Raw genomic sequence first — 257,204 nt, 5'->3', positions numbered from 1 at the left:
AGATCTGAGTGAGTCCATTTGGCTGCAGCACTGGTGGGTGAGGTGCCCACGAGCCAGTGTGGATGCAAATGTACCTGTACTGGTGTGAGCAGCTCTCCAGCCAGCCACAGTGTAACTTGCCCTTCTGCAGGGCTTTTTCTGGGAAAAGTTTTGCACTCTGCTTCCCTGGGGCATGGGGACTGGCAGCCACCTGCCATTACAAATGTGAAGAGACTGAAAGATCAAACCCTCCACGTCCTGTGATTCCTTGCCTGTCAGCCCCCATGCTGGTGAGCGTCTCCGACCAGCCTTTGCCAAGATAAACACAGAGCGGCGCGTACTATAAAAACCCTACCAAAACCAACGCTCCACTGCCCACACAGCTCTCTCTTGGGGGCGAGGCTGAGCAAACCCATTGGGATGGATGCTGGTCATGTCACTTATTGCACCATTAGTAGGCGCTCCAGTTCTCCGGAAGGCTGGCCTAAGACCCAGTGAAGACAAGACCAGAGAAGAGAATACAGCCTATTACTGGGGGATGGAAGGGTGGGATGACGTCTAGGGTCTATGGGAGTTAGGCACCTCGATGGCTTTGTGGCTCTGGGTCTAGGTGTCTTCTGCTTAATTCCTACATAGAGATTGAAGCCTGAAATCCCCACGAAAAGTAAAGTCATTGTTATTAATGAGGGTATTGCAGTAGGCCCTACGAGCAGCAGTCATGAACCCCATTCTGCTAGGTGCTGTACAAACACAGACCAGCCAGGCAGTCCCTGCCCCCAGAGCACCACCAGCCTACTACAAGGGACAACAGGTGGAGCTGGCCAGACAGGGGAGCACAAGGAACCAAACACCTCTGGTCAGCAGGAGAGGCCGTGAGCTCTGTGCACCAGCAGCCTGAGCAGTGTCAAGTTTTCTGCAGACAAAGGAGAGTTTTGCGACAGGATTGGCAGGAGATCCAGGAGGTGATGTTGTGGATGTTTATGAGGAGCTCCCCCCAAGTGGGTGGGGCAGTGCAGGAAAAAGCACCAAGGGGCTTGATTGGAAATGTAACAAGTGGGCAATGGAGGCCGGTGTTACGGGCTGATGGCAGGTGACTGTTGCCTTCTCGATAGCGGATGGGAGGTGATAGATTGGTTGGGGCTAGGCTGTGAAGGGCTTTATGTGAGGGTAAAATGTCACTTGTGTGCCATATCTGGTGGTGGTTAAACGGCTGGTGTGTGGGTGTGTGTGTGGGGGGTGTCTATCCAAAAAGGAACCCATCCCTGCAGCAGGGCTGGGATAGAACCCAGGAGTCCTAGCTCATAAGGTGTGTGTGTGGAATCTAGTGGATTACAGTGTTGAGGAGTTAAGAGGCCTGAATTCTATTCCCAGCTCTGTGTGGCCTTGGGTGAGTCACTCCCTGCAGGGCTTGGTGCTTCTGTTGCTCCCAGCTCCCTGCCTGGAGCCTAATGCCATGAATTGATGGCTCCTGGCACAACCCATTTCTTCAGAGGGTGCTGAGGATGGAGGGGGAGGAATTTCTGTGTGCTCTGTCACCACAGACAAACACATGCTGTAACTCTAGGTGAAGGAAAGCCTGGTACAGTGGGAAAAATAAACGCTGCAGTGATTGGCTGGTTCTCAGCCCTTCAGGGGCAAGTGGGATGGGCTTACCTCTGCTGCTGAGCATGATGGGAATGGAGCCTTGTATAAAAGCCCCTGTGCATGCAGTAGTAAGCCATTTGCCAGTGTAGTTCTTTGAGGTGTATGTAGCAGAGAGAGGCAGGTGGGGTCCTAAGAATTCTTTTTCCTGTTAATTAAGGTTGTGGTGACTTGAGTGTTTTTTATTGTGGCTGCCTTGGGGTGGGGGAAGGGGGCTTTTTAAATAGTTTCTTTACTGTGGTATGACTGGCAGTTAGGATTCCTGGCTTCTAGCCCCAGCTCTGGAAGGGGAGGTTTGTCTAGTGCTTAGAAAAGGGCAGACAGGACTCCTGGGCTCTATTCCTCATCCCTGTGTGATCCTGGGGAAGCCACCCACCATCTATGCTACAACCGGGATCGATCCATCGGCGGTCGATTTAGCAGGTTTAGTGAAGACCCGCCAAATCAACAGCAGATTGCTTTCCAGTCACTCCTGTACTCTACCCCCAATGAGGGTATGTCTACACTACCCACTGAGTTGGGGGCAGCGATCAATCCAGCAGGGATTGATTTATCATGTCTAGTCTAGACACGATAAATCGATCCCCGAGCACTCTCCAGTCGACTCCTGTACTCCAGCGCCGCGAGAGGCGCAGGCAGTCGACAGGGGAGCGGCAGCAGTCGACTCACCGCAATGAAGACACCACGGTAAGTCGATCTAAGTATGTCGACTTCAGCTACGTTATTCATGTAGCTGGAGTGGCATAGCATAGGTCAACTTACCGCAGTAGTGTAGACACTGTTATCTCTGTTGGTAAAATTAAGCCAATACCTCCCCTGGGATAGGTGCTGACTCTGTGGGTGCTCTGGGGCTGGAGCACCAATGGGGAAAAATTGGTGGGTGCTTTGCACCCACCAGCAGTTCCCCGCCCCAGTTCACCTTCACTCCGCCTCCTCCCCTGAGCATGCCACGTCCCCGCTTCTCCTCCCAGAGTTGTTTGGCGGTGGCAAGTGCTGGGAGGGAGGGAGGGGGGAGGAGGGGGAACGCGGTGCTCCAGGAAGCGGCGGGGCCAGCGTGGGGATTTGGTGAAGGGGTCCAATAGGGGCAGGGAGGGGCTGGAGTTGGGGTGGGGACTTTGGGGAAGGGGTTGGAATGGGGGCGAGGCAGGAGTGGAGTCAGGGTGGTGCTGGAGGCGAGCACCCACCAGCGCTGGGAAAAGTTGGCGCCTGTGCCTGACACGTGTTATGTTTGATTCATTACCACACTGGATTGGGAGTGGCCCTAGTGCTACAAGACTGCTGCTAGATAAACGAGTGTCAAAGCAGTGAAAAGTAAGGAGATGCAATTAGTGAAACCAGAAGATCCTTGTACGTTTCTGAGCTCCCACACAGTGGGGCTGTTTGTTGCTAGTGTGGGGAAGGATTCCAAGGCCAGAGGGACTTGTTCTGAGTCCCCAGCCGGACTCCCTGCAGGGCATTAAGCCAGAGGATTCCCACAGCTACTCCTGCCTCCAGCTCAGCTCTGTGGTGGCTTTTAGGGCCATCTGGCCTGCATGTAAAGCCCCCAAGGAATGAAGCATATCCCGCCACCCTAACTTGGCCCCAGGGGGAGCTGCCCCACTGAGGACTCACCCTTCCTGCTAAACATCTGCCTCTTGTTCCCTGTGTGGATTTGCCCAACATCTGCTCCTAGCTGCTGGCCCTGCTTGGCCTTTGCAGGAGACTCAAGCCCCTTCGGGTCAGAAATCTTTGCCCTGCTGATTCCAACCCAGGATCCAGCTCCCCGGCATTAGGACATGAGAACAGCTATACTGGCTCAGACCAATGGTCCATCTAGCCCATTATTCCGGTTTGCAGCAGTGGCTGGTGCCAGATGTTTTAGAGCCAATAAACATAACAGGACAATTTATCAAATGAGTCATCCCCTGTAGTCCCAGCTTTTGGCAGTTAGAGGTTTAAGGACAATCAGAGCATGGGGTTGCATCCCTAACCATCTCGGCTACTAGCCATTGAGGAACATATCCTCCACGAACAAGGCCGGCTCCAGCCTACCAAGCATGTGCTTGGGGCGGCACCTGGAGGGGAGCGGCGCTCACCCGGGGAGAGCGGAGCCGCAGTGGGCTCACCGCCCTCCCCCGGCGCTCCGGCCGGTCGGGGAGAGTGGGGCCGCGGCCGGGCTCGCTGCCCTCCTCCCGGCGCTCCGGCTGGTCGGGGAAAGTGGGGCCCCGGCCGGGCTCTCCGCCCTCCCCCCGGCGCTCCGGCCAGTCGGGGAGAGCGGGGCCCCGGCCGGGCTCTCCACCCTCCCCCCGGCGCTCCGGCCGGTCGGGGAGAGCGGGGCCCCGGCCGGGCTCTCCGCCCTCCCCCTGGCGCTCGGGCCGGTTGGGGAGAGCAGGGCCCTGGCCGGGCTCGGCGCCCTCCCCTGCTGTGTTCCCTGCCGGGGGGTGGGGGGTGGCGGGAGGCTTTTTTGCCTGGGGCGGCAAAAAAGCCAGAGCCGGCCCTGTCCACGAAGTGAGCTAATTCTTTTTTGAAGCTGGGTACTTATACTTTTGGCCTGACAACAATCCTGGCAATGAGTTCCACATGCTGACTGTGCCTTGTGTGAAGTGTTTCCTTATGTTTGTTTTAAGCCTGATGCCTACTCATTGGGTGACCCCTGGTCTGTGTGTTGGGTGAAGGGGTAAATAACACTTCATTTGCTTTCTCCACACCAACCATGATTCTTGGTGGAGGGGAGTTTGCAGGGCAGAGCACAGCCTGTTGGTGATGCTGCCAGTGAGAGTGGAAACGGTCTTTCATGGTGGTGAAACAAAGCTGGGATGTTCTAAGGTGCAGGAGAGAGACTGCTACCGAGCCCCCGCCCCCCATAGCCAGGCATCACCTCCCCTATCCAATGTGCAGGCCCCTACAGAGGGACTGCCCCCCACCCGGTGTAAGCTTTTACTTAGCATCGCCTCTAACAGCAGCAGCTACTAGGCGGTATAGGGTAGTGCCCCCTCCTACAATAGCATCACTTGCTCCTAGGCAGAGCTCCCTGCTACAGAGGGCGGGAGGATCCCTGATCTTCCCCTACACAGAAATCTGCCTCTCCCCCATATACCTCCCCTCCGCAGGGCCCGAGATATAGTAACCACTTGGCTGGGGACGGGCATACGCAGGAGGACCAAACACCCCTCTCCCGAGAAACTGCGCATGCGTCATGGTGCACGCGCTCTCTCCGCCCCCTTGGAGACGGGGGGAAGGGGGCTCCGCTCGTATTGGTTGGGGCGGCGGCATAAGCCCGGAAGCGGCCTGCGCGCGAGCGAGTAGAGGCAGCAGCTGCAACGCAGAGAGCGCCCGCCCGCCCCGCGCGGGGACCCTTCCCCGGGGCCCGATCCCGGCCCTCAGTTACAGGCGGCGCGTGGCAGCCGAGGCCCAGCTTCGTTACAAAGAGACGCTGTTTGGTCCGGCTGGGCCCTGCCCAGGCAGCAGCTCGAGCCGGCTGGGGCGAGGGGCGCTGCCTGGCAGTGGGAAGGGCAGAGCCGCGAGGCTCAGACCCAGCGGGGCAGGCGCAAGTGGCTGCCTGTTTGGTTTGCTAGAAGGGGCAATGAGACAGCAGAGTCCAAGCTACGACCTTTCCGTCTGCACGCTAGTTCCGGAGCTGTGTTAACAATGGGCAGGTGTAGACTTTTGAAAGCCCCCCCTAAGGTGGTGGGCAGTTATGAAAACCTGCGTGCTGAGGTTGCTCCTAAGTGAGGGTTTACTGGAAAACTCGTAAGAATGGCCCTACGGGGTCAGAGCAATGGTTGCTCTAGTCCAGACTTCCCTTTAAACCTGCTGCCTATTAATGTTATTTGCACCCCCTCCCCCCCAGGTCCTATATGCATAGTTGAGATATGTTGAGAGATCCTGTTGTAGCTCATGAAAAGGACTAGTCCCAGTCCAGACCCACCCCTGGGGGCACCACTATTTACCTCTCTCCATTCCCCAAACTGACCATATATGCCTATCTTTTAAACCAGTTACTGATCCATGACAGGACCTTCCCCCCCTCATTCCATGACACTTTACCTCGCTTAAAAAGGCTTTCCGAACATTTAAGTGCTCTGGATCCTTTTTGTTCACCTGCTTGTTGATTGGCTCTTCCCCCAGAGATTCTGTTCACCTGTGTCTGACGATTGTGTTCTTAACTAGAAGTCGGGCTTACCAAGCTCTACTTGCCAGGATCGCCTCTGGAGCCCTTTTTAAAAATTGGTGTCACATTAGCTATCCTCCAGTCATTCGGTACAGAAACTGATTTAAATGATGTTACCCATTGGGAGGGGGGGGAAGGGCCTGCTGTAGCAGCCCTCAAAATCAGTAATAGAAAGACAAGTTAGCACGTCTTCCAAAGTACTTTAATAATAAAAAAATATATCTCTTGCTCTTGGGGGAGGGGTGTCGGGTCTGAAACCCGTGCCCCAGGTGTCAGGAGCACACAGAGAAGCCAGAGCTGGTTGCAGACAGAGAGCAAATAGGGACGTCTCCAAAGAAAGCTGGGTCAGTCATGGGGTGCAGGAGCAGGAGGAAGAGCACCATGCCCAGCACATAGAAGATGACAACAGTGAGGCGCTGGGGATGCTCCAGGGCAGCACAGATGGCAGGGAAGCCAATGTAGTTGCAGAAGGAGTGGCACAACACAGGGCCAATCAGGTGTCCTGGATGGGAGAAGAGAACCTTTTTTTTTTTTAAACCCACAATGTGCCACAACCATGCATTCATAAGCCTAGAGATGAGCTGAAGCAGCCCTGTGACTCCGCTTTGGGGGGACTGGAGCCAGTGTTCTAATTTTTTACATTCATGTGTGGAATGAATTTTGTTATATGGAGGTGATGTGTGACACAAGGGGGGTGGGAGTCTGGGTGCAGGCTGCCCTGTGGGAGAGGCAAACCCCTGGAGCCCAACTGGTTATAAGGGAGGAACATGGCATAAACAGGGGAAGGGACTCTTTCCAAGACAGGCATCTGGTCTTATCTCACTAGAGCCCCTGTGGTAGAGGGTAGAGAAATGGCTGGTGGTTCCATGCTAGGCTGGGGAGGGAACTCTGCCTGCACAGGAAGGCAACCTGCAGCACTGACCTGTCCTAATGAAGATGAACGCTGTGTAGGCCCCGAAGACAGCTGTATATGAGAACTGGAAAGCTGCAGGAGAGAGCAGAATCTTTGAGAGAGCCACTGAAACTCCCTTATACAGCATCACCACTGATCACTTCTGGCAAAAAAATGTGTGCGCTTAAAACAGGGTTGCCACATCTTCCCTCACCACCAGGGATCCAGAGAGAGGCCAAACTAACTAAAGTTATGTTAATTAAACTCACTTTATAGATTACAATTTACATTTAGTGAACAAAAGAATTTTGATTTAGAAAATACAATGGACTAGAACATAAACTCCACCCTTCATACTGTTTTGAGTTCCAGCTTCAATAAAGATACGTATTCCTTGATGTGTTGGCTTCCTGATTGATTGAACAATTAACCCTCCTCTGCCAAAGTCTCTGTTCCTGTCACTTCACCTTGTCTAAAGGATGTTTAGTAGCTCTATTTCCTTCATTGGTCTTCCCTGAACTTTTCCTCTTTTTTAGGTATTATCCCTTTAGTGGCTATTTCAGCTCTGTTACTAGCTCCCCTTTGACAATGGAACTCAATCACCGGGGTTGTATCCACTGGCTCCCCACTTACTGCATCCCTTCTTTTCTGGTGCTTGTTGCTGCCTTGCTCACCACTGGCAGCTTCCCTCCAGACTTCACCAGCTGTTCTGGAGGGAAGCTGCTGTTCACCCCCCACAACTCGCTCCAAACTCTTCCCAGCCAACTTGCGCTGCTCTCATTGTGCTTTTGACCCAACAGCCTCCAATACAGTGGGACAATACATATTCCTCTCCCCAGAGATGGCTGCATCTCCACACCTGTGGTACAGGCACACATCATTGGTGGCAGACGGGGACTCTCCTCAGTTAAGAGCCAGAGTCCGGCGAAGGGGAGCTCCAGGGCTGGCTAGATGCGTGTGATTGCTCTAGGTAGGGGTCTGACCATAATTACCTCTGCCCCGGTAATGAGGAGGAAATGCTAGCAGGTTCACACGCAACCAGCTGCACCCAGAGCAGGCTAAGGTAGTGCTGGTCTAGGGGTCCTTAGTTCAGGACCATCATCCTGGCAACCATTTCCTACCTGCCGACAGGAAGATGCTGGCCACGCTGCCCTGGCGGAACCGTAGCTGCTCAATAACGTGGTGGAAGTGAGCTGAAAGAGGGAAATGTCCATCAATGCCTGTGGCCAGCCCGGCACCCCCTCCCTAGCCTCCACTGGCAGGAGCTGATCTGAGGAGAACCCTGCTTGGACCAGGCTGCACCAACCCCACCTGCACCTGCTCCCCGTCTCTGTGAGCATGCTGGCCCCTAATGGGCACCAGGCAGGGGGTTGTGCATAGGGCTGAGAGTTCTAATCCATGCTCCTGTGCCCAAGATAGACACCCCTAGCTCAGAAGGGCTTGCTTTGTGCTCAGTGAGACTGGGGAGAGGAGCGGAGAAGCTGAATTCGGCCTTCCCCCCACTGTATGGGAGGAGGTAGGTACTGGTTCCTTTGCCAAGCTGCTCTGGGGGGGTGGGGGTGGGATCAGTGCAAACCCCTCAGCCCCACTGGGTACAGGAAGAGGAAGGGAGACAGACAGAGAGGAGGGGTGGGGAAAAGTGACGTGGGAAGGAGCAATGCTGGGCCTAGGTCCCATGCCCCCTGACTTTGCCCCCACCACTCCCAGCAACCTGGGGGCGGGGGATGGAAGCTGTGCTCAGAGCCATACTATTGACCCTGCCTGGATGCTTTGCAGTGGCTGGGTAGGGAGCTCTGTCAGACACCATGGGACAGCTCGGTCAGGGGGCCTGAGCAGTGCTGGGTACTCACCAACCCCGAAGAAGAGCGGGCAGGTGAAGATGGCTGGCCCCAAGCCGGTACAAGGGATGAGCATAAGGCAGCATACAGGCCCGGAATACCAGCTCCTCCGTCAGGGGTGCGATCACCTGGTTGCGGAGCCAGCGCATGTCACTCAGGCACAGCGCCCAGAAGCGGGGGTCTGCAGGGAGAAGGAAGGTAGCATTATGTGTCTGGCGCTGCTGGAGGTCTCTGGGATGTCCTGTGGAGGCCTGACAGAGAGCTCGCCTCCCCAGTGCTGCTTGGGTATCTCATCTCAATAGATCTGAGCAAAAAGCACAGACCAGGCCGAGGATGCCCCCTCCCATGACTCTGGGACCTCCTCCTTTGTCCCTGTGCACTCCCACTAGCTCTGAGCAGCTCCCAGGAGACAGAGCTCTGCCGACCTATGCCCCCTAGTGCCCTTAGCTCACCACCAATACTCCCTGCAGCTTGCTGTTACAGGCAGCGTGGTCTAGAGACACGGAGCTGAGCCAGGACTCCTGGGGTCTAATCCTGGCTCTGCCAATGGCCTCAGGTGAGTCCCTTCCCCTCTCCATGTCCCAGTTTCCCCTCCCACCATTTGTCTAGCTAGACTGTGAGCTCCTCAGGGCAGGGACTGTCTCTCACTGTGTCTGCGCAGCACCTGGCACACAGCATGAGAGGAGACGATTTTGGTCTGTGTTCCTACATGCTACCATCATCTAAATAGCAAGGCCTTACCAAACATGACCTTCAGTCCATCAACCCAGTCCCAGGGACAGTCCATCGAGAGCTGAATGAGGGGACCAAGAAACAGGACCTGGCACAGAAAAGGAGATGCTGAGTGAGCGTCCCCTTTGGCATTCAGGTTTACCCCAGCTGTCAGTCCTGTCCCCCTACAGAGACAGCAGCCATTGTTCAAACGTCACATAAAGGATCTGGGTGCCTGGTTCCCTGGCATTTTAATGGGTATCTAAAGCCCCTGGGCAGTTTGGAAATCTCTGCTCAGCACCTCTAGAGATGGCATCTGGCCATTAAGCCCTGTCTGCTCAGTGAGTCACAGTCCTTCCAACTGATCTCAGAGGGGCAGCTCTGCTATGCCCAGTTTGCTAGCAAGGTCAGGACAAAGCAGCCTGCACCACATCCCCACCATGGAGGAGTCCATGCCCTGCAGCGAGGGCAGCAGCACAGGGCAGACCACTGAGCCTGGCATCTCTGTGTTTGCTGGTATGCTACAGCAAGCAGGGCTGGGGAGAAGGCGGTTTGACAGACAAACCAATGGCCCCCAAGAGAAAGCAGGCACCTGCTCCCAGCAAAGCCTCTATCAGGGGCCTGGCAGGTTGGTGCAGGGCAGCCCTAGGGCATTAGCCCTACACATACCATGGTGAGCAACAAGGGCAGTAGAGTCGCTGGCACGATTCCCTCCAGTCGGAAGCCCAGCAGAACTAGCAGGGATATACCTGGCTGAGCAAAACACAAGACACATGTGGATCAGGACCATGCAGGCCATCACCCCCTGGCCCAGCCTTGCAGCCAGCTCCCACACCCCATTGACTAGTGCACAGAGCTCAGAGACCTTGGGCTAGTCCCCTTCTCCTCTCAGTGCCTTAGTTTCCCCTCCAACCCTGTGTCTGTTTAGCCTGTGAGTTCTTCGGGCATGGCCTGTCTCTCATTGTGTGCCTGTGCAGCACCTATCACCATGGGGCCCTGATTTCGGCTGGGGGGGTCTGTGCAGTCCCCAGCATGACAGGGGCTCCTGATATTGATCAGGGTGTGCAAGCACCCATGTAATACAATACTCAGAGCCAGAGGGTGAGGCAGTGGCTGGCACAGCACTAACTAAAAGGATTTTCCCTGATGGGATTAGCCAGGAAGGAGGGGTGATGTGAAGGACCAGGCTAGCTGCAAGGAAGTCCCAGCTTGCTACATGAGTCACATGACTACTCTCCAGGTAGGCAGCCCAACTTGCAGAGAGTGAGGGAGGGGAGGAGTCGATAGAGACCAGGTGACAATCTTACCTTAATGCCTGTCAGTTCCTTCCAGAGCCAGACGAAGAGTGGTGAGAGGCCAGAGACGATCAGAACGCTGGTGAATCGCCGCTTGATCACAGCCGGGTGGTCTCTGCAAATGGAGACAAACCTTCAGAACGCAGAGGAATGGAGGCTGCTCTGTCGTATGGCCTAGGGGGCTAGGTCCTCAGGACTCCTGGGTTCTATTCCTGGCTCTGCCACGAACCCACCGTGTGACCTTGGGCTATGTTTTTCTCTCTGTGTGTCTTGATGTAAGCCAGGGGTGTTGAGCTCATTTGGGGGAGAGAGCCGAGTCCCACTGTTAATGACAATTTCATGTTGGGGGCAGAATTCCCCCACCCCATCCCCCTCTGGCCTTTATTTCTCTTCCTTCCCCACCCGCCTTTCCTGATTTCCCTCCTCCTTCCCCATCTTTGTGGCTCTTCACATCTAATGATTTTCCTGCCAATTTCCACAACCTCTCCTATTGCATCTGCTTATTGGCCATGCAACAGTTAACACTAAAAGAACAGGAGTACTTGTGGCACCTTAGAGACTAACAAATTTATATGCATCCGAAGAAGTGGGCTGTAGCCCACGAAAGCTTATGCTCTAATAAATTTGTTAGTCTCTAAGATGCCACAAGTACTACTGTTCTTTTTGCGGATACAGACTAACACGGCTGCTACTCTGAAACAGTTAACACTGGCATTTGTCTCCCATAGAGGACTGAGGCCTTCATACCTCCTCCAGCCATCATTTCAGCCTTTCTGCAGACTCAGGAAGGCAACACTACGTCAGTTCCCATTATTATTATTATATGAATTGTGTAGCCATGGACCAGAACTCCATTGCACCCAGCGCTGCACAAACTTGGAGAAAAGAGACAGCCCCTCTGCCCCAAAGCGTTTCCATTCTAAGGCACTGGACAGTTTCTCCTAGCCAGAAGCAATGGCCTAGCTACTGTAGAGGCTCAGTGTGGGCCATCACTATTGTCCTTTCTGGCTTCAGAATCAATGAATCTATGAAGCACAAGGCTAGAATGGTTCTTTAAAAAAAAAAAAAAAAAAAAAAGTAATATCCAAGATTCTGCACAATCTGCACATGTCCTATGGGCAACGCAGATACTACAGGGGGCTAGATCTGGGTAGGGGGCTGTCTCTGTCACTCACCTGAGAGGTACCGAGGGGGGTGTCACTCACCGGAGTAGGGGGCTCGGGAGGCTGGTACTGGGAGAGGGAAGTCACTCACCAGGGGGGTTGGCAGGTGGCTCGGGGGCAGGGCGGTACTGGGGGCGGGGGTGTCACTCACTGGGGCAGGTGGCTGGAGGGGTGGTGGGTCAGTATCAGGAGAGGGGGTCGGGGCAGGTGGCTCGAGGGGGGGGGAGGGTCGGTACCGGGAGAGGGGGTCACTCACTGGGGCAGTACTGGGGGTTGGGTCACTCACCGTGGCAGATGGCTCGGGGGTGCCAGGGCGGTACGGGGGGAGGGGTGTGTGTCACTCACTGGGGAAGGTGACTCGGGGGGGGGGGGGGCAGCACCAGTGGGGTTGTCACTCACTGAGGCAGGTGGCTCAAGAGGTTCGGGGCAGTACTAGGAGGAGGAGTCACTCACCGGGTCAGGTAGGTTGGAATGGGGGGGGGGGGTGTCACTCACCGGGACAGGTGGGTCAGTCCTGGGGGGGGGGTGTCACTCACCGGGGCAGGTGGGTCGGTCCCGGGCGGGGTCACTCACCGGGGCAGGTAGGTCGGTCTCGGGGGGGGGGGTCACTCACCGGGGCAGGTAGGTCGGAACGGGGGGGGGTGTCACTCACGGGGACAGGTGGGTCAGTCCCGGGGGGCTGGGTCGGTCCCGGGCGGGGTCACTCACCGGCACTCACCGGGGCAGGTAGGTTGGTCCCGGGGGGGGTCACTCTCCGGGGCAGGTAGGTCGGTCCCGGGGGGGGGGTCACTCTCCGGGGCAGGTGGGTCGGTCCCGGGGGGGGGGTCACTCTCCGGGGCAGGTGGGTCGGTCCCGGGGGGGGGGGGGGTCACTCACCGGGGCAGGTGGGTCGGTCCCGGGGGGGGGGTCACTCACCGGGGCAGGTGGGTCGGTCCCGGGGGGGGGTCACTCACCGGGGCAGGTGGGTCGGTCCCGGGGGGGGTCACTCACCGGGGCAGGTGGGTCGGTCCCGGGGGGGGGGGGTCACTCACCGGGGCAGGTAGGTCGGAACGGGGGGGGGTGTCACTCACGGGGACAGGTGGGTCAGTCCCGGGGGGCTGGGTCGGTCCCGGGCGGGGTCACTCACCGGCACTCACCGGGGCAGGTAGGTTGGTCCCGGGGGGGGTCACTCTCCGGGGCAGGTGGGTCGGTCCCGGGGGGGGGGGGTCACTCACCGGGGCAGGTGGGTCGGTCCCGGGGGGGGGGGGGTCACTCACCGGGGCAGGTGGCTGTTCCACACGTAGAGGCTGCCCACGTAGGCGCAGGCCAGGCTGAGGCAGGCGAGCAGCGCGGCCCAGCAGAGCGCGGGGGAGCCGGGGCCCAGCGCCAGCCCGGCAGCGGGGACCCAGGGGGAGTTGATTGAGCCCGGCGCCTCCGGCCCGCCCGGGGCCGCATCCGCTGCAGCCGACATCGCCCGGCCGGCCCGGCCCGCCCCCCGTGACGGGGAGAGGCGGGAGCGAGGGAGGGACCGGGACGGGCCGAGACACCCCCCATAGCGCCCGCGGCCTGGGCACCGCGCCCCATGGCGGGAGAGCCGGGCCCTCCCCAGCGCCCCGGGGATCTGCCCTCCCACCCCCTCCAGCAGCCCACCCGCCTGGTCCCCCCCCCTCCCCCTCCCGTCTCCGCTCCCCCCCCCCTCCGTCCTCCCCGCTCTCTCCCCAGTCACCCCCCTCCCCCCACTATTCCCCCAGCCCGCCCCGTCACCCCCTCCCCCCACTACTCCCCCAGCCCACCCCGTCACCCTCGCTCTTCCCCCAGTACTCCTGGTCCCCCCCCACTTCCTCCCCAGCACTCACCAGTCACCCCCCTCCCCCGGCTACTCCCTGGTCTCCCCCTTCCCCACTACTCCCCCAGCCCGCCCTGGTCACTCCCCTTCCTCACTACTCCCCCAGCCCACCCCGTCACCCTCGCTCTTCCCCCAGTACTCCTGGTCCCCCCCACTTCCTCCCCAGCATTCACCAGTCACCCCCCAGAACTCACCAGTCATCCCCCATTTCCCCCCCTAGTCACTCTCCTCCCCCTGCTACTCCCTAACCCTCCCCGGTCCGCCCCCCTTCCCCACTACTCCCCCAGCCCACCCCACCCCAGTCATCCTTGCTCTTCCCCCAGTACTCCTGGTCTCCCCCCACTACCCCTCCTCCCCAGTCACTCCCCATTACCCCCCCACAGCACTCACCAGTCACTCCCCCCTTACCTCCCAACACTTCTCGGTCATCCCCCCTCCCCTCCCCTCCCATCCCATCATTCCCTAGTCTGTCTCTCTCTCTCTCACACTCACACACACACTCCCCATTGCAAGTTCCCAGCACTCTCTGATCATTCTCTTCCCTTACAACCCTTCAGCACTCCCTGGTCACTCCTGCCCTCCCCCTCCCCCCGCTGCCTCCACAGCTCTCCCTGGTCACCCCTACCCCCATCCCACAGCACCCTCGATCACTCCCCTAGGCTGCTTCCCCCACAGCATTCTCCACTAATGTTGGGAATCATTAAGAAAGGGATAGATAACACTGCTCTACAGCCAAAATGCTTCTGAAATAAATGTAGTCAAACTTTACTAATTCTGGGTCACTGAGAACGAAAATGATGCTTAAAATTGTTGATTGGCTTTAGTTTTCAAGATATGCTATTGGGTCAGTATATACGACCCTTGACTTGGGAATGGCGGAGGATAAGTGAGTGAGAATAAGTGTTAAAGGGAAGGGATCTCAATTTAAACCAGAAATGACTAAAATACATCTTTGACTGGATCTATGAATAAATCTATGACTGGGTTTGGAAGGTACTTGCTTTTTAGGCAAAACAATGAATGATGCAATCTGAAGCTGGTATTGCGTCATACATGATATGAATTGCATCATGTTATTCCTAGAAGTCATGGATGATGCAATCATAACGAAGCTTACATCACTCTGCTGAACAATTGCCCTATATCAGCTCTAGAAATCATACAGTGTCGTGCTCTCTTATTTGTCAGTGTTTGATTTTGCAAAAGGACACATTTCTGTTTAGCCAAAGTGAGCAGAGATGCCTCGTACTTGTGTGAACAGTGCAGATAACTTCTGCTATGTTTGGGGTGAAGTGACTTTTGCATCACAAAAGCGCAGTATAATCACTATGGTTAAGAAAGCCTATCACCTTTATTTTGGCTGCAAAATTGGAGATCAGGACAAGAGGTGGGCCCCACACATATGCTGCAACACTTGTGCAACAAATCTTTGCAAGTGGTTGAACAGGAAAAGGAAATCTATGCCTTTTGCAGTGCCAATGATTTGGAGAGAGCCAACAGATCATACCAGCAATTGTTACTTCTGCATGGTGCCTCCAGTTGGGAAAGGTGTGTCAAAGAAGAAAAAGTGGACTGTGCATTATCCAAACATTCCATCAGTTATACGCCCAGTACCCCACGGAGAAGCACTGCTGGTTCCTGATGCACCAGAATCATTCTCACTTGAGTCAGACGAGGAAAAGGAAGAGGATGAAACTTCTGGTCCTGAACCATCAATGTCACAGGACCCACATTTTCTCCCATCCTCCTCCTCTGAACCACACCTCATAACACAAGGTGAACTGAATGACCTTGCCAGGGATTTGGACTACCCAAGAGTAAGGCAGAGCTGTTGGGCTCCAGACTACAGCAGTGGAATCTCCTGGCAGGTGATATTAGGGTTTCCATGTTCCGTGACCGTCAAAAGGATCTTGTCCCATTCTTCTTCATGGAAGGTGATCTTGTAGCCTGCAACAACATCGATGGTGTGATGGCAGCCCTCAACATCGTTCACGATCCAAATGAGTGGAGACTGTTCATTGATTCATCGAAGACGAGTCTTAAAGCTGTTTTACTGCATAATGGCAATGTTTTGCCATCAATTCCAGTTGGTCATGCAGTCCATATGAAGGAAACCTATAACAACATGAAACTATGCACCTTTTGAGGTGCATAAACTATGACCAACATCAGTGGCAGCTTTGTGGCGATTTGAAGGTTGTTGCTCTCTTGTTTGGTCTGCAGACTGGATACACAAAGTACTGCTGTTTTCTCTGTGAATGGGATAGTCGTGCAAGAGATTCCCACTACATCAAGAAAGATTGGCCACTCCGACAGTCATTGGAGCTTGGGAGGAAAAGTGTTCAGCATCCACCACTTGTTGAATCAAGGAAGATTTTGTTACCACCCTTACACATCAAGCTGGGTCTGATGAAGAACTTTGTCAAGGCCATTGACAAAACACAAGCAGCTTTCAAGTACCTCCAGGGAAAATTTCCAAGGTTAAGTGAAGCTAAGATAAAGGAAGGTGTCTTTGTTGGTCCTCAGATTCGTGAACTTCTTTGAGATGATGCATTTGACCATGCACTGCGTGGCAAGGAAAAGACGGCATGGAAAGCCTTCCAGTTAGTGGCAATAAATTTTCTCGGAAACAACAAGGCAGACAACTACAGGTTGTTGGTGGAAAACCTCCTCAAGGCATACAAAAGCCTTGGTTGCAAAATGTCACTAAAGATAAATTTTTTGCACTCTCATCTAGATTTTTTTCCACCGAACTGCGGAGCAGTGAGCGACGAGCACGGCGAGCGATTTCACCAGGACATTGCAACAATGGAGAAACACTATCAGGGCAAATGGAGCCCATCAATGCTTGCAGACTATTGTTGGACAGTGACAAGAGATGCTCCATTTAATGAATACAAGAGACAAGCCAAGAAGCGCCGAGTAGACACTGAATAGGACTAAACTATGTACATAATCGTTTTTTGCCTTTTGTTTCATAATAAATTTTATTTATATAACCCTTTTGCTGATTTTTAAAGTGTTAAATAAACAGGACAGGTGAAATATTATCATGTAAAGCAACCATAAACACATGAAAAGACCTAGGTTTACAATTTATGATTAAAACTCTACTATCTACACAATATACATAGACATAAAATGTAAAAACTTAAATATCTTAGAAACAGTAGCCTATCAGTTGTTTTAATTGTCATATTTGAATTCAGCACATCAAAATACATAATAAATAGCACATTTTATCTCTGAAGCAGATGACTTCTCAAAAATTGTAGACCAGTGTAATAAGACAGAAAAAAGACAGTTACCTTTTCCGTAACTGGTGTTCTTCGAGATGTGTTGCTCATGTCCATTCCACAATAGGTGTGTGTGCTCACCATGTACATCGGTGCCAGAAGTTTTTCCCCTAGCAGTACCCGTAGGGGAGCGCCCTTAGCGGCCCCTGCAGTGGTGCCTCCATGGCGCGGTATAAGGGGCGCTGCACGCTCCCCCACCCTCAGTTCCTTCTTGCCAGACAACTCCGACAGAGGGGAAGGAGGGCGGGATGTGGAATGGACATGAGCAACACATCTCAAAGAACACCAGTTATGGAAAAGGTAACTGTCTTTTCTTCTTCGAGTGATTGCTCATGTGCATTCCACAATAGGTGATTCCAAGCTATATCTGTTGGAGGTGGATAGGAGTTCACAGACTCTCGGGATGGACTACCGCCCTGCCGAACCCAGCATCCTCTCTGGTTTGGGAGACGATCGCATAATGCGAGGTGAAGTGTGAATGGAAGACCACGTGGCAGTCCTACAAATGTCCTGAATGGGAACATGGGCTAAAAAAGGCAGCTGACGAGGCTTGCGTCCTAGTCGAGTGTGCCCTTACAATCGGCGGCGGGGGAATCCCCGCCAGGTTGTAACAGGTACAAATACACAAAGTGATCCAGTTGGAGAGCTGCTGAATGGAGATCAGCCGACCTCTCATGCGCTCGGCCGAGGTGATGAACATCTGCGACGACTTCCTGAACGGCTTTGTCCGTTCCAGGTAAAAGGCCAGAGCCCATCTCAAATCCAGCATGTGGAGAAGGCGCTCCTTACTGGACGCATGGGGCTTGGGACAGAGCACCGGCAGGAAGATGTCCTGACCCATGTGGTAGGTGAAGACCACCTTGGGGAGCAACACACAATGTAGTCGGAATTGGACCTTATCCTTATGGAACACCGTGTACGGGGGTTTGGAGGTCAGGGCCCTGAGCTCTGAGACCTGTCTAGCTGACGTGATCACCACCAGGAAGGCCACCTTCCGCGAGAGGTGCGACCAGGAGGATGTAGCTAGCAGCTCAAATGGGGGACCCATCAACCGGGCCAGCACCAAGTTCAGGTCCCACTGCCGGACTGGGGGCCTAATGTACGGGAAGAGATGATCCAATCCCTTGAGGAATCAGCCAGTCATAGCATGGGAGAAGACCGTGTGTCCCTGCACCGGCGGGTGGAAGGCCGATTTAGCCGATAAGTGCACTTTGATGGACGAGGGCGCTAGGCCCGGGCTCTAAGGTGAAGGAGGTAGTCTAAAATGAGTTGGATTGAAGCAGCCACAGGTGAAACGCCCCGATCGGCTACTCACTGGGAAAACTGAGACCACTTCACCAGGTAGGCCTGAGGCGTGGAGGGCCGTCTGCTTTCCAGGAGGACGTGCTGAACCCAGGGCCAGCTCTAGGCACCAGCAAAACAAGCTGGTGCTTGGGGCGGCACATTTTTAGGGGCGGCATGGTCGGCGCCAGAATGCCGCCCCTAAAAATGTGTCCCGGCCGCCCTAGCTCACCTCCGCTGCTGCCGCTCACGCGCCATGGCACGCGAAACAGCTGATTCGCGCGCTGCTGCTCCCCCTCCCTCCCAGGCTCTCAAACCTCCCAGGCTCTCAAACCTGGGGGGGAGGGGGAGATCCCGAGCGGCCGCAGCGCACGAAACAGCTGATTCGCGCGCCGCTGCTCACCCTCCCTCCTAGGCTTGAGAGCCTGGGGGGAGGAGGCAGGGCTGGGGATTTGGGGAAGGGGCGGAGCTGAGGCGGGGCCAGGGGTGGGGTAAGAAAAAAACGGGGGGCAGCCAAAATTGTTTCTGCTTGGGGCGGCAAAAATCCTAGAGCCGGCCCTGGCTGAACCCCTTCTGAGCACGTCCTTTCCTTCCAGCCTAACCATTGAGCAGCCATGCCATGAGGTGGAGTGCCGCTAGGTTGGGGCAGAGGAGGCAGCCCTGGTCCTGGGAGAGCAGGTCCAGGTGGGATGGCAACAGCCATGGCGGGGCGACCGCCAGGCTTGTGAGGGTCCTGTACCAATGTTGCCTGGGCCATGCCAGGGCAATCAGGAAGACCTGTCCGTTTTTATCTTCTCCAAGACCTTGCCGATCAACGGGATTAGGGGGAAGGCATAGAGAAGCTGGCCCGACCAGGACAGGAGGAAGGCATCGGAGATGGTGCCCACGCCCAACCCTGCCCCCCCCCCGGAGCAGAAACGGGGACACCAGCAGTTCAGCTGAGTCGCGAACAGGTCCACCTGGGGAGTTCCCCACTCTTGGAAAATCCTGTGCACCACCTCTGGGTGTAGTGACTCGTGCTAAGAGGAGAAGTCTCAGCTCAGGCGTCCGCCCATGAGTTCCGGGCGCCCGGTAAGTGATAGGCTTGTAGGCAAATGTTGTGGGCTATACAGAAGTCCCACAGCCTGAGGGTTTCCTGGCAGAGGAACAGGCCACGCCTTGCCTATTGATGTAAAACATTGAGGCTGTGTTGTCCGTGAGAACCCTGACCACTCTGCCCTCCAGGTGCGAGCGGAAGGCCACACATGCTAGCCGGACTGCCTGGAGCTCCTTGACGTTTATATGCACAGACCTTGGGTCTGAACATTCCCCAAATGGGCCCCCAACCCCAGGTCCAACCCGTTGGACACTAGCTCCACTGATGGGGGCCTGCCCCTGAATGGGACCCCGTGGAGGATGTTACCCGGGGAGGACCACCACTGTAGGGAGGTGAGCCCCAGTTCTGGCACAGTTCTCCTGTCTCTGGACTGGGAGAACACCGAGACCAACCAGTGCTGGAGGGGCCACATCCTGAGTCTGGTGTGGCGAACCACATATATGCATGCCGACATGTGACCCAGGAGCTGGAGGCACGCTCTGGCTGTGGTTATGGGGAACCTTGTGACCGTGTCAATGAGCCCTTTTAGGGTCTCGAATCTGTCTGGTGGCCCTGGCTGACATCGCGTCCAGGACTGCCCCGATAAACTCTATGCGCTGCATCGGGACTAACGTAGACTTGGTGTCGTTTACCAACAGGCCCAGGGTGGCACATGTGGACAGGAGGAGCGCCATGTGATCCCGCACCTGTGACCTGGAGCTGCCCTTGACCAGCCAGTCGTCAAGATAGGGGAAGAGCTGAACCCCACGACATCTGAGGTAGGCCACCACCACAGATATGCATTTCGTGAACACCCTGGGAGCAGTGGACAGGCCAAACGGGAGGACCGTAAATTGGTAGTGTTCCTGCCCAACCGTGAAACGGAGGAAACGCCTGTGCCTCTTGAATATATGAATGTGGAAGTACACGTCCTGCAGGTCGAGGGCGAAGTACCAGTCCCCCGGATCCAGGGAGGGGATGATAGAGGCCAGAGAGACCATGCGGAACTTGAGCTTTACCATGTACTGGTTCAGGCCTCGCAGGTCCAGGATGGGCCTGAGCCCCCTTTGGCCTTTAGGATAAGGAAATAGCGGGAGTAGTACCCCTTGCGTCTGAACTCCGCAGGCACCACTTCCACCGCTCCTAGGCCAAGGAGCCGCCCCACCTCCTGCTCGAGCAGGGCCTCATGAGAGGGGTCCCCCAGGAGGGATGGGGACGGAGGGTGGTTGGGTGGGGTAGAGGTAAACTGGAGGGAGTAGCAGTGAAAGACAGTGTTGAGGACCCAACGGTCTGAGGTCAACCGCGACCACTCTGGGAGAAAAGAACACAACTGGTTGGAGAAGGGAAGCTTTATTGTGGGTGAATCCCTGGTATGAACGGGTAAATCGCCCCCAGGCAGCCCGTCAAAACTAACATTTTCCCGCCTGTTTGCCCTTGGAAGGCCCCAGCTCGGGACTGCCTCTATGGGCGTTTCTTATAGTCCCAAGACTTTTTATAAGGGGGCTCATATTTAGAGTGGGTGGCCTGGGTGGGAGCCAGCTGAAGCTTAAACTTGGTCTAGCCAGAGCTGGGACATAGAGGCCAAGTGTCTTAAGCGTTCAGGCCATGCAATTTCACGTCCATCTGTTCTGCAAACAGGGCCTTGCTGTCGAACGAAAGGTCCTGCAGGGAGTTCTGCGCCTCGCTGGACAGCCCAGACAGCAGGAGCCACGACGCCCTCCTCATGGACACCGCGGAGGCCATGGACCACGCGGCTGTATCCGCAGCATCTGATGCTGCCTGCAGGGTCACCCTGGCAGCTGCTGTCCCCTCCTCCACCAGAGCCTTGAACTCCTTCCTGTCACGCTCCGGGAGGGAGTCCTCAGATTTGGGCAGAGAGCCCCACAAATTGAACTCATACCACCTTAGGAGGGCTTGATGGTTTGCCACCCTTAACTGGAAACTCAAGGACGAATAAACCTTTCTCCTGAATAAGTCCAGCCTTCTTGAGTCTTTATTTTTCGGAGTAGGAGCTGGTTGGGCCTGTGGTTGACCGACTTGACTACCAGGGAGTTGGGCGCAGGGTGGGTGTACAGGTATTCATGCCCCTTGGTGGGCACAAAGTACTTCCGTTCCGCCCTCTTAGAGATGGGGGGGCAAGGAAGCCGGGGTTTGACACAAGGTGTTTGAAATTTTCGCCACCCCTTCGTGGAGTGGGAGGGCCACCCTCCCCGGCACCGAGGCGGATAGGACATTGAAGAGGGAGTCTGAGGATTCCTCAGCTTGAAGGTTGAGGCTCGATGCCACCCTTTTCAACAGTTCAACCTGAGTCAGAGGCCTGAAGGCCGACAGGGATCGAAAACTGCCCAATGTGGGTCTAGTCTCTCCCCCAGTCTTGCTCCAGTGTCTCGGTTGAGAAGACCTCTTCTTGGCATGACCCGCGAATGGGGAGCGGTGCCAACTGGTGGAAGGCACCAAAGGGTCGCCGTGCACTGACACTGCGATACTTGGTGCCGACTCAGAGCGGCGCACCGGAATTGGGGTCAATGCCGACTCCATCAGAATGACTTGGAGCTGAATGTCCCTCTCTTCCTTGGTCCGAGGCTTAAAGGATCTGCAATTCTTGCAATGATTGCTGAGATGGGTTTCCCCTAGACAGTGTAAACAGTCTGTGTGCAGATCACTCACTGGCATCAGCCGCCTGCAAGTATCGCACGACTTAAAGCCTGGGGCACGGGGCATGCCCCAACCCAGGCGCACTAAATTAAACTAACACTAATCTAAACTACTTTAACTACAGGTTAACAATGAACGAAAAACAGTTCAAGAGAGAAGCTGCAGCCAAGCTGGAGCAGAGCAGTTTCGATGCACCTTCACTGGCGGCAAGAAGGAACTGAGGGTGGGGAGAGCGCGCAGCGCCTCTTATACCGCGCCATGAAGGCGCCACTCCAGGGGTCGCTAGGAGCACTCCCCTATGGGTACAGCTAGGGGAAAAACTTCTGGCACCAGTGCACGTGGCGAGCACGCACACCTATTGTAGAAGGCATGTGAGCAATCACTCAAGGAAGAATATCATATTGCCTCTATATAAATCCATGCATAAATGCATGCAGATGTGGTCGCCCCATCTCAAAAAAGATATATTGGAATTGAAAAAGGTTCAGAAAAGGGCAACAAAAAGGATTAGGGGTATGGAACGGCTGAAGATAAATAAGAGATTAATAAAACTGGGACTTTTCAGCTTGGAAAAGAGACGGGTAACGGGGGATATGATAGAGGTTTATAAAATCATGACTGATGTAGATAAAATAGATAAGGAACTGTTTTTTACTCCTTCTCATAACACAAGAATTAGGGGTCACCAATAGGGCTGTCAAGCAATTAAAAATTAATTGTGATTAATCACGTGATTACAAAAATTAATTGTGATTAATCGCACTGTTAAACAATAATAGAATACCATTTATTTAAATATTTTTGGATATTTTCTAGATTTTCAAATATATTGATTTTAATTACAACACATAATATAGTGTACAGTGCTCACTTTATCAAGTATCAGGGGGTAGCCGTGTTAGTCTGTATCTACAAAAACAACAAGGAGTCTGGTGGCACCTTAAAGACTAACAGATTTGTTTGGGCATAAGCTTTCGTGGGTAAAAACCTCACTTCTTCGGATGCATAGAGTGAAAGTTACAGATGCAGGCATTATATACTGACACATGGAGAGCAAGGAGTTACTTCGCAAGTGGAGAACCAGTGTTGACAGGGCCAATTCAATCAGGGTGGATGTAGTCCATTCCCAATAATAGTTGAGGAGGTGTCAATTCCAGGAGAGGAAAAGCTGCTTCTGTAATGAGCCAGCCACTCCCAGTCCCTATTCAGGCCCAGATTAATGGTGTTAAATTTGTAAATGAATTTTAGTTCTGCTGTTTCTCTTTGAAGTCTGTTTCTGAAGTTTTTTTGTTCGGTGATAGTGACTTTTAAATCTGTAATAGAATGACCAGGGAGATTGAAGTGTTCACTTACTGGCTTATGTATGTTACCATTCCTGATGTCCGATTTGTGTCCATTTATTCTTTTGCGGAGGGACTGTCCGGTTTGGCCAATGTACATGGCAGAGGGGCATTGCTGGCACATGATGGCATCTATAACATTAGTGGATGTGCAAGTGAATGAGCCCTTGATGGTGTGGCTGATGTGGTTGGGTCCTCTGATGGTGTTGCCAGAGTAGATATGGGGACAGAATAGGCAACGAGGTTTGCTACAGGGATTGGTTCCTGGGTTGGTGTTTCTGTGGTGTGGTGTGTAGTTGCTGGTGAGTATTTGCTTCAGGTTGGGAGGTTGTCTGTAAGCGAGGACTGGCCTGCCTCCCAAGGTCTGTGAGAGTTAGCGATCACTTTCCAGGATAGGTTGTAGATCGTGGATAATGCGCTGGAGAGGTTTTGGCTGGGGGCTGTATGTGATGGCCAGTGGTATTCTGTTATTGTCCTTGTTGGGTCTGTCCTGTAGTAGGTGATTTCTGGGTACCCGTCTTGCTCTGTCAATCTGTTTCCTCACTTCCCCAGGTGGGTATTGTAGTTTTATGAATGCTTGATAAAGATCTTGTAGGTGTTTGTCTCTGAGGGGTTGGAGCAAATTCGGTTGTATCTTAGGGCTTGGCTGTAGACAATGGATCGTGTGATGTGTCTTGGATGGAAGCTGGAGGCATGTAGGTACGTATAGCAGTCAGTAGGTTTCCGGTATAGGGTGGTGTTTATGTGACCATCACTTATTTGCACTGTAGTGTCCAGGAAGTGGATCTCTTGTGTGGACTGGTCCAGGCTGAGGTTGATGGTGGGGTGGAAATTGTTGAAGTCCAGGTGGAATTCTTCAAGGGCCTCCTTTCCGTGGGTCCATATGATGAAGATGTCATCAATGTAACGCAAGTAGAGGAGGGGCACTAGGGGACGACAGCTGAGGAAGCGTTGTTCTAAGTCAGCCATAAAAATGTTGGCATACTGTGGGGTCATGCGGGTACCCATAGCAGTGCCACTGACTTGAAGGTATAAGTTGTCCCCAAATCTGAAGTGGTTGTGGGTGAGGACACAGTCACAAAGCTCAGCCACCAGGTGTGCTGTGGCCTCATCAGGGATACTGTTCCTGACAGCTTGTAAGTCCATCCTCATGTGGAATATTGGTGTAAAGTCCTTCTACATCCATGGTGGCCAGGATGGTGTTTTCAGGAAGAATATCAATGCATTGTAGTTTCCTCAGGAAGTCGGTGGTGTCTTGAAGATAGCTGGGAGTGCTGGTAGCGTAGGGTCTGAGGAGAGAGTCCAAATAGCCAGATAATCCTGCTGTAAGAGTGCCAATGCCTGAGATGATGGGGCGTCCAGGGGTTTCCGGGTTTATGGATCTTGGGTAGCAGATAGAATACCCCTGGTCGGGGTTCTGGGGGTGTGTCCATGTAGATTTGTTCCCGTACTGTAGCTGGGAATTTCTTGAGCAGATGGTGTAGTTCCTTTTGGTATTCCTCAGTGGGATCAGAGGATAGTGGCTTGTAGAATGTGGTCTTGGAGAGTTGCCTGGCAGCCTCCTGTTCATAATCCGACCTGTTCATTATGACTACAGCACCTTCTTTGTCAGCCCCTTTGATGATAATGTCAGAGTTGTTTCTGAGGCTGGTGGATGGCATTGCGTTCTGTACGGCTGAGGTTATGGGACAAGTGATGTTGTTTGTCCACAATTTCAGCCTGTGCACGTCTGCGGAAGCACTCTATGTAGAGGTCCAGTGCTCACTTTATATTTATCTTTGATTGCAAGTATTTGCACTGTACAAAAAAACAAAATAAATAGTATTTTTCAATTCACCTAATACAAGTACTGTAGTGCAATCTCTTTATCATGAAAGTTTAACTTTAAAATGTAGAATTATGTACAAAAAACAAAGCAATGTAAAATTTTAGAGCCTGCAAGTCTACTCAGTCCTACTTGTTTAGCCAATCGTGCAGATAAACAAGTTTTTTTACATTTGCAGGAGATAATGCTGCCCGTTTCTTGTTTACAATGTCACCTGAAAGTGAGAACAGGCGTTCTCATAGCACTGTTGTAGCCAGCGTTGCAAGATATTTACGTGCCAGATGCACTAAAGATTCATATGTCCCTTCATGCTTCAACCACCATTCCAGGGAACATATGTCTACGCTAATGACTGGTTCTGCTTGATAACAATGCAAAGCAGTGCAGACCGACGTATGTTCATTTTCATCATCTGAGTCAGATGCCACCAGCAGACAGTTGATTTTCTTTTTTGGTGGTTCAGGTTCTGTAGTTTCCGCATCGGAGTGTTGCTCTTTTAAGACTTCTGAACGCATGCTGCACACTTCATCTCTCTCAGATTTTGTAAGGCACTTCAGATTCTTAAACCTTGGGTTGAGTGCTGTAACTACCTTTAGAAATCTCACATTGGTACCTTCTTTGCATTTTGTCAAATCTGCAGTGAAAGTGTTCTTAAAATGAACAACATGTGCTGGGTCATCATCTGAGACTGCTATAATGTGAAATATATGGCAGAATGTGGGTAAAACAGAGCAGGGGACATACAATTCTCCCCCAAGGAGGTCAGTCACAAATTTAATTAATGTATTATTTTTTTAACGAACGTCATCAGCATGGAAGCATGTTCTCTGGAATGGTGGCCAAAGCATGAAGGGCATACGAATTTTTAGCATATCTGGCACATAAATACCTTGCAATGCCAGCTACAAAAATGCCATGCAAATGCCTGTTCTCACTTTCTGGTGACATTGAAAATAAGAAAAGGGCAGCATTATCTCCTGTAAATATAAATAAACTTGTTTGTCTTAGCGATTGGCTGAACAAGAAGGACTGAGTGGACTTGTAGGCTTTGAAGTTTTACATTGTTTTGTTTTTGAGTGCAGTTATGTAACAAAAAAAAATCTACATTTGTAAGTTGCGCTTTCAGAACAGATTGTACTACAGTACTTGTATGAGGTGAATTGAAAAATACTATTTCTTTTGTTTATAATTTTACAGTGCAAATATTTATAATAAAAAATAATAAACACTTTGATTTCAATTACAACACAGAATACAATATATATGAAAATGTAGAAAAACATCCAAAATATTTAATACATTTTAATTGGTATTCTATTGTTTAACAATGCGATTAAAACTGCGATTAATTTTTTTAATTGTGATTAATTTTTTTGAGTTAATTGCATGAGTTAACAGTGATTAATCGACAGCCCTAGTCACCAAATGAAATTAATAGGCAGCAGCTTTAAAACAAACAAAAGGAAGTATTTTTTCACACAATGCACAGTCAACCTGTGGAACTCCTTGCCAGAGGATGTTGTGAAGGCCAAGACTATAACAGGGTTAAAAAAAGATACATTCATGGAGCATAGGTCCATCAATGGCTATTAGCCAGGATTGGCAGGGATGGTGTCCCTAGCCTCTCTTTGCCAGAAGCTGGGAATGAGCGACAGAATGGATCACTTGATGATTACCTATTCTATTCATTCCCTCTTGGGCACCTGGCATCATAGGTGCCGACTCTATGGCTGCTCTGGGGCTGGATTTTTCCCCGTGGGTGCTCTGCACCCACCGGGAGCCAAGCTCCCCTCTCCCCCACCCCATCTCCTCCTCCGCCTCCCCCACAAGCATGCTGCATCCCTGCTCCTCTGCCTACCTCCCAGCGCTTCTCGCCTAGCCGCCGCCAAACAGCTGTTTGGCAATGTAGCAAGCTCCGGGAGCGGGGAGGAGGAGCGGGAACATGGTGCGCTCAGGGGAGGAGGCGGAGAAGAGGCAGGGCCATGGCAGGTATTGGGGAAGGAGTTGGAATAGGGGCAGGGAGGGGGTGGGGATTTTGGGGAAGGGGTTGGAATGGGGGCAGGGGAGGGGGCAGGGCAGGGGTGAGGCTTCATGGAAGGGGTGGAGTCGGGGCAGGGCTGGAGGCAGAAGGGGGTCGAGCACCCACCGGCAGGAGCAGAAGTCGGTGCTTATGCCGGGCATTGGCCACTGTCGGAAGACAGGACACTGGGCTAGATGGACCTTTGATCTGATCCACTATGGCCGTTCTTATGTTCTCACCCTCCCTCCCCCAGGTTGACTGTGGGGATCTCTGCTTCTGTTTCCTAACTCCAGCCCTGTGAGAGTCCAAACAGCAAAAAGGGAGAGAAAATGTTCCTGTGTCCCTGCTTTATCCCCTTCTTCCAGCATTCAAGCTGCTGGGACTGGTTTTCTTGCAGTAGCACCTTCATGGGTCAGAGAGGGCCATTAACTAAGTGTAGCAGGGTGGTTACCCACTCCAGCCCTGACAGGGTTAAGGCCAGCCCTGGGAGAGGGCTGGGGCTATAAGGAAAAGCCCAGGCTGCTTAGAAAGCAGGCACAGCTGGGGCCATGCCCCAAACAGAGCACAGCAGGTCCTTATAAAAGGCTGCTAGCTTGGAGCTAGAGTAGCTCTCTCTGGCCTTGGAGGAAGCAGGGCCTGGCTGTTGGTAGCAAAGGTACTGGGAGTGAAGTAGGGCTGGGGAAAGGGCAGGGGAGCTCCAGGCTGCAGGGCCTGGTCCTAGGCCCACCCCTGAGGTACTGGGTGGTAGAGGAAGACAGCAGGTCCTACCCCCTTGCTTGTGATGACTGGCTCTTATACTTAACTGCAGTCTGCCCCAGGAAGCGGGGGCTCATTACTGACTGGCAGTAGCCACCGGCTGAGGCAAGGTGGGATTAGGGGGTTGTGGTCCCTGGGGAGGGGAGACCCTGAGAGTGAGGGGTTACTGCCAGGGGGCAGCACCCCAGATAATGGGGCACTGGAGACCGGGAGGGACACAGGGGGCCAAGCTGTGGTGGATCACTGGCCTGCAGAGGGCGCTCCCTGAGAGACCAGGAGGAGGCGCCGCAGGGGTGAGTTCATATGCTTACACCAAGTCTTTGTATCATGATGTTCCACATGGCCCATTTAGTTTTGATAGTCCGTCTTGATGGTCAGTCTTTATGGGTGGTGGACCATTCCTCATGACTGGGTTCACAGGTTCAGAGCAAGCATTTTTACAATTATAAAGCAAAACTTACATATCACCGTATAGCATGAGATACAGACATTAAAGGTGAAATTAATGCATATATCAATTTACAAGCATTCCATAGAGACTAAACACATTCATACAAGTTCAATACCCATCTTAACCATACTAACAGGTAAGATGGACTGATTTCCAGGAATGAATTTGTCAGTGCTTAGCTGAGGTCTAAAGTCTTGGACAAGAGCTGCCCCCTGTCAGAGTGGGGTTGTGTCTGTTTGCGGTATATACTGTTCTTAACCACATCTGGAGACATCTGAGGCATAGTCTTGCATAGGGAGTAACAAACTTGGAGGCGGACATGTAGGCCAAGAGCTGAAGACAAGCTCTCACGGTAGTTTGTGAGTTCAACTGTAGGACTGAGATTCCACCTGAGAGGGTGGGAAATCTCTCTCCGTGTAGGTAGGCTTTTGCTGTTGTGGAGTCCAGAATGGCTCCTATGAAGTTTATCCTTTGTATCGGAGTTTGCATCAATTACAAAAAATCTATACTAAGTCCTCTTGATTGGAACAAGGTTAATACCTTAGTCATAGCCGACTGGACCTCTTGGTGTGATCAACCCCTGATCTACCAGTCATCCAAATATGGGAATCCAAATTGATGAAGGCAAGCTGCTACTACGAAAAGGACCTTTGTAAACACTCTTGGAGCTGTGAAGAGTCCATAGGGAAGAACTCAATATTCATATTGATTTGTTCCTACTAGAAAGCGCAGGAAGCAGTTGTGTGATGGGTGAATGACTACATGAAAGTAGGCATCTCGAAGGTTGAGGGCAACGAACCAGTCTCCTGGATCCAAGGATAGGAGAATGGTAGCTAATGACACCACTCTGAAGTGTTGTGCTAGACTTATTTAAGTTCCTGAGATCAAGGATTGGTCTCTACCCTCTGATTCTCTTGGGAACTAGGAAGTAGTTGGAACAGAATCCTTTCCCAACAAACTCTGTTGGAATCGGCTCTACTGCCTCCAGAAGGAGGAGGGATAAGACCTCTTGCCTTGAGAGCTTTTTGTGAGAGGCACAGGCCCCAGCTTCTGATTTTCTCCAGGGGTCTTCAACCCCTGCTGAGCCCCAGACCCTGCCCCAACTCCTCCCCTTCCCCCAAGCCCCCACTCTTGGCGTAACTCTTCCTGCCCCTGCTCCACTCCTGGCCCTTCCCCACTCCATCCTTTCCCCCAAGGCCCCACCCCTGCTCCACCTCTTTCCACCCCCCTCTCCTGAGCGTGCCCCATCCCCGCTCTTCCCGCTCCCTCCCAGTGCCTCCTGCACACCGCAGAACAGCTGGGAGGGAAGGGGAGGAGTTGATCAGCAGGGCCGCCGGTGGGTGGGAATGGGGAGGGGGAGAGGAGCTGGCTGCTGGTGGGTGCTCCAGCCCTGGAGCACCTATGGAGTCAGTGCCTATGGTGAGAGCGGGTCCCTGAAGGGGGGTTCCTGAAGGGGAATGTGGGGTGGTATGGGGGATAGAATGGAAGTGGATAAACAACTATCAGTATCCACTTGTTTGAGGTAAGGAGTTCCCAGGCAGGTAAAGTGGGACAGTCAATCTCTAAAGGGGGGAAAAACTGCACAAAGGGGAATCCAATGATGTGGATTGATTGATGTCTTTGGCTGAGGTGTCAAAACTGACGATTGAGAAGGGTTGGGTAGTCCTTGTTTCTGTTGCTTGCCCCTTCTCCTGAAGGTCTTCTGAGGCTTTGGAAAGGTTGACTGCTGATGGGACTGGAATGACTTGGATCTTTGGGCAGATTGAGTCCTACTAAATCATCTTTTTGTTGCAGGCATGTAGATTCCGAGTGACTGCAGCGTAGCCCTGGACTTCTTGAGGGCATGGAGACAGCAGTCTGTATGCTCACAGAAGAGCCTGGGTCCTTCAAAGGGGAGAGCCTCAACTTGGACTGTACTTCTCTCAGAAAACCCAAGGACTGGAACCAAGATGCTCTTCTCATGACCACTGCTGTGGTCCATGGATATGGAGGTTGTGTTGGTGGCATTTAAAGCAGCTTGGATGGAGGTTTTTGTGACCAACTGTCCCTCCACAATGATGGACTGAAACTGGTTTCTCTGGTCTTGTGGCAAATGTAGAAATAAAGGGTGTACATTTTGAATATGTGGCAAAGTTGTACTTTGTTCAAAGTTGTACATCCACCACTAAGGAGTTAGGGCTAGGGTGGGAAAAAGACAGTTACCTTTTCCGTAACTGATGTTCTTTGAGATGTGTTGCTCATGTCCATTCCATAGTAGGTGTGCGTGCTTGCCACGTGCACCAGTGCTGGAGGTTTTTCCCTTAGCAGTACCAGTAGGGGAGCGCCCCTAGCGACCCCTGGAGTGGTGCCACCATGGTGCGGTATAAGAGGTGCTGCATGCTACCCCCAGCCCCAGTTCCTTCTTGCTGGACAACTCCAACAGTAGGGAAGGAAGGCAGGATGTGGAATGGACATGAGCAACACATCTCGAAGAACACCAGTTACGGAAAAGGTAACTGTCTTTTCTTCTTCGAGTGATTGCTCATGTGCATTCCACAGTAGGTGATTCCCAAGATATAACTGTTGGAGGCTGGGTAGGAGTTCACAGACACTCGGGACGGAGCACTGCCCTAACGAACCCACCGTCCTCCCTGGTTTCAGAGATGATCACATAATGTGAGGTGAACGTGTGTACCGACGACCATGTTGCAGCTCTACAAATGTCCTGAATAGGGACGTGCGCTAGAAAGGTGGCCGAAGAGGCTTGTGCCCTTGTCGAGTGCACTCTTACAGTTGGTGGCGGGGGAACTCCCGCCAGGTCGTAACAAGTACGGATACATGAAGTAATCCAGCTGGAGAGCCACTGAGTGGAGATCGGCCAACCCTTCATTCGTTTGGCCGTGGCAATAAACAGCTGTGTAGACTTCCTGAATGCTTTTGTCCGTTCCAGGTAAAAAGCCAGAGCCCCTCTCACATCTAGCATGTGAAGATGGTGCTCCTCACTAGACGCGTGAGGCTTGGGACAGAGTACCAGAAGGAAAATGTCCTGGCTCATATGATAGGCTGAGACCACCTTGGGGAGGAACGAAGGGCATGGGCAGAGCTAGACCTTATCTTTATGAAACACCGTATACAGGGGCAGGGCTGGATTAACTTTTTGTGGGCCTGGCGCCAAACATATTTGTGGGCCTCCCTGGGGAATGAAGAGGACAGGGGCAAGAGCACAGCGGACAGGGTGGATTTGATTTAAATCATGATTTAAATCACTAGTTAGGAAGACTCGATTTAATCATGGGTTTCTACATAAAAGTCCATTCTTGTTGGTTGTTATAACCTTAAAACATATTCTTCACAACTCAGAGATAGATTTAGGTTTCATTTAATAATATATGGAGATATCTTATCTCCTAGAACTGGAAGGGACCTCATTTTTAGAAGGTACACACTATACATTTTTAAACCGTGATTTATTTTGAAAACTTTTCAGATGAGTTTTACAGCTATATCAGAAAATGAATGATTGTTTGGTTATTTCATTTACCAAAGATAATTGAAGCAGATATTTATGAAGTCATTGGGAGGTGAACTATCTCCAATTCAAGAGGTTAATCATTTATATTTGGAGGATTTTCTTGCCAGGCTGTATGAGGAGGAGAACATCACCAGACAGACATTTAAATTGTTTTATTTAACTAAAACAATAATGTTAAGTATTCTGGATTTTTTTCCTTCAACAGCAAACATAATATTTTAACAAAAAAGCATATGTCCCTCGCTTCTCACATTTATCTCCTGACTTCTTCTCCTTGTCCAGATCTCTTCTGCCCCCAACAATCTTCTATTTATTGAACTTTTTGAAACTTTTCACTTTTAAAGAGAGGTAAGGGGTTGACCCTGTGTACACAAATTTACAGAGGGACAATACAGTTGAGGTCTGTTATTTCTCACCTCTATACATTATTTATTTATTTTAAAACATTTTTGCTGTTAACAAGCATGTTACCTCCGGAGACACAAATCCATAGTTTGAGAACTGCAAAACTAAGCATCTCTGATGGTATCTTCTAGACTGAGCACTGAGTCCCATTGGGTAGATAGAAAAATTAACCTAAATAATCTATACAGAAGTCTGTGGAACCCCATAAGATTGGTTCCCTATGCCTGTAGAACTGATGAATGAAATTGTTTTTAATTGTTCACTTTATTAATGTAACTTCATAAGTAAAGTTTTATGAATGAAACAACATTCATTCATAAAACCGGTTACCCCAATAACTGGCTAATTGACAATTAAGATGCTTGTTAAGAGCCATAACTGTTCAGACAGTTGCCCTTGTAAGTTTCACTGTCAATCCAATTCCTGCTTAAATCACTGAAACTTGCACTGCTTCAGTATTGTAACTTCTGTTCATTGTTTGCCATATTGTAATTCAAACTCCATTTTACAATGCTTACTCCATTTTGTAAAAGCTTGCTGCTGCAACCTTATTAGTTTAGTTTAGATGTGTGAATGAGGTATGTATGGATGATGGAATCAACCTCCAGCACCAGCCTGTCCCGATGAAACAGAGTTCAAACACCAACGGCTGAAGATGCAGACAAGAGCCCTAACAAAGTAAGAAGAGTCCACCCTAAGAAGAAAAGAACAAAAGTACAACAGAAGGAAGATCAAAGCCAGGTCCGAGGCTGAAAGTCATGTCTGCAATTGATGGGTAATCAATCACCCCGAACCTAGAGGCAGCGTGACACAGCAAGACCTATAGACTCTGGATTCAAACTAAAGCCTACAAAAAGGATGGGTGAGATGGAAGACTTGGAAGGGTAACGTTCTGCTGCCAACATGGAAGGGCAGACCCAGCCCTTTCTTGTGCCCGGCTTTCCTGGCCAGTTAGCTGCCACAAGTTACGATCCCAAGCTGCGAACTCAAGCCACGAACTCAAGCTATGTTCAGGACTGGTAACTATACAGCAGCTGCAGAACATCTGGTGTGTGCGTGTGTGTGTGTGTATGCATGTGTGTGTATATATATATATATATATATAAGTATTAAGGTATTAGCTAGTGGTTATAGATCAGATTATCATAATAAACATGGCATCTTTGCCTTGCCCCCTGAAATGATCCTGTATAGTTTTGTCTGCATAACAAGCCATGAACTATTAGAACTCATTTACAAAACTTTTTTTAAACATTACATGAAAAATATTGTCTCATACTATAGAATCAGAATTTATAATCCCTATTCCATGATATAATGTAGTTTTAATTAAGATATCTTTAGATTGGATTTTTGAGGGGAAAAACTATTTAAATTTAAAAAATCTGATTTTTTTTAAAGTAATTGATTTTTATCCCCCCCTGACAGCTGGGCACGGTGGGGGGGAAGGATTGGTTCCCAGCTGGAGCGAGGCAGGGGCGAGGGGCAGGATGAAGTTTAACAAAGACAAATGCAAAGTGCTCCACTTAGGAAGAAAAAATCAGTTTCACACTTACAGAATGGGAAGAGACTGTCTAGGAAGGAGTACGGCAGAAAGGGATCTAGGGGTTATAGTGGACCACAAGCTAAATAGGAGTCAAAAATGTGATGCTGTTGCAAAAAAAGTAAACATGATTCTGGGATGTATTAACAGGTGTGTTGTGAGCAAGACACGAGAAGTCATTCTTCCGCTCTACTCTGCTCTGGTTAGGCCTCAGCTGGAGTATTGTGTCCAGTTCTGGGCACCACATTTCAAGAAAGATGTGGAGAAATTGGAAAGGATCCAGAGAAGAGCAACAAGAATGATTAAAGGTCTTGAGAACATGACCTATGAAGGAAGGCTGAAAGAATTGGGTTTGTTTAGTTTGGAAAAGAGAAGACTGAGAGGGGACATGATAGCAGTTTTCAGGTATCTAAAAGGGTGTCATAAGGAGGAGGAAGAAAACTTGTTCACCTTAGCCTCTAAGGATAGAACAAGAAGCAACGGGCTTAAACTGCAGCAAGGGAGGTCTAGGTTGGACATTAGGAAAAAGTTCCTAACTGTCAGGGTAGTTAAACACTGGAATAAATTGTCTAGGGAGGTTGTGGAATCTCCATCTCTGGAGATATTTAAGAGTAGGTTAGATAAATGTCTATCAGGGATGGTCTGGACAGTATTTGGTCCTGCCATGCGGGCAGGGGACTGGACTCGATGACCTCTCGAGGTCCCTTCCAGTCCTAGAATCTATGAATCTATGAATTCCCTTTGATGGGATGTAGTACTTTTTGTCAGATCTCTTACAAATGGTGGAATTGTGGCTGGTGTTTGCCCCAGTGTACGTGCAGGGGATAGTAATGCCTCATTACAAGTAAGGCAAACTTCCCTTGAGGATTAATATTCAAGATGTCTACCAAAAAATGTTGTGACTCTTGGACTTCCTTTAGTGGGATTTGGAGTCTGCCAGCCTCTTCATGAGGTCCTGGAATGTTTTAAAAGCATCAACATAGGTGGGCAGTGGTGGCATTACTACCTCATCTGGAGATGAAGAGGACTTGACTGAAGGAGGCAAGACCTCCTCAGTTTGAGGTTCTGGCTCCTGCTCTGTATCATTCAGTACTGAAGAAGAGCATGGTACTGGGGGATGGACAACTGTTGGTCGTGGATGGGACAGTACCGGAGGCCTGTAATCTCTTCTTGGCATTCTATAAAACTGGTCACCAAACTGGCTTCAAGGATCCCAGTAATCACATTGGGGGGGATAGGGAAAGGGTCCCCAACAATCATTCTCCCTGAGTCTGCAGTGCCTGTCAGATTCTCTAGGATCTTTCTCAATAGAGGGATTCCTGGGAGCTGGATGGCACAGTACCAGGATTCCCGTACTGAGACCTCAAAGTCTGATAATTCATCTCTTGAGATGGTGCCTCAGGCATAATGACCAGTGCTGACTGCTGAAGACTTGGGCGGGTTTCATCCTGCAGGTGTCTAAGCAGCACCAGTGAGGGGGCTCTGATAGCACTCCGTAGTAATGGAGATTCAGGCTAATCCGAAATGATGAGATCTTCAGATGATAGAAACCTAGAAGGAACCAGAGGGCTGTACTAGCCTATACTCGAGGCTTGAGTCAGTACTGGAGGTGAAATTGTGGACCAGTGAGATGGAGACTGCTGCGGTACCAAGGTGAATGCAAGGTCCTGTCTTACTTCAGAGCTTGAGTAAGAAGCCAGTACCGAGGGATGTATAGTAGCCCTCTGTGTATCATGGTGCCATGTAGGATCAGGCAGTGCTGCTGCGGTAGGTTGTCCGGTAGAGTGCTTATCCAGACAAGGCTTCTTACACAGTACCAACACCTCGGTACCTCACTCAACTGGAGCATCTACGGTACCCTTTAAGGGATGTGAGATCTCCCAAGAGTGGGTCTTATGGGGTGACCTATCCTTTTTCTTCATTTCTCTGATTGGGAAAGTGTGCTTCTTCCTCTCTGAGGTTTTTGTGTCTGTGGTCACAGATGAAGCTGGACTAGTGACCAGAGTGGTGTGCAATGTTGAGGCTGATGTACGGTGGAGGAAGTGGACCCCTCCAGAGCTAGGCCATGTTCCCTTAAGAGGTGTTTTAGTTTAGCCTCCCTATCTTTTTTTTGCTCTGCCCTTAAATCCCAGACAGACCTTACACTATGAGGGGATATGGGAGTCCCCCAAACACCATAGGCAACTCAAGTGTCCGTCACTGTTGGGGGAAAAAACTTGTAGCAGGTCTGTCAGGGCTTAAACCCTGGGGTCTTAGGCATAACAAATTGTGCTCCAGCACAAGCAAAGGTTCCAGAAGAAGGAGGCAGAAAACCCCCTCCACAAAAAAAGAACAGTAAATAACTATGAAACAAAAATAAAGAAAGACTTTCATGAGATGAAACAAAAGTGGGAAACTAACAGCAAAGACTCTGTCTTGAGCGGCCAGCAGTTGAGGAGGGCCTGAGCCCACGACCACTCATTCAAAGCATGAGGGTGTTCTGCACAGGGGCAGGCCCGCGAGCACTACTTTGCAGTCTCCAATCAAGAGCACACAGGCACAAACATCCTATGGTGGAGCTCCCACGGGACATATGCTCAAAGAAGAACCCAGGAGTCCTGCACCACTGTCATGTCCCTTGACCACAAAGCCATTCACCCTCCCTCCTTCTAATACAAGAGTGTCAGCTCTTTGAGGCAAGGGACCAACTTTGTTCCATTTTTGTACAGTGCCTAGCACAGAGGTGTCCTAGTGCATATCGGGGCTCCTAGGCCTTACTGCCATCCAACAATAAAGAACAAGAACCCCATTGAATGGATGGTCTTTATTTGGCTTTGTTTGCATGGGGGAGCACAGCAGTTCTCATACCTTTGGCTAAGGGCATCTCCATTTCAGGACGTCCATTCAGAAAGGTTGGAAATCTCTTGCAGCCACAAGTGGTCGCCCTGTGGGACAAATACAGACAGGCCTTGGTCTGTGACTAGACAGGAGCAGAGAAGCCTCCCCACTGGCGAGGGAGGTTACAGCAGCACCTGGAGCCCATGTCCTCCCATGCCAGGTACTGCTCACACATCTAGGCCAAACTCTTCCAAAGCAGAGTGACATCAGGTGCCTCATTTTTTTGAGCATCCAACTAGAGATGCTGTAAGGACCCTGATTTCCAGACAGTGCTTGGCCATCACCCTCAAATTCAGGCCCCTCATGTTGGGCTACCAAGAGAACGGCACCACAAAGACTGGTGCCTTTTTCAAACAGTAAATGGAAGTCTCCACCCCAAAGAACTTCCAGTCTTTCCCTTGGGCTAAACAGGGCCCCATTTGGCCAAGATACTAAGTGTATGTGATTCCCACAGATCTCAGTGGGCTCCTGGAATCCTGGCTCCCACCCTCCCCACTCTAACCATTAGACCTCACTCCCCTCCCAGAGCTGGGACTAGAACCCAGGAGTCCTGATTCCCAGTCCCTGCACATGTACTCTAACCCACTAGGCCCCCCTCCACTGTGCTCTCTGAGCTCCAGACTCCCAGCCCACCTTGCTGTCCTCTGAAAACCAAACCCAGACATTTGCAAAGTCTAGAAGGATTTTTGAAAATAAATCCCCATAGCCATGTTTACGTATTACTCCTGATTGATAATCCTTAGCCCTTCTATCTAAGCCTCTCAAAATGCTTTCCAAACATTCATACCTGTAGCCACAGCTCCCTCTGGTAGTTGGATTAGTGTTATCCCCATTTTGCAGACAGGGAAAGTGAGGTAGAGAGGGAAGGCACATTAGAACTCAGCACCAATTGCTTCTGAAGCCCATGCGCCTTCCTCCAGGCCACACCACTCCTCAATACTGGAGAACATGGCCTTGTGGGTGCCATCCAGTTTGGCCCTTCCCTTTTACTCAAACTGAGTTTGATTTCTGGAGAGCTTCTTCCCTGACCAACCTGCCACAGATTCTCACTGCTTCTGGCTCCGTCCTCTGATACAGCTGTAAAGCCTTCCTCTCTTTCACTTAGGAACATGCTGGCATCTGTTCCTTTCTTGGGACTCCATAGGCAAAAACTCAGCTGGCTGCCAAAGTCTGTCATGAGATTGTCTGTCCTCTCCTGCAAGCCACCCCGTGGCTCTTGCTCCAGAGCCTCACCTGCATTGTTCTCTATGGTTGCTGTCTTCCTCCTCTTAGTTTCACTAATTTCTCCCCACAAGTCAACTCTGTCCAGCAGAGAGGCTGTAAACATAAAATGAACATGATGCTCTCGGGATAACTGTCATACTGTTCTATCGCTGGGAAATGCTGCAGAGCTAGTTACCCAGTGTCTGATACCATACTGTAGGCGAATGGGACCTCTTTGCCAGGCTTGGCAAAGGCCGCATGTAATCCTAGGGGGCTCATGAATCTGGTAGACACAGACTGAGCAGAGCCAGCAGCTGGAAGGCTGAATAAATTCACACTAGGAATAAGCGAAAATTTTTAGCCAGGAGGGAGATTCCCTATCGGGGCAGCTCCCCCTGGTTGGGATTCTCCATCCCTTAGCAGCTTTACATCCAGCCAGATGACTCCCTGAATTATATGTTCTAGCTCCACCACTGGATCGATGCTGAATGCAGGAATCACTGGGTGAGGTTCTCTGGCTTGTTTGATACAGGGGGTCATGCCTGATGATCAAAATGGTCACTGGTCATGAAATCTATGGACGAATGGTGGGCAAAATCCACTGTGAGCGTGTGTAAATGCAGACAAGAGCAGACCATTCAATCAACTCCAGTGCTGTGGTAAGGGAAATAGAAACTGCACAGGAAAATGATCTCAGAGCCATCGTGGGGCTGCTCAGTGGGGAAGGGAAGGTGAGGGGGTTAGAGAAAGGAATAAGATATTAAGGGATGTTAAGGGTAAAGACAACCCAGCCCAGGGAGCAGGGCACAGGACTCTTGGGCTCTATTCCCAGCTCTGCCACTGGCCTGCGGCATGACCTTGGGCAAGTCCCTTCCCCTCTCGGTGCCTCTGTTTCCCAGAATGTCTATTCTGATTGTCTCTCACTGTGGGTCTACGCAATGCTTAGTCTGATGTGAGTCTGATCTCAGTTGGGGAGGGTCTGTGCAATAGGGGCCCTAATTCAGTCATGCAAAGAATAACAGGTGATATGATTGTGGTTGTTCTATGAACTGCTGGCCTGTTCATCTACTTTCCTAGTACAAAGGTGGCTGGATCCAAGCCCCAGTGTGATCACCGGAAAGAGCATTTGTGGGGCGTCTGGGTGGCCATCACCTAGAGGAGCTCTGTGTGTGTGTGCAAAGGGAATGTGCGTCCTCTGGACATTTTCTTACCCGGCTCTGAATCGACAGAATTGATGCTGTCAGATGCCTCTTCCTGTGATAGCTTCTGGCTAGCTGTTGGTAAGTCACATGCAGCAAGCCAGGCTGGGTTGACATCCTCAGGTACCTGCTGTTGAAAGTTACCCTCATTAAGTCTGATGAGCAGGGAACAGTTCTGCCAACCTGGCTATACTGGAGAACTGGGTAGGGGAGGCTGAACTGATGCAAAAGCAGCCATGCAGAACTGACTGCACTGCTCCCCACAGCCAAGTACGGTGCTCTCTGCAGCATGCCTAGCAGTACAAGTGCATTTTGGGTAGCTATCCCACAGAGTGGTTGCAGATGTGTATTCTGCTCAGGTCAGTGTGTGCCCAGTGCACCAAAGCCAGAGAACTTTATCTAACAGTACACTTGGGGCAGCGCTTGCACCACCTGACCCCTTAGCCTCTCCCCTGGATATTTAAGGGCTTCACTACACCCTTCCCTAGTTCCTTCTCACCTTCCATGGCTTAAGTCAGAGTGCTCAGAGTGGTTTTCCCCTCAGGCTTTATTCCACAGCGCTGTGATTTTTCTGTATATAGTTGTTAGTTGTGGCTAGCTTAGCAGTACCCTTAAGTTTAGTTTATTATTAATAGTAGATAAGATTTTGAACACTCTTTCCACGTTTCAGGGGCCAGAGAGGAGGTTCCCCTTCGGAACTGGAGAAAGGGATTCTACTCACCGTACTTCCTGCTCCCCAAGTCCAAGGGAGGAGAGTGCGATCTATCCTCAGTCTGCGTCTCAACAAGTACATCAATTATATGAGATTCCACACGGTCATGCTAACTACTATTCTCCCCAGTTTGAATCACAATGACTGGCTTGCTGCCCTCAATCTTCAGGACGCTTACTTCCTTGTAGGGATTTTCCCAAGCCACAGTAAGTTTCTGAGATTTGTAATGACATATCAGCATTATCAGTACACCGGGCTTCTCTTTGACTTGTCCTTAGCTCCCTGGGCTTTTACCAAACGCCTGTCTATAGTAAAAGCATATCTCAGAAAAGAGGAATGAGAGGGTTACTCACATTGTGCAGTAATTGAGGTTTTTCGAGATGAGTATCTCTGTGGGTGCTCCACTTCAGGTGTCGGTGCATCCCGGCGCCAGCTGATGGGAGATTTTCGGTAGCAATGCCTGGTCAGGATGTGCATGCGCAGTAGCTGTCTCGCAGTGCCATTAGCGCTTCATCTAGCATGTACATGGCCTGACCCCTACAGTTCCTTTTCTACCATGTATCAGGGGGTAGCCATGTTAGTCTGTATCTACAAAAACAACAAGGAGTCTGGTGGCACCTTAAAGACTAACAGATTTATTTGGGCATAAGTTTTCGTGGGTAAAAACCTCACTTCTTCAGATGCATCTTGTTGTTTTTCTACCACGGAGTCTTTAATGCGAACTCCGAAATAGAGGGGAGGAAGGTGGGTAGTGGAACACCCACAGGGGGACACATCTCGAAGAACCTCAGTTACTGCACGAGGTGAGTAACCCTCTCTTCTTCTTTGCGTGCTTTCCCTGTGGATGCTCCACTTCAGGTGACTGTAAAGCAGTGCCCTACTGTGGATGGATGGGCTGCGGTGTTCAATGCATCGTTGACACTAGCACCATTCGGCCTAGTATTGCATCTGAGCCTGAGCTTTGCATTATTGCGTAGAGATTAATGAATGTGTGTTCGGATGCCCAAGTGGTGGCTCGACATATCTCTGTGAGTGGTACCTTATTCAAAAAGGCTGTTGAGGTTGATATTGATCTCGTCAAATGGGCTCTGATCCCCGTTGGGGGCTCCCTTTTTTGCTGTTGATAGCATAGGTGGATGCAATTGGAGATCCATTTTGAAAGTCTTTGTTTTAATATTGCAGATCCCTTTAATAGTTCAGTTGTGGAGATGAACAGTCTCGGTGATTTTTGGAATGGTTTCATTCTATCTAGGTAAAATGCTAATGCAAGTCTAACATCTAGAGAGTGTAGGATTGTCTCTTGTGTAGTCCCATGCGGGTTAGGGTAAAACGTAGGTAAGCGAATAGGTTGGTTGAGATGAAAGGATGATGATATCTTGGGGACAAATTTTGGGTGTGATAGTAGTGTCACTTTGTCTTTGAAGAATACGGTAGATGGAGTGTGGGCCATGAGAGCCCCTATTTCACTTATTCTTTGCGCAAAAGTAATTGTGACCAGGAAGGCTACCTTCATTGAGAGGTGTAGTAGAGAACAAGTCATGAGTGGTTCGAATGGTGTTTTGGTAAGGCCTCTAAGGCCCAGGTTTAGATCCCATGCTGGTGTGGGGTTGAGTATTTCTGGGTTATACCTGTGAGGAAATGCTTTGTGATTGGGTGTGTGAATATTGAGACACCATTGATCTTATGATGGAAAGCAATTATGGCTGCTAGGTGTACTTTAACTGTACTTATGGTAAGTCCTGACTGTTTCAGTTCTAATATGTACTCCAAGATCAAATGAAGTGGTGCTGTAAGTGCAGTAATGCATTTGTTTCTGCGCCACATGGACAACCTCTTCCATTTCTGTAGGTATGTTGCACAAGTGGATGTCTTTCTTCTGTTTAGTAATACCTGTTTAACCTGTTCCAAGCAGGTTAATTCTTTGTGTTGGAGCCACGGAGGAGCCATGCCTTCAGGTGAAGTTTCTCCAGGTCCGGATGGAGGACTCGACCTTCATCTTGTGAGAGAAGATCCCATTGCAGCGGGAGAGTATATGTTGCGCAGATCGCCATGCATCCCAGGTATGGGAACCATGTCTGTCTGGGCCATGTCGGGACTATAAGTGTGACCTTGGCTTCGTCGTTTCATATCTTATGTATTACCCTGGAGATTAACTGTGTCAGTGGGAATGCTACAGGAGAGGTGTGTTTCATCTGATGAGGAAGACATCCCTTAGGAATTGTGTTCCCAGTCCTGCTAGTGAGCAAAACCTGGGCCATTTGTTGTTTCATGCTGTTGCGAATAGGTCAATGTGTAGGAACCCCTACATGTGGAATATGTGTTGTGTTATGTTGTTGTTCAGTTCCCATTCATGTTCTTGGGGAAACTGTCTGCTTAATGTGTCCGCTGTCATGTTCTGCTGATTCAGGAGGTCTGATGCTGTAATGGTGATATTGTGTTTTATGCAACAGTTCCATAGTTTTATGGCTTCTGTGCATAGGGAGCGAGATCGTGCTCCGCCCTGTCGGTTTATGTAGAACATACATGCAATGTTGTCCATCATGACTCTTATTGTTTTGGTCCGTATTATTGGGAGGAAATGGTTGCATGCATTGCGAACCGCGCATAATTCAAGCAGGTTGATGTGTAAATGTGTCGCTGCGGGAGACCACTTCTCTTGGATTGTATGTTGGTCAATATTAGTTTGGATCTTACCCAAAATACCACGCTGCCAGCCAGTCCTTTAGTGGCTAAAACTAAACGTTTATTATAAAGAAAAAAGAAAGGAAAAGAAGGAGTTTTTAAATGGTAACACAATCAGATACATACAGAGACTTCAAAGTCCACATATCAGGTTCTGAGCAGTATTGGTGAATTTGCTGGCTTGAAAGTCCCTCTGGAACACATCCACAGCTTGGATGGGTCATTCAGTCCTTTGTTCAGAGCTTAAATTTGTAGAGAAATTACTCCAGAGGTGGGAAGCAGGATTGAAGACAAGATGGAGATGATGCAGTTGTCTTTTATATCCTTTGCCATGTGTTTAGTATTTCCTTTGTCCCAAACACAAACTCATAGCACAGGGCATGGAAAAACCTTGGAGTCCCCTGTCCATAGGCATGCCCCTACAAGTCCTGCTGACTCATAAGGTGTAGCCCCTGGCTTCTTTCAATGGGTTGTTTCTACAGCTCATGACCCTTGATGGGCCATCGAACAGGCTAGGCACTGTTGATGCTAATCTGTCTGGGGGTGTCACCCAGAAACACAGCACAAGTTTTGAAATACAGATATACCATTGTGCCATTCTATACCTTGGGGGAGCATACTGTAACCCCCATATTCCTCATTTTCATATAATCATGATCTTACATATAAAGCATGCCTTGTAAGGTATCGGGGAAAGGTTATGATCTGCTGAAAGTCATTTCTCTATCCATATTTGCGTATCATTAATGCATATGAAGTTATGAGAATTGTGTTGTATGGTGGTCACTAAAGCATGCTGTAAGTTGGGGACTCAACCAGATATTAGCTCCCCAGAGGCAACAGCAAGGAAAGTAACCAACGCCCAGGTGGGGTGTCAAACAACCCATCAACACCATTGTCCAGCAAGGGAGCTACAATGCAATAACTCACCTGAATGAGGCCACAACAGGGGAATTTCTCAACCTTGCTTGGGGAGACTCAGCAATGCCCTCCAGACATGCCTAAACTTTTGCTCCCCAAGCAAATGGACTGAGAGTATAAAACAGACAGAGTGGACACATACTGGGCCCTTCTCCTGCCCCTACCTATGCTGCAAGCAACCAAGACACTGAGAAGAAGACAAGACTACTTAATCTAGTTGCTGCCCAGTCTAATAAGGTTGAGAGTTTAGACTGCATGCTTATCTTTTCTTTTCTTTTGGTAACCACTCTGACTTGTTATGCTTTGACTTTTAATCACTTAAAATCTATCTTTATAGTTAATACATTTGTTTGTTTATTCTACCTGAAGCGGTGCGTTTGATTGGAAGTGTGTCAGAGGCTCCCCTTGGGACAACAAGCCTGGTACATATCAATTTCTTTGTTAAATTGACGAACTCATATAAGCTTGCGGCGTCCAGCAGGCAGAACTGGACACTGCAAGAGGGAGGTTCCTAGGGTTGTGTCTGGGATCGGAGATATTGGCTAGTGTAATTCGCTTGCAAATAGCTGGGAGCAGCTTACATGCCAGAGGCTGTGCATGAACAACCCAGGAGTGGGGGTTCTCACAGCAGAGCAGGGTAAGGCTGGTTCCTAGAGTCAATGATTGGAGTGACCGGTCCAGATAACACCAGAGGGGAACGTCACAACCATACACATCTATAACTCACAATACAAAGTGATACAAACATATAAACAAGATGATCATACTTGGCAAATCATAACATTTTCACAGATACCTTACATGGCATCTCTGGTCAGATTCCTTGCAATACTTTATACAGTGTCACAGATGCATTGATGGAACTAGCAGAAACAGTGTGGCAAACACCCTCCACCATCCCTCCAACTTGCAAACATGCAGACAGAAAGTATTATGTACCAAATAAAGGCATGGACTTCCTCTTCTCGCACCCCCAGCCCAACTCCTTAGTGGTGGATGGGGCCAACCAATGGGGTGAACAACTGCAATCCTGATCCACACCCCAAGACAAGGATTGGAAGAGATTAAATCTATTTGGGTGGAAAGTCTACTCTTCGGCAAGTCTGCAATTCCGCACAGCCAACTACACAGTGTTACTAGCAACATACGACCATGATAATTACGCTAAACTGAACGAGTTCCTCGATGAAATCTCAGAGGACAAGAAGTAACAATTCCAAGCCATCATTAACAAGGGACAGCTTGTAGCCAGAACAGCACCCAAAGCATCCCTCAATGTTGCGGACACAGCCGCATGCACAAAAGCAACAGCAATAGTAATGTGCAGAACTTCATGGCTATATTCTTTGGGAATCCTGAGGGAACTTCAAACTAAGGTAGAAGACCTCCCCTTTGATAGGGATAAACTGTTCTCCGCCAAGACAGATGAACTCCTACATTCCATGAAGGACTCATGAGCGACACTAAGAACACTCAGCATTTACACAACCCCAAAGAGAAGGAGGAGATACCAGCCATACTCCCGCAACAGAGACAATACATTGCAACAACAACAACAGAGACAATTCGACAACCAGAGACAAAGACACTGGCCACAGAGACGTCATCTTTCCCAGTCTCAGTCTGCAGCATCCCAAGCATCATCAGCCAAGATGCAATTTTGAAACATTGGTCAAGGGTCTGACTGACTTCCCCCGACAACCAGCGCCAAAACAACCCAGACCTTTGGTCATTGGCTATGACCGTTTTATCATATGTGGGCCTCCATCACCACAGACCACTGGGTATTAGAGATTATCCGCACAGGTTATACCATCCCTTTTATCTCCATTCCACCTACCCATCCCCCTTCCCTGTCCCTCTTCAGGTACCCTTCTCATGAGCACCTTCTACGACAAGAAGTTAATCATCTTCTACAACTAGGTGCTGTGGAACAAGTTCCAACACAACACAAGGGAAAGGGAATTTATTCCCACTGTTTCCTGACTCAAAACAAAAACCGTGGATGGAGACCCATATTAGATCTTAGACAACTCAACAAGTTTGTGCATACCCACAGATGGTCACACTAAACTCAATTATCCCAGCGCTGGAAAAGGAGGACTGGTTCTCAGCCTTCGACTTACAAGAGTACTTTCATATTACCATCCATCCCGCACGCAGACGGTTCCTACAATTCACAATAGGGAAAGACCACTTCCAATACAGAATGCTACCCTCTGGACTTTTGACAGCCCTTAGAGTTTTTACCAAAACAGTAGTAGTGGTGCATTTGTGCGGACAGGGAATATTGATCTTCCAATACCTAGACAACTGCCTACTGAAAGGACCTACTCAAACAGAAACAGTAAATATTACCCAGAGGACTGTCATCCTCTTTCACACCCTAAGGTTATAAAGAACAGGGCAGCCAATCGGGAACACTCCAGAACAGCAGCCAGAAGAAGCACTGTGCCAGAAAAAAATCGCCCCAAAAAAACAGGCCTAAGCTGGACCCAGTACTACGGCTGCCCAAAACTGCATGGGGCTGTGAGTACTGGGGCTTGTGACTCTGCATTAAAAACAAAAAGGAAGGTTGCTAAATAGTTAAGTAAAAAGGTGGTCGCTCTGTGTGGCTTTGCAGAGAGCGGCAAAAGAGGGCACTAAAGGGGTTTGTTGAAAAAAAGTTCACTGGCGCCAAAAACAACCAGAAGCACCTAAAACTCACCACTGAACTAAAACTTTGCTCAGAACTCAGTTTGTAGACCCATTGCTCAGTGTCTGCCCTTCCAAACTGTGCTACCACTGGGCCCATGGGGCCTTGGTTTAAATGAAACCCTGTTCTACTGCTCCCCCTATATTTCCCCTTGTTGTATTTCTCCTCTCATCCCTCTGTAAATAAATATTTCCCTTTGTTATATCCATTGTACTTTTCCTGTGGGTGGGTGTGTTCACTCTGGGGGGGTTTGGAACGAGTGCCCGTGGGGTAAAAAAAATGTCTCCTGCTGCATTCCTGGGCGCGCCTTCTCTTGGCCAGAGCTGCCTGCAGAGCAGACTCCATCTTGGCCACGAGGGCGCTAAAGATACCTAAGAGACTGAAATCTACTCTAAAACCAGTACAACAATTGGACTTCATTGGAGCACACCTAGACTCCGTAGAGGCCAAAGCATCATTACCAATGACCAGATTTGTGCACTCACCACTCTCATATCAGTGATCACAAATAGCCCATGGGTATATGCACACACCTGCCTTCAACTACTGGGACATATGGTGGCCACCACCTTCGTAGTAAAACATGCTCGCTTACACATGTGCTGCCTACAGGGAGGGCTGAGCTCGGTATACATACAATGAAATCACAGCCTGAACAAAAGGGACCAAGCAATATTAATCAGATTCCTCAGTGATGTTTTGATATTGGACATTTGCAGGCAGGGCTGGCTCCACGCACCAGCCAAGCAAGCTGGTGCTTGGGGCGGGAGCTTATAGGAGGCGGCATTCCGCCCAATCCTAGGGCGGCACGGACGCTTTTTTTTTTTTGTTCCGCTCCGGCCGCCCTGTAGGGGGCAGTGGCGTGGAGGACGGGAGCGCCCTGCAGCAACCCTGGCAGGGCAGCCCGCGTCCTTCCCTCCCAGCTGACCGGAGTGGTGTGGAACCCTCCCGGCAGGGGGCACGGCGGGATGGCTGCGTGGCAGCACCCCACTGAAGCCCTGGCCACCCCCCTTCTCTCTCTCCCCCCCGCTTCCTCCCCCTCCCCCTCCCCCCGCTAGCCAGGGCAGATCTGCAGGGCAAGGAGTCCCCCTGCACCCTGGCTCCAGCCATGCCCCAGGTTTTTTTTTTTGCTTTGCTGTTCTGGCCGCCGCGTTTTTTTTTTTTTTTTTGCTTGGGGCGGTCAGAAAACCAGAGCCGGCCCTGTTTGCAGGGCAGTTCCTTAGTCTACCATACATACTTTTACCAAGCATTATGCTTTTAGGGCTGCATCTAGATCAGATGCAAATGTTGGGAAGGCAAGTACTGCAGTCATTCTTTAAGTAGACTCTGAGCCCTGCCCCCTAACTTGGCTTGTGAGTCCCCTGAGTGAAATACACATCTGCACCTGCTCAAAGAAGAGTGGTTACCTACCTGGACTGTAACTATTGTTCTTCGAGATGTGGGTGAAAAGGTGTCTTCCATGACCCACCCTCTGTCTCCTCTGCACTGCAGTGTTACCATTTAATGTTCGGTGTGCAGAAACCGAGGGGGGTTGGAGCCCTTAAACAGCCTGGGGAAGGACCAAGGGGACGTAGGACACGAGCACCACCCCTATGGTTATTGCTAGGGAAAGTTCTCTGGCTTCTGAGTGCTGGGTGCACACATACCTGAGTGGAGTACAGGTCTACACCCATATCTTGCAGAACAACAGTTACAATACAAGAGAGTAACTGCTTTTTTCCCAGCAGCAGGTGATAGCAGGATGAAGATATTTTTCTAATATAAGACTGAAGGGCATTGAAAACCAGGCTGGACAAGGCCCTGGGGGATAATTTACAGGGGGGTAATCCTACCCTGGGTCCCAGAGAGGGATGGGGTAGATGGGATCTGATGTGGAGTGTCTCCATTTCTGATGGAACAATCCACAGGGAATAGTCTGTAGGGACTCCGGCCACATGGGATTCAGTAGAAGCTTTCCATCTCTACTATCTCTGATGACTAAAAGGTGCTCACATACCATGGTCATGAGCATGGAGTTGGTGGGTGGGTGGATATGTATGGTGACAGACAAAAACAGATCAGCATACAAGGCCTCAAAGAGGGAGCCACAGGGTGAAACTGACTTACTTTTGTGATGCTGCATGTGCCATTGGGCATCAGTCGCTTCCGAGTGACATTTTCAAAGGCTGTTTGAATGGCTGCCATTAGCTCTGGGGTATCTGAAACCTGCACACGTTAATAGAATCCAGTCACCCGGGGAAAGGTGCTTTGGATTCTTGAGACCTCTTATTTGAAAAGTTCTCATGCCTCCATGGATTGCAAGAGGCCTTAAGCTACACTTACCCTTACAAGCACTACAATAGCACTTCATCTAATAATGAGGTTTTCATCCCTCTGCTGAGGGGGAGCAGAATTCGGGGGGGGGGGGGGAGGAGCAATGGAGCCCCAAGAGTTGCCTCCAAATCCAGAGAACAGAGCAGACAGCAAACTCTGTGCCACCTGCCATGACTCTCTCCAAGAACCGTGGCATCACAACACTAATATCACAGCATTTCTTCAAATACTAAAAACTTGCTCACAGGCGACAAAAACAACTTGGACGACTGTGTGACAGCACCATCTGGTGATTCCTCTCATGACATTATTAATATTATAGTAGCCCTGGAAGGCTACCACTTTCATCAGCATCCAATTCTGTTGGGGGCTGCACAGACTCCAACTGAGATCAGGGTATCATTATGCCAGATGCTGCACAGACCCTGACCAAGATTGGGGCCCTGTCTTGCCAGGAGCTGCCCTGACCCCAAGTGAGACTGGGGCCCCCATTGTGTAAGGCCCTGCACAGATGCATAGTGAGATAGAGTGCCTCCCCTGAAGAGCTCACAATCTAAATAGACAAAAGGTGGTAGGGGCAACTGAGGCCCCAGGAGGGGAAGGGACTTGCCCAAGATCACCCAGCAGGTCAGTGGCTGAGCCATAAATAGACCCCAGTAGCCCTGAGTTCCAGCTGAATCAGCACAGCTAGTCATTGGACCATGCTGCTTCTCATGGAGAATTATAACAGTATCCTAAAAAATCCACCACATACAATAGTTACCTGCAAACTCTGCAGACATTCCCGTCTGAACTGGCTGTTAGTGCTGCTGGACACCACGCTGGAAATGGCACCTAGGATGACGGGCCGGGACAGCTTCAACCTCTGCTGGTTCTGGGAAGGGCCAAGAACATTTTACTGCACATTTCCATTCCCATCGACACCCCTCCACCTGGCCACCCTGGGACGGATCAGAAAACCCAGGCAAATCCTGCGTTGGGGAAGCTTAGGGGGCAGAATGGGATGTGGTCCTACTGGAATTAGCTCAGCACTTAGGGGGATCATCCCGACACCTAGGAAAAGCACCCTGCCATCTAGCAGGTTTATGTCTCTTTCAGATGGTGTCATCCGCAGCAGTACAGCATCGCCTAGCACAGCCCTAGAGAACTGGGTTGGGACTAATCCCAAGAGGACAGCACCCCCTACGGAGGGCCTGGCACTGTTCCATGGAGCATAGCATGCCCTAATGCCACACTGGGCTCAGTACTGACTCCAAAGGGAGGGCTCCCCCACCCTTCTCTCTGAAGCACAGTGCCCGCAGCAGCTCACTGACTCAGAAGAGGGAGCAGCTCCTGCTGAATCACCCACACCACTTCTTGTGGAACTTGAAGTTTTGCACAAACATTTCCAATCCATGTCCTTCCAAATCCCACGCTGCTGAGCTGGCAAATTACCCGAGAGCACAGTTCACAGAAGTCTGGCTGCAGGATATGTGGTGAAGCCAACTAGACCCAGTAATAAAACAATGAGAACACAAAGAGCAGGCAAGAGCCAAACTCACCCCGATACGACAGCAGGCTCAGAGAGAATGGAGAGAGGAGCCCAGATAGAAGAGCTGACCCTGTGATCTCAGATCCATGGGTTCTGTGCTACCTAATACACATACCAGTACAAGCTCCTACCTTCCCTCTCTTGCAGTGCTCCTGTAGCATTGCATCAATGACAGCCTGGACTCCACGCTTCACTGCCTCCTGGCTGCACAGGAGAATCTGGTCCATATGGGATGCAATCATGCGCCGGGTCCCTGAGTCACAACAGTTCGGGGTTCGTTTACATTGGGTTTGGTTTGCTTAGGGAAGAGTCATTTTTAGGCAATGATGATCCAAGGAGTCAAAAAACAGGTCAAATCCCAAAGGCAAATCAGTTATTATTTATGTTGCAGGGTTGCCCCGAGGATCCAAACAAGACCAGGACCCCAGTGTGCCAGGTACTGCACAGATCCTGAGTGAGAGCAGGGCCCTGTCCTTCCAGGTGCTGCACAAACCCTGCAACAGCAACAGGGCTCTCTCATGTTCCCAGGAGCATAGTGCCCCGTAGCACTGCACTGGGGTCTGTACAGCACCCAGCATGCTGGGGACCCCCACCTCCTTTGGAGCTGGTGCAGTGCCTGCCACGCAAGGAACCCTCATCTCGGTGGGGTCTGTGCAGCACCCGGCACGCTGGGACACTGATCTCAGTCGGGGTCTGTGCAGCTCTTGGCACAATAGGGGCCCTGATCTTGGTTGGGGGCTCTAGGAACTAATCATATACAACACTGCAGTTTTTGTTTCCAGCCTCTAGGGGAAGACAAGCCCAATATTTGGGCTGGGATGTTACCCTAGAAAACAGTCAAGCGATTTTATACATACAGAAATCATAAAATGGCTTATCTTGAAACTGGTCTGAGTAGTGGAGAAAGAGGAAGAGCAACAGAGTCTGCTCCCAAGTGTCTGGATCATCTTCTTGGCTTCCACCGTCCCAGTGAAGTTTATATCTGACATCTGGGTTCACTTGATCTGGGGGGCAATGGAACATCAAGCAGCATTTTTAAATAGAGACACAGCCAGTGCTGCCATCTTTGATCAAGCAAACGGCTTCATGATGTGAGTGTAGTGCTGCCAGGACGGCGCTCAGCACCCACAACTTCTCACAGCTCAGATCCCACTTAGGCTGCACTGTGGTAGCAGGGCCACCCAGAGGATTCTGGGGGCCTGGGGCAAAGCAATTTCAGGGGCCCCTTCCATAAAAAAAAGTTGCAATACGTAGAATACTATATTCTCGTGGGGGCCCCTGTGGGGCCCAGGACAAATTGCCCCACTTGCCCCCCCCTCTGGGCGGCCCTGTGTGGTAGTGCCAATGGGCCAGCACCCCATTCTTCTGGGCACCGTCCAAACGTAACAAAGAGACTGTTCCCTGACTCAAAGAGCTTGCAGTCAACAGCCAGGTCTACACCGAGCCTTTCTCCTGCTATAAGCAATGCCGGGGGTGATTTTTTTAACTGATCTAGTTATACTGGGACAGCGCCTAGTGTGGATGCAGTTATACCAGGATAAAGGTGCCTTATCCTGGTACAGCTTAGGGAATAGCTATACTGGCCAAAAGCACAATAATCCCAGTATAATTGTGTCTACACTAGGGGGATGCAACACTTGAACTACCCAGGCACAGCACAACTTGGGTGAGCAGATAAAGCCTTGATGTTAGATCATAGCCACCGGCAGAATTAAACCAAGAGACAGGGAGAGCAAAGGGAACCAATGAACTGCTTGCAATCTGCATACTCAGCAGCACTCCCAGCTCACCAACTGCACAGCCCCTGGGGAACATTTTGCAGTGCACAGCAAATGGGGGCTAACAAGGGTGGAAGGACAGCAAGGTGGCTTTGAGGATGTTCACAGGCAGCTCCCGCCATGCATGAAGGGGCAGCATGGGGGAAAGCGCCAAGGTGCATGCTGGGAAATGTTTCAAATGGGCGATGGAGAATGGCATGGTTTGCTCAGTATTTTAGAGGAGGGGCATTCAGGAAAATCTCGCCCTCATTTAGGTACCTAAAAGAACTTTGTGATCCTGCTGCCACAGCGTGCTTCTCAGTGCCACAAAATGGCATGATGGAGAAAGAAGGGGCTCTAATAATGGCCACTGGTTATTACTGCTATTTAATAGCATGATAGTGCTACCTAGAGGCACCATTCAAGATCCAGGCCCAATCGTGCCGGTGTTTCAGAGACTCAGATTGCGGCCCCTGCCATGCCAGGCCCTGCACAGACACACAAGAGAGCGTCCATGCCCCCAAAAGGGGGAGGGGAAACAAAGCCACCAGGAGGAAAGGAACTTGTCCAAGGTCAGCAGCAGGAGACAGACTAGAAGCCAGGAGTCCTGACTCCCATTCCTGTGCCTGCCTGTCTAGGCCCCCCACTTCACTCCACAGCCCTGCCCCGAGGGTATGTCTGCCACAAAAAAAGCCAGTCTCGGAGCCCAGGTCAACTGACTCGAGTTTGAGGCAAGGGGCCAAAACTAGTGCAGACCAGGGGTTCTCAAACTTCATTGCACCGTGACCCTCTTCTGATAACAAAGTTACTACATGACCCCAGGTGGGGGCGGAGCCCAAACCCCGCTGCCCCGAGTTGGGGAAGAGGAGGCCAGAGCCCGAGCCTCGCTGCCCAGGGTGGGGGTGGAGCTCAGGCTTCAGCTTCTGCCGGGGTTCCAGCAAGTTTAATGCTGGCCCTGGTGACCCCATTAAAATGGAGTCGGGACCCACTTTGGGGTCCCGACCCACAGTTTGAGAACCGCTGGTGTAGACAATTGGGCTCGGGTTGGAGCCCAGGCTCTGACACCCACCCCCATCGCCAGGTTTCACAGCCTGATCTCCAGCCCAAGCCTGAACACCTGCACTGCTATATTTAGCCCCGTAGTGTGAGCCCCGCAAGCCCCAGTCAGTTGACCCAGGCTCTGAGACTTGGTGCCACAGGGTTTTTTTGCGGTGTAGACGTACCTTCCCTCTCTTCTCTGTCTTTACCACTGACCACCCTGCCAAATTAACACAACAGGATTGGAGTGAGGTGGGTCAGATTTTGCCACCAAATCGCCAGTTCAAGTTTGAGTGCATCTTTTGTGACAAGTCAGTGGATTTTCAGATGCTTGCGCTGTTGGCAACAGACAAATTCTGATTTGTCTTGAGATCTGAGCCAACCAATATGGGAAGCTCTAACTATGCATCTGTGCAGCACCCAGCACAATTGAGGCTCAATCTCAGATGGGATCTGTGCAGCACCCAGGACAACAGGGCCCCGATCTCGGCTGGGGACTGTAGAGCACTCAGCACGGTGGGGCCCTGATCTTGGTTAGGGATCTTTAGATTCTGAGAAGGCTGTGAGCTCTACACAATCGCCTTTGAGAATGACAGCACCTTCTTCCTGCCCTGGATCTGAGTCCAGTGTCGCACTATAGCTGTACTTCTCCCATTCTGCTAAGTTCGATGGGTCATTGAAGAACAAAGATGATTTCCCCTTTGCATAGAATGATATGGGCAAACCCGCGGGGTCGTAGAAAAATATGTATTGCTGGCTAAGGAAGAAACCACTGTGAGACTTAAAGGCAAAGAAATCTGAGTGCAACCAACACCTTTCCCTCTCCTGCAGTTATGCCGGAGGCTCGCCCTTGTAAACACATGATCTTTCAGTCCTAGTGTTCTTACATGCGACAAGGTACAGCAATTTCCAGGAGCAGTGTGATTTTGGAGACCTCTGGCTCTTTACATTGTAGTGAATGTTAAGGCCCAAAGAACCATTCTTACATCTTTATCTGTCCTGATCCACAGCACAGGAGAGTTTCACTCAGCACACTTTCTCTGTGGCAGCTTTTTCAGGGTGGCCTAACCCTGAAGGGTGCTGGATCCACACCTCAGTGCCTCTGAGGATTAATGAGAGCCCCACAAGAGCTGAAATTGACTCCTCCGTTTGTTGTGACCAGTGAAAATTGCAATAGGATGAGATGGCTTGTGAGCCTATCTGAGAGGAAGAACACTGCAGTGGAGAGGGTGCTAAAATGAGACTCAGGAAACCCAGGTTCAAGTCCTTGCTCTGCCACAGATTCACTGGGTGACCTTGACAAGTCACTTAGCCTCTCTGTGCCTTAGTTCTCCAGCTGTACCAGGGGAATAATAGCACTGCCCTGCCTCCTGGGGGATTGGGAGGATAAGTACAGTAAAGAGTACCAGGTGCTCAGACACTACAGTGGTGGGGGCCAGATAAGCATTTTGGACAAATACAAAGGCCCGATGCTCAGCACACAATTGTGGGCTAAACTGCTCTCTGCTATGGTGGCTCCTGATGAAGCGACTCCTGTGTTTCGAGCATCCCTCTCAGGTGCAATTCACCTCTGTGCAGCTGGCCCATGGCCCCTTGAAGCCCTGGTCAGCCCCATATGGAAATATTTCTTCTGGTAAAGGATATGGAGACAGCAGCAATCTTAGCAGGCTGATTGGGATACAACTTCAGGCAGGGGCACAGCGCGGCAGCTGGCGTGACTTCCAGCTCCCCAGTGAAGCCAGTTTCAGCCACTTCATGGGGAATCAGGAGGCTGACAGCCCTGCCCAGCACAGGGTGGATTTTGTCACAGAGGAAGTTTGCGCCACGGGACACCAAGCTGTCCACAACCCTATGTGGGACAGAAATAAACAAAAGGAAATAAGAACAGAGGCATTGTTGCAACAGATCAGATCGATGACCCATCTACTCTGGTATCTGGTCTCTAGCCCTCACCAGACCAGGAGCAATGATCTAGCTGTTACTACTTATTTTACACTAGCACCTGTAGTGCCAAGTGCTGTGCAATTTCCTATACCAAGACATCCCATCACATTGTATGCTGCACAGATCCTGACTGAGACTGGCAGGTTCTGTATAGCACCTGGCATAATAGGGCATATATATCAGGTGGGATCTGTGCACTGCCCAGCAGAACTGGCTCCCAATCTAAGTTGGGGTGTGTACAGCACCCGGCACAAGGGGAGGCCCCAATCTCAGGCAGGGTCTGTGCAGCGCCTGGCACAAGTGGGGGGGGGCCGAACTCATTTGGGCCTCTGGAGTGATCCTGTAACACAAATAGCTGCCATCTGACCTACATCCTCTCTCAGGAAGATGGACTGCGACAGAAAGACTCCTCCTGTCCCTGCAGGCAGAACAGTGCGCACTTCTTAAAAGGCACTTGCCCTATAATGTGACTCCAACCTGGCTGCTTTCACAGGATGCAGTGCTCCACTACAGTCTCTGCAGGCAGGGAGGCAACTGCTTCCCATACCCACACCGTTTGTGCAGAGCTCTGGATTGGGCACAGACAGGTCTGGGGCGCCGAGTATAAAAACACTTACACCCATGAGCCCTTAGATGTCAATGGGCCTCACATGGGTAAAGTTAAACATGTGCAGGAAGAGCTGCCCGCAGGAAGCCATTCACAATCATAACAACAACTTTATTGAACCCATAAGCCAATGAACAATGCAACAGATCCTATTATTCATACAGCCCACTAGGTGGCAAACGTTATGTACAGTATGTACCAACTAGACATTAGCACTTGGTTGAAAAAATTTTGATGGAATCGTTTTCTGTCAAAACATGCAGTTTAGCTGAAATCAAAATGTTTTGTGGCAAATTTTCAATGATTTTTTATGGGATTCTCGTTTTGTTCCAACAACAAAATATTTCATTTTTAATACAGTAAAAATGTATAATTTTGACTTTGTCATTTGGATTAATTTTGTTCCACTATTGTATTAAAATATTAAATATATTAAATAAATATTTTAAAATAATAAAAAAGTCTAAATGAAATGAATCAAAGCAATAAAGTCAAAATGACATACCTTACAGAATGAAACATTCTGACATCATAAAATGAAGCAATTTGACATGATTCAAACAGAACTTGCTAATGGTCCTGAATCAGAAGTTTTCTTCATGGGAAGTTATAACATTTCGGCTTCTCATTTGGATTTGGAATGAGTTCCCCCCCCCCAGAAATGTCAGCATTTCCCGTGGAACAGAAATTCTGGCTTCTGACCAGGTCTCTTCCTGTGCACACACACATATACATATTTCTTTTTATACACAACTCCTGTAACATACATAAGTGTTTATAGGATGGGGCCCCAGCTGTCAGCAAAGCACTTAAGCTAGTACTTAACTGTAAATCTGTGCCTAAATCCCATAGACCGCAATAGGATTTAGGATTTATGCATATATTTAATAAGTACTTTGCTGAATTGGGGCCTCAGAAGGGAGTGCACTACCTTAGAAGCTGGCTAGATGGCGCTAGAGCATAGTGGGTGTAGAATAAACAACGGTTACTAACCTTCTGTAACTGTCGTCCTTCCAGAGGTATTGCACATGTCCATTCCACTGTAGGTGTGCGCGTGCCAAAGCACAGTCGCCAGAAATTTTTTCCCGCAGTGGGACCCATTGGGGCAGCTCAAGCACCCTCTATAGTGCCAGTATAAAGCACCCAGATGACCCCACTCCCCTTCAGTTACTTCTTTCCAGAAAACTCTGAGGTAGAGTGGTAGGAGGGCAGGTCATGGAATGGACATGTGCAACATATCTCAAAGAACAACAGTTACAGAAGGTTAGTAACCGTTTTTCCTTCTTCCAGTGATTTCACATACGTATTCCACTCTAGGTGACCCCCAAGCAGTTGAATAGGTCATCAACACTTTGACTGCAGAACAGCTCGACCAAATTTGGGATAATCTCTGGACTGTTGAGTGACGGTGTAATGGAAGGAAAATGTGTGCACCAATAACCAGGTCACTGCTTTACTAATGTCCTTAATAGGGATCTGCGCTAGAAATGCTGCTGAGGATGCTTGCGACCTTGTGGAATGAGCAGTCAGGTTAGCTGGTGGCAAAACACCTGCTCGATTGTAACAAGTACACCTCTACCCCGATATAACACGACCCGATATAACACAAATTCGGATATAATGCGGTAAAGCAGTGCTCGGGGGGGGGGGAGAGGGGGGGCTGCGCACTCTGGTGGATCAAAGCAAGTTCAATATAATGCGGTTTCACCTATAACACGGTAAGATTTTTTGGCTCCCGAGGACAGCGTTATATTGAGGTAGAGGTGTACAACTACATGAAGTGATACTGTACATGACAAAATTGTCTGTGAAGAGATTGGGAGACCCTTCACCCTGTCAGCTACAGTTAAGAACAGTTAGGTGGACTTTCAGAATGGTTTAATCCTGTCTATGTAGAAAGCTAGGGCTCATCTAACATCCAATGAATTAAGGCATTGTTCATTCCTATTTGCATATGGCTTTGGGTAAAAGACAGATAGGTAGATTGCTATGAATTGCAAAAACACTTTTGGGAGGAAAGTGGGGTGAAGACATAAATGCACCTTATCTTTAAAGAAGACTGTGTATGGAAGCTCTGATATGAGGGCATGGAGCTCCGAGACCCTTCTGGCCAATGTGATAGCCACTAAAAAAACTACTTTCCAGGCGAGGTATAATAAGGAGCACGTTGCCAAAGGTTCAAATGGTGGTCCCATAAGCTTTGAATAGACTAAAGTTCAGTTCTCAGGGAGGAATGGGCTCTCTAACTTGAGAGTATAATCTTTCTATGCCTTTGAAGAATCGGATATACATGTTATTGGAAAAAAGGATCGGTTATCCACCCAAGGGTGGAAAGTGATATTACTACAAGGTGAACCTTGATAGAGGATTGCTAAGTTTTCTTGTTTCAGGTGCAATCGGTATTCAAGTATTTCTTGTAAGGATGACTGCGTGGGTGAGACTCCGCGTTGGAACGCCCAGAAAGAAAACCACTTCCACGTTGAAAGGTACGTAGCCCTGGTGGAGGGGTTTCTATTACAGAACCTGACAAACTTGCTCTGAGCAAGTCTGCTCTCTGGGATTTAGACATGGAGCTTCCAAGCTGTTAATTGAAGGGAGCTCAGATTTGGGTGGAGCAGCCAACCGTAGTTCTGAGAGATCAGGTCCAGGTATAAAAGAAGCAGGATTGGAGTTGACATTGAGAGGCCTACGAGAACCAGTGTTGGCAGGGCCTTGCTGGGGCTATCAGAACAAGAAGAGCCTGGTCCCATTTGATCTTTAGCAGTATTCTGTGCACAAGAGGGATAGGGGGGAAAGTGTAGTAAAGATGTCCCATGCATGGTAGCAGAAAGGCATCCATGATAGAACCTGGTCTGTGGCCTGGGAGGGAGCAGAATTGGTGATACTTCCTGTTGTACCTAGTTGCAAATAGGTTTATCTGGGGAGTCCCCCAATGCCAGAAAACATCTCTCGCCACATCCGGGCGAAGGGACCACTCGTGGTGACTGGAAAAAGACCTGCTGAGGTGATCTGCCAGCTTGTTTTGTGTTCCTGGAAGGTAATAGGCCTCGAGGTTGATTGAGTGGGCTATGCAAAACTCCCCATAGCTGAGTCGCTTCTTGACAAAGAAGGGAAGAGCAAGCTCCTCCTTGCCTGTTGAGATAAAACATGGTTACAGTGTTGTCCATGAGAACAAACAAGTTTCTGCCCATAATGTGGGGCAGGAAGGCCTGACATGCTAGGCGAACCACTCTGAGTTCCCTGACATTGATGTGGACTGAAAGTTCCTCTGGAGATCAAAGGCCTTGAGTTCTGAGGGGCCCCAGGTGAGCTCCCCACCCTAGTGCTGATGCCTCTAAGACCAAACTGTCATTGACGGTTGAGAGGTGTCAAGGCTGAATCCCCACTCTGTCACTTTGAGTACAGAAGGTGGGAGCCCGCAAGCATTTTAAAAATTAATACTTGCCACTCCAGGCTTGTATTAAATTCCCAAGGTTCCAGTTTTTCTCTGACCTTGGCTTGGTAAATGCTGCCATCACCCAAATGCAAAAAAAACCCTTGGACCGAGGAAGGAGCACTTGGGAATTTCTCCCTGTGGGGTATCCTCAAGCCCTTTCACCCCCACCCCCCTCTGGGGAAGAGCTGAGAAAGAAAACAAAGGAAATTAGCTGTTGTTACCAACTAATCAAACAACATGCACAAACCTCTTAGGACACCAAAAATCCAATTATGTTCTTAAAAAAAGGTAAATTTTATTAAAAACAAAAAGGAAGAAAATACATCTGGAACTTAGGCTTTTGCTAGATTTTAAAAGAGCAATTCCAAAAATTAAGCACCCAAAATAGCTTTCTTAAGGGTTAGCTTAAAGGTTACAAGCAAACAAAAGCATCTCGGGTTAGCACAGAGGAGTCCACAAGCCTTAAAAAATGAACAAAAATTAACCTAATCGCATCTATTTAAACATGCCCTGTCCAATGATTTCTTCTAGGTATGGAAGATGAATTTTTATACCTGGTTCAAGCCTTACACAGCATTCCTGCTTATAGCATTGCTGCTCCGTGTCTCCTTCTCCAGAGAACAACAGACAAAGGGAAACTTTCTTTCCCAATTTTAAAAAGTTTTTCCTTCCCATTGGCTCTTTTGGTCAGGTGCCCACTTTTTCTTTTCCTTTACCTGGGGGACTTTTTAACTCTTTACAGGTAAAGCAAGTAGAGAACAGATACCAAGAGGGATTTTACAGCTAACTGGCTGGCTGGGTGTCCATCAAAGGGAGCTCCCCCGCCCCACTTCATTTATCACATGCCCCCCAAATCACAGACGGTGCTGGCCAGCCTGGTTCAGGTCGGGTCCACACCGGCTGGGATTTCTTCCTGGAGGTTTAGGAAACAGAGTTAATAAGATACGTGCACCTCTAATTTTATTAATAATTACATGAAGAACTAAACAGTACTTTTTACAGTTCAAGGACTACAATGACTTAGAATGCAGAGATATTTTTACCCGGCTGATTCTGGGAAACCTTCCTGGGAGAGTGCATCAGCCACTTTGTTAGAGGCTCCTGAAATGTGTTGTATTTTAAAATCAAAGTCTTGAAGAGCTAAACTCCACCAAAGAAGTTTTTTGTTAGTCTCTTTGACTGTGTGAAGCCACTTCAGTGCAGCATGGTCAGTCTGCAGGTGGAACCGCCGTCCCCAAATATATGGGTGTAGCTTCTCCAGAGCATACACAATGGCGTAACATTCTTTTTTCTGAGACTGACCAGTGGCTTTCCCTCTCAGAAATTTTTTTGCTGAGAAACACGACAGGATGGAATTGTTGATCTGGTCCTTCTTGCATTAAAACTGCTCCCACACCACGCTTGGATGCATCTGTGGTTACGACGAACGGTTGCTTGAAGTCCAGGACCCTCAGTACAGGGTCAGATGTAAGGATCACCTTAAGCTGGTTAAATGCTTTCTAACACTTCTTAGTCCATTGAATTGTATTTGGTTGTTTTTTCCTGGTCAGGTCTGTCAGTGGGGTGGCAATTTGGCTATAGTGTGGTACAAATCGTCGGTAATTCCTGACCAAGCCCAAGAAGGATTGGACCTGCTTCTTTGACTTAGGGACAGGCCAATTTTCGATAGCATTTACCTTAGCCTGTAGGGGATTGATAGTACCTTGACCCACCTGGTATCCAAGGTATGTTACCTTGTTTAGGCCTATTTGACAGTTTTGGGCCTTAACCGTTAATCCTGCCTCCCTTATGCACTGGAAGACAGCTTGGAGGTGTTCCAGGTGTTCTGCCCATGAATCTGAGAATATAGCCACATCGTCAAGGTAGGAGACTGCAGATTCCCCAAATCCAACCAGAAGGTTATCTACCAATCTCTGGAAGGTGGCAGGTGCATTTCGCAGTCCAAAAGGGAGCACATTAAATTCATACAGAATACACGGGTGATGAAGGCTGACTTTTCCTTGGCTGGGTCATCTAGTGGCACTTGCCAGTACCCCTTGGTTAAGTCTAAGGTGGAGATGAACTGGGCACATCCCAGTTTCTCCAATAGCTCATCTGTGTGTGGCATTGGATAGTTTTCTGGGCAAGTTACAGCATTTAGTTTACGGTAGTCCACACAAAAGCGGATTTCCCCGTCTGGTTTGGGAACCAGAACCACTGGAGAGGCCCATGCACTCTCAGAGGGGCGGATTACACCCATCTGTAACATGTCCTTGATTTCCCTTTCTATTGCGGTTTTGGCTTGAGGAGCCATCTGGTAGGGTTGGGCTCTAATTGGGCGAGCATCACCTGTGTCAATGGAGTGGTACGCCCGTTCTGTCCACCCTGGGGTGGCTGAAAATATTGGCATGAAGCTGGTGCACAGCTCCTGGATTTGCTGTCGCTGCTTACATCCAAGGGTCATGGAAAGGCTTACCTCTTCCACGCCACTGTTGCTTTTTCCGTCAAAGTAGATTCCTTCAGGACACTCAGCATCGTCTCTTTCCTGGGCTGTAAACTGGAGACTCTTGAATTCTCGGGAACAAAAGGGCTTTAGAGAATTAACATGGTATATTTTAGATTTTAGGGTAGAGTCTGGGAATGCTCTGAGATAATTAACAGCTCCCAGGCGCTCTCTGACCATAAATGGCCCCTCCCACGACACTTCCATCTTTTTGGCCTGGAGCACTTTTAGGACCATGACTTGGTCACCTATTCTGAAAGAATACTTTCTGGCATATTTATCATACCAGGCCTTTTGCTCTTGTTGAGCATCCTGTAGGTTTTCTTGAGCAAGGGCTAGAGAGTCTTGGAGGATGTTTTGCAGGTTGGTTACAAAGTCCAAAATGTTAGTTCCTGGAGAAGATGTAACCCCCTCCTATTGCTGCTTCACCAACTGTAATGGCCCCTTAACTTCATGGCCATAAACGAGTTCAAAGGGTGAAAACCCCAAACTGGGATGTGGTATAGCCCTGTAGGCAAAGAGCAACTGCTGCAACACTAAGTCCCAATCACTGGAGTGCTCATTCACGAATTTATGTATCATGGCCCCCAAAGTCCCATTAAACTTTTCCACTAGGCCATTTGTTTGATGGTGGTAAGGGGTGGCAACCAAGTGGTTTACCCCATGAGCTTCCCAAAGATGTTTCACGGTCCCTGCCAAGAAGTTAGTTCCTGAATCTGTAAGGATGTCTGAGGGCCAACCTACCCTGGCAAAAATGTCTGTCAATGCCTGGCTCATGCTTTTAGCACTGGTGTTGCTTACAGCTACTGCTTCCGGTCATCGGGTGGCAAAATCCATGAAAGTCAGTATGTACAGCTTTCTTCTGGGTGTCTTCTTAGGGAAAGGATGCAGAATATCCACAGCTACACACTGAAATGGAACCTCAATGATGGGGAGTGGCTGGAGAGGGGCCTTGACCTGGTCTTGGGGCTTTCCCACCCTCTGGCACACCTCACAAGACCGGACATAGGTAGAAACGTCCATGCCCATCCCCTCCCAGTGGAATGACTTCCCCAAACGGTCCTTGGTCCTGTTCACCCCAGCATGGCCACTAGGATGATCATGGGTTAAGCTCAAGAGCTTTTCCCTATACTTAGCTGGAACTACCAACTGTCTCTGAGGATGTCATTTCTCCTTGTGCCCACCAGAAAGAGTCTCCTTGTATAAGAGTTCTCCTTCTATAACAAACCTGGACCTGTTAGAAGAGCTGAGAGGCGGTGGGTCGCTCCGTGCCATCGTCCAAGCTCCCTTGAGTCTCTCATCCACTTCCTGCTCTGCCTGGAACTGTTCCCTTGATGCTGGAGACATTACTTCTTTGCTGGGTTGTGGACTTGGGCTTGGTCCCACTGGAAGTGATGCAGGTGATGGAGTTGTTTCCCTTGACTGTGAACCGCTCTCCGCTGGTACACTAGGATGTATTTCAGGCTCCAGTTGAGCCTCTTGCGCCGGTCTAGCCGCTGCTACAGGTGCAGGCTCTGTGGCGCCCTTTGGTGCTGGCTCCCCTGACTCTGGTGAGGTTGCAAGCACGGGCTCTAATACTGACTGCTCCGCAGGTTCCGATCCTTGGGCTGGTTCTGGCTGGGTTCCAGGAACTGGATTTACAACTGCTGCCATAGACTCTTGTCTGGAGTCTCGTTCCACCACCTCTGGCTGGGTTCCTGTAGGAGGTTCAGGAATGGAGTTAGGTGTAGAGGCCTGTTTAGCCTGGCTGCGGGTGACCATCCCCACCCTTTTTGTTAGCCTCACATGGTTGGCTAAGTCTTCTCCCAGCAGCATGGGAAGGGGATAATCATCATAGACTGCAAAAGTCCATATTCCTGACCAGCCCTTGTACTGGACAGGCAACCTGGCTGTAGGCAAGTTAAAAGAGTTGGCCTTAAAGGGTGGTGCCGTCACTTGGGCCTCTGGGTCGATGAATTTGGGGTCTACCAGGGATTGGTGGATACCTGACACCTGTGCTCCAGTGTCTCTCCACGCAGTAATCTTCCTCCCACCCACACTCACAGTTTCCCTTCGTTCTGGGGGTATTTGCGAGACATTTGGGCCTGAAGGCTCTTGGTGGGACTCTGGGGTGATGAGCCGTAGTTGGCTGATGCTCTTGGGGCAGTTGGCCTTCACATGCCCCAGCTTGTTACATTTAAAGCATCGCCCAGCTGACTGCGGGCTGGGGCGAGATGGGTGGTTGGAGAGTGGGGTGGTGGGATGAGAGGGCATCTGGGGTCTCCCTGGCTGTGTGGAGGGCTCCTCCTTACAAGGTGGGACTTTGGGCTGACCCCGATGGTGGGGTGTCGTCTCAGGTTGCCCCTTCTGGTATCTGCACCAACTGCTACTAGCTTTCTTCTTCTCCGCCACCTCCAGCCATTTGCTTCCGATCTCCCCCACCTCTATTACAGTTTTGGATTTTCCATTTAGGATGTACCTTTCTATTTCCTCAGGAACACCCTCTAAGAACTGCTCCATTTGCATTAGGAAAGACAGAACTTCCAGAGATTTAACACTTGCTCCTGATATCCAGGCATCCCAATTTTTTACAGTGTGGTAGGCGTCAGGAAAATGCCACGTCTGGTTTCCACCTTAGGGCTCTGAACTGCCGAAGGGCATGCTTGGGTGTTAGCCCCATTCTAATTCTGGCCTTTTGTTTAAAAAGGTCGTATTCATTCATGTTCTTCTTTAGGCATTTCAGCTGCCACCTCTGCTAAGGGTCCACTGAGTTGCGGCCTCAGCTCCATACTGATCTATAGGGGTGTTGTACCCAAGGCAAGCCCTTTCAAAATTTTCTAAGAAGGCCTCTGTATCATCGCCTACTTGTATGTGGGGAATTTCTTGGAAAGGGAAGCAGTACCTGGAGGACTGTTAGGGTTACCTGGTGGACCCAGCTTAGCCCTTTCCAGCTCTAAGTGCCTCAGCTCTAACTCTGCCCCCAAGCGCTTCGCCTGCATTTCCGCCTCCAAGCGCTTCGCCTCTCTTTCCGTTTCTGCCTCCAAGCACTTCGCCTGTCTCCTCTCCTCCGCTTCCAACTTCAAGCACTTCGCCTCTCTTTTGTCCTCCACTTCCAAGCGCATCATCTGTAGGAAGAAATCCCCGTCTTCCACAGTCAGAACTCGGTCTTGGTTAAAGCCATTCTTCCAGCTTGGCACCTGGATCTTGGTCGGGGGAGGGCTGACCCTTCCCTCCTGGGAAGTTCCCGGTCCCCCATCCCCTCTCTTCATTTCTGTCATGGAGCTGGATGTCTGGGCTTGATCTAGATCTGTCTTCTCCGTGGCATGCCGCTTTGGGAAGACTAGTCGCTCTAGAGTTTCCGTGCCTGACCTCAACATCATGCACAGGCTGCCCTACTCTAGTCTAACTATTTTGTTGACATGAAGCTAGAAAATATTTTTAAAAATATATAAACTGCTTGTTGGACTCCCTGGCTTTGAAGGCTAATCCTTTGGCGTGCCTGTTCCCCCTCAGGCAGCAAAGAAAAGAAAAGAAAAAAAACTCCCTGGCTTTCAAGCAGGTTGTTTGAAAGGTTCCTTTCCTTCAAAAGGAAAAATGTGTCCTTTTCAAATCCTAAGGTCTGTGCTTCTGGTTCAAAATGATCCCACCACTCTGCCACCATGTGAAAACTGAATCCCCACTCTGTCACTTCGAGTACAGAAGGTGGGAGCCCGCAAGCATTTTAAAAATTAATACTTGCCACTCCAGGCTTGTATTAAACTCCCAAGGCTACAGCTTTTCTCTGACCTTGGCTTGGTAAATGCTACCACCACCCAAATGCAAAAAGCCCCCTTGGACCCAGGAAGGCGCACTTGGGAATTTCTCCCTGTGGGGTTCCCTCAAGCCCTTTCACCCCCCCATCACCCCCCGGGAAGAGCTGAGAAAGAAAACAAAGGAAATTAGCTGTTGCTACCAGCTTATCAAACAATATGCACAAACCTCTTAGGACACCAAAAATCCAATTCTATTCTTAAAAAAGGTAAATTGTATTAAAAACAAAAAGGAAGAAAATACATCTGGAACTTAGCCTTTTGCTAGATTTTAAAAGAGCAATTCCAAAAATTAAGCACCCAAAATAGCTTTCTTGGGGGTTAGCTTAAAGGTTACAAGCAAACAAAAGCATCTGGGGTTAGCATGAATTTTTATACCTGGTTCAAGCCTTACACAGCATTCATGCTTATAGCATTGCTGCTCCATGTCTCCTTCTCCAGAGAACAACAGACAAAGGGAAAGTTTTATTCCCGATTTTAAAAAGTTTTACCCAGGGCCATCCCTAGCTATTCTGGGGCCCTATGCTCCTTGACCCTTGAGGTGCATTATCAGGGATCTGATTGACTTGAAACATCCATCTAGAAGGTAAGCTCTGGCCTGAGTAGAGTTGAACAGCACCCCAATGAACTCTATCCTCTGTGCCAGAGTGAGGGTAGTTTTCTCGATATTTCTCAGAAGGCCTAGGGCCTTGAAGTCAACTGGACAAGTCAAATGTTGGACACTACCTGAGCCCTTGACCGACCCTGGACCAACTCTCGACCAGCCATTCATCTAGATAAGGGTAGACTTGCACCCCTAACTTCATCAGGAAGGTTGCTACTACTGCCAGACATTTTGTGAACACCTGCAGAGCTGCAGACAGGCTGAATGGGATGACCGTGAATAGATAGTGCGAGTGTTTCACTACGCATCTAAGGAACGTTTTGTGTCCTTGGTATATTGAATTATGAAAATATTTCAGAACCTCAGAGTTACAAACACCAAAGTTATGAACTGACCAGTCAACCACACACCTCATTTGGAACCAGAAGTATGCAATCAGGGAGCAGCAGAGACAAAAAAAGCAAATACAGTATGGTACTGTGTTAAATGTAAACTACTAAAAAAAAAAAAAGGGGAAAGCAGCATTTTTCTTCTGCATAGTAAAGTTTCAAAGCTGTATTAAGTCAATGTTCAGTTGTAAACTTTTGAAAGAACCATAACATTTTGTACACAGTTACAAATATTTCAGACTTATGAACAACCTCCATTCCCAGGGTGTTCGTAACTCTGAGGTTCTACTGTAGGGATCTCTTAAATCAAGGGCAGCGTACCAATCCCCAGGATCCAGGGAAGGGATAATGGATGCCAGGGTGACCATGTGGAACTTTATTCTCTTGAGATAGTTGTTGAGCTGTTGTTGATGCAGGTCTAAAATTTGTCTGAGACCTCCCTTGGCTTTTAGGATTAGGAAATAATGGGAGCAGAACTCCTTTCCTCTTAAATTCTGTGGAACCTTTTCCACAACTTCCACCTGAAGGAGAGATTGAACCTCCTGGGCCAGAAGTTCTTCCTGAGAGGGGTCCCTGAAGAGGGACGGGGAGGGAGGGTGGGAAGGAAGAGTAGAAATAAACTGGAGGGTTTATCCCACAGTCACTGTGCTCAACACCCAAAGGTCCATGGTGATACAGGACCATGCACTGAAGAAGTGGGAAAGACAGTTTGTAAACAAAGGAGAAACAGGGTCTGGCATCACGGGAACTGATAGGGTGTCCTCGAGCATCCTGTCAAAACACCTGCTTAGAACCCCTGGATGTCTGGGAGAGGCAGGCATTGGCATCAAGGTAGAAGGGGATAGTGGCTATATCTAACCCCTGCTTCTTTTCCTCTGAAAATCCTGACGAGCAGCCAGGGCAGAGTACTGGATGGCTGTTGAGGCCTGTAGTGCTTCCTTGAAGGCACTGGTGTGTACAATCCAAGCAACTTAAGGGATACCCTGGAGTCTTTTAACACATGAAACTTCGCATCAGTCTGTTCTGAAAAGAGCAAAGCGCCTTTAAAGGGTAGGTTCTGAAGGGTTTGCTGGACTTCCTGCAGGAGTCCTGAGGACTGCAGCCACGAACTTCTGCACATGGCCACTGCCAAAGTCATGAACCTGGCTGCTGAGTCAGCCACATCCAAAGCAGCTTGCAACAAGATCCTCGCCACTGATTTTCCTTCATCCACCAGCAAAGAGAACTCTTACCTAACCTCTTGAGGGAGCAAGTCTTTGAACTTCTGCATGGAGTCCCACATGTTAAAATCAAACCTGCCCAGCAGCACCTCCTGGTTTGCAAGTTTGTGTTGTAACCCCGCAGCAGAATACATTTTCCTACCAAATCCATTGATTTTGGGGTTGTACCCTGCCGACTCTGTCTTTCTCTCTCATTGGCAGCAGATACCATGGGGATTCGGGGATGGGGGGCAATGGGCGTACAGGAACTCATAACCCTGGGCAGGACCAGGGTTCGGCCCTTTTAGATGTGGAGGGAAGGGATGTGAGAGGCTGCCATAAGGTCTTCACAGGGTCCATAATGGCCTCATTGAGGGGCAAGGCTACTTTTGAACAGGGCCAGCTCTAGGCACCAGCCTGGCAAGCAGGTGCTTGGGGCAGCCACTCCGGAGAGGGGTGGCATGTCCAGCTATTCGGCAGCAATTCAGCGGACGGTCCCTCACTCCCGCTGGGAGCGAAGGACCTCTCACCGAATTGCAGCCGCAGTTCGCGATCGCGGCTTTTTTTTTTTTTTTTTTTTTGGCTGCTTGGGGTGGCCAAAACCCTGGAGCCGGCCCTGCTTTTGAAGGGCCCACAGCAGCTAAAATATCAAGTAGGCTATGTGAGGACACTTTCACTACCTCCACATGTATGCCCAGATTTAAGGCCACCCTCTTTAGCAACTTTTGATGAGCTTTATAGTCATCAGGGGGAGGGAGAGGTGACGCCCCCTCCTGAGACTGCCTCATCAGGGGAGGAGGTGGAGGCCAGCACTGGCTCTGGAAGCTATTCCTCCCTTTCTGCCTCTGTAGAATCCTGCTGTGCCGGGTCTTGTAGTACAAGACTGGGCTCAGTTCCAGAGTCCAGGCTGGGTGCTGGCTGATGGGATGATGCCACCCCCCTTTTCTTTCCAATAGGAGCCCTGGAAACTGGGGGAAACCCCCACATGTTCCAAAAGGGCCACAGGACTGGTGTAGGTCCCCAGTGACCTCTTGGTTATGCACTAGATGTTACTCCTCTGCTCATGTCCATGGAAGGGTAGAAATGCCTGGGGGAGTAGCGGAACAACTCCTCGGACAGGAGGAGTGAGACTCCACCTCTGACACAAATGATGATGAATCTTTGTCCAGTGACCATGGTGGTGCAGTTCCCACCAGTGGCAGAGACTGCTGTTGAGGTGGAGATGTCCACACCGAAGCAAGCATAGCCAGCTTCCCTTTTGATGGCACCCAAAGGCATGGACCCAAACAATGACCGGAACCAATGGCTTCCTTTCTGACTGCTGGCACTGATAACACCAACTCTTGTACTGCTGGTGATACTGGTACTGACAGCGAGAGAAGGTCTCTGGCAGCGGCCAATGCCTCCAGCGTGGTTGGTACCGAGATAGCGTTGGTACCGCGCTGTGCTGCAGATGTAGATGGCTCATCCGGTACCGGACTCAATGGTGCCTGCGTAGTGCTGGAATTAACGGTGCCGACTTCTGCGGTACCAAGACAGAAGAGTGCCTGGTTAGGTTCCACTCTACTCTGATCCCCATGTCTGGCCATCTTTGGCGACGGGGATTGTTCCTTCTCGGCTGACTGTTTCTTGTGCCCTTTCCTAGGCACTGGGGATGGTGATCGGAACTTGGACTCTAGTACGGTAGGAGGAGCACTCCTTACCTACACCGAGGCACTCAGTGCTGAGTCCGACTAGTCTGGCTCAGATGGAGGTCTCAGCGCTGCCTCCATGAACAAAAACTTCAGTTTGGCCTCCTGGTCCTTCTTTGTGCAAGGCTTAAAGTCTTTGAAGATCTGGCAACAGTCCCCAAAGTGAACTTCTCCCAGGCACTTCAGGCAGCTTGAGTGCATGTCACTAAGGGGCATAGCCTTTTTACAGGAGACGCAGGGCTTAAAGGCATGCCACGACACCGGGGAACAGACAAAAACTCTGCTAAGACACAAAGTTACAGAACTTCACTACAACTGACTACAACTATGTACAGATACAAGAAAAGAAGACCACTGAGAGAGCTTGCCAAAGCAAGGATAGCAGTTCCAGAAACTGTCACGGGCAGTAAGAAGGAACTGAGGGGACATGGGATCATCTGGGTGCTTTATACCAGTGCTATAAGTATGTGGCTGCAGAGGGTGCTAATGGGTACCACTGAGGGAAAAAATTTCCAGCCACTTTGCTCAGGACGCACGTGTACCTTGAGCATAATGCACATGAGCAATCACTCAAAAAACGACTAACATTCCTCTGTTCCCAGTGCTTTCGAACCCAGTACTTTTTCAGTGAGGTAACCTGGGTGTCTATGAGGTTTTGTGCTTAGAGGATTAAAGCACCCAGCTCTCTAACTTCCAGCCAGGGCTCAGGCTCATGCCCTGTGGTGTTGCTGGTTTACTTGTTAATTTAACCTTCTCTTTGCCTAATTCTGCCCATGGTGGAAACTCATTGATTTTAAAGGCAAGAGGGGGCCCATTCAATAATCAAGGCTGATCCCCTGCATCCCATGGGCCATCACTTGCAGCAGAGCTACAGAGTATCATATACAGAGATGCCCACTATGGATTTAAAGACTCCAAGCGATGGAGAATTCACCACACAGCAAGGCCATCTGTATGGTAACAGCAGCTCCCCTCCACTGTGCACCCAGACAGAGGCCAGTGGAAAAGAGCACAGCTTTGTTCCCTTTCTGGAGGCTTTGCTTCTCTCTAAGGTATAATTTATTATTATTATTATTTATTATTAATTTGTATTACTATAGCACCTAGGAACCCCCATCATGGACCAGGACAGCGTTGTGCTAGGTGCTGTATAAACACACAAGAGAGATGGTCCATGCCCCAAAGAGTTCACAGTCTAAATCCAGAAGGAATAATACTTTTTGCGTGTCTGTATCTTCACATTAGAAATTCAGGTCTCATCTGAGGCAGTGTTGTCTAGTGGTGAGGACACTGAACTGAGACTCGGGACACCTGGGGTCTATTTCTAGCTCAGGCACTGCCTGCTGTATGACCATGGGCAAGTCCCTTCCCATCTCTGCCCTCTGCTTCTTCTCACATACTGTGAGCTCTATATGCATGTGCAGTGCCAGGCATGACAGGGGCCCCAATCTCAGTAAGGATCTGTGCAGCACCCAGCATGATGGGCATCCCCCACTCGGCTGGGACCTCTAAGTGCTACTGTAATAATAACTGTCTAACTTGTTTTTCCAGGAAGACTCTCTGGACAAAGGTAGAACTAGTAGGATGACGACACTAGAGATATTATCATTTACCCATTATTGATATCATGGCAGTACTGAGAGCCCCAAATCAAGATTGAGGCAGAGTCCAGTCAATAACTAGTATGTCAATCGACGTAACACAGCACTTGCACAATTTGAAAGACTCAGAGGTTTGAAGGCCAGAAGGGACTGTTCTGATAGTGCCTCCTGCATGTCCTGGGTAACAGAAACCCACCCAGTGATTTATGCATCCAGCCCAGGTCTGGTGGCTGAGCTACAGCAGAGCTTTTAGAAAGATGTCCAGTCTTGATGAAGAATCCACTCAGTCCCAATGGTTAATTCCCCTCACTGTTAAAAATGTGCATTCATTTCTAATCTGAATTTATCCAGCTTCAGCTTCAGCTTCCAACCATAGGAACTTGTTCTGCCTTTGTCTGTGAGGTCTGCTATCAGAAATCATCTCCCCAGGGTGGTACTTATGGCTGTGACCAAGTCATCTCTTACCTTATATAGTGTCTCTGGTCAGTAAGGAGCTTTATTCCATTCAGTACACATGTACTCTCTCTCTTCTCTCCACTAGAGAGCAGAAATTAACAAGACAGGATTTCAACCCAGTAAGCATCACTTTTAAGTATCACCAAACCATTTTAAAATAAGGCAACTCACTCAGCTCCTCCAATCCTTATCTTAGAAAGGAGACAAAGATGAGACAATTCTATTATAATGGCTGGTCTAGAAAAGGGAGAATAGGAGCTTCTGTTCTCTCTGTCTCCTGATGCAGGGACAAGGGGACATTTGGTGAGAGTGAAAGGTGGGAGATTCAAAACCAATAAAAGGAAATCCCCTTTCACACAACGTGTGATCAGCCTATTGGATTTACTGCCACAGGGTGGTGTTGCAGCTAAGAACTGAGCACAAATCAAACTGGGATTAGATGCTTATAATGATATCAAGAATATACCAAGTACGCATTGTAAGTGAGAAAGAATGTCTGCTTGCATTACAAAACTGTCGTTTTCCCAGATCCTTAGTCCATGTGGACCCCACTCATGGTGCATTCATGCAGGTGAGACACATATGCACCATGAGCGGGATACACATGGACAAAGACTTGAAGAAAGGACAATAATTTTGGCAGGGATACTTAAACCTCCTCGCTCAGGGCTTAAGCCAATCTCTAACTATTAGAGATCAGGGTGAGACTAGGCCTAGCTTATACTTAAAATGTAGGTCAACATAGCTACATCACCTAGCTACCATTGCTCTGGGAGGTGATGTTCCTATAGCAATGGAAAACCCCTTCCATGGGTGTAGGCTTTGTCTACACTACGGGGCTATGCCAGCATAGCTACAGTGATGTAGTTATTCCATTATAGTCCCTGTAGTGTAGACATGGCCCAGCTGTTTGGGGGCAGATTTTCTCACATGTGCTTACTGTGGTGTTCTTGCATCTTCCTCCAAACATTGCCTTGCTTGTCCTGCCCACACGCAGTCACTATAGATAGATTTTCCTTGGAAGCATTGGGTGTTGGGCACTGCTAGAGCTAGGATAGTAGGCCAGATGGACCTAAGGTCTGATCCAGTCTGGCAACGCCGATGTTCCTACGAGTGCTGGCCTGTGTGAAGTGCCCAGGTAGCCCCATCTCGTAGATACGCGACCTGTCACACGGGCATTCCAATCACTTGCTTACTCACCAGTACGTCTCCGCAGACACAGCGCCATTCACATTCACACAGTAATGGAATCTGATCTGCAAATCAACAAGGTATCAGGAGAGTCAGGACCTCATGCTGGGCACTGCACAGATCCCAGCCGAGACTGGGACCCACTCCGGGCTGGCATCTGCACAGACTGCAACTGAGATCAGGGTCACCATCGTGCTGGGCACCACACAGACTCTGACTGAGATTAGGACCCCTGTTGTGCTGCCCATTGCTCTGCCCACTCACCTGACTGACATGCTAAGCATAGACAAGGTTGGGTGCTCCCTAGCTGTGTGGGCTTCAGCAATATGAGTTGCCTACACAGGGGAGCAAAAGTATTCCTTAGGCACACTTGCTGCCCTGTGTGGGCATGTGGAACCCTGCATGTCTTAGACCAGCTCCAAGCAGGGCCAGGCAGCCTATCGCGTATCCCCCACTTTCCGTTGCCTTCTCGCAGCCAGGCCTCGTGGAGAGGTTTATGAGTCTGCTACAGCCTTTTGGCACTAGGAACTGGATCCTTCAGCTCAAGAAGCAGTGGTTCAATTCCTGCTTGCAAATCACAAAGCACAGGATTCAATTCCTGCTGCTGCCAGCCCATCTAGGGAAGGGCAAGAGATCTGTGTTTGAGGGAAGGAGAACCCAAGTCAGGGCGGTGCCAGTCACAAAAACTGGCATAGACACCTGTGCAAAAGAGAGGAGTCTAGCGCAGAGACCCAGTGGATAAGCTGGGGTACTGTTGTCTGGGAAAAGGTAACACCATGGAAGGGGATAATGATGGGCTATAATACAAGAGCTTGTAGGAGGATTCATCCTGACAGAGTAATGAACAACAATTAAACCAGCTGAAATGACAAAGCCAAAGGGGTGTTGCCCAATAGATAGGCACTGGGGCAAGTTCTGAGGGAGTAACTGTGTGGGAGCTGATGGAGCTGTGCCAGGGAATGTAAATTGGCCCAGGGATTACATGTATGCTGCAAGAAGTAATTAAAACAGGCCCTGATTGTTGGGCGGGGAAAAGGGAGCTTTAAATCCCAGCTGTGCTACCTGTACTCTGGGGCTGTGCAACCCGGCCCCCGGAAGTTAAGAATAACCCCAGGGCTGCTCTGCTTCCTGGAATACCCATTGTACAATGTGGTCCAGCCACATCCCCACTACTCCGGGAGGTTGGTCTGAAGGTGAGCCCTCATGCCAGTCAGGGGAGCCCTTTGCTCAGAGGAGACTTTCAGGGGAATATTTCCCCCCAGGGCAGCGCAAAGGGGCCTTAGTGTCATTGCAAACCAGGTGGCGTTACCTTTGGGTGCACCAAGCTGATCTTGTGTATGAACTGTTTTACTGCCAGACAGTCCATCATCAGAACCCCAGGCCTTTCGTGGAGCTGAGAATAAAATAAAGAAGCTGCTTTTCCATGCCCTAAAATACAGCCATGGCTTTGACTGCTGCTTGCAAGGTCGCTGCAAAACCGCTAGGGACAGAAATGGGATCACCTCATGGGAGAACCGAAATAAGAGAGACGTCATCATTGGCGGGCAAAATAAACTTCCTAACTAATAATAGGGCTCAATTCTCCCTGTGTCTGAACTCTGTGGAACCAGGCCGGCACTGAGTCAGGGAACCATAATCAGCTCCTTGATCCAGAGCCAGCCCAGCCCCAGCATCAGTTAGAGCCACCAAGAGACAGATAGATCTAACATATGCCAGTGGCGTGTCAGCATACTGCCAATCAGATCCATGGTGTCTCTAGCCTGCCCCCGATGCCAGGGTTGGCTGGGATGTTGATGGCTTGGTTTATGCTGACAGAGTTATGGCCAGAATCCGTTCACCTAAATGGTATAAAGAGGCTGGATCAGGAACTAGAATCTGGCCCTTAGTCTTGAATTCGGTGTCTTCAAGAGCAGCTGAGGCTGTGCTAGAAAGAGTCACATACATATGGGTCAGTGCTCTCAGATGGGTGCCTGAAGTCGGGTACTCATGGCCTGATTTGTGTGCACCCACAACTCCCACCAATGACAGCAGGGGCTGCAAGCGCCAAATGCCACAAGAAATCAGTCCGCTCTATTTATATTTAGGGACCTAAATAAATGGCCTAGATTCCAGAACAGCTGCGCTCCGGCGCCTTGCGACTTTGGAGAGGTTGGTTGTGGGGTGTATTGTGGGGGTCCCAGTCCCCATCCTAGCTCCATTGTCACACACAGTCATCAGCCTGAGATTACCTCTGCTAGAAAGTGATTATTTGCTTCAGGAAAGATGTTATTTGTACTATGGTAACACTTTGAGGGCCCAACTGAGATCGGCGGCCCATTACTCCGGGCCCTGAAGATAATCTCAACTGAGATTGTTGGGGTCTGTGTGGTGCCCAGCCTGATGGGGACCTCGATCTTGGTTGGGGTCTGTAGGTGTTACCTTAATACAAATACTTGTCTTGTCTTTAATCTCTGGGGGTCCAGTCCTGCAGGGTGTGGCATGCTATCAGCTTCCACTAGAGTCAAGCCAAGGGTATTCGGCATCTCCCAGGAGGCGCTCAGCACCTGGCAAGGTCAGGCCTCAAGTTGGATGCCACGTGATACTTGGAAGTGACTTTGAGAAGTATGACCAAGTGAGCAGGAAAGTCAAACCTCGAAGGCCAGCTGGAGTGCGGTAGAATCCAGGGGTTCGTGGCTACATCCACCTGCCGGCCAAGGCCTGGTCCAGGACACAGAGAACTCAGCCAGCATCCCGTCCATTTCTGCACAAGGGAGAGATTCTGGGTCACATGTGCCAGAACGAACTAGTTCAATCTGAAGCTTCATGCTACCGAAACCAATTAAAAGCACTGGCTCCCATAGAGGCAGAGTGGTGCTTTAGTGAGCAGGGCACGAGCCAAGACGCCTGGGTTCTATTCCCAGCTGTCACTGTCTTCCTGTGTGACCTTGGGCAAGTCCTTGCCCCCTCAGTGCTTCTGTTTCCCCTCACACCCTGTGTCTGTTCAGCCTATGAGCTCTTTGGGACAGGGCCTGTCTCTCACTAGGTGTGTGTGCAGCACCTAGCCCAGTGGAGCCCGATTGTACTGGGAGTGCCACAGACACACAGGGGCAGATAGTCCTTGCCTGGAAAAGCTTGCAAGCTAACTTGACACATGGTGGGTGGGGACACAGAGAGGGAACAGACTTGCCCAGGGTCACACCGCAGGTTGGTAATAGAACCCAGGTGTCCTGATGCTCAATCTTGTGCCCTATGAACATCAAGATCTCACTGCAAATAAATTGGGAATAGAGACGCTTTAGCTTCCGGGCACAAGCCAAACTCTAAAGCAGGGTTTCTCAACCCATGGGTCACGACACAAAATTGGGTCACCAGAATACCTCGAAGAGTTGTGGGGCTAGCTGGGCTCAGCTCCTCAAGCTGGGCATTGCGACCTGATGCACAGGATCATCACGCCGCTCAGGTTGGCCCAGCCACTCCTCCGTCATGATGATGGGGGGGGGGCAACTGGCCGGGCCAAATTTAAGTGAGTTGTGCTGCGATCCCAGGTGCTAGATTGCAATGCCATTCACACAAATTTGGGCCAGCCAGGTGGGGGGGCAGGCCAAACCTGAGCAGCGCTGTGACCCTGGAGGTTACAAAGCCCAGAGGAGGAAACCAAGTCCAGCCAGCCCTGTGCGTCAGAAGCTGGGAGGGAGTGGCTGATGTCCTGTTCTCTGGTAAGCACCAGCCCCACTATGAACTCCCACCCTGCATTCGGGCTACACCCCATCTTTCTTACTCCCTGTTCTGCCCCTCAACTCAGAGCCTCTGATGTACCTCTTTCGCACAGCAGGGCAAATCCTCATCTGTCATATCACTCATTCTGGACCCCAGACCCCCAGATCTTCCCCCAATGCACCCCCAGCCCCTTCTGTCACCAAATTCCCTATCCCTTTACCCTTGTATTCTATGCCCAGGCTCCCCAAAAACCCCAACTTCTTCCTCACTACACCCTTAGGCTTCCCCATTTCACCTCCAGGCCCCCAAATTCCCCATACCCTCTTTCCCTCATGGGCTGTGGCGAGGCAGTATTTGTTTTTTTGCGGGGGGTGTCTCAGCTCACTGCCCCTCCTGCCCAGTTGCCAGTGAGGGCATCTTGGGAGGGCATGGGGGGGGGGGTCATGACAGGCCTCAAAGTTTTACAAATGGGCCCTGAGCAGTTGAGAACCAGTATTCTAGGTCAGTGGTCTCCAAACTTTTTTGATCGCGCACCCCTATCAATAAAATTTTTTTGAGCACGCAACCCCTGCCACGCCGCAGGGTTGGCTCTACCATTTTTGCTGCCCCAAGCAAAAAAAAGGAAAAAGAAAAAAGCCGCTTGGACTCCTGCCCGAACTGCCGAAGCGGCGCTGCTCCGGCGACACTCCTCCTGCCACGCAGCCCAAAGGATCCTCTTGCGCACCCAACCTTGGAGACCACTGTTTTAGGTGATTAAACTTTCCCCTATGTACAGGTGACTCCAGAACAGCCCATTTTGTGGTTCCTCACCATACCCTGAAGCATGTGGTAGGGGGCCGCAGAGACATAAAACCAAAAGAACCTTGGTTTGATCCAGTCTGGCAGTCCCATTGTCCCTTCTGTAATGCTCCCATTGAGGGTGGAAAGCCATGATTTCACCAGCAAGGAAGGGGTTAATTCCCACTGAGGGCTCTTGATTTAGCCAAACAAGATGCAATGGCTGGGAGTTGCAGTCAGCAGAACTCAGAGTACAAAGAAGGAACATATTTTAACAGAGAGGAGGATCAGCCACTAGAACAGCTTCCCCAGGATTTGCCAAGGGTCTATGGAGACAGATTTGAGGGTTTTGTTTTGTTTTTACCTTTCCAGATCTGCTCATTGAGGATTTTAGAGCAAAAATTCCCTGCTGCAGCAACTGTAGGAAGAAAATACAAGGCAGGTGTTAAACCCAAAGGAACAACACAGACAGCAGAATCCTCATTATGTTTCACTCTACTCACTAGTGGTCGTGCACCGGAGCTGGCTTGCGCCATGCGTAGAATCACTGAGATCAAAGGAAACCAGCACTATCCCTTCCAGGGCTAATCCTTTCAGCTGCCTTTCTTCCTCACTCTCAAGGCAAATTATGAGATATTCTAAAATCTGAAATGGTAGGAACCGTGAGAAAGAGATTGGCCCCTCTGGGAAAGCACAAGAGCAGGAACCGACCCCGGAGAAGTGCAGCTCATCTCTGAAAAGCGGCAAAGCCAAAACGCCCAAAGAGATGCCAGAGTCAGAGCTGCTGAACACAGGGACACAGGGCTAGCAGACGTGGTGTATTGAAAACCGTGTTAAAATTGTGATCTATCACTTTAAACTTTTAGGGGGGCTCCTGGTCTTGCTTCCAGACAAGGGACTCTGTAGGAAAGCATATGATCTGGGCCGAGTGCAGACTGAGTCAGTTCTGATACAAGCAAGACTGCAGCAAGATGGGGTGAGTTGTGCCTCTCTGTATTAGGCTGCAGCCTGCTTTTTCTGTCCCTGCATTTGGGATCATGTCTGTTATCATTCAGAACTCAAAAAAATAGCATAGTGTGATGCAATGTTCCAGCAACAGTATTTATGGTTGTGACTAACTTCCCTGTGTGTATGCCAGAAACATAACAGTAGGGAGCTCCTGGGTTACTGAGGCCAGTCCCCTGCCATTGCAGGCAACTCTGTTCCAGAATCCATGTTAAAACTGAGTGATTGGCCCAATCCTCCTGTTAGAAAGCTGTTCCAGACCCGGGGCCGGCTCTGGCTTCCCCCCCCCCAAAAAAAATCGGGGCAGCCAGAACGGCAAAGCGGGGAGAAAAAAAAAACTGCGGGGCAGCCGGAGCCAGGGTGCAGGGGGACTCCCTGCGCTGCAGACGTGCCCCAGCTACCGGGGGGGAGGGGGAGGGAGTGGGGGGAGAGAGAGAAAGGGGGCGGCCAGGGCTTCAGCGGGGCGCTTGCCACGTGGCCCCAACCGCTGTGCCGCCTGCCGGGAGGGCTCCGCACCACTCCAGTCAGTGGGGAGAAAACAATGCGGGCTGCCCTGTTGGGCTTGCTACAGACCTGGCACTGGCTGGGGCAGACAGAGTGCGCAGCCCGCTCCCAGCAGGGCGCTCCCCTCCTCCGCGCCACCGCCCCCTACAGGGCGACCGGATCAGCAAACAAAACAAAACAAAAAGACAAACAAAAAAAACTCCACAAAAAACAACAACAACAACAACAAAAAGCGGCTGTGCCGCCCTAGGATTGGACGGAATGCTGCACCATAGAATCTGCCGCCCCAAGCACGAGCTTGCTCAGCTGGTGCCTGGAGCCGGCCCTGTCCAGACCCTCAATCCTCTGCCGGTTGGAAACCACCTCTTTTCCAGCCGACATTGATTCCTGGCCAGTTTATCTCCATTTGTTCTTGTGCTAATGGTGTCCTTGAGCTTCAGCAGCTCTTCTCCCTCCCTGGGCCCCTCCCCGCAATGTATTCAGAGAGAGAGAGCAATCAGATCCCCTCTCGGCCTTTGTTTTGCCAGGCTAGACAAGACTAACTCTTAAGTTTCCACTTGTAAGACAGGCTCTTCGTTCCTCTGATCCATGAGGAGTTGAGTGACCATTGCTATTTGTCTCACTAGCATCTCCAGGCCCCAGTGGAAAGCAGAGTCCAGTTGTGCTAGGCACTGTACAAACACACACTAAGGTCCTGCATCCACACAAAAGTTGCCCTGCTTTAACTCTCTTGGTCTGGGTAAAGCATTACAACCTGCCTAGTTTGGATGCAGCCAGCCAGGGTAAATGTGTTTATACCAAGATAGCTCACAAGGGGAATAAGCTATAATGAGATAAAGCACCTTTATCCCAATATAATTGCATTGCAGTAGGGGGCTGTCCTAGTATAACTATACTGTAACAAAAGCCCATCCCTGACCAAAATAATTATACTGATACAATAAACGTATGTGTGGAGCAGTCTACAGGCCAAGCCTCCAAGAGCTCAGTCTAAATAGACACAGGGTGAGAGGGGAAACAGTGACAACAAGAGGGGAATGAACTTGCCCAAGGTCAGTGACAGAGCTGGGAATAGAACCAAGGAGTCCTGACTCCCAGCCTTCCCCTATGACCACTAGATCCTACTCCCTTCCCAGAACTGGGATAGAACCCAGGAATCGAACTCCCAGCTTCCAGCCCACTAGACCCCACTCCCCACCCAGAGCCTGGCCTAGAAGCCAGGAGTCCTGGTTGCCAGTTTCTCTGTGTCCTAGCCAGAGGGCCATGCTGCCTCCTGCTATTGACTTTCAACACCTTATTCCTTCACAAACATCTCCTGTTCCCCTTTGATGCTAGCGCCACATGTAGGGTTGTAAACCCCTTGGGGCAGGGACTGAGCCACGCACTGCCTGTGGCGTTACAGACCAATGCTGCATGCCCATAATCCTGTAGATGGACTGGAAAATCCACATCAATCCACACAGGGCTGGGAAAGGGAGAAAGTCCTTATTAACAAACAAAAGTTCTCTGTCACACAAGAGGCAGCTGGGGAGGAAAATACAGGCCAAGCTTATTGGGTAGAAGTCTCCTCTCTTCCCCTACCCCCTACCCCAGACTCTGCTGCTGCATAATCCCCTGCAGCAGGATGGAAAGTGGATTAAGATCTCTCATGGCAGGTCCCCCTCTGCCAGTGTCACAAACAATCTCCCTCTTCGGGAAGATGCCACAGCCAGCAGGAGGTTGCAAAACACCCACCTTGATTCGACTAGATCTGCCGTATTAACCCCTTGGCAACTGGCTCAGCCTGGAAGGGCCAGTTCTTGAGCCTTTAAACATGGAAGGATGTAGGGTTTGAGTTGTGGGGGGCCACGCAGGGTTTCAGAGCTGAAGGCCTGGAGTTTGGTGAGCTGTGGTGCGAGGAAGGAGTCCTCTCAGCTGGGGTAACACTATGGCAGAGTTCATGTGATCTCAGTAACTATAATAACCTTCCTCTGACCCACCCCACCTCATCAGGAAGAGCCGGTGCTGCCTATCCTTGGCTCAAGCTCTGCTGGTTACCTCTATGAGGCCACAGTTTCATAACCTCCTCTACTCCCACTGGGCCTCTCTTTTCCCCTCCAACAACCTCTTAGATTTCCAATCCCGGGACAACATTCCTACTGAGGGCAATGGACCCAGAGAAAGGAATGTGGACAGGTGTGAATCCTTGCAGAGAGGTAGGGAAGCAGCTTTACAACCACTGACCTGTTGACATCTTGTAGGCCTTACTTAGGGAGAAGGGCTGGGAACTCAGAAAGGGATCTCCCCCTGCTCAGAAAGGAGGAAGACAGATAGCAGCTGTTTCCTTGGTTCTCATTAGAGACCTCAGGATGAGCATGTAATAAACTGTGGCCACGTGCATATAGACACCACAGTGATCAGACCCAGATGCTCAGGCTAGGTCTACACTACCCGCCTGAATCGGCGGGTAGAAATCGACCTCTCGGGGATCGATTTATCGCGTCCCGTTGGGACGCGACAATCGATCCCCGAATCGACGCTCTTACTCCACCAGCGGAGGTGGGAGTAAGCACCGTCGACGGGAAGCCGCAGAGGTCGATTTTGCCGCCGTCCCTACAGCGGGGTAAGTCGGCTGCGATACGTCAAATTCAGCTACGCTATTCGTGTAGTTGAATTTGCGTATCTTAAATCGCCCCCCCCCTCCCCATAGTGAAGACCTGCCCTCAGTCACAAAAGCAGAGACTCCCTGGAACTAGCTCAGCCGGCTCTGAGCAGTTGCTCAGTTGCTGCTTGAGGCACGAGCACACACACACGCTGAGCCAGTGCAACGTTCGTGTATCCCCAGGCTGATGACACACAGATCTGTAGACCCTAGGAGAGAGAACACAGCATTAGCAGCCTATTGCTACAGACCTCCTCATGATAGTATCTCAACCATTAATGGAATTGATCTTCCCCCACCCTTGGGAGGCAAGAAGATATCCTCTCCATTTTACAGAGGAGGAAGCAAGGCACAAAGGTCGCATATGGCATCCACAGCTAAGTCAGGAACAGAATCCAGACCTAAACCAGCGTGCTATTTACTGAACACTTTTCCTAGCTGCAGAGGCACCCCCTCTGCTATATGCATCCAACTCCGTATGACACTGCTAGCCTGCACAGCAGTACCTCATAGGTTGCAGATACTTGCTAAAGCCCTGGATAGTCCATGAAAGAGTATCATCCCTACCTCTCCACCTGCAAAGGTCCATGCAGCATGAACACACACGCACATGTGCACACACAGCTATTAATGCAGGAAACTTACACCTCACTTTCATGATTCTGCATTTCTGAGGCTCATAACTTACAAGAGCACCAGGGAAAGAAAACTACAGGCTCTTTATTTAAGGAAAGAAGCATGGACCAGTGGCTCAGGCACAGGCCTAAGACTTAGGACACCGGGATTATATCAGAAGGGGTACATCAGAAGCAGGAAGCTTGCTAATCAACCAGTGGGGCCACTGGACGATCGAGATGCTAAAGGAGCACTCAAGGATGATAAGGCCATTGTGAAGAAACTAAATGAATTATTTGCATCGGTCTTCATGGCTAAGGTTGTGAGGGAGATTCCCAAACCTGAGCCATTCTTTTTAGGTGACAAATCTGAGGAACTGTCCCAGATTGAGAGGTCATTAGAGGAGGTTTTGGAACAAATTGATAAACTAAACAGTAATAAGTCATCAGGATCAGATGGTATTCACCCAAGAGTTCTGAAGGAACTCCAATGTGAAATTGCAGAACTACTAATAGTAGTCTGTAACCTATCATTTAAATCAGCTTCTGTACCAAATGACTGGAGGACAGCTAATGTGAGGCCAATTTTTAAAAATGCTCCAGAGGTGATCCTGGTAATTACAGGACAGTAAGCCTCACTTCAGTACCAGGCAAACTGGTTGAAACTATAGTAAAGAACAAAACTGTCAGACACATAGATTAACATAATTTGTTGGGGAAGAGTAACATTTGTAAAGGGAAATCATGCCTCACCAATCTACTAGAATTCTTTGAGGGGATCAACAAGCATGTGGACAAGGGGGATCCAGTGGATATAGTGTACTTAGATTTTCAGAAAGCCTGTGACAAGGTCCCTCACGAAAGGCTCTTAAGCAAAGTAAGCTGTCATGGGATAAGAGGGAAGGTCCTCTCATGAATTGGTAACTGGTTAAAGATAGGAAACAAAGGATAGGAATAAATAGTCAGTTTTCAGAATGGAGAGAGGTAAATAGTGGTGTCCCCCAGGGGTCTGTACTGGGACCAGTCCTATTCAACATATTCATAAATGATCTGGAAAAAGGGATAAACAGTGAGGTGGCAAAATTTGCAGATGATACAAAACTACTCAAGATAGTTCAGTCCCAGGCAGACTGCGAAGAGCTATAAAAGGATCTCTCAAAACTGGGTGACTGGGCAGCAAAATGGCAGATGAAATTCAATGTTGATAAATGCAAAGTAATGCACATTGGAAAACATAATCCCAACTATACATATAAAATGATGGGGTCTAAATTAGCTGTTAGCACTTAAGAAAGAGATCTTGGAGTCACTGTGGATAGTTCTCTGAAAACATCCACTCAATGTGCAGCGGCAGTCAAAAAAGTGAACAAGGGTTGGAATCCTTAAGAAAGGGATACATAATAAGACAGAAAATATCATATTTCCTCTATATAAATCCATGGTATGCCCACATCTTGAATACTGCGTGCAGATGTGGTTGCCCCATCTCAAAAAAGATAGATTGGAATTGGAAAAGGTTCAGAAAAGGGCAACAAAAATGATTAGGGGTATGGAATAGCTTCCGTATGAGGAGAGATTAATAATACTGGGACTTTTCAGCTTGGAAAAGAGACGACTAAAGGGGGATATGATTGAGGTCTATACAATCATGACTGGTGTGGAGAAAGTAAATAAGGAAGTGTTATTTACTCCATCACATAACACAAGAACTAGGGGTCACCAAATGAAATTAATAGGCAGCAAGTTTAAAACAAACAAAAGGAAGTATTTCTTCACACAATGCACAGTCAGTCTGTGGAACTCTTTGCCAGAGGATGTTGTGAATGCCAACATTATAACAGGGTTAAAAAAAAGAACTAGATAAGTTCATGGAGGATAGTTCCATCAATGGCTATTAGCCAGGAAGGGCAGGGATGGTGTCTCTAACCTCTGTTTGCCAGAAGATGGGAATGGGCAACAGGGGATGGATCAATTGATGATTACCTGTTCTGTTCATTCCCTCTGGGGCACCTGGATTGGCCATTGTCGGAAGACAGGATACTGGGCTAGATGGATCATTGGTCTGACTCAGTATGGTTGTTCTTATGTTACCCCAGATCTGCCACTGACCGTGGGCAAGTTCACACTTGATGCTTGTTTCCGCTCCTATCTGTTGTTCTTCTAGACTGTAAACTCTTTGGAGATAAGGACTCTCTCTCTCCCTCACTAAATGGCTATACCATGCCTAGCCCAATGGCATCCTGATCTCAGCTGGGATGTCTAAGAGCTACTGTCACGTTAATAATAATAAACTGGAGAGTTTTCTATGTCCCTTGTTGCTTTGCGAAGCTGTTGCACCAGCACAGTCCTCCATTCTGGAAGCTGCCACCTCTACATCAGCCTCAGGATGAGTGTTATGGTCTGTCCAGGCCTCTGTAATGTTTGTTTTACTAATGATCTCGGATGCCTTAATGTTTGACATGCTGAGCTTAAGACACCTGATTTTTCAGAAAGCCCTGAGCACTTCTCTAGATGGCTAAGGTAGTTCTACGGCTCCATCACCAAAATATCTGAACACATCGCCTCAGGTATGTGGAAAAACATAAGAATCAGAGATTTTTGATACCACATGATTTTTATGGAGGGAATTTATGTCAGTAACCCCTCATTCACATGACCCCAAATTGGGACCACTAACCAAATCCTAGGCACTCATGAGGAACAGAAAATTTCAAGACAACCCAAATAAGCATATGGATTTTAAAGCACTTAGAAAAGTTGTCTGTTAAAAACAAAACAACAAAACAAAAAAGCAGCCAGTGAGTGTATAATGTCCAGCCTGGCCAGGCCAAAGGAGACTGGACGGGTCAGTGGGCCATGTCATGGTCACCATCAAGGCCAGTGAGCCAGAGGATGATGGTGCAGTAAAGCAGGGCACAGATTGGGGGGTGGAGGAGGGGGGATGGATTTAGGTGGCTAGGGCAGTGAGGCTAGTAACAAGGGCCTGGGGGGGGGGGGTGATGTGTGAGTAGGAGGGTAACTGCTCACAGGGGTGATGGAGTTGTGTGTGCTGGGGGGGTGCAGGTTGAGGTCCAGTGGTGGAGAGGAATGGGAGACCTTTCTAGATCCTAATACCAGAGAAGATACACCCCCCCACACACACACACACACACACGCACACAGAGAGGGAGGCCTATACTAGGGACCTGCCCTCAAAGCCAATGGGAGAAATGCCTCCACCCCCTGGCACCCTCCTCACACCCCATCCCCCAAAGTGACATCCCTGACCCCCACTGATCCCCCATGTCCCTAGCAACCTAACTGATCCCCTCATTCCCACAGCTGAGCCCCCAAAGGACCCATCCACCCCCAGCGCCCCCACCTGACCCCCTCAACTTAGCCTCACATCACTCCCCCCCGCCCGCACCGTGCGCGTATCCGCTCCCTCCATTACGCCGTCTCGTCCTAGTAACGCTCATTCCCGCCCAAGGGAGCCGCGGGAGCGCGCGCCGATCATCTCCTTCCGCGCGGGAGCGCGCGCCGACAGTCCTACGCCTCCAACAGTCTCGCAGCCCCCCGCCGCCCTCCGGTCCAGCCATCCAGGTCTGACCCCCCCCCCCTCCAGAGACAGCTTCCCAGTCCCACCCGTGTCCCCTCGCAGACAGCTCCGACTCCTCCTGAAAACCCCACAGCGCAGCCCCATAGCCAGACCCCTCGCAGACAGCCCTCGCCCCCCTAAACCCCAGATCCAACCACCCAGGACTGATCACCTGGCCTCATCCAGCGCCTGCTCCCCCCACATCCAGCTCGCTCGCTGAATCCCCCCCATCCCAGCCCTTCACTGAACCCCCATGTCCCAGCCCTCAGCTACCCCCCAGTCTTGCTCCCATACTTCACAGTCTGCAGGACCAACCCCCAATTTATTCTACTCCAGACCCTAACTCCCAGCTCTACCCCCAGACCCAATCACACACACACCCGGCTCGACACGCACACACATTCCTCCCCCCCCCCAAATTGGCCCAACCCTCCCTGCTTTCCAAGGGTAATAGAGATGGGGGGGGGGGGGCAGGTCTGAAGTAGCTGGGATAGGGTTGGCACTGGGGTGGGAGGTTGTTGCTGGGATGTTACAGGAGGGGTTTACCCCTGCACTGAGCATGAGGGATACCTAGCTCTTATATAGTGTTTTATAAAGGAGGCAGTATCATTAGCCTCACTTTACAGACGGTGAAACTGAGGCACCGGGAGGGGAAGTGACTTGTCTAAGATCACCGAGCAGACCAGTGGCCAACCCAAGGCTCCCAAATGTCAGTCCAGTGCCCTATCCCAATACTGGTGTTGGGTATTTGGGAGGGAAGGTTAGCACTGGGGTGAGTGGGAGGTAGCTGGGAGTTGGGCTAGGGGGTTCCCATAGCATGGAAGTAAGGGAGCTGGGAGGGGAAAAGCCAGGCAGAGGGGGCTGAGCCTGAAGGAGGAGGGGTTGGCTGTGGGGCTTGTGAGTGCAGTGGGAGAGGGCTGGGTGCAGGGGTGGGGGTGGCTTGGCCTGCTCCTTCCTCACCATGCTGCCTCCATCCAAAAGGCTCAATTTAGTAACAGGCAGACGGAGCTGCCTGCAGCAGATCACATAACACGCTGTGCTGCAAACCCTTGTTCACTCCCACCAGCTCCCATCTGCAGCCCACCGCACTAGCCCATGCCGTGCCATGGCTTCCTCAGGACTCTGGGCCCTGGATTATGAGGTCTATGGGGACGTACAAGGTAAATGTGTTGCATTTTGCACTGTTGCCCGGCTGCACTGACTTTGTTGCAAATGGAGAGGATCATTCTCCTGCTGGCTCTAGCCAGGGATGCTGCAAATAACCCATGAAAGGAGAGTAAATCTCACTACAGCAGGACAGCTGCTACCATGCAGCAGGGTTGGGAGGGTTTCAGTGAGCCCCAAATGAGCTGATTAAAGCCAGTTCCCCAGGGATAGGGAACAGGGAGCAATTCCAGACATGTCATCTTGAGCGATGTTTTGTAGAGATATTTCTCAGCATGGGAGTGAGGTTGTCTCCCTCTGTCCAACTCTGGGCAGACCTCACCTGGGCTACTATTCTGAGATTGGGGCCACTCAGTAGAAGAAAACAGAGATTTCATCCATTGCACATTGTAAAACCCCTCAATAAAGCTCTTTCAGGCAGGAAGGAGTGGCGTCTAGTGGGTTGAAGCAGGAGCGCAGGGGCTAAGAGTCAGGATTTCTGGGTTCTAGACCCAGCTCTTGGGAAAGGAGCAGGGTCTAGTGGTTAGAGCAGGGGAGATTGGAGTCAGGACTCCTGGGTTCTATTCTTTGCTCTGGGAGGGAGAAAAGTGTCATGACTGAATCACAGGATTGGTAGTCCAGATTCTAGCGTTTTCTTCCTAGCTCTGCCACTGATTTGGTGGGCAGCCTTTGGCAACTCACCGTGCTTCACTGATATATTGGATGCTGTGAGTCCATTCATGTCTTAGCCGGATGCAGGAAACACTGTGTGAGGTTCTGGGACCTGGGTGCTGTAGGCGGTCCGACTGAATGATCACAATAGTCACTCCTGGCCTCAGAACTGATGGAGTTTTCTTTACACCCTGATAGAAGGACTGAGCCTTGGTGTAAATTAGATGATGCCAGGGCCTAGTGCAGAGGTGGGCAAACTATGGCCCGTGGGCCACATCCGGCCTGTGGGACCCTCCTGCCCGGCCCCTGAGCTCCTGCCCGGGAGGCTAGCCACCGGCCCCTCACCTCCTGTTCCCCCTCCTCCGCAGCCTCAGTTCACCCCGCTGCAATGCTCTGGGCAGCGGGCTGCAAGCTCCTGGGGCAGCGCAGCTACAGAGCCGGGGCCTGACCCGGTACTCTGTGCTGCACGGTGGCATGGCTGGCTCCAACTGGGCGGTGTGGCTGTAGCGTTGCCAGCCGCCAGTGCTCCAGGCAGCATGGTAAGGGGGCAGGGAGCAGGGGGGGTTGGATAGAGGGCAGGGGAGTTCGGGGTGGTCGTCAGGGGGCGGGGGTGTAGATAGGGGTTGGAGCAGTCAGAGGGTGGGGAACATGGGGGCAGGGGTTCCAGGGGGGCAGTCAGGAAGGGGGGGTTGGATGGGGCGGCAGGGGGCAGTCAGGGGCATGGGTTCTGGGGGTGATCAGGGGACAGGGAGAAGAGGTGGTTGGATGGGGCAGAGGTCCTGGGGGGCAGTCAGGAATGAAAGGAAGAGTTGGATAGGGTGGCGGGGGGCTGTCAGGGGACAGGGAACGGGGGGGTTGGATGGGGCAGGAGTCCCGGGGGACCATCAGGGGGTGAGAAGCAGGAGGGGTCGGATAGGGGGCAGGGCCGGACCACGCCTGGCTGTTTGGGGAGGCACAGCCTCCGCTAACTGGCCCTCCATACAATTTTGGAAACCCGATGCAGCCCTCAGGCCAAAAAGTTTGCCTGCCCCTGGCCTACTGTTTCATTTCCATTCATACCTCAGATGCTGAAGTAAATTTCACATGCTGTGGAGTTGTGGGCTCATTGGGCACCTTTGGAACTCATTGCCACAGGAGCTAAAGCACTGAGCAGAAGCCAAACAAGGATAGGATGTTCCTGTGGATAACAGGAATATCCAGAGTTAGAGCAGTAAATCTTACAAACCAAACAAGGCTGTGGCAAGGACAGACACCATCATACTCCAGGGCATGAGCTAATGAAGGGTCAGGCGGGGACTTCCCCAGGAGGCAGGTTATTTCAGCATGGCAGGGTTTTCTGCACTTTCCTCTAAGCAGCTGGTGCTGGCCAGTGCCAGGATCCCAGGATAGATGGTTCCTGGCCTGGTCCAAGCTGGCGATTCCTACATGATTAAGAAGCAGAGTTGGCATTTAATGCCCAGCATTTGCTGTCTATTTGCAACTGACTCATCTTTTCTTTCTTCCCGCCAGGTGTCTTCTTTAGAAAGGTAAGGGGGGGGGGTGTAAGCGGGCGTGGGGGGAGCCAGCTTTTAGAGCACAGCCCATCGGAGGGGACAGCATGCTGGGTCGCATGGCACTGTCTCTTGACTCCCAAATGCCCCTAGTCCAGACTCTCCTTCCCAAGCCAGTGTGAGGCAGCTGCAGGCAGGGAGGAGGAGCCAACCTAGTTGGATGCCCTAAGGGCCTGTGTTACCAAACAGGAGCTGCTATCAGGGCCCCCAGGCCAGCAGTAATATTGGAGATGGTAGCCAACATCTGGAGCTGCTTGCTGGAGAGGATGGCCCAAGGCAGAAGGGGACCAGATGAAGTCTTGGGCCTGCAGATGCAGGGGGCAGTTTAGAGGAGAAAGGTCTTGGGTGACAGAGCATCATGTGCAGGGAGAGGAGAACTCCCTGACTGATCAGCATGCGCACCTCGATGGCCAGCAACCCACGCTACGAGAAGTTTTGAAAGGCCCCGGTGTAGTTTCTCAGGAGCTTAGTGCAGTGAAAACAAGTGCTGGACCTCCCTCCGCCGGCTACCTTGCCTCCCCCTGGGCACTGAGTTTGGCTGGTGCAGACCTCCCTTGGAAAGGCTTTTTCATTCAGTGCATGGTTAGACTATGGAACTCACTGCTACTTGATCTTATTGAAGTCTAGAGCTGAGCTGGGTTCACAAAAGGACTGGCCATGTGTAATGAGAACATCCAGAGTTAATATAGTAAATACTAACTAAGAGACAAGAGTCTGAGAGGGATTTAAACCCGCATGCTTCAGGGCATGAACCAATTTATAACTATTGGGGTCAGGAAGGAATTTCCCCTGGGAACAGAAATCTTGCAGCTTCCTCAGAGCCGCAGGGACTGGGCTGCTGCTGGAGATGGGATACTGGGCAACGTGGGCCCCTGTTATGATCCAATCCTATGCAGTCATTTGCTGCACCCCTATCAAACAGTGAAGAGTCTCTTTCAATCCATCACCTTCCATCTCTTTTTCAAAATATTAATGATAATAAATAGCATTTTGGATGAGATGCCAGGTTAAGGAAGGAAGGTTTTTGAGCCATTTACCATTTAAAAAAACCCCATATGTGTGGTGGTGGCGCAAATATGGGGAAAGGGAATTACTCTAATCTGTGTACACAACAAAGCAAATCTCTAATCTCTTTCCAATATTTACTAGAGAAAAGGCCAGTGGGTATAACCGAAGTGTGGATCAGGTGGATGGAGCCAAATCCATACTGCCTGTAAGCCCAACCCTCTTCCTTTTTGAAGCAGGGCTGATCAGAGCCATAGATTCATAGATTCTAGGACTGGAAGGGCCCTCGAGAGGTCATCGAGTCCAGTCCCCTGCCCGCATGGCAGGACCAAATACTGTCTAGACCATCCCTGATAGACATTTATCTAACCTACTCTTAAATATCTCCAGAGATGGAGATTCCACAGCCTTCCTAGGCAATTTATTCCAGTGTTTAACCACCCTGACAGTTAGGAACTTTTTCCTAATGTCCAACCTAGGCCTCCCTTGCTGCAGTTTAAGCCCATTGCTTCTTGTTCTATCCTTAGAGGCTAAGGTGAACAAGTTTTCTCCCTCCTCCTTATGACACCCTTTTAGATACCTGAAAACTGCTAACATGTCCCCTCTCAGTCTTCTCTTTTCCAAACTAAACAAACCCAATTCTTTCAGCCTTCCTTCATAGGTCATGTTCTCAAGACCTTTAATCATTCTTGTTGCTCTTCTCTGGACCCTTTCCAATTTCTCCACATCTTTCTTGAAATGCGGTGCCCAGAACTGGACACAATACTCCAGCTGAGGCCTAACCAGAGCAGAGTAGAGCGGAAGAATGACTTCTCATGTCTTGCTCACAACACACCTGTTAATACATCCCAGAATCATGTTTGCTTTTTTTGCAACAGCATCACACTGTTGACTCATATTTAGCTTGTGGTCCACTATAACCCCTAGATCCCTTTCTGCCGTACTCCTTCCTAGACAGTCTCTTCCCATTCTGTATGTGTGAAACTGATTTTTTTTTCCTAAGTGGAGCACTTTGCATTTGTCTTTGTTAAACTTCATCCTGTTTAACTCAGACCATTTCTCCAATTTGTCCAGATCATTTTGAATTATGACCCTGTCCTCCAAAGCAGTTGCAATCCCTCCCAGTTTGGTATCATCCGCAAACTTAATAAGCGTACTTTCTATGCCAATATCTAAGTTGTTAATGAAGATATTGAACAGAGCCGGTCCCAAAACAGACCCCTGCAGAACCCCACTCATTATGCCTTTCCAGCAGGATTGGGAACCATTAATAACAACTCTCTGAGTACGGTTATCCAGCCAGTTATGCACCCACCTTATAGTAGCCCCATCTAAATTGTATTTGCCTAGTTTATCGATAAGAATATCATGCGAAACCATATCAAATGCCTTACTAAAGTCTAGGTATACCACATCCACAGCTTCTCCCTTATCCACAAGACTCGTTATCCTATCGAAGAAAGCGATCAGATTGGTTTGACATGATTTGTTCTTTACAAATCCATGCTGGCTGTTCCCTATCACCTTACCACCTTCCAAGTGTTTGCAGATGATTTCCTTAATTACTTGCTCCATTATCTTCCCTGGCACAGAAGTTAAACTAACTGGTTTGTAGTTTCCTGGGTTGTTTTTATTTCCCTTTTTATAGATGGACACTATATTTGCCCTTTTCCAGTCTTCTGGAATCTCTCCTGTCTCCCATGATTTTCCAAAGATAATAGCTTGAGGCTCAGATACCTCCTCTATTAGCTCCATGAATACAGCCAGCCAGCCTAATTCTTGCCCTGAAACTTGGGATCCTGCAACGTGACTGGGTGGCATCACTGTGTAGAATCAGGGCCAGATGCAGGCATAGGTGCATAGAGGGTTGTGCGTTGGGCTCCAGATACTGGAGCCATCTGATTGCAGTGGAATCTCAGGGCCATAAAAAGAAAAAAAGAAAGTTTCTGATGCTCCTGTTGGAAAGGCAAGCTTCAAAACATGCCCGAGGTGTAGCCACTGCAGGAGAATCTGCCAGAGTCTGAGAAGACAACAGCTCTGAGGGGGAATTTCCCTGAGTGTAACTGACGCAGCAATGTCTGCCTGATTCTGCAGAGAGCCTGAGACAATAGCTTTAAAAGGGAGGAATGGCCCCATGCATCTTGATGATGTACCTGCAAATCCCTTTCTCTGGTGTGCATCCATGCTGGATGACAATTTATATTGCCCAAAAGACTCTCTCATAATGTTAATGTTGCTTCCTGAACCTTGAACTGACTGCTGGGCCCAAGCTGATTGGTCCATGCTGATTGGATGAGCTCAGTTTTGGGGGACAAGCCTGATGGGGCATAACAATTTTCCAGACTTGGTGTGCGTGTGGATTTTAGAGCACTTTGAAATGTCGGCTCTTAACATGACAGTTTGGTTTGATTGAACTCTGGCATAGCTAGCACTCCTCTGTGATCCAGCTATCATCATAGATCTCAGACACTGTGCTCTCTGGATCCTCCTGGCCTGCTCTAGCTACCTTTCTCCTAATATTCAGCTCTATCTACTGCATCCAGCTATCTCCCTAGATTCTAGTAATTTTAGATTCTCTCTGTCTCTAGCCGTCCATCCATCCATCCCCCCTCTCTCTCTCCATACACCCCCCCCAGTCTATTTAGTGATCTATCTATCTCCATACACACCCCTCCACCTGTTTATCTCAGCTCATAGGATGCTGGTTTATCTGTCTATAGGGACTGAATGGAGGCAGTAGATGGATAATCACAATGAGGCTCCAGGCCAGCACTCAGGACAGGCACTTGTGAAGTCATTAACTTGTAGGGCGTGCTTGTTCCACCCTCTCTGGGGTGGAAGCTCCCCCACGCAGACCTGATGATGATGGAATCCTTCCCCTCAGAGTTGCACTTCCACACGGTTATGCTGGGAGCTACATGGTGGCGGTGCACAGCCCAGGCTTTGCCATTCAGAGATCAGTCCACAGGGTGGGAGAGGCTGTATGCCAGGGACTGAGGCAAATGCCCATTCCGTTGGCTCCCGCAAGGCCTCGATAACCCTGTCTCTTCCTCTCCAGTACACAGAAGACCAGGGCAAGAAGCTAGGGGTGGTCGGCTGGGTGAAGAACACCCCCTATGGGACTGTGACTGGGCAGGTGCAAGGGCCCAAGGAGAAGATTGAGATCATGTGAGTATAAACCAGGCTTCCTAGCTCACCAGTTGGCTCAGCGTTAAACGTGGGTGGTGCTCACCCTTCTGGGTATCAGAGCTGGGTGGGGTGGGGGTGTGAATAGCTGCCAGGCTCGGGGTTGGGGAGCTGGTATCACTCCAGCGTAAGGAGGAGGAAAAGGATCCCAGGATGTAGAGAGATACGGAAAAGACTCCTCTTTGTGTACCCCCAGCTCTTCCTTCACCCGTGTACATCAAACACAAGCTGCAAGTGTTGAAAGCCCTTTGTAGCATAGCTGAGCACCTGTCCCACCCGAAGAACTCCCAGCCTTTTCCACCCACCCACCAGTCAGCTTCTCCCTGTAGATCGGGTTCCCCACTGTGCCAGGTGCGGCACACCTGCATCCAGCTGAGATCAAGTCCCCCATCACACCAGGTGCTGCCCAGACCTCCCCTGACTGAGATGAGGACGCCTCATGCCTGGCATTGCACAGACCCTCCTAACTGAGGGTTCTCTCTGTTGTGCTGGGTGCAGCACATGCCCTCCTGACTGAGATCAGGCCCCCGTTGTACTGGGAGCCACACAGACCGTTGTGCTGGGCATTGCACAGACCCCCTGACTGAGATCAGGTCCTTGTTTGTTATGGGCGCTGCGCAGACCCCCTAACTGAGATCGGAGCCCTGTTGTACTAGGCATCGCACAGATCCCTGACTGAGAACGGAGCCCTGTTGTACTGGAAGCCACACAGACCCTTGTACCAGCATTGCACAGGCCCCCAAACTGAGATCGGGGTCCCGTTATACTAGGTGCCGGAAAGACCCCCTGACTGAGATTGGGGCCCCATTGTGCAGGGTGCTGCATAGACAGTTCATCCCCCCCCCCCCCCACACACACACATTTCAGTTTAAACAGACAAATGGTGGCAGTGGAAACAGGCACAGATTGGGGAAGGGGCTTGTCCAAGGTCAGTGGCAGCACTGGGAATAGAACCCAGGAATCCTAAGTCCCAGCATCCCGTCCACTGGGCCACGCTGCCTCTCTAAGAAGGGCTGTGAAAGTGCCCAATCCCGAGAGCTGACCTGACATTCCTGAGATCTCCAAGGTGGGGAACATCCCTTCATGCAGGAGCAAAGCCGCTTCCAAAGACCTATGTTCTCTCTGGCGCCTCCAGTGATCTGCAAGTCCAAGGTGTCTGCCAGACTGCGGTGGGGAGCAAGTTTGATCCCCTCCCCTGCAGGAGGGAAGGGGTTAAACCCTAGGCCCAGGCAGCGGAATCATAGACTGTCACATTCCCCATTTGAAACCCTCCTGCCTCTAACTAGGGCAGTTCCCTCGGTGCTGCTGCCCTAGCCAATCAGTGGCTGGAAAATGTGGGCCTTGGCTCAGCCCCAATTAGTGTCCCCCCCGGAAGAGACAGAGAATTTGCCTGATTAATTTCTCTCTTCAGGGGCCGTAGAAACCTGCTTGCCCATCCCCCATCACCCGTGGCAGCCGGGAAGGGCAGGCGGGGCAACTTCCGTAGCAACGGCTCCGTCACCTTCAGAGATATGACAACCAGAGGCAGTTTCCATAGCAACAAGTCCCCCTTCCATCACCTTCAACATTTGGAGACAGAGAGAGAAGTGGAACAGTTTCCATAGAAACCAGTCTCCCCCCATTTCCACCACCTTCAGGGCTTGAACAAATTGGGGCTGCTTCTGTAACAGCCAGTCTGCTTCATTCCCCCATCCCTTTTCACGAACGAGATAATGGGGGAAAGGCAGGGTCCATAGCAACTAGTCTCCCCTCTCTTTGCTTCAGGTCTTGGAAGGAGATAAAAGAGAAGGCAGGTTCCACATGGACTTTACAGGCTGAACCTGTTTGTGTGGGATAATGGCTGGGTAAATGCCAGCTGTGTAAACAGGGAGCCAGGACTCCTGGGTTCTGTCCCTAGCTCTGGGAAAGGAGTGGTGTCTAATGATTAGAGCAGGGGGGCTGGGACTCCTAGGTTCTATTCCTGGTTCTGGGAGGGAACTGGAATGCATTGGGAGCGGGGGAGGCTGCAACCCAGGACTCTGGGGTTCCATCCCTGGCTCTGGGAATGGAGTGGGATCCAGTGGTTAAAGCAGCGGGGCTGGGAGCCAGAGCTCTCCTTATGGATGCTTATGGATGCTCTCCCCCCCCACCCGCACAGGAAGAACTGGCTGCGCAATGTGGGGAGCCCCATGTCCCACATTGACCGGGCTGTCTTCTCCAATGAGAGGGAGATCTCCACTCTGGAATTCCCAAATTTCACCACCAAGTACTAGGAGGTGGGGCCAGGACCACAGCGACCCCTTACCCCTTCCTTGGGGAACCACATGACAGTGACCTCTGCTGGCTGGCTGCAGCTCCGGGGTGGAACGCAAGGACACCTGCATCCCAACCTGGCCATTGAGCATGTCTTCCCCTGCTGCTCCCGGACGTCAGGGTGTGGGCCTGGCACCCACCACATGGACCTGTGACTTCCTTTGCCAGCCTCTCACTAAACTCCCATTCCCCAGCAGGGGCCCTACCCACAGAGCACCTGAAACCCCTACATTTGATGCCTCGCTCTGTGCATAAGGTCCCATCCCGTGACCTGAGCCCCATCCTACCCCTGCTTTGCACTAATACAAATGGCTGTCCGGCCCCCCCCCCAGTATTTAATCCACCCCCACTGTGAAGAGGATGCTGCCTGTGCTTCCACCATAGCCCTCCCACCTGCATAGTGTATTTCTGCGGAGGGGCTCAGTAAAGATGACCTGAGAAAGCGAGAAGGTTGATGGCTGTGCTCTTGTGTTTGCTTCTTGGATGGGTGGGGTCAGCCTGGGTGGATTTTAAAGTACAAAACCAAAGATAATGGTGTTCTCCACTTGTTTTTTTAACCTAGAAATAACAGCATCATGCCTCATTTCCCCTTTCTCTGTGCTGGAGGCGACTCAGCAATGTGGCTTGGGCTGTCCCTGAGCCACTGAAGGAAGGGTCTGTGCTAACCACCCCTATCCCACAGTGATGGGCTCAGTAGAAGATTAGAGATGGGCTGAGATTGCCCAGGGGTGAGCCTGAGCCTGAAATACTGCATCTAGTTCTGGGGGTCACATTTTTAAAAGGAAGGAGAGAAATTTAAGAGGGTGCAGAGAAGAGCCCCAACAATGATTCAAGGGTTGGAGAAAATGTCTGACAGCGAGAGATGTAAGGAGCTCAGTCTCTGTAGTTTATCAAAAAGAAGGTTGAGATGTGATTTGATGATGGTGCCTGAGGGCCTTCATGGGGAGAGGGTGCCAGGTACGAGGTGGGGGTTCTTTAGCCTCATGGGGAAAGAAAGACTGAACAAGAGCCGGTGGCTGCGAGCTACCGCCAGACACATTCCAGTGAGAAAAAAGGCACACATGTTTGCCAGGGAGAGTGATTAACCACTGGAACAAACTCCCAAGGGCAGGGGTGGAGTCTCCATCTCCAGTCCAGGCTGGCTGCCTTTCTGGAAAATGCTTCAGTCAAACACAAATGATTGGGCTCAATGCAGGGGATCTGGGGGACATTCATCTGCCTGTGCTATGCAGGAGGGGCAGACTAGATGATTTAATGGTCCTGTCTGGCCTTGGATCTAAGTGACTGGACATTTTGGGGGGCTTAGTCCTTGGAATGCCCAATTCGAGACACCTCAAAGGGGCCTGATGCTCAGCGGGGAAGCAAAAATCAAGGCCCTTTAAGTCATGGCTAGTTGGGTACCAAAATGAGGAGTTACTTTGGAAAACTTGAGCCCAAGTGATTAACAGAGTACACTTTTCTGCCAAGTGTTTGCTGGTTTTTGAGTTAAATGGGTTTTTAACACAAACAAAAGGCATTCCACAACCTGGGTAAAGTCCTTCTTCCTCAAGAGCTCTGGCTTCACTGGTTTGGAGCCTGTGATGACATATTCTTATTGTTATGTGTAATATGGTAGTCCCAGATCAGATTGGGGGCCTCCACTGTGCCAGGTGCTGTACAGATCCCAATGGAGATCAGGGCCACCGTTGTGGCAGGTATTACACAGACCTCGACTGAAATTAGGCGCTCATAGTGCCAGGCACTGCACAGATGTCAACTGAGACTGGGGCCTCCATTGTGTGGGATGCGGCACAGACCATGACTGCGGTCAGGACCCTGTCATGCCGGATCCTGCACAGACACACACTGAGAGACGTTCCCTGCCCCTGAGAGCTCAGTAGAAAACGAAAAGGGTAGTAGGGGAAACAAGCACAGGGAGGGGAATAGAGTGGAGACTTGACCAAGGTGAGTGACAGATGTGGGAAGAAAACCCATGAGTGCTGGGTCCCAGCCCACTGCACTGCACTCCTTCTTATGCCTTTAAGCACCAGGGAGCTGGATTGCAAGGATGCAAACTGGATCTCTTTGGCCAAACCCTGCTCCTGGCACTTGGGATGTGAGCACTGCTCCTGGGGAGGTGCCCCACACTCAGCTTCTGGCAGGTCAGACCTCTCACTCCCAACTGATGAGGCCTGACTGTGCCATGGCATTTGTGTAAACCCAAGCAGGGCTCACTCTGCATTAATCTTCAGCTCAGGATCCTGTCCTCACCTGACTGGGCAACTCTGGATATACACCAGGGTTGATGAGAGCAGGATCGGGCCCATTTCCTGGAATGGGTGGGGGTTTCCTCATTCTGTGCTCTGATTCCCTGGGTGAGATGGGGCAGCCCAGCCCCCAATCACCCCCCCCCCCCTCAATCGTCTCCCAGTCCCATCTCCCTGTGTGTGACTGATGCGGGGAAGGCGCCCAATGGCTGTGCCTCGTGGCTGGGAGGCGGGCGTTTTTCCAGCCATTCCTAGCCGGACCGTTCTGCCGCCCAGGACTGCTCTGTTCGGGCTGAGCCCTTGGACGCCGGGGTTCACCCAAGCTCAACATGTGATGCTTGCACCCCCATCAGGGACAGGTGATACGGATCTCATCGGATCAGCCCTAAAACTCACAAAGAGCTCCCCACTGGCAGCCCCCCAGCTTCCAAGTACCCAAACGCTGCCTGAACAGTGAGATCTGCCCACGGCGAGGAAAAAGGAGAGCTGGGTGCCACCCCCACAGGTATGTGAGCCGAGCCTGGGGGATGGAGGGGCTCGTTATTGTCTCTGCATCCCTGGCAGCGGGAGGGGAGGAGGTGATCCCAGCTACCCATGGTGCTGGGGTGGGGGGAGCTGGGCTGCGGATGCCCAAGTGGGGCTGAGAAGGAGGGGATGGATGAGTGAATGGATGCAGTGGGGTATCTCCAGGAGCTGGTCTCTGGGTCTGAAGGCAGGGCCTGAGAGTGTGCTGAGCGAGGGGATGAGCGGCCTTTGATACTGTAGTGGACCCACATGATATATCTGGGGAAGGATGGAGGACAGGGTGTCTGCCTGCAGCCAGCAGGGTCAGAGCTCCCTGCCTCACTCAGTCACTGCTCCCAGGGTGCCAGGAAAACAGGGCAGATGAGAGGGCTCGTACTATTGGCTCCAGTTGCTCACTACATGGGCTTTCTGCACACAGCTCTGCCGGTGCCCTTCAATCCTGACCTGCAACCCCCTGTTATCCTAGCCCTGGTCTCCCTGGAACCTCTGCCAGTGCCCCTCCGTCCTGACTAGTCACCCTGGTGCAATCCCAGCCCTGGGTTCCCACAAACACACATCGCTCTGCTGAGCCCCCCAGTCCCAGCCCACAGTCCCCTGCTATTCCAGCCCCGGGCTTCTCCTAAGCAGAGCCATCCAGTCGTGTTAGGTTGTGATGTTGTTGGGTTATGCTGCGCTAACAGGCTGCTCCATTGCTAGTCAGCAGGGAGATGCTGATGTATCCCATAATGAACATTGGCAAGAGGGAGGTCAGGTAACCTACTGCAGGCTCTAGGAGCACTCACCCTGGGGGGGGGGGTTATTATGGGGTGCAAATGAGAGGTGGGCCATGGAATATGGATGGGGAACATAAGAATGGCCATACTGGGTCAGACCAAAGGTCTGTCTAGCCCAGTGTCCTGTCTTCCGACCGTGGCCAGTGCTAGGTGCTTCAGAGGGAATGAACAGAACAGGTAATCAAGTGATCCATCCCCCATCGCCCATTCCCAGTTATGGGCAATATCAGTTGAACAGGTTGCTGACAGTGTGATGATTCTGGCTCAGAACAGAACCCAGGAGTCCTGGTTTCCACCCCCAGGCCCCACTCTAACCTTTCTCAAAGGGAAGGGATCAGAACTGAGTGCAGGGTCTATGGGAGAGGGTCTCCCCAGGGCTGGATTGTTCCCTTCAATCCTGCTCTCAGAACACAGATACAGGAGAAAGGTTTAAGGGGGCTTATGAGGTCTCTGCCTGGGGTGTAAATGAGAGAAGCCTCAGAGCTGCTCTAATATATACTCAGTCCATGCAATCAGGCTACCCAATGTGTTTGAGAGACAGCAGATGGCACTACTGCATAGCCTGTAGCCAAGGGGAATGTGCACTGAGCGGGGAACCAGAAGCTCCTGCCTTCACATCTCCCCTTTGCGGGTTGCTTTTTATATTTCCATGCACTTCCCAGACCTTACTACTGACCAAGACATCATTCCACCCCACTATTAATTACTCAGATATTAGCCCCCTACTTCCATTTTGCAGAATCTAACAGAGGCTGCACAAGGTCAATTCAAGCGGAGTTGGGAGTGGAGCCCACACTCTAACACCTCAGAGCTGTGTTGGAGCCACTCTGCTGCACTGCCTTTTACAATGAATGTGCTAAATATATGTGCCATGGTTATCCAATTGCTAAATACTTTGCTCACTCCCCTCCCAGACCCAGGGCTAGCACGCAGTGTTCTAATAGCCTTCTGCTATCTGAGAGCTACTCTACACATGGATTTTGTCCCGTTATAACTATTTCGATTGGGGAGTGGATTTTTTTACCCATATGTTATGCCAGGACAACCCCAAGTGTGGAAGCAGCTATACTGATATAAAGCTGTCTTATCCTGGGATAGCTTATTCCACTTCCTGTACAGGAATAGCTATACCAGGATAAGCACCTTTATCCCATCATAACCGTTTCCACACTAACAGGGGTTGCATCTCTTTAACTAGAATGGAGTAGTTAAAAAGGGACAACTTTGGTGTGTGGACACCAATGGAATTGTGTAACCCACTGGCAAAGTGTATGTCAAGCCCTACTCTAGAGGCTAATTCATACAGCAATTACTCCTGTAGCTCGGATGGCAAACGTCTATGCTCAAGTCAGAAAGTTATGGGGTCAAGCCCTGTTCATGACCTATGGGGGATATGATGGTTGCAAACAACAGGGGCTTATTTTTCTTTTTAAACAGCTGGTTTGTGTAATTCACAAAATGAGGGTTTTTACAGGGATCCTTCACCCAGTACTAAGATGCAGCTGCCTTTGGGATGGGACAGAGGGGATGTTTATGCAGAGATACCTCACCTGTCTCTGAGATGAAGGCACCTCTGGGGTAGTGTGCAAGGGCTATTTATACAGGGATCCCTTGCCTAGCATTGAGATACCAGGGGGTAGGGGCGTGGGGGCTGTTTATACACCCTCACCCAGCACTCAGGTGCAACTGCCTCTAGGATGGGTAATTCCCACAGCGAGGAGTCTTTTCAAATAGGCTTTATAGTGAAAAGCCCTTCTAACATGTAAGATATGGTGTGAGGCACCATTAAACACAGGTTTGCATTCCAAAGATCTGCAAGTGTGTCGGTTGCAAGGGATCTTTTATCCTCTGTGTCCCATAGAGGCGGGGATGCAGAGAATAGCCAGTGTGCACTGCACTCCATCCTTAAACTGGGGTGGGGGGCTAGGAGCCCTATTGCCAGATGCTCCCTTCAAGGGGAGTGGGAGTCTTAGGGGGCCATTTGCACCCACTTTAAGCCTCCTTTTGTGGTGTGCAGCTGAGGACAGTCACTGCATACACGCAGGGGTTCTCAAACTTCATTGCCCTGCGACCCCCCTCTGACAACAAAAATTACTACACGACTGCAGGAGAGGGGACCGAAGCGTGAGCGTGTCCAAGTCCAGTCTCCCTAAGTGGGGTTGGGGGCAAAGTCAAAGCCCAAGAGCTTCAGCCCCAGGCGGGGGGCCTGTAACCTGAGCCCCGACGCCCAGCGCTGACGATCTCAAGCTTTGGCCCTGGGTGGTAGGGCTTGGACTTCTACCCCTGGCAGTGGGACTCAGGCTTTGGCTCAGACACTCAAGTCTAATGCCAGCCCTGATGACCCCATTAAAACAGGTTCACGGCCCACTTTGCGGTCCTGACCCACAGTTTGAGAACTGCTGGCGTATAGAGAGCAGTGTGGTCCAGGAGGGGGTGTTCTGAGTCGGTACCATAGTACTATGGTGCTAGGGGGTGAGCTGGCTGTGATTGTGGCCTTTAGGTAGGAGTGGGGAAGATCGACTGGAGCAAGGATCCATTTAGGATCATTACAGATACCAAGAACTGAGAGTGTCACTGCCCCTGGGACCCTCCCCTTTCACCCTTGTTCTAAACAGCTGTATAGCATGACTGCACTACTGTATATTGTTAAAAAGCTCCTCTCCCTACCCCAGAGGCAGCTGCATCTAGGGCCGGGGTGAAAGATTCCTGTATAAACAGACCCTGCTTCCACTCCAGAGGTGGCTTAATCTCAGCACTGGGGCAATGGATCTCTGTATAAATAGCCCCCACCCCCTACCCTTGGGGCAGCTGCAGCTCAGTGCCAGGCAACGGATTCCTGTATAAACAGCCCCCCACCCCAGAGGTGGCTGCATCCGGGTGCTGGATGAGCACCACATGGCTTTTACCCATCCCTGTCTAGGCCCCATGTCCAGCCTTCCCTCCCCGCTCCCTCCCATTGTGCAGCTGGGAAAAGCCCCTTCCTTTTGTCCTCTCCCCCGACCGCCGCCCCCCCTCCTCCGGCAGTGGCAGGACCAGCTGGCTGGCTGCGGCGGGGGGGCAGAGTCCTGCGGGAGCCCCGGTGGGCGCCAGAGGATGCTATTGTGATTTTTTTTCCCTGCCGGCTCCCTATTGCGGGTGACGCGCGCTCACACACGCAGATCCACGCGCTCACAGCACCGCAGCCAGCAGCCACAGCCAGCCCTTCCCCGCCGGTCCCCGAGCTTGCCCGCGTGGTGCTGGGGGTCTCCCTGGCTGTGGGATCTAGACGCGGGCGAGGGGAAGGAGCCCTGGGTGCCCCCCGGAGGGAGGTGAGCTGGGCTCCTGGGAGATGGAGGGGCTTGTTATTGTCTCTGCATCCCTGGCAGCAGGAGGAGGAGAGGGGTTCCCAGCTGCTCCTGGCGTTTGGGGGTGGGGGAGGGAGCCGGGCTGGGGATGCCCAGGTGGGGCAGGGGGACACCCGGATGTAGGCACCTGGAAGGTGAGGGGCATGTAGGATAGAGCCGGTCTCTGCGCCTGACGCGAGGCCGGGCTGTGGGGGAGGGAGAGGCAGGCCAGCATGCTCCTTGGGGAATGGCTGGGGGAGCAGCCGGGCTGAGATGCCGGGTGTGTGTGCGCATTGATCTGGGTTCCCTCTGGTGTGTGCATGGCTCTTTGTGTGTCTCTGGGTGCCTTTGTTTGGCAATAGCTCTCTGTGTTTGTACCTCTGTGTATCTGGGTGGATGTACCTGTCTCCTTATTTGTTGGGGGTATGTGTCTCTGCATGCCTGCATATCTGGCTGTGAGTGTTTGTATGTGTGTGGATGTGGAGCTGGCTCTGTATGCAGCTCTGCTGGGGTGTTTCACAGTGTGCGTACATAGATTTGTGTCTCTATCCCTGCCTAGCTGTCTTGGTGTGTGCCTATCTCTGTACGGGTGGTCTGGTTTTTGGTCGTGCTGTGCTCCGGCACTGAGCGCCCATTGCCAACACTGGGAACTGCTGGGTCCAAGCTCTTTTGGAAATCTGGCCACCTGAATCAGGAACTGAAATTTGCACTGTGGGGCAGAACTGCAAGCCCCTGTTTTGAAATGTTTGGCATGTGTGTGTGCGTGCAAGATGGCTCTGCCAGCTAGTGCCACATGGCAGGGGCCAGTGCTGCATTTCGGGGCCGGGTTGTGATGGCTAGTGGGTCAATAGTGGGATCTGAGTTTTATGCAGAAAGAACTGATGCAAATGGTGCGATGGGAACAATCTGGAATCTCTTGGGTGCTGAATCCAGATCATCGGGCCTGCCTGGGACTGAGTGGTTCAAAGCCTTCATGGTGGCATTAGCCATGTGCAGGTGCCACTGTGCTAATGCAGTGACTGCACTTCCCCATGGAGATCCGGGCATGTTAGCACAGAACATGGGGCGAAGAGTGAGGCTGCCAATTCAGCCTAGAGGTACTGGGCTGGGTGGCACCAACCCATTCCTGAATGTAGGGATGCAAGCTATTGTATTTTGGTCACAGAGTCAGGGGAGCAGAGCCAATACACTACTGGGGGTGGTTTTCAGGAAGAGGAGTGGGAGTTCAGTAGGGGGCACTTTTCTCTCACAGTCAGTGCTGACCCCAGTACAGCACTGCGGGCACTGTACTGCAGGGGACAGGGTGGGGGCTCAGTAAGGGATACTCGCCCCTTGGAGTCAGTGCTGGCTCCAGTGCCTTGATGCAGTGATGGGAGGGGCGGGGGGAGTGCTGGTCAGTGGTGTAGAGGCTAAATAGGTGGCGCTTTTCTTTGATATTATTGACACCAGTGTCCCAGTACAGCAGTAGCGGGCCTATGATGGGGTAGGGTAAGACTTTGGCTACTGCAGGGGAGTGGGAGCAGCTGTCTACCTAGACACATCTCCTCTCTACTTTCATTCCCTCCCCTCCTGCCCTCTGTCTGGGGAATGAGGGAGCAGAGGACCCCAAGGGTTTTGAGATCAGAGGTCATGGGGAGTAGTGGGCCTGCTGTGGGAGAGGGTTCAAACATCACAGGGGAGGGGTGGCTAAAGATGAAGGCGTGGGGGGGAAGTGGAGCAAAGAGAGGACATTGTGTGGGAGTGAGGGGGCTGTTAAGAGATGCTGGTCTCAGGGTTAAAGAACCCACCTCACAGGCAGCTGCATCTCAGTGCAAGGTGAGGCAATGCACCACCCCAGAGATGGCTGCATCTCAGGTCTGTGTGAGGGATCATCGGTACTATTAAAGTAATACCCAGCATCCCCAGTTGAGATCAAAGCCCCTCATTGTGCCAGGTGCAGTAGATCAACAGTGGAAGTCCCTGCCTTGAAGAGCATACAATCTAAATAGACCAAGGATGAGAGGGGAAACTGAGGTACAGAGTGTGCAGTACCTGGCATAACAGGTCCACTGCTATATTTATACTACGAAATTATACAGCAGGGCTGTGGAAGAGCCTAGAGTAGAACCCAGGAGTCCCAATCCTCTCCAACTACCCTGGCTTTAAGCCATTAGGCCCCACTCCTCTCCCAGAGCTGGGGAACCTAGCTCCCAGGCCAGTGCTCTAGCCACTGATCCATGCTTCCTCTCCTACAAACATCCTCCTTGAGGTCTCTTTATCCAGCACAAAGGGGACCAATTCCTGTCTCCCCTCATTTGTTTCTGGGAAGTCTGGTCCCTGAGTGCCAGTGCCAACAATGGCAGTGCTGATTGGATTTTGCAGGAACACTTGCTGGCGTAATTACCTCAGTCTGGCATTGGCGTCAGCTGTGGGGGGAGGATGCCATTATTGGGGAGCTGGCCTGGCTGCTGTCAGGGAGTCGGGCTATTTATCCTGCAGCCTTAAGAGCATAAGCCTCCTTGGGGGCTGTGCAGCTAAGAATAAGACGCCCAATCAGCAGCATAATCTGGGGATGATCTGCTGTGAGATGCTGGCCTTTGGCATGGGTCCTCTGTGTGGGCGGGTGGGGCTGCCGCAATATGGCACTGGAACCTGTATGGTCAGGGCCAGTTGCTCGCTAGGCCAGGCCTGTGGAGGAGGCTGGGCCCAGCCGGGCAGTAATGGGGGCTCCCTTCAGAGGTTTGTTAGGCTGGGGCCTTTGTGGGAGGCTGAGTCCAGCTGCGTGGCACTGGGGGCTCCCCCCAGACACTCGCTAGGCCAGGGCCCATGGGGGAGGCTGGGCCCAACTGTGCAGTGCTGGGGATTCCCCCCAGACACTCGCTAGGCCAGGGCCTGAGAGGGAGGCTGGACCAAGCCAGGTGGGGAGCACTAGGGGTTCCCCCCAGACACTCGCTAGGGCTAGGCCGGGGCCTGTTGGGGAGGCTGGTCTCAACTGGGCAGCACCAGGAGTTCCCCCCAGACACTCGCCAGGCCGGAGCCCGTTGGGGAGGCTGGGCCCAGCTGGGCAGCGCCAGGGGTTCCCCCCAGCCACTCGCTAGGCCGGGGCCCACAGAGGAGGCTGGGCACAGGAGGTGGCTGGGTTTTACCTCATGCCCTGTCCCTGGTTTCCCCCCTACGGCCTCGTGGTAGCCCAGGGTCCAGACCTCTCAGCTCATGGAGAGAGGAAGCCGCCCTGGGCCGCACTCATCCTCAGGGTCCTTTCACTTTGTCTCATCTCCTCCCTCTGTGACTTACACCCCTCTTATCCACTCCTCATTGCCCAGCTCTCCCAGTTAGGTCCCCCTCTCCTCAGGGGTTCCTAACATTGGGGTCATCCTGCCAGCCAGGCCAGGCTTCCTTGTCAGCTGCCTGTGCCCCAAAATCCCCATTGTCCCTAATTCTGGATCACCCCCAAATCTGCAACAGCCTAATCCTCCAAATCTACATCACCCCTGAACCCAATTGCCCCAAATCCCCATTACTACCAATCCCAAATCACCCCAGTCCTCAAAATCCCCTTTGTTGCATCCCAAGTTTCCCTAGTCCCTTATTTACCCCAAGATCAATGTCACCCCAATGCCCAAAATCCACTCATCCCGAAACCACATCACCACATCCCTCAAATCCCAATTGCCCCACATCTGCATCACCCCCAATCTAAATCCCTTTCATCCCTCTGATCCCAATCACCCCCAAATACGCAATCCTCCAAATACACATTGTTCCAATCCCCCAATCACCCGACCTCGCAAAATCCCTGTTATCCCAATTGTTCCAAATTCTCCATCACTCCAAATCGTCACCCAGTTCCCAGTCACCTCAATCTCACTATCTGTTTTAACCCCTCCCCCCCCCCCCCAATTGCCAGACTGAATCTGTTTGTGCTGTCGCTCTCACCTGGCCATCATGTAAATCTGTGCATGCATTGCATTTGTGCTGGAGGTGATTTGCATGTTGGCGGTCACACTAGCCAGTCCCTAGTCCCAGCACTTATGGCAGAGAGAATGTCTGTGCGATTGCACTAACTCACCCCTCATGTGAATGGGAACCTGTGCGTGTGACTCCACTAACCCAATCCTTGTGTCAATGGGAATCCGTGCACACACGATGGCACTAACCAACCCCTAGTGCAGGGGTAGGCAACCTATGGCACGCATGCCGAAGGCGGCACGCAAGCTGATTTTCAGTGGCACTCACACTGCCCGGGTCCTGGCCACCGATCAGGGCGGCTCTGCATTTTAATTTAATTTTAAATGACGCTTCTTAAACATTTTAAAAACCTTATTTACTTTACATACAACAATAGTTTAGTTATATATTATAGACTTATAGAACGAGACCTTCTAAAAACGTTAAAATATATTATTGGCACACGAAACCTTAAATTAGAGTGAATAAATGAAGACTTGGCACACCACTTCTGAAAGGTTGCCAACCCCTGCCCTAGTGTCAGTAGGAATTTGTGTGTGCAGTTGCACTAATCCAGCCCTCATGTTGCAGTGATCTTGCGTGTGATTGTACAAACCTGTCCATGCAGTTGCCTCCCCCCTGCTGGGCAGCAAAGTGGCATCACTCAGTCACCTGCCACTATCCCCTGGCTCTCCTGCATGGCTGTCATTTGTCTGTGGCCCATATGCACCGGTAGAGGGTGTCATCTCTATGGGAGCAGCTGTTGGTGTTACATGGGAGTTGGGCTGGGATGCCCATGGACTCCAATGCCCTCCTGCCAGTGTTCCACTGACTCCTGCCACGTCAGCTGGGATGGCCATTTGACATGGATTTGGTGCCATGTTGGTGGTGTCTTTCTGCATCTAGAGGATCAGCAGCCCTGTGACCCCAGTCTCACCCAGGGCATGCTGGCTGGCCATATTGGCACCCTGCAGAGCTGGGTTAATGCCTCCCACTGCACTGGGCAACCCTCCCCTGCTCCCACCACTTGGCACCAGGGGTGTTCTGGGCTTTGTATAATGTAATCCTGTTCTCCTGCTCAGCTGTGCAGATTGCTTTACAAACACTAACCCTGGATGCCCTCCCAGCTTCTGTTGTGGAAATTAGGGGGAAACTGAGGCATCAACTGAGTGAGTAAAATAGCTGAGAATAGAACTCAGGAGTCCTGGCTTTCGGCCCTCCGTCTCTAACCTCTAGACCCTACTCCCCTCTCAGAGCCAAGGATAGAATCCAGGAATCCTTGCTCCCAGCCCTCCCAACCCACTGAACCCCACTTTCCTTCAAGGGACAGGGAGAGAATCCAGCATTCCCGACTCCAGACCCCACATGCCTATAACCACTAGACCCCACTCCCTTTCTGTTAGGACATACTTGTCAGCTAATACTCCAGTATAATACAGGTGGAGCTACGCTTGTGTAGGTGGTGGTAGATGCATGTATGAAGCATTTCACAGCATGGCTGTGCATATGCAGTGTGATTAGGCAGCAAGAAATATACATGCAGTGGGGAAGGGTGGTTTAGTGGGGCGGGAACTTGAGTGGGATGCAGGATACCTGGATTCTATTCCTAAATCTGCCACTGATTCCTTGGGTGAGTCATGTCAGCTGCCTCAGTTGTGAAATAGGACTGATGCTTCCCTGCCTCATAAAGCTAAGATCCATCGATTGTGAGGCACTTGGATACTATGGTGACAGGGAGAGCGTAAGCTCTTTGTAGCAGAGCATTTTCATTTACAATGTGTCTGTACATCACCGATCATAGTGGGGCCCTGAGCCCAGTCATCTCTAGGAGTTACCTCAATGCAACAATAATATTATATCCCCAAACAGTACATTAAAAGAACTATGTTAAGGTTTTAAAATACGAACCTCAAGAGTGCAACCTTAATTTGCACCCCCTTGTGTTTATGCATTATGATACAGACTTTAATTACATGATCACATGTTGTTTTTTTCCATAGGACCCCTGCCTCATTCAATGCACAGGACAGACAGTAACATAACTAGGTGTGGCGCCATGCATTATTCACTGCACACTATTCAAACCCTGCACTTAATACAGAATTAGTAATTTCCCCCTGGGCTTTTCTGTGTTGCTCTCATTGTACTATCTTAGTGCTTTACAGATGTGAATGAATTTATATTTGCAACATTCCTATGAGAAGACTTAGTGGTTTATCCCCATTTTACAGATGGGAAACAGAGATTAAGGCCAAAAGTGTCAAAAGGGTCAGTTAATTTCGGGTGCCCAGTATGAGATGCATAGGCCCTTCTGTTTCAGAGAATTTAGCATTATATGGTCAGGGCACAGCTCTCCTTGACTTCAGTTGCAGTTGTGAGTGCTCAGAACTTTTGCAAATCAGAACCCAAGATCTCAAATGGAGCGCTCAGAAAATGAGGCCCACACAGTTAGTGCCCACCTGTGAAAAGTTTGATGTAAGTGATTTGCCCAGCATCACACAGGAACTTTGTGGCAGAGTCCAGTTCTGTAGGGCAGCATTCAGCTGCCTTAACCATGCCAGACCTTCCTTTCTCTTCCTGCAATCCCCTGCCTCATCCACTGCCCACCTTCCAGCTTCTGCAACAAATGAAGCAAGAGTCTGACAATAGCCTTCTTTACTACCCTACCTTGATTCATGTCCAGAACACGTCTGTCCTGTACACTGACAAAGCGGGGGTCCTATGAAAAAATAGTATGTGATCATGTAATTAAAAGACTATATCATAATGGATATGCACAGGGGGTCGAACTGAGGTTGCACAGGCAAAAAATGTCATCATGAGGAACCATACTCATCCCCCAGTTTGGGTCATCAGCAGGGCTGCGACCTTTAGTTCTCTACCACTTGAGCTAACAGCATAACAGGTAGGAGTAGTAGGCTATTATCATCTGTATGTTAGGCTCTAGAAGGGGTAAGGTACATATTTTGCAAGTGGGTTTCACGACTATTTGCTGTCAGCAGACAAATGCAGAGATTCAGGATTCCTGGGTTCAGTTCCAGGTTTTGTAGGGGATGTTCGCTAGTGGTTACAGACCATTCTGCCCCTTTCACCTTGCTTCCTAACTCCCCCAGTTGTCTCCCACTCCTGTCTCCCTGTATGTAGCTCCTGTCACCAGCCCCTTCTCGCTCTTCCCCCATCGTGGGGATGCCTGCCCCTCTCCCATCCCAATGCCCCCCACCCAGCTCCTGCCCCCATCATCTTTCCTCTGTCCCTGTCTCCCCTGCATCTCTTCCCCACACCTATTTTGCTCCCCTCTGCACTCTAGTGAGGCTGCATCCTCCTTCTTTTCCAGCAGGAGGGAGCATTGAAAGCACAGGAGAGACCATTTCCCTGCTCTCTATTATTTCCCGAGAAAATAATACAAAAACAATAACAATACTGATAATAATAAGTTAATAAAAAGATATCACGGTCCATTCAAAAGCATCTGGGGGTCCAGATTTGGCCCGTGGTCCACCTATTGACTACCCCTGTCCTAGAGCTTCTCAGCAAAATGGATCTGAGATTTTTTTTTAACACGGGCAAAATAGTTTTTTCCCTAGTTTCATCTTTGGAAGCAGCTGAACCATTTTTGCTGAAACTTCACAGAAAGTTTCAACCTGAGGCAGAGTCCTGGCTTGGGAAATTTCAGCCTGAACAACTGAAGTTTGGCAAAGTTATAAACGACCAAAACCAGGGTCTTTTAATGGCAACCTTACTTATACTTACTTAATCAGTGGTTTTCAAACTTTTTAGGCTGTGTACCCCTTTCCAAATAAAGTAGTCTACCACGCACCCCCGTCTGAGACAGGCAGAGGTGACATGTGGCGGGGGCTGGGTAGCAGGCGGGGTCATGTGCCCCTCCCCCCCTGATTTCTGCCTTTCATTTAGCAACAGCTTCTAGAGGTTTTCCAGTTGTGGGGTGCACCCCCTTAGGAATATTTGGGGAGGCGAGCGGTGACACCAAGCGGCTCAGGCCAGCCCCACACGGCAGGGCTTGGGAAAGGAGTGCCACCTCCACCCCCTGACTCACCTCAGTGGGCCACCCAGTTTGAAAACCTCTGATTCTGAGTTGCACAGCAGAAAGGAAACATACACCAATGTGGCTGCCGTTTTAATTGAAAGGAGATTAAACACTGATTAGATTGCCACGGCATTGTCTGGCATTGTCTACCATTACAGGATTTTTCTTGCGTACACCCTTACAAGAGCTTGCGTACCCCAGTTTGAAAACCACTGGGTGGTGCTGCCAGCTCTGTGTATAACCGGCAGTTAACACTGAGCTGGGGTACCTGAGCCCTGAATTGCCTGGCCCTCACCCCTCGGAGATGTGTGGACTGGACAGGGATTCTTTGTGAGCATTTTCCTGACTCTCCTTTTGGTCTGTAGGACAGAGTGATGCCCATGGAAAGAATCCAGCTGTAGGAACAGAGACCACGGAGCCGAGCAATCCTGATCACGTGGCACTGCGGCAAGATACCCAGCTCAGCAGCAGCAGGTGGCCTTTAGCATTCATAGGGTGTGGGCTGTTGGCCAGCACACTGGGCTGGGAGTCAGGACTCCTGGGTTGTATTCCCAGCTGTGGGAAGGACATGGGGGCTAACAGTTAGAGAAGTGGGGCTGGGAGTGAGAACTGCTCGGGTCTAAACCCTGGCTCTGGGCTGGGACCTGGGTCTAGTGGCCTAGAGAGAGGGGAGGCTGAGAGTTGGGACTCTTGGTTTCTATTCCTGGCTCTTCTCTTGACCTTGAGCTAACCCCTTCCCCTTTCAATGCCTCTGTTTCTCCTCCTACCCCTTGTCTCTTTAGATTTTAAGCTCTTTGGGGCAGGGATTGTCTCTATGTATCTATGTAGTACCTGGCACAATGGGGGCTGATCTTGGTCGGACCATGTACTGCGCTCGGTGCAACGGGGCCCTGATCTCAGTCTGTGCAGTGCCTCACATGATGAGGCCCTGATCTTGGTTAGGGTCTGTGTAGACAGGGCATCTGATACCATGGTGATGGGCCATACCTAAGAACCAGAGTGGACAAAACCATATGAAGAGCTTTCCCAGGATCCACTGCTGTGTGAATTCCCCCCCAGTTCTTGGGCTCATGGGCCCAGAGCTGCATGTGGGGTGCCAGTGGAGTGGGGGGATAGAATGGAGCTTTGCTCTCCCCGTTCTGGTATGGGATGCCTCTGGGACTCAGGGCTGGATCTCCTCAGCTGTTTACTGCTTTTAGCTGCTGTTAGCACTTGGGGCTGGGTGGGGAGTGTAGGGCACCAGCAGGGAGATGCAGAGGCCGGCTCTATTAGGAAGCCCAGCCGACTGAGATGAGGATATGCACAGTTCCAGGCGTTGCTGTGTTGATACAGCCATGGGCCTAGCTTTCAATCACTCTGAGCAAGAGCAGGACAGGAACCAAGATGGTGCCTGTGCCCCCCCTACAACTCGGCGACGGCGTAAACAGAGGGCGCCAAGCGTCCTGGGGAAGGGGGATGATAGATGGGCCCTGTCAGCAGGCATCAGGCGGGGCAGGTTAGACACAGAACAGGGCAGGGACTGGTGGAGGCTGGAGAGGGGAGAATCCAGCCCAAGGCTTGGACGACTCAGAGCAGCCCCCTCGAGGGCTCCCTTCAGTGCCACAGTGCCCCTTAGAGCCCTTTGCAGATACCCTTTCATTAACAACAACCCTCTGTGATCAGGGGTAGACCAGTGTTTTTATCCCTCATAGAAAGATAGCGAACACTGAGGTGCACAGAGGGCCTAAGGAAATACAGTGACCTGGGGCAAAACCCAGGTGGCCTGGTAGTCACCACTAGCCCACACTCTCCTACCACAGCCAGGGATAGAACCCAGGAGTCCTAACTCCAGCCACCCCTGTGCTAAACCACTAGACCCCACTCCCCTGCCAGAACAGTGCAGGACTCAGGAGTTCTGACTCCCAGCCCCCCTGCTCTGACCCCTAGATCCCCTCCCACCCTTGCAGAGGAACAGGACTGTGTCTCTGGGGGCAGGGGCAGAGATGGGGTGCTGGAACAATTTTTATCGTGGGGGCGCTGCTGATGGAAACCCTGTATTTGGTGTTTTGTTATCACCACTTCAAGCCAGGGGGAGTGACAGCACTCCCAGCAGCCCTAGTTCCAGCACCACTGGGCAGACCAATGGGTTGTCAGGGTTCAGCTTTGGGCAGGAGGTCCCCATGGCCCCAAGGGCCATCATTTGGCTAGAGGAAGCTGCTTGTTACCAGATGCCAGCCTCTAATAGCATTGAGCCCAGCACAATGGGTCTCCCTCCCTAATGCCAGTGAGTACTGATGGCCCCAGTCAGGCGTGACATGGACGGGGTGTGTGCGCTAGCCTAGCCTGCATTGTTCTAATGCAATTACAGCCACTGCCATAGAGACGCAGGCAGGCTGTGCTCCCAGCCCGTCCCTGGGGCCCTGCTGCGAGCCTGGAGCACCAGGGAGCGCATGGAATGGCTGGGGAAACATGGGGCCTGTAATTGGCTTCACATCAGTGCAGTCATGGAGCCTGGATGGTTCGTTACCTTGCCTAGAAATACAGGTCGTGCCCACACTGCTTCTCCTGAAAGACTATGGCCAGTGGACGAGCTAGCCAAGAGTAGCATGGTCCAGTGGGTAAGGCACCACATGGGGAGTCAGGACACTTGGGTTCTCTTTCTGCCTCTGCTATTGACCTGCTGTGTGATCTCGGACAAGCCTCTTCCCCTCTCAGTGCCTCTGTTTCCCCTCCCACCCATTGTCTATTTAGCTTATGAGCTCTTGGGGAAGGGACTGTGTCTGTGCAGTGCCTGGTGTGACAGGGCCCTGGTCTCAGACCCAGCTTTGGCTAGGAGCCAGAACTCCTGAGTTTTATTCCTGGCTGTAGGGGGGTAGTTGTGTCTAGTGGTTAGAGCAGGGGACTGGGAGGCCAAGATTCCTGGGTTCTATCCCCAGCTCTGAGAGGGGAGTTGGGTCTTGTGGATTACAGCGGGTGTGGGGCTGGGAGCAGGACTCCTGGGTTCTATCCCTGGGTCTGGGAGAGGAGTGAGCTCTAGCAGCTAGAGAACAGCCCCTTTATGGCTCTGAAGTTCCAGCCCTCCTGTAGTCACTGCTCATCTCCGAATCAGCAGCTTGAGAGTTCGGACGTCTCTCGCTCCTGTCCTCCAGGCTCAGTCCAGTGCTAAACCCTCTTGCTCTGGCTGATGGGGGCGGTGAGCGGGTCAGGAGTATCACAGTCCATGTGGGTACAGGACCTCCCTTGTAGCTGGGAGCACAGAGCAGTCAAGGGACCTGCAATGAGCCCAGCGAGGGATTGGCTCTGTGGGCACGGCCGGGGGACCCAGAGCCTGAGGGTGAGCCCTTGGGTCCTGGGGCAGGGCTATCTACTGCCATGCCCCAAGGACGGATATGGCCTCCTGATTCAGTGGGTGCACTATAGGGCCGAGAGGGCACCAACTGTCCACAGCAGCACCCGTCACCATACACTGCAACCCTAATACTAGCCAGGCGGAGTGGGGGCTGGAGAGTGAGCCCGCCCCGTACTAACCCCACAGCGGCAGGTCCTGTCCTGCAGGGCTGGGCTCTGGGCATTGCGCCTTGGCGCGTTGAATCGCAGCGCCACTCACTCAGATTTGGCCTGGCCGCCTCTCTCTATGTGGGGGAGGGGGCAGCAGGAGGCTGCCTCCATCCAGGGGAAGGATGACCAAGGAGAGACCGTTTGCCTTTGGTGAGTCCCAACGTGGTGGTGGAGTGTGGCCCTGGGGAAGGGACATGGCTGCAGTCCCCATCCCCAGAGCACTGATAGCTCAGGCTGTGTGGGGAGTGGTCAGGGTGAGACCCATTGAGGAGTGGGCTGCCCTGGGTGTCAGGGGGTTGGATTGCACTGGGAGTGTGGGGTCACCCTGCTGGAGGGAGGGGGAAGCATTTCTTGCCAGTCTGAGGCCCTGGGGGTTGATGCCAGATGCAGACTCTCCCCTGGGGTGCTGCTGAGAGTGGGGTCCCCGCTGGGAGGCTCACATTGCTGCCTCTTTGCTTTCAGGTTCTCGGGGGGAGCCTCGGCCATGCTGTAGCTCAGCAGAGGATTTGGCAGACGGAGCCCTGGCCACACAGGTGGGTACACAGCCCCTGGGGGTAGGGACTGGGATGCAAGGCCTTTCCCCTGTAGGGGGCACTGACTCCAATCCAGCCCCAGGGCAGGGGGACTGGTTGGCTGGGGGGTGGGGAACCGGCCAGAGAGGGGTCAGAGGATACTCACGGCTCTCTGGCCCCCCACAGGTGGATGCAGAGACCCTGTGGTAGGCACCATGAGCAGCACCCTATCCCCCACGGACTACGACAGCTTGGAGATCCAGCAGCAGTACAACGACATCAACAACCGGTGGGAGCTGGCCGACGAGGACTGGGACAATGAGAACAGCTCAGCCCGCCTCTTTGAGCGCTCCCGCATCAAGGCGCTGGCAGGTAAGGGGCACCATGTGGAGTGGTGTGGGTGCATCCCCCCTGGCTTGGGCTGAGGGTTGGGTACAGGGGACAGCGCTGGCTCTGCAAGGGGATGTGTGATTCATGGGGCGGCTGTGGTAAGGAATATGGGTGCCAGATGTGGCTCCAGCAGGGAATTTGGAGTGTGGGGACAGTTTGCTCGGGTCTCTGAGATAGGTGAAAGGTCTGAATTCCAGTGGATCCAGGGAGTTGGGTCCAAACAGGGCTCTCTCATGCCCTGCTGCCCCAGGCATGCTGGGGGGCTTTGGACATCCTTGGGGCAGCTGCAGGCCAGGCGTCCAGGGGGCAGACTCCTGTCCCTGGCGTGGAGCTTTCCCCGTGGAGCTACAGGAGATGCCAGCTGGCCTGTGTGTCCATATTCCCCCTCCCCACAAAAGGCAGGGCCCGCCCTGACTTGGACTGCCCTGGGGTGACCCTGCTTGGAGCAGAGAATGGGGTTCTCAGATGTCCCCTCTATTCCACCTCTCCCATTCAACCGGTCCCCAATGCTCCTGTGGAATCCACCCCCACCAAGATCACAGCCACACGCAGGGGCTCCCAGAGTGACCCTGCAATTGGCCACAAGAGAGCAGCACAGGCCTGTGGAGCCAGCGAGCGTCCTGCCTAGCCCAGCCCCGCCCAGCCTCCTGTGCTCAGATACCTTGTAGTGGGAGGTGGAAATCCAGGTGGGGAATTGGGGGCAGCACAGGACATGGGCATTGCAGTGGGGCAGACTGATCCTCCTGAGACTCTGAACTCCAGAGCTCCAACGCTTCTGTCTGTCCATCCATCCCATACACACCCCACTGTCTGCCCCTTCCTGCCTTCCCCCCCTCCCCCCGCAAGCAGCACAAACAAACCAGTCTAACCGCGTTCCAGCCCGATAGCTCCCATAGCAACGCTAGCCTGGCAGCCACCTGACACCAGGGAAGGGCTGGACTAGGCTCCCTCCCTGTCCTGGGGATCCTCCCTCACCAGCCCAGCCCAGCCCCACTGTTCTTCCCTGTCCTGGGGATCCTCCCTCCCCAACCCAGCCCAGCCCCCCTGTCCCTCCCCGTCCTGGGGATCCTCCCCCCAGTGCAGCCCAGTCCCACTGTTCCTCCCCATCCTGGGGATCTTCCCCCCAGCGCAGTCCCACTGTCCCAGGATCCTCCCCCTAATAAAGCCCAGCCCTGCTGTCCCTCACCATCCCTTGGATCCTCCTCTTCCCTCCCCCTGCAGCCCCAGCCCATCTGGACCTGCCATTAGGAGGCAGGGGGCATCAGTACGAAAACTGGGGCTGATAAACCTCCCCTATCCCATCCCACTTGGACACTACAGCCCCAAGGCATAATTCCCTTCCTCCCTGCTCTGGGGGCCTTTGGGATTGAGGGATATTGGGGGAGTCTCCTCCCAGCCCTGCTCCTGCCCAGGTGGCTCTTAGTCACACTGGTTCCTGGGGGGCGGGTGGAAGGGCAGTGGCTGGATCTGATCTTGGTGGACAGCCAAGGCAGGACAGTAAACAGCTCCCCACACGCCCTTCACAGGCCAAACAGATCAATGCTTCAGGAGTAAACAGGGAGCAGGGACAGTGGGGCCCGGGCAGTTCATGGATGGACAAAGTCCAGTTGGCCTGGAGTCAGGGGAGATAATACAGCTAAAGCACATGTGAGTTGTGTGGGGTGGATGATCCCAAGGAGGCTGGGAGCCAGGGGGCACTGGGACAGAAAGGTACTGGGTATGGGGAGGGCAGGAGGAAGGTCAGTGGGATGAGAATCAGGCTGCAAAGCTGAGAGACACAGTGTAGTTTTGTGGGTAAAGCTCTGGGCTTGGAGTCTGGACTCCAGGGGTCTATTCCAGCTCTGGGAGGGGAGTAGGGGCTAGTGTATGGGGGGGGGGCTAGAAGCAGGACTCCTGGGTTCTATCTTGTGCTCTGCCATTGACCTTGGGCAAGTCCTTCCCTCTTGATGCCTTTCCCCTCCTCTCCTTTGTCTGTTTCGATTGTGAGCTCCTGGGACAAAGCCTGTGTCTCAGTGTGAGTCTGTGCAGTGCCCAGAGCAATTGGGTCAGTCTCGGCCGGGGTCTCCTGGAATTACCATCTCACGCACTATCTCCAAACCCGCCAGTTCTGGCTCCATCCCGTACTTGGTCTTGATACCAAAATCTTGATTCTTTCCCAGCAGGAAGCACTGCTGGAATAGCAGGAAAATGGCAGCTGCCAGTGCACTGCTCCTGTAACCAGCCTTCACTGGGAAGGAGCCCTATAGCCGAGCATGGTAGCATAGCTATTGGTATGTGTCCTACAGTTGGGTAAAGAGACTGACTGAGACTCAGGCTCCCGGTGTGCTGTACAGACCCCGACTGAGATTGGGGTCCCCATCATGCTAGGCTCCACACAGACTCAGCCCTTGCCCCAAAGAGCTCACCATCTAAACCCATTCTACAGATGGGGGAACCTGAGGCCCAGAGAGATTCAGTGACAGAGCTAGGAATTGACCACCAGGCCTCCCAAGCAGGAGGTTAGTGGCAGGCATGTGGCAGTGCCATGAGATACCTACTTTCTTGCGAAATCCTGCCTGTGGTAGAAATTTGGTTTGGTGGAGCTCTGGAGTGGGCAACAGGCCCTGCCCAGCGGAGCAGGGTATCTGGGCCGGGCTGGAATGCCAATGGGGGAGACACAGCTAACAGCATGTAATGACATGATACCAGCATGGAGGAGTCACATCTAAGCCCTGGCAGGGGGTCAGGTAGTGAGACAGGGGCTTGCAGTGGGGCACAACATGATGAAGGGCCAGCATCCAGACTGGGGGAGATACGGGAGGATGAAATGCATAGAGATCACCCCGACAGACCTGGTCTTACCCGCTGGGGAGGGGTGGGAGCTCCAGAGCTGGGCCTGCCTGAATCCAGGCGGAACAAAGCCCAGGGCTCTGTACAATAGGGTGTAAATCCTCCGTTGTCAGGGCGATGTGCTGCATGAGCTAATGGGCTTTATCCATGGCTGTGGCTCTAACGGGGGGCTCAGCTGCAGGGGACCCAGCTCAGAGCCTGCCTTCCTCCACCAGTGCAAATACCTTCTCCTGGCCCTGAGTACACACCCCTCCCTTGCAAGGAACGGCTCCTGCTGCCCTGGTGCCCTGTGAGAGACATCCTTGGCAGAGTGCAATGCAAGTCCAAATGCATCCTCTAGGGGTCGGCACAAGGGGACCAGGAGTCAGAATCCTGTTTGAGAGGGGAGGGTAACCCCTAGTCATTGTTTGTATTGCAACCACACCTAGACACCTGCACTGAGATCAGGGCTCCATTGTGTCAGGCTCTGCTCAGATAAACAGTCCTGGCTCCCAGCCCCCATTGCTCTAACCCACCAGACCCCACTCCCTCCCAGAGCTGGCAGTAGAACCCAGGAGTCCTGGCTCCCAGCCTCCCCAGCTCTAACCCACCGGACCCCAGAGTGGGACAGAACCCAGAAGTCCTGGCTCCAGTGTAATGCCCTATGCACTGAATCGCTGCCACCTTTCCATTTGGCATCGCCTTGGCCTGATCCCAGCTCTGGGATTTGTCCGCTCAGGCCTCTAACGCTGGAGCTCTTGCTCCCCTGGGCAGGCTGCCTGCACACTCACACACACACACACCTTTCACAATAGAGCGGCCCAACCTGTTTTTATGTAAATTGCCCAGGACCGCCCTCCCATCCTGGCTGGGAGGAGGGCAGAGCCTCTGCACACTCAGCGCTGAGCTGATTCCCCCACAGCACCTGGGCCCAGCTGTGCCTGCTGGCCTCCACTCCCCTAGGGAGAGATCAGTGCCGTCTCCCCAGGATGTTCCAGCATGAGCCAGGGCAGATGGAGGTGCCCTGTGCCCCTGCATCGCCTGTGCTCTCCCCTGCCGCCTTCATCAATGCTGCGCAGTACTCCAATGTGCTGGAGGGCAGGTTCAAGCAGTTGCAAGGTAAGATTGTGGGGTGCAGCGACCCCTGCAGTCTGGGGTTATGGGATGTTGGGAGCTGCCCAGGGGCCTGGCCAGCTCCCCTGGGGTGGGGCTGATCCAGGGAGGGACTGCAATAGGTAAAAGTTGAGGGGGATCAGGTGCCTTGAAATCTCCCAGCTTTATCCCGCTCAAACGGCTACATCAAGGACCCTGAGCCCTAATCTCCAAGGTGCTGCTGGGAATTAGCTTCCCGCTCCGCAGGGATTTGCAGGGGGGAAAGCGGCTGCATGTTTGAGATTCCTTTGCGCCTGCCCCGTTCTCTGCAGTGATAGCCCCTTGCCCCCATAGGGGTCTCCAGGCCCCCCTCGCTGTTGGGAGTTCTGAGCTGCACTTGCTGCCCCTGTTTTTTCCCCTTTAGATCTGGATTGAGGAGCGCTGGCAGACAGTGACGGCTTGCGCCCCAGTGAGGGCCACACGCTGGGGATAGGGGGAAGAGGCACTGCACCCCAGATCTGACACTGAACTCCAACACTTCCCTACTTGTCACCCCTAAACTCTGTCCAGGCACCTCCTCTCAAACTATCACCCCAAAACTCCATCCATCTTTGTCATCACCCCAAAACTCCACTGACCCCACAATTACCTCAAACTCTGACCTCCTCATCTATCACTGCAGAAGCCTCCACCCAAACTGCACCCCGCCCCCTGAAACCATCACCCCAAACTGAAAACAACCCCCCAAACTCTCATCCCCAAACGTCACTGACTCCACCAGCCTTTCCACTCAATTTCCTCTCCCCGACCCAAAACTGGGGTCTCATATGCCAGCTGATCCCCCCACCCCCAGTCCTTCCCTCTAAATTCCATGCAGGGAAAAGATCCAGGACACTATGTGTGCTGGGGCTGGGGAATTATTCCTTTGCACAAGGGGCCAGTTGCCATGGGCTGGGTTTGGATGCCTGTGTCTGGGAAGGTTATGCAGGAGGGCTGAGGCGTAGCAGGGCTTGGGATGCAGTCTGGGCCTAGAATATGACTTACTCCAGGGGTCTTGTGTTGTATTGGGCCTCAGGGTGTGCTGGAGACTAGGTGCCAGGACTCCTGGGTTCTATCCCAGCTCTGGGAAGGGTGCAGGGTTGAGTGGTGAGAGCTGGGAGCCGGGACTAGATACCTGGCTGTGCTACTGCTCTGCTATGTGACCTTGGTGCCTCAGTTCCCCTTCCTGGTTCCTCAGTTTCCCTTTCTGTAACAGGGACCAGTGGCGCTGCAACCTGAGGCTGTGGGGCTTGGAGCATTCATGTTTCTATAGTGCAGTAGGGCAGAGCTCTCTGGAAATTCATACTTCCTCTATTGCCCATCTGTGGGTCCGGTTCAGAGCAGGGGTGGCTTTGGGATACCACACCCAGGGTTGGCTGTGTTTTATAGAAACCATCCAGATTGAGAAGTGGGAGTTGAAGGGGACCATACATCCAGGTGCTCTGGCGGGGAGCTGCTCAGCCTCAGGAAGGGGATGGAGTGTGTTCCCGGGCACTGTGGCTGCGCTCCCCGATCTGCCCTGCATGGGGCCAGGGGCTGTGGGCCTTGGCAGAGGCAGCAGGACCAGAAATGGGTAAATACCAGGCACACGAGAGGCTGTGTAAATACCACACTGGGATGACAACGTCCCCAAGACCACACTCGGCCCAGTGGGCCTGTGACAGAGCAATGCCAGCCTGCCAGGGTAAAACCTTGGAACTGTCTCTCATCCGAAAACAGCAGCAGAGGGTGGGGAATAGGTCACAGGGCCTTTCTGCTCTAAGGGGCCCAGCTCCAATCCAGCCCCACGGCAGGTGACTGGAGGGCACTAGAAGGGGAAGGGGGCTTTCCCCTTCTAGTGGGCGCTGGCTCTGATCTGGCCAGGTCAATCCTGGTTGCCCCTGTCACTTGCTTATTAATGGTAGGTATGGAATGAGCAGTGTTTGCCGCTGGCCAAGTTCATTGTCCCAAGGAACAAGGACAGCAGCTGGCTGGACTGGGTTTGGCTGTCTGCTGTCTGTGGGGCCTGGGCATCCAGGGTCTGCTGTGAGGGTCTGGGGGCGCATGAGCCCTGTGTTGAGGGAGTGATGATAGGCTGTGGTGGGGAGTCCGTGTCAGGGGTAGCGGTGGGGGAGCAGAGGGATGTGTGGGTGTTGGGCAAGGGGCAGTAGGAGAAAAGCTTTTGGCTTCCTGCCCTGGCCATTCCCTAATTTAATGCCATGTGGGTCACCTTGCCCCCACCTATCTGCATAGCAGGGACAGCAACAGCTGTGTTTCTGGGCAAAGCCCATGGTGCATGGGGCTCAGAGGGTGTTCTACACAAGAGGGGGCAGCAGCTGAAGATGGGGTGGGGATGTCTTGGGGTTTGCTGGTGGGAGCTGGGTGAGAGCTTCTGGATGGGGGGTTCTGGCAGCAGAATGGGATGTCCCTGGTGGATGTGTCTGGATGGGGGAGCCAGTTGAAACATCTGTGGGTGGAGACCCCCAGCAGGTACTGGCAGGGGAGCTGTCAAGAGGGTCAGATGCGGACCTTGATGGTCAGAGTGAGACAGAGCTGGGAGGGAGACAGGGGGGCAAGAGGCAGGGATGATACAGGCCCTGGAGCCTGCAATCCCTGTGGCTTTGTCCCCTCATTGGGATTCAGGCTCCAGACAGACCTTAATCACCCCCGCTCCCCTCCTCAGGGTCCTGCCAGCCCAGACAGGCTGTTGGGGTGAGTACATTGCCCTGTGCAGGCTGCTCCTGGGAGCTGGTGAACCTCTTCTGTTCGTCGGCTCTGCACATGGCCCCGCCTGCGGCCAGGAGATCCCACAGGCTGAGGCTGCAGTCAGCAATGTCAGGGTCAGAGCAGAGGAATGAATGGAGGGAAGGGACTGGTCTCAGGTGCAGAGCTGGGACTAGAACCCAGGAGTACTAGCACCCAGCCCCACTCCGCTAACCAGTCTCGGGTGCTCCCCTCGCACCCTGGCTGTGGATGGGGTGACTCAGTCTGGCGCTTTCCCCCAGAGTGCTTTTCGGAGACTCCCTCCCGCAGCCTCCGGACTGAGACACCTGTTGTTTGGGTAGGTACAGCCTAGATCGCACATGCAAATAGGCTGAGTGTTGTGATCTGCAGTTGGGTGGGGGTGGGAGGGTTCCCTAAACTCCTGGGCTCTCTCCCCAGCTCCGGGAGGGGAGAGGGGGCTCATGGTTATAGTGTGTGTGGGGGGGGAAGCCAGAACTCTTGGGGTGTATTGCTGGCTCTGGGAGGGGAGATGGATCTAGTGGTTATAGATGGGGGGAGGGTTTGTCAGGACTCCTGGATTCTACTGCTGGCTCTGCCCTGACTTACCAGACTGCCATGAGGGCAAGTTCCTCCCCGATCCGTGGCTTGGTTTCCCCTTTGTAATGGAGTGGTTGCTGCGAACCTGCCTGCAGGTAGCATTTCTAAGGTGCTTTCTGTCCTGAGATCTGGTCTCAGACTGTCCCGAAAGGAAAGTTTCCATTCCTCACCCTCCTCCAATTACTGACGCTGCCCTTCCCCCACCCCAGATTACCTCACTGTCAGCCCTGACCCTTCCCAAGGATGTGCTCTCAGACAGGATCCCCCACTCCTCTTCTTAAGGAGTCCAACCAGGCTCCACCCGCACTAGACGCTCTGTTTGCAGGGCAGAGGTTTCCTGATTGCCAGGACCCACCCAGCAGTCTGAACGAGCCCCAGACCAGAAGCCAGCGGGGTAGGGTGGGAACAGCCCAGAGCAGGAGTTCACAGCACTTTGCAGACAAACCCCATAGCAGGAGAAACAGTCACAGAGTGGGGAAGGGGCTCCCCTGAGGCCACCCAGCCAGTCATGGGCAGGGAGTCCAGACTCTTTCCCTGCATGCTCTCACCCACTAGACCCCACTCCTCTCCCAGAGCAGGGGATAGAACCCAGGAGTTCTGGCTCCCAGCTTCCCCCCTCCCTCTTTGCTCTAACTACTAGACCCCATTCCCCTTCCAGAGCCAGGGATACAACCCAGAAGTCCCTCCCCAACAATGCAAAGGGATTCCCTGTAGCCAGCTTCTCTCACACACCCTTAATCTTCACCCCCAATCTCCAGCCAGCCCCCAGAACTGCCCCCACAAACACATCCGCATGAGGCTAGAGCTCAGTGAGGGGAAAGAGCCCTTTAACATGGCAGCATTCAAGGCAACAAACAGAATCACGGCTGGGGATATTCTGCCTCCTGGACATAGACCTCCTATCCCCAAGTGTAAATGGGAGCAGCCCCAGGGTTTCTCTGCCTCCCAGCAGCCTCCTTGGGTCCCCATGCAGTTCCAGGTACCATGGCCCCATGCTTTACACTGGGGCCTGTGGGTGAGGGGCTGGCGGAAGGCAGCTGACACTTGCCCTGTGCTGTGCTTGCCCTAAGAAAAGGTCCCTCCCACTCCACATCCCCCCATTTTCCCTTTTCTGAAGTTTTTCACTGGGAAAACACTGAAAATTAAATGCAAAAAACTCAGTGAATGTGACACTAGGAGGGAGTTCCCGGTGGATTCCCCCGGCTGTCCCCCAAGCCAGGCCAAGTCCAGGGGAAAGTGGGGATGCCCCCACCCTAGGTGGTTGCTGAGCACCTATGTTGGCTGCCAACCGTCACTGCTGTCCTGGGAATGGGAGTGTTCGGCTCCTGGCTTTGAACATCCAGCTTCAAACAGGAGACGCCGGCACCTGCTTCCGGCTTGGGTGTGGGGTGGGTGGGCTCTGACATCTGCCAGAACCTGGGGTAATAAACTGGCGTCCCACAGGCGGGCTCTGCCCACAGTGCCCAGCAAACGGCACAGGATTAACCACTAAGGGGATTCTCAGAGGCAACAGAGAGAGAGACGGGCTTGTGCAGCCGGGGATAGGGCTGAGGGTCAGGATTGTGGGGCATTGGCAGAGCTGGGGGACTGCGAACTGGAACTGAGGGAAATTGGCAGAGCCAGAGGGCTGTGGGTTGGGAGTGAAGGACACAGACAGGGCAGGGAGAGGGGCAGGAACTGGTAGAGGTGGGGGTTGGGGGGCAGGAGATCAGGGTGGGGGTGGGGGCTGGGGTGAGGACCTGCAGTAGATCTGGCCTGTTACACAAGGGCCCTGACAGGAGCAGCTGCTGACAAGTCGGGGCTGGAACCTGCATCCAAACAAATGAGACTGATGAGCCGCCTGAGGGGGGTCTGAGGGTTGCTCAGATGAGGGCAACAACACACTGGGGAGCGCACGTGCACGCACACTCCCCCTTGTCCCCAGAACTGACCCACCAGGATGCACTGCCTCTCGTCCTTGCACAAACACACTCTCCTCTCGCCTCAGCACATGATAACCCCCCCACACACGCCCCTGTGGCCGGTGCAGTCAGTCAGGGCAGGAGGGAGCTGGGCTTGGTTGGGCTGCCCAAGGCTGAGTCCGTGTTTGCTCAGAGCAGCAGCCCTGACAAGGAGTCATCAGACTAAATGGTGGGGGCAGGGGGGAATGTGCATTTCAGGGACAAACAGAGACACATCCCTCCAGAGGGGCTGGGACGCAACAAACCCATCAGTAAACACAGCCAGAGTCAAACAAGGCGTTCTGTCTGGCTGACTGGCTCTGGGAGGAGAGTTGTGTCTAGTAGTTAGAGTAAGGGGGCTGGGAGTCAGGACTCCTGGGTTCTATCCCCAGCTCAGTCACAGACTCCCTGTTTGACCTACCCAGCTCAGTGCCTCAGTTTCCCTGTCTGTGGCTGACCATGCTGCTCCCCAGCCTCTAGTGGTGAATAGCTCAGTTAACATTTGGAGAAGCTTCTAATGATTGCCATTCGCTGGGCTGTCTGAGGGGAGTGGGCTGCCGTGGCCCTGCTCTGTCTGTAGCGGGGAAGTCCCTTCTAGAGCAAGCAAGTCCCTCCCTGTCCTGGTGCCTCGGTGCTCTGTGGGGCTGGGGGCTCCTAGCCTCCATTTCTCCCCCATCCCCAGACACTGGTCAATTGGCACCCACTGCCCACTGAGCCAGGCTGTGCAGAGCCGCTCACAAGTATGGCCTGGCCTCTCCCTGAACTGCACAGTCACTCTGGAGCCCAGCTGGGAGTGGGAGTCCCTGAGATCACCCTGCCATCAGGCTGCCTGCACTCCCAGCTAGGGCAGCTCCTCCCAGATTTCCTGGGCTGCAGCCCTCCCTGGCCTGGACCCACTGAAACACCCAGTATCACATGCAAACAGTAACCCCTACGTCCCCTTCCCAGATCTCTGGTAGATACAAGCAGGACAGGGCCCAGCCTCATGGCACCTGCATTTCCCATTGTTGTTACATGTATGACGGGGCTCAGCCGAGACTGGAGTCCCCACTGGGCTGGGTGCTGCACAGACCTCCCCAACTGCGATCAGGGCCCCCTCGGGCTGGGCGCTGCCCAGACAGTCTCTGTCTCAAATTGCTCACAGTCTAACAGTCAAAGGGCAGGAGGGAAAACAGAGGCACTAAGGGGGGATCTTGGGGTGACTGGGAGCTGGTGTCCCTTAGAGGGGAAAGTTGCCCTGTCCTGTCTCCCTCAGCCGATTCAAGGTGAAGGTAAATCCGGTTGTGCCTGGTGTGGGATTCCTGCAGGGAGCTCTGGCTCAGCCCGGTTCCCTCGCCATCTCCCAGGCTTACGTCAGGGCTGGAAGAACAGATAGTATTGTGCCATCCCCGGGCTCCTGCCAGGACGACCCACCCAGCCGGGGCTGTGGATAAACAGGAGCCTTGGGAATAAGCATGCGGTTAGGGAGCGGAGTTACTCACAGGGCGGGGGAACCCCCAGGGTCTGTCAGCTGAGGAGGGGCTCAGGGCGCTTCTCCCAGACGCCTCTCATGGCACCTGGGGCTGGGAAGCTGTCAGCTACACCCTGCACTGTGCTGCAGGGAGCGGACTGGGGCTCAGCAGGAGGCGCTCTCCCCTGGCAGACAGTACTGACCCCATGCCCCTGTGCCACCTGCCCCTTAGAATCAGACCTACTCATCCCCTGCTGGTTTCTCCCTCCCTAGCCCCAATGTTATTACAGGGGAGGAAGAAGGCATGTGTTGTGGTGGTGCTTGTTATTGTAGGGTCTTCTGTGAGCAGATTGCTGGGCAAACTGGTTTGTTATTGTATTGTATCTTGGGAGAACTGGGGCACAGACCTGTTTGTTATTGTAGGGTCCCTTGAGGGTGCAGGGGCTGCACAGGCTGTTTATTTATTGTAGGGTCTCTTTGGGTCATGGGGGCTGGGCAGATCAGTTTGTTATTATAGTGTCTTTGGAGAAATGGGGATGTTCAGGCTAGTTTGTTATTGTAGGGTCTCTTGGGGCACTAGAGCTGAGTAGGGTGGATTGTTATTGTAGGGTCTCCCAGGAACTTGGGACTGCAGGTGCTGTTTTATTACTGTAGGGTAGAGCTGACTGGTGTGAGCTGGGTGGGGAAGGAGGCAGTGGGGCCTGGGATCCAGTACTGAATTGTGGGGGGAGTGGAAGCATTGAATGTTAGGGGGCTGGGCTGGGATTGGATCCAGAATTGTAGGCATTGGTTGGGTCAATCCTGGTTTGGGGAGCCCCCCACTCCGGTAGTGGCATGTTCTGTGGAGAGGAGGATTGGGGATAGACACCAGGGTGCCTGTTTCTGAGGTGCCCACCAGTGGCTGCTTCTCTTGCAGATGAGCGCGAGGCCGTGCAGAAGAAAACCTTCACCAAATGGGTGAACTCTCACCTGGCACGTGTGACCTGCCGCATCGCAGACCTGTACAATGACCTGCGCGATGGGCGCATGCTTATCCGCCTACTGGAGGTGCTGTCGGGTGAGCAGCTGGTGAGTGTGGGGCTGGGGGACAGGGCACCTGGGAGCAGTGCCATGGGATATTTGGGCTCCGTCATCTCTGCTTGAGGCTTCTTATACCAGTGGGGTTAGGGCCCAATTTGGATCTTAATTACCTCAGGGAGCATCTGGAGTCACCTCACTAGGCCCCACTCCCCTTCCAGAGCAAGGACTGAACCCAGAGTCCTGACCCCCGGCCTGTCTGCTCTGACCCACTACCCTCATCTGCAAGAGAACTGGCCATCGGAGGGGCACCTCAGAAACGGGCAGCCATGGTGCCTATCCCCAATCCTGCTCCCCCATAGAACATGCCACTACAGGGGGGGCTCCCCAAGCCAGGATTGACCCAACTGACGCCTACAATTCTGAAGCCAGGAGTCCTGGCTCCCAGCCTCCTCCATACCCACTCTAGCCCACTGGACCCCACTTCTCTCCCAGAGCTGGTGTAGAACTCAGGAGTTTTGACTCCTAGCCCCCCTCTGCTGTAACCACTAAACCCTGCTCCCTCTCTAGTTGTCCCCACCTATGCGCAAACTTGATCCCAATAGCACCCGCAGCTCCCTGTGCCTGGCTCACTAGTCCATGCTGTGTCTCCCGCTGTCAGGCTGGGCTTCTCCTGTGACTCATGCCCTGGCTGCCCTCTGAGCTCAGCACCTGCTCCCAGCATGCAGTGCAGCTCCTTGCCTACATGCCAGGTGCTGGGCTGGGTGGGGCAGTCTGGCTGCATGCCCAGCCCTGCTCTGGTGGTTTTTCTGGTTCTCGGGCAGGTCAGGTGCTGGAGCCACCTGGCTGTGTCTGTCTGAGCTGCCCCTGGCCCGCCATCCTGTCTTCAAGGGGCCAATCACTCCCTGCGGCCCTGCCCTCGCTGCCACAGGTGCTGCAGTCCAGGTCTGCTCTGCTTTGGAGCCCTGGCTTCCTGGCACCAGGGAGATGGCTCCCGCAGCACCCAGCCCCAGGGGAGGGCGAGGGCAGCCAGAATCATGGGGAGGGCAGGCATGGAAATTCCATGCTGAAGGGTGGACTCCAGTATGTCCCAGGGTGTAGGGCACTGGGCTGGGAGCCAGGACTCCTGGTTTCCTTTGACAGCTCTGGGAGGGGAGTGGGGTGTAGTGTCTAGAACAGTGGGCTGGGAGCCAGGATTCCTAGCTTCTATTCCTGGCTCTGGGAAGGGCAGTGTCTAGGGACTCCAACCAAGATCACCACCCCATTGTGCTGGGCGCTGCCCAGACAGAGTGAGACATGGTCTGGGCCCTGAAGAACTCAATCTGAATAGAGGTGGGAGGAAAAACAGAGGCACCGAGAGGGGAAAGGACTTGCCCAACATCAGAGGCAGAGTGGGAAATAGAACCCAGGAATCCTGGCTCCCAGTGCAGCGTGTTAAGTGGTGGTCAGTGCCCCATGCTGTGCTCAGTTATCCCAGCTCCCCCCAGTGTCAGGCTCCTGTGCCAACCCCTGCGGCAACTTCAGCTTCTCCCCTGTGTTGGGGACCAAGAGCAGACTCTTCCCAGGACTGGGGTGAGCTGCCTCGTCAGTCTCAGAGCTGTAAGGGCCTTGGGCCAAGACTCCAGCATGCTCCGGCCAGTGCGGGTGACCCGTTAAACCGGCTTCCCAGCTAGAGCTAGCTGGTGCATCCAGCCCAGCACCTGGATCGTTGCCTGCTGCGAGCAGCGTGGATGCTGAACCGACAGAGAGGAATGCAGGTCAGGGAAGGGGGTCCTGGTAGAGGGGGAGTCAGGCAGTGTGGGGCAAGCAGGCCGGTAGGGGATTGAGGTGGGATCCTGGGAGCAGGGAAGCAGGCAGCATGGGGAGTGCAGGCTGGACGGTGGTTGGTGCAGGATCCCAGTAGTGGAAGAGGATGGTATGTGGAGCGCAATCGGGGCGGGAGAAGGAATACTGAGGAGGGGTGTTGGCAGCAGGGGAGGTGGGCAGCATGGGGATCCCCTTCCTTATGCTCTCACCTTCCAGCCCAAGCCCACCAAAGGGCGAATGCGGATCCACTGTCTGGAGAACGTAGACAAGGCCCTGCAGTTCCTCAAGGAGCAGAAGGTACATCTGGAGAACATGGGCTCCCATGACATCGTCGATGGCAACCACCGCCTCACACTGGGCCTTATCTGGACCATCATCCTCCGCTTCCAGGTACCTGGAGGAGCTCAGTCTCCGCCCTGGCTGGCACCCCTCTGTGGGGCCCCCTGCCACCCCTTTCCCCACTCTGGACCTGAATCCTTCTATCCCTCTGCAGTCTCAGAGTCCCCCACCCTCTCCCCCTCATGGAGAGCCAACCCTGTCGAGAATTGGTGACAACAGAACAATTGTCCCTGCTGGCGTAGCGGAGTGGTCATACCCCTAATGGCTGCAGGCCACTGCCCTATGGCTGCCTGTGTTATGCCAGTACTCGAGTGGCTGCTTGGGGAACACTTGGATCCCTGGTTCAAATTGCCCAGGGGGAAAGAGCCCCCTCCCTCCCCCCATCCAATCATGTGATGTTAGAAAGAATGAGCCAGGGAGCATGGAGCCTTCTCTCCATGGCCCGGGAGGCCTGGTGCTGGTGGGACTAACCTGGAGCTGCCTATGTATCTACCCCCCAGATCCAGGATATCAGTGTAGAGACTGAGGATAACAAGGAGAAGAAATCGGCCAAGGATGCCTTGCTGCTCTGGTGCCAGATGAAGACGGCAGGGTAAGGGGTAAAGAGTAGCTATCTGGGGATAGAATATTAGGTCTTTCCTGTCTAGGGGGCGTTGGTTCTGATGCAGCCCCATGGTGAGGGGACTGACTGGCTTGGGGGTGTCGGGAATGGGACATGGGGTCTTTCCCCTGTAGGGGGCTCCAGCTCCACCCCCCTCACCACTCTGTCTGTACGTTACAGGTACCAGAACGTCAACGTTCACAATTTCACCACCAGCTGGAGGGATGGCCTGGCCTTCAATGCGATCGTCCACAAGCACAGGTCAGTATGGACCACGTCTGGGTGCAAAGAGGATACCAGGATCTCAGGGACCCGTGGCATGCTGCCACTGTCCTCGAGCATTGGCTTAGGGTGGGGCATTAGGATGGGGTTGATGGGGATCAGTGAGACATGGGGAAGTGTTGGTGGAGCCCCCAGGCTGGCAATCACAGTATACCCTTTGGCACCCCCTGCAGGCCGGACCTTATAGATATTGACACGCTGAAGAAATGCAATGCCCACTACAACCTGCAGAATGCGTTTAACGTAGCGGAGAAGGAACTGGGGCTGACCAAGCTTTTGGATCCTGAAGGTGGGTGTTAAGCTGTGCGGGCCTAGAGAATGAGGGCTGGGGTGAGCCGGGGTCTCAGTCCAATTGATCCATTCTTGGTATGGGGGAAAATGCCCTTCTCATATGCGTTCATCCAGGTTGGAGGTCGGGGCCTGAACCCCATCCCTAAATATGTGGAGGGAGAAGTTTGTGATTGGGTAATGCTGCTGTGGAAACACTGTTAGAAGAGGAACAGGCAGGCATGGCAGCCACCCACTGAATAGGAAATCCAGGCTCCTCTCCCATCCTGCCCCCGTGCTGCTGAAAGCAGAGGGGTCTTTTCCCATGGTACAGTGCATTTTGGGAAAATCCAGACCACTTTCCCATTTTGCACTCATATACACGAAGGGGGAGGTTCATGGCTGGATGTAGGGGCTCCATGACATCACTGGGTTAATCCCCACCCACTGAACAGAAATTACCCATGATTCCCATTTACCCCCACACCAGGGCATATGGGTGTTAGTTGCCAGGAAGTGCCTGGTGCTGATGTGCCCTCCCTCCCAGTGAGAAGGCAACGGGAGATGGGGCTCTCTCCCTGACACGCATGGCTCTCTCCCCCCAGATGTCAACGTGGACCAGCCGGATGAGAAGTCTATCATCACATACGTGGCCACCTACTACCACTACTTCTCCAAAATGAAAGCATTGGCTGTGGAGGGAAAGCGCATTGGAAAGGTACTAAGGGCAGAAACAGAGTGCAGTGGGTGCTGTCACTGCATGGAGTGTGCTAGGTGGGTGGATTGGGAGGGTGAGTGGATTGGGTTGGATGGATTAGAATCAGTGGGGTTCTCAAACTTTTGTACTCAAACTATTTTTATATTTAATTGTATTATAAATGCTGAAGGTGAAGCGGGGTTTGGGGGTGGAGGCTGACAACTCGTGACCCCCACATAATAACCTCACGACCCCTGAGGGGTCATGACCCCCAGTTTGAGAACCCTTGCATTAGATGAATGGATTGGGAGGATGAGTTGATGGGATAAATGGATGGATGGAGTGGGAGGAAGCGTTGATGGGGTGGATGGATGGAGTGGGAGAAAGGGTTGATGGGGTGGATGGATGGAGTGGGAGAAAGCGTTGATGGGGAGGATGGATGGATGGAGTGAGAGAAAGGGTTGATGGGGTGGATGGATGGATGGAGTGGGAGAAAGCGTTGATGGGATGGATGGAATGATGGAGTGGCAGAAAGTGTTGATGGGGTGGATGGATGGATGGATGGATGGATGGAGTGGGAGAAAGAGTTGATGGGGTGGATGGATGGATGGAGTGGGAGAAACGGTTGATGGGATGTGGGGAGTGGGAGAAAGGGTTGATGGGGTGGATGGATGGATGGATGGAGTGGGAGAAAGGGTTGATGGGGAGGATAGATGGATGGATGGATGGAGTTGTAGAAAGGGTTGATGGGATGGCTGTATGGAATGGGAAAAAGAGTTGATGGGGTGGATGGATGGAGTAGGAGAAAGGGTTGAAGGGAAGAATGGATGGATGGAGTGGGAGAAAGGGTTGATGGGGTGGATGGATGGATGGAGTTGTAGAAAGGGTTGATGGGGTGGATGGATGGATGGAGTTGTAGAAAGGGTTGATGTGATGGATGTATGGAGTGGGAGAAAGGGTTTATGGGGTGGATGGATGGAGGGAGTGGGAGAAAGCGTTGACGGGATGGCTGGATGGAGTGGGAGAAAGGGTTTATGGGGTGGAGGGAGTGGGAGAAAGGGTTGTGTTACTGAATGTTAAATTCTGAGTCCCTGGTGAGCATTGGCTCTTATGGAGCCCAAGGATGGGCTACTGGGGCCTCTTGCATACTTGAGGCTCCCATCCATCTTGTAGGGGGCTGTCAGCCAGCAGGCTTGACCCATGCTGGCCTAGTGGTGAGTGACTCCTGCCCTCCTTTCCCCTCCCCTCCCGTCCAGGTGCTGGACTACGCCATTGAGGCTGACAAGCTGATCGAGAAGTACGAGACACTGGCTTCTGACCTGCTGCAGTGGATCGAGCAGACCATCCTGACACTGAACGACCGCAAGCTGGCCAACTCCCTGAGTGGGGTACAGAACCAGCTGCAGGCTTTCAACACCTACCGCACTGTTGAGAAACCCCCAAAGTGAGTCCCTTACCCACCTCTGAGTTGGCCCTGGGCCACAACTTGGCAGCCCTGGCACAGCTAACGGTACAGGGAACCCCCAGGACTGCATTAAGCATCTGGCCTGGTGCACTCTGAGAGATCTGTGCCGCTCTGCTATTCTGCCCCACCTCTGGCATGAGCAGAGGATTGTGGGTGTTTTTCCCAGGGCACAATGCACTCTGGGATGCCTTGCTACAGACAGACTGGCTAAGCTGGTTACTCAGCTGCCACCTACACAGCATGGGAAGAGTGCTCACATCATGTCCAGCTACCCACTCCGGCACCACCCTCACAGGTGTGCGCCATGCTGTGTGTGACCAGGGAGCCTACCCCATTCCAGCTTGTGGGAGAGGGGCCTTGAATGAGCCGATCACTTCCCAATCTTGGTGTGTTCCAGTGCCCTGGCACTGCCCGTTCGCTGGTTCACGGGGGTGGGGAATGGCACCTGGGGCCTTGCCCCTCTAGGGGGCGTTGACTCCACTCCAACCCCAGGGTGGAGGGACTGACTCAGGTTCCCTCCCAGTCCGCATGGGGACTAAAGCATGTGAGGGTCTCCAGCCTGTCTGGGGAGTTAGAGCAGAAGAATGGGGCTGGGGACGGTAGCAGTGTGTGGGGTTCTCCATCAGAGTACGTAAAAGGTTGAAACAAGGAGGAGGGAGGCAACCTTGGAGGACAGGACAAGAAGCAGTGGGCTTAAATTGCAGCAAGAACGGCTTAGCTTGTACATTAGGAAAAAAATTCCTGTTGAGGAAGTTAAGCACTGAAACAAATTGCCTAGGGAGGTTGTGCAATCTCCATCACTGGAGGCCTTTAAGAGCAGGTTAGACAAACACCTGTCAGGGATGGTCTAGTTATTACTCAGTCCTGCTTGGAGTGCAGGGGACTGGACTAGATGACCTAGTGAGGTCCCTGATTGGGGAGCCTCTGGCATAACATGAGCACCCCCTGGTGGCAGATTGAAGAGAACCACAGGGAGGGAAGTGATGTGGATGTGTGTTCTGGGTTCAGGTCCTACTGCTCCTGCTCCTGCCCCCTGGGCTCTGACGGCTCCTGCTCCCCTGCCCAGGTTCTGTGACCAGCCCGCCTGGCCCAGTTCCCAGGCTCTGAGACACTCCCACCCCCACCCCACCCCTGGCGCTCTGTTTGATTCTTTACCATATCCCTACCCCTCAGGTTCACAGAGAAGGGGAACCTGGAGGTGCTGCTTTTCACCATCCAGAGCAAGATGCGCGCCAACAACCAGAAGGTGTATATACCGCGCGAGGGCAAGCTGATCTCCGACATCAACAAGGTGAGACAGCAGGGGGCAGGGCAGGGGCTCAGTAGGGCATGCTTTTCCCTTACAGCCAGTGCTAGTCCCCCTCCTCCAACTCAGTGCTGGAGGGCTTTGCTTCTGGAGGTGTCATCTTTTGGATGTGATAGAAAACATCTCAGCACCAGGCGAGGATCCCTGAACAAACAGCCCCCGCGTTCCATCCCAGAGGCAGCTGTGTCTTAGCGCCAGCTGAGGGATCCCTGTACAAACAGCCCCCATGTCCCATCTCAGAGGTGGCTGCATCTCAGTGTCAGGAGAGGGATCCCTAGGAGATGGTCATTGGTGTTGTCATTAATTATTGGCCTGTGTTAGATGTCAACTCCCTGCTGTAATTAACCCCCTCCCCCCTGCAGGCCTGGGAGCGGCTGGAGAAGGCGGAGCATGAGCGGGAGCTGGCACTGCGCAACGAGCTGATCCGCCAGGAAAAGCTGGAGCAGCTGGCGGCTCGATTTGACCGCAAGGCAGCCATGCGGGAGACGTGGCTGAGTGAGAACCAGCGCCTGGTGTCCCAGGTGAGTCCCAAACCCCCAAGCAATGTGATTAGAACCCAGGACTCCTGACTTCCATCCCCCACCCAACAGACTATACCCCACTACCCTCCAGAGCTGGGGATAGAACCAGGAGTCCTGGTCCCAGCCCAGTACTCTCTCCAGTAGACCACACTACATTTCCAGGCGGCTGGCTCCGTGGCCTGTGGGTGGGAGGAGCTGTGCAGTGACCCCTCGGTCAGCCCTGCCCCAGCATGATGCCTGCCCTCCCCCGCAGGATAACTTTGGCGTGGACATCTCGGCGGTGGAGGCGGCGGTGCGGAAGCATGAGGCCATTGAGACAGACATCGTGGCCTACAGTGAGCGGGTGCAGGCCGTGAATGCTGTGGCCACCGAGCTGGAGGCGGAGCGCTACCACGACATCAAGCGCGTGCTGGCCCGCAAGAACAATGTGGTGCGGCTGTGGGACTACCTGCGGGAGCTGGTGGCCTCACGCCGTGAGCGCCTGCTCCTCAACCTGGACCTGCAGAAGATGTTCCAGGATCTGGCTTACCTCATGGACTGGATGGAGGAGATGAAGGTATGGGGGGGCATTGGGGCTGGGAGCAGCCTGCCCAGCCTGGGCCGCCACCATTTGCCACCACCAGGGGGCCCAGATGTCTGGGGTAGGTGTTCCAGGTGTTGCTCTCTGCCAGCCCCACCCCCAGGAGCTCCAGCAGGGGGAGGCGGAGTGGCCGTCTGATCTTCTTCTTGGAAAGGATAAGGGGATAAAGCTGGGAGCACTGCCAGCTCAGACACCCCAGAGGGGCTGGGGTGCATGGGGGTCAGTGGGGCAGATGGCTTTGAATGCCTGCAATGGAGGGGAGGAAGCAGGGGATAGGGGTGCCGTGGAGCAGAGGGGAGTTCAGAAGCCCTGGGTGCTGTATCCTGTGCTGCAGGGGGCAGGGAGCTGGGACTGTGTCCACATGCCCCAGTGCAGCCTGCTGCTGTGTCTGTCCCCTTGGCTGGGGCGGAGTGGGGGGGGTGCCTGGCTCCGTCTGTAGGCATGCCCCTCCCCTGGCAGGGCCAAGGTATGGGCAGGGCTGGTGGGTGGAGTTGGTGGGGCTCCCCATGCAGTCAGCAGCCGCCCATCCCTCCGCAGGGCCGCCTGCAGTCCCAGGACTTTGGGAAGCACCTGCACGGTGTGGAAGACCTGCTGCAGATCCATGCGCTGGTGGAGGCCGACATCGCCGTGCAGGCCGAGCGCATCAAGGCTGTTGGCACTGCTGCACAGAGGTTTGCCACCCCTGGAGAAGGTAACTGCTCCACTCACACCACAGCCGGCCCTCACCCTCCGTGTTCAGCTTCGCTGCATCCCAGGCCCCTACCTCATCCCCGCCCTTCCATGTCCCAGCCCATTCTATGCTTGCTCCTCCATGTGCCAGTCTTTGCCATGCCCCAGCCCCCACATCCCAGCCCTCAAGAGAACAGCTCAGAGCCCAGCAGGGCTCTGGCAGAGGGTCCACAGCTGAGTTGGGGTTGCCGCATCTGCCCGTATCTGAAGCCACCCTGCCAGCTTCTCACCCCTCTGCTTCTCTGTGGAGGTTCCCTGCCTGGTGTGAGCCCTGCTCTGTGCCTAGCCCTGACTCTATAGCCTGAGCAAAAGGGCCTTCCCTCCCCTATTTCTCCCTGTGGGCCCTCTATGTGTCTCCCCTGCTTCATGGGCACCAGTGCCAGTGACCCTAGGCCCCTTTTGCCCCCAGGACCCAAGGGTCAGGAGCCCCATGGCTCTTCCTGTGGGGTAGATGGCAGGGGAGAGGGCGGAGAAGCAGGGATCCCATGTTGTTGCCTGATGTATTGATTATGTGGCTGATTTCATTTCCCCCAGTTAGCACTCTGCAATCTGGTAGGTTGTTGTCCCAAGATCAGGCCCAGTATCTCCAGAATTATTATTGGATTGGAAGCCCCATGGCAGTAGCAGCAAGGCTCGCACTCAGGGATGACCTTTGGTAATTGTAGGAGTTTTATTACCACAATGATCAGTCCAATAAATACAATTATCCAAACAAGTAAAGTGAGATAATACAATGCTGTAAGTATGACCCACCCCAATACCCGGATGTACTCACCCTATCCTTGGAGAGAGCTCAGAAAGTTGAGACAGATCCTAGTGTGACTCTGGCGTGCCAAAGGAGAACTCCAGTGGCTCTCCTAAGACCAGATGTTTTATAGGCCTTTGGTGCATATGTATAAATAGCTCCGCCCTCTTTTACTATCTTGACTTCCTCACCCTCGTAATGTTGGGGTGTCCCATAAGTTACTATATTAATTAGTTCAAACTTAGTAGCATACACGTCAATTAAATTACTATAGTTACCTATGGTTATGCATCTACTGATGTTTCCCTCCAAAAATACCCTAAACTGGTGCAAACTGCCTTCTTGCAGGTACCTGTCAGCAGTTTTCAACACTTGTGATTATTACAAAACAAGTAAAACAAAATCTTATGCCATCTTGTGACTTAAGGTCCCCGTTGATTTACATACTTATGCTAACCTATTAAGCAACTACTCCTATGCAGGCTGTTAGGCCTTGTAGCTATGGTAACAGCTTAAGTTATTCTTATAGGTCTGTGCCGCTAAGTCTCTTGCGTTTCTGCATTGCTTTTCTTATCCTTTACCTTAAAATCAACCTGTGGGCTACAACATCCACATCCCCCCACAGGATACAAGCCGTGTGACCCCCAGCTGGTGCAGGAGAGGGTGGACATGCTAGAGCTGTGCTACCAGGAGCTGGTTGAGCTGGCAGGCAAGCGCCGGGCCAAGCTGGAGGAGTCACGGCGCCTGTGGAAGTTCTTCTGGGACATGGGTGAGGAGGAGGCCTGGATCCGGGAGCAGGAGCAGATCCTGTCATCGGATGATTTTGGCAAGGACCTGACGAGTGTGCTGCGCCTCATCAGCAAGCACAATGCCTTTCGTGATGAGATGAGCGGCCGCTATGGACCCCTGCAGCACACCACGGCCCAGGGCCACAGCCTGGTGCATGAGGGGCACTTTGGGGCACGCGAGGTGGCTGAGCGCATCCGGGAGATTGAGGAGCAGTGGCAACACCTGGAGGCGCTGGCAGGCGAGCGGGAGCGGCGCCTGCATGAGGCCTCCAGCCTCTACCAGTTCCAGGCCGATGCCGACGACATGGAGGCCTGGCTCATGGATGCCCTGCGGCTGGTGTCCAGCCCGGAGGTGGGCCATGACGAGTACTCTACCCAGAGCCTGGTCAAGAAGCACAAGGATGTGGAAGAAGAGATCCAGAACCACCGGCCCGCCATCGCTGCGCTACATGAGCAGGCCCAGAGCCTGCCGCCTGCCTTTGCCCATACACCCGAGGTGGCCGGGCGCCTGCCTGCTGTGGAGCAGCGCTACCAGGAGCTGGCCACCCTGGCTGAGCGCCGCAAGCAGGATCTGCAGGACGCCCTCAACCTCTACAAGATGTTCAGCGAGGCTGATGCCTGTGGGCTGTGGATTGGTGAGAAGGAGCAGTGGCTGCATGCCATGGAGATCCCTGAGAAGCTGGAGGACCTGGAGGTGGTGCAGCAGAGGTGAGTGGGGGCTGACCAGACCTGCATGTACCACCTGGCCCAGCCTCGTCAGGCCCACACCCCACTGCCCCTTGCAGCCAGCAAGTAACTGTGGCCCTAGCCCCCTTCCCTGTCTCCCAGCTCTCTGTGTAGTGGGACATCCCAGAATGCATTGCTCCCCCCTTTGTGCTGCTCTGTCTGTCCCTACTTAGGCACCATGAGAGAGCAGCCTGGATTTTCCCAGCATGCACTGGGGCACATTTGCTCAAGCAGCCCCTTGTAGCCAGTCAGTAGCCTGGCTGGCTCTAGCCATGTGTGCCCTTGGCAGCGGCCTAGCTTGCCCTGCGGCCTCTCTCTGGAACCAGGGTGTTGGTGGGGACGTAGCCCCTAATGGGGTCAGTGGAACTGGCATAGCCGATCCCCCTTCCCTCCCCTTGGGCATGTGGTGGGGCATCCTAGAATGCATTGATCCCCCATGATGCTCTGGCTGCTATAACCATGCTGAGGCCCTATGGGAAAGCAGCCTAGATTTTCCCAGCAGGCACTAGGGAAGATGTGTGATCAGCAGCAGCTGGTGCTGTGCTGGGGGGAGCATGAGGGGTTGAGTGCATTGTTGTCTGAGCCTGTATCTCCTGGTCTGCAGGTTTGAGACACTGGAGCCCGAGATGAATAACCTGGCTTTGCGCATCGCGGCCATCAACCAGATCGCTGGGCAGCTGCTGAGCACTGACCACCGCAACAAGGAGAGCATCCAGGCCACGCAGGAGCAGCTCAACACCAGGTCTGAGCGGGAGGGCAGGTGGCTCAGCGCCGGAGGGAGATGGGGAGGACAGGCGGCTCAGTGCGGGGGAGATATGGGGAGGGCAGGCAGCTTGGCGCCGGAGGGAGACGGGGACAGCAGGTGGCTCAGTGCGGGGGAGATATGGGGAGGGCAGGCGGCTCGGCGCCACGGGGAGACGGGGAGGGCAGGCGGCTCGGCACTGGGGGGAGATGGGGAGGGCAGGCGGCTCGGTGCTGGGGGGAGACGGGGAGGGCAGGCGGCTCGGCGCCGGGGGGAGACGGGAAGAGCAGGCGGCTCGGCGCCGCAGAGAGATGGGGAGGGCAGGCAGCTCGGCGCCAGGGGAGATGGGGGGGGCTGGAAGCTCAGTGCCACGGGGCGATGGGGAGGGCAGGCGGCTCGGCGCAGCGGGGAGATGGGGAGTGCAGGCGTATCGACACCGGGGGGAGATGGGGAGGACAGGCAGCTCAGTGCGGGGGGGAGATGGGGAGGACAGGCGGCTCGGCGCCACGGGGAGATGGGGAGGGCAGGCGGCTCAGCGCTGGGGAGGTGGGGGTGAGTGGGGAGATCACGCTGCTTGGTGCTGGGGGTGGGGGCAGGCAGCTCAGCGTCGGAGGGTGTGTGTGGAGTTCTGACTGACCCATGGGGATGAGAAGGACTCTTGGGGGATCTGCATCCAGAGGCAGGCATTGGGGCTCTGGGGAGGGCTGCCTTTGGCAGCGCCAACGTGGGCTCGGCAGCTCCGGGGTGGTCAGTGGGGACAGGCCCCGCACCTACCTCCCTGTCCCTTTCCCCAGGTGGGAGCGGTTCCGCACTCTGGCCGACCAGAAGAAGGCTGCGCTGACCTCGGCCCTGAACATCCAGAACTACTACCTGGAGTGCAATGAGACCAAGTCTTGGATGAGGGAGAAGACCAAGGTGATCGAGTCGACGCAGGAGCTGGGCAATGACCTGGCGGGTGTCATGGCACTGCAGAGGAAGCTGGCGGGCATGGAGCGGGACCTGGAGGCCATCCAGGGCAAGGTGTTGGACCTGCAGGGGGAGGCGGCCGCGCTGGCAGCCGAGCACCCAGGCCAGGCGACGCCCATCCTAGACCAGCTTGCGGACATCAAGGCCGTGTGGGCCGAGCTGCGTGAGACCATGCGGCGGCGTGAGGAGTCGCTGGGGGAGGCCAGCAAGCTGCAGGGCTTCCTGCGCGACCTGGATGACTTCCAGGCTTGGCTGTCACGGACACAGACGGCTGTGGCCTCTGAGGATGTGCCGGCCACCCTGGCCGAGGCCGAGCAGCTGCTGAGCCAGCATGAGAGCATCCGTAACGAGATTGAGCACTACAAGGACGACTACCAGAGCATGCGGGCCATGGGTCAGGAGGTGACCCAGGGCCAGACCGATGCGCAGTACATGTTCCTGCAGCAACGCCTACAGGCCCTGGACACTGGCTGGAAGGAGCTGGGCCAGATGTGGGAGAACAGGCACCACCTGCTGTCCCAGGCCTATAGCTTCCAGCTCTTCCTGCGGGACACCAAGCAGGTGGAGGGTGTGCTCAGCAACCAGGTGAGGCTGGGGCGACCGGCATGCCTAGGGGGAGGCTGGTTCCTGTCCTGGAGCTAGGACAGGCCCATGCAGCCCAGTATGCCACCCCCATCTCTGGCCCGGATCAGACCCATCGGCCCATCCAGTCCAGTATTCCCCCCAACATCTGATCAGTCTCCTGGACCTATCCAGCTTGGTCTTCCCCTCCATCCCCCCATTCCAGTTGTCCCAGACCTTCACCCAAATCCCCATCACTGTATTAGTCCCCCAGGACCCCCAATCACCCCATCCCCACTCACCCCTAGCAGTCTCAGTACCTCTCCATCCCACTGGCCCCTAGTTTCCTCCCTTGGGATCTCCATTTCACACAGGGCAGGGGCCTAGGACATGGGCCAAACCGTGCCCAGTGCCATGCCTGTGTGCGGCTCGCCCCTACAGGAGTACGTGTTGTCCCACACTGAGATGCCCAGCACCCTGCAAGGGGCAGAGGCTTCCATTAAGAAGCATGAAGATTTCATGACCACCATGGAGGCCAATGGGGAGAAGATCAAAGGGCTGGTGGATGCCGGGCGGAAGCTGATTGTGGGGGACAGCGTCCATGCAGACAAAGTCCAGGAGAAGGTTGACTCCATCGATGGCAGGTGAGAACCCAGCCCCCCAGGGCTTCTGGGAACCCTGTTGTGTCATTGTTGTCTGGGTTCTATCCCTGCCCTAGGAAGGGATGGGGGGGGTCTAGTGGGTTAGAGCAGGGAGTCTGGGTTCTATCCCCAGCTCTGTGATTTAGGACAGCTCTCCTTCCCCCTGGAGTTAAAAAGGGAGGACGATATTGAGATTAACGATTGTGATGAGCTAGGAGCTCCTCCCTTGGCCAGAGCCAGGCAAACCTACCCCAGGAGGTCAGAATAGCCTGTGGGACAGATCTCAGCTTGCCCTGTTCAGAGAGTACAAGTTGCTAGTGCCTGAGGTAGCAGGGAGTCCTCATGAACCAAGGCAGTGCTGGCACTATGACATACAGAGCACAGGCCCCATCTCACCCTGCAGGTGAGTGTCCCATGAGCCTCTGCTTTCCCTCCCCAGGCACAAGCGGAATCGGGATGCCGCCAATGAGCTGCTGCGGCGGCTGCGGGATAACCGGGAGTTGCAGCACTTCCTGCAGGACTGCCAGGAGGTGAGTGGGGCTGGGGACCGGGGGATGCGGGGGAGGGGCAAGGGGGCCATGGGTCTGGGGATCCTCACTCTGTCCTCTGCCTCCCCACCAGCTCACCCTATGGATCAATGAGAAGATGCTGACAGCCCAGGACATGTCGTATGACGAGGCCCGCAACCTGCACACCAAGTGGCAGAAGCACCAGGCCTTCACGGCTGAGCTGGCTTCCAACAAGGACTGGCTGGACAAGATCGAGCAGGTGGGGGAGGCTGGAGTATGGGAAACTGTGGACCCCCCCATTGCTACACCCAAACACCGTGGCCCTGTCCCCTTGCCATGGACTCACCACCGGGGCACTGCACCAGCATCAGAGATTTGCCCCTTCACAGTGGACTTGCCACAGCATCATGAACCCGACTCCATGGCCACTCCCCAGTGCTACGGACCTGCTCCGTGGCTCTGCCCCCTCTCCATGGACTCATTACCACAGCCTCACCCTAAGACCATGGTCCTGCCTCTACAGTCCCACCCCTTGCCATGGATCCTCTCACTCATGGACCCTCCCCCTTCTGGTCCCAGAGATGCTGGGGTGTCAGCAGGGCCCCCAGGACTTGTCCCACCAGTTGGGTTGTCTGTGCATGACTGAGCGGGGGAGCTGGGCCTACTGGACTCTGCTCCTCCTGCCTCACACTGAGCTCCCTGCTGGGATAGGGCTGGCCAGGCCCCTGGAGCAGTGGGGCTAGGTGTTAATGCCCCCCTGAGATGAATGGGGCAGGTCCCCCCTCTCAGGATCCCTGCAGACTCCATGTGACTGTGGTCACATGACTCCAGGAGGCAGGGCACAGGGCTGTAGCAACTTGGCCTTCATCTGGGCTTGGCCATGCCTGCTGGGGCCCAAAGACCCTACAGCACACGCAGGGCCCTGTCCCCCTAACCAGTGCTCTGGGTCCCCGACAGGAGGGGCAGCAGTTAATGGTGGAGAAGCCGGAGCTGGAGCCAGTGGTGAAGGAGAAGCTGGGCAGCCTCCACCGTCTATGGGATGAGCTAGAGTCCACCACCAAGACCAAGGCCCAGTGCCTCTTTGACGCCAACCGGGCCGAGCTCTTCACCCAGAGCTGCTCCGCCCTGGAGGCCTGGCTGGCCGGGCTGCAGGCCCAGCTCCAGTCTGATGACTACGGCAAGGACCTGACCAGCGTCAACATCCTGCTGAAGAAGCAACAGGTCTGGGGTGGTGGGTGCAATAGAGGGGAGGGCAGCCTAGATTCTTGGGGTGAGGGATGATGGACTCCAAGATGACCCAAAATTCCAGGTCCCAAAGGCCCGTGAGATATGGCAGACCCTGGCCATCCGACCCTCTCAATCCCAGAACCCATTCTCCTATTTCCAAGGCCTTGGGTATCCCCCGGCAGAGGGAGCCCGCTCCATCAGCCACTGCCCTGGAGAACCCTAGACTGGCCCTGTCCCTGATACCACCCCCTCCATGCACCATGGCTCAGAGGTGGGACTGATTGCCTGCAGGATCCCCAAGCACCATGGGGAAGCAGAGGGGGACCTGTGGCTGCATCACACCAGTGGGGAGAAGGGCCAGACTCCCTGCTCCCATTGGGGTGGGGCTCTCTGCTGGAGTCCCCCAGGCTGTAACACTCCTCTGCCCCTCAGATGCTGGAGAACCAAATGGACGTGCGGGAGAAGGAGGTGGAAGCCATCCAGTCGCAGGCGCTGGCCCTGAGCCAGGAGGACGCCAATACGGCCGAGGTGGACGGCAAGTTCCGGGCAGTGGAGGAGAAGTTCCTGGACCTACGGGGCCCGCTGGAGGAGCGCTGCCACAAGCTGCTGGCCTCCAAGGAGGAGCACCAGTTCAACCGTGACCTGGAGGACGAGATCGTGAGTCCCAGGCAGTTGCAGGCAGCGCTGCCATGGGGGAGAGGATGGGAAATAGGGCCCAGAGAGGGGAGACGGGAATGAGATCCAGCCCTAGAGGCTGCTGCCTTTTACTCCATGGGTCTCAGCCTAGAATTACAGGAGTGCAGAGCCCCTTTGCTGCACCCAGCACTCCCCCGTGCCAGGGAGCAAGGTAGGGGGCATCTAGGCTGGGTTTCTTCTGCAGGCCACTGTGCCCCCTGGACAGTATTGGAGCTTAATGATGGGTCCCTATCAGGGACTAACACTAAGCCCTGGGTTTCTAATGGGGCAGATCCGAGTCTCAGTTATGGAGCCACACTGCCTTTCAGAATGAATGTGCTAGATCTTTGGGCTTGGCCGTGCTGCCGCGCTCTGCACTCCCCTCCAGAACCAGAGACAGAGCCCACGCCCCTCCCAGGGTTCAGGAGAGAACCCAGGAGTCCTGACTCCCAGCCCGACTGTTCCAGCCCACTACACCTCATGCCCCTCCCAGAGCCAGGGAGAGAACCCAGGAGTCCTGCCTCCCAGTGTTCTAGTGCTGCTGAACAAATAGAGCTCTCACTGGCTAAGTGTGAGTCTCCATCCCCCTCCAGTGGCCAGTCCCTGCTACACCTGCCAGTGACGCCCTTTAGCTTCAGCAGTGGGGCTCTGTGCAGCATATGTGGGGGGTCCCACCCTGGCTGGTGACAAGTGGATGGGGTGGGGGGTCAGGCTGGGTCCACGGGATGGACTTTTGCGTGGGAGGGAAATTTTTTTTAAACTGGGAAATTCCATTAATCCCCCACCCCGATATTCAAACTGCAATGTTGAGGGGGAGGGGCTGCCAGGTTTGAGGTTGCCCATGCATGGATCCCCTTGCAGCCCCTGTCCCATGCAACATCCCCCTCTCTGTGTGCTCCCCGTGCAGCCCCCATGCATCCCCCTATCCTGCACACACCCCATGCATCCCCCACCCTGTGCAGACCCCCATCTGCACCCCCCGTGAAGTCCCCATGCATCTCCCACCCTGCACAGTTCTCCCTGCATCCCCTACTGTGTGCCCACTGTGAACCCCCCATGCAGTCCCCCCATGTGCCCCTCATGTGCCCCTGACCCTGCTCCACGTTGTGCTTTCAGCTGTGGGTGAGGGAGCGGATGCCCATGGCCATCTCCACCGACCATGGCAAGGACCTGCCCACCGTCCAGCTGCTGATAAAGAAGAACCAGGTGTGGTGCCAGGCTGGGGAGGGACTGGGGGGCTGGAGTCTGCTCACCCCACTCAGTGCTAGAGGTGCTCCCTACCTCATGCGGGCTTGACAAGGCAGGAGTAGGGGGTTGGGGGAATATGAAAGGAGGAGGGGGGTGGGGGAGAGTTGGCACGGGAGGGGGGTGAATTGGGGGAGGGTCAGAAGAGTGGTGAGGCCTGGGAGTGGACGTACCATGACCCCCCCTTCCTCTCTGCTCCCAGACTCTACTGAAAGAGCACTCTGAAGGCTGGGGAGGGTCAGGAGCGGGGGGGCTCAGCATAGGGGAGAGGGTGATGGCCATATTCTGACCCCCCCTTGCCCATGATCCCTGCCCCAGACCCTGCAGAAGGAGATCCAGGGCCATGAGCCGCGCGTGGAGGAGCTGCTGGGGCGGCGGGCAGGGCTGGCGCGCTGCGGGCCCGTGGAGCGGGTGGAAGAGCTGCGGGAGGCCTGGCGGGAGCTGAGGCACCAGGCGGAGCTGCGGCACCAGCGCCTGGAGCGGGCACACGCTGCCCAGCAGTTCTACTTTGATGTGGCTGAAGCCGAGGCCTGGATGGGCGAGCAGGAGCTGCACATGATGTCCCAGGAGAAGGCCAAGGTCTGGGGGAAAGGGAGTGGAGCCCGCCCCCATGGGAACCAGGTGTACCCCTACACCCACTGGGTGCCTCCCCTGCGCAACTGTTGTGCACGATGTCCCAAGAAAAGGCAAAGGTGTGCGGGGGGCACAGAGCCCAGTCTGCCCCACCCCCTCTCTGCCCGTGAGAGCCCCTTTGCTCCCCGATACCCAGGGGAGCCGGGGTGCCTCTCACTTGGTGGGTGCCACCCCTTGGCCACAGAAGCTGCACATGATGTCTCAGGAGAAGGCTGAGGTCTGGGGTCATGGACCCCACCCTGCTCCTGGATGTCTTGCATCCACCCTGACCCCCACACACCTGTGAAAGCCAGTGGGCCTGTGAGAGCTGAGTGACCCTCAGCCTGACCACTGGCCTAGGAGCTGGGGACAGCCCTGCCCACCCGCTCCCTTTGCCCCTGCATCTTGGCACCCGTGTCCATCCCCTCCTTTGCCCCTGTGTCATGGCATCCTCCATCCCTCTCTGATGCCTGGTGTCCGGCACCCACAGGACGAGCTGATTGCCCAGGCCATGGTGAAGAAGCACCTGGTGATGGAGCAGGCACTGGATGACTACGCCCAGACCATCCACCAGCTCTCCAACCAGAGCCGCGACATGGTGGCCAGTGAGCACCCAGAAAGGTAAGACCCCCCCGTGCCCCTTCCCCCCCCACAGTGGGCACAGATCCAGGTCCCATGGCCCTGTGCTACTGGGGGGCAGTGAGTCCATAGCTTCCCATGGGTTGCCAGGAGCCCAGTCCAAAGCTCTGTCCCTCCGCCCCGCTGAGCCCAAGTTGTCCCCTCAGCTGGGCCTGAGCCTGGCTGAATGCTGTTTGTGCCTGTATCACAGACCTTGTGGCCCAACGCTCTCTGCCCAGGCACCACTCGCCATGGCTGCGCATGGAGAGAGGGGCACCGTGGCTGTCCAGGGGAGATCAGATCTGGAACCTACAGTCCCTCTTGCTTGGGATAGAGGCGGGGACTCCCTTAGCAACATGGCCCCCTTCCTCCTGTTTGGCCCACCCCAACCCTGGCACAGCCCCGTCGAGCGTGACATGGCCCATTCCAGCACAGCCCCTACACCATGGGACCCCCCCAGCCTCTTGGGCAGCAGATTAGCCCCAGGGCTTTCCCAGCTCTTGGGCCCCTGCTCCCTGGCAGTGCTGCCATTTCCAGTCGGCGAGGGGCAGGCACCGCCCTGTGGCTCAAGTGGCTCTTCCCCCTGCAGTGAGCGGCTCACCCTGCGCCAGGGCCAGGTGGACAAGCTGTACGCCAGCCTGAAGGACCTGGCAGAGGAGCGGCGGGGGAAGCTGCAGGAGCACCAGCGCCTCTGCCAGCTCAAGCGTGACGTGGATGACCTGGAGCAGTGGATCTCGGAGCGCGAGGTGGTGGCTGCCTCCCACGAGCTGGGGCAGGACTACGAGCATGTGACTGTGAGTGCCCGGTGCTGAGTAGGGGGAGCTAGACTGGTCCCTGCTGGGCCATGTCAGTCTGAAGTGGGCTAGACTGGTCCACGCTGAGCTATCCTGCTCTGTACTGGGTGATACTGGTCACTCTGGACTGAGATAGACTGGTCCATGCTGAGCCATCCCAGTCTCCGCTAGGCTGGGCTCCTGTGCAGTCTGGTGCCAGAGCCCGGCTGGCTACCCAGTGTGGCGTAGCCTCTGTGCAGCACTAGCCGAGGTAGCCCTACATGGAGCCCAACTGGAGCAGCCTCATGCGCCTGGGGCCCATCACCTCCCTCAGTGCCCCTCCCACCCCTCAAGCCCGTCCTTTCTCCTGTCTGCCCTTTCCTGACCCCATCCAAACCCCCTCTCCTACTCCCCCGAGACCTGGGTCCCATCACTGCCCCCAGCAGGCCCGTGGCCTTCCTGACCCTTCTCTTTCCCCAGATGCTGCGGGACAAGTTCCGGGAGTTCTCCCGTGACACCAGTAACATCGGGCAGGAGCGCGTGGACGCCGTGAACCTGCTGGCAGATGAGCTGATCTCGTCAGGGCACTCGGAGAACGCCACCATTGCCGAGTGGAAGGATGGGCTCAACGATGCCTGGGCCGACCTGCTGGAGCTCATCGATACCCGCAGCCAGATGCTGGCAGCTTCCTACGAGCTGCACCGCTTCTACCACGATGCTCGCCAGACACTGGCCCAGGTGCAACACAAGCAGAAGCAGCTGCCCGACGAGGTGGGGCGCGACCTGAACACGGCCGAGGCCATGCAGCGCATGCACTCAGCCTACGAGCATGACATCCAGGCGCTCAGCGCACAGGTACTGCCAGCCGCAGGGGAGAGGGGGATGGTGGCAGGGTCTGCGGCAGCGGGAGGGGAACCGTGTGGGATGGGGAGGGGATGTGGGGTAGGATCTGGTGTGGGGAAGGGGAGGGGAGCAGGGAAGGCTGGGGGCAGGATCTGGGGGGTCTGGGGCAGAGGAGGAGAGCAAAATGGGACAAGGGGACAGGGCATGGGGTAGGGAAAGGGAGATGGGCAGGATGGAGTGTGGGGCAGTGTCAGGGATTCCTCTCTCTACCCACACTTCCCCCATGAATGGGAAGGGCGGCATGGGGTGGGGGCAGGATGCCACTCTGATCCCCGGCTCCCCAGGTGAAACAGGTGCAAGAGGACGCGACGCGGCTGCAGAAGGCCTACGCAGGTGAGAAGGCCGATGACATCCGGCGGCATGAGCAGGCCGTGAGCGAGGCCTGGGCCGAGCTGCTGAGCAGCAGCCAAGGCCGCCGGCAGCTGCTGCTCGACACGGTGGACAAGTTCCGCTTCTTCAAGATGGTGCGAGACCTGATGCTGTGGATGGACGGGGTGCACCTGCAGATTGACGCCCAGGAGAAGCCCAGGTGAGCAGGGCGCCCCCAGAGCATGGACTGGGATAGCCCAGCCCAGACTGGTGTGGCCCAGTGTAGGTCAGTATAGCTCAGCATAGCTCACCCAACCTAGCAGAGACTGGGATGGCTCAGTATGGACCAGACTGACCAGTATTGCCCAGTACAGGCCAATATAGCTCAGCATGGCCCAGTCTATCCCAGTTCAGATTGACATGGCCAAGCACAGACCAGTATAGCTCAGGACAGACTGGCCAGGCCTCCACCCCTGCCAGCATGGGCCAGTGGACACAGGTCTGGAGACTGGAGGGCATCGCCTGGGCCCAGCTGGCAAGTAGGGAGTGGGGGTCTGTTTGCCAGCTCAGCCATGCTGCAGGGTACCTCCTTTTCCTCTTGCCCCAGGGACGTGTCCTCGGCTGACCTGGTCATCAAGAACCACCAAGGGATCAAGGCTGAGGTGGAGGCCCGGACAGACAGCTTTAATGCCTGCATAGCCATGGGCACCGCCCTGCTGGACAAGGGCCACTACGCTTCTGACAAGGTGAGACCCCCCAGGCGACACCCCCCATGCCCCTGCCACCCCAGCACTGCCCTCTGACACTGCCCCCAGGTGTTGTGTGGACCGGGTGTCTTGGGTCCCCTCTAGTTCATACCCACACCTCTATGCTGGGATCCAGGTCAGGATCCTCTCCAGTGTGTTCCCAAGTCATCCCCCAAAATGCCCCTCTCCTCCGTGGGGTTTACATCCCCCATTGCGATCCATTCCTTACCCCCAATCATTTGACTGGGCCCTAGTTCCTAGCAGTGGAACCATGTGACCAACACAAGTGTGGTGGTTCCTCCAGGGTGGGCCCACCACTTTCCTGAGCTAGCCCCTCTGCTCAGATTTCAGAGAAGCTGGCCCAGCTGCAGGAGCAGCGCAAGGAGATCGGAGACCGGTGGCAGGAGAAGATGGATTGGCTGCAGATTGGTTAGTGAGAAGAAGGGGCAGGGAAGGGAAGGGACTCTGTGTGTCGGGAGGGCACCGAGGAGGGAAAGGGGCAGCAGCACAGGTATAGGGTTGAATCTGATGTGGTAGAGTGCAGAGGGGAGATCCGTACTCCTGGCTTCTATTCCCAGCACCATGAGGGGAATGGGGTCTAGTGGGTTGCTGGGGGCTGGCAGCTTGGAATTCTGGGCTCCTGTGCCCGGCACTGCTCCACCCATCTGGGCTGTCCCCCTGCAGTTATGGAGGTGCTGATGTTTGGGCGCGACGCCAGCATGGCTGAGGCCTGGCTGTCCAGCCAGGAGCCTATTGTGCGCTCAGCTGAGCTGGGCAGGAACGTGGACGAGGTGGAGAATCTCATCAAGAGGCACGAGGGCTTCCAGAAGTTGGCTGCTGCCTGGGAGGAGCGCTTCCTGGCACTGGAAAAGCTCACCACGGTGAGAGCCCTGCCTGGGGTTGGGGGGCCTTTGGTGTGTGCCCGGGGCGGGGGTGCTGCACCCCCACACGTGGCCTCCTGAGGCCCTTGGCTTTGCCTTGGTGGGACACTGCCCGCCCACACAGCTCCCTGTGCTCTTCCCGAGCCCTGGCCCGGGGTGGGGATGTCTCCATGGGCCTGAGGTAGCGCTGGGTTTGCCACAGAGGCCACCAATTGGAACTAAGGCCTGAGACCCACCCAACTTGGTGAATAGAGTCTCCAATGGGTGTGTTTGTGTTGAGTCTGTATGATGGATCAGAACCAGAACTCTGGATCTGGACTCCTGCCCTAGAGCGGGTCTGATCTGAGTTCTGCCCCTTGGGCCTGTCTCTGCCAAGCCAATAAGAGCCGCAGTCCCAATTCTGGAGCACCTTTCACTCTGAGGAGGTGTCAATCCCAGCTTTGCCCCTCAGGGCCTATCTCGTATAGGTCAGACCCCTGGACCCTCTTGAGTTGTGGGCAGCTCAGCCACTGCGGCTTATCTCTTGCCAAATGGATCAGAACTGGAACCTCAGTTTGGAATGCTTTGGCACTGGGGGCAGGTTCCCAGCTCTGCCCCTGGGCGCCCACCTTGATATGGATCAGAACCAGACCCCTGGTCTGGCCCCTCTGGTTGGTGTCCTATGGAACTGCCACTCCCCACCCCAAGCCCTGCACTGTGCCATGTGGTGGCATGCCCCTGGCCTGCGTGCCCAGCCTGGGGGCCTTGTCAGGAGGGCCTTGTCAGGAGGGACTGGGCTGTTCCATCTCTGTGTGCCCCTCTCCCCTGCAGCTGGAGGAGAAGGAGCGGCTGCGGCAGGAGGAGGAGGAGAGGAGGAAGAGGCGGCCTCCAACACCACCTGAGCCAGAGCCCGAGGTCACGGTGCAGCCAGTGCTGCTCCCTGACAGCCAGCAGGGGCCAGGACTGAGCAATGCTGACGGGTGAGAGCAGAGCCTGGCCGAGAGCACCAGCTGTGTAGGGGGTTGGCATCGAGGGGAGGACAGCATGGGGGAAGAATGGGAAGGGGTCCTGGCATCAGGGGAGGAGGGCAGCATGGGGAGCACAGGCTGGGGGGAAGTCCCAGTAATGGGGGGTACATCCTGGAGTGGCAGCAAGGTTGGTGGTGGTCCTTAGAATCATAGAACATCAGGGTTGGAAGGGACCTGAGGAGGTCATTTAGTCCAACCCCCCGCTCAAAGCAGGGCCAATCCCCAGACAGATTTTTGCTCCAAATCCCTAAATGGCCCCCTTAAGGATTGAACTCACAACCCTGGGTTTAGCAGCCCAATGCTCAAACCACTGAGCTATCCCTTCCCCCTTCTCATGGGTCTCCACCAGTCTCTAATGCTCACTCTTGTCCCATTCCCCCCCCCACCCAGGACTTCCACTCTGCAAACCCGTCTCCCAGAGCTGCCTGCTGTGAATGGGATCTACCCTGACTCTGAGTCCCCGCAGGTAATGCAGCTTCCCCAGACGCAGCCCCCAGCCAGGGCTGCCTTGGGACCAGAAGGGCCCACAGACAGCAGCTGGGCTAAGGTGCCCAATTCTGGAACAAGGCGTGTGTGTGAGGGGAGATACCAGCCTCTGCCACCTTCAGCCCCATCCACTCCATGTTACAGCTCGGACTCCTGGGTTCTATCCCCAGCTCTGAGAGGGAAGTGGGGTCTGGAGGGGGTCAGCTGGGCTGGTGGGGCAGAGCCTGGAGAGGTGGACAGCTCCCCCAGGCAGGAGGAATCCAGGAGCTGTGTTCCCTGTCACAGATCTGTTCTGTCCCTCCAGATGCCCGAGATGGAGGAGGTGACAAGCGGAGCCCGGCTGGATACATTGGCCGAGGAGAAGGAGCACAGCCCTGCCCCCTCGCCCAAGGCCCGCACCAAGCTGCCGGCACTCACCCCTGAGCCTGCCCATTCGGCCACGCTGCCGCTCCGATCACCAGACCCCACTGCCCAGGAGCACCTGGAGGGGGCACTGTGCCGCAAGCAGGAGATGGAAGCCCAGGGCAAGAAGGCAGCCAACAGGTGAGAGAAGCTCTGCCCCTTCCTTGACTGGGGGAGCCTGGAGACCACCTGCCAGGGCCTTCAAGGTAGAGCTCTGGGTCTCTGTCATGTTGCCCAGGGCCCTGGATGGTGTTATTGGTGGCTGTGTGCTCCACCTCCCGCCCCTCCCGCCTGCACTGATGGCTCTATCCTACCCCTGGTCCCCTTGCGGTGATGGCTATGTGCTCCCCTGCCAGCTGTGCTGATGGCTCTGAGCTCTTCCCTCTCCCCATGGCTGTTCTGACAGCTCTGTGCTTCCTCCCAAGGTCCTGGCAGAACGTGTACTGTGTCCTGCACAAAGGCAGCCTAGGCTTCTACAAAGATGCCAAGAACGCCAGCCATGGCGTCCCCTACCATGGCGAGGTGCCCATCAGCCTGCAGGGGGCGCAGTGCAACGTGGCACTGGACTACAAGAAACGCAAGCATGTCTTCAAGCTGGGGTAGGAGCGGCCTCTGTGGCAGACACACAGAGTGGGCAGTGGAGGGACTGCAGCCCACGGGTGCAGGGGAGGAGGGAATGCAGTGGAGGGGACTGTGTCAGTATGAGAAGGAGGGGACCTGGTGGAGGGGATAGGCTGAAGGGAACAGGGCACAAGGCAGGGTTTGGCTCAGCCATAGGGAGGTGACATAACGTGTTTTTTCCCTCTCTGCAGGTTGAGTGACGGCAAAGAGTATTTATTCCAGGCCAAGGACGAGGTGAGTCCCTTACGCACCAGGGCGTTGCTTGCCCTGTCCACATGAGGGCACCCCTAGCCTCTGAGCTCCTCCTAGTGCTCCTAGGTTTATGCGCCTGTGTAACCCACACACCTCCTGGGTGTTGTGCTGGCACCGAGACCACTTAGAGATTAATGAGTCTGCTACAGCCTTAGCTAACGGCCATGTGGCTTTTCGCTCATGCAGTGGAGGCTCATGCACTAAGCTCCAGAGGTCCCAGGTTGGATCCCGCCCGCTGAAGACTGGGATCTGTCGGTATTACACGCGCATGCCGCCACCCGCTGGGGGATCCAAGTCTGCCATGCTGTAATGTCTCTCTCTCTAGTGGAGGAGGTCTGGAGGGTGCAGAGAGGGCTAACCCCACAGCCCCTCCTCCATGCACCTGGGGCCAGTAGCCAAACACCTGGGTTACAGATTACAGGACTCTCCCAGTCCTTCAGCCTCGCTCGCCAGTGTTCTGGACCTTCTGCCTTGCCCCATTCCAGCCCTAGAGCCCTCCCCCAGATATCCCTGCCCACTCTGCCCTGCCCCCTACCATCCTGAGTTGCATGCTTCCTGTTTTCCACCCTCTCCCAGTCCCTTTGCCTCATCAGCTCTGAATCCTGGGCCCTACCCCAGAGCTCTGCCCAACTCTGTCCCCCTCCCAGACCCACCCTGTCTGTGCCCCAAAGTCCCACCCCTCTGCCTTGACAACCCCCCCTGGTGCCCCGCCTCTCCCAGAGCCAGTGCCCTGCCCTCTTTGTGCTCCAGTTCCCTGCCCCAACCCGCGGCTGACAGCTCCTTCTCTTTCCCCCAGGCTGAGATGAGCACCTGGATGCGGGTGATCAATGCCTCGGTGGCCTGCACCCCAACGCCCCAGCAGGACACGGAGGACCCGCCCTCACTCACTGGCAAGGGCATGACGCGGGCCATGAGCATGCCACCCGTGTCCCCCAACAGCACTGCTGAGGTCTCCGTGGCCCTGCGCAGCAAGGACGGCAAGGAGAAGGACCGAGAAAAGAGATTCAGCTTCTTCAAGAAGAAGCAATAGGGTCTGGGGGGCTCACTACTGGAGGGCTGCTGGAGGGGCACTGCCCGGCTATTTAATCCATGGAACTGATGGAAGGACATGGGATGGGACAAGGGGCTCTGCACGGGGGGGCAGGCTCTGGGCTCCAGACGGATCGGAGCAGGGAGTGGAACTCTGGGTCCGAGGTGGGGATGCTGCATTTTAGATTGGTAGCTGTGCTAATGTGACAGTTTGAACCAACCCTCCCACCCTGGGAGCCGCTGCTGACTCCCCCATTCACTAGGGAATACTGGAGTTGCTGGAATGCATCAGCCATGAAGCCAAGCTGGGGAAAACCTCCCTGTGACCTTCTGAACAGGAGAGGAGCAGCATTTGGGTTGTCAGGCTGTGGGGGAAGGGTATTTAGGTTGCCAGGACACAGGCATGATGGGGGAGGGGCATTTGGGCTGATGTATAAGTGGGGGCATGTTTGACTTGCTTTACTCCCTCCCGTCTCTCTGATCCATGAACCTTCTCTCCTTGCTGCCCCCGTCTCCCGGAGCTGCCCTAGTGTGGGGTGGTACATCTTCCCCCACCCCTTTCCTACAACTGCTCTACATTAGCAGATCCTGTGGCAGGGTCCCTGGTGTATCCGTACCTCAGTGAGGCCCCCACACCTGTGCCCCCTGCTTTGCAGGCAGCCACACCCTCGCAGGGAAGCTGGACAGGATGGGGATGGGATCAGGTTCCCAGGGCTGGGGCTCTGTCTTTGGAGTGAGGTTATTTTTGCTTGCAAACAGCAGCAGTACCAGGGATTCCCTGCCTGAGGATGCAGACAGCTGTGGCGGGCAGTTCTCTCACTGCCCTTCTCACACTGAGGGCTTTGCTGTCCAAGGTGGGCATGGGATTCCCAGAGGGGCTGAACTCCCCCAAACAATGGACTTCAGAGCGGGGGGACTCAGTGCTTCTGGCAATCCAGCACCTAACCGCTGGAGAACTGACAAAGGGGGAGCCCTGATCCTCATTGACGGTCGAGGGGGCTGGGCTCCTGGTGTCTCTGGAAATCTCCCTGCTGTGTGGGGCTTTTGAACTGAGACAGGATGTCTCTCACCAAGCAACCACACTTGTCTAGCAGAATCACTGGGTGGGATCCTCTAGCCAGGGTTACCCAGGGCAGGCAGAGGTCAGGCTGGATGCTCAGAATTGTCTCCTCTGGCCTGTTAAACAGTTGAGCTAAAAATCCAACCCCTGTTCAGTAGGTGGCTGCCGTTTTGACTTTCCCAATGTTCTAAACCCACTGGGTCTCCAGTCATTCATAGGATTTCCTGGGGTGAATTGGGGGAAAGATTTCCTCCTCCCCAGCAGTGCCCAATCTGGTCTCTTTTTCCACCCACCTCTCCCAAGCCCTGGCTGGTTTCCTTTGCCTTTATCTCCCAGTCTGTGGCCCGGAAATGATTTGTGCCTTCCTGCTATGAATGGTTGCTCTCTGCCTCCCCTGGTCTTCCCTGTCTAAGGAGAAACCCTACCTCTGCCAGGGTAGGGCACTGTGGCTCCCTCGCCCCTATGACTGTGAAATGAGCCAAGTCTCCTCCCTCTTCTGGGGGCCTGGGGGACAGGCAGTTTGGAACTCGAGGGGTGGGCAGGATTGCAGAACTGGATGGTGGCGGGGCCTGCTTCCTGCAGCGGGAGGCCTGGAAACAAGATGTCGCTGCTGCATTTGGACCCGTGACTTCGCTCCTCGCACCCCCTGGCTGGAACATCCCCTGAGCGCATCCTGGTGATCTTTCTGTGCTTGTGGGAAACATTATTCATGTGTTTGCAGTGGCATCTGTTCCAATTTTTGACAGAAACTCTGAAATAAAAGAGTCTATGTAGAGACCAAGAGGCTTTGTTTCCCAGCAGGAATGGGGACTAGAGCATGTTCACACAACTTCCTTGGGAGCTGATGGGCATGGCAGGTGCAGTTAATGCAGGAGTATCACACATGCAGCCACGTGGTGTCACAGTGCAAGTGCAACTGGCTCTCAGAACTGTTGCTACACAAATAACTGACGACAATAATGGCATAGTGGCCTGTTGCTAGCTGGAGCGTGCTCAGCTTCCAACCACCGGGTCATATGTGGCCACCACTGGCCATTTACAAGTAGGTTTGGCACGGGGGTGTTGGTTTTTTAAATAATTTTTGGGGATAATATCGCTGTTTATTTTAAGCATTTTTTTCTGTTTTTATCCATTTAAATATTCATAGTTGCGGGAGATGATGGAGGGTCAGACATGGGGGTCGGTCAATTATGTAGTAGCAACAGAGGCTGAGATTCAAAAAGCTTTATGAACAGGAGTACTTGTGGCACCTTAGAGACTAACAAATTTATTTGAGCATAAGCTAATGGCCTGTAGCCCAGGAAAGCTTATGCTCTAATAAATTGGTTAGTCTCTAAGGTGCCACAAGTACTCCTGTTCTTTTTGCGGACTAAGACAGCTGCTACTCTGAAACCTGTCAAAAACCTTTATGAATCTTCACTCCTTGTCAGCCGGGCATGTGGAAGTGCGGCAGTAACTGGCCTTCCATCTGCTCCCCCAGCATCTTTCCTACTGTGGGGGGCGGGGGGAATTCCAGTATTAGGATGGAATTTGGGAGGGAGGGGGGGTCAATCCACCTTTGCCAATAAGAATCGACCTCTCCCCACCTTGACACCTCCCTGCAGCTGGGGGCGACCCGCGGGAAGGGAGGGAGGAGGGGTGGGAGAGCCCTGTGTGTGCTGCGCCTTCCCGCCCCCAGCATTGGAACTGTAGGACAGGGGAGGGGAAGCGGCTAGTTTGACCCCGTCTTTTGGTTCCATCCCAATGGACTTCTACACCCCACCCCCGCCGCCATCCAGAGCCGCAATGGAACAACCATCCATTCTCTTCCCCCATGGCGAGGCACAATGGAACAATTAATTATCACTGCTCCGCCTATAAAGAGCGGCATTGGAATAATCAATACCCCCTCTCGTACTGGCACAATGGAACAATCCACGATCACTGCTCCCTCGTGGAGAAGCACAATGGAACAATCCATTATCACTGCTCCCCCAGGAGAGCCGCAATGGACCATTCATTATCATCGCTCCCCACCATGCAGATCCACAAATAGGACATGCCATCCTAACAGCTACCCCCCGCCCCAGTGCAGAACAGCGCCAGATTCCGCCCCGTCCACGCAGAGGCACAATGGAACAATGTTATAATGTATCCCCCCTTCCCTAAAAACAATGGTGCAATCCACCTCTCCGGCGGTGTGATTGGCTGTGGCGAAGTGGGGGACGGGTTCACCCTGGGAACGTTGGATCGCGATTGGTGAATCTCCTCCCCCCACCTGGAAGCCCTATTCCAGATTCTTGGGCTCTGCTTGGCTCTCCACTTGATTGACACGCATTGCTGCCCAGTAGGTGCGCTGTGCACTCGGATGGCCAATGAGAAAGCGGCGAGCTGGGTGAGTGGGTGGGATTGGGCCTCGCGCTGCTGTAGCCGACATTTTGTGTGGTTCGCGGGGAGAGGAGGCGCGGTCGCTGGCGAGGTTGGTCTTGGTCGTTGGGGCCGGCGTGTTGCCGTGCTGGGGCACTGCTATGTAGGCACACGAGGGAAGGGGGATGTGGGGGCGGCGGGGGCCCAGGCCGTGTTGGGGGCTTACCCAGACCCTGCTGCTTTGTGCGTGGGGGGGTGGGGACCAGTGGGGAGGGGCCTCCGCGAGGGCCCAGATTGGAGGTGGAGGGTTATAGAGCAAGGGGCACTATTTGGACGTGGTGCTCTAGGGTAGGGCTCAGTATGAGAGGCTTGGCAGTGGGGAATACTGAGGTGGGCTGTGTGTGTAGGGGGGGTATGGGGCGGGAGAGGTCCCAGTGGGGGCTTTGGATGTGTAATGGGGAGAAACGGGATGGGGAATGGATGCCGTGAGGCCTTTGAGCTGCCTGTGCAAGGGAGGTTACAGAGGTGGGAGTTGGAGGGCAGCTGAGGAAAATGAGGGCCATTGATAGTGTGTATACGGGAAACGGGAATATATGGGGTAGCAATGAAGGCTTTGGACTGTGCTGTACATGGGGGGTTAGGGCAGGAGAGGTGCTGAGGTCCCTGGCTTTATGTATAGAGGATACAGGGAAAGAGGGGGGTGTGGGATAGGGGTGGAGGTGGCATGGATGCAGATGATCAGGTAGCTCAGGGTCTGGGGATGCGGAAGGAAGGAAGTGGATTAAAGTGTTGATGGCAGAGCAGGTGTTGTTTTTAAAATGCATGTAAGATGCTGTAGCTCTGAGACAAGGGTGTTTGCATGTGCACACTCCTCTTAACTCATCTGTCCCCTTTGAGCATCTCCAAAATCAGAATATTGTACCTTCTCCCCAGTAGCTAAATCACCAGAGCAGTGCAGGAAGCCCATACCATCCTTTCACTCCTGTTCAGTGTGGATAAAATTGTAAGGTCCTTGCAATAGAGGCATTATGTCCAAACTATGCTCAGCCCTTTAGCAAACAACAAAAGTTTATTGAATGTGCAAGGAGAGGATTTAGGAAGCAGAGTGCAATTATCTGAGTTAGGATTTGACCCGGAGACTGCAGTTACCATCTTTGTTTATACAAAATGTACCATAGGATCTTAAGTATCAGAGGGGTAACCGTGTTAGTCTGAATCTGTAAAAAGTAACAGAGGGTCCTATGGCACCTTTAAGACTAACAGAAGTATTGGGAGCATAAGCTTTCGTGGGTAAGAACCTCACTTCTTCAGATGCAAGTAATGGAAATCTCCAGAGGCAGGTATAAATCAGTATGGAGATAACGAGGTTAGTTCAATCAGGGAGGGTGAGGTGCTCTGCTAGCAGTTGAGCTGTGAACACCAAGGGAGGAGAAACTGCTTCTGTAGTTGGATAGCCATTCACCGTCTTTGTTTAATCCTGATCTGATGGTGTCAAATTTGCAAATGAACTGGAGCTCAGCAGTTTCTCTTTGGAGTCTGGTCCTGAAGTTTTTTTGCTGTAAGATGGCTACCTTTACATCTGCTATTGTGTGGCCAGGGAGGTTGAAGTGTTCTCCTACAGGTTTTTGTATATTGCCATTCCTGATATCTGACTTGTGTCCATTTATCCTCTTGCGTAGTGACTGTCCAGTTTGGCCAATGTACATAGCATCTGCAGATGCTGGACAGTCACTACGCAAGAGGATAAATGGACACAAGTCAGATACCAGGAATGGCAATATACAAAAACCTGTAGGAGAACACTTCAACCTCCCTGGCCACACAATAGCAGATGTAAAGGTAGCCATCTTACAGCAAAAAAACTTCAGGACCAGACTCCAAAGAGAAACTGCTGAGCTCCAGTTCATTTGCAAATTTGACACCATCAGATCAGGATTAAACAAAGACAGTGAATGGCTATCCAACTACAGAAGCAGTTTCTCCTCCCTTGGTGTTCACAGCTCAACTGCTAGCAGAGCACCTCACCCTCCCTGATTGAACTAACCTCGTTATCTCCATACTGATTTATACCTGCCTCTGGAGATTTCCATTACTTGCATCTGAAGAAGTGAGGTTCTTACCCACGAAAGCTTATGCTCCCAATACTTCTGTTAGTCTTAAAGGTGCCATAGGACCCTCTGTTACTTTTTTCATAGGATCTTAGTGAAATATGCTGGTCCAGGCCTTAGTTCTTCCATACATCTCCAACAGCAAAGTGCCTAGAACCCCATTCGAAGCCACTGATACCAAATTCCCTACTTTATTGTCAAGAACAATTTTAATGGGACATGGGTCATCTCTCCTGATTGTACTTAGCTTTCATGTAAATAGACTACGTGGATAGGACCCTATCACTGAAGAGTATTAGTAAAGCTTATATAGGAAGGATAGTCTAATGCAGGGGTCGGCAACCTTTCAGAAGTGGTGTACTGAGTCTTCATTTATTCGCTCTAGTTTAAGGTTTCGCGTGCCAGTAATACATTTTAATGTTTTTTGAAGGTTTCTTTCTATAAGTCTGTAATATATAACTAAACTATTGTTGTATGTAAAGTAAATAAGGTTTTAAAAATGTTTAAGAAATTTCATTTAGAATTAAATTAAAATGCAGAGCCCCCCCCTGGACCGGTGGCCAGGACCCAGGCAGTGAGTGCCACTGAAAATCAGCTCGCGTGCTGCCTTTGTCACACCTACTATAGGTTGCCTACCCCTGGTCTAGTGGATGGGATACTGGATTGGAACTCCGGAGACCTGGGTTCAATTCCCAGATCATCTATACTCCCTGCGTGACCCTGGGCAAGTCATTTAATCTACCCTGTGCCTAGGCTCCTGCATCTATAAAATGGGGGCAATACTGTGGTGAAGAGGGTCATATAAGTACAGAGATGTAAAAGAGCATTGCACTTGGATGAGTGCTTCTCCTTAAACCACTTTCCTCTTCCGCCGCCAGGCTCTGCCAAGATGGTGAAACTCTTCATTGGGAATCTGCCCCGGGAGGCAACGGAGCAAGAGATCCGGTCGCTCTTTGAGCAGTACGGGAAGGTGCTGGAATGTGACATCATCAAAAACTATGGCTTTGTGCACATCGAAGACAAGACAGCGGCCGAAGATGCCATCCGTAACCTGCATCACCACAAGCTGCATGGTGTCTGCATCAATGTGGAAGCCAGCAAGAACAAGAGCAAGGCCTCCACCAAGCTGCATGTGGGCAACATCAGCACCACCTGCACTAACCTGGAGCTGCGAGCCAAGTTTGAAGAGTATGGCCCAGTGATCGAGTGTGACATAGTGAAGGACTATGCCTTTGTGCACATGGAGCGGGCTGAGGATGCGGTGGAGGCCATCAGGGGCCTAGACAACACAGAGTTCCAAGGTGAAACATGAACCAGGGCAAGTGCAGCCTTCGCTAGGACTAGGTAGCGCCAGGTTCTGTCCAGAAGATCAGGTCAGGTGGAAATCTGTTGGTCATGGGGTCCTAATTGTGCTGAATGAATAATGGAGTACCTGGGTGGCGTTCAGACTGATCATGTTGTCTGGATGAGTTTTTCAGTGTAGATGCTTAACACAACAAGAAGTGCAGAGTTCTTGGGGAGTTGTTTAGGAATTGGATAAACCATGGTTTTTGTTCAAGTTAGAAAAGTGCTTTCATTGGATTTGAGAAATACTTTAAGTACATGTCTGGTTAATGAACTAGGTAATGCAGTGCTGCTCCTCTGGAGAACTGTTTGTCATACATTTAATAGTCCTCTGGCTGCAGTTATGGTTGAAAAAGTGTTACAGGAGGTTGAAGGGTGTTGACATAGCTGTGGGGAGACCAAGTCTGGAATAGCAGGGGGCACTGTAGGTCATGATTGAGTTTCATGGGCAGAACTGTGTGTTTGCGGAAGCCCAGGACTTGAATAGCAGGGTTGAGATTGTGGGGCATGGCAGAAATGTGGCAGGAGCTTGCACGAGATCAGATATGTTGGTCCCTCATCTTTAGGAGTATTTAAAGCTTTGTGCAATTATTAAAAGGTGTTAAGAGATCTTTCCTTCCAAAAGATGTTAAAGATGACCTGCAAGGAGAGGTGGAGGGTGGAAATGGGCTTGTCTGCTTTTTTTATGATGCATAAAGTTGGTCTGAACAGATTTGTTAAATTAAAACTCTGGGTTTTTTTTCTACACCAGAAATTTGGGTTTTGTTTATGGTGTGAGTCTAGTTCTCTAATCATGAGACAGTGATGACCTCACAAAAGTGAAGAGTGAAAGCTGAGGTATCAAAAGGAGAAGGTATTTTTAGTTAGACAATAACTTTGTCTTTCTCTGTTAACTCCTAATGAACTTCAGTTATCAGTCAACCTTTTGAATAAGGAAGCCTTTATTAATTTCTCCTTTAAATTGTTAGAGCTTTGAGATCTCCCAGTAGTCCTGCAAAACCAAAGAAGATCAGACTTGCATTCCTGATCTTTATAAGGTTAAGACCAGTGTTAGACATTAGACTGGTCCATAAAAATAAAATGTTTTTAAACCACCAATTTATTAGAACAGGAACAAACAAGAGTATGTCGTTAAGTCTCCAATAGGTTTAGCCTTATCTAGTTAGCCTAATTACAAAAAAAACAAGGTACTTAACTGAGTTACTTTAACTCAGAAGACTGTGAAATGAAGGTTACTCCTGGGGGGATTCTGCGTGACTGGGCACCCCCAGAAAATGTCCCCCTGTACCCCCCGCCCACAGAATTCCTGTTTCCCTGCAGAAAACAGGGAAGCGCGGGGGGGGGGGGGGGAGCACAACCATGGGTGCAGGTTTTTTGGGGGGATTGCTCCCCTTGAAACAGAGATGCAGCGCGGGGGGGTACATGGGGTTACAAGCCGGTGCCCCCCTCATTTCTGCATGGACAGAGCTACCCATCTGAAGGAGGCTGGCTCCCCTGACTCTGCAGCTGAACGCCGCCTCCTGGGTCCTAGTGCCAGTCGTGCTCCCCTTCTGTGCGCTAGGAGCCTTCCTGTTTTCTGTGCAACAGTGAGTGCCCATGATGGGGTGGGAAATGAGGGGAGGGTGTGGGAAGAGGCAGTGGGGAAGGAAGGGGAGTGGAATAGGGCAGGGGGAGGGGAATGTGGGAGTAAGGGGAGGGGAATCGCAGCGGGAGCAGGAGACCAGCATGCAGCATCCCCTTGGCCGCAACTGGGGCTCCCCCATTAAGCAGGCCCATTGAATCCTCACCCTGACAAGCCCTACACCTGGACCCCTCTGATGAGCCCCCCAGGCCTCCACCCCACTGATCCCCAAGCAGCTGCACCTGTACTCCCACCCCATCAAGCCCCACTCCCCTGGCATTTGGAGCCCCCCATCTCCCCACACCCATACCCCCCTGCTGAACCCCAGTCACCTTCACCTGGATCAACTGCAGAGTCCCATTGCCCCTGCACCTGGAACCCCCCAACGAACCCCTGTGCATCCAGATCTCCCACTGAGCCACCGCACCCAGATTGTCCCACACCTGGTTCCACCCCCCCCCCCTCACCCACACCCACACACTTAGATCCGGCTGGGCTGAGCCTGCCTACCCACATCTGGTGCACCTGGCACAGAGGGGCAGAGCCCCAGGGTGTTTCTGGGGCAGGCCCAGCCCTTGCACTGTATCAGGTCAGGTGCAGCCTCACTGCCGAGTCCCTGTACCGCGGGAGGTGGGGGCTTCAGGGTGATCTCCCACCTCAGTGCAGCCAGTGAGTGGCCTGTGCTCCCCACTGCCATGCTGGAGCTACATTTATTTATTGACACAATTTTTTTGCAGAATTATTGTGCGTGTAATTTTTAATTTTTTGGTGCAGAATTCCCTCAGGAGTAGAAGGTCTAAAAATGAAAGAATGGCACCATAATGCAATCGAAATGGTAGGCCGTAGCAATCTTGCTGGAGTATTTGACAGTATTTGACTGAATAGGGGATCAATTGACCTTCTTTGACCAGTCAGCTGACTGACTTACCAAGCCTACTTAAAACCTCCCTAGCTGCCTTAAGCATTGTAAAGAGGCTGAAAGATATCTTGAAGACTCTACCTACAAATTTAGCCTGAGACAAATTGACTTAATCAACTAAAAAATGGGAGTTCATGGTAGGGGATGAATTGATATTGACTTGTTCTGTTGGAACTCTTGAGCTGTGGAGGATGAGAATTATCAGAATGGATCAGAGATGTGGTCTTTCTAGTTTGGTATCCTGTCTCTGACAGCAGCCAATACCAACTGCTTAGGAGAAGCTTCAGGGGACCCTGTAATAGCATTGATGGGATAACTAGACCCCAGCGGAGGTTAGCTCTTGCCCTGAAGCAGAAGAATTTAAATCTCTTCCAAAACTTGCATCTTTTTATAACATTTACTGTTCTTGTTCTGGCTATCCTTATCCCTGTAAATGGTCAATACTCTTTGAATCCTGCTTAGTTTTTGATCTTGGTGATACCTTGAGGTAGTGAGTTCCACATGTGAATTGTGCTCAGTGTGGAAAGAGGAGCAACTTTAAAACAGGTCAAAGGAAACACTATCACTGTTGTGGAATAGCCCCATGTTTTTGTATGATGAGAGGGTAAATAGCATCCAGTCTATTGCCTCTATCCCATTTGTTGTTTTGTGTATTCCTATCACATTCTCTCATTTGTCTGTAAGATAAACGGCCCCATTCATTTAATCTCTTCATATGAGAGTTTTTTCAGGCTCATAATTCTCATCACCTGTCTTTTGCCCTCATCTGTTTCTGATACATACTTTATGGAGCTGGGGTGACCAAAATAGAACACAGTACTCTAGGTGGAGGTGTCCCAATGATTTATAGAATGGCATTATATCTTCAGGATTCTCCATCCCATCCCTTACGTACCTTAGCACTTTGCTCCTGCACACTGGTTTCCATTGACTTGCCCAGAGTGGTGCCCAGATCTCTTAGAGTTGATCCAGCTAATTTAGGAACTCAGTAAGCGTTCAAATTAATGCACATAGCAGGGAATACTTTCAATTTATCAACACTGAGCAGTGGCAACAAAACAGATGTGCAATTTTTGTCATTCCCAATGTTTTGGTTGCATGAGCTGTCTCTGCTCCAGCAGTACAAAGCCATCTGTTAGTGCAATGTGGAAAGCAAGTGGATTTGTAGACTGTCATGTTACACCTGTGCACAGATCTTTGGGTCCTACAATGGGTACGCCCTATCTAGTCTTGGGAGTTAGGCTGTGAAGCTCTACCTCAGCTAACGGGCATGTCTGGTACAACCATTGAAAGTGATGCTGCATCTCTCAACACCTCATCCCAAAAGTTAACCTGTTAAGGGTTTGTAGACATAATCTTTAGTAAAGAAACAGCTGCTCTTCTGTTTAGAACAGAATATTTGTCTTCTCTTAGAAGCAGCAGCCAGGTGTATCTTTAGGCAGCCCTGTAAAAGAAAGGGTGTGTGCCTGGAGGCCTGACTGTCTTGGGTCTAAAACACTGCATTGCATATACCCATATGGCCTACATAGAAATTAATGGGATTTTAGGGAGATTAGCCATTTGAAGCTTGTAGCAGGGCTGCTATTAATGCATGAGTGCTTGTTTCGTGTTTCTACTAATAAACTTCTCTGCACCGTAAGTGGCTAAGACATTTGGTTTCCATTTTCTAGTGACAAGCAGAAATAGAACTCTCTCATTGATTATATTCAGACTATGAAACAAAGGGTGTTTTGCACCTTGCCACTAATTCTTCTGTCCCAGGCTCAGTGACCAAAAGCTGTTAACACCCCAAAGCTAGGCTTGGCAGAATTTTATTTTTATAATATTTTGGTGGCTAGTATTATTTTAAATTAACAAAAAATCTAAAAAAATGCTTTAAATGTTCACAGTTGTGTGAAATTAGGGGAGGGAGGGTCAGACAATAGTTACACCTCTACCCCGATATAACGCTGTCCTCGGGAGCCAAAAATTTTTACTGCATTATAGGGGAAAACACATTTTTCTTATGTTGCCTATCTGTAAATTTTAATTATCGATGGAAATATTTTTTCCACTGGTTAGTGTATGTACAGTGAAATAGAGGTTTTCTGATTAAAAATTAAATTCCTCCAAGCCTACTCATAGCACTTCCATAATTCCCATTAAATAAGCTGGTGGGTCCCAGCCCAGTTCCTGTTGAACAGGTGTGCACCTTTCATAAACCCTGAAAGTCCAAAGATTGAACTGGCCATGGAGGATGGAACCCCCCCACCCCCCCACCCCCTTCAAAGTGGCCCTCCAGGTCAGGATTAAGACATTTTGGCTGGGTGGGGATGCTGGCACATTGTGTGGGCACCGGTAGTGCCAGACCTATTTTATAGATGTTACTTCAGCTTTCAGGGCTGCCAGTGTGTGTGTGTGTGTGTGTGTGTGTGAAATCTAGAATATATAAAAAATGAAGTTACTTGTGTTTTTTTTCTGAGAGGGACTTTATTACTTACTTCTGAAAACACAAGCACCATTAGGGGTAACATTTTCAAAAACAAGTGTCACTTAACCTCTTAAGGCCTATTTTCAAAAGTGACATGGGCACTTTTGAAAATGATACACTTGATCTATAACATGGGGAAGTTGGCCATGTTGCACCCAGACCATCTTCACAAATATGCATCCTGGCGGACCATGTCCCTTTCGCAGAAGTGATGTTTGAGGCAGAAGGCCCAGATGGGAATTGTTCAAAGAAATGCTTGAGAACAAGAGGTCATGCTCATTTCAGTCAAATGTACACCCAAATAGTGGCCTCAAGCTCCTGACAGCTGTCTAAGAATAGCTATTTTTAACTGGAACTGTGCAGAGGTATTTCTGGCCATGTGATGTCTTGGCAGACTGCTGAGGAGAATATACACTCTTTTAAGGATTCTATGTGACAAGTCTATCTGATCTACATTGGAGTAGCATGGAAAGGGCCTTTGGATTAATCTAGTCCGTCCCTCATGATAAAATGGAATATAAAAAGGGCTGCTCAACTCTCACTGCAGAGGATTGGCTTTATTCGGTAGGTTGCTATGGTCAAGTATCGTATAACTGGTTTTCCAGCCCTGAGCCTACAGCACTTTCCTACCTGTTTAGTATCAGTCTCAAACACTTGATGGGAAGCACCGTAGAAGGTGAATGCAATGGTGTCCTTCTCTGTCAGGTAAGTGCCATAGTGGTAAGTTGCTTTGCTACCGAAAACACTGGCTATATCTCTGTAACTTAAGGTAAGTCAAGCTGGCAAGAGATCACCCATAAGCTTGTGCAGTTAAACTGGGACTGTTTATGGACTTCTGGCTAAAGGATTACTGGATTCTGTTGTGATTTATGTTCTGTAACATCTAACTGAAATGGTGGCTCTTGATGTAGAATATAATCTGGGTTTTGACTCTCTGAATGCTGCTGAGGGCCGGATGCATGTCGGAGATAGAGGTCGCATGTTGTGGTTACAATGCTTTTTTCTTTTCCAGCTTCAAGTGCAGAAGCTCCTTCAGTGTCACCTGGTTGGAGGGACCTTCTCACCTCTGCTTTTGTACATTGCAAAGCACAAGAATGGTGATCAATAAATAGCTTTAATACACTGAAAGTAGCAAGTAACTCAGTAATTCAAACAATTAAATATTTTTCAGATTAGCTGGCAAAAGTGCTATACTTAAATCTGACCTTAATACCAAAACCACAAGGATCCCTACATTATGCTCCTTGAAGTATTGGCTGTTTCACACCAAGAACTCCTTTGTGTAGTGTCTATATTCAGTCTCTTGTCCTACAGTCAAAACTTTGAGTGACAAGTAGACCGTTTCTGGTCTGAAATGCTCCTTTGCTTTGGGCTAACTGGCAAATCCACTTTCTTTGTAGTACATCATCTACATCTAGCATGCAACTACAGCATTCTTGCTGTGCTAAGGTGCATGGTATAAGAATCTAAATAGAATAGATTGCCTCCTCTGCAAGGAGAAGCTCACTTGCTGTATGCAATCAGCTGAGACATCTTGGCAAAGAAAACTGCCAAAGAAAAATCTAGCACTGAGTTCCGCAGGACTCACTGATATTGAAAACAGAACAGCAAGTTAGTTCTAGGTTAGGTTTGCAGACTAAACATGCAGCCAAAGTGTTTGCAGTGTGAGAAATTTCGTGTGTAGCTTTTTCATTTGAGGTGGAAGAGCAAATTGCTATTACAAAACTGTTAATTATCCAGAGGCTTATAGCTAACTTGCATGGAAAGATTGCCTTACACAGTTTAGTTAGTGCTTTCAAACTTGACAGTCTAAACTTGCATATCAAGATTGCTGTAAAGGCATCTAAATAAGTGGCCTGACATTCAGAGCAGCTCCCACTGACTTCAGTGTCAGAGGAAAATGTTTTTCCACAAAACTGACCATAAGCAATGGAAAACCACAAGCACACGCAATAGTTCTACAATGCTTTGTCCACAGAGCCCATGACTGCTATATCCATCCTGCTACTTTTTCCCATCAGGTGCTGCGGGCTTTGTGTTTTAAAAAGGGGGTTAAAGATCTCTTTGGACATTGGTAGGAGCCATCCCCATGCCCTTTCTGCCAGTTAACTTCTCCTGGTCTCCCCTGTGGCCTGGATGGTGGGCACGTGGCTCCTTTTTGTTTAGCTGTTCTGCAAATCGCCTGCCATAAGATTGCTGTGGTGTGAGCTTATTGTACGTATCTGGTAATGCCCAGCCTTCACCAGGCCTGGAAATGGCCAGAGAGTCTAGACCATTTTGAATTGTACTTGTGCTGCCAATGTATGTAACTTTCTTGAACCCTCTTGCTAAGTATGGTAGTTCATGCTGTGTTGTTCCTGGTCTGCTCTGACAATCATTATATGGATATCTTCTGAAAAGTCATCTTGGGATTTGTCAGGATGTGTTTCCTTCCGGAGTTCCATCAATAACCATTCCAAGACAGATACAATCACTGGAGTTCTTGGGAGTTCTGTCTGTTCTTGGGGCTCTGCATCGCTTCACGGGGGTAAATCTTAGTAGACAGTGAGGAGCCAGTATCCCGTAAAAGCTGACGGGTAAAATTGTTGGTTTGACTTATGGGCAGAATGCTCAATAATTGTAGCTGTCTGGTTAGATGTACTGAGGGGGTGAATCGATCAGCTTGTCTTGATACATTTTAAATCAAGATTTAATATGCTTTGTTTTGTTACAAATCTTGTGGTTTTCCATGTGGCATCAGTTTATTATAGCAACCATTCTTGCGTCTGTTTCTTAAAGGCAAGCGGATGCACGTGCAGTTGTCCACCAGTCGGCTCAGGACCGCGCCCGGGATGGGAGACAAGAGTGGCTGCTATCGGTGCGGGAAAGAAGGGCACTGGTCTAAAGAGTGTCCGGTAGATCGCACGGGGCAAGTGCCTGACTTTACCGAAACCTATAATGAGCAGTACGGAGCGGTGCGCACTCCCTACCCCGCGGGCTATGGGGAGACCATGTATTACGATGATGGGTATGGAGCAATGGTCGACTACTACAAAAGATATCGCGTGAGGCCCTATGCTACGGCATCTGCATACGACGCCTATGCAGAGCAAACAATGGCCCAGTATTCGCAGTATGCGCAATACTCCCAAGTACAAACCACAGCCATGGCCGCCACCACAGCCATGGCCGCCACCACAGCCATGGCCAATCGCCTCACTACTACCCTAGACCCTTATGATAGAGCGCTGCTGCCAACCCCGGGAGCAGCAGCAGCAGCAGTAGCTGCAGCTGCAACTGCCGCTGCAGCAGCCGCATCCTCCACCTATTACACCCGGGATAGAAGCCCCCTGCGTCGCACGGCAACCGCGGCCACCACCGTCGGAGAGGCGTACGGTTATGAACGTTGTCAGCTGTCTCCAGTCTCGTCGGTCGCTCGGGCCTCCCTCTACGATGTTCAGCGGTTCGGGCGGGAGTCGTATGCGGACAGGGCGCGGTACTCTGCGTTTTGAGTCGGAGGTGAGAGCACTTTCCGGTCTAGTTCATCGTTTTTTGTCCTGATACTTTGAGGACATGGGGATCCTCTTCCTAGGTTCTAAGTATGTAACATACATGGTGCTACAGGGGCACATTTGGCCCTGTATCACTGGATGCTAGCAAAAAGTGCCTTACACCTATTAAACTCTGAATTTCACTTGTCAGGCATTTGGCAAAGCTTTGACCCTTGTTAGGATTTTAAATCAATCATACATCAGGCCTTTTACTTGGAAGTAGACATTTTCCAAAGCCAGGATGTAAGAATGAAATGTAAACTGAGTCAAGTCCAGAAATAACGCATGTTTTTCTGAGGTATCTGTCACCAGAGAATCTAGTGCATTGTGCATATAACTGAAACAGGTGTACATGTAGGGCTTGGAACATTTCCCCCCAAATAGAGCATGTTTTATATTACCTATGCTGCTACTGTACAGCTACATTAATAAGACCAGGAATGGAATTATGGGGATACAGCCAGGGGATTAATTGTCAAGGGGATTCCTGCAGTTAAAGGCCAGAGCATGATTACAGTTGTCACTATACTCTAAGAATAAGCTCAGCTTTATGATGAGAGGGTTGTTGAGAGCTCTGCGCCCCCTCCCCCCCCTTTGCGGTGGTGTTCCTTCAAACTCCTGTACTGGGATGTGATGTTGTGGGGAGCTATTTAGGACCCAGAATATCTAGGGCATTGTAACTTGCAGTGAGCACGAATTTCCAGGTGAAATGACTTACAACTATTGTGTGGAGCGTGGGTCTAGTTTCCTCTGAGCAGTCTCTTCTGTACTAGATGAAGCTTCCCAATGGCCTTGTGGGAGCCCCCACAGAGAGGGAGCTATAGTAGTCTAATTTAGGAAGGGGGAGGGCACATGCGCTGAACGAGTCAAAGATGAAAGAAGTTACTGGCACTTGTCTGCTCCTCTTGGGACTTCAGGAGCAGAGATGAGTTGGGAAGTTAAAGCCTTCAGGGCAGGGGCACTGTCTTACTGGTCTGAACTACCACAAATACTGTTCACAAAATAATATTTGGAGCTTGCAAGTTGCTGAGAGTCAGGAGAATGTCTTACATTGAGGACAATGGTCACTGTCTTGTTCGTTCCTGCCAACGAGCATCCTGTTTACCATAATGCCTGCTTCCGAGGAACAGGAGCATTCACCCACAACTGCTTTAACTTGTCTCAGTTTAAACAGTTGGAAGCTTGTGGCATGGCCTCCAGTGATAGTAGGTGACCTAGGAGGGGCCAGAGGATTTGAAAGGTGATGAAGGATTAGAATTCTCAGCTTAAATCTGAGCCCCCTTTTACACACCAGGTGTAGCTGGTGTGTCCAGTTCTCCTACCAGTCTGTTGTCGTGGGAGGGACTTCACTTTACAGGGTTGGATTCTTCACTCAGCTCACCTTGCATGAAGGTTCTCGCCTTGTCATTGCACCACTCCTAGCGGGAAGGACCTGGGAATCTCCCAGGGCTCCTCTTGCATGTGGCCAGGGTTCAAATGTAAAAGTAATGAGAGAGAGCAGAAGTTTCTGACTCAAATAACAGCATTGTACTCTGAGCTGAGTTTAGCCAGGTAGTAGCATTTTGTTCTTCAATGACCCATCTGATTACAGCAAAAGAGGCCCAGGCAGTGCATTTCCAGGGGTTGCTTTTGTTGTATTGCATTGGAGAGTTATCTATTGATTCCCCCACTGAGTAGGCCATTCTGCATCCTCTCTCAAAAGTGCATTAGCAGTTAGGTTCATGTAGGGTTGCAATGAATCTTGTAATAAGTTTCCATTTCAGTGCAAGAAGACACCAAGCTGAATACAAGACACCATGTCTGTTGGGATTTAGGCTCCTAAATCAATTAGGCACTTTGGAACATTTTACCCTTAATCCCTAAAGTCAGCTGCTGAGAGTCTGTGTTCAGGAAGCAGTTTCTGCAAGTAAGTAGGGTCCTCGGGCACTTTAAACTTTATTAAAAGAAACCTTGTGTAAAGTAAATGGGGTTTTTAAACCTAAATTTCTTGGACATTGTTTAAAGGCCAAAAGGTAAAATTTTCAAAAGTGCCTAACCCCTGTTGATTTGGGTTCCTATGCCATTTTAGTGCTTTTGAAGACTTCACCCAAAATCTTCTGGAGACTGAGCTATCTGATTTCTTAATTCTCTCTCTTCTTGTTTAATTCAAGCGGTCTTTGAATTGTGAGCAAGAACAACCTCAACCTGGGGAGCTATTTTTAGTCCATGTTCTGGAAAGGTAGATCCACAGCAAGAAGATGAGCTTCTAAATGGGCTGGAGGTCTTGATGCTACTGCATTTCAGAGAAGATATTTGAACAGGATTTTGTTAATGCCATAACTTGAATGCTACACTTAACTGTATTAAACTACAGTGATTGTTTAATTGGCCCACTCATACCAATAGCTACAGCACAGCAGATGCCTCCTATAAAACTTTGTTTAGGTACATTCTAAGAAGCAGAACTACTCTCTGTCCTTGGAAAAAATCTTCCCTGCCACCTAGAAGTAGGTCCTGTTGTAAAGGACCAGGTCAATGTACTGATGGAAGCCCTCTGTGCTCTTCTTGTCACCCCAGTAGAGGGGGCAGGCACAGGGATTTTAATCAGGATGTCCATCCTGGGCCCCATGTGAACATTAGGTCTTCGGTATCCGGCTCTGGCTATTAGAGGTCAAGTTGGCTTGGTGCTCCATTGCCCTCTAACTACTGGAAAAAGGAGTTTTCTCTTCTCCCCACACCAGCTGGCTGTTGGTAGGGAAGGGCCAGGATGAAGATTCTGCTGCTCCAGGCCCTGCTGTGGTGTTTGCTTTGCCAAGCAGCTATAAAGTGAAACTGACTTGGTTGTTGGCTTCCTAGCTCTGCCTAAGGAGTTCTGAACAGCAGCTATGAACAGAATCGGTTTTAGTTAATTTTGTTTTGCTGCTTGGCAAAATGATGAGCATCAGCAAAACCACTAGATCTGCCTGTGGACTCAGAGATATGCTGTACTGGTCAGATTAGGAAGGCTGTCTTAAAAATTAGAAACTTAAATCTTTTAACTGAAAGAACTTGAAATGGATTCCAGTATGGGAGGGCTGCCTGCACATGCTCTGGAGTAACTTTTTTCAAAACTCAGTCATTGGTCATTAAGGACCCATTCCCTTACAAATATAATCTTCAGAGTTTTTCAGAGTTTGGAGGTCAGTTTCCATACAGTTGCCTCTAACAGAGGAAATAAATGGAGTATAATTACACATGAAGTGGTTTTCTCTATAAATGCAATGAATTCTATAAAGGAGCAGCTCTTTGCGGTAAAAGCAAAAGCCTGAACTTGTTTGACCAAACCACAGCCAAGACCAAGAAGTAAACATGAAGCCCAATTTTCTGTCTTTGGTTTTGGACCCAATTAATACAGAGCTTGGAAACTGGAACCTCAATAATGCCATAACCATTAAGAGTTTCTCATGTTGATTTTTGTGACTTTCAGGAACAGATAGGTTGACTTTTTCTCTAGGAAATGCACCTCTTCTTTGTACAGGAGACTCAAGGTGGCCTGAGTGTATTTGAGGGCAGAAATCTGTCTTTAGGCCTTTGAATGAATTGTGCTTTTTATCTTTCAGGTAGGATATGTGCGGCTGGACGTCGGGTTCCTGTTGCACGTGAAATCTATATCGTACGTGTCAAACTGTGCTGGGCTTCAAAGCATACTGATCACGGCTAATGCATTTACTCTTAATGGACATTTGTCTCTCTTCAAAGTGTAGTGAAAAGTAACTTAACTTCCTTTTTCTATTTTTCAGAAATTGCTTTGAATAATTTTTTGGCCTTTTATTTTCCCATGACCCTAGAGCCATTATTCTTTGCTGCTCTTTGGGACCTTAGTACCCTTTATCCAATTTAAGCCCAGCTTTTGAGCTAGAGTAGTTGCAGTGCTAGTTTACTCTTTTTTGGAGACATGCTTGGGATTACTGTCTTCCTCTTGCAGTTCAGTTTGTAGCTTGCCTATTTAATAGTATATTTGTTTTTAAAGGTGAATAACCAGTCTTAGTTAACTATGAAATATATCTTAACGTAGTATTGCGAAGCCTGCCACCCTTAGTTCTAGCCTGCAGTCTGGAGTCGTCTCTTCTGCCCCACCATTATTTTTGGAATATAACCTGTAACTCTCCTTCTCTCTGAAGTTTAGCATCGTTTGACCACCTCTCTTTTTCCAGCAAAATAAACACTTGTAACAGATGAGAGTATACTTGTGTCTTGTGTAAACCAGAACCATGCATGGTGCACTGGTCTAAGCTTGTGGGAGTGATTTTATGGAATGAAACAGTTCAAGACCGCATACTTAAGCCACTATTATAGTAGTGCCTGGAACTTCAAAGGACAGTGGGGGTCCCATTGTGGTGTGCACTGTAAATACATATAGCTATCAAAAGATTAGTCTAAATAGACAAGACAAGGGGCAGGAGTAGGGACTCAGTAACAGTAGGAAAAATTTGTAGCTGAATTGGCAATTGAACTCAGGTCTCCAGAGTCCTCAGCCATGGGATTATGCATTAGTCCCTTCCAGTTCACCTCTGAGTATCATCTAGGTCTAAGCTATACCCTTTAAGAGGCAACAGTAGGCAGGAATTTCTCAGCAGTCAGCTGTTGCAGGACTTACAACCTTATTCATGCTGCTTTGATGTGGAATTCCCTCTTCAGGGTTGTATAGGGTCTATGCTGCATGGGGAAAGAGCCACAGGCTGATCTCACTGCTTCTCAGCAGTTTCCTCTTGTTGTAGAAGTTGCAGTTTGAAAAAGATACAAGGAGGTAAGTAGATCTCTGTAGCAGCAACCCTGCTGCTGTCAGCCCAGCTCTGTCAAATCCCTCTGAAGAGAGAAGCTGCTGTATGTCTCTTTTGATAAACTTGAAGGGCATGAGCCAAGTTCAGAGTTGGAGGTGCCTGAACAAATCTATTTCCATCTAGTTTAGTCTACTCTGACTGTCTTACTAGCACCACTCTATAATCAAATCTGTAGTCTGCAAGGAAAGCCGGGTGAGGAGGTGGCTTGTGGCAGGTTATGATCTAGTTGCAAAAGAGGAAAAGCTCCTGAGCTGGGTAAATGCCTGAGTGAGATCCTGCACAATAGTGTGGGTACAAGAAATGCTTTTGATGTGCATTCCCAGCTGAGTACATGGAGGTACACTCACAGCAGTTGCTTTCTCAGTCAGGTACCTTACCTGTTAACTTCTGATGTCTGAAGGTGACATAGAAGGGCCTTATCTGCTCAGTGAAGAAACACAGCAGTTGAGCTGGTGTAGGCTTAGAATGAGGAGGGTTTTTTTTTCCCCTTGTACTTTGTTAGCTTTTTGAACTTATCCAAAGCTGCCTCATAGCCATCCTGCTACTGAATCTTGCTTCCTTGTGGCCTGCTGAGTGGGCCATTGTAGCTGGTTCTCTTCCTGGGGGTGGGGTTTCCTGCTGCCGCCACCCTGTCTCAAGATCCCTGATGTCCTCAAATCTAGCTACCTAATCTAGTCTAGTGAAGAAATGAGTAGGAAAACAGAAATAGGGCAAGCCTCAACAGCTCCCATCTGAGGCCATTTTCTACATTCCTCTAATCTCGTGTTTTAAATTCCCTCTCTCACACCATCACTTTTGTGCATTGGCCTATGCTGCCCTTTTCCTCTGGGGAAAAGCTCCCCATCCAAATCTGTAAAGCCATCATCCCCTTATCCTCCAACTAACACATACCAAAAACTTCCTTCTTATGTAGCTAGTGATCACTGCCTAGCTGGCTACATTAGGGCAACAAAAATAAGGTGTGGATCCTCAAATACTGTTGATGTGTGGACCTAAGCTCTTTGTGCATTTTCTGTAAACATTCAACACTTATGTCATCTTTCACAGCCCTTCCTTAAAGCTCTCCTCTGCCATGCAATGTACAAGAAGTTCAACATTAGGCAAGTGTGATGCTGTGACTGCTGCTTATCATGCTGCCTTCTGTTTGCCATGTCTCCTTATAAGTCCTTTACTGCGGGGCCTCTCTTTATGTGGTGTGTTTATACAGTGCTTACTATGCTGGGGTCCCTAGCTGCTCCTACAATACACAATTGTTTGCACAGTGCCTAGCATGTTGAGACTGAGCTGGTTAGCCTCTAGCTGCTCTTGCAATGAGTTTTATTAATAATAATGCTGCTTGCTTTCAAGAAAGACTCCACCCTTGCAGAAAACACACACCGTGAGGTACAAGGTTACGCAGTAGACAATAGCCCTTCTCCTCCCTGTGAAACATTATGAGTTACAGATGTGGGTTACTGTCAAATAGCTGGAGTGGGAGGAGCCCCTCAATATTGCATTCAGAGTACTCATATTTAGAGTCAGCATTTGGGCTAAGAAACTGACAAGTGAGTGACAATTGTGTTGGTTTTGCTCATGCAGGCACCTGCTCGGTTCATGAATGTTCATACTAGAGGTGGCCACTCTGATCATCTAATTTGACTGGCATTTTACAACCCAGAGAACCACACCTAGTGATTTCTACATCAAGCCCAATTGCTTAGGGTTGAGCTAAAGCATAGCTTTTAAAAAGATATGTCCAATTTCTATTTGCAGCTTTAAGTGATGGGGGACTGAATTCCACCACAGTTCACTTCTTGCAAGCCACCAGATAATGTAGAACTAGCCTATATAACTCATTCCCACTTGACAGCATTGAGGCCATAAGCTCTGCAGGATTCAGGATATCAGACACTTACATAGCTAATGAGAATAACCAGAATTAGAAAAGACATTAAAAATAAGCAGGTGTTTTGGAAGCAATGAGGACACAAGCCAACTTCTAACTACAGGGAGGCAGTTATCCCATCACTGCCTACTGCAGATTTCCTTTCCCTGAACTGTCTGCTGTTGTCTGCTCTTGGAGACAAGATTCTGGAGTAGATGAACCCCAAGTGTGATCTATTCTCTCTTTTCCTGTTTTGGCAGAAGCTTGCACCCACAGCAGCTACGCTCATTGAAAATCTGTGTGGCTGACAAAGGAGCAGACTTGATATAAGCTCATTGCTAACCCTTTACAGGCAAGAGAGGGCAGTGTGTAGTTTCTTGCATAGTCTGGTGGTTTTGAGCCAATAGAAGGGCTATTTTTAGCTCAAGTATTAATGCCCTCTCATGATTGCTAGGCTGGGTGGTAGTGGATTAAGATTCACTTACTCAGCAGATGGAGCTAAAATCTTTATTAAGGCAAAATACTCAGCAAGTAGTGATCAGTTACAAGTGGGAAGATCATCAGGTTGATCTCATCATAGTCGCCTTCAGAAGTGGACAATACAGTTTCAACTTCCCTCTATTACACAAACATAAATAAGTTTTTATTTTTTCTTATACATCTGTGTTAGGCTCTCATTTCCAGGTTAACTCCCTTCCACGGGCAGAACAAGTTTGGTGTTAGTTCAAACCGATCTTTTCTAGCTTTTTAGTTACTTATTTTTTCTTGTTCTTACAAACATTATTATTTTACAATTTCTTACACATACACAGTTCTACTTATGCTGTTAAATGTTATCAGACCAGACATTTAAAATCCACAGCAGGCTTCTCTCAGGCCTAAATATGCCTTCACTCCCCCCAGGCAGCTATCTTGCAAAAGATGCACTTCTTTCCCCTTGCTTGGATCTCCTTTTGTTAATGCATTTAAATACTGGGAGGCAGATTTTCAGGTGTTTGATAGTGACTGGCAGGCAGAGTTTTTTTCTAAAGTATGCAGCTCCCATTTAGACAAAAAATAAGCAGCCAGACTTGGTGTGAAAATCCCCCTTTCTCAATTGAATGCCACATAGAGGCAGCTGGATTCCTACCATCTACTCTTTGGAGAAAGAGGGGGCTGTGTGGTCTCTGACACCAGTACCAGCAGGGTGCAGAATGCTGCTGCTGTGATGTGCTAGGACTTTGCACTGGTGTAAATGACTGAAGTGCAGGGTCCCACATCTACGTGCTCTCCTTTCTCCCAAAGATTTGGGCTTTGACATAATCGGCAGCCAATCAGAGCATGGCCTTTACAGGCCTCATTGCTTCCTCTGCAGCTGGTGGGGCTTGTAATTAACTTCCCCTTGGGTTGAACCACAGTGGTGGGAGGTTTAGAGAGTATGGTGGAGGGAAACTCAATCCTGAGGAGTATTAAGGTTAAGCTAGGTATTCATCCCCTCCACGGGCCAGAAGACCAGTGATAGCAGCGGGACTGTTAACACCTCATCTTCCCACTGGGAGTTTGCAGGGTGAAAAGTTCTCTCAGGAACCCACCATTCCCCCTCTCCTCCATTCCTTTTCAGAAGCACTCAGGTTTTCAATCCAAGGCCTGCTTTGGGAATGGGATTATAACCCTAATGCTCTTGTTATTGGCATGGGAAATTAAAGTACACTGGGAAGTTGCAATTTCATCTGGTTATGGAGAGCTCTCTGTGCTAAATGGGCCATACACGTACACTGAGGAGCAGGGAATCCCTCTGTTGAAGGAGGACTAGGAGCTAATGGGTGCAGGGGGGATTTTCTGCTGAATGCGGAAAGGTAGCTGTGTCCCAGGTTTGGAGCTGTGCAGAGCAGACTATGTATGCCAAGCTTCCTCTGCCATCTAAAAGTGTGCAGGCAGGGTAGAGTATTTGGCCCTGGTGAAGCCAAACTGCAAAACCAACAAAAATATTCAGGTGGGCAGTTACATCAGTGCTTTCCAAGGGGCATGGATTAGCAGTCACATGATCCAGGCCAGTTAATGATCCAACCAGCAGACCAAATTTGGTGAAGCCTGGCCACCTGAGGCATATTGCGCATACACTAGGATTTGCTTTCTCAGCCTGAGTCTGTCTCTTGGAGTTGTTCTGTGCCACCAAGCCCCAGCCAGGGGGGAGGATGGGAATGGAGTCTGTATATGCTGTCCTAATATCCCAGTCTCCCCCTGCACCTCAGTCACTTTGAGAGTCTGGACAGTTATCTTTGCCATAAGCACTTCCATTGCCCCATCCACCTACTATGCTCTTCACACCTCTCAGGGAGAGGGGGTTTTTGATTTTGCCCTACTCCTCACCCACCAGAGTGGAGCCAGTGTTTGGGGACAAGTCATATGACACACCCTGAGGGTTTAGGATGCACCCAACACATCTGTCCATCTACCCCAGGGGTCTGTAACGCGGTGCCTGTGGGTGCCAGGGTGCCCGCTGGGGCGTCTAAGTGCGCCCACGTACTGGCCAGCAGCCGAGCATCCGCCTGAAATGCCACCGAGAAGCAGCATCCTCCAGAGGCGTCACCGCCGAAATGCTGCCGATTTTTGGCATTTCGGTGGCGATGCCTCTGGAGGACTCTGCTTCTCGGCGGCATTTCGGCAGCGACACCTATTGATGTTGCCGCTTGTCAGCGGCATTTCAGCAGATGCTCGTCCGCCGCCATGGTCCTCTGTGGCTCGTCGTCTGGCGCTGCCAGACAAAAAAGGTTAGGGACCACTGATCTACTCACTCAACCTGGGTCCTGCATGCTGTGCTCCATCTGCTGACTGACTTGGGCATGCTTTCCAGCTTGGAAGGATATGCTGACACACGTTCCTGATACATAGATCTCCATAGTTGGAAGGGTGAGAGCATCAGCCCACATAAACATCGAGTCTCTTACTGAACGCTGCTCCACTCTCAGCAATAAGTTCCACTGGCTAAGGGATGCAGTGTGTGTGTGTGTGTGTGAAAAAGTATTTCCTTTTATCAGCTTTTAATTTGCCACCTTTCAATTTTGATTATCCTCTTGTTCTGATGTTATTAATATAGAAGTTTCTGATCTCTTTTCTATGGCAGTCATTTATTTATATAATTTTATCATGTCTCACTAAACAGTCCCAATTTTTTCAGTCTCTCTTCATATGTATTTTTTCCCAGCATCTTAATCAGTCTCCTTCCCTGTCTCTGAATCCCCTCTAATTCTGCTGTCTCTCTGGAGATGAGATGAGAACCAATACCACCCTGTAGTCCAGATGAGGATGACCCATTCATAATGCCAATAGAATATGTTCTGTCACATTCCTTATGCATCCTATATTTTGTTTGCTTATTTGACTGCTGCTGTTCATTCACCAGTTGTCTTCAGTGTCCACAGTGATGCCCTGGGCTTTTCCTCGAGTGGATACAGTTAATTTACAATCTAGTAAGATACAGAAGTAGTTTAGAGACTCCCCTCCTAACATGCATTACTTTGCATCAGGTTGCCGTCTCCCTTAGCATGGTTAGGACCCTCTGCAGTTCCTCAGAGTCTTTTCTGGTCTTTACTGACTTAAAAACATTGTGTCATATGTAAATTTTGCCACGTGGCTTCTCACTTCCTTTTCCCAATCATTTATAAATATATTACCACCACCCATCTTAATACAGAACCTCAGATCACAGCACTGTCAACCTCTGGCCACACTACCATTTATTTCTACTCTAAGCCAGTTTTTGATTCAGGGTGGTACTTCACATCTCATATCAGCACTAGTTTCTTTATTAGCCTCCAGGGAGGGCCTTTGTCAACAGCCTTTTGAAAACAAAGTATAGCACTCATTTCTCTTTCAATGACTGTCTTATTGACACATTCAAATAATTTTTATAGCTGAATGAGAATTTTTCTTTGGAGAAGCTTTATTGGTTGGAATCTATCTTAATATGATCTAGGTATTTTAGTAAATTATCCTTTCAACTAATTTACCAGACAGAAATTAGACTGACTGATTGGTAACTCCCTAGAGCCTTTTTTCAAACATAGGTATACTATTTAATATTCTCCAGTCCAAAAAAATGATTTTAATAAAGCATTATACCAGCGGTGGCCAAACTGGCTTGCGAGCCGCATACGGCTCTTTTACAGTTAAAGTGAAGCTCACAGAGACACCCACCCTCCCCCACCCATTCTCCACCTACCAGACTTTGGGGGGAGGGGAGAGGAGCTCGGGACCTCTGCCTTGCAGCAAGGAGGGGGTCTTGGGGCTTCAGTAGAAGTGGAGCTGAAGCCCTGAGCCCCAGCAGGTGCCTCCCGCCTTAGCTCTTGAACTTCTGAAGATTGTTGTATGTGCCTCGAAAGGTCAGTAAGTTTGGCCACCCCTGCATTGTACATTTTTTCCTAGCAGCTCAGCCACTTCATGCTTAAATCCCCACTAATTTCCAGCTTCAGCTATCATTGTCTTAAACAACAAAAACACCCTTTAGTTATTTGTTCAAATTCATAGTCCTAATTTCATTCTTGCACATGAATGCCAACATTTATGTTCTATTGCCTTCCTGTTTCCTGAAGGGTAGCCGTTTTGCTCTCTTAGCTGGACTCAAGCTGGGTATGGGTAGCCTAATTGATCACGTGTTACTTTCTGATTTTTCTTGTGTACTTATGAACTATTAACACTGCTTTATTGGAATAGATTTAGCCAAATGGTAGTGAGTGGAAGTGACTGCTGCTTAATTGGCACAATACTAGCATAAAGGTATCAGCTAGCAGCAAGCCGTTTAATGCTACTTGGCCCAATGCTAAATAGGGTAAAATTTGGAGTTGCACATGTAGTTCCATTTGTTTATAGTTTGTGGCATATCTATGACAAAGCAACTGCCCATAAGCCAAGTTTAGGTTTGTGCTTAGAGAGGAAGGAGTGGTAGGTACCTATACTGCTTCTTGGAGTATAAAATGTCGCGGTCTAAATTAGCGGTTACCACTCAAGAAAGAGATCATGGAGTCACTGTGGATAGTTCTCTGAAAACATCCACTCAATGTGCAGTGGCAGTCAAAAAAAAAAAAAACTAACAAGAATGTTGGGAATCATTAGGAAATGGATATATAAGAAGATAGAAAATATATTACCATTATATAAATCCATAGTACGCCCACATCTTGAATACTGCAAGCAGACCTGGTCGCCCCATCTCAAAAAAAGATATATTGGAATTGGAAAAAATACAGAAAAGGGCAACAAAAATGATTAGGGGTATGGAACAGCTTCTGTATGATGCGAGATTAACGACTAGGACTCTTCAGCTTGGAAAAGAGACGACTAAAGGGGGAATATCATAGAGGTCTATAAAATCATGACTGGTGTGGAGAAAGTAAGGAAGTGTTATTAACTCCTTATAAACACAAGAACTAGGGGTCACCAAATGAAATTAATAGGCAGCAAGTTTAAAACAAACAAAAGGAAGTATTTCTTCACACACTACACAGGTAACCCGTGGAATTCTTTGCCAGAGGATGTTGTGAAGGCCAATACTATAACAGAATTCAAAAAAGAACTACCGTATATACTTGTTCATTTATAAGCTGAACCCCCGAGATGGTTAGGTAAAAATAGCAAAAACTGTATGACCTTTTCATAAGACGACCCTATATTTCAGGGGTTGGCAAACTTTGGCTCCCTGCAGTCAGGGTAAGCCGCAGGTGGATCGGGACGTTTTGTTTATTTGGAGCATCTGCAGGCATGAGCCCCTCAGCTCCCTTTGGCCGCAGTTCGCCATTCCCAGCCAATGGGAGCGGCAAGGCATGCCACTTCCTGCAGCTCCCATTGGCTGGGAAGGGCAAACCGCGGCCACAGGGAACTGAGGGGCTCCATGCCTGCAGACACTCTAGGTAAGCAAAAGACAATGTATTAGATACTCAATTCAATGATTCCATGGAGTTAAAAATTATCAAATTTTGGTGTAGACCCGTTTACAAGCCGACCCCCACTCTTTGATGCATCACTTTTTTACCAAAAATATTCAGCTTATGAACGACTATATACAATAGCTAAGTTCATGGAGGAGGTCCATCAATGGCTATTAATCAGGATGGGCAGGGATGGTGTCCCTAGCCCCCATTTGCCAAAAGCTGGGAATGGGCAATAGGCGATGGATCCTTTGATGATTACCTGTTCTGTTCATTCCTTCTGAAGTACCTGCATTGGCAATCACTGTTGGAAAATAGGATACGAAGCTAAATAGACCTATGGGTTTGACCCAGTATGGCCGTTCTTAGGTGTACTTAGTGCATGGGATGTTCTTAAAACTATTTTCCTTAACTTCCTTCTAGCTGGATTTCCATGAAGATTGAACTGACTTCTACTCCATATACTGTCTGCAGGCAGGGTAATTATAGTGGGAAAATAGTTAATTTTTAAAAAATATTTTAATTCAGTCACTTTAGAGTTATAGCCTTCAGCTCAGGTGGAGGGGCAGTGGTGATTTTTGGCAGAGGGTGGTTGTCTTTGATCCTGCATGGCAGTACTCCATGGCATACAGCAGCATGGAACTTTCCTTCTCTAGTTGAAAAACTGAACCTGTTTTTCTTCTTTCCTCCCCTTGAATGTAAGAAACTACCTTTGCAACATTGCAGAATAATGAAAAAGTGCCAGCAGGGTAATGGTTTAGAATTACATTGCAGCATTACTTCTTTCAGTCACAGCACTTGCTGTAGTGTGTCATTAATGCATCTACTATAAATATACAACTACTGGCACCTGGAAGCACATATAGATTTGGTTAGCAGGTGTATTAGCTTTTGTAAATGCTGAATCAAGTATTGATAAACCTTCACATTGGTTACATATTCATCTCCACAAATCTCACTGGAGGAGGAGATTTAAAGAAAGAGTTTAACCTTTTACAGAAAATGCATCCTATATTCAAACAGGATAAGGTGTACATAAAGTACAAGTGACATTTCTGCACAAAAGGGTCACATTCCAATGAGTAATCAAGACCCTAGTACTTTTCTAGTCATTTCCTAGACAGTTTGTAAAAAAGTTCACCAGTAAGTTTCTGTTCAAAAGTACATTCTTTCCCTTTGGAGACCATTTAAAAGGATGCTGATGGAATTAAAATTCATACATAGTGTGCAGTGACAATAGCATGTTTATAAGGTAGTTGCTGTTGGTCCACGGGCTGGAAGGAACCATGAAAATGCAGTAGCAGGCTAGTGTTGGTGTAGTCCCAAGGCCAGCACAGACAGTAACAAACCTTGAAAATGCAGTAGCAGGCTAGTGTTGGTGTAGTCCCAAGGCCAGCACAGACAGTAACAAACCTTCGTATTGTCAAAGCTAGTTGCTAAGAAGTTACTTTTGCATGTACTTGATAACGTGCACTAGATAAATACTCTTACCTTTATTTAATGGAAAAGTCTCCTACTGCAAGATATGCAAATACACGAGGCTTTCTGAAACCTGAATACACTTCTCAGCTCGGGTCTTCACAGAGCCACATCAGGCAGAGTTCATGGTACTAGGTTAGCAATGTGTTTTGTCTATGCCAGTTATGATGAGCTTAGCTCTCAAGGAAAGGGAGTTATTTAAGACAGTAGTGAGCAGATTCAGAGAGAGAAAGGTCTGGGTCCCATCTTCTTGGAAGGTAAGGGTAATTACCCTGAACCAGTGACAAAGGCAAAGATATATAGCAAGGATACTTGAGATTCCTTTGAGCTGTGGGATATAAACCCAGAACTCACCATTTTGTGAAAAAGTCTATCTTTAAGGTGTATCATTTTCAATACAATCAACATGTAGTGTTTCAATTTCATGTGTTTATTTTGCTTCCCTAACCTTCTGCTGTGAAGCTTGAGCTCTTACAAGCTCTTTGGATAGCGCTAGCTGCTCTCTGCAAACCAAAAGCAGACTTGGGCCATGACTACTCTACATAATTAAGTCAACCTAACTTACATCAGCATACAGCCGCCGCACTAATTATATCACTTGTGCGTGTCTACACTTTGCTCGTTGTGTCGGTGGTGTGCGTCCTCACCAGAAATGCTTGTATTGTACTGTCAGTGTGGGGCATTGTGGGACAGCTCCTGAAAGCTAACAATAGTTGACATAAGCAACGCAGTATCTACACTGACACCGTGTCGACCTAACTACATTGACCTTGACTCTATGCTGCTCATGGAATTGGCATTGCGTGGCAGTTATGTCAGCTGGTGCAAAAGTTACGGGTAAACACTTCCATAGTTAGGTCAATATAAACTGCCTTGTTTCAACCTGTAGTCCAGACCTCAGTCTTTGTCTACATAAGCAATTTATGCTGGAATAACTATGTTGCTCAGGGGCATGGAAAATCCACACGAACCTAACTCCCAGTGTGGATAGCGCTATGTCAATGAGAGGGCTTCTCCTGTTGGTACAGCTACAGTGATGGGAGAAGCTCTCCCATTGGCATAGATAGCGTCTTCATTACAGCAGTGCAGCTGCAGCATTTTAAGTGTAGACAAGCCCTTAGAGATAAGAGGAGGAAACTCCTCCAGGGGAAGCTTCCTGAGTCCTAATATTTAAAGGTTTCAGAGTAGCAGCCGTGTTAGTCTGTATCCGCAAAAAGAACAGGAGTACTTGTGGCACCTTAGAGACTAACAAATTTGGGCATAAAGATTCGTTTATGTCCCAATTGAAGCAGATTAGCTTATATCCCTCAAATGTTTTTTAATTTCATTTTTTAAATGGATATTATTGCCGTAAGTGTCAAATCCCTTTTTAAAGCCTCAAACTCTTGCTCTTAATGCTGCCTTGGGACAATTAGGGCTGGTCTATGCTGAAAACTTAACACTGGCATAGCTACATCTCTCAGGGGTGTGAAAAAAATCCAGTGTCCCTTAGAGGTAGCTATGCCAACCTAACACCCAGTATAGACAGCTCTAGGTCAAAGGATGAATTCGTCTGTTGATCTAGCTATCACCTCTCAGGGAGGTGGATTAACTACAGCACCAGAATACTTCCTGTTGCTGTAGTGAGTGTCGACATTGAGGCGCTACAGTGGCACAGCTGTGCTGTTGTAGCATTTTAAGTGTAGACATAGCCTGAGTTCCACAGACTAACTGGTAAAAGATAATATTTTTTCCCCACACTACAGTTTTGAATTTGTCACCTTATTTTCACATCCAGCCTCTTGCCAATTTCCCCCCCTAATAAAATAATCATTTATTAGAATTAAAATTTAACCCACCCCAAAAAAAATAGGATTAGAACACAAGATAATTTTCTTTAAAAATAAATGAACTTCTACTGAATTTCACAATTCAAAGGCAAACAGATAGAACAATACAAAAAAAAACATTCTAGACATTTTAATAAACACATCAGCAATAAAAAACCTCAAACTTTGGTATATGAGATCAAAATTCAACCATGTGTTACTAGTTACATAAAAACACAAAAATCAGTTACAATCAGTACAAAGCTACTTACTCATGTAGTAAGTGATTATAAAACTGTTGAGAAAGATTTTTGGCTTGATGATAAAAAAGCATTTAAACACAAATTGAGCTAGATTCAGAACAGAAATATGTACATAACCTAACTGTAAATTCTGCCCAAAGGACAGACACCATTTTCTACATGCATGAGTGACAAAGCTAAATTACCTAAAGTTAAAAAATACTTCTAATCTATAACATGTTAAACTTAAATTTCCATGTCCAACCCAGACTTTCAACAACAGCTACAGAACAGCAAGTGTACTAGGGACTGGATATTTGAGATGGAGCAGAGAATGTTACCTAAAAACTAAAAAATTTGCAAAAAGTTCACACCCACAGCTATATTTTCACAAAGTTTTCTGGGTACAAAATCATTGAACCATAATCTAAGTTTCCAACTGAAACTGTTTTCCTACTCAAGTTTAATCATTTACCTGTCTGCATTTATTTTTTAAGTGCATTTTAAGAAGTTAACAGGTTCGCTGGCAAGTCTAATGCCAACAAATTCACTCAACATACTGGAAGGCTAAAGATTTGTGGATATAGTAAGTGAAGCAAAATCTAAACAACCCAATAGGCAAGGCAACTGCATATCACATCAATTTCAAAATCAGATATAAATGACAAATCTATAAAAATATATATCTTCTAGAAAAAAGTTGAGGTAGCTCCTGCATTTGTCAATTTGGAGAGAGAATCTCAGTCTGGTGAGGTGGCTACAGCTCATGGACTACACAAAGGAAGCTTGATGAGAAGTCACATTATCAGTCCTCTTGGTTTAGGAGGGGACTGAGTAAATACAAAGGTGAATTATTCACTACCACTCAGGCGACACCTATAGCGGGAAAGAAGCCCTCACCAATAAAGAACACAATCTATAGTAAGAATTAAAATGCCTCGCATCCTAAAGAAGGAAATTAATGAGTCATCACTTTGGCTGGCCTGTGACAAAGATGCCCATCAAAATCACTCCTCCTCAAAGAGCTTCTAGAAAGAGCAGCATTATTGCTACTAATAAAAAAACCACTGGTGTCACCATCAGGAGAGAGCAAGCAGGTTCTAACCCCAGTAGCTGCCATCATGGTCATGTGGTAGGTGCAGCCAGATGGAACATCAGGAAGAGTCCAGGAAGCAAGCTGGGATTTTGAACATCCCCCTAAAGTCCAGCAAGCCATAACCATTCTCGTCTGATCAAATCCACTCCCACCCCAATCCACTTGAAGGTGGGGCTCCTCCTTGATCCTTGCACTCACAGGTTGCTGTAGTGAGTGTCTACATTGAGGCACTACCCCTCTCTTGCTAACCTTACCTCTAGTGTGGAATCACAGTGTTCATGCAGAGAGACATCCTTTTCCTGTCCCCACTGTTTTCAGTCCTTCAGAAATCATTCCTTTAGTCTGCCCTTAAACATGTAGGCCACTTGCTTCTTCCTAGCTACTCTGCCATACTTAGACAATTCAGAACATTCTCTCAAGGCAAGACATTTCCTTAACCCTTGTCCTTCCCTTCTCTATGCCTGTCCTTTATCAGTTTCAGGCTCCATGTTTATCTAATTTATGCTGTAACAAATTCAGGGCAGGGACTGGAAGTTCAATTCTGGCATCATGTAGATGGCAAACACCTAATACCTTCAAATTGCAGGTTTAAATGCCCAGAAGAGCTGATGGAGAGCTCCACGCTGCAGAGGTAGATGAATCTGGTACCAGGCAGTGTCCTGGGGAGAGGTTCTTTGGAATGGGAATTAAGATGAGGTGTTGACCCACTTTAGGAAATGAAGTCACCCACTGCTCTTCTCCCAAGCACATTTTCTGTTTAAACTATAAGCTCCCAGGGACCTCCGATATGACTTAAGGGGCACACCTATGGTCTTAACAACAAATCTTACAGCACATGTTAAGAACAGAGATCTGGCCTGCTCTTGGACAATACTCCAGCTCTCTTTACTATTATGCACCAGTTGGCTACCACATTTCTTCCCTAGAGCTGGCTGCCCTGCAGTGGTGCTGTATGTATGCACGCACTCATTAAAGTCCTTTGATTTACCTTTAGGATGAAAGGAAGAGAGTTAAAGAACATGGGACATTACTCCTGAAACCAATTAAACTGGAAAAAAAAATACACCAGACAACTTTCTAAACTGTAAATAGCCCCCATTTTATTTACAGTCAATACAAAAACTAACTCATTTCAGATGTATAGATTCAAACATCACATCTACTGCAAACTTAACACCGGTGTAAAAAGAAAAAGGATTTTCATGTTACATAAAAGAGCATTTGCTCTTCTATTCAGAGAAAGCAATTGCTCGGGTTATAAAAACAATACTGAGCAACAGTCATTGTGAATTGCATTTATTAGGAATCCTGCATGAGCAGCTTATGTCTTACTAATAGAGACATTAGCATCAGGAGTCGCAAACAAAAACCGATTCCAGATATGCTATGGCATTCTTAGCCCTACTGGAGCACGAAGGAACTCGAGTCTTCGACTTTCAAAGACACAATGTGCAGCAGTCGTCTACATTGTTCCTGGGGTTGCAGGACAGGTTCTTCTTGAGATCATAAATTCAGATCATTCTAAAAACGCAACAAAAAAGGCAGCTGAAAATAAAATCCCCCAAAGTAAAAACCAGGAGAATGCTATTTGTGTTGGATGTAGTAGCATGTCTCAGACACGCCTCATACTATCGCCTCAAATAATTCTTTAATCAAGTGACATGAAGGAACAGAGCCAAAACGACAGGCTGTAATGACACCTGAGATAGCATGGGAGGGAAGGAAATTTAATAACTCAGAATCTGCAGAGAACTGAATGAGGAAGCCAGCCTAGTAAAGACGCAGATTGGCTTTATGCTAAGAAAGCGTGTCCCAATGGGGAACATGTAATTAATGATACTGCCCCCATCTGGAACAGGAACCCCAACCCCACTACAGGCGGCGCTGGTAATTAGAATGTAGCCGAGCAGTATGCATATAATCGCCATAGGCACCCGAATAACGGGTATAGTCGGAATGCGGTTCTGGAAGACGGCGATAATCCAGCGGGGACTTTGTCGGCGAATGACGGTACACAAGTGGCGAGTCTGCTAAACGACGGTAATCTGAGAGGTCAGATAAACGGCGGTCAGAACTGTACCTGGTTAAGAAAAGAGACATTTAATGAATAAAACAAAAGGGTCCGTGATAGTGGCCTAACACCGCCCTGGTTACGCAATATATATATTGAGGAGACCCTCATGAGAGATCAGAATCTCTCCAGTGAAGACCATACCCGCAGAGCAACACTATTAGTACATGTCTCACTAAGGCAAACCAGAGGAACTTGTGGGTTAATCAGTTCTTTTCAGAACAGTTCCTTAGCTATCTTTTACCTCCTTCGATGGATACCTCAAATATACATGTTAAATTTCCCCCAACTCTTAGGCAAGTAAATAGCGCATGGGAAAGCAAGAGCTGGATATGCCTGCCATTTCTCTTAACAAATGCAGCCCATTTACTTATTAAGCACTGAAAATAGGGAGGACTGGTCTGACGACTTATGGGGTTGAGGACATTGGTTAAAATCCAATCCAGGTCAGTAACGGTGGTCTCAGTCCAGTTCCTAGAGAGCAGGCACCTACAACACGGCACCACCACAACTGACAGTAGTTTGAGTCTTTCATTCGCAGTTTAAGCAGAGGTGCCAACCTGTGAGAGAAACTCAACTCCCCATCTTAGCCCTAAGGGTTGTAGTTCCAAGTGAGGGATAAGGCACACTGTCTGTGGTAGAGTGCAAGAAATCTTTAATGCCATTGTCTGGGGTATACACGCCCTAGGCAGAAGAAATTTCCTGGCCCCAGGGCTGCCAATCTTGCAACTTTCACACAAAACTGTAAAAAAAACACTAAATAAATATCCAGTAGAATCTGCAGACCAGTAAGAGGGGTGCACCAGCATATTATCCCACCCTTCACCCTAGCCAGACGCACCCGAAGCAAAGAAATTGTAAGGGGGCGGGGGGACTATGTAATGATCTGTATTACTGCCAGAGCGGGAAGCCATTTTGTCATTTTAATAATGCATCAAGTTTCACCTCCCACCCTGTCAATGCTTCCAGAACAGTAAGTTAGTGTAATGTATTAGCAGGGGAATTTCCACTTTTTGGTGAAGCAGAACCAAGTTTATAAAGGCGAAGACCAATAGACTTGTATTGAGTCTGACTGCCTCTAGTCCCTTGGACAGCACATCGAGATCCTTGGACGAAAGGCTCTATTTATGTGCAAAGTATTATCACTGGCTTAGCAGCATACCTTTTAGCCAAAGCAGATGATTTTTTGAAAGGATCGTCATAGCCAGCACTCCGTGGAGGAGAAAGGCGGGTGCGTTCGTATGGTGGTGCGATGGCAGCAGCAGCAGCAGAAGACTGAGACAGTCCCAAATACGGGGTTGCTTGTTGTCCAAGCTGGGTTGGCCCATCATATGCGGTCACAGGCTGAGCTCTGAAAGTGACTGCCAAGGGAACAGAGGAGGGCTGCTGTGCTGTATAGGAAGCTGACATTGAGTTTGAAGACTGTGTTCTATAGGGTGTGGTCAGTGGAGCAGAGACCTGTGATTTGTAGGAAGCTGCTGCAGACTGATTGCTATAAGATGCAGCCAGAGTGGATGCAGGCTGGGTGCCATAGGTTGCTGAGAGCACAGCTGTAGGCTGGGCGCCATACGAGGCTGAATGACCGGCCACAGGCTGGGCGCCATACGAGGCTGAATGACCGGCCACAGGCTGGGCGCCATACGAGGCTGCGAGAGCAGTTGCAGGCTGGGCGCCATATGAGGCTGAATGGCCAGCCACTGGCTGAGCTCCATATGAGGCTGAGAGAGTAGCTGCAGGCTGGGCTCCATAAGAGGTTGAGTGGCTGTCCACAGGCTGGGCTCCATAAGAAGCCAAGTGGCTGGCTGCAGGCTGGGCTCCATAGGCGGCTGCGTGTGTGGCCACAGGCTGGGCTCCATAGGTGGCTGTGTGACCAGCTGCAGACTGAGCTGCATAGGCAGCGGCTGCATGTGTGGCTGTTGGCTGAGCTCCATAGGAGGCTGAGTAACCAGCCACAGGCTGAGTACCATAAGAGGCTGCATGCGAGGCTGAAGGCTGAGCTCCATAGGATGATGCTAGTGTTGCTGTGGACTGGACCCCATAAGAGGCTAACTGGGAAGCTGCAGCCTGGGTGTTGTAAGCAGCAGCAGCCTGAGCGCTGTAGGAATTTAGTGATGAGGCTGCAGGCTGGGTATTAGAAGCTCCTAGTGAAACAGAGGACTGGGTTCTGTAAGTATTTCCAAGTGAGGTCGAGGGCTGGGCCCTGTAAGATGCTGCCTGTCCCGTTGTTGGCTGGGGTCTGTAAGACATTCCGAGAGATGCAGAGGGCTGGGCTCTGTAGGTTGCACCCAGTGAGGTTGATGGCTGAGCTCTGTAGGATGCTGGTTGTGCTGTCATGGGTAGCGACACAGTGGCAAAACCGATTCTTGTTGGTGATCGTCGAATTGGGCTTCTGTCCCTTCCAAAATATGAGGGAGATGCTTGCCTTGTCTGAGTGTCAAAGGAGTTGTATTTGTTTGAAGTGTTGGTGCCACCGAAGCGCTGCTGATAATCGTAGAGCGAGGATGCAGTGTATCCTGCAGAGACTGATGGATATGTAGAGTCTGTAGGCCTAAGCTGCTCGTAACCGTCGATCTTGGGTTGATATTTCTCTCTAAAGTCCACACTTGCTCTCTTGCTCTTGTCAGCATTGATGCCTGCCTGGGCATTTTGTCCTGCCCCCTTTTTCTGAACATTAGTAGAGAGTTCCACATTGACTCTTCTTCCTTTCACTTCCTTTCCGTTAAGATTTTCGATGGCAACTTTTGCATCTGCTTCTTTCTCCATGTGAACAAATGCATAGTCTGATAAAGTAGACAGAGGGTTATCAGTGAAGAAGACAAGACATTTTATTACAGGATCGAACACTTAACAGATGCACGCATCTCTCTGCTATTACTTAAATGCACTTTGGGTATAAACAGAGTCTGTATTGTAGCCTTCCTAATAAACTGCGGGCTGGCAACTAAATTACCCCAATTTACCATAGCTGCTACATTATGAAAACTGCAGTCTATTCTAAAAAAAAAAAAAAAAAAAAAAAAGTAGAGAAAACCCACAAGTATCTAATCAAGGCACAGAAAGAAATCCATGTGCTCAGTAGGTTTGTTTACAAATACCCTCAAATATCCACAAATAGTTCCCAAAATCTTAAATTCTACAATATTGTCTCATTCAGTTCGGAGAACACAGAGCCAAATTGAAGTTTATGGAGTCATACCAGAGTTGACTTTAGTCCATTTTGTACCATTAAAGAACATGTAACCAATACAGTTTTCTTGAAATTTCAGGAAGGAAATTACTAGCCATCCACAAACTAGAGATTCTTCCAGCAGCTCATGCTAATCTTGCAAAAAAACATCCAAACTAATCTGCTTTGGAACCCTCTAGTTTGTCAAAGGTATTACACTGTAGAATACAAACTTAAACAGGGTTAAGAGGACTGTATTTAATATCTACAAAAGAATCTTTAATAAAATATATTTAGTCAGTGGAGTGAGCAATCAATTTAAATATTTGTGAAAATCAAGTATGTCAGAACATCTAGAACCGAGACTGGGCACCTTTTATATTTTAAAAAGCCAAATAAGTAGAAAAAAGTAGCAGCCTCTTGACTATTCTGACTTTAATAATCCTGAAACTCGGTATGGGTAAGCTTTACAATTACATTGAAAAATTCAGTATTTCAGAAGGATTTACCTCTAGTTTCTCAACTTATTTTTAATTTAAAAAAAAGCACATTTTCTGTGCTGCATCATACTAGACAACCAAATCTACTGACATTTTCATTTGCAGTGCAGGGAAGAGTTATTTTAAAGTCTACATATATTAATAATTTGGTATCTTCACCTCTCACTTACAGAAACTGTATGGTTACCCTTAGTTTTTTCTAAAAACAATTAAGTGTTTTAGTCTGTGGCAGGACCTCAGGTTGAACATAATAGCTACAGACGCTCCCTGGGTTACGCAAGACCCAAATTACGCAAATTCACACTTATGGAAAAAGTTCCATAAGCCAGAAATAGGATTTTCGAGTTGCGGAAATTTTTGCGTAATGTATGGGTATACGTTTCCAACGTGCATAACTCAAATTTTGTGTAAGGCTTTCCAGAACAGAACGATTGCGTAAGTCAGGGGGTGTCTGTATAGCAAATTCAAAGCTACAGCGGCTCAGATAACTATCTTACACACAGAAATCTAGAATGATATATTCTTATAAGCATAATTTTAGTCTATACCAGCAAAACACTTGAAGTGACTATTACATTTATGACACGACAGGAGCTAGGGAATGTTCCAACAGCAGTAATTCTAAAGCAGTTTAGAAAAAATACACTTACAAGAAACTAGACTTTTACTGAACACAAAGCAAATGTCTAATCCAATATTTCATAATTTAGATCCCTATACTCTAAAGGACATAGAGCCAACCCCACATGCAGAGGACACCATAGGAATTAACAGCTCAAGGGATTAAAATCAGCCCACACAAGCCCCATTGCTCAACTTCCCTGCTACAATCCAGAATCCAGGCCCTGCTATTCCTCCACTCCCATATTGAGGGCCGTGGCAAGTCATTTCAATTTATGTGCCTCTGGAGAGTCTCCAACGTTTTATAATGAACGAGGAGAAAGTAACTGGCTGCTCATGGACTGGACATTCTTAGCATGCCGAGCACAAATCACAAGATCATTTTTTGGGGACCCTGAAGCAACGGGAGCCTTTTCCAATGTACTGAATCCCAGTATGCAAGGACTGACTTGGGACCAGCAACATGGGAAGCTGCACTATCCCTGGTGGGCACCCTTCTCCAGGAGTTCTATAGGCTTAGGAACTCAGAAGTGCTATGGTAAGGATTCTTAGTGTTCAAACATGGCTTCTGCTGGCCTACTTCACAAATAGGCCATCTTTCTCAACCAACAAAACAGAATGGAAATACCAAATTTAATCTGGAAATGAAGGAGTTGGAGCCATGCTGTACCCCAAACCCCATCCCTCCTTCCCAAGGGCTCACTTGGCCCAATAGGGCCCTACCAGCAAGGTTGGCTTCCAATGATCCAAACTATGGTGCTAGAAAAACATCCGACTGTATAGGCAAGCAAGATCTGCCGGTGTCCAAACACATCAGATGCACCAATACCTCACAGGCTCTCTTAAAAGTACCTACAACCATCCTTCCGCTATTACCAGCAGGGCCAAATGAAACCTTGGGATTTCCCCTGAGTTCAGCAAGGCCTTATATACTTCAAGGAGTTGTGGAGATCTTGCCTGCTCTTGTTATTGCCCTTCATGTTTGGTGAATGGTGAGAAGCTGGTGTTTTTTGCACACCAATAATGCTGTAGCCGATTTCTGCCTATAGAAGCAGGCGGCCCCAAGGACTCTGCACTAGAAAAATAGTTTTCAGCAATACTTTTATGGTGCAATCTTTCAGTAAGTGGGCATAACAATCTGTTGTTCATGTGTGATGGTCAGGTCTATGAAAATAGATTCATAGATTCAATTTGTATATTTTAAGGCCAGAAGGGACCATTATAATCATGTACTCTGACCTCCTGCATAACATGGGCAAGATAATTCCACCCAGTGACTGCTGAATCCAGCCTGTTTTGGGCAGAGATAGAATGTATCTGAAAAAGAGGCATACACAATTTCAACATAGAGACTCCAACTGATGAAGAATTTCCCACATCCCTTGGTAATCTAGTCCAAATAGAGTAGTGCTATAGGAATCACAATGACTTGTTCAGACCTAGGCAGCTAAAAAAATTGAAAAATAAATCTCTCAAAGTCTCTCGAGAAGTCAGCAAACATCTCAACACACTTGAGTTGGCTGTGCAGATTACACCATACTCGACTGTTATCAACCACCTGCAAGTGAAGATAAGGGCATTAAAGTAATTCAGGTGAAACACTCAGAATTCACTTTCTCCAGTAATTACAGGAGAGCCATCACCACTATTTATGGTTTGGTTCTTTCATTCTCTTCCTGAATTAAAACAGACCCCAGAGCTCAGCACTTTCTGAGCACATTAGAACCCTGGAGAAAGGGCTCCCTATTGCCCAATGAACAAAGCATATGGGAGCATCTGTGCTGGTCAGTTCCTATATGGTGAACATTTGGCATGTGGCATAAATTATATAAATTGCATGACAGAAGGCAGGCTGAATACTCTTGAATTGGTCAGTTCAAGTGATGATTGGTAGAGGAAAAAGCAGCAACATTGCTACACAACCTTTGAGGATAAGACATTCAGCAACAGTATTAGCAAATCAGTACGAAAATGCAGAGGGTCACAGCGAAGGGTTCTCATGCTAAATGGGGGACTTGGGTTCAGGCCTGAGCCCAAAACATCAAGCCCTAGGCCAAAGCTTTGGGCAGAAGGGCTGGCAAGATCCTTTGAAGGGAAAAACTGCAGCTGACAACACCAAAATTGAGATCCCTCTCCATCCTCAAAATCAGGCTGTGCAAGGCATAGCACAGGGAAGGGATTATTATTTACAGTGAAGAAAAAGTTAACTAATAGGCCATGCCTCCAGTGGCACTAGTACACACAGGTTCTGTCGGTTACAGTTAATCGGGTCACAATCAACGGCGAGTCTAGGTCACTCAAATCTAGCCCATACAACAGGTGACACTTGGAGTTTTTTCTTGGGACCCATGTGTAAGAGGCCTTATTTACCTCAATAGAAAGGGAAAATAACTATGCAATTAGAGATGTTATTGTTCCACAACACCACACTCTGAAATGAGTCCAAGGCATACTCAGGCACTGCAAAGCTGAGCTGGGCCCTGGGGAGAGAAGGGTAACCCAACTGCAGCAACAGGCAGCACACAATATGGAGAGAGCATGTTGTATTTAATATTAGGTCCTGGAAATTATGCCTTTCATCACCTTGCCCTGGATGAAGAACTTTATAACATTCAGAAGGAACATACAGCTCATGTGCAGACACGACTGAGTACATTGGGATCATTTGGTTCAGTCAGGAAGCTGGGAAGTCTGCCACAGAATATTAGAATATAGTGGATGAAAAGCTAGGGGTATTTGATGTGGGTGAGGGGGCCATTTTTAGCCACAATATTTAGATTAGGAAAATTATTTTCTCCTAAGACACCATGCTGGAAGTGAGAGGAAGTTAAACCCCTCTGAGGAAGGCAAGGGGTCGATTAAGGGATATTTGCCTGTGCCACGAAGTGTATATTTAAAGGAAAGGGAGGCTGCATGGAGCTCTTTGCAAATAGACAAACAAAAAGGCAGTAAAAAAGTGATAAAGGAAAATAATATAGCACCAAAAGAGAAGGACAGCTAAAAGGAAATGAGAGGAAAGGGGGAAGAGAGAGCACTAACACAGAAAGCTACTGCTACCCCCCTGCTAGGATCTGGGGATAGAGCTGCTCCCAAGCCCTTGAGGCAAGGAAGTCTGTTGCCTTTCATTACCCTGGATTATGGGCTTTGGCCAGCCCTTCAAAGTTGTGCAATCCCCTAGAAGTGCTGGGATGATACAGGTGTATATGGGCCCCAAAAGAACTGTAGTTGATTGGCTGTTATGGTATTGTTTTTAAGAACAGCTGCATGGGCACAGAGGCTGGGCCTGGAAGGGGCATTTACACTGGTGAAGGAGAAATGGTTACACACACTGCATTTGGTGGAGGTCCATATCACTTGAAACAGCTCTCCAGATGCAAGGGAAAGGAATACCAACCCCTGCTCCATGATTGTGTGTCCCAGAGAGCAGAGTAATTGCCTTTGATTATACAAGTAATTTGAGGAATGAGGCAGGCATTCAAAGGTGGCATGAAACTGAAAAGCGTGCAGTATTGGTTATGGCCCTGAGATACCATCGCTAATGTATCTCACTCAATGTACAGCTCCTACATAAGGGAAAGGGGTGGTGGTGGGATGTCCATTAAATGTTCCCATATAAGTGTCACACATGACGGCGGCTCCGGGACATTAGCAAGTGGCGCAGGATATAAAAGGAATTTTTATGCAGGGGAGAAGTAGGGCGGTTGGCTTCAACAGTACCTCACTCACTCACTGGCCCACATCACTAGTATTCCAGGACAAGTAGAGAGGTGTTGGCAACTTGGAAATGATGCATTTGACAATAGGCTCATGAACAGCCTGATGGTGCAGGGTGCACTTATGAGAATATATCCACCTTTGAGGGCATTATCTAAGGCTTAGGGAAATGTACCTGACAGGTACTAACCCTACATCTAAGCCTAACAGCTAGAGATAAATGCCTGTGCTACCGTAAAGCAACAGTAATATAAAGCAATATATATATTTCAGTATAAAGCAACAGTAATTATGTGTGTTATGTTTAGCTCCAGAACTTAAATCATTTTATGTAATAATTATGTTACTGGAGCTGATGGAGTAGCCGATAATTTCAGATATATTGTTCAATGAATTTCAGCAGCATTCATCAGATCATAGTCAAACAGTTGACTATAATGATTATAAAGTCTGCCAAATTCCAGTGAAGCTGGAACAATAATTGTGAATACTATTTACTCACCTCTACTGCTTTATTAGACCTTCTCTCTTGCCCTGCAACCTAAATCCTCAGACTATTGTCTTGTCCAATTTACCCCATTAATCTCTCCTGCCCATACACTCCCATGTTCACTTGAAAATGTTACCAGACTCCAAAGAGCCAGAGGAGTAAACATATTGGTCAGACTGATATAAAAGGAAACTGCTGGGGTTCTTTCCACTATCCCTTGAACTCTGCCTGATGGCTCCACCATCCAAAATATGACCCCATATTTCCTCCTTTGGTTGCTATCCTTCCTCTATCCATGTCTCCCTCTGATTCTCCTGGCAGTGACCAGGTTGTGTGAGATCTCTGCTCCTTTACTCTTCCCCTCAACCTTCTGGCTGCTGCAATGGTTGTGTCCTATTTCTGCATTCTTCTCCCCTTGGAAGAGCACCTCCACACACCCACAAAGACCGCACTGTCACAGTGAAGGACTGGAGGGATGTTAGATGCTGTTGGCACCTTTGATGTCACACTTCATCACCCGCCTGTACCAATTGAAGAGACCTCACAGCTCCAGCAGGTATAGGGGTTGAATTGAGGGCGGGGCGTGCTCCTTGAAGAGGTGAGGTGGGATGGGGTGAATACCTTTGTCAGTGTACTATTCCATGCATCCATACTGCTGGAAGAGACCTCACACAGCTCCTTACTGTGGCAGAAGAATATGGATTAAGGCAGTATCTGCCCCAGGAAGTTTAAAGTGGATGTTTACCCACTTGCTGGTGGAAGAAAGTAAATGCTCCGTGAAAGGGGGGTTGGGAGCAGTCAGTACCTTTGTTGATGTTGCACTCCGCCACAGTAACTGGAACAACCCCTTCATCTCTCCATTGGTGTGTGTATGGGGGGCAGGGGGTTATGGAGAGTATCTGCCCCATGGGGAGTGAGGACTGATGCAGTCAGCACCTTTTAGGTCACATTGCATTATGGACTTATACTGCCAAAAGAACTCCAGTAACTCCCTACTGGTGCAAAGACAGGGAATTTGGGGGGCATTATTTGCTTCATGAAGGATTAGAAGGGGTCTCTGCCCCCAGATAGGGGGCAATTTCTATACCTCAGGCCCGTGTTGCTGAAAAAGCCTCTGCCACTCCCCACTAGTGCAGGACAGAGAGATTGGGGGCAATACCTGCTCCACGGGAAGACTGGTACTTTTGATGTTACATGCTTTGCTGTTGGCTTGCTTTGCCAAAGAGGCCCCACAGTCCCCCACTGGTGCAGGGAGGAGTTGGGGTAGTATATGTCCCAAGAAAAATGTGGGGCAATTGGTACCTATGGTAACATCTGACTTCACAGATGCATACTGGTGGATTGATATTGGTGGGGGGGCTTCACCTCATGAGGATGTTGGTACCTTGGACTACATGGCACCCCACTACAAGCCCATATTGCTGGGAAGAAAGGGAAAGACGGAGGGAGGAGGTGTCTGCCCGTAATCAAGTGGTCAGTATCTTTAACCATGTGGCACTCCACCACAGGCTGGAATTGCTAGGGTGAAGGAAGATATTAGACTTAGTCGTGTGGTGTGGGCCCTGCTCCGCTGAGAGGATTGGTATCTTCGACTGTTACACTCGGACATTCTATACCTTGGGGGAGCATCCTGTAACCCCCATATTCCTCATTTTTATATAACCGTGATCTTACATATAAAGCATGCCTTAAAAGGTATCTGGGGAAAAGTTATCTGCTGAAAGTCATTTCTCTATCCATATATGTATCTCATTAATGTATATGAAGTTATGAGAATTGTGTTGTATGGTTGTCACTAAAACATGCTGTCAGTTGGGGAATCGGTCAGATATTAGCTCCCCAGAGGCAACAGCAAGGAAAGTAACCAAACGTCCCATCTACAACCATTGTCCAGCAAGGGAGCTACAATTCAATGACTCACCTGCATGAGGCCATACCAGGGGAATTGCTCAATCTTGGCTGGAGACTTAGCAGTGCCCCCAGACATGCCTGGACTTGTGATCCCCAAGCACATGGGACTGAGGGAATAAAACAGAACACAGTGGCCCCATGCTGGGCCTTTCTCCTTCACCCACCTACACTGCAAGCAACAAGGACACTCTGAAGACTCCAACTGAGGGGACTGCCCCAGATTTCAAGTGTGAAATCTGTATACTATGAACTGCAATATCCAGTGCAGTGAAGAAAACTGCTTAATCTAGATGTTGCCCAGTCTAATAGGGTTGAGAGTTTAGACTGCGTGCTTATATTTTATGTACTTTTGGTAACTATCTCTGACTTTTTGCCTAACACTCATAGTCACTTAAAATCTTCTGTTGTCAATACATTTGTTTTACTGTTTATCTTTACCAGTGAGTTTGTATGAAGTGTGTGGCAAATCTGCTCATGTTTTGCAAAGGCTGGTGTATATCCACTTTCCATTGATGAAGTGGTGAACCAATTAATAAATCATCTTGATCAGTGCCTGGGGTGCAAGGCTAGGAGCTGGGGGGGGATTGGGCTGGTGCCTTTCCCTGTGTGATTCATGAGTGGCTCTGGGAGCATTCATGCAATCTAGGAGGGTGTGGGGCTCCACATGCAGTTGTGCTGAATGATAACAGTGCTTGGAGGGGTTTACTGCTGGTCACTAGCAAGGTATTGTGAAAGACAGCCCAGGCTGGAGAGTTCAGGGGGCACAGCGGTCCCACAGTCCCAGGCTGCACCCCAGAGATCCCATCACACACTCCATCATGATTAGGGCTCCGTGTTTGTCACACACAGAGGTGGCGGAAGTCACGGATTCCGTGACTTCCTGCAACCTCTGCAGCACCCAGCCGCTCGGGCAGCGGTCCCAGGGCACCTGGAGCAGCTGCTGGCCCCCAGGGCTCCCCATCACCAGTAGTGCCCCTCCCCCGCAGCTGGTGCCACGGGCTTTCCAAGATTCAATTGGGGTATTAATGGTATAAGTCACGGGCAGGCCATGGGCCATGATTTTTTTGTTTCTGTCCATGACTTTTACTAAAAATACCCATGATTAAATCGTAGCCTTAATCATGACTCATGGGCCCATACTGCTGGGGAGAGGGGATTCTAGCCCCAGGGAGAGGTTGGTTGAAGGGATTCCTACCCCATGGGGGAGAAGAGAGTTGGTATCTTTGCCCACATCACATTCTATCTCAGGCCTGTACTGAGGGTGGGGAGTGCCGGGGAACCACCGGCCGCATCACACTCCACCATGGGTCTGTGGGGGAGGAGGGGAAAAATGAGCCCAGGGTTGGTACCTTTCACCATGCTGCACTCCACCATGGGTTAGTACCAGAGTTTGGAGGGGGGGCTGGGGAACCCAGCAGAGGGAACCTTTCACCACAGGTCGGTACCAGGTGGTCATGGAACCCAGAGGTCAGTATCTTTCACCACATTGCACTCCACCATGAGCCAGTACTGTGAGTGAAGAGTCTCTATCCTGGGGGTGGGAGTGGGGGGGCGGGTGGGAGGGGAGATATCAGGGGTTGGTTCCTTTTACCACGTTGCACTCCACCTCAGGCTAGTACCAGGGGTGGGGGACTTGAGGATCCTGGAGGTCACTACCTTTGTCTACGTTGTACTCCACCACAGGCCGATACCAGGGGTGGGTCAGAGAACCCAGGGGTCAGCACCTTTCACCATGTCACACTCCATCATGGGCTGGCAGCAGGGGTGTAAAGTCCCTGTCCCAGGGAGAGCGATATCCCAGGGATCGGTCTCTGACCACGTCGCACTCCACTACCAGCCGGTACCAAGGGTGGGAGGGGTCCATGTCGCACTCCACCATGGGCAGGGAACCACGTTACACTCCACCATGAGCTGGTATCAGGAAGAGGGGGAGGGGGTCCCTGTCCCGAGGTTGATACCTTTCACGACACCACACTCCACCACGGGCCGGTACCGGGGAGGGGGGATGCGGAACCCGGTGGGTCGGTACCTTTCCCCACGTCGCACTCCACCACGGGCCGGTACCGGGGGGGGGGGGGGAGACGGGGAGGAGGAGGCGGTGGGGAATCCAGGGGGCACCACGTCGCACTCCACCACGGGCCAGTACGGGGGGGGAGGGGGCGCGGAGAATCCAGGGGGCACCACGTCACACTCCACCACGGGCCGGTACCGGGGAAGGGGGGGATATTAGGGAACCCGGGGGGTCGGTACCTTTCACCACGTCGCACTCCACCACGGGCCCGTACTGCTGGAAGAGCGCCCGCAGCTCTCCACTGGTGCAGGCCGCCGAAACATTACCCACGAAGATCTTGCAGGTGTTGGTGGGCCGCGGGCGGGACGGCTCCACCACGATGCGGCGGCCGTGCAGCTGGTGCCCGTTGAGCTGGGCGATGGCGCGGACAGCGGCCGCTTCATCCCGCAGGTGCACGAAGGCGAACTGCTTCATGAGGGCCACGCCGAGCACCGGCCCCACCGCGCCCGTGAACAGCTCGCCCAGCTCCTCGGCCGTGGCCTCCTCGGGCACGTTCCCCACGAACAGCTTCACTCCGGGACGCATGGCCGCGGCCGAGCTGGCACCGGGACGCCTGACAAAATGGCGGCAGCACCTCAGACCCTCCGAACGCTCAGATGGGAAGGAAAGAGGAAGGCACCACCCGGCCGTCAACACGCCTGCGCAGCGCGCTGAATGCCACCACCTACGAGCAACTGCGCCTGCGAAGAGAGACACTCGGCTAATGCCGCGCCTGCGTACTACTAGTGCCTTGCGCACTCCTGCCTCTCCATCCGCGCCCCTGCTCTTCTCCTAGCAACGTCGTTGCGCCTGCGCACTTGAGTCCCAACCGCCTGTAACCTGTTTTACATCCGTCACAATCCGCGCCGCCAGCCCTAGCGCGCCTGCGTATTTCCGGCATCTCCCTCCCTTCCCTTGCGCAGTGACGAATGCACCTATCCGAGCCTCTGGGCACATGCGCAACGCCCGACCTTGCGTTAACTCGCCAGTAAACAAAATGGTGCTCCCGCCACCCACGTGCAGAGTGCTCCCTTTCGCCCTCAGGCTCCGGCACGGTGATAGGCAGGCTCCGCCCACACCCAGTGACCGCCTCATGTTCTTTTTCTGTCACGGGAACTACTCCCTCCCCCCAGCTGGGTGAGTGAGATCTCTCCACTGTCCTGCTGGGGGATTAGGGATTCCCCCTTTCCCAAATCCCCCACCTCCAAGGCACCTGCCACCCAGCCCCAGAACCTATCCCAGAGACGATGTGCCTCTGCATTTATACAGCATCTTGCACAGTAGGTGCCTGAGGTCTGGGCACCACCACAATGCAAGGTGACCAGCTTGGGCAGCAAGACAGCAGGGTGACAGTAGGAAAATATTATTTAATGGCAGATTCAGCGCACATGAAAGATACTTAAAGTCATCTCGCCTCCACAGCTGATTTTAAATGGAAAACAGGCTACAGCCTAACCCAGACCCTCCTGTCTAGCTGCCTATGCTCAGGCTGCAGCTTTCTAGAAACATTTGTCAGGCATAGGTAGCTCAGCACTTTCTCCTCTTTTGCAGTGCATGCAATCCACAGCACTTGCGACCTTGGCTACTGCCAGACAGATTTCCCAAAACAGTCTGGGGCAAGCAGAGCAGCAAGAGACTTCGATCCTGAGCTCAAAGAAACCTTTGCAGGTTTCCTGTAGATACTTATGTAACTCCAGCGACTAATGCCCTCTGTGGACAATGTCCTATCTGTTTATGTGGCTTAGCAGAAAGAGCACTAGTTTGGGAAACCTGGGTTCTAAACCCAGCTCTTCCACTGGCCTGCTAGGTGACCTTGGGCAAATCACTTCCCCCCCCTGTGCTTCAGTTTCCTCATATGTAAAATGCAGATGATACTAAACCCCTTTGTAAAGTGCTTGGTGATATGCTGGTTCAGAGTGGCAGATATGAACTAGTGATTATTAATATTTTATTATTAAAGGTTCAACCCCCCCCCCCCAACCCAACCCATCTACTTAGTGCAAAAGTGATCACAAGAGAACTCCCAAGCTTCCTGCCTCCCCCTTTTCTAGTTCCCCCAGCAAAACCACCCTTGATATCCCGGCACTTTAAAAAGGAACAAATAAGCAAGGGGGGGGGGGGTAGAGAGAGAATTAAGATGCTTTTTTCACTGCCTTTACAAATCCCAAAGCAGCAAAAAACTGCAGAGCCTATTTACTGCTCCCCTATAAAATGAGACATCGTCTCTAGCAAGTTTAGGAGCTCCCAGCTGGGGAAGGGTCAGGACACGAAACTGCTCAGAGGTTGGCAATAGAAGAACGAGACTGTGGGATGAGACGGGGACGCTGTGAAGAAGTCCAGTCCCCACCTAAAGCTCACGTCAGATCTAACTATACCGCAGGCCCAAAGTGCCACCCATTTGATGTTAGAAACAGACTGAGCCTCGGCATAGAGCAACAACCAGTAGGCATAATGTGGAGAAAGGAAAGTCATAATCCTACAGGTGAGGGGTGGGCTGGCCAAGCTTCCTCCTGGCTGGCCCTGCCACTGGCTTCTCCCGCTCCTCCCACAGCGTCACGCCATCACAGGTGCAGATTTGCTTGGGGTTCTCGAACAGCCCAGCAGATCGGGCAATGATCCCACAGGCCAGCCTGGAAGGGAGGGAGGGAGCATTAGCAGATGCTGTGCTGCCAGGGGCTCCAGTCCCTGCAGACTAAATGGGCAGCTCCATGACTTGACCATTTGCCCAGTCAAAGGTCAGGCAAGACCAGACATCTTACTTGTTACAGTGCAAGAGGCAAGCTGTACCAAGACAATAAAGAGGCGTTAACCCCTCCTTTGACCATACCTGCAGATCCCACTCTTGCCTCATGCCCCTTTGGCGGGAGGGGGAAGGGAAGGAAGAGAGACTGACCCCCCTCAACTTCCTATAGCTCCCTTAGGTTAAGCCATCCTTCCTCCCATGCTCACAGTTGATCCCATTCCTCCATGCTGTTGCCCAGTCTGACAGTCAGTTTGACCCCCGAGTATTTGTGCCAGCAAGATGCTGCCTTGAGCTACTCCCCTGGTTCCTGCTTCTTCCCCCTGGCTCCTCACCTCTCACCCGAGTTCCCACAGACTTTAGAGAGTGGGTGACCCCCACGGCCAAGGTCGTCCTCACCAGAATCCACCACCAGAGAGCGGCCGATGATGTCCCAGACCTAGGAAGGATCACAGCCTTTGGCCATCCCTGTTGCATGTGTGGATCCCCAGCTCCCCTGGTAGAGGCCATTAAAGTCCTGGGAAGGGACTTCTGCATGATGAGAACCAGTGCATCCAGGCACAGTTTGGAGAGGGGTTTGCGCCCTGGAGCCAGGAAAGTGCAGTCAGCTCTAAAGGAGCTGATCCCTGCGCCCTAGTTTCCCTTCGACTGCTGCCATCTCAGCCTCTGCCCCTCCCCAGGAGCTCGGCTCCCTGTCCCACTGCACCATGTGGGTGGCCCATCGGCTGGAGGGAAGATGAGACCCCAGTTCCCAGGAGAGCAGCTGACGGAAGGTTTTGACTAGAGGAGGGGAAAGCAAAGGCAGCCCCAAACTGCTACATGCTCTTTGTGCTCCCCACTTCCCACCTGGGATATTACACCTACTGCTTCAGGGTTCTGACTAGTTTAACTATTAGAGACCAGGGTGAGACCTAGTGTTTGGGGTCAGAATATCCCACATCTGCTACTGGAGGCAGACCTTCCTCTGAAGCACCTGGTGTTGGGCCCTGTGGAAGAAGAGATCCTGAGCGACATGGCCCTGGGGTCTGAGCTATTCAGGCAGTTCCTCTGTTCCTATGATATCCCTAAGAGCAAAAGTGTTCTGTAGGATTCATAAAAGGATCAGACATTCTCATCTCTATCAAGTGTCCGGAGTTATAATATTAGAGAACCTGGAGCTGAGGAAAGGAGTTATCCCTCTTGTTTCACAGCAGGAGTCTACCCCTAGCAAATGGGGTCAGGAGGAATGTTCCTTTGGGTGAGGTTATCCCAGCAAAGCCTAATGGAGGGTTAAGAGCCCCTTCCTCTGAAGCAGCTGTGGGACAGCTGGATGGGTTTGCTGTTCTGATCCACTGTAGTGATGCCTTTCTGAAAGGAACAGTAGGATCCCTCAATATGCCCTAATCTGACACAGCTCCCACTGCTGTCTCCCCAGCAATCCCTTGTGCAGATCAGGGGACCTCACCTTTAGCCGGGTGTCCTCCATCCGGAAGTCTGCTCTTCCATTGCTGCCAGCCAGCACGTTGCCAAGGTCTCCGAGATGCTGGAACAGAGCATCCACCCACACAGTCAGACCCTGGGAACTTTGACTCGAACCACAAACACAGCAAGAGCAGAGCGAATTTTCTTCACTCAAATTCTTTTCTGGCTGAAGAAAACCTAGCTTTTCAACCAAAACCAATATTTGGGTTGAAAATTTCTGGAATTCTGACAAAGAAATGGCCCCAAAACCTTATGTTTAACCAAAAACAGTTTTTGAAAACCAAAATTGTTTACGGTTTTATGGAAAGATTTTGGGGGGAAATTTTGTTTTCCAAAATTTCAAAGAAAACAACAATTGGTATTTTCCAAGGGGGTGAATAACAACTCTGTGGGCTGTGATCAGGCTGTGTTGGACAAGTATTTCAGTTTAGTTTGTTTCAAAGCCAAGCTGTATCTGGCCCCACATGGCAAAGTGAGAGCCAACTAATGTGGGCATGCAAATGGAAACCATTGCTCAGAGGTCCCCAAGAGCAGCAGAGGCAGGAATGTGGCAGCCTGAGGACTGGGAAAGGTGCCTTTTCTTGGAGAACTACAATGTTTGAAGTCTTTGCTGTCTCTGGACAGATGATTGACTGTTTCATTCTGGCTTACCCTCTATTGAGTCAACCCCCGTGCCTCCTCAGTACCACACTGGGGTCAGCACTGACTGCCAAAGAAGAGCATCCCCTATCAAGTCACCCACTCTCCCCCAGTCACCCGCAGAACGACTAAGAGGAGAGTGCCCTACTGAGTCCCCAGCTCCATGCAGCACAGCAAGCCACCCCTTCCATCACACTGGGGTGAGCATTGACTGAGAGGAGAGCACCCTCCCCAGAGGCACTCACTCCTCTCCCTGCAGCACTGCGCCCGCTAGCATCACCAAAGGGCACTGGGGCCAGCCCTGACCGTGAGGGCAGAATGCATAAACATGACCAGAACTCACCCTGTGTGCATCCTGCGGGCCCCCGTGATGCTTCCCGTCTGGGTTGAAATGGTCTCCACAACTGTTTGGGGAAAAACAAAACAAAAAAGGAAGCCAGGATGACCTAGTGCAGAGGCCTCACACCACAGCCTCCAGAGAGATCTGGCCGGCTACCTGCTCTACTCTACATTTCAACATAGGGTTGGAACGTGCACTGGCCAAAGGGGAAGGAGCTGAACAGGGAAACAGCCTCACCCCCCTAACAGCTCGTGTCCTCTTGCTGTGACTATCTACGTGCCTCCCCCAGACACAGGCCAATCTCACTGAACTAGTGTCATCAGATGCACTCTTCACAGTTGCTGAAAAATGGAGGGCCTAATGGAGAGGGCACTGGGCTGGGAGCCCTGGGTTCTATTACAGGCTCTGCCACTGACCTTAGGAAGGTCCCTCCCTTTGTCTCTCAATGCCTCAGTTTCCCCATCTGTTAAATGGGAATCTTGACACTAAATGCCATTAAGTTGGGAGGCACTCATTTCCTTTAAGTACCTTTGCAAACCCCAGCTTGCTACACTGGACAGCAACACCTCCCTGCAGGGGAGAGGTCTCTTACCTGTCACAGGAGTTTGTGACATCCCCAAATTCATGGACGTGCAGCCCATGCAACCCTGGCTCCAGACCATCAATGGTCCCTTCAATGAGACACTTCTCTGGGGAGACCTGCAGGAATCTCACCACCCCTTGGACGAGGCTGGGGCCTGACATCATGGCCACAGCTGCACCGAGGTTCTCTAAAAGGGAGGGCAAAGTCAGGTGGACACAGACAGTCACAGCCGCCCGCATTCCCCTCCCCAACCAAGATGTAGGGGAGCTCCTGCTGCCAGACAGCATAGCAGCACCAGTGTCCAAGAACTCCCTGAGGAGCAGCTGAGAGGATGAATCACAGCACAGGCTGTTTAGGGAAGGGGAAGATATTGGCCACTCAGCACAATGGAACTGAGGACCGTTCTGTGTATTATGGTATGGCCCAGGGGCTAGGGCACTAGCCTAGGATTTGGGAGATCCAGGTTCAAGTCCTTGCTCTGACCCAATTTCCCTGGAGCAGCTGTGTTAGTCTGTATCCGCAAAAAGAACAAGAGTACTTGTGGCACCTTAGAGACTAACAAACGTATTTGAGCAAAAAAAAGCTTATGCTCAAATAAATTTGTTAGTCTCTAGGGTGCCACAAGTACTCCTATTCTTTTTCCAGTTTCCCTGTTTGACAGTGGGCAAGTCCCTTATCGGGAAACTGAGACACAGAGAGGCTAATAGCACTGCCCTGCCTCCCAGGGAAGCTGTGAGGGTAGATACAGTAAAGACTGTGAAGCACCCAAATACTACAGTGATGAGGATAATAAAACTACCTTACACAGATAGATCATATAGAGGCACCCATCTTACATCGGGGCCCCCGACATACCAGACACCACATGCCCTCCCCCCCGTTTCAGGTGCACCATAGACACACAGCGTGAAGCAGCCCCTGCTTTGAAGAGCTCATAGCATAAAGAGCCAAACACAATGCCGAGAGGTGAAGGGATTTGCCCAGCAGCAGAACCAGGAATAGAACCCACAGCAATAGACTGGAACGCCTAGCCGCTACCCCATGCTACCTCCTGTTCCTTTCAGGCTATGACCCAGGGACTCCATACTCACGTGGCTCACTGCTCCCCATGCCCTTCAGCACAGCCCGGCGGCCTGTGCTCTCCAGCAGGCCCTTCACCTTCCCAGCACTCATGCTGGTCTCCACCAGCACAGTCTGAGAGTCCAGCTGAATGTCCAGCACCTGGAGCCCTGCAGGAAAAGCCCTGGTATGGTGAAAACAGCAGGAGCCCACACCAGCTGTCATGGGGAATGGGAGGGCTGGAGCATCTCTCACCTGTTGCTCCTTGCAGAGAGGCCTGCACGGCATCCACGCATTCCTGGCAGTTCATCTGCACTGCGAACTCCAGCTGGTTGATTTTAGGAGGCATGTGAGACAGGGTTTGTCATGAAAAACAACCCAACTCTCCACCTTGGCAGTCTTCATCCATCAGCCCTACCCCTCCCCTGGCCCAGAACTAGAACACCTCTCTTGAACATGGTTCAAAAAAGAACTAGGTAAGTTCATGGAGGAGAGGTCCATCAATGGCTCTTAGCCAGGATGGGCAGGGATGTATCCCTAGCCTGTTTGCCAGAAGCTGGGAATTGGTGGCAGGGGGTAGATCACTTGATGATTACCTGTTCTGTTCATTCCCTTTGGTCTGACCCAGCATGTTCACGCCAGCAGAGGGGGGTTTCCTGTTCTCTCCAGAATTGCCCCCCACCTAGAGGAAGCTAAACCAACCACCTCATACCCTACAACTGTACAATCCTCCCTACATTGGGCAGTTTGGATTTCTCATCTCCAGCAACTTCCCCTCTCTCAATCCCTCCCATGCAGGGATTCTGCATTGTGCCACACATGCTCATACATAAGGTGACTTTGCCCCCCATGTTCATTGGTCCACCCACAAGATATTTGTGTTCTGCCCCATTCATCCCTCTCCTTGCTACTCCTTACACAGGGGACTTTGCCCCAGAGGCATATGTCCTCCAGAAAGAGACTGTCTCTCATTCCCTCCACCACGGCACACAATTTCTTTCTCCTCCAGGCATATACACAGGGGACTTAACCCTCAAGAAGTGTACCTCCCCCACCCCCAGCATGCCCCCGTGACTCTCACTATCCTCCCAAAACACACACAGGGCACTATGTTCCCCCACCTACAAGCGTTGACAACTCTGAGGACAGATCTTATCACGAGTCTCATGTGGTTTGGCGTGCCCCGGGCTCCTGGCAGTGGGACGATCCCAGATCAGCTTTGATTAAGCTCGGAAGAGCTTTGCAGTGCAAACAAACACAGGTACCAAAGGGGAGAGGACTTGCCCAATAGCAGCAGCAGAGCCAGGAACAGAACCCGCCCCGGCACGTTGCCTCCTAGAGGCACAACCCAGCTCCCCCACTGCGGAGTCTCCTTACCCGGCAGCTGGGGCCCCCTGCTTCCCCAGGCCCTGGCGTCGCCTCCATCGCTCGCTCCCGTCTGCCCCTCAGCTGTGCCCGCCAGGACCGGACTCGTTTCCAGGAAACGCGCCGGTAACGACACTTCCGGCCGCCAGCCTGATTGGCGGAAGCTGAGACGCCGCCTAGCGGGGAAGGCACGAGCTATTTCCGGTGCGCTGTTACCATGGAAACTCTGCTTGCTGAGACGCCCTCCAGGCTCTGAGCCGGGAAGTGGCGAGCAAGGGCCGGCCTGAGCCCCGGGATTAGGACGCAGCGGCTGGGGGTTGTGGTGAGCCCAGGGGCCTGCCTCCCCCCATGGTCTGGGAGCCGGGAACGAGAGGCTGCTGGGAGGCCGAGGGTCAGAATCCTCTCTGGGCCCCTGAGCGGGCGTGTCCGTCATGCCCCGCGCTGGCTCCTCCTGGGATCGCTATGCCTTGGAGGAGACGGAGGAAGTGACCCAGACGCTGCACCAGGTCTACCAGGGCATCCTGGCCCCGCTCTCCCTCTTCCAGCCTCCTTCAAAGGGGCCCCCAGGAGCCTCACAGCCCACCCTAGCCCCGGCTCCACCCAACCCCCAGCTCCATGGTACACAGGAGACTAGTTCTGCCGAGCCTCCCAGCACCCCGGAGACCAGCCACACGCTACCATCTGGCTCCCCAAAGACTCCAGTGCCTGCATTCTGTATCCCCGTTTCCCTAGCTGCTCTGACCCAGTTGATTGAAGGGCGCCTTTCTTTGGGCAGGGAGTCGTTGCCCATCTCCAGCCAGGCAGGACAGGTCTTCAAGGAGATCATCCTGGCAGAAGTAAAATTCGCCTGGGAGGATGCCAGTCAGTCACTCTCCAACCCAGCCCTCCTCAGCTTGCAGAACAAGGACCTATACCAGCATCTGGTGGCATACATCACACTTGTCTCTGAACACCTCTTCTTCCACTATCTCTGCCTGATGGAGCTCCACCGGGGCATGGCTGTCTTCACTGACTATGCCAACCTCACCCGCTTCGCAGCCCAGCTCTCTCTGGACTGCTCCAGTCTCCTCAATATGGCTGCCATCCAGCGCCATCTCATTGCAGAGCTGAAGACCCCGCAGAACCACTTTTCTCTTGACAGCAAGCCAGTTCGGCCAGAGCGAAAACGGCCACCACAGAGAGGCCGGCACTCAGCCAGAAGCACTGTGGGCTGCCGCCTTGGCCTCACCATGACTCACTTCATCAAACTGACCAGGCCCCACCTGCAGACCTGCAGGCAGAAAATCGCAAAGGATATCAAAGAACTCGAGGAGATACCCCCACTGGATTTAAGCAGAGTCTGTCACTTAATCCCTAATGTAGAGACTTTTGACAGTTGCTTTACCAACCTGCCATGTGTAGCAGTGAGAACCCCCTGCTCCTGTACCCCTGCTTCAGAAGATCAGGAAGTCACAAAGAGGGTCAGGCATGAGGCTGGCTCCATTTCCAAAAAAAGTCATTCATTGCCCAATATGAGAGCCGGGCAACTCCTCTCAGATGAACTTGGGATCCATCTTCCCCCTCGCCCCCTCACACCGATCGTGCCCAGTCACTATGCTGAGTCAGCAACAGATGGCAATCTTGAAGAGTCCATGGCCATAGCCGAGGACCTTCGCAAGCTAGTTCAAGGCTCCCTCCTCAGAAGTGGTAACAGAAGAGATGAGATTGAGGACGCAGAACTGCCTCCCATCATTGGAGCACTGACACGACGCAGAGCCAATGTAACCAAACTCCAGCAGCTTCAGGAGACACTTAGATGCCTCCAAGAAGAGGAGATGGCTGAGCAACAGCTGAGAGATATGGTAGTTTTTGCACCACCCACTCACCCTCAAGGTGCCACGGTGAATCTTCAAATACACCATGGCATGGTAGCAAAGGCAGCTGACCTACAAGTGTCCGACAGAGCACTTGTTGACTCTGTGGCAATTCAGAGATACGGCCCCTTGTACAATGATCTTCTGGGAGAGATTGATACTGCTACAGTGAGTTACCTGGATGCAAAGCTTTCAGCTGGGGAAGAGATCCGGGAAATTTACAAGGAACTGATAAAAATCATCCCCACAGAGTATCTGAGATTTGACCAAGGACCCTTGATAGAGCCTGCAGCTGTGAACGTGGACTTATCCAACAGCTTGGCTTCCTCCACGCTGACCAAAAGGAAAAATGAGCAGGTAATCAATACAGAATTGAATAAGCTGCTGCCCACTGGACCGTTCAGCACCCAGAAAGTCACTACACCAGTGCAATCAAGTTTGCCCCTCGTGATTGCCCGTAAACAAAAAACCACTTGGTATCAGTGGTGGAAATCTGCCCTCAACGCCGATGACTACCTGAAATATGTATCCACCAAGGAGTCTGATTACCTGCATGTGATATTTCATTTGTACAATGAGGGGGAGGAGCCACTTTTCATAGATGAAGCCCAAAAGAAACAGTTGGAGGAAGCACTGAGAGAGGTAAAACGGAAAGTGGCAGAGGTCCGCTCAAAGAGAGAGAAGTACATGCCTGGGATGTGGAACACAAACACCATCATGCTTGGCGGGCTTGGGACTTTTGAGGACCAGGACCGTAAGCCTGAAGACCTCAGAGTGCTGCAGAAGCGACTGGAGAGACTCTGGGAAGTTCTTCATTTCCCTGATAGGGAGAGGCTTGATATGGCGATTAAGTACAGCTCCAACCAGTCTTATGCTCAGCTGCCAGCTATGCTCAAAGCCTGGGAGAAAGCAGCAAAGAGTATCCAGGAACGGGAGCTTTTGCTGGTAGAGCTGGAGAAGTTTGAGCAAACCGCCTCTGACCCAAACCGCTTCTTCGAAAGGAGCCTTGAGTCTTTCGCCACACGCACCTGGGAGTCGAGGACCAGAGGCCGCCTGTATGCAGCGATCGCCCAGTGCGACACTGACCTCTACATCATTCTGCCCCAGATCAAGGAGAGGTTCCATGACACTGTGACTTTCAAGGGCCGCCCATATTTGGAGAAGATGCGGTGGGACAAAGTGGAGATGCTCTACTGGCTGCAGCAGGAACGCCGTGCTGGTGCCCTGGCAAAAGAAACGGGGAGAGAGGCGAGGCTTTGGAAGCTACCTCCACTGGCTCAGGTAGGCAGCAGTGCGGGATTCTCTCCCCCATCCCAGTAATGTGCAAAGGAAAACGGATCATCTGGGTAAATGACTCAATGGGGACAGTTCTCTGATCTTGCCAGGCCAAAGTAAGGATCTTCTGTAGTCACCCTATGATGGAGAATCATCAGAAGAGGGTGAGTGAAGTGCCAAACAAGAGCAATAAATACATTACAAAGCCAGAGCAGTTAATTATTCCCTGGATCCATTACTGGCTGGTGCATCTGTTCTGGACTCAGCATACACAACTTAGAGCAGCATCACTCACACGCCTATCCTTGTAGAAAATCCAGGGAGCAAAGCTGGGCTCAGGGAGGCAGATGCCAGTGTTTGGAGCACTCAAGGTGGAATGCAGCAGCCAGAAGAGGGAAGGGGAGACAGAGCACTCCATCAGAAGGTGGGGAGGAAATTGTGAGGAAGTATGGAACACCATGTGGGAAGGGATGGGAACTGGGATGGGGGGAGAGAGAGGATTCACTGGAGTAGGGGACATATAGGGAGAAGGAATGATGCAGGGAGGGAAAACAAACCAAGTTATTTTGGGCTATAAACCCCTAGAGATGGGGTGCAAAACACTCAGCATTGGCCTAACTCTGCTCCCACTTACATCAGTGATATTTTCGCGCTGACTGTAATGGGAGCAGTCAGGTTTTGCAAAGCCCAGCCGCCCTAGGGAGTTTGTTTTCTGAAGGGCCAACGTTCTCTAAAAGGCCCAGAGTGGGCAGGAGGAGCTTGGTCAGTGTAATGGTAGGTACAAGCAATGAGCTTGTTGGGATTCTTCAGCCTACATTATACAGTTCAAGGAGTTGGACTGTATGATCCAACTGGGCATTTCTGGACTTCATATCAGTTAACCCAGTGGGCCTGGGACCACCTAACACAGCTATAAAAATGGCACCCACATCTCCTCAGTGCTGGGGGGATTGGAACTGGAAATTCATTGGAGAAAGAAGAGTTGGGAGTCAGCCCAGATACCACAGCTCAGCATGGCTTTGAAGGAAGATGGAGCTACAGCAAACTAAGGCCACTTCACATCTGAATGAGAGCATCTACAGGGCTTAATGCCCTTAACTTCACTCCTTCAGTTAATTCAGCTTTCCAGAGTGTCCATGTGTAGACCAACCCTCACAGGCAGCCAAAACCAGACTGCCTGAATACTTGGAAGTCACTCCAACCCAATGTTCTCCGCCACAAGATCATGCTCTGCAGTGAGGGTTCTTCCCAGACCCAATGTCACCTGCCCAGTGTCAGCTGAAGAGGACTTTTCCAACATAGGGAGCAAGAATATTTTATTATGGAAAATATCTATTAACCCCTCCATACCCTATTCAAAATGGCACAACCACATCAGCTGCAAACTATTAAAGTCACCTGTAGGGTCAGATTGAGCCTGGAAAATTACAGCCCCAGATATGAATTTGTCCAACTTAAAACAGAGACCATCCTTCAGCTTTAATTACAGCAATCCCACAGTACTATTCATCTGTAGAGCTCAGTGCACTTTGCAAAGATCAGTATTATCCCCATTTTACAGAAGGGAAAATAGGCAGAGAGAGAGGAAGTGATTTGCCCAATGTCACCCAGCAGGCCAGTGACCTCCCAAGTCCCAGTCCACTGCTTTATCCACTAGGCCATGCAGCCTTGCCCCAGTGAGGCATCCACTGTAGCAGAGAATCAGCACACAGCATCCACAGCTGACTTTGCTGGCGAAGATTCCCACTGGCTAAATGAGCTGGATGGGACCCTGGCTTCACAAGGACGGGGATAGGCTGCAGCGTTCCCTTGTGTCAGAGGCACCTTGGTGCCTTCTCATATGGCATTAGTAAGGGAGACGCCACTTCTATATCCCACAGTGCAGGGAAAGCTACCTGTGGGTAGCACTTAATAACTGCCTATTTCTCATAGCTGGCAATAAGAGCGCCTCACATTTACACATCAGGCTGCAAGCTCCACATTTACACATCAGGCTATCCAACTGCTTGGGCGCTCAGCTCAGCTGCAGGTACACACATGGGCCACCGTACAGCCCAGCCAATGGCCATTCCTACACCCTAGCCTGTGGATCTCAATGCCACAAGACATCATCAAGGTGAACAGCTTAGCAGCATTCATAAAGGGGTTGGACAGTATATGGCTAAAGAGAATCTCCACGAGTTCCAGAAGGGATCCAAACCATCCTGCATCGGGGCATTTAACAACCACTAACTCTTGAGGTCAGGAGAGAATGGCTCAGGAGGACAGGTTATCCCTTCATGGCAGGATTTCTTGGCCCTTCCTTTTGTAGTGATCACTATTAGAGACAAGATACTGCGCTAGAGGGATTCTCTCATCTGATATATTGTAGCTGTTCTTATGTTCCTACGGCGTAACCACATGGAGACAGGCAGGGGAAATAATATATACACAAGGGTAGGATGAGGCCCGCATAGAGTGGTGTAGATGGACACGTGGGATGTGCCTAGGTGCAAACTCCACCAAGAAAGTAAGTCTGCATTTATACAGCTCGATGGATGAGCATCCAGCTTCTGAGGACAGTCAATTTTACAAATGGGCAAGCAAAGATTAAGCAAGCGGGTGCAGTGACTCACTGTCAGAGCCAGGCATAAAATGCAGGTTCTGGCCTCCCCACTCTACTCCAGACACTCCTTTAACAAGAACAACCCAAACATTTCTAAGAAAATACCTTTATTTTCCCCTCACAAAAAATAGTTTCCTCCTCTATGCTGCAGGGAGCATTACCTGCAACAAGGACTGGATCGCACAGAGGAGGTGCTTTGCATGCTAAGATGGAGAACCAAGTAGCCAGTTTTGAGAGTGAGAGAACTCTGGTTGTCATCATCTGACTTGGGCCTGGTAGTACATCTGGTTTCTGCTCCCCTGGGGGTGAAATAAAGCAGAAGAGCTTAAATGGGGCACAGAAACATTAAATGCGTCCTCAACTGTCTTCTGCACTCTCCAGTGTCACTCGAATCGCTCCCAGCTCTAGCTGTCTCCCATTGCCTGCATCCACTTCATCCACAAGCTGCCCTAGAGTGGCATGGGCAGTGTCAGGGCGATCCTATAGGTATACTGATCTCTTGGCAATCAGTATTTTAGCACTGGAAAGTGGGTGAGGAACAGTTAACCTTTAGAATGCTGAAGACCAGTGTTATCATGCCTGTGCCTCTCCCTAGCAGGGGACCACCATGCCTCCACTCAGAGACCATTCTCCCAATCATGTGCCCCAGGCCTTGAGCCCAGTCCCCAACCCACTGCTCACCACTTCCCCCTTGGATTCCCAGCTTCATGAACCAGAGCGCAGGGGGCATCCAACAGAGCAGAGGGGGTGAAATTAGGTTTCTGCCATCTAAGCCAGAACCCCTCTCTCCTGCCAGCATATAGCACCCTACCTTGGAAATGAAGGCATTAGCCAAGGCCCTCAAGAATTACAAGGCAGGAGCAGAATGGTCTGTGACAATGAGAAGGGGCTCCTTAATTTAGGCTGCAGGCATGCACTTTTCCAAGCTGGGGCTTGGACATTTTCAGAACATAGACTAACCTGTATTCACTACATCCCTGGCTGGAAGAGTCACTACTACTAGAACCCCTACCTACACAGGCAACTTGGCCAAAGCTGCTGGGCAGCTCAGGGATAGAGCAGGGATGATGATTTGGGGAGTTCCAATCCCCAGCTTTGCTCAGGATAGGAGGAAACACTGCTTCTCAATAAAGGAAACTTCCATTCATTACTCTCCTTTCATTAGAGGGGTTCAGTTCACTCCGAACTGCCAGTTTCAGCCAAGCAGCAATCCATGGGCAGCCGAATTTTTTATCTCACCCGCAGCTAGACTAAAAGAGCAACAACATGTGAGAGTCAAGTACAGTTTGGCTTCAGGAACAGCCAGTCCACACCCAATAACAGCTCTGGGGCATAAAGGTGGTAGCTTCTTCCAGGCCCATAGAACCATCCTCTCAGTCACTACTCTATGGAAAAAATTAGACCGAGATTTTTAAACAAAATGCAATCCCCACAGTGAAATCCTGTGTCAGAAGCTGGAATTGCTGGCAGCTCTTCCTAGGACAGGTCAGTGTTGGGAATGCCACCAGCTCCAGGATAAGATACGTTCCAGCTGCTTATAGAGAGGGTGAAGTGCGTGGTTTGTACCAGATGCTGAGGGGAAAAACTTGGCATGCTGGTCCTTTTCCCCACCAAGAGCTGTTTCAGAAGCAGCTGGTGCAGCACAAGGATGCTGCTCTAAGTCAGGCTCTCTCTGAATCGTTGCACAATTCGCGCTCTCACTGCCCGGGCCTCACTGGAGATCTGAACAAAGGGGGTTTGCACTGGGAGCTCCGGGTCAGCATCCGACCCCTCCACCAGCTCCTCCCCCTCTGCCAGGTCTAAGGGCATCCTGCGGCTCAGGGCGATGTTGTGCAGTATACAGCAGGCCAGGAAGATCTGGCAGACTTTCTGGGGGGTGTACTGCAAGGAGCCACTTGATTTATCCAGGCAGCGGAAACGCATTTTCAATAGGGTGCATGTCTGCTTGAGCACCGAGAGGGCCTCCTGGTGCATGGCATTGTACTTCTCCTCTCCCGGACTACATGGGAATAAAATTGGAGTCATGAGCCATGTTTTCAGCGGGTAACTTCGGTCTCCTGCAGGCACAGAAGGAGGATAGAAGAAATATGTTAGCACAGACTCCCCCAGGCCTTTGGAAGCTGAGCTCCCACCTTTCTTTGGGGGAAATGAAACCAAAGCACTCCCACCCCAGCCCCATAATGCGCTGTTAAAGACCACACATAGTTTAGATCTTCATCTTCGCACATTTTTAAACACGTTAAGTAGTCCCATTACAGTCAATGGACTGTTCATTGCTGAAAGGTACCTGTGTGCTAAGTACTTACCAGAGTCTAAGTCTGCTCCGTATTCACACTGGGAGCAGTTACAGCTCTTATCTTTCTAGATGAGCCTAGTGTACAAGCACCTCACCATTTTACCCACATACCCCCGTGAGGCAGAGAAGTCCCTTTTACAGGCACAGGGTGGGATTAAGTGACTTGCTGAAGGTCACACAGCAAGTAAGTGGCAGAGTGGTGAATTGAACTCAGCACCCTATTCCCTGGACCATCCTTCTTACCTATTGTCAGTCATGCTGCGATACAGATTATCCCGCCAGGTGCCGGGCGTGAGGGATCACTATGTTCGGTGAACAGGGTCAGGGGGCTGCTCCACCATGGAGAGGCCTCTCTGGTTGCCCACCCCCCAGAGCATCATTGTCTGTCCTGACTCACCCAGCAGCCACAGCCCGTCAAGCCGGGCTCCGTCAAGCAGCCGAGCCAGGGCAGAGTTCTCCAGCACGGCGGCGTTGGGGCAGGAGCCAGGGTACTTGGCCACCACGTTGATGATGGTGCCATGGGAATCACACACCACCTGCATGTTCATGGAGTGGTAGTTGCGGGCATTGCGGTAGGCAAGCTCGTTTTCTGAGGGGGCCCGCAGCGCCACATGCATGCTGCCTAGCAGGCCCAGCACCCCAGGGAAGCGGCCCTCAGCATGCCCTGCCGTGGGGACTGGGACAGGGAAGGTAATGTAGCGGGCAGCCCGGCGCTGCAGTGCCTCCAGGAATTGGGCCAGGCAGTTGGACATGGCTGACTGGCTGATGCCTGTAGTGTCCCGTGTGGCTGTCTGGAAGGAGCCTGAAGCCAGGAAGGTGAGGGCCGAAGTCACCTTGACGGCCACCGGCAGGGCGTGGCTGCGACCTGTCAGGCTCTCCAGGTCAGAGCCCAGCTCGCTGCAGAGCCCCGCAATAGCTGCCTTGTCCAGACGGTAGCGCCGCAGCACCTGCTCCTCGCTGAGGTCCAGGAAGGAGCTGCGGGCGCGGTATACCCGGTGCTCAGGGTAGAAACGGCGCCGCCTGCTCCGCTTCCTCCGGGCCCCCGTTCCCCCCTCACTGCTGCGCTCCCGCACCCGCCGCAGCAACAGCACTGCCTCCGACATCTTTCCCACGCCTAGCGGGCCCCGGGGGCAGGAGCCACCCAACCCCTAGCGTAGCTAAGGGAGAGAAACGAGCAGATCCACCGCCATACCCCAGGGCGGGAGAAGGGCTGGTGGCAGCACAGGGAGCGCAGCCCGGTTGCCAGGGGGCCCCTCAGGCAGGAGCGCTACCCCCTGCAGGGGTGGGAGGTGCGAGCTGGGCGTGTCGGGCGATGCCCATCTACACACCGCCTAGGGGTATTGATGCCGCCAGCGGGCACCTCCCCCACCCCCAGAAAAGAGGGGCAGGAGGCGGCCGGGAAGGGTGCAGGAGCCACTGGCCGAGCAGGGCGCGGGTAGCACGAAGCCGCTATGCCCCGTCGGCAACCGCAACCAAATTCTTCCAGTCTCGCAGCGGCCCAGACCCCGGAACGAGCACGACGCAAAGAGATCCCACCCTTCCCCGCCAGCCCTGATTGGCTGCACTCCCCTCATGTGACCGGAACCCGCCCCTATCGGAATGCCATTGGCTGGGCTGCCCGCGGTACAGACGGCCGGTCGTCCCCACAACTCATTGTTGTGACGTAAACTTCTCCTTGTCCAATAACGGCTCGCTGATAGCGACCGGAAACCAATAGGAGCGTGGCGTTGGGAGAATGGGGCGGGGGCAGACGAGGTCAATGGCAGGGCGGAGCGGAGCGGGTACCAGGCTGCGCCATTTTGTTATCGTCATCGAGACAAGACCGTGGCCTGAGGAAGAGCTGTTGTTGTTGGTGAGAGACTGGCGTCTCAGTCCCCCACTTTCCCCCCGCAAATGGGACTGGGCAGGGATAGAACCTAGGGGTCCTGGCGCCCAGGCCTACCCCGCACCAGTAGACCGCCCCCCTCCCAGACTTGGGAAAGAACCCCGGAGTCCTGGCTCCCAGCCCTCTTTCATCTATTTTAACCACTAGACCCCACCCCCTCCCAGAGCTGGGCTAGAATTCAGGAGGCCTAACGCCCAGGCTCCCTCCCACCCCCCGTTTTAACGACTGGACCCCCGACCCACTAGACCTTACTCCCTCCCAGAACTGGGCTAGAGTCCTGGGAATAACCACTCAATGATTGCAGATTACTTTATCTCTAGTTACAATTAAAGAATAACTAGCTGAATAAAAAGTGGCCCTCTTAAGTCTGACAATAGAACTTGAGAGCTGATATTTGAAAACAGGAGGTTTCTGTTAAATTAAATCTCGTTGCCTTTAAAAACAAGTCTTTCGGGATTGTGTTGCCTTATCCCAGCTGATGTCTTTTGGCAAGGGACACTGGAAACTAAGTCAAACTCTTACTTGTGCTAGTGCCTCATCTTCAACTATTCCACCCACAGGCTCTATTGAGATGGTGAAACTCTTCATTGGGAATCTGCCCCGGGAGGCAACAGAGCAAGAGATCCGGTCGCTCTTTGAGCAGTACGGGAAGGTGCTGGAATGTGACATCATCAAAAACTATGGCTTTGTGCACATCGAAGACAAGACAGCGGCCGAAGATGCCATCCGTAACCTGCATCACCACAAGCTGCATGGTGTCTGCATCAACGTGGAAGCCAGCAAGAACAAGAGCAAGGCCTCCACCAAGCTGCATGTGGGCAACATCAGCACCACCTGCACTAACCTGGAGCTGCGGGCCAAGTTTGAAGAGTATGGCCCGGTAATCGAGTGCGACATAGTGAAGGACTATGCCTTTGTGCATATGGAGCGGGCTGAGGATGCGGTGGAGGCCATCAGGGGCCTAGACAACACAGAGTTCCAAGGTGAAACATGAACCAGGGCAAGTGCAGCCTTCGCTAGGACTAGGTAGCGCCAGGTTCTGTCCAGAAGAGCAGGTCAGGTGGGAATGCAGGATGGCGAGGCTGTATCTCTGAGTGTGAAGCCAAGGTATGGGGAGGGTCTGTTCAAGATGTGAGCTCTCACTCCTGACATTAAGTGTTACTAGGTAACTGTGCGAGCCAGATTCTGTATTAGAGAGGCCACGAAAGACTTGTTTGAGTCTGTGCACTGTTCAACCAAGCTAACTCCATTATTCCTCAGAGGACTTTGCATTTGTTTCTTCTACCCTGAGTTGCTTACATCTTGTAGAATGTTTGGGCTGCTCATCCTAGATTTCACTGTAGTACCAGCCCCCTGTGTGGTTGGTGCGGGAGGGGATGAGAAATTTACAGGAGGGGGAGGATAGGAGACTCCTGTGAGGTGCGGGGAGCGGATGGGAGACACCCTGTCTCTTGTTCCATCCCCTGTTCTGGGAGGGTCTCACTCCCCCCCCTCTCCCTCCGTTTCCCTCCTGTCTAGTGTTTCTCACATTGCTGAAAGAAGATGGAAATGTTGGGCCAGATGCAATGCCGGACTCAGTGTCGTCTGAGGAGTTAACATATCTTATAAAGTGGCATTATCCAGTTTTGTGGGGCCTTAAGTTTCCTGCTCAGTTACAGAGCATTGCAGTAGCATGCCTGGAGGCTTCGGCCCCATTGTGCTAGGCGCTGTGTAAATCCATAGCAAGACAGTCCCTGCCCCAAAAAGCTTACAGTCTAAGACAAGAGATAGCAGGAGGATACAGTACCGAGATGTGGAGAACACAAGGTAACAGTGAAACAAGCAGCTGCCCCAGCACGGCAGCCTCTTAACCATTCTTATGTCTTGTAGGCATCACAGCAGAGGATAGTCTAAAGGAGGACAATGCGGGTGGCTTTGTGGGTTTTGAATGGGGAGTTTCTTCTGTGCACCATCATAAACCTGTAAAGCAGCCCCAACTGAAGTCAGCATAGTACAGGGTCCTATGGGTCTTCCCTTCCTCAGCTTGGTCACTGGCAGTGGAACCTGGAGGAAGTGAGTAGTTGAACCTGCCTTCCCTACCATCCCTGTAGCTGTTCCAGGGAAACAGGAAGAGCCAAACATGCTGAGCAGGATCCTTCTCTCCTGAAGGGGGAGGCTTTGTGTGTGTGTCAGTCCTTGCTTTCCCTGGTAGGCTCTGAACTTTACCTCACTCAGCTCTTGACTTCTGAGGCCAGCGACTGGAGAAACTTGGCTCCAGCATCGCCACAACAAAGTTGTAGGAGTGTGCAGTGGGGCTGAAGGAGTTTGGGCAGCAAGGGAACTGGGACAAAATCTCTCCTCTGAGGACAAGAGGAGAAAGATGGAAGTGATATGCTTGGGGTGAGGGGATTGTCTTTCTTGATCCCCAGTCTTGCTAACTGAATTATTACCAGAAAAATCTCACCTTTCCCCATGAGTTGTCAGTTTTCCCTCACATTAAACGCTTGCATATGTGAAATGTAACTGCCTCAACACATGGAACGAGCTCCGCCATTGTCCTGCTTCTCTTATTGGTGGAATCAGCACCTCCATGTGGAACCATAGGGTTAAAAACCACATTTCAAGGTTGTATTTACTCCCCTTGTGCCCAGCAATCCTATGGTTAGTAAGATACAAGGCACATCAGTCTCCTTTACTACCAGTATTCATTCTCTTTGCTTTTGGACAATGAAAATAGACTAGCCCAACGTTTCTCAAATGCGACCACCAGGGGCTTTTTGTGTGGCCACCACAGCTTCCTGGGTGGTAATGGGGGGCAGTGGTGTAACCAGGTAGAGGGAACAGGGGGAGCGATCCCCAAAAAAGGGCGCCACCCGCTGTGGTTCTTTTACTCACCTGGCGGCGCTTTTACTGATGGGGCAGTGCTCCGGGTCTTCGGCAGCACCTCGGCGGCGGGACCTTCACTTGCTCCGCGGGTCTTCGGCAGCACCTTCAGCAGCGGGTCCTTCAGTGCCGCCGAAGACACCCGGAGCTAGTGAACGGCCCACTGCCGAAGTGCCGCTGAAGACCCGGAGCGCCGCCAGGTGAGTTAAAAATTAAAAGGCGCCAAGAAATTTAAAAGGCACCACTTGTGCTCAGTGGGAGAGCGGCGCTGCCCCGCTCCACCCCTAACTATGCTACTGATGGGGGGGGTGCAAAGCATCGGCCCCTCCCTCCTTGTTGCTCCTGGCCCTGCACCGCTTCTGGAGAGAGATGGGGCACAACGCTGCAGGAGCAAGGTGAGTTCTTGACCCACCTTGGGGGGAAGAGGTTTGTGTGGCAGGCTCCAGTGGCAGAACTTCAGGAGCCTGGCTATGTGGCCCCGGGCTCCAACCGCAGGGCAGCAGGTACTGTCTCCCCTCCCTCTTCCCCCCTCCCTCCCCCCCAGCTCTGGCCATGCTGCCTGGCCTCCAGCTGTGGGTTTTCAGCCTCCAGCCCCTGGTTCCATGGCAGCAGGCACTGGCTCCCAGCTCTGGCCGTGGAGCTTCTGTCAGCCTCTCAACCCCAGTTCTGGCCTTGCGGTGGCGGTCGCTGGCCCCGGGCTCCAGCCATGCGGCCCTAGCCCCTGGTGCTGATCTCCTGCCCCAGCTGTACGGCACCAGGTGCTGACCCACAGCTCTATTTCCAGACTCAAGCCACATGGTGCTGGGAGCTGGCCCCGGCTGCAGACCCCTGGCCACATAGCAGCGAGTGCTGACTCCTGGGCTCTGGCACACAGCTCTGGGCTCTGGCCATGCAGCAGCAGGCACTAACCGTGGGCACTGACCCACAGCTCCGGCCGCATGGCAGCGGGCTCCAATCCAAAAAACCCTACACGTCCAAATCACTGTAATGTATATTTGCATCTGTGCATATTTAATTGCTTTTCCTAAAGTTAATTAAGTATTTTAGGAAAAAAGGGTCAGTGTGGCCACCAGTGAGAATTGGTGACCGCATTCTGAGGCCACCAAAAAACTTGTGGCGAGAACTCATGGATTAGTCTGTGTTGGTGCTACAGATGCTGGCCTGATCACTGAAATCAAGACCAAAATATTGGCTTAAATGGGACAGGAGCAAGCCCATCTGAGAGGAATGGCTGGCCTAGAGTTATGCTGTTATGGACAGTACCAGAGATTCTGAGTTCAAATGCTGGAGAAGCCCTTGAGGTGGAAGAGCAAACTATTGGACCTTGAATTTTAAGTCTTTAAATCAAGACTGGATGTCTTTCTAAAAGTTACGCTAGAGCTCAAACAGAACCTCTGGGCTGGATGCAGGGATGACTGGGTGAAGTTCTCTGGCCTGTGTTAGGCAGGAGATCAGGCTTGGTGGTCAGAATGATCCCTTCAGGCCTTAATCTATGATGGTCAAATCCAAACACACTTTCCACTAAAATGTATTAGAAATGTTTCCTCTGGGGTTTTGTAAAGCTGTTTTTAGCCCAGCCAGAGTCCTTGGCTTGAGCTATCTGACGTTATTCTAATTCTGGGGTGGAATTATGCTGGTAGCCTTCTTTCTCGGGTAAGGTAGTAGTTAGGGGAGGGTTTATGAGTGAGATTTTTAAAATAACAGCGAAGTCCTTCAAAAAGCAGAAGCATCTTCTCAGTGCCACCTCCTAGCAGCTGCTTTTGGGATTTTCAAGTTTAATGTGAGTTTTCCAAAAGGGCGGTCTTGTTCTGCACAGTGTCAGGTATGACATCAGTGAGTTCTCATTAGAACTTGAAGCTCCTCAAGGAAATATTTTGTGGAGTGAGGTTGTGGAGTGGAAGTGGTGGTGGGAGGAATAGCATTTATTTGGAAAATATCATGTAACTTTCCTTGATTTTTGCACTGTCCTCCATTGTGACTTGACAAAAGATGGTGCTTGCTCTTTCTTGCTTCAGAGTAGAATGTCTTTGGTGCATAATTTGGTCTGAATTTATTGGGCTGGTCGAAGATGGGTCTGAAAGAGACACCTGTGGCATAGTAAGTGCCATGCAGTCAAGGGACATTTGCATGGCCTTCCTGGTACATGCATGGCTGCTTCTGTCTATGATCAAACAGCTTGGCTTTTGTGTCAATGAAAAACCAGAATTTCACACACCCCCTCCTGGTGTTTTAAGAGGCTGTTTGAGGCACATATCCTCAGCTCATCTACCTCTAGCTTCTTCAGGCCTTTCCATGGCTATTAATTGCAACAGGGGATATTTACTTTGTAGACATTAGGAAAAACTTCCTAATTTTCAGGGTAGTTAAGCACTGGAACAAATTACCTAGGGACATTGTGGAACCTCCATCATTGGAGGTTTTTAAGAACAGATATGGGGCACACCTATCAGGGATGGTGAGGTGATACTTAGTCCTGCTTCAGTGCAGGGGGCTGGAGTAGATGTCCCATCTATGTCCTTTTGAGTCCTATATTTCTATGAGAGAGTTTTTCTTTGCTGTCCTCTTTTCTCCCATGTGGCCTGTGGTATCCTGCCTCTTTTCTGGAAGGAAGGCCTCTCTTGTGTACTGCTAAAAGTCTCTAGCTGGCTGCCTACTTCCCTGACAAGCTGCCAGTAACTTCACAAAGCAATTGCCCCTTCTTCCTAGTGCTGCAGCCCACAGCTGGCCTGGCCAGCAGTTCACCCAGGGCTATCTTCTGCAGCTCCATTGGACTGTTCAGGGGCTTCTACCCATGAGCACAGGCTGTCAGCAGGCAAAGTGACATTGTCCAGACTGCCGGGGACAGAACCACCACATCCTTGTAGGAGGGGGAGCATTCCACACCAAGGCCAGCAGGCTCAGACAGAAGAATACCTGCTGCTGTCAAGCCCACCAGCCTGTGGGTGTCCTCCAAGACCAGGGTCCCCCATCCCATTGTAGCCCTCCTAGTGACAGAGAAAAGCTTCACAATTTGAATCCTAAAGGCTCCAACCAGAAGACTGGTAAAAGGAACCCAAAATCTATTAGATTTAAAACTGCATGATTCTTTCTAAACCATCTCATGATTTGGGGTGAGCCAGACTTTGCTTGTGCCTAGCAATACCGAAAGAGCAATAAACACGTAAAGCAGAATTGCCCATAGTGCTGATTCTCAACACCACTTACTAGAAGAAAACTCCACTGCATTTTGTCATGGAGCACAGGGTCTGATCTGTGCCAGCCTGATACCAGTTTCCTGGGAGTGACCCCTTTAATGTGCCAGGACCCACACAGTTCCACAGGGGCAAGCCTGTGGCTTCCAGGACTGAGACCAGGCTTTTTGCACTGCAATCCTGCTTCTCTCTCTCTGCCTCCTTGCAGTGAATCCAGCCAATCCGGACTCCTACCGGAGGCTTGTACTGTAACCCTTCAGGGCGCAATGCTTTCTGTGAGTATTCACAGCGACACAGGCAGCCTTTTCAAAACAAGCTAACCATCTGGTAGTCATCTGGCTACAGAATCTGAAAATTCTTGGATCAGCAAAGTGATGCAGAAGTTAAGCTATAGTCCATCCTGGCCGAGCCAATGCCATGATGAGCCAGCCAAGCTGCAATGGATTCCATTCCTCTCCCTCCCCTCAGGGCAGACCTTTAGAGCTCCAAAAGGGCAGCCCTTATTCCAGTCCCCTGGCATCTTGTTCTCCAGCTCCCTTCACATGTTGCTCCTGCAGGGGTTTCCTGCGGTTAGGTGATGGTTCTTCAGTTGTTGGGGAATCATTGTCTTGCTGGGCCCTCTTGATTTGGGTCAGTTTCAGCCAATTCTTTAATGACTCTTATTGTTCTACCCAGACAGCAAGGGGAGGGACACACACACACACACACACACATACTCTCTCTCTCTACCTCTCTACCTCTACCTCTCTCTACCTCTCCCTCCTGTCTCCTCCACTGTTCCAGGAGCAGGGTTAATCCACTGGGTAGCACAGCATCCCACTTCGTCGGCCACGTGCATGAGCAAAGGAAGAGGGTGGACACTTATCTATGCTTGGTTGGTTTGAATCTCTCTGCAATTTCATAAGTGTCCCCTGGAATGTCTGTATTTAGCCTCTGCTGGTGCAGCGGTTACAGACTTTCCTCTGTGAATTCCTCACTTACACAATTCTCTCCACCACCCCCTGCAAGTACATTCATAGGAACTTGGGCAGTAAATCTTATCACCTTTTCAGGCTTAATATGTTGGAGGCTTGGTCTGTTGGTAAGAGGTATTGTAGCTTAGCACCAAGCATATTGCCTGAAAGAGGTGGTCGGTCTCCAATTGGTACTATAGTGTGTTCTTCCAAGTGTCCTGGGGGAGTAGTTCTCAACCTCTTCCAGATCAGAACCCTCCTCCCAGGCAGTAATGTGGGATGGCAGTGACTCCCTGACACCTGTTGGCTATCCCCAGATTGAGAACCCTTTCTCTAGACGCACCAGAATCTAACAGCCAGTATATACTGATGTGGATATCGGGCCACCAGAACCATTTTCATTCAAGTTCTTGGGCAGATCCATTCGGGCTGTTGGAGTGGCCCAGTACCAGGACACTGTGCTGGGAGCCAGGACACCTGGGTTCTATTTCCAGCTCAGCTGCGTGACCTGGGGCAAGTCCCTTCTCCTTTCTCCCTTTGAATAATAGGAATACTGTTGAGGTGAAGTAACCGATAGAAAGCTCCATTGAAGAGTTAGACATTATTAAACTACCCAGGCCCCTTGATTCGTGGGACAGATGCCATTAGTAGTAACTTCATATTGTGATAGTGCCCAAGGACCCAATTGGGGTTGTGCTGGGTACTGTTCGATGGCTCTGCTGTACACATTAGAATATACTTGATTTCTCTGTCAGATAGAAATCCACATAATCTGAGAAGCTAATTTTGGCAGCATGCTATTAGGAAGATAGATGTCCCCTTTCCCAAAAACAGTCTCTGAGGAGCCAGAGATGTGTTGGTGACATTCTCACGTTATCTTCTCCAAATGGATAGCTTCTCATCAGCCATGATTTCATGATATGACCCACTTTCCCTGCTAGATGGCCAGCTCTGCTCAGCCTACTACACTCTATCTTTAGAAATTAAAAAGACCACCACAGTTATTTCTATTACAGTAACACATAGAGATCCCTATTCAGATCATGGCCATATTTTGCTAGACATTGTACAAACACTGCGAGTCACAGTGTCTGCCCTGAATACCAAAAGGTGGAAAAGGAGGAAGGGACTTGCCTGGGGTCACCCAGCCGGTCAGTAGAAGAGTTGGGAACAGAGCTCAGATCTCCTGATTGCCAGTCTGCCCACTAGACCCATAGTGCTTCCTTGTCACTATGATGGTAGTTCAGCTTCATAAAATTGCTGGAGTGTAGTTAGTCAAATGTTTCTTTTTGAAAATCTTTTTTACATTCCTCAATGGTTAAATGGCTACAAGGTGTCCAGATGCTGCTTTTTCTGGGTATTCTATGACTGGCCATCCAGACAAAAATCCACATTGAGATTTAACTGCCCCACAACTGAAAATTCAAAGGAGAACATATAGCTCTTATGATGAGTTCTCCAGCAGTAGAGGAGAGGGCTTTTAATTCTTAGTTCAGTTAACCTGTAAGAGTAGCTTTGTCTTCAAACAGCTGAATCCATTCCTCCCTGCCAGGCTGCGGTTCTTGACCTTCCCCAATTGCTGTCACGCTCTTTGCCTTGTGTCTCCCTTACTCTGAATCCAGTCTCCCATAAAGCCATTGGTACTGTGTTGCAAGTAGTGTTATCATGATTACCCTATCCTTGTTCGCTTTCGGAGGGTTTTATTTCTTCTGATACAACTTGCTGGTCCCAACACTGCATGCTGCCCTTGGCTACCATTATTCCAATCCACCTTGGGGAGCTGAGTAGGTGGCTTTTGCCCCACTCCTCTATCTGATATTACCTCTTGGAGAAGTTGGACTTTGAGCCCAGTTGTTTAGCCATGTTGACTGGGATTTTCAAAGGAGCTCAGAGGAGTTAGACTCCCAGCTGCCTTCTCCTTTAGCTAGGAACTGAGCATGTTGAAAATCCCAACCTCCTGGGTGTAGAAAGCAGCTGCTGACTCAACTGAGTTTTGTGCTTGTGGGGTCTGGCTGCTGAACTAGGCCAGTTGAGTGTAGAGATAATAGTATTATTCAGTTTTCTCTGTTGCACGGGTTTCCTCTTGTTGGACCCTGTCGATGCTAGGAAGGGTTCAGGAGTGCAGCCTCTCCAAATAGAAAAGCTCCATACAAGCGACAATTGGCTTGACTATCTGAAAGCGCATTGCATAGAACTGAGGTTCTGCACAGCCGAAGCTGTAGCATACAGGCCTAGAAAGAATGAGCTACCGCATGAGTTACAGTAATAGGCCACTTGTCCTTGTAAACTCTATGGGGGCGAGGGAAGGAGTACTCTCAAGAGTGTGTGAAAGCTAACTTAAGGTTCTGGAAACCCACTCTTAAACCTGATATCCCCTATATTTACCTCCCTATCTCAAAAGGCAGAGACTGGATTAAAGAATTGTCTAGAGCCAAGCTATGAATTGCATAGTCACCTTGGGGAGCACTTAGCATGAGAGAAGATCCAGTGATTTCCCCAGGGTAGCAAGGATGGCCTAATAGGCCTCTGGCTTGGGACTTGGGAGCCTTGAGTTCAATTCCTGGCTCATCCACAGACTCCTTGTGTGACCCTGGGAAAGTCACTTCATGTACCCTGTGCCTCAATCCCTATACAATGATGACACCACTTCCCTACCTTACAGTGGTGGTGTGAAGATGCTAATGCTTGTGAAGCGCTCAGACCCTACAGGGGCCATATAGGTCCCTAGATAGATAAGTAGCTGCTCACCAGCGTGAGGAAGGAGTTGACATTCTGGTCTTGGAGCAGACTTGGGTCCGGATCAAGATAGGAACTACGGAAATGTGTAACTTTAAGCACATGAATAGCAGGGCTAAAGGTTCACATCTGTCAAGAAGCTATCTGGATCAGGGCCTAAGTATCTTCCTGAAACAGGCCTTAATGCCACTTGAGTGTTACTTTTCAGGAGAGGTTTGCTTTTTATTCATGGCATGATTCTTCCTGTAAAACCATTAACCTTGGCCACTCGGGATTCCTTCCCATTGTGAGTGCTGCGGAAGGTTGTGGAAAGGCTAGGTTTTGATTGGCTGCTGAGGGAACGAGATGTTTGAGTTACTTGGTTCTTGCACACTGCAAATCTTGCGGTTTTCCATGTGGAGTCAGTTTATTATAGCAACCATTCTTGCGTCTGTTTCTTAAAGGCAAGCGGATGCGCGTGCAGTTGTCCACCAGTCGGCTTCGGACGATACCTGGGATGGGAGACAAGAGCGGCTGCTATCGGTGCGGGAAAGAAGGGCACTGGTCTAAAGAGTGTCCGGTAGATCGCACGGGGCAAGTGCCTGACTTTACCGAAACCTATAATGAGCAGTACGGAGCGGTGCGCACTCCCTACCCCGCGGGCTATGGGGAGACCATGTATTACGATGATGGGTATGGAGCAATGGTCGACTACTACAAAAGATATCGCGTGAGGCCCTATGCTACGGCATCTGCATACGACGCCTATGCAGAGCAAACAATGGCCCAGTATTCGCAGTATGCGCAATACTCCCAAGTACAAACCACAGCCATGGCCGCCACCACAGCCATGGCCGCCACCACAGCCATGGCCAATCGCCTCACTACTACCCTAGACCCTTACGATAGAGCGCTGCTGCCAACCCCGGGAGCAGCAGCAGCAGTCGCTGCAGCTGCAACTGCTGCTGCGGCAGCTGCGTCCTCCACCTATTACACCCGGGATAGAAGCCCCCTGCGTCGCACGGCAACCGCGGCCACCACCGTCGGAGAGGCGTACGCTTACGAACGTTGTCAGCTGTCTCCAGTCTCGTCGGTCGCTCGGGCCTCCCTCTACGACGTTCAGCGGTTCGAGCGGGAGTCATACGCAGACAGGGCGCGGTACTCTGCGTTTTGAGTCGGAGGTGAGAGCTTTGTGAGTGGCAGGACGTATGTGCTGCAGGAGTATAAATTGGGCTTGATGCACAGTAAGATTTACCAGGGTTTCCACGAGCATCTGTCTGTGATCTACCAACATTAGCCCAGTGAAAGCATATTGTTAGTGTTGCTTGTAAAAGCCTGACACCTTTACCACATTAATGGAGTACTTGCACTTCAGTGAACTGCCTATACCATAAAGCAGCCAGAACAAGGTGCATTCACATGGGACGGGCATGGAGTCTTTTAGAATAATCCCTTTTGCCAGTGTTGAGTGATCCCAGCTCTTTTGTCCTGTCCTAAATCATTCATCATGTTTTTGAATGAAGATGATTTGAGATAGGCAGGATGCACTCAGACAGTTGGTATGGGGTCAGTGTCAACCTTGCTTTGCTATTTTAGCACACGGTCTAAATCTGGACTTTAAAGCAACTCCAGATTTAAAGCTATATTTATCTGTCTCTTACTAGAATGGCTCTAGGTCAGTAAGGAATATGTCACTGTTTCCCCTGTTGGAAAGCTGACAAGATCCATATCTCCATGCTGGATTTGAAGTGTTGTCTATGTGCCTTTTTTTATGGGCCTTGAAATCACCCAGCAATTTATTCTTAAGAAGAGGATAGAATTATTTTTTGCATACTTATTTCTACCATGGAAATGCTGCTAACCTTTCAGCATACTCTAAAACTGGCAGAGATTTTGATCTTCCTGTTTAAGGGCCTTATAAAATAGCACTTAGGGGAAATAGACTCTTTTTTTTTTTTTCCCCCTGTCCCTGAACAACATTTGAAACTACAGTGTCAGTCAGATTTGGCCCCAACACTTCTTAATTTTAAAACAAGCCTTTGCAATTCTCCATTGCTTGAAATCTTTAAATCAGGGTTATAAATCTTTCTAAAAGCCACACTTCAGCTCAACTGAAACTTATTGAACATGATCCAGGCATGATAGGATGAAATTCTCTGGCCTGTTGTACAGGAGGCCCGATTAGGCCTGACTTCAGGAGGTCCTTTGTGGCATGAAAACCTGTAAAATGCTAGGGTCAGTAGAGATGTTTGTTATTTTAAAAGTCCAGTAAGATTTATGAAAGAAATCTTTCCCTACGTTGTTTGCAGCATCCGAGAGCCAGTAGATACAGACTAAACAAAGTCTAGTTAACCAATCTGTTTTCATTGTTTCAGTGAAATGCAACAAGAGTAAACTCCAATTTTTAAAAAATCTGTCCGCTTTAATCTTAAAAGTACATTTCACATGGACAGGAACTTCTGTATTGCCGACTCTCACAACTGTATCACAATAATTGGTGTTAAAGCCCCAGCAGTCATGTGATTGTGTGAGAATCTGCTTACTTAAGTTGTTAGGCCTTGTGGTTGCAAAGCAAAGCTTTAAAACATGAAGCAAGTTCACCCTGGCACCAACTGTAACTCAGGAGTTTTCTCAGGGTTTTCGTCTTGTCCAGTTCCAAGTAACTCAAACACCAGGATTCCTGCTTCTTTTGGGATATTATCCCTCAGTTTTTCACCTGCTATTTCCTTTAACTCCATCCTGTTATATTCCTGACTAATTCCCCTTTGTGTAACTCTGAACCATCTCTCGCCCCCATTGCCACCACAGCCTTCATATATTCTGCTGACACTCGGTGCTGTCCAGGGCCCTTCCAATGCCATGGACACACTGGTGGTGGTTCTTCCCACAGGTGCATAGCTATGCTGTCCATCCTGACCATGTCTTCATAAATTAGCCTCTGTGGCCTGACCTTTTGCCCTGCTCCAAACTCCTGGCTTGGGGTTGCAGGTTTTAGGGGTCTGTTTCCCAAGCCCTGCTCATCTTCTCCTGTCTCCCCTGCCCCTCCCATGCTCCTGGCTTCTTTTAACCTTCACTCTTTACCCCTACATTTGGGTGCAGTGGCAGAAATCACAAATGGAAAGAAAATTCTGGGAGCTTTCTGCTGCCTTTTCTGTCATCCTAGTCCCATCCCTTATGTCTCCCCAAACCAGGTCCTGCTCAACAGGTGACTTGATTACAGTGTATAAGTGTCTTCATGTGGAGAAAATCCTGGCTACTAATGGGCTTTTACATCTAGCAGGGACAGTCAGAACAAGAACCAATGGCTGAGAGTTAAATCCAGAGAAAGTCAAATTAGAAATAAGGCACAAGTTTTACACAGTGAGGTTGATTTAACCATTGGAATAAACTCCCAAGGGAAGTGGTGTATTTTCCATTTCATGAAGCCTCCAGTCCAGCCTGACTGTCTTCTGGAAAGTGCTTTACTCAAACACAATGTATTGGGCTCAAAGTTGGGGAACTGAGTGACATTCTCTCACCTGTGTTATACAGGAGTGGCAGCACATATACTAATGGTCCCGTCTGGCTTTACATTTATAAATCATCATCATACATGGGCTTTCAAGTTTGTGAGACTGCTAGAATGCACATGCTGCTCTAGAATATCAAGAGCCTTCTAAAAACATACCTTTGATTCAGTTCCCTCAGGTTTTAGCAGTGATAAGAGCAGATAGTTCGTGTTGCAGTGTTTTAGCTTGAAGGAATCTTGAGTACAGCAGAGCAAAATAACTCACATTAATGTGGACAACTGTGTTCAACCAGTGGAGTGCCTGAATCAACAAATACATTTTGCCTCTGACATGAGCTCTTATACCAGCTTCACCTCTCTGTCTTGTAAAAGCCCATGAAGTATTCCACAGGTGGAGTGGTGGGAATTTGGCTGTGAATGCAGTTTGTTAATGCACTAGCTCTGTAACCTGTCAGTATGTGTTGGATGTGCAAAACTGGGCATTGTCCAAGATTGTGGTAGGCGGTAGGGGGAGTGACACTTGGAAGGCAATGAAACCCCAAAGCAGTGATTAGCTAAAACTTTAACTCCTTCATTCTGTTTGATAACCTTCTACTTAGCACTCTGGCTGCCAAGTCATTGCAAGAGCAAAGGGCTTCCCAATATGCCATTGGCTCCTGTTGTCAGCAGAATATACGTGATAGTAGCTAGTGGCCCTAGTTAAGCCAGACAGTGAACCGCGTGCTTAAAACTGAGCTCATGCTGTGAGTCAGTGGAACTTAAGCATGTGCTTTGCTGAATGGGGATGGATGTAAGCACATGCTTTGCTGAATGGGAACCAGAGTGAGAGCACAGAACAGACTTCACTTAGCATTAAAATTAAACTCCAGGGACTTCAAAGTCATCTTGGGCTAACTTGTACCTGCTGCTGAATATTTGCACTAAGTGCTGCACAGTCAGAAGCAGATGTAGCTCCATTGGCTTCTGCGGGTGAAACCTGTGGCAGCGGCAGTGTGGTCTAGACTAGAGAAAAGTGCAGCATTGGGAGGCAGGCAGGCCCGAGTTCTAATCTTGTGTCTAACTCTGAGGTCTAGTCTACAAGGAAACACTTTGGGGATTTAAAACTAATTAACTGAAAGAGTGAGGTAAAAGCACATCAAACCCCTATGTGGACACTCTCATTCAGAATTGAAGTGTCTTTAGTTGGCTGTAGTGAGGGTTAAGCTACAGCAAACTAAGGGTTTGTCTACATGGGGACATGTGAGAAAATTGTGAATTAGCTTTTAAAGTGGATTAATTAAACTGCATTAAATCCTTGTGTGGACATTCTTATTCAGAACTACAGTGGCCTCAGTTCAGTTTAGTTTAATTAACTTTGGAAGTGAATTAAGCTAACCAAAGTAAGGCTATTTTAATTCTGAACAAGAGCATCCACACAGGGACTTAATGCAGTTTAATCCACTTAAAATTCACACGGTTAGTTAATTCATCTTCACTTTCCAGAGTGTCCCTACGTAACAAGCTCTGAGTCATTTCACTATTGTCGTCTTACCACCCAGGGGCTGTTGTGGAGATTCGTCAATGTCTATAAAGCTAAAGTGTTAGTAATTTGGCCCAGTCAGCCTAGTGTTATGGTAGCTCGTAGAAGCCCCAATTAAGATCAAAGTCCCACTGTTCTTAGTGCTCCTCAGACAAAGAGAGTCCCTGCCCTGAAGAGCTTGCAGTCTAAATAGGTTGGGAGGAGGACCAGATGTGCAGAGAGGCCCAGGTGTGTCAGCAGTTCAATGGCGGAGCCAGGAATAGAAACCAGGAGTTCTACAGGCTCCTCCTCACCCAGAGAGGGGAAGAGAGCACTGGTCTCCTTATTCTCAGTCTAGTTCCCAATCAACTGGACCACGCTTCATGTCTCGTGTTAGGCAAGGTGCTCCTTTGGTTTTTGAGCTACCTTGCGGTGAAGTTGAGCTAAATCCCATGGAGATTTAGCACTATCTACACTAGAAAGTTGCATCAATTTTCACTTAAGGCGTGATTTTTAAACTGGTTGACAGAAACTAGTGCAAGAAAGACAAGTGGGTGGGCTTTAAACCAGGCTTATTTCATTTCAGTGTAAATTGGTTATGGACGTGGTTATGGTATGGTTTAAAGTACTTCAGAATAGGAGCATCCACCCAGGGCTTTGCACCAGTTTAAAGCTAACTTTAAACCAGCATGGCTTGTGTGTGTGGACAGTGCGAGGGCTTGGGGTGGGCTTGAGATCTCTGGGCTTTTTGCCACCGTGGCTACTTCTGACATAAGCCTTTGAAACTGTATTGTGCTTTCTTTCAGGTAGCGTATTCTCGGGCGGACCCTCGGGCTCCCATTACACGGGAAAGTTTGTCCTACTTCCCCCACCATCCCGCTGCCTGCGACGGGTATTGGCTGCCTCTAGTGTGTTTATTTTTAATGGAGGTTCTTGTGTTTCAGTAAAGTTGTGACCCGCTGTATCTTTTTTTTCCTTAATTTTTCAGTCCTTGAGCACTTCACCACACTTGCAAGCATAGTTTCTTTCTTCCCGTAACTCCACATTGGCCCTGTCTGGGCTCAGGTTCTGCATGGGTTGGGGTGGGGATTCACTGTCTTCCAGGTAACTTGCTCATAGAGTTCATGTCATTATTTCCTTTCTCTTCTCAGTGTTGTGGATGGAGAATCCCAAGTCTCCTCTTTATTTATTTGTTGTTGTCGTCTTGGGAGTTGATCTGAATCCCAGTTCAAACCCACATCCTCTGAGACTAGACTGTGGCTGAGGTGTTTCCAAAGCAGCTAGTGCTTGCGTAGAAGCTTATCTGTTAGAATCTGGTGTGGAGTTTTGACCACGGCTTTTCCAGCAAAATAAAAATTTCCAACAGAGGGCCCTGGCTGTTCCTTCTTTCAGGAAAAAACCTTAGCCCCCGCTGAGTTCATCTCCTACCCCCAGCAGGGCCCAGAGCATTTGTGTCTGCTGCAACCTCATTGTTCAGCTTGAACAGTAGAGGTTTATGCTTCGAGGCCAAGCTCTTCACTTCAATCCGTGCAGGGGCCTGATCCAGTCATGCAGGAGCTGGCTTGAGGAAGTGGAATTGTACTAGAGTAACTCCAGGAGGCTCTAGCAGCCATAGTGAGAGACAGTCCCTGCCCCAAAGAGCTCTCAGCTAGTGAGAATATATTTTTATATATATATTTCAAAGCGCGTCTTAGCCTCTGAGCCAAGCCATAATGGGAAGCTGCAAATGCCTGAGGAATGGGTGATAACCTCATAGAGAGGGGTGGGGAGAGAAGATTAGGTTAAATAAGGCGTTTGTGAGGAAATGGTAGGGAAGAATGGAGTGGAGAATAATACTAAAGATATTACTAAGACCACTTTGTACATCTATTTTAGGTACGAATAGGCCCCTCTTACCATAGTGTCTGCGCATCTCACTCTCTTTTAATGAAGTTATCGTTACATCCCAGGAGGCAGGGCAGTGCTATTGTCCCCATGTTACAGTGGAAGAAACTGAGGCAGAACGAGCTTTATGCAACTTTCCCAAGGTGAGTCTGCAGTGGAGCAGCAAATTGAATGTAGGTCTGAGACCCCAGCTGCTGCCTGAACCACTGGACCATCCTTCCCAAAGCAGAGAGCTGCCCACTTCTGAAATTCTGTGTTTAGTTTTGATCATTTCATACATTAAGCCTTAAGATGCCTTTCTAAAGGATATGCTATAGTTCAGATAGAAGGGAGGTGCCTGATTCAGGAATCTCTGGCTGAGATTTTCTGGCCTGTTACAGACTTGAGGATCTAGTGGTCCCTTCTGACCTCAAACTGTATGAATCCAACTGGCTTTAGAGATGGGGGACAAGAATGGAGGGGGAAATCTCTTCTTAAGAGAGATTGAACAACCGCAGTCTTTTCAATCTTTAGAGAGGAGACAGTCTGGAACCTGATGAAAGACGACGCACTGGAGAAGGTAGGTGGGATACAAGATTCGTGATACAAGAACAAGGGTTGTAGAGAAACTGAAAATTGGCAAAAGGAAATACTTCTTCGTACACTCATCGCACACTTAGTCTGGGAAACTTGTTGCCACAAAATGTCACTGAGGGCGAGAGCTGAGTAGATTCTAAAAAGGGATCCGATGCTTATAGGGGTATTGGGAATAACTAGAATTAAACAATGAAGAATAACAAAGAGCTTGTGAATGGTTCTAAGCCTGCCTGTTTCAGAGCCTCAGCTGACCCTTAGCTAAGGGGGTCAGAAGGTCACCAATTATCCCAGTGCTACCTCCTCTGGGGATTCATGCACCTTCTGAAGCAGCTGGCAGAGAGGGGATACTGGGCTAGATAGGCCCACAGGTCTGCTTCATTGTGGCAATACCCATGGGAATGAGATGCAGAGTAAAGGGGTCAGATTATGTGGGAGGGCTGCCTCACACAGAGGAAGGTTGTGGAGCTCAGATTTTGTGCTGGCACTTGAAGGTAGAGGCATGGGCTGTGCACCATTCACAAGTGGGAGCTGAGTGTTTAATCCCCTAGACGCATAGGATGGCTGGGGAAGTAATTTCAGGAGGGCACTATGCCCCTCCCCCCCATGATTTTCCTATCCTGGGTCAGAGATGCCTCTCATGTCCCTCCTCCGTGTTCAGATCTTGCTTCCTCCCACTCCATTAAATGTGTGAAGATCCTGCTAGCTACAACAGTCACCACAATCTGGGTTAGGGATGGAGACGGGCTCCCTGTGGGCAGTGCACTGGAGATGACACACAGCTCTTTATAGGAGAGCAGGAATTTCTCACCTTACACCTTAGCTCCTCAGCTTTCCTGCTGCAGAGCTCATCAGGTAGCTAGAAGAGTAACAGCCTGCTGTCATGTGTAGCGTATTAGCCAGTGCTGATTGCACCCACCCTCCTTCCAGACACACCCTACAGTAATGTGCAGATTGAGGTATGAGTTGTACCAGCCCAGGGTCAACCTTGGTTTAGGTTGAATTGTGTCTAAGTTCAACAAAGGGCAGCATCATACCACAGACATGGTGGACTTTTCCCCTAGTGCTGTCACACAATGCCCTTGGGGCCACTATACTACCCTCTGGTGCCAAGAGGTCATCCCAGCCAGAAGCTACCAACCAGTCTGTATTGCTCCATGCAGGATTGTGGGAATTGAGTGCATTTAGCTCAGACGCTGGTGCAAAATCATCCATAATGCGCTGCGGTTTGGAGCAGTGCTGGGAACTCGGGTTGTACCCAGCAGGGCTGGATTAAGGCAGTATAGGCCCATGCCCAGGTTCTGGCACCAGCGTCTGGATTCATGACTATACCAAAGTCTCAACTTCCATTTATAGAGTCCTGTCCAGATAGAAAATTTGTATCCAATCTGCAAAAATGGTCTGCAGATATCTGTGGATTTGCAGGGCTCTATCCATTTCAAATAAAAAGCTTCCAGCCCTTGTGGTTGGGGAGAAAAGTTTGAACATGTAATCTGATGCAGTGATGCCTCCTTCAGTCTGCAGTGAGCCTCATCCAATCGCTCCAAGAGGGGGAAAGCCCAGGTGTAACCAATGCAGTGGGGCTTGCCTGAGGCTATGTCTACACTAGCGCTTTTGTCGCTATAACTTATGTCACTTGGGTGTGGAAAAAAAAATCCCTTTGACTGACAGAAGTGCCGCTGTGGACAGTGCTAGGTCAGCGCTGACATAGCTACCGCGGCTCCGTGGGGGTTGTTTAATTATGTCGAGAGGAGAGCTCTGTCGGCATAGAACAGCTACACTGGAGATCTTACAGCAGCATCGATACAGCTATGCTGCTGTAAGATTACTAGTTTAGACATGGCCAGAGTCTGTAGAGATCCTGAGGCAATTACCTGAGAGAGGGAATTGCTTTGGGTCTAATCAGTCCAATGACACTGGCTGCAACTGTAGAAAACCTGAGCCGATCGCTTGGAGCAGTGTAGCTGATGCAGTGACTCTGGTTGAGACTACAGGGAGACTGAGCTAATTGCTCCGAGCAGGGGGAACTCCTCTGTGCATCTCAGGGTGGGTGTTAATTACCAGCCCTGCCCCAGACGTGGTCTCTGTGGGGCAGAGTGCAGTGGGGTCAGCTCTTCCTTTCATGCAGACATGCCGGCTGCTGGGCCAAGTGCTGGGGGATCTCTGCCACCAACAAGCCAAGTGGGGATCGGGCCATGATGCGGTGGCAGGGCTTTAGGCACAGCCATAGGGAACTGACCTTGCAGGGGGGAGCCCTGCTCCCCACATCGAAACCACCTTCCCCAAAGCCCCCCTATAAAAACCACCTCTCCCAGAGCTGTGCCCCAATAGAAAGTACTACCCCCAAAACACAAAAACCACCTTCTCTGGAGCTGTGCCCCAAGCCCCTCCCACCATAGACACCACCCTCGGTGCCTCCCTCACCACTAGAAACTGCCATCCCTGCAGCAGGCACCACCCCCACCCCCAATAGAAATCACCTCTCCCCCACCCCATAGCAACTGCTTCCTGGAAAGGACTCGACCCATAGCAACCACCTTTCTTGGAGCCAAGCAACCTTCACCTCTGGAGTCCCCGCCCCATAGGAACTACCTTCCCCAGAGTGCTTTGCGACTTGCGAGAGCCTGGATATTTCCCAGGGTGCCCTGCAGGGGAAGCCACACAAAGGGGCCAGGCTGCGCTCTCCTTTCTTAGCCAGCTGCTGTTGCTGCAGGATCCCCCAGCCTCTACCTGCATCCTCCTCCCGTGCCCTGTGGAGAGCCAGGTGAGTGCCCAGAAGGGGCAGCCCTAGAGGGCCTGGGGGAAAAGAGCCAGTCCAGTCCAGTCCTGGCTGCAGATCACGGGGCCCGGAATAGATCCGGTCCACCCCACCCCACCCCCCACCACACACACACACTGTGCTGGGGCATCTCTGTCCTACCCCAGTGTCCGGCATCTGCCCCACTGCCTTTGACTGGCAACACCCATTAGGTCTTACTGCATCTCAGGACTGGGGTGAGGGATCTGTGTGTGAACAATCTCTGTGCCCCACCCCAGAGGAGGCTGCATCCTAGCACCAGGTGAGGGATGCCTGAGTAAACAGCCCCCGTGCCTTACCCCAGTGACGTGTGTATCTCAGCACTGGATGAGAGAGTTTTGTATGAACTGCTCCATCCCAGAGACAATTGTATCTTAGTGCCAGGCGAGGGATCCCTGTATGAACAGCCTGTGCACCTCACTCCAGAGGTGGCTGCATCTCAGCTTTGGATGAGGGATCTTATGTAAATGCCCCCTGTGCCGCACTCCAGCAGTGGCTGCATCACTGCTCCGGATGAAGGATCCTGTATAAACAATCCCCATCCCTAAGGCAGCTGCATTTCAGTGGGTGCCATGTGTGTACAATTACCTCCAATGTTCCAAACAAAAAAGCGGGTACGGTCTGTAAAGTCCTTTGGGAGCTGATTGTATGTGCGCCCAGGCCTGTGGGGATAGTCAAGGTAATTCCTGTGTGCAGTGTTGTTGTAGGTGTGTCGCTCCCAGGATATTAGAGAGACAAGGTGGGTGAGGTAATATCTTTTATTGAACCAACTTTGAGAGACAAGCTTTTGAGCTTACACAGAGCTCTTCTTCAGGTCTGGCCTTAAGCTTGTGTCTCTCACCAGTAGTAGTTGGTCCAATAAAAGCTATTACCTCCCCCACCTTGTCAATTCCTGTCGTGCTGAGGGTGCAAGGGCAATTTAATGCTATGGGGTCTCTGGAAAGGGAGTTATTGGGATGTTGTGCATCATGCAGGGTCATTGTCACAGAGATGGCGTGGGCAGCTGGGTGAGGGATCCTGCTGTGAATCAGGAGTTGGGCCGAACCACCCCCATTAGCACAGGTCTTCTCGTACAGCAGGTACTTACAGGGACTGATTACATGGGGTGGGGGCTGGCACCCCAAAAGATCTAATGAGGGGCAGCACAGGCCAGTGGAGAGGGCAGTAGTCTGGGAGTCAGGATTTCTGGGCTCCATTCCCAGCTCTGGGAGAGGAGTGGGGTCTAGTGGTTAGAGCAAGGGGAGTTGGGAGCCAGGATGCCTAGGTTGCTTTCTCAGCTGAGGGAGGGGAGTGGGGTCTAGTGGTTAGGGGAAAGGGGGTAGCTGAAAGTCAGGATGACTGGTTTCTATTCCTGGCTCTGCCACTGACCTTGGTCAAGTTCCTTCCCCTCTTGGTGCCTTTGTTTCCCACCCCACCTTTCGTATACACACACCGGTGTTTCTCAACCTTCCCAGGTCAGTCACCCCTTAATTGAAATCAACATTTTTTGTGATTTCCCACTCAGCTTTGATATCAAATGAATACACCTCTACCTCGATATAATGCTGTCCTCGGGAGCCAAAAAATCTTACCGCATTATAGGTGAAACCGCATTATATCGAACTTGCTTTAATCCACCGGAGTGCGCAGCCCCTCCCCCCCGGAGCACTGCTTTACCACGTTGTATCCGAATTTGTTTTATATCGGGGTAGAGGTGTAGTAAAATCGTCTATCACTGACAACAATGCTAACTGTAGATATATAATGCAGTGTTTATTTTGAGAGGTTGACGGAAAATATTTGACCTTGAAGGGTCAAGGTATGTGGGGGAGAGAGTGTGGCGGGAGAGAGATTGTAATAACATTTGCAGTGCCTCAGGACCCCTGATTGGCCTTTCATAGCCTGCCTAGGGGCTGCGAGAAGCATGGGTTTATTGGGAGCTCTTTGGGGCAGGGATTGTCTCTTGCTGTGTGTCACGCAGCAGGTTCTGGAGGATCAATTTTTCAGTTTGCCCAAGGGCCTATCATTTTAAATGGACAAGAAGTGGGAAGGAAAATGGGCATTGGGAGGGGAAGGGACTTGCCCAAAGTCAGTGGCAGAGCTGAGATAGAACCTGGAGTCCTGACTCCCAGTCTCTCCCTTGCTCTAACCACTAGACCCCACTTCTGTCCCCAAGTTAGGCAAGAACCTAAGAGTTCCAGTCCAGTGGCCTGCCCACTGGACCAGTCTGCCCTTATGACTAATTTCAATAGCCATTTAGTGTTTGGGTTCTAATCTCCTCTGTCTCACTGACAATGATCAAAGCCTCCTAAAGCTTTTCTGTCATGCACACATACCCACACACACCCGTGTCTACAGTGCAGCCGCTTAGGGTGGGGCATGGTGTCCTGGAAGACAACAATCTACAATAAGGTGGGTAGAAGCGACTTCTCACCATGATTTCGCCATCTACCACTTGAAAGCTGATGCTCCAGGGCACTAGAGACCAAGAGAGGTTTGGGGGCCCAATTTCCCTTAATTCAGTGGGATTTTCTATCAGGGATTTTGGCCACAGTGTCCAAGAGCCTGAGTGGTCTGGGCTGATTTTTCCCCAGGCTTCCTTCCTTGTGTTTTCAGAGTGCCCTCACCTGGTTCCTGGGCTAGAGTACCTGGAGCGATGGGTATTCCTGGCTTCTGTCCCCAGTTCTGGAAGGGGAGTGGGACCTAGGAGGTTAGAGTAGTAGAGACTGGGAGTTAGGACTCCTGGGTTCCATCCATGGGTCTGGGAAGGGAGTGGGATCTGGTGGGTAGAGCAGGAGTCGAGGGCTGGGAGCCAGGACTCCTGGTTTCTATCCCTGCTCTGGTTTGGGCATGAAGTCTGGTAGGTTAGAGTAGTGGGGGTTAGGAGCCAGGACTCCTGAGTTCTAGCCCAGCTCTGGGAGAGGAGTAGGGTCTAGTCAGTTACAGTGGAGGAGGGGCTAGGAGCCAAGACTCCTGGGTTTTATTCCCAGCTCACTTGCTGGGTGACTTTGAGCAATCCTTCCCCTCTCTGTGTCCCAGTTTCTCCTCTGTAAAATGGGGACAATAGTGACCTGCTTTATAAAGAGCTTTGAGATCATGGGTCAAAAGCACTGTATGAGAGCTGGCTTTTCATTAGTGTTTTGAAAGTGATTTGTAAGAGGATGTGTAACACCTGGCATTGTGCATTTATGGTTTGTTTCCAGTGAACAAACAGCATCACCAAGCCACCAAGTACTAAAAAACTCATGAGGCTGGCTTAGAAATCAAGAGCATCCTAAAAATGATCTGTATGGGGTTCAGCTTTTAAGAACAAAAGTTGCAACTTTCACTCAATCTCCTGCTTCCAGGAGCTGGGCATTTAAGAGAGGCCATAGGATAGACTCACAAATCCCTTAATATCCAGTAGGGGGCAGCAGGTGTTTTCCTCACTCTAATAAATCTCCAGGGGGTTTCCCCAATGCCCCCTCTGGGGAGAAGGAGCTGGGTCTCAGATCATGCAGATGGTCCCTGAAGGGATCTCATCTCACCCCTTTGCTTGCTCCAAACAGGGCTAACGGCCCCTGACCCAGACGCAGATGGAACCAGGGAAGGAATCCAGTGTTCCGGATCCACAGGGCTCGGAGGAAGTGGAGGTTGGAGCAGGTGAGTGACTGGGTCAGTCCATTCGGAAGCTGCCAGTGAGTGAAGCATAATATAGAGCTTAAAAAAGAGGGAATGGAGTTTAGTGGGCAAGCACTGGGGTGGGAGCCAGGACTCCTGGGTTCTATCCCCAGCTTTGACCTTGAGCGATTCCCTTTCCCTCCTGATGCTTCTGTTTCTCCTCGCACCCTTCTGTCTATTTAGATCGTGAGCTCTTTGGGCCAAGGTCTTTCTCTCATTGTGTGTCTGTGCAGCACCCAACATGACAGGCCCCCGATGTCAGTCAGGTGTGTGTCTGTGCCTCTGCTGCACACCGTGCGACAGGCTCCCATGATCTTGGGCAGGGGCAGGCTGTGCAGTGCTTAGTGTGACAGGGCCCTGATTTCTGGCCATGCATTATCTGTGCCCTGTTGCCCACCCTCGTACCCCAGAGCTCTTCTTCCCATACCCAGAGCAACGCTCACCTGCATTCTGCTCTCTTCCGGCAGACGACAGTGCCGCCTGTCTCTCAGAGGAGGAGGATTCCGACCAGGAAGGCCCTGAGATGGTGCCATCCCACAAGATGTGGCCAGGGGTCTCCAAGGGCGACGTCTCGCCCGGCTCCCCATGGGACATGGCTGGCCAGAGCCCGGGCATTGGGGCACAGGCGCCGGATGACTCTGGTGACCTGGAGCAGGGGCTGGAGGAGTTTGGTGACATCATTGTGCACCGGGTGACACAGATGGGTGTGAAGCCGTGCCGCTACATCGAGGGGGGGCGCAGCTACGAGCTGAGCCCTGGTCTGGCCCGCCGGCTGCTGCGGCTCGACGAGAAGCCGTACGAGTGCACCGAGTGTGGCAAGAGCTTCAACCAGAGCTCCAACCTGCACCGGCACCAGCGCACACACACTGGCGAGCGCCCCTACTGCTGCCCGGCCTGCGGCAAGGCCTTCAGCCGCCGCTCCAATCTGGCGCAGCACCAGCGCATCCACTCCGGCGAACGCCCCTTCCACTGCGGCGACTGCGGCAAGAGCTTCAGTGAGAGCTCCTACCTGATCCGGCACCAGCGCACCCACACCGGCGAGCGCCCCTATAAGTGCCCAGCCTGCGGCAAGGCCTTCTCCCGCAGCTCCCACCTGGCACGACACCAGCGCACCCACACGGGTGAGCGCCCCTACCCATGCACCGACTGTGGCAAACGCTTCGGGCTCAGCTCCGACCTGGCCACGCACCGCCGCACCCACACAGGCGAGAAGCCTTTCCGCTGCACCGACTGTGGCAAGGCCTTCTCCCGCAGCTCCCACCTGGTGCAGCACCAGCGCACCCACACCGGGGAGCGCCCCTACCGCTGCGCCCAGTGCGGCAAGAGCTTCTGCCATGGCTCCAACCTGCTGCAGCACCAACGCACGCACCGTGGCGAGCGCCCCTACCGGTGCCAGCAGTGCGGCAAGGCCTTCAGCCTGAGCTCCAACCTGATCCGCCACCAGCGCATCCATACGGGCGAGCGCCCCTACCGCTGCACCGACTGCGGGCGCAGCTTCGTGCTGAGCTCTGACCTCCTGCAGCACCACCGCGTACACACGGGCGAGCGTCCCTACCAGTGCCCCGACTGTGGCAAGGCCTTCTCCCGTGCCGCCCACCTGGCCCAGCACCGCCGCACCCACACGGGCGAGCGCCCCTACCACTGCCAGCACTGCGGCAAGAGCTTCAGCCATGGCTCCAATTTCATCAAACACCAGAGCACCCACCTGCATGGCTGGCAGCCCTGCTGGCCCCTTAAGGAGGGCGGGGAGGGCCCCCAGGATGATGGGGCTGGCAAGGAGGTGGAGGAGGGGCAGGCACAGCCTTAAAGCATGGCAGTGCTTGGAGTGCAGGACCTGCTACACACAGGAGAATCCATCATTGCCAGCCTCCTAGCCAGATCACTTGGATGGAGTGAGAACTTATTAAACATCACAGAACCCTGCCCCGTATGGAACTGGGAACCCACCTCTGGCCTAGTAGCCAGGTGCCCTGGACAGAGCTGGGAACGCACCCCCGGCCTCATAGCCAGGTGTCCAGGATGGAGTTGGGAATCCAGCCTTGTAGCCAAGTGCCCCGGACACAGACAGGAACCCATCCCCAGCCTTGTAGCCAGGTGCCCCGGACAGAGCTGGGAACCTATTTAATGTTGCTACTGTTGCTTTACAGGCCACATCACTTAGCACCCACAATGTATCACACATCAGACTATGCTGCAATAGGGTTCATAGCCACCTGGCCCAACTCTCCCAGCCTATTAAGCATCCAGCAACTCAACACCGGCCCCCGCACAGCCTTTTGGGCTTGTTTAAATTGCCCTGGTTTGATCTAAATTTGGTTTAGAAGCCAGTTTTTAGGCCCAGTGTAAACATGGTGCCAGTGACCTGCAGGTGAGAGCAGCCAAGCTCTGGTGTGATCCTAGCCATCTGCGAATCCAGCTCTCATCTGTGCCAAGGTGCTGAGTCCAGGATGAGGGTCCCTGCTTTGCCGGGAGGATACTCCAGAGAGTGGAGGACTCAAATCTCACAAAGGCCAAGTGAGATTCAGCAGGCAGGAGCCACCCTGGGTCAATTCAGACTAGCAATGAAGGGCAAATGTTTGTCAGGATGGGGGATTCCCCAGCGGGGCAGCTCCCCCTGGGACGGTGGGAGGAATGCTCCATCCCTTGGGGGCGCTACATCCAGGCCAAATGTCTCTAAAGGCTGTGCTCTGGCTCCAGCACAGATCTGGGCTAGGGGCAGGAATGGCTGCAGGTGAACCTCCAGCCCATGTGATACAGGGAGGCAGGCTGGGGGATGGGTACGGTCCCTTCTCTCCTGTTATCTGCAATGGCATTCCCACACGTGCCAGCTGTACAGAGGGAGGCTCTTGTAAACCAGGGTCTTAGAAGCTGGATCTGGGCCCTTGTGTTTGCAGCATCCCACATAGAATCATAGAACTGGAAGAGACCTCAGAAGGTCATCTAGTTTACTCCCCTGCACTCATCTTCCTAGCGGTCGCATTTCCTCCCCTTCTCCCAGGGTTGAGCTTGGTTCACGCTCAAACGAGACACTCGCAAGTAAAGCCCAAAGGCTTCCCAAGGATGGGGATGGTGCTCCCAGAAAACCCAGCCAGCCAGACACCTCCAGATGAGGTGCTACTAACATCGCCTTCCCCTGGCAGCATCTCCAGCGTGTGGCTACTCCATAGAAGGTTGCTAGCTTAGAAGCACACTGATAGCTGGGCTGGATGCAGGAGTCAGGGGTGAGGTTCTGTGCTATGCGACAGGTCGGACAGGTGATCACCGTAGTGTCTTCTGGCTTTAGGCTGTACACCCTTGTTCTATTCTGTCCTTCAACCCAGTCTGTGCTGCTTCCAACCGTCCTGGTTCCCCTCTTGCCTAGTTCTCTGGTATCTCTTGCCAGCACTCTAGCTTCCTCTGGTGATGAAGAAACCCCCCATTTCTGCATTGTAACACTTCTAGGGAGTGATCCTTAGCTCATCACGGGCTACATTATCTCTGAACGATCTCTCCGGAACCACTCCCCTTCTCAGTCTAGTCCTCAAGATGCACCTTGCAAAGGTACAGATGACAGTCATTGGCTGTGCTCTTCCAGTCTGGCTTGGGGGATGATCAAATCTGCCACCTGTTTGGAGGAGCTCTGCTCAGAGGCCATTGCTGTTTCCTAAAGGCATCTTGCAAGGTGAACTTGGGGTTGAACTTTAGCAGGATGAGCAGCTTCTGGCCTGTCCCACAGTGGGAACACTGGGAAGTGTAGCAGACAGCTAGCCCAAACTCGTGTTGCAGCACTGCCACGGTGGGGAGTGCTGGTAAAACACGTCAGAACGTTTCAATGCAACAGCTTTCCTTAGCTCTGAGCCATCCCATGGAGCAGACAGACCCAGCACAAACTCCCCTGCCCTCCTAAAATCTCACTCTGTCTGTAGGTTGAACTTAAATCTCAAGCCATGATATGTGTCAACCTCCAGCCTGACTCTCTTGAGCAGAAAGAACAGGAGTACTTGTGGCACCTTAGAGACTAACAAATTTATTAGAGCATAAGCTTTCGTGGGCTACAGCCCACTTCTTCGGATGCGTATAGAGTGAAACATATATTAAGGAGATATATATACACACATACAGAGAGCATGAACAGGTGGGAGTTGTCTTACCAACTTTGAGAGGCCAATTAAGTAAGAGGAAAAAAAACTTTAGAAGTGATAATCAAGATAGCTCAGTACAGACAGTTTGATAAGAAGGGTGAGAATACTTACAAGGGGAGATAGATTCAATGTTTGTAATGGCTCAGCCATTCCCAGTCCTTATTCACTGCTTGTGTAGATGAGTTTCAAAGCTGCCAAAGGGATTTGGGTGCCCATGAGAGAGTGGTGTTACCCCTCTGTATGGCATAGGTGAGACTGCCAATGGGACAGCATATCCAGGCCAGGGATTGGAAAGGGCTCAGGACAGAGGCATGAGGATGTTTGCAGGGTAGGGAAACGTGCCTTGAGAAGCTCAGCCCATTTAACTCAGTGATGCCAAGTGGGGTGATTTGATCTCAGTCTGTCAGTCCCTATAGTGGGAGATTTCTGACAGTCAAGGGTGCGGGAATCTCCCAGACAAATGCCCAGCAGAGCTGGGAACTGATGCCACACAAATTAACACTGGCAATAAGGGGCAAGTATTTCCCAAGGAGGGGATTCCCCTAGTGGAACAATTGACCTGCAGAGGGGGAGGGAAGATTCTCCATTGCTTGGAGTCTTTTAGTCCAGATGGGTTGTCTCTCGAGAAGCAGCACTCTGGCTCAGCCCAAGGGATGACCTGAATTCAAGGACCTCTGCAGGAGATACTAGGCGGGTGCTATGCAGGTAGAACTAGACTATCATAAAATGGCCTTACAAAGGGGATGTGGTGCCTAAATGCCAGTGGTGGCTTTGAAAACCCTAGGCCCAGCTTGTATGTTGGGAAGCAAGGAGCAGGCAAGGTGGGGGAGCTTTCTAGTCCTGCTGCAGTACACTGCCAACCTTGCTGGTTTTCTTCATTACACTTTTTGTTACCAAGCAGCATTGTGAAGGCATGACAGTGACTCCACAGCAGTGGCTGGAGGTTCTCCCTATGAACCACCTAAACTGATGTGGGAGCAGTCAAGGAGGATAAGGACATTGCTGACATGCTATGTTCCTTTCCCTCAGCCCTCTGCACAGAGGATGCTGAGAGATACCTGCTCTTCTGTGGTAACAAAGATATGGTGCTACCAGGGACTGAGGTGTCAGAAGATGCAGTGCTGGAACCAATTTGATAGCAAGAAGTCAGCAAGACATCCAAGAGTTAACAAGAAAGAAGTAGATGAGATATTCTTGGGAGCACCTCATAAACAGCTGCTATATGGGATGGTAACAAATTTTGTGCCTATTTAAAAAAGCTCCAGAAAATCTTACTTCATTCCTCACTAAAGTGTTTGGAAGAAACACAATCAACAAAGCCCTCAACACTGGTGGTAGGAAGAGCTCTAACTGACCAGGAAAGTCAGGCTGAGCTTGTGTATTAGACATCTTGGAGCATGTCTCCAAACTAAATGTCACTGAAGGAGAATCAGCTCCTAGCATTCAGCTGAACTCACAAAGGCCCTAGCAGAGTCCCTCCCAAGAGTGAGGAAAGTAGAAAGAAGTGGGGAGGGGAGAGAGAGAAACTTTTGCCATCTACCAGAAACTTGCTAGGACACAGGAAACAATGGGTAGCGTTAAATACATGGTCTGCTTTCATCGTGGTGAAAGATTCAGAGCAGAGCCCACCAGGTCAGTGTTCGATGTAGTTAATGATCAGGAAGTGGGGGGTGAGCAGTGAAATGGCTAAATTTGCAGGTGCAATATGGTGGTCTGTAGAAGATGCCCAGTAGTGGCCCACCTTGTGCTTTATCAGTTAGGATGTTGATCCGTGGGCATTCATGGTCTCTTGCTTCCATGCTGTCAGTGACTCGGGAGTAGATTACGCCATTTTTGAGAGTGCTGCTCCCCTGTCATCCACCTGACCCTTCCTAAATAGGTTACGTACAGAGATTTTTAACATTCCGATCACGCAAATCATCTCAGCGGGTTTCAGAAATACCTATTGGGGCAAATTATTACTCATTGCTCAATAAACTGCAATTCCTCTTGTTTATTACCCAGGCTCCTAGCATCGGTGTAGAGGCGATTAAAGAATTGTTTTTCTTCGGGTCCCTTGTCTTGTTTCAGTTCGTTCTCACTAAATGAGCGCTCCTCTCGCCCCGCTTGTCACACCAGCGATTAGAAACTGGCTGATACCAACACCGGCGGGGAGCCGGGCCAGCTCGAGCAGGGGTTGGTGGGCCCTGCACCCTGGTGCCAGGTGAGCCGCGGGGGCTGTGAGGTTGCCTCCTGGACGTGCCGTTATGGGGGGCAGGGGGCAGCGAACCGGCCCCAGCCGCAGGTAACCCGAGGGGTGGAGGGCTGGAGATGGGGGATGGAACCCAGGCGTCCGGGCTCCCGTTGGTCTGTGAGGGCAGCAGGCCCCGAGGTGGGGGTGTCCCTGGAGCTCGCATTTCCCGCGGCTGGGAGGGGAGGAGCGAGGCTGCCTCAGGGCCCGGTCTCCCGCGGCAGGGGTGGGACGGAAGCCAGGAGGCGGGTCCCCTCCGGCCCGAGAGGCGGGGTCTGCGCCTTGCTTCCGGGCCGGGGCTCCCTGTTCCCGGCTTCGCACAACGTCACTTCCGTCGCGGCACTGAGTCCGAGTGCCCTACATGGAGGGGCTTCCGGCCGGAGGGGGAAGGGGCTGGGACGGAAGCGGCGCAGCAGCAAGGGCGTCCCGAGCGAGTAGCATGGCCCTGAACGCGGCAGGTACCGCCTGGGGGCGGGGCAGGAGCGGGAGAGGATCCCTTGGGGGGTGCCCTGAGCAGGGGATGGATTTAGGAATGGAGCAGGAAGGGCAGCTGAGCCTTGAGCTGGGAGCAGGAGTGGGGGCTGGGGAAGCAGAGGAAGGGGCAGCCCTGCAAGAGGTGACGATGGGGTTGGGGTGCTTGGGACATAGGGGCTCTAGTAGGGGCTGCGGGGAGGGACTGTTTGTCAGGGGGCTGCTTGCGGTGGGAGCTGGCTCCCTAAGCAGTGCTAGAGCTGGTGGCATCTGGCAGCGGAGGGAAGGGGGCAACACAGACCCTATTTAACTGCTTCAGCCAGCTTAGCCTCTCATGGGCGCAGTGGCACTGCCCCTTCTAGATGGGCACAGCTGGCATCACTGCAGATTGGCATGGTGCTGGGTGAGGGAGCCCTGTACAAACATCTCCTGGGCCCCATCCCAAAGGTGACTGCATCTCAGTGTCAGGTATGGGGTCCTTGCTCTGACAGCTTGCAGGGATGCTGTGCGATGGCTCTATCAACTTCCCATCTTCCCCCTCAGGCAACGATGATGGGAACTGGGAGCCACCTTCAGAGGCAGAGCTGAAGGTGATCCAGGCACGGAGGGAGCGGCAGGATAAGATCAGCAGAGTGATGGGCAACTACCTGCTGAAGGGGTACCGCATGCTGGGGGAATGCTGCGAAGAGTGTGGGGTACGACCTGTGGCTTGTGTGGGAAGCCTAATAGAGGACACTGTGCTCCAGGCAGGAGCAGAGGGCAGTGTAGGGGCCCCCAGCTATCCATCACTAGCTCTGCAGGGAATGTCCTAGGCCAGCTCCGTCTCTTCTAGCCTGGGATCCAGTAGGGAGCAGGCTGGGGCCAGCCCTGTCATATGGATAGGCCTGTGGGTCTGATCCACTGGGGGAGGGGAGGGATACTGGTCTGGGTGGCCCCATTGGTCTGATCTGGGAGGTGGGAAGGGTGGGATACTAGGCTAAGTGGGCCCATGGATCTGACTGGGTGGAAAGGGAGGCATACTGAGCTGAATGAACCTCAGTGCCTAGTGTGAGTGGGAGCTTCCATCACCCAGCGGTGAGGGGGAGAGTTCCCTCCACCCCCACAGCATGGTATACTCCCCTTCCCATGTGGACTATTCCACCCACCCACCCTACTACATTGTGTTCCCACCCCAGACCAGGATAGGCTGTAGGGGAAGCTGCTCCACTTCAAGGCCATGCAGTCTAGTCCCTCCCATGCAATGGGGCTCCCAGCCCTCTGGGTGACAATTCCTGGTCTCACCCGCTCTCTTTCCTTCCCTTCCTTTTGTTCCCTCTCCCTCATCAGAGGCCTGAGGGTGGTTCTAGTCTGCCTTTGAGTTAGAGCTGGGGAGCAGCTCTGGTTTCACTGCCCCCCATCTTGGGACAACCCCCTCTTGCATTGCTCTGCCCTGAAGTCCCACACCAGGCTGTCTCTCCCTTACAGACCATCTTGCTCCAAGACAAGCAGAGGAAACTTTACTGCGTGGCCTGCCAGGAGCTCAACTCTGACATCGACAAAGACAACCCGGGTACGGCCTTTCCCAGCGACGTGCTGTCTACCAGGGAGGTGTTCGAGTGGCATGGGAATAATGGGGGGATTGGCTGGCTCAGGGGCCACGGAATGGGACATGGGGCCTTTCCCCTCTAGGGGGACCAGCTCTGATCTAGCGCTGGTCACTGCATAGAACCTATGGCATCCAGAAGGTCCCTGCCCCAAAGAGCTCACACTCTGAGCAGAAACTGGCACCAAGAGGGGAAGGGACTTGCCCAAGGTCAGTGGCAGTGCTGGGAATAGAACTCAGGCGGCCTGGCTCCCAAGGCAGTGCTTCATTGCCTGCCCTCCCTCAGTTCAGCTGTGAGGCTGTGGCTGCGTCCTGCGTTGCAAACTGCTGACCCTGGAAGCAGCTCTGGGACTTGCAGCTCTGACCCCATCTGTCCTCTCTCTCTTTCCAGCGCTGAATGCCCAGGCTGCCCTGTCCCAGGTCCGTGAGCACCAGCTGGCCTCCACCTCAGAGGAGGCCACGCCCCTTGGGTACCTCCCAGCCACCCAGCAGCCCCATGTGCCGCGCCCAGAACACTGTGAGGGGGCGGCCTCGGGACTCCGAGCTGCCGCCACTGCGGCCGCCATACCGCAGGCCCGGTCTGCCCCAACACCTGCCCTGCCTGCTAGCCCCCTGGCTGCAGCAGAGGATGCCATCCTCCAGAAGCTGGGCTGGGCCAGCCAGGAGCTCCAGCACAGCGCCTCCATCGAGCTCAGCCTCCAACTATGCAGCCTCATCCGCTCCTGTGCTGAGTCCTTGAAATGCCTCAAGGAACTGACCCCACAGTGAGTCGCTCATGTCGACCCCGGCCTCCTCAGGGGCAGTGGCCAGGCCCCAGAACACTGACTACACCTGGCACAGCCAGGCCGGGAGGGGGTGAGGACGTCCCCCCAGAGACTCTGTTTTGCCAGCCCCCTTTGGCTGGACAAAGATCCTGTTCTTTGTCTGTAGCTTCCTATAAAAAGTCCAAAATCTTGTGAAAGACTCAATCTGATCATTTGGGATAGGGGTGACCCAAAGCATCAGATGCACGGAGATGCCGGGCTGGATCTGACCTGGAGACGGGGGATTCTATGCTGGATGGGCCATGAGTCTGATCTGGGGCAGGTGGAGCATATGGGGCCAGCCCAGTTCTCCTTTGTTCCATTGTCTCTTGGTCTCACCCAGGCAGCTGTGGCAGGAGCCATGGAGCAGGCATCTGCCAGGCCTATTGTAATATTGAGACAACAGCTATGCAGCCAGGATACCACTGGGCTGGGCTTCCTGCCTGTCATGCCCTGTCCACCCCCCAATGGAACTCCTGGCCAGCTGGATGCTGGGGGAGAGGAGCGGGGGATTCCTGACTGCAGCAGACAGTACCTGGCTCCAGTGCCCCAGCTCACCACTAGGGGGTTGCTATGGGGGCTCAGTAGGGGGCACTCTCCAACTGTAGCCAGAACTGGTCCAAATGCCCTAGCATGGTACTAGGGGATGCTTTGCTGCAGGGAGTGAAGAGGGGCCTCAGGGGGGCACGCTCCCCTTCGGCAGTGATCACTAAATAGCCCACTGGAGTTTCACCAACTGTCGCAGCATCCACACCCAAGTCCCTACATTCTTCCTTGCACTGAAATCCTCCTTCGCTTCCTGTTGGTGGTTTTAAGCAATGAGTGAGGCGGCTGCACCTCAGTACTGGGAGAGGGACTTCTGTGTAAACATCCTTTCTGCCCCACCCTAGAATCAGCCACTTCTCAGCACCAGGCAAGCGACCCCTATATAAACAGCCCCCACCCCAGAGGCTGCTGCATCTCAGTACCAGGCAGAAGGGATTTCAGGTCAGCCCATTGTTATGCCCAGTGTGTAACCCCCAGGCCATACATCTTGACCTGTGGCCTGAGATGTAGACATTGAAATTGACTAAGATCTGATTGTGAAATTATCTAGCCCAACGTCACAGTAAAATAGGAACACACTGTTCAACGAGTGTTTTCTCTGCTCTTTGTGATTCCTTAGTGCAGATTCCCAGTCTGGTTACTAAGGTGACCTACCAGCTTCCTTCTGAATTGTTTTGTGACTCACCATTACATATATGCACCGTCTCCCCAGCACTACAATCCTCATTCCAGCCCAGTGTGGAGGAGGTGGGGGGTGGGTTGGAGAGTGAGTTTGCCCTGCAGAATACCTGGAATAACGTGGGACCCCCACCCCGTCGGCCAGATCTCTCACACACTGCATATGCAAGGTCAGGGGCAGAGTGGCACACTGTTCAAAAGGCATCCCCCATCCAATACTGAATACAACTGTGTCTAGTTTTATCTCAGTACTGGATGGGGACAAGCCGCCCAAAAAGGGGACTGCCCAGTTCAAAGCCAGATGAGTGGCCTCACTGCACTGCAACGGTGGCTCCCATCATAGGCACCGACAGAAAAAAATTGGTGGCTGCTTAGCACCCACCGGCAGCGCCCTGCCCCCCCCCCCACTCCAGCTTACGAGCGCGCCGCCGTGTCCTGCTTCTCCCCCCTCCCTCCCAGCACTTGTGCCGTGAAACAGCTGTTTCTGGGGCAGGGAGGGAAAGGGGAGGAGGGGGAACACGGCAGGGCTGGGGGAAGAGGCGGGGCTGGAGTGGGGATTTGGGGAAGGGATCCAATAGGGCAGGGGTTCTCAAACTGGGGGTCGGGAGCCCTCAGGGGGTCATGAGACTATTATGTGGGGGGTCGCAAGCTGTCAGCCTCCACCACAAACCCCGCTTTGCCTCCAGAATTTATAATGGTGTTAAATATATTAAAAAGTGTTTGTAATTTATATGGGGGGGGGGGCACACTCAGAGGCTTGCTATGTGAAAAGGGTCACCAGTACAAAAGTGTGAGAATCACTGCAATAGGGGTAGGGAGGGGGCGGAGTTAGGGCAGGAACTTTGGGGGATGGGGTTGGAATGGGGGCGGGGCCAGGGGAGAGGAAAGGGTGGAGTCGGGGGGGGGCGGCACGGGCACCCATAGTGTGCCAGAGAAAGTTGGCGCCTATGGCTCCCATATCGTAGCTGGACTCGGCTCCCTGCTTTGCTCCAGCAGTTGCCACCTGGTGCACAGGGTCGCAGTGCCACTCAGGTGTGGCTGAGCGCTGCCCAGACCCGACTGAGAGCAGGGGAGCCCCACTTCAGGCCAGGCGCTACCCAGACTCTGACTGAGAGTAGGGGGGCCCCCTTCAGGCCAGGTGCTGCCCAGACCACTATTGAGAGAGGGGGGGGGCCCATTGGCCTGAGTGCTGCCCAAGGTGAGATTGTGCACCCCTGTGGGCTGGGCACTGTACAGACACACAATGAAAGACAATCCTGCTTCCCAAGAGGTTACAGTCGAAACAACCAAAGGAAGGATTATATTACTATGTGACCTGGGAAACGGACCAAGAAACGAAGGGCCTTGACCAAAGTCACACTGCATGTCAGTGCCAGAGCCAGGGATAGAACCCAGGAGTTCTGACCCCCATCACTGCCCCTGATCTCACTCCCGAGTTCCCTTCCAGGGTTAGGAATAGAACCCAGGACTCCTGGCTGTCAGTTGGATGTGGGTGGGGGAGGGGGTGTTGGAGCCTAGATGCCCGGGGGTGGGGTAGCAGGCTGGATGGGCCCAAGCATCTGAGCTGGGGAGGAATCGGCTTTTTGGTTTGGGACACGTCCGATCTGCCCCTTCCCCCCAGCCCTGCTGCTAGCAGAGGCCGCTGTTTTTCTCCAGCTAAGCGGCTTTCCCCACCCTACCCCCCAGGCGTCTGGCCAGAGGATTAGCATCCCAGGGCCGGCCTTCCCTGACGATGGGCCCCACCGCAGCCCTGGAAAGCGCCTATTGGCGGAGGCAGGGGGGGGGGGATCTGATCGCATAGTCCTGTCGCCCCCGCCCTCGGAGGAGCCAGGGCCCTGTTTGCCCTCAGGAAGGGGTCTCCTTGTGCTCCAGCTGCTGTTGCCCCTTTAAGCGCGCGACAGCCTGCCCCCTTTTGGGAAGGGGGGGTCTGGAAGGGACCAGGTGGGGTGTGGTAGCGGCAGGCAGAGCAAACAAAGGGAGACCGGCGCAGGGAGAGCCGGCTCGGGGGCACGGATTAGGGAGCCCATCAGCTGCTGTCAGGCTGCCACGCCCCCTCTGTCGGTCTGTCTCTGTTCGAAGTGCTGCAGGACCTGGGTGGAGATCCGGATTCCGACCTCCCCGGGCCGTTGGGAGTGTGGCTGGCCAGCATCTGCACTCCTCCGCCTGAGAAGTCTTTCTCTGTCCCTCCATCCACCCCGACCCCCCCCCCCCCGGCTCCGCAGAGGGGGGTTCGGGGCCGGGAGCCCGCGGAACAAAGGGAGCAGGAAGAAACACCAGATGGAAAAATAGAAAGGAAAAAAGCGAGCTGGGAAGCGGAGGAGCGCGGATGGCAGCGGGAGGCGCCTGCGCCGCAGGGGCAGGAGACTTGAGGATGAGCTGCCCTGAGATCCTGGGTTAGCCACGGGTGTTGAGCAGGGGTTTGGAATGATCCGCCCGGCCCTTTCCTAGCCCCCAGGGTGGGGGAGTGAGGCCAGCATGAACCCCCCCGCCCTGAGCTGCTAATCAGCCTGGGTCTGCACTAGCCAGGGCGCTGCAGGCGCTGGCTGACAGAGGGGCAATCGGCCCATTAGAAAGCTGCAGGGGACAGCCACATTCCCGAGGGCATACGGCCCCTGGCAGGGGCTGCTGGCATCCAGGACTGTCCTATTAGGGCATAGTTAGCTCAGTTCTGGCTGTCCCCCATAGACATTGTTTGGGAGCCTAGTAAAAGAGCCCTGTCCCCAACCCCAGAGAGTCAGGCTTTGGAAGGGGACAGAAAGGGAGATTCCTGTATAACCCAGAGTGGCCCAGACGCACGTCTGCCATTGGCTGGGCTTATCTCCCTAGAAGCTCTTTCTTTCTTTCCCCATCTCCTGTCCACAATGAACGGCCTCCAGCCACCCCAGGACTGCCTGGGGGGCAATGTCTGCTCCATCGAAGGTCTCCCCCCACTTCCCAAGGGCCTCAGCGGGATCCTCAACTCCAGTGGCGGCTCGTGGCGTGAGATTGAGAAAGTGTACAGCAAGAAGACACGGATCCAGGACGACCTGAGCAAGTCACGGGCGGCCTCTGAGAAGCTGCTGAGGAGCAAACCGGCCAACCTGGACTCGGCGCTGGCCATGCTGCGCAAGGAGATGGTAACCGTGCCCCTGCCCCCCATAGCACAGCCTCCCCCATGTGGGACATCCCCTCTGCTCTCCCACGACATTCCCCCTGCCTCCGATGCTCCCCTTAGCCGGGGTGGGCCTGCTGGGGTTCCTGGGGCAGCAGGCAGTGTGTATACGTGTTTGGGGGGAGGGGTAGACTTGCCTCCCAGAGCTTGGGACCTTGGCAGGGCTGGGGGATTTCGCCACGTCTCACGAGTCTCACCATTTTTGGTGTTGCTCTGAAGCCCCAGGCAGGGAATTGTGGGAGAGTTGTCAGCTCTCCTTGATTAGCCCTTGTCCACACCCCAAGCTGTCCTGCTCAAAAAGCTCTGGGCTAAAGTACAGCAATGCCTGCTAGTGTGGATGCAGCTATAATGGGATAAAGGTGCTAATCCCAGGATAGCTATTCCTGATTGAGAAGGAGACTAAACAAAACTAGGCTAAGGCACCTTTATCCCAGTATAACTGTAGCCACACTAGGTATTGTCCTCCTATAGCTCTATGGGTGTAAAATCACACACACACGCCCCAACTGACACGGTTGCACCCTGACAAACAACAACACTAGCTAGTGTCTAGCTCTCCTTTCCGGGGGAAAAGCTGGAGAATGTGGCCAAGCTACAGCTGTCCCCCCACCCCCAGGTTCCAAGGCAGCAGGCAAAGAAATAGGACCCACGATTATATATTCAGGGGCAGGGGGTGTCTGGCTTACAATTTTTCAACTGCTTGGGGTTGGCATGACTGAATGTGATTGGCACCGGGGTCAAAGTGTCTTTGGTTGTGTTTGTGTCCATGTGCATGTGTAACTTTGTGTTGGTGCCTGTGTGTATAGAAGGGAGCATGTATTGTGTATTGTAAATACCTAGCATGTGGGCAGTGCACACAGGTGCATGTTTGTGTACCTGTGTGTGTAGCATTGTGTTGTATCTGGGCACAAATGCACGTGTTTCTGTATGAATGTCCATGCTGTGTATAAAGTGTGTTCTGTACATATGGGGGACATTCTCTGGCCTGTGCTATACAGGAGGTCAGGCCAGATGATCTAATGGTCCCTTCTGGCCTTGAAATCTATACATCTCTGTGTAATTAATAGTAGTAATATGTGGTAGAAATGAGGTTGTGAGGGGCCTAATGGGGGTTGCCCCATTGAAGACAAGTTGAGGGAGTCCAGGCTGCATTGGCATAGACATGTCCAACGGGCACCCCAGAGGTATATTGGTAGGACGGCCCTTGCAATGATTGTGAATAGAAGATGACCCAGAGGGGAGCCAAAGACTTGGGACATCAGATACATTCAAGGTGGATAGGTCCATCAAAATGGCTATTAGCCAAGATGGTCAGGGATGCAACCCCTCACTCTGGCAGTCAGAAGCTGGAACTGGATGACAGGGGATGGATCACTCTGTAATTGCCCTGTTCTGTTTATTCCATCTGAAACATCTGGCACCAGCCATCGTCAGAAGACAGGATACTAGGCTAGATGGACCATTGGTCTGACCCTTTATGACCATTATGTTCTTATGACACGGACCAGATATAAGCAGAAATTAGAGAGACCAGTCTGCACAACAGCCAGATGTCTGATCATGGGGTTTGGAAGAAGACGGCTGTAAAGGTCACCGACCCCGAATAGGGAAGTAGCAAGAAGGAAGAAGAGGAAGGGTAGTAGCATCTAGGAGCCCTTGTCATGGAGCAGGCCCCCATTGCACTAGGCACTGTACAAACACAGATGAAATCGCATGCGCGCCCACACTGCCATGCTGCTGTGAATGTGCACTGTGTTCATAGAATAAGCATGTGTGGTGATATCTGTGTGTACAGGCATTGACACACATTAAATACGTGCATACATGCTTTGAGTGTCTATAAGTATGAGAACACACACACAGCGCAGGTCTCATCCCTCCCAGCGGGGGCAGCAGAGACAGCCACACTGTTGGTGGGGTGGAATAGCAAGTGGCCGAGGTGTGGATTGAGGCTGAGCAGTGGGGCTGCGGGTTGGGATGAGGGGTACCAGGGAGCCATATGGGGGAATAGACCCAACTGTGACAGACCCTCCCGGTCCCTCTCCCCCTAGGTGGGCCTGCGCCAGCTGGACATGTCCCTGCTGTGCCAGCTGTGGTCGCTGTACGAGTCGATCCAGGAGTACAAGGGGCTGTTCCAGGACATGTCATCGTCCCTGCACTCTGAGGGCTCCTACACCGCTGAGAATGGCTTCTCTGATGAGGACGATGAGTTTGAGGTGGAGCCGCCGGGTGCTGACGTGCGCAAGGAGACCCCACTGCTGGGCCGGCTCAGCTTGCCTCAGCCCCAGAACTCCCGTGACCAGTGGCTGCAGGACTCCTTCCACATCACCATCTGAACCCTGCAGCCACCACAGCCTCACCCCGTTTGGAGTAGTAGCATGTGTAGCTGGGAGCTCCCTACAGCGCCCCCTGTTGGGAGAGGCCAGGGCTGGAGTAGCCTGGCTCTCCCCCTGCAGCCAGGGCTCCTGCCCCGCTCCCTATAGTGCCCCATGCTGGGAGAGGCCAGGGCTACAGTATCTGGGACCTCCCTCTACAGCCAGCACATCTGCCCCACTCCCTGTAGTGCCCCATGTGGGGAGAGGCTGGGGCAGTGCATTTTCTGGCATTGCTGCGGGTAGGATCATGTTAGCAGTTTTTAGTGCCTCAGCCATCAGCCAAAAATGGCCACTTTTAAGATATTTAAAAAAATAAAATTTAAAAAAATTTGACACATAGGGGGAAAACCTCCTGAAGTGGGAGAGGTGAAATGTAATATATACAGCATGTCGGGGCTCGAACCCCATCAGAGCTGTGAAATAAATCCTCAGAAATTGACTTGGCCGTGTATTATTCCAATACCTAGGAGTGGGGGTCAGGACTTGGGAAAATAACTGCAGTGTTTGTGTCGGACCCACTGGAGTTCTAATTTTGTCCCCCCACTCTCACTGGCCCCACAGGGTAACTGACATGACCAAGAGTTACCTGCTCCCTGTTTCAATTGCCAACTGGGCCCATTGGAGACTGCAGGAGGGGAGGGGGATGGAGGACAGATCCCAGCAGCTGGGGAGGAGGGTGGCGGGGGGAGCACAGGGCAAGGGGGGGTCATGGAGGGGTCCTGGCAGTGGGGGAGGAAGGCGGCATAGGGCAAGCAGCCCAAGGAGAGGGGTCCCAGCAGTGTGGGGGGAACATGGGGAGAAAG

General features: G+C 51.5%; 13 protein-coding genes and 2 long non-coding RNA genes across 53 annotated transcripts; 8 read left to right on the top strand and 7 right to left on the bottom strand.

Annotated features, from left to right (window-relative positions):
• Nucleotides 1-5,954: 5,954 nt before the first annotated feature.
• RCE1 (Ras converting CAAX endopeptidase 1) lies at nt 5,955-13,290 on the bottom strand. Its single transcript, XM_065551146.1, is given in 9 exon segments — nt 5,955-6,272; nt 6,693-6,755; nt 7,784-7,855; nt 8,513-8,576; nt 8,578-8,681; nt 9,242-9,320; nt 9,881-9,964; nt 10,519-10,621; nt 12,926-13,290. Coding segments are annotated over 9 exon segments (993 nt in total). The 5' UTR covers nt 13,120-13,290; the 3' UTR covers nt 5,955-6,042.
• Nucleotides 12,015-21,118, top strand: LOC112058785 (uncharacterized). 2 transcript variants are annotated; one of them, XR_010589086.1, is made up of 4 exons: nt 12,015-12,130; nt 18,873-19,142; nt 19,806-19,925; nt 20,785-21,118. It is a non-coding gene; the product is annotated as an uncharacterized LOC112058785 (long non-coding RNA). The 2 variants fall into 2 exon arrangements; XR_002887965.3 differs by lacking the exon at nt 12,015-12,130 and having other exon boundaries at nt 18,578-19,142.
• A 10,418-nt stretch (nt 21,119-31,536) lies between these two features.
• Nucleotides 31,537-53,392, bottom strand: TOP6BL (TOP6B like initiator of meiotic double strand breaks). The gene is made up of 8 exons (XM_042849646.2): nt 53,180-53,392; nt 50,643-50,789; nt 49,917-50,038; nt 49,018-49,128; nt 48,048-48,146; nt 38,944-39,061; nt 37,563-37,846; nt 31,537-36,576 (listed from the first exon to the last, which is right to left on the bottom strand). Exons 3-8 carry the CDS (start codon nt 50,025-50,027, stop codon nt 36,523-36,525), a joined length of 777 nt encoding a protein of 258 aa, XP_042705580.2. The 5' UTR covers nt 50,028-50,038; nt 50,643-50,789; nt 53,180-53,392; the 3' UTR covers nt 31,537-36,522.
• Nucleotides 53,393-67,652: 14,260 nt separating this feature from the next.
• LOC135972594 (uncharacterized) lies at nt 67,653-77,670 on the bottom strand. The gene is made up of 3 exons (XR_010589084.1): nt 76,806-77,670; nt 74,599-74,708; nt 67,653-73,361 (listed from the first exon to the last, which is right to left on the bottom strand). It is a non-coding gene; the product is annotated as an uncharacterized LOC135972594 (long non-coding RNA).
• Nucleotides 77,671-84,656: 6,986 nt separating this feature from the next.
• Nucleotides 84,657-95,079, top strand: LOC101932476 (acylphosphatase-2-like). 7 transcript variants are annotated; one of them, XM_065551144.1, is made up of 5 exons: nt 84,657-84,787; nt 85,764-85,942; nt 88,107-88,123; nt 92,211-92,320; nt 94,476-95,079. In XM_065551144.1, the coding sequence occupies exons 2-5, from the start codon at nt 85,888-85,890 to the stop codon at nt 94,588-94,590; spliced, it is 297 nt and encodes a 98-aa protein (XP_065407216.1). In that variant the 5' UTR covers nt 84,657-84,787; nt 85,764-85,887; the 3' UTR covers nt 94,591-95,079. The 7 variants fall into 7 exon arrangements, with proteins under 7 accessions (XP_065407216.1, XP_023956051.1, XP_023956052.1 ...); XM_024100283.3 differs by having other exon boundaries at nt 93,750-95,079; XM_024100284.3 differs by lacking the exon at nt 94,476-95,079 and adding an exon at nt 93,750-94,079 and having other exon boundaries at nt 84,664-84,787; nt 85,849-85,942.
• Nucleotides 95,080-97,115: 2,036 nt separating this feature from the next.
• Nucleotides 97,116-153,448, top strand: SPTBN2 (spectrin beta, non-erythrocytic 2). Of its 6 annotated transcripts, XM_024100242.3 has the most exons (40): nt 97,116-97,381; nt 109,835-109,943; nt 113,469-113,539; nt 113,705-113,890; nt 114,027-114,028; nt 117,730-117,835; nt 125,454-125,605; nt 127,577-127,750; nt 128,200-128,291; nt 128,481-128,561; nt 128,756-128,871; nt 129,455-129,567; nt 130,803-130,990; nt 132,185-132,302; nt 132,680-132,838; nt 133,092-133,394; nt 133,956-134,109; nt 135,518-136,388; nt 137,011-137,148; nt 137,943-138,699; nt 139,117-139,319; nt 139,756-139,846; nt 139,938-140,084; nt 140,783-141,046; nt 141,485-141,709; nt 142,844-142,933; nt 143,291-143,551; nt 144,075-144,205; nt 144,792-144,996; nt 145,456-145,830; nt 146,163-146,407; nt 146,795-146,933; nt 147,278-147,362; nt 147,618-147,814; nt 148,625-148,773; nt 149,212-149,287; nt 149,612-149,850; nt 150,135-150,308; nt 150,522-150,564; nt 151,379-153,448. In XM_024100242.3, exons 4-40 carry the CDS (start codon nt 113,734-113,736, stop codon nt 151,610-151,612), a joined length of 7,254 nt encoding a protein of 2,417 aa, XP_023956010.2. In that variant the 5' UTR covers nt 97,116-97,381; nt 109,835-109,943; nt 113,469-113,539; nt 113,705-113,733; the 3' UTR covers nt 151,613-153,448. The 6 variants fall into 6 exon arrangements, with proteins under 6 accessions (XP_023956010.2, XP_023956008.2, XP_005308026.2 ...); XM_024100240.3 differs by lacking the exons at nt 114,027-114,028; nt 117,730-117,835; XM_024100241.3 differs by lacking the exons at nt 97,116-97,381; nt 114,027-114,028; nt 117,730-117,835 and adding an exon at nt 101,229-101,482.
• A 1,527-nt stretch (nt 153,449-154,975) lies between these two features.
• Nucleotides 154,976-227,125, top strand: LOC101930877 (RNA-binding protein 4B). 4 transcript variants are annotated; one of them, XM_065553081.1, is made up of 4 exons: nt 154,976-155,129; nt 158,004-158,426; nt 166,258-166,977; nt 227,010-227,125. In XM_065553081.1, the coding sequence occupies exons 2-3, from the start codon at nt 158,015-158,017 to the stop codon at nt 166,968-166,970; spliced, it is 1,125 nt and encodes a 374-aa protein (XP_065409153.1). In that variant the 5' UTR covers nt 154,976-155,129; nt 158,004-158,014; the 3' UTR covers nt 166,971-166,977; nt 227,010-227,125. The 4 variants fall into 4 exon arrangements, with proteins under 4 accessions (XP_065409153.1, XP_005308022.1, XP_005308024.2 ...); XM_005307965.4 differs by lacking the exon at nt 227,010-227,125 and adding an exon at nt 170,588-171,203; XM_005307967.4 differs by lacking the exons at nt 166,258-166,977; nt 227,010-227,125 and adding an exon at nt 170,588-171,203.
• LOC122173646 (RNA-binding protein 14-like) lies at nt 170,927-199,269 on the bottom strand. Of its 4 annotated transcripts, XM_065553086.1 has the most exons (3): nt 198,924-199,269; nt 178,799-178,860; nt 170,927-177,118 (listed from the first exon to the last, which is right to left on the bottom strand). In XM_065553086.1, exons 1-3 carry the CDS (start codon nt 199,267-199,269, stop codon nt 177,107-177,109), a joined length of 420 nt encoding a protein of 139 aa, XP_065409158.1. In that variant the 3' UTR covers nt 170,927-177,106. The 4 variants fall into 4 exon arrangements, with proteins under 4 accessions (XP_065409158.1, XP_065409157.1, XP_023956140.1 ...); XM_065553085.1 differs by having other exon boundaries at nt 170,927-178,860; XM_024100372.3 differs by lacking the exons at nt 170,927-177,118; nt 178,799-178,860 and adding an exon at nt 182,999-186,280.
• Nucleotides 182,999-189,034, bottom strand: LOC101953662 (RNA-binding protein 14). Its single transcript, XM_005307962.5, has 2 exons — nt 187,434-189,034; nt 182,999-186,280 (listed from the first exon to the last, which is right to left on the bottom strand). The coding sequence occupies exons 1-2, from the start codon at nt 189,032-189,034 to the stop codon at nt 186,073-186,075; spliced, it is 1,809 nt and encodes a 602-aa protein (XP_005308019.2). The 3' UTR covers nt 182,999-186,072.
• Nucleotides 182,999-207,097, bottom strand: CCS (copper chaperone for superoxide dismutase). 5 transcript variants are annotated; one of them, XR_010589417.1, is made up of 11 exons: nt 206,923-207,090; nt 205,801-205,873; nt 205,578-205,715; nt 204,496-204,673; nt 203,907-203,967; nt 202,908-202,985; nt 201,799-201,902; nt 201,204-201,353; nt 198,924-199,424; nt 187,434-189,051; nt 182,999-186,280 (listed from the first exon to the last, which is right to left on the bottom strand). XR_010589417.1 is itself a non-coding variant. In XM_065553084.1 (9 exons), the coding sequence occupies exons 1-9, from the start codon at nt 206,968-206,970 to the stop codon at nt 185,712-185,714; spliced, it is 840 nt and encodes a 279-aa protein (XP_065409156.1). In that variant the 5' UTR covers nt 206,971-207,090; the 3' UTR covers nt 182,999-185,711. The 5 variants fall into 5 exon arrangements, 2 of the variants coding, with proteins under 2 accessions (XP_065409156.1, XP_065409155.1); XR_010589416.1 differs by lacking the exon at nt 198,924-199,424 and having other exon boundaries at nt 206,923-207,091; XR_010589418.1 differs by lacking the exon at nt 187,434-189,051.
• Nucleotides 207,104-210,247, top strand: CCDC87 (coiled-coil domain containing 87). Its single transcript, XM_005307961.5, has one exon. The coding sequence runs from the start codon at nt 207,342-207,344 to the stop codon at nt 210,081-210,083; it is 2,742 nt and encodes a 913-aa protein (XP_005308018.2). The 5' UTR covers nt 207,104-207,341; the 3' UTR covers nt 210,084-210,247.
• Nucleotides 212,734-216,042, bottom strand: LOC101953089 (putative nuclease HARBI1). The gene is made up of 2 exons (XM_005307960.4): nt 215,337-216,042; nt 212,734-214,700 (listed from the first exon to the last, which is right to left on the bottom strand). Exons 1-2 carry the CDS (start codon nt 216,040-216,042, stop codon nt 214,300-214,302), a joined length of 1,107 nt encoding a protein of 368 aa, XP_005308017.1. The 3' UTR covers nt 212,734-214,299.
• Nucleotides 216,489-246,765, top strand: LOC103305688 (RNA-binding protein 4B-like). Of its 17 annotated transcripts, none has more exons than XM_005307956.4 (4): nt 216,489-216,791; nt 217,385-217,807; nt 227,010-227,726; nt 232,358-232,919. In XM_005307956.4, the coding sequence occupies exons 2-3, from the start codon at nt 217,396-217,398 to the stop codon at nt 227,717-227,719; spliced, it is 1,122 nt and encodes a 373-aa protein (XP_005308013.1). In that variant the 5' UTR covers nt 216,489-216,791; nt 217,385-217,395; the 3' UTR covers nt 227,720-227,726; nt 232,358-232,919. The 17 variants fall into 17 exon arrangements, with proteins under 17 accessions (XP_005308013.1, XP_065409150.1, XP_065409148.1 ...); XM_065553078.1 differs by lacking the exons at nt 227,010-227,726; nt 232,358-232,919 and adding exons at nt 240,333-240,426; nt 246,636-246,765 and having other exon boundaries at nt 216,651-216,791; XM_065553076.1 differs by lacking the exons at nt 227,010-227,726; nt 232,358-232,919 and adding exons at nt 240,333-240,426; nt 240,912-246,617 and having other exon boundaries at nt 216,651-216,791.
• A 328-nt stretch (nt 246,766-247,093) lies between these two features.
• On the top strand, nt 247,094-249,803 carry ZNRD2 (zinc ribbon domain containing 2). Its single transcript, XM_005307952.5, has 4 exons — nt 247,094-247,253; nt 247,810-247,961; nt 248,731-248,815; nt 249,240-249,803. The coding sequence occupies exons 1-4, from the start codon at nt 247,157-247,159 to the stop codon at nt 249,614-249,616; spliced, it is 711 nt and encodes a 236-aa protein (XP_005308009.2). The 5' UTR covers nt 247,094-247,156; the 3' UTR covers nt 249,617-249,803.
• A 138-nt stretch (nt 249,804-249,941) lies between these two features.
• Nucleotides 249,942-256,840, top strand: FAM89B (family with sequence similarity 89 member B). The gene is made up of 2 exons (XM_005307951.5): nt 249,942-253,991; nt 256,078-256,840. Exons 1-2 carry the CDS (start codon nt 253,737-253,739, stop codon nt 256,360-256,362), a joined length of 540 nt encoding a protein of 179 aa, XP_005308008.1. The 5' UTR covers nt 249,942-253,736; the 3' UTR covers nt 256,363-256,840.
• Nucleotides 256,841-257,204: the final 364 nt, after the last annotated feature.

This window comes from Chrysemys picta, chromosome 7, assembly GCF_011386835.1.
Source record: "Chrysemys picta bellii isolate R12L10 chromosome 7, ASM1138683v2, whole genome shotgun sequence".
Classification (NCBI taxonomy): Eukaryota; Metazoa; Chordata; order Testudines; family Emydidae; genus Chrysemys; species Chrysemys picta.
This window is presented reverse-complemented; position numbering and strand designations above follow the sequence as displayed.

Coding starts and splice junctions, on each gene's coding strand:
- TOP6BL (XM_042849646.2), bottom strand. CDS start 50,027: ATGATTGCATCCCATATGGACCAGATTCTCCTGTGCAGCCAGGAGGCA. Junction 49,129..49,916: donor AGCACTGCAAGAGAGGGAAG/GTAGGAGCTTGT, acceptor GGCCCTTCCCAG/AACCAGCAGAGGTTGAAGCT. Junction 39,062..48,047: donor GCACATGCAGCATCACAAAA/GTAAGTCAGTTT, acceptor AACTTTCAACAG/CAGGTACCTGAGGATGTCAA.
- LOC101932476 (XM_024100283.3), top strand. CDS start 85,888: ATGGCTTCCTCAGGACTCTGGGCCCTGGATTATGAGGTCTATGGGGAC. Junction 92,321..93,749: donor AAGGAGAAGATTGAGATCAT/GTGAGTATAAAC, acceptor TTCTCTCTTCAG/GGGCCGTAGAAACCTGCTTG.
- SPTBN2 (XM_024100242.3), top strand. CDS start 113,734: ATGAGCAGCACCCTATCCCCCACGGACTACGACAGCTTGGAGATCCAG. Junction 147,815..148,624: donor CACTGGAAAAGCTCACCACG/GTGAGAGCCCTG, acceptor TCTCCCCTGCAG/CTGGAGGAGAAGGAGCGGCT. Junction 149,288..149,611: donor CTGACTCTGAGTCCCCGCAG/GTAATGCAGCTT, acceptor CTGTCCCTCCAG/ATGCCCGAGATGGAGGAGGT.
- LOC101930877 (XM_065553081.1), top strand. CDS start 158,015: ATGGTGAAACTCTTCATTGGGAATCTGCCCCGGGAGGCAACGGAGCAA. Junction 158,427..166,257: donor AGACAACACAGAGTTCCAAG/GTGAAACATGAA, acceptor TGTTTCTTAAAG/GCAAGCGGATGCACGTGCAG.
- LOC101953662 (XM_005307962.5), bottom strand. CDS start 189,034: ATGGAGAAAGAAGCAGATGCAAAAGTTGCCATCGAAAATCTTAACGGA. Junction 186,281..187,433: donor TCATCTGCTTTGGCTAAAAG/GTATGCTGCTAA, acceptor TTTCTTAACCAG/GTACAGTTCTGACCGCCGTT.
- LOC122173646 (XM_065553085.1), bottom strand. CDS start 199,269: ATGCGTCCCGGAGTGAAGCTGTTCGTGGGGAACGTGCCCGAGGAGGCC. Junction 178,861..198,923: donor GGAGTGCGACGTGGTGAAAG/GTACCGACCCCC, acceptor TCTTTTTTTGAG/ATGGGGCGACCAGGTCTGCT.
- CCS (XM_065553083.1), bottom strand. CDS start 206,970: ATGGAGGCGACGCCAGGGCCTGGGGAAGCAGGGGGCCCCAGCTGCCGG. Junction 205,874..206,922: donor CAGGGGGCCCCAGCTGCCGG/GTAAGGAGACTC, acceptor AAAATCAACCAG/CTGGAGTTCGCAGTGCAGAT. Junction 202,986..203,906: donor GCCCGCAGGATGCACACAGG/GTGAGTTCTGGT, acceptor GCTCTGTTCCAG/CATCTCGGAGACCTTGGCAA.
- CCDC87 (XM_005307961.5), top strand. CDS start 207,342: ATGCCCCGCGCTGGCTCCTCCTGGGATCGCTATGCCTTGGAGGAGACG.
- LOC101953089 (XM_005307960.4), bottom strand. CDS start 216,042: ATGTCGGAGGCAGTGCTGTTGCTGCGGCGGGTGCGGGAGCGCAGCAGT. Junction 214,701..215,336: donor TGACGGGCTGTGGCTGCTGG/GTGAGTCAGGAC, acceptor CTGTGCCTGCAG/GAGACCGAAGTTACCCGCTG.
- LOC103305688 (XM_005307954.5), top strand. CDS start 240,360: ATGGAACCAGGGAAGGAATCCAGTGTTCCGGATCCACAGGGCTCGGAG. Junction 240,427..240,911: donor GGAAGTGGAGGTTGGAGCAG/GTGAGTGACTGG, acceptor CTCTTCCGGCAG/ACGACAGTGCCGCCTGTCTC.
- ZNRD2 (XM_005307952.5), top strand. CDS start 247,157: ATGGAGGGGCTTCCGGCCGGAGGGGGAAGGGGCTGGGACGGAAGCGGC. Junction 247,962..248,730: donor AATGCTGCGAAGAGTGTGGG/GTACGACCTGTG, acceptor TCTCCCTTACAG/ACCATCTTGCTCCAAGACAA. Junction 248,816..249,239: donor CATCGACAAAGACAACCCGG/GTACGGCCTTTC, acceptor CTCTCTTTCCAG/CGCTGAATGCCCAGGCTGCC.
- FAM89B (XM_005307951.5), top strand. CDS start 253,737: ATGAACGGCCTCCAGCCACCCCAGGACTGCCTGGGGGGCAATGTCTGC. Junction 253,992..256,077: donor CCATGCTGCGCAAGGAGATG/GTAACCGTGCCC, acceptor CTCTCCCCCTAG/GTGGGCCTGCGCCAGCTGGA.